The sequence below is a fragment of the Silurus aristotelis genome (genome assembly GCF_946808225.1).
Source record: "Silurus aristotelis genome assembly, chromosome: 14".
In the NCBI taxonomy this organism is placed as follows: Eukaryota; Metazoa; Chordata; class Actinopteri; order Siluriformes; family Siluridae; genus Silurus; species Silurus aristotelis.
The window spans coordinates 14070239-14358596 of record NC_139587.1 but is presented as its reverse complement, the minus strand read 5'-3'; the positions used below and the strand labels follow the sequence as shown (position 1 = coordinate 14358596).

Here is a 288358-nt window from a genome sequence, read left to right as displayed (position 1 = left end):
ATTTCATCTAAAGCTAATAATGGTTTGTAAATACAAATCATCCAGCTGTTTCACAAAGCCAAGTCTCACCTCTCTTGTTGGGTTTGGGTAAGTTCTGCTCAGATCGAAGAAAGCCTTGAGAGCGCAGGTTATCTGCTGCTGCTAACTTCATGACTACTTCTTTCAAATTATCCACCTGAGAAATCATTTTCATTGATGTTACACAATCAGTAAAAAAATAGTTTGAAAGGAAAACAAATGTGGTGCAAAACATCATAATGTTCTTACCATGTGGTTCATTTTATCCTTCTGGACATTTTCTTTCGCTTCTGAAACATGCAAAACCAGATTTGAATATGGTAAAATGTGAAAACTGATTCAGCTGATTTACACCTAAAATGTTCACATTCTCTCACCCTTAGACCAAGAGTCTCTGTCTCTTTCCTGATGAATCAAAATGGGAAGGATGGTTTTAATGTCTCTTTGTGGACTCAGCTCATTACTCTGTCCGTCCTCTATCTCTGTCACCAATTTCTGAAGGAGGTCTGGTACAATACCAAAGCTTGGTGTTAATGCATTAGATAATGTTGGCGTAAGTTCACATTACAACCAACTGTGTAAATAATTTTGCCGAACGCATAGCCATAGACTCATAAACAATGATTAGGAATGCAATTGGATACTGACCCTATTTAATTTAAATAATAAGGTCTCAGGTTAAACATAAGTATTTCTTAGTATTTATTGTAGCATTTTTGTTTTTTTTATAGACTAAATAATGTATCTTGTTTCATCTGACACAAAATTAAACATAATGTGAACTTATAAGAATCCAACAGCTACTGACTTGCATAAAGAATGTTATCTTATAATATTTATCTCTTTTTATAAAAATCTCAAAGACAGTAAATAAGCAAATCAGCACTGATTTTTTATAACACTAGTGTTATAAAAAATAATATACAGTGCAGTCGCATACAGTAAAATCTTTTATTTTATAGTATGTAAATAACATCTCAAGAGCAAAGCCTGCGAAATCGTTTGAAACCAGCTGACCTTACCTTCATGTGGTGTAAGTGCCGCATCTGAGTATAAAGGTAACACATTAACTGCTGGGAAAATCATGGCCAAAATGTAGAGCAGTGCCACAGACAGCATGCTGGCAGAATCTTGGAGCTCTTGGCGTCTTTGCTTTCTGTCTGTGGAAAAGAACTTTGGTTTTATATCTTCCAGGGCCATCTATCCTGCATGGATCAATATGTCTCATGCCACCCCATCAGTGTAAATGGATTTGATGTGACAGCACTCTCGTCATAGGTGTAATTCAGGGTGTGTTCACAATTCATAGGGTTCCTATCTCTGCTTGCACAGTGAGCCCTAACAAATGTTGACTCTCTCCTACCATTCAGCCATTTCACATTGTTTATGGCCTACATGGTTTGACAGACGTATGGGTCATATGGGGCATTACAAAAATGTTCATCCAGGCCTGGAATATGAAAACTAGATTAATATACTCTGGTATTATGTTCTTATAGTAATATAGTAGTATACTAAATGAGCAAAGATTTCATTCATAACTGAAGTAAAAATAAAAATAATAGTACATATAAGTAAGGACATCAGATTTGACAGTAGACAGTGTTTTATATTAAGATATTCAGTTCTGCATAGTCAGAAATACCGCTTTGTCCCACTACACATTTCTCCTATCAAAATCTAAATAAAATTTGCAATGAGCAAAAACTTTCTTTTTCTAGTTAATGTTCATGGTTTCAATATAAAATGTATTACAGTAAAAAATTTTAAATTGCATATAGAATTGGCTCACTTATTACCACCCAGACCATCACTGACACTACCACCATATACCATGAGTACACCTATAGTGATGGTCCTGTGGAGAGAACTGAGTACTTTACAGTTATGACAAGTCACTATCTGACTATTATTATTAATATTATGATTATGGTGATGATGATGATTATTCTGATTATTATTATTATTATTAATATGCTATCTCTAGTAAAAGTGAAACAAGCCTATCATGCTAAGAAGCTAGGACCTATTCCCCAAAATAAATCTTTCTACCTTTATTCATCACGATATTGTTCGAGAGACTGTTTATTGAAGGAAAATGCTCTTTCCAGTAGAATTTCTAACCAGTCCACATGTTTGTGATTAGCTGTGAATGTATCCTGACACTGAAACACACAAGATCAAACGTACATGGTCGTTTTTCATTGGTTTATTTTATTATACAATAGCCCACACACTTCCTTTAACTACAGAATATAACACACCCAACACACTAATATTACTCTTTTCAACATCCAATCATGTATAACCAATACTTTATTTAAATAAACCCTGAAAAAATGTAATCGAATTTTTCACAAAAACGCCTGGAATTTATTTCTTTTGTGAACATCCATACTAGGTGGAAAAAAGACAAAAAGACAAATAGAAACAATCACAGAATTTTTTATGATTTTAATTACAATTACCAATACAAACCAACATCTGTTAACCATTAAAATAATTAGCAAATGCTTTTATTACACAGTGTGTTTGTGTACGTCATTAAATCATCAAACCTAAGGTTTATATTCCAGTTGTAAAAACTTGTTAAAATCTAGAAGCTTAATTTCTAAAAATCCCTAATGATGTCCATTTGTCAGGGATCCACCAGCCACGCCTTCACCTATCACTCCAAGGCACTCTCCCACTTACTAATCAGCTACACCTGGCCCTCATCAGTTCCCATGCTATATAACCCCCGTTCCTCCACCATCTCATTGTCTGTTCTACAGCTTAGGCAACAGAACACTGTCGGACTAACCAAGCTACACAGTAAAGTTTATCGTTGGCTACGTGACTCTATGTGGTTTTGTTTTGCATCTGTCTGATCACAGCTCTCACCTGGTTTAGCAAACCTGGGGTTTTCATTACGGTTTCCCGTTTCATGCTTTGCCCTGTTATCTCTCATTAAAAAGGTGGATTTCACTTCGGTTTCCGGCACGTTCTTTCCCCTGACACCATTAGATATCAACATGTGTTTCAAAAGCTGCTTAATATATTCTACTGGCCCTTAATGGTATCCCATCTTGTGACCAACACATTTCCCACTAAGACAAAAAAGGACCCATTAACCTTTAGGAATTATAATTTTATACTATGAGGGTTTATTTATTATTATTATTATATATTATATTATATATTATTTTATTTTTGTTTGTATATTAAATGTGCTAACCTGGTTTAATAAAAAGAAAACATCGACTAATCCTAAATCTAAACCTCTAAATTTTTGACCAGTTATTAATGCATCTATTTAAGTGCAGCTGTATGAGCTGGAGATAATTTAAGATGCTCACACAGACACTTGATAAGTAAGAAGAGAGCATATATTGTTACCGAACAAATACACAGAGATCTTACGTGCATAGTGACGTGTGTTCCAGGATGGCGTTATTGTGTCTTCAGGCAATATCTATCAAAATGAAAGGTGTAAATTACAACACACAGAGACTGGCATTTGATAAACAACCACACTATGTGGAGATAATGGATTTATCTGTCTGGAAGTTTGTGAAACTGCAGTTAAAAGTATCAGACAATTCAAACATCCCTCATCATTTTGATCTTTGATGAAGCATTGTGTCCAGCTATAAAAAGAAGAACTGTAAGGACCGTTATTGTTCTGGATATAGCAAGAACCTTTCAAGTGTATATTGGGGAATTTTTATCTCTCGTTCTTTTGTCGTTCCGGTACAATGAAGACTGATGGAGATACAGGAACTGAAGGGGAATTTTATTTAAATAGGCAGTGATTTAAATTGTTTTCTGAAACAGCAGGTCGTATAACCCCAACCCCAACCCCACCGCTCAATGCTCTTTCTGTGTTTGTGTAATAAATATGCATTCACTTTTTTTCTTTTCTTTTTTTTAAATCAATCATACTCCTGCATGTTTATGCAATTATTTAAACATCCAAACATGTGGTAGTGGCACAATGCAAATTCAAGTCGAGAGCTTCAGTTAATATTCACCTCAATTATCAGAACGAAACATTTTCCCCAGAAAACAGGACATTTGCCAAAGTGGCTCAAGCTGACAGAAAGGATTAAGGAAATTAAGCACTTATTACAACCAAGATGAAAAAAGAAGCATGTTAGAATGTCACAAATGTAAAGCAGATGTGGGATAGCAGGAATAAACACATACTGAGTTTCACTCCTCTTAGCCAGGAAGAGAATCTGAGGCTACACTAGGCAGAGGGTAATTTAAAGTGTGTTGTTGAAGATTAGAAAATAATCACTTGTTTTTTAAATGACTAAATTAGATAAGCCTGTTCCTACTTGACATGTATTTCCTCTGTTGTAGCCATTTAACTCAAGATACAATGGGATGCTTTTCGCTCAGTACAGTTGTAAAAAATGGTTATTTGAGCTACCGTAGTGTTTCTGTCAGCTCAAAGTAGTCTGGGGATTCTCCTCTGACCTTTAACATCAGCAATGCATTTTATACTTGTGCAGAAATCTCACTTGATCAGCTATTGGAAAACATATTTTTGCTCCATTCTGGTGTTTCATGTGAACATGAACATACAACTACATAAATAGATTTCTAATCTATTTTTAAAACTAAACGGATACAAATCTTAATTTTCTGTTGTTTTATATGATGAAATGAAACCACTTGTCAGATTGCAGCATAACTGTTTAATTGCACCGGCAACAACATATATATTGTTTAAGAATACAGATAGAAGTGTAACCACTGTGAGGAAATGCACTCAGACATGTTCATTCATCACCGGAAAACAGAAAATAAGAAACAATCTAGCTAATTTTAGTGTGAATTGTTTAAAAAATTTACTGAACGTTAAAAAAAAATGCTAAAACGAAGCTTTACACAGGTACTAAATCCATTGGGGGTCTCACAAAAAGAAAAAAAAAATCATAAATCTATACCAATAAAAGTAAAAACTAGTGGTGATTTTAAATGAACAATATGCTTATAAAACAGATTTTTCTTTTGCTAAATGTAAATGTCATAACCTCCAAAGAATTAGTATTTATAGTACACATAAGCAGCTCAAAATTGTCGATATTCACTTTTCAGGTCCTTATTCACATTTATTTTTGAAAATGTCAGCGAAGATAATTTTCATTAAATGATTATTCTGAATTATATTAAATTATTATTCAATTATATATATATATATATATATTAAAAAAGCTAAGGAACCCAACAACAGACTAGTGTTTAAAGACTTGAAACATATGAAAGTGTAGACATGTAAAATGTGTATTTTGTATGTAAAATGTGTAATTGGCATGACATAAAATAAACTGTAAAAGGTTTTTTTTCTGGTTAAGGAATCAAACTAAAATAATACTATTGTGCTTTAATACTATAATACTATAAAAAAATAATGAAAGGATTCACTTCATAATTTTTCCAAAGGAAACATGATTACATCATAAATTACACACATACCAGTTTGCCTCATTGTGAAACTAAGGGCAGGACTGAATTGTTTTGTCTTGTTTATATTACCCACAGATTTTTCTTAGAGTAGAAAATGTACATGCACAATGTAAAGAGGTGACCCGTGTTTTGTAAACATTACATCCTGTGGCTTAAAACTTTCATCCCGTTTAATAATCATAACTGTAGTATTACAGGTTAAAACCTGATCCAACAATTATATATTTTAAGAATGTTTGCAGGACTGATATAAAGATCAGTTGTATAAACTATGCCTTGTTTAGCAGTGTAACAGTGTTCAGTCTTATTGGGGTCAAAAAGTGAAGTAAATGGTGAAATCAGCTTTGTTCTGTTTCGTCTGTGTGCTTGAATAGTGCTGAGTAAATACATATTTTACATATTTCTCTCTCTCTCTCTCTCTCTCTCTCTATATATATATATATATATATATATATATATATATATATATATATATATATATATATATATATATATATATATATATATGTGTGTGTGTGTGTGTGTGTGTGTTTGTGTGTGTGTGTGTGTGTGCGTGTGCGTGTGCGTGTGCGTGTGCGTGTGCGTGTGTGTACTTTTTTCCTGTCTTTGGTGCTGCCATGTTTTTTTACAAAATATTTAGTAAGATTAATTTATACCCTTTAAATAAACTTTTAAATATGGCAAAAGGCAGCGTTTACTGATTCGACTTTAGTGACCCCTAGTGTCAAAACCAAGAACTTCAACTTTGCAATGACGCCCAAAAATAGCGTGAGGACCATAGCTTTGTTCCGATATCCAATTGCATGAATACTTTGTATCAGCATCCTTAATATGCTTTATGACTTTCTAATCACTGACTGACCCACACAGAACTGGCTCCTCCTGATGCAATTATTACAGTGATGTGATGTTTACTCCATAATCCAGCCTACATTTCAAGATGGCATTTCGTTAGCTGTGTTGGATTTAGACTACAGTGTCTCAAAGCAGATCGAGCAGAGAAGGAAGATGGCATACAAGATCAGAAGACCCAGGCCTAACCGGCGGTCAAGTCTCCAGTGATTCAAATGTACACTGAGAACCTGCAGAAAGTTAGAAGCACAAATATTCATGTGAAACAGATGCTTTAAGATGGGTTCCCTTGTAGATAATAAAACATGATTAAATCTATGTTGAGTAAACACTGAATCACTAATGTTCTCAATAAAAAATGGCTTTAATATCAATACTCACTGTGAGAAAGACTGAAGCAAGTAGTAAAACAACTGAATACACCAGTTCTCTGCTATTAATGATGACCTGAGAAGGAAATTATTTGAAATAAGTTAAGCATTTCTTAAAACATATTATACCTAATAACAATGTTACTCTGAATTTAAATTAAACTGGCATATACTAACCACTGAGCCATAATCCACCACAAGTGTACGCAGAGCCCACGGGAAACCAAGGCCCAATAGAATATCAAAAATATTACTACCTATTGAATTAGAGACGGCCATGTCTCCCATACCTGAAATCCATAATGCACATACAAATCAAATTTGATTTTATAATTGATCTTTAACAATATTTATTCCTGAGAAGTCATACACATACCTTTTTGGGCAACTATAAGACTAGCCATACAGTCTGGGACGCTTGTGCCAGCTGCTAAGAAAGTGATGCCCATAATCACATCTGGGATGTCAAGTGTGTAACTGATTATGGTGACCTTAAACATGGAGAGTATGGATGAGAATATTATATAGGCAAAGTGAAATAAGTTAAATTCTTTCAATACATTTAAGTTTTAAACATACCATCCACACCATGAGGTAGGAAAAAACAGCAATCCAGAGTGTAGAAATCACAAAGGTGACCATGAACCAGCGCTCCCAGTGTTGCAGCAAGCAGTTGGGCACAGTGTAATAAAGCAGGCTGCTTAAAGGCCATGAGAGCAACCACTTCACCCGTTCACAGTACCCTCCTGTGAAAATATACACAAGAACAAGAAGAGTTTATACTTTGACTATACTTTAGATAGTTTACAAGCCAGTGAAGACTTTCTTTGGAAAAAGGAACTATTAAATAGCTCATTGCCAGAGAATTGATTGCAGTGGTAGACAGAAACAAAATATTTTTACTTCATGACATTTTAATGCATAATCTTGATGCACTACATTTTAAGAAAAACATGCAGAAAACATATATTTTGTTAAAAAGATAAACTGTCACAAGACTAAAACCGTTGCTGTTGTTTATGTCGTTAATGTATATTGGTCTATATTGTAAAATTTATATTTGCTCTGTACGCCTTTCCTCCTATCGCACTGCTCCCAGTTCTGGAGAGAGTTCGCTAGGAAGGAGCCTGTCTCCCCCTTCGAGCCTAAGGCCATCCTCTAACCAAAATAACTTAAAAAATGCCAAGTCCTGTTTGCCGTACATCTGCCCTTGTGACTGGCTGAGTAATTACAAGATGTTAACTAATGAGCCCTTATAGGTTTTTAAAAGCATTATGAAACGCTGGCATACTGTCTGCAATGACATATGTGATTTGCAATGTAATATATCATGCAGTAGACAGAACTTCAAGATGTGGGAGCCAAAACAACAGGGTGATAAAAATTACTAAACCAGATATACAAGAAGACAAGTTGGGTCAAGTGCCACTGCTGATAAAAAAAAAAAACCCTGTGGCAGCTGCTCTTGGCACCTGGACTGGTCTTTGGCACGGCTTTAAATAAACACCCCTTTTGTCAGAGACATGATCATTCGTGCGGAGATGGGTTTCACTGCAACAGGGGACAGAAGGAGCTATGTGGGATGCAGGGTTGGCCTTATAGGTACTAGAACAGAGCATGAACAAACCTCTGAAGATTTACTGGGGATCCCATAATTAATTATGCAGTCAATTGTGGGATGGTTCTCCCCTCTGCATCTACAGTTCAGCCTGAGGCTTGATCACACATTCTCCAAAGGATATCATTAGTATTCTTTGCTGCATTTAGAAAAACAAATGAATCCTATAGACACTTTTGAAAAGAAAACAAAAGCCTCAAGGATTTTAAAAACCATAACTGCATGTCAGCAGATTTGCAAGAAGTTTTATATATAAAGGGGAAAAAAAACAAACTGGCTTCCATGGTGTGATTTTAAAAGTAAATACAGCTTGCTGTTTATAGCCTAGCGATAAGCCTCCTACAACAGTATGGCCTCTAATACTTTACATTTATGAGAGGAAATCTTTTCTTTTTTTTTTCTTTAAATTAGAAATAGACAAAATATGTTATAAAACAGATTACATAATACAGTGTGAAGTAAAATATTTGTTTCTACTAAAATCCATGTTTTAACAAATTGAAGAGTTTCCACTTTCAGAATAAAATGGAATATAGTTGGGTGAACAAGCAGTAACTCCAAACTGTTACATACTTGTCAAGTCAGCTCAAGTTTATTTCTATAGCGCTTTTTTACAATGTACATTGTCTCAAAGCAGAATTAAGGTAAATGATGTGTATTTATCCCTAATGAGCAGACTGGGGCGACTGGGGCAAGGAAAACTCCCTTAGATGTTATGAGGATGAAACCTTAAGAGGAAAACAAGACTCAAAAGGGAAACCCATCATTATTTGGGTGATATTACTTGTGTGTTTAGTAAATTCCTATTTTTTCCTAATTTCTCTACATATGTCTTACATACTGTTTCGTTTTACCTTCAGTTCTACTGTATGCAGTCTCTCTTTTTTGCATTATCCTTTGATACTCAGGTTTTTATTTCACTGCAACTTTTGTATTTGAATCTTAAATATTGTTAGCTAGAATTAAAAAGATTCTTTGTGAAACTGGATGACCCTTTGTAATCTTCCTATGTTTCCACCACATTGGCAGCCAAAACACATATATAAGGTTCATAATGATAATGGGAGATTCTCAAAGTTGAACCTCTCACCTACTCAAGCATAACACTGTTGTCAACATTTTTGTCACGTTTTTCAATTATTCTGAATTTACAACTGCTCAAAGAAAGCATCCACACCTGTTTTATAAAAGTCAAGCTGATGAAATTACTTGTCTTATCTAAAGGTAATTGTACTGTATTTGTAAATGTATTTTGTTAGCAAACCTTCTGGTGAAAAAGTGGGAATCCGTTCCAACTTAGTTATCATTAGAAGTATGTACGTGAAAAAAGTACTATTTTTTAAGCAATTTAATTTGCTTTGTAGACAATCTGCTGATCTAATCTGTCTTAAAATGCAAAGTACATCCCTTTGACATCCTGTCTAGTCTAATTTAAAATGAGCATCACTAATGAGGTCAATCCCAAATGAGGCCATGTCTCAAAATAACAGAATACTAGCATACATACCTGCACCAGTTAAGGGGACCAGTTACAGTATATTCACATACCAAGCAGTCTTGTATTATCTCACATTTAGCAGAAAATCCACTAGCCTGGCACAATCAGAGGATTAAATGGTTGTTCTTCCTCTGCCTCTTCATCATCCTCTGTGACTTTGGGCTGTGTGTCCCCCCTGCCTTCCACTCTTGCTGTTGTCCCCCCATTGCCCCATGTCCTTGCCTCTTCAAGAGGTTGGGTCTCACTGTCCATGTTGTCACCATTTTCCAGTCCCCAGGGTGCTCCGTCCATTCCTGGGCTTTCCTGACCGGGAATTTCTCCTACACCGCTGCCACTTTCCTCTAAACTCCGGCCTAAGATCAGTCTCTGCCTCTGTCAGATAAGATGAAGATATATATTGATAGAGGGGAGAAATGTTAATTTATATGTTCTGATAGATCTGACGATTATATTTGATTTAAAACCAAAATAAACCTTATAGACCAAATATGAAGTCGATTTGTAAACAGTGAACAGTGCATGAAGGGTTAAAAGCATTAAATTCTGCTTATTTATAGACAGCCAAAACTAAGCATGATGGGAAGCAGAGCATAAAGAAGTCTTTGCAAGGAGAAAAGGCAGAATTGCAAGAGACAGGCAGACAAGTCATAATGCAACCATGATGCTAACCCATGATGCAAATGTTTTGTTGATGGAAAACACAGACATGGGAAACGGAGGGGAAAAAAAAATAAAATATCAAATCTTTACTTCAGAGAAGACGTATTCCAGTACTTAGAATATAGATACATACGTCAACATATTTCAGGGCAGATATGTCAAGATATCTACAATAGTTTCTACAGATAATGTATACACTCACTGTATTCATTAATGCATTAACCTTACACTTTTATACAAAAAGTCCCAACACCTAACATGATTTATCTTAATTTTTCCTTAGATTTGTCATTTAAGGGGTGAGAAGCATGGTCCATGGATGGATAGTAATGTTTGTACATCAACTTTTTACCTTTTTTTTTAATTATTATTATTTTTTTATACATGTTCCTCTGAGAAACCTTGTCCTCCTCTCCAAGGCAACACTTTTTTTTTACACATATTAACCGTTGGTCATCAAAATTGCATAGGTATGAACACAGATTTCAGAAACCAAGAATAAATGAACAAATGTGTGTCTGTGTCATACAAATGATAGATTATTTGTATGTTAATTAAAATTCATTATTTGTAAGTTTATTGTGTCCCAACACCTTACTAAATTGATGTATCTAGATTTTTCCCTTAATCTGTCACTTGTCTTTATATAGACAATAAAACTAAGCCCTCACGATGCACACGATAATCAGTATTGGGTTTCTCACTATTCAACATTTCTTACTATTCAACAAGTACATATGGAATAAAAGAAAAACAGAGAAGGTTGTAGAAAGTTGCATCAAGTAGTGGAGGTCCATGCAATTATTTTGTTTGTTTATTGTTCCAATAAGTATGAAAGTATGAAAATGCTAGACAATAATTACCAAAGAATGTTAAAGATTTATGCTAGTTATTTTGGTAAAAAAAAATAAAAAAAAATAATAATAATAATAATTGGCTACACTTTCAAAAAGAAAATGATGGTCGCTAATAATAAATAAATAAATAATAATAATAATAATAATAATAATAATAATAATAATAATAATAAAATGAATTATTTATTAATTTGTTCATTTGTATATAATGTTTTTTATTTCGACTCTTCAGTGTTCTAATGATGTGTAAATTTGCTTAAGTGACTGCTAACTTTAATTATGTCCAGTTAGTGGTGTTTCAATATATACAAACTCTAGCTTTTATCTTGACAAAAAAAAAAGGATAGGAAATAAAGAAATAAATGTAAATAAATTAAAAACATCTAAATTAAGTAATGTAGCTTAGTAATAAAACCACTGTCTTACCCAATAGTGTTAGCAGCATTAATATGTGCACACTGCAAAAGTCCTGTGTCTGCCAGTCAGCTAGCGTGCAGGATGAGTGGATGGGCATTACCTCAGCGATAAGCATGTATCCAGCCATGCTAAGGTGCAGGATGAGTGGATGGGCATTACCTCAGCGATAAGCATGTATCCAGCCATGCTGAGGTGCAGGATGAGTGGATGGGCATTACCTCAGCGATAAACATGTATCCAGCCATGCTGAGGTGCATGCAGGGAGAAAATTGGTGGTGGGGGGCTTGCCTCTGATAAGGTGAACTGGTGAGGATGCAGACTCATCAGCTCATCCACCATCACTACGGCTGAGTCCTGTTCACTTGCACACTGACCTGAAGAGTACAAAGTGTTTAAAGTGTTTTTTTAATCATTAGTGGAACAATAAACAGCTTCCTTTATCTACTAATACAGTACTTTGTATGTATAACACACTTTAGTTTATTTAATAAAGGAGTACAAGCAACACACACACTCATACACACACACACACACACACACACACACACACACACACACACACACACACACCTTTCTTCATCAGAATGGCAGAAGTGTCACAGTGTGTGCTAGCTTCTTCTGCTGCTACATCTTGTCGTAGGCTGCTGACCAAGCATGGCTGTCCAGGTATACCACACCTCATTTCCACCCAGCCCCAGATTTGACCATTAAATCTAAAACATAGCCAATACACACACATGCACGTAATGAGTCATCATTTCTATCATTAAAACTTTACGTAAAGCATTTACTTTCAATAACTAATCATTACGTACTTCATGATAAGGATGTAAATTCCATACATTGATATGAGAATAATAGTCTCCCACCTGTGCCAACCAAACAAAAGTCTGAGATTCTGTTTAAACATTTCTTTACCATTTCAAATAAAGTAAAAAAGCACTGAAGCCTACCAGAGAACTTTCTCATCATAAATGATCTGCAAGGCAACAATAAATCAAGTTTAGAAAAAGAGAGGAATATGAACAATAGCTTTATATTATACAACATGTAATTCTATGATGTCTCACCAAAATTAAAGCCAAGACCGAGATGATGTAGTACACGGAGTCCCGGAAGAGAGGCCACCAGGTGAGAAGGATCGTCTATGTGAAAAAAGGAACCGAGATCGCACCAGATATGTATATATTTTTATTTTATGTAAAGAATTTTCTTGGAAAACAAATCCTCTACCTGTCCAGCAAAAATTCCGCAAACTCCAATGATTACTAGGATATTAAACACAGCTGAACCCACTATAGTGCCAACTCCCACATCTCCTTTAGTGATGAATACACCTGAGACAGTGTTATATGCAATTTATTAGAGGGAAATCATAAAAAATAAAAATAAAAATAATAATAATAATAATATTGTATCAACTATCACTAATCTGTTAAAAATTTAAGAAAACTGACCAATCAGAGAGGTAAAGAGCTCTGGAGCAGAACTTCCTGCAGCCATGAAGGTGGCCCCAGCAACATCCTCACTCAGATGAAGGTTCTGCAAATCAAAAGGTGCTAAGGATCTACTGTACCAAAAAGGTATGTGTTTTAACATAGATAATGCCAGAGAGCAGAAATTATGACACAACAGAACGGACCTTACATATCTTTTCCAGAGATGGAACAAAATACACGTCACAGACAATAGCCAGGGCGTAGAACATGTAAACAGCCTGTAGATAAAACAAATGTAAAAAAAAAAAGAATATTAAAAAACTAAACTAGGTTTTGCAGTGACTACCAAGCTTCCTTAAGCTATATATAGACTGCTGTGTAAAGATTTCTCCAATGATTCTCAGTGTAGAAGAGACTAGCTTGGCCCAAGAAATGACATTAGATCAGTGGAAAACTGCCTTCTAGTCTGATCATTTCGAAATTAGAAATTACTGAATGTAACTAGCATGTCTTTTTTAAATGAACAGAGGATGAACAGACAGTTCCTGAATGTATGGTTCCCACTATGATGCATGGAGAATGTGGGGTGGTGTGAGGGTGCTTTGATGGTGACATTAGTAATTTGCTTAAAATTGGCTTAAATTTGAGTTAACCAGCATGGATGGTTTTTGCCATTCCATAATTCATCTAGGTTATTTAAGAATTATTTGTTTGAGAAGGAGAGTAATGGTGTTCTGCATTAGATGGTTTGGGATTAGTTAGACCAAAGAGTGAAGGAAAAGCCACCAACAAGTGCTAAACATTTCTGGGAACTCCTCAAGAATCTTGGAAAACATCCCAGGTGACAACTTAATGAGGATGACTATGAGAATTTCAAGAGTGCGCAAAGATGTCATTAAAAGAAAAAATCGGCTATGTTGAAGAATCAAAAATAGAAGGGCTTATTTACATGTTTTTATTTACTACGTAATCCCTTACATTTTCTTTCATAGTTTAGATGTCTTCAGCATTAATGTACAAAAAATGAAGAAAAAACACTGAAGAAGAAGGTTGGCAGTAAAAGGAAGTAAATGCAATTTGTTACTGTACATAAGTAGCTTTTTTACATAGTATGTGTACTTTACTTTAGCATTTCCATTTAGCGAGACTTTTACTTTAACTTCACTACAGCTCAAAAATTTTCCTTTTTTTCTCAACTATATTTTGCTAAATTAGTCATTCCTTTTTTTAATTTATGAGTGGATAAAATGTTAACTGGTCAAGTCACCAATCAGGGTAGAGCGAGCGCTCTGTTTTAAACTTGTTTTGATTGGCGCTTGATGGTGTCTATTTAGCACAAACATACAGTTCAGCGTCAGTTCAACGCAGAATATTTTAAGAGTAATACATGATGGAAGAATCTCTTGACTCGAACTTGTCACAGCACTTGTGACCTTATTTGAAAATAGGGTTTTGGGCTCATGATAATTTTAATAGATATCAATCAGTTTTTGACTGACTAATATCATTCTATTAATAGATTAGTGTGATAAAAGTGCCATAATATTCTTTTTACATAAACTAAGCTGATTAAGCAAGGAGGCTTGTGCCAAAAATGATAATAGGAACATTACAGCCATAACAAATCATAGTATTTTGGATACTTAAGTACATTTGAAGGCAAATAATTTTGTACTTTTACTCAAGTGAAAGTTTAAAGTTAGCACGTTTAATTTTACGGTTAGTATATTTTACCTAGTGTAACTTTACTTTAAATTAAGTTCATGGTTTGTGTTTTTTGTCCACCACTGATGGAGAGAGAGAGAGGTGTGTGCTTTCTAAATTATGTCTAATTAATAAACTTTCCACAGACTCTAATCAAGTTGTAAAAACAGTTCAGCAATAATCAAGAGAAATGGGAGGCACCTGAACTCATATTTAAGTGTTTGTTGGAAGCGGTCTGAATACTTATGTACTGTGCACTTAAAACACTTAAAACTCTGTTCTGCATTGCATTTTATACACACTGTTTTGCTTTCATTTCTATACACAGCAGATCGTAAAAATCTTTGAGTATACTAAGTTGTAGTTCCTGCAAAAACTTACACAGAGGGTATGCAGCAGCAGTGCCCCATGCCTTCTCTCCTCCTTAGTGAAAGCATCTTTGGGAAATTCATTGATCGCTGTGTGTGTGTGTGTGTGTGTGTGTGTGTGTGTGTGTGTGTGTGTGTGTGTGTGTGTGTGTGTGTGTGCACAAAGAAATACACAGTCCATTAGTAAAAGGTTTGAGATGGAGTGAGCAGTTAAAATTATTGACATAAAAGCAGCTGAAAACCTCCACAGTGTCTCTTTGACCGTGTGAGAGAGCTTAAGTGCTTCCATTTAAAAAGAAATGCATAAATTTAATAAGCATATTTTTACGCTAATAAATTTTTAATATACAATAAATTGCGTCATTATCATTTTTACTGTCTTTCTAACACTGCAAAAAATTATATCTTAGCAAGTCGAATTTATTTGAATTTAAAATTTAACCAATAAAAATAAGTAAAAAAAAACACAAATGTACAATATATGGACAAAAGTATTGGGACACCTAACTTTTCCAGGCATATGTGGTTCTTCCTCAAACTGTTGCCACAATGTTGGAAGGTAGCGTAACACAAAATTTTCCTTATATCTGAACTATCAGACCCAAACATGTTCCAGCATGACAATGCTCCTGTGTACAAAGCTAGCAGCATGAAGATTTTCAGTAGCCTGCTATAGAGCTCTGACTTCAACCCTATTAAAACACCCTGGGGATTAATTGAAACACTGACTAAAACTCCCAGGCATGTCACTAATGCCCTTGAAACTGAATGAGCACAAGTCTCCACAAGCTCACTTGACAATCTGGTGGAACATCTTTCCAGAAGAGTGGAGGTTATTATAACAAAAAATGGGGACTAAATTTGGAATGTGATGATCAAAAATCATATACAAATCTTATAGTCAGGTGTCCTCAAACTTTTGTCCAGATAGTGTATTTAATAATAATTTAAGCATGAAAGGACTAAAAGCTATTCAACCCGTCTGTTAGACTCATTAAAAGTTGTACTAAAAAATAATACACAAATAAGTAGATATTTCTCAGCCAGTGGCTTGTCAAAAGAAAGCTGAGGTCATTGTACTATCTGTTTAATCTTTAGTAAGAAAAGAACAATGCTCTTCTTCTGACTGCACATTTAACTCTGTGCTAATATGAGATTTTTTGTACAGAAAACAGAAATCTCATATAATCTGTAGCTGGTTAGATACAGTGGTCAGGGCCCAAGGCAGCAGACTTGCTTACATTAGCGCACTTAGTAATATTTCAGTCTCCATATATAGATTTGTTCCTCGCAGAAACTGCTGCACAAGAACACTTCTGCTGAACATGTTGTTAATTGGGTAGTTTACCAACTAACAACTGCTAACAGTATAAAACATTTTAGAAACTGAATGTGATCATGCATGTGGAAAACTAATTCCATATACTGTACAAAAATCAAGCTTCCATGTCGATTATCCATAAGTACTTTACATAACTGTGATTGAATTTCTGATGGTTTGAGGTTTCTTGTCTGAAATATTATCATTGTCTTGATGACATTATTTTTCTTCAGAGGTCCAAAAAACATCTGGGCGTACCCTGATGCTGAAATATAACTATTGAGCAAAATGTTACATCAAGGAATGTTAACAGACACAAATTGCTGTACGTCAAGTGAAAGTAAAAGCAAAATAAATTCCACAAATCTCCTTAAAAGTGTTTCAACTGAGACAGTGTTGGAAATCATCAGCAGATTACAACAGTTTTCTCACTTTACAAAAACATGGACTAAAATGTTCAACTTCATAGTTTGACTTGACAGAGTGTAAACATGCGATGGGCAGAAACAGCATTTCTGTTGCTTGTTTAAATTCTTTGTTCCGTTCTGGCCTTTTTTTTTAGGGATCATCACACTCAGGGCCAAGTATAATATCACAAAAGGTATTTTTTCCCGGTTTGATGCTCTTCTGTTTAATTACATAAAAGTGGATCCCACCCCAATCGACACTACCCTTCACTTCGATATGATCAATATAGTAATTAGATAATGTTGTGATAATTGTTACATTTTAACTCATGTTCACAGGGATTTTACAAAGCAGACAGAACGAAGAATCGAGCTCACACACTGCTGGAAGCAGATTGAATTATCAAAGACAGCTGGCTTTACAGAGAGCCAAGGCAGAGAGACAGAGACACATTGCTGTAGGTGAGTGATTAGAGGGCTGATCGGTGGAAAAAAGGCCATGTGACGTGTTTTTCTAAAGCAACATGCTTTGACTGCTTAAAACAGACCTTCCTCTGTTCGAAATTACAGATTCGGCTGCTTAGCAACGTCAAGCCTCAAAGGGGGCTTGGCTCGGAAGGAGGCAGCTGTCTGTAAATGATGAGAGAGAAAAAGATGGAGTAGCAAAACAATGGAAAAGTAAAGCAGTGCTATTAAAGCAAGAAAGAAGGAATAAATGAGAAAGAGGGTGGAGAGAGAGAAAGAGGGTTATGCAGGCAGAGAGGGGGATAGAGAGAGAGAGAGAGAGAGAGAGAGAGAGAGAGAGAGAGAGAGAGAGAGAGAGAGAGAGAGAGAGAGAGAGAGAGAGAGAGAGACAGACAGACAGACAGACAGACAGACAGACAGACAATGTGTGTATATTGTTAAATTATCTGCTTTACCTAAAATAAATACTAGCATTAATTCCTGCCTCTTTTATGACCAGTTTGTGGCACTCACCTTTCTAACAGCTCTGTGCTGGAATTTCCTCATAAATCTGGGAAATGAGGAAATGGAAATGGAAATGAAACTGTCTGATACTCACCAGTTCGTGGTTGACTGGATGTTTGGTTCAATTCTCCACTCTGCTGAGTCAGTTTTCGCTTAGACCAAATCAGATCTGAATCTTTATCAGGGGGATCTGTAAAACCACATCTATTAAATTACATTATATAATTAAAATATTATTACTCTTACATTATTAGAAATAAGCTCGAACATCAGCACATAATACGGACACAGGATTGACTAAGCTTCAATGAGGAGATGACACTCCTTATGTTTTTAAATATGCAATTACAAAGATCTACAAAATTACCAAATGACTAAAATGACAAGCTGAAATGTTACACCAAAGTGAACCAACTGTCATGGAACAAAAACCAATGTGATAGAAAATTGTGACCAAGAAAATTTATCTGGAGAGTCATATCGGTGTGATGGTAAGGTCAGGGAGGAAGTTTCTTAGAAATATCACAAAATTTACATTTGCTTATGGAATTTTGGGATGGCAGGAAATATATTAAAAAAAAAAGTCAAAAGATGTAAGAAGATTTTGTTCACTGATTGGAGAGGGTCTACAGATCATTCTAACTAAATTTGAGCCTAATTTGGAAACTATGTTCATAGTCATAACTTTTTAAAAGCCATCCCTAAATGTTAATAGCATACAGTTTCAACAGACCCTGTAGCATCATTTTACTCTAGGGTTATGTTAGGGTATGTTTGCTAATAAACAGTTTGCTAATAAAAACAGTTTGCTAATAAAAAAGGCCAACAAATCTGACTGTAAAACCATTAAACAGGATGTGGGTAACTTTGTGAAATGATCTAAGCTAGAAATCTAGAAACAGGGAAATTCACTTATATTCTATTGTACACAAGGTAAGTTTCAACAACAACAAATAAACTAGCTTGTCTAGAAAACTAGCTTGTCTCACGAGATGTGCATTATGGGCTTGAAAAAAGGCTCATAAATGAATCCAGGGCTGATAAAGAGATCTATACTTTTAATTTTTAATTCATTTTCACTACTGTATGTTAAATTCTTGCTACTTTTCCAACCAATGATTAGCTATTAACTATCAAATAAAACTATTAAAGCTTAATGTATTGCCTTTTTAGGTCAAGGTGTGTACACACAGGCCACTGCAGAACTTTACACTAGCTCCTTTCTGCTATGTAGCAATAGCCTCATGTATTGATAAAATTGTGTTGGTATAGTATGCAAAGTATCAATTCTAATATATCGATTCTATCTTATATTTTGTTAAAGGTTTGTTCGGCTATGATGTTCAATCATTGTTAAATCAATGCAAATAAAGGACAAGCCCATTGCAGACCATTTAATATAAATGATCATAGCTTTCAGGAAAGCTTTTTTTAATAAGTATTGGTATCAGTATTGATACTGGTCTTGAAAAAAAAAAAAAAAAAAAAATATATATATATAACATACACTGTATTGCCAAAAGTATTGGGATTTTTAAACATTGCATTCCACATTTAGTCCCAGTTTGACCTTATAATTTTCAAAATCTGTTCTACTAGATTTTGGAGTGTGCTTATGGATATTTGTCAAAAGATGTAAAAAGACACAAAGGTATTATGAAAGGTAGATACTGATGTAAGTGTTGAGGCCTGGGGTGCAGTCAACATTCCAATTCATCCCAAAGGTGTTCAGTAAAAATGAGATCAGAGCTCTACAGCAGGCCACTCAAGATCTTTATCTCCAAAGCACATAAACCATATCTTCAAGGAGCTCACTTTGTGCACAGGGGGCATTGCCATACAGGAACAGGTTTGGGTTTCCAAGTTCAAATGAATGCAAAATTTTATAAAGACGTCCTATACAATCAAGTGCCTCCAGTTTTGGAAAAGAACCACATATAGCACGACAGGTCAGGTGACCCAATATTTTTTGAATATTTTATATATATATATATATATATATATATATATATATATATATATATATATATATATATATATATATATATACACAAAATGACAGAGTCTGGGATTACCAGATACAGCATTATTATTCATCTTTATTTTATTGACAGCTGTGACAGAAGACCCCAGAATGAATATACTGCTCAGGTTTAGGAATCACTGACTGCACCTTTAACGTTGTAGTTGTATTTGTTACATAAAGGTGCACCACATTAGATTGCACGCCACTGAATTAATCAATTTAATCTGGTACATCTGATATATTTATTGTTTTTTTTCATGCACAAAAAAACTAACAAACATGAAATGCACATTTTCTGAAAAAGGACAGCACGCACCTGTTACGCGGAGAAGCCAGCTGAGGGCGATGAGTCCAGCGCATACACACAGTCGCGTGCGAAACCTGCTCTTCCACACCGCCTTCATCACGCCTCTGCTCAACCTTTAAAAGTCACAAAACATGGCAAAACTCTAGACAGAGAAAAGGGCTCGTTTGTTTTATTCTTGCCTGCATGCACGAACTCGCGATTATCCTCAAGATTTGCTAGATGTGTCGTTTCGGTTTGGGTCTCCACACAGCTCCACACAGCATCCTCACACTCCCTCGACAGAAAAGCACGTTTCCACTCCACACGAGCCAGACGCAGCTGCATTCATGAGAGGACAACGGTGCAGAAATTATTTGAGGAAAATCCCCTGTCTCAGACCATATGCATTGTTCATCGCCTGATTAAGCATCCGTGCCCCCCCCCTCCGTATTCCCTTACACACTTCGTCGCTGAGGGTGTTTCCCAAGCAAAGCACCACTAGTGCGCCCTCATGGAGGAGCACTGAGGAAAAACACAGCACCAAGCAATAGCTAGAGCAAGAACATAGGAACAAGCATCATCTAATACAGGCCCATACTCCAGGTTCAAATAAAAAGTGTATCACTAAGGAAAAATCCTCCAAAAACTACATCCAGTCTGATCTTTTAACTTCCACAGAAATCTATAAAAGTCCTGCTTGGAATTCGCTAGTTTTCTGGCAACAGTGTAATAAAAACCTTAGATGAGGCTAAAATACTGTTTTACAAATAACAAGTAAATCACAAGTGTAGGCTCAGAAACCACTAATAATACCAACGCAGGGGTGGCAAAAGTACACAAATCCTTCATTAAAGCGAAAACCCTTCAATGTGGCTGGATTACAACAATTCTGCATAAATGAGTGGACCAAAATTCATCCACAGCGCTGTAACAGACTTGCAATGAGCAATAATTCAGCCACATTGGAGGGTTTTCGATCATGAACCGCCTTTTTAAGGTCATGCCACAGCATCTCAATAGGATTGTTTTCCCTCAATAATAAAAACCTTTATTTGTACTTCGTACTTCCCACCTCTGTACCACCGTTTGAGCATGAACAAATCAGAACTCTCTCCCACAGCTTAAATGCCACTTCAGTGTGTAATGAAAGCAAATCTGATTTAATTGGACATTGTTGCTTACGTAAATCAGGAGACCTTAATCAGGCATATCACTAAAACCGCCTGCTTAATTTTCAACAATACAATACAATACAATCATTTTAGATATCAACAATACAGCTTTGAGCTATTGCGGCATGGATTCCACAGGATCTCAAGGTGGGCTGTGGTCTCTGGTGCCAAGATGTAAGATATTTTAAATTCTGTAGGTTTTGAAGTGGGACATCGATGAATTGGATTTGCTTGTCCAAGACACACGAGATGCTCGATTTTGACTGAGGTCTGGGAATCAGGCAAAGTTGACACATTTGGCATGTTTTAATGCTGAAAAAAGACACAGTCATTATGCAATACATGCAGTGGTATATTCATCAGCATTAAGGTTTTCAGCAGTTTGTGCTATTCCAGAGACTATTAGAACAGACGGGTTAGCCTTCATTTACCATATGCACCAATGAGCCTTGGACTCGAATGACCGATTCTCAACTGCTATTCTTTTGACCATTTTTGGTAGTTACTAACAACTGTCTGCCAAATACTCCATTAACTGACGTTTTAAAAAGGCTCTGACACAGTCAACTAGCCATCACAATTACTCTCATGGTTGTTCATTAGGCTAAATGAAACAGCCATAAGAGAAAAATGGCAAGATGCCCCATTATTAAACGGGAAAGTAAAAACTTTTTTTTGTTTAGAAATCTTATGTACCTGGTCTTTAACTCAGTTTTTTTTTGTGATTTATGACATGACACATTTACATACTATAAACACTATACAGAACTGGTGGCCGACCAAAATTACCCAAGAGCACAGCGACGACTCATCCAAGAGGTCACAAAAGCAAAGAACTGCAGGCCTCACTTGCCTCAGTCAAGGTCAGTGTTCATGACTCCACCATAAGAAAGAAACTGGGCAAAAATGGTCTGCATGGCAGAGTTCCAAAACGAAAAAAAGAACATAAAGGCTCATCCCAATTATTTTGGGAAAATACCCTGTGGACTGACGAGACAAAAGTTTAACATTTTGGAAGGTGTGCCCCATTACGTCTGGCATAAATAAATAACACTGCATTTTAGAAAAAGAACATCATACCTATAGTAAAATATGGTGGCGGTAGTGTGATGGTCTGGGGCTGTTTTGCTGCTTCGGGACCTGGAAACCTTGCTGTGATAAATGGAACCATGAATTCTGCTGTTACCAAAAAATCGTGAAGGAGAATGTCCGGCCATCTGTTCATGACCTCAAGCTAAAGCGAACTTTAGTTCTGCAGCAGGACAATGATCCAAAACACACCGGCAAGTCCACATCTGAATAGCTGAAGAAAAACAAAATAAGGCCTAGTCCTGACCTGAATCCTATTGAGATGCTGTGGCATTAACGTAAGGCTCGGAAACCCTCCAATGTGGCTGAATTACAACAATTCTGCATAGATGAGTGGACCGAAATTCCTCCACAGCACTGTAACAGACTCATTGCAAGTTACTGCAAACACTTGACTGCAGTTGTTGCCACTAAGTGTGGCCCAAAGAGTTATTAGTTTTAGGGGGCAAACACTTTTTCCACACAGGGCCATGTAGTTTTGGTTTTTGTTTTCCCTCATTAATAAAAACCTTCATTTAAAAACTGCATGTTGTGTTCACTTGTGTTATCGTTTACTAATATTTGAATTAGTTTGATGATCTGAAACAAATAAATCAGAAAACACGTTCACCACTGTAGCCATTCCTACTGTGTGTCTAAGTGCATTCCTCCTTGCCAACTTCTTCATCACTAAGGGTGTTTCCCAAATAGAACATTATAGCGCACCTTCATGGAGGATGAAAGCCACTCATATTTCATTGTTATTCAAGTCTAGCATGCCATTATTGGAGAAGTCTATGAACAAATCTAATAGAGGATGTTTGATTTACCAGGTTAGAGAGATTGGAATTGCAAAATGCATGATAGCCTTTGAAAGGTTTAACTAAGACTGCAGGATGCATTTTTCTTTAAGGATGTGATGTAGATTAACGATTTTTAGACCCCATATTTATATTAAACATGTGCAAATAGAGCAAATAGGAATAAATGCTACATGCAAACATCATTCCAGTAAGGTACAGGGAATTATATTCTGCACCACAATACAAATTACTATGCTGCAATGTTAAAACATCATACTCAGTGTTTACATGGTTAAATGATATTTTATTGTTTCTTTGGATAAACTCTAACATAACTTCGAAGAATATATATACACATACATACATATACATGTACGTATATATATATATATATTTTTATACACACACACACAGTTTATTTACTCCTTAAGACCTTGGCATACAGATTTCAGCATGTTATTTGGCACATCAATGACTAATTAAAAAATATAATAAAAAAAAAATACACTTGAGTAAATAAAATATATAGTGCATACAAGACAAAATCCATTTACTGCAATAGCATTCAGTTGGTTTGCATTATAATAACCGTGTGCTGGGATATAGAACAAATGTATTCATTGCAACATCCACATCACATTATACTCTTGGACAATACATATGTATTCCATCAAAATCATTTTAACAAAAACAAAACAAAAAAACATATATATACATTGATTTGGCGAACTAACTTGGGAAAAAATAAAATGAAGATTTCTTGCTGGTACCCAAGATGCAAGGTGAGCTGGTAATTGTTTAAAAGTAGCTGGTAGATTATTCATTCAGTGCACAGTTAGTGTGATCAATGCTTCAAATCTACTAACGTTCAATCGCTTTACATTACCAACAGGTCTGGCTTAATTTGACCATGGACAGCTGTGCACAACCAATCGGACTGCTTGTCTCTACAGCATAGCTTGCTAGGATTTGAAGAAGAAATCAAAAGCTTTTCAAAATTACAGCCAACTTAGCTGCGGCGAGCCTTCACTGCTTGGGCTCAAGAGATCCAGTGACTTTGAAGTTGATGCCGTCGCCGGGGAGGGAGGAGGGAATAAGAGGACATAGCCAGCAGAAGTACCAGTGCTCTCCCAAACACTCACGGACGTTGGCAAGTACTCCTAGACTGTACGGCCGCCGGGCTGAATACCATTCCCTCGTCGTCTGCCCTCTCAGCATCAAGCCCACATGGAAAAAAAGGAAAGCAGAGACCAGCAGGAAGCCCACAACACATGCGTCGGCAATAAAGGCAAAGGTGAAGGCTTGAGCGGTCACCTGACCTGTGAGCCAAAGAAGAAATAAAAGATATATACATAAAATGACCAATGGATAAAACAGATGACTAGACCAGAGACAAACCATCTTTACACATCAAGAATTAGCACTTACCAGTGACCAGCATAATCCATGGCACCATGAGCAGCATGAAGCTGTGAACGGTAACACCTTCCTTCAAGATGACGATGAAGACCTCAGCGTTCATCACCACAGCGTACAGCAGGCCAGCCCACATGAACAGCAGACTGCTCAGGAAGAAGCGGTAATTGCGGAAACCCACACACTGGCCGAAAAAGACACAGTGGTGATCCCGGCGCAGGACACACACTTTGCAGTCATAACAATGCGAGCACCTTGGAGGAGTGTGTGTCTCACAGGTGTAACAGTACCTGTTAGTGGAAGAAAAACAGAAGGCTGCCCCTAATAGCACTCAAAATATCCATGTACACGGTGTGCCAGGGTTAAGTGAGATCTGGAAATATGAAACAAATACTCTGCAAATGAAATTTGGTCAATTACCTCCAACCCTGCCCCACGATATCTCCATTAAGAAACACTCCACGGATACTTGGGCTGGTTTTAAGGAACAAAAAGGCGTTCCATGTTATGTTCCCCAGCATGAAGTACTGGGCCAGCAGATGCATTGTCTTCCAGTGAGCAGACCACTCTGATGCTTTCAGTGCTGGGTCCAGGGGGGCTTCCATCAACACCAGATAGCTCACTTCAGCCGTGATGGAAACCACCAGAGCTGTATTGAGTATGATGGGAAGGTGACGACAACCTTTCTCCACCCCACACCACACTTTAGTCCCGAAATTCACCATCTTCACCATTTAGCAGCGTTTCCTCTTACACTTCTACTGAAGCACCACTAATTATGTATTTAGCGTCTCGATACTAAATTCATACAAAACCATAACTAGTTTTTAACTCTGCCAGGTGTCACAATGTAGTCGAATGTACATTAACATTTACCACGAGAGGGGTGTATTCTTGTCAAAAACTAATCCAAAAAGCCTTGTAAAGCTGCCTTTCACGTTTAGCAAGCGTGGTAAGTTAGCTGGTTAGCTACAATTATGGCACATGAAGAACAGCTGCACTGTTTCACATCGGCTCAGGAGGTTGATAGCGACGTATCATAAACTTAAACTATTTATACCAACGTATCGATTTATTTACTTACACGGTATTTATAGTTGTGTTTGGAAATGAGTTCTGAACTCTGAAATGTAGCTTAAAGAGCTAGCTGGCTAACTACCTAAAAAAAAACGGGCAGGGGCTCATCATTTTTGTGTTACAATTTTAAGCGTTCCTTAAGAGCAAACGGTTGGGACACACTGGTTCCTACTTCACCAAAAAAGAAAGGAAGAAAATACAAAGAATGTGTTCTGTCGATGTCCGTATAACTGGTGATTTTACATTCATTTAATTTATTTATGATTGATACACTTACACTTTTACATTCAAGCACAATGCACCCCCCCCGTGTTCACAATAAAACAATAAATCACAATAGCCCAATAATTTATGAGAATAGACGAACATAATAAACACAGGCATATGTATATATTTGTTTATACATTTGTCAGTTTTAAAACGGACACTATTGCTCTGTTCCCCATTTCACGTAGGATCCCTAAATCCCTAATCCCTAAATCTTTTAATCTTATTGCAGTTGTTTAGGTTGTGAGTGTTCTCGCCATAACATGTTTCATGCGCAGTGATGGACAGCAGTAAAGGATATAAGTACAGGTGCTGTGCTAGTACGAGGTAAGAGCTCATTTCTCATCACAGCACCTCGTCTATTTCTCAAAATAGTTTTTCTCCCCAACTATAACGCAAACTACAGAGATATGTTCTCCTAATGCCTCAAATCGTCAAATAAATGCAGTAAAGCGCACTGATTTCAAAAACGATTTGTAGATAAGTGTAAATGCAGAGAAACTATGAACTTGTCTATATGAGAATATACAATGCTTTTGAATGTCTCAGAAGAGGGCGACATTCAGCAAAATGCTGACTAGTAAGGCAACAAGGCCTTGAAGTCCTGTTCACATTTAGTATTTCACCTGAATCTTAACTTCTAATGTGCCTTTCTTCATCTAGACCAGGGGTGTCAAACTCAGGCCAAATCTGGCCCGCTGATTATTTCGCGGTGTAATTATATTTGGCCTGAGAAATCATATCAAATGTGTATTAGAGCTGCCCGCCAGTATATAGCGCATACACCGCTAATACTACAAATCCCAGAATGCTTTGTTAGTGCGTTAGCGCGTCAGTCGAGACCGCTAAATTTACCCGGCGATTTACCGACTTGGAAGCTCAGAAATGCAGATTCGAACTACTCAGTAATCTGTTTGTGGTTGACTTGGAAAGCGCACCAACCAACCTCCAAATTGAGCTGATTGAACTCCAGTGTAGAGACACGCTCAAATCAAAGTACGACTCTGTGTGTGCTGCACAGTTTCCATGTTTCCTCCCCGACACACTGCTCCAACTCCGTGCCCAAGCTGCTCAAATCCTCTCTATGTTCACCAGCACATATCTGTGTGAGCAACTGTTCTCTTTAATGAAGATGAACAAAACCCCACTCAGGAGTCTCACTTATGAACACCTTCACTCAATCCTGAGGATTTCCTCAGCTCAGTGCCTAAACCCCAGTCAACCAATCAGAGTAAATCAGAGTGTAAAAACTGATCTTGAATGAATGTTGTTTTTATGCACCTTTTCTACTCCAAGGCATGAACTATTAATAGTTGAAATATTTTTTTTTTAATTGAAGAAAATATTAATTATTTTTGGTTGTGTTGTTGTTGCCCTGTGAAAAAAGGATTACATTAAAAAGGAATTAGAAAGTCTAGAGAGAGAGAGAGAGAGAGAGAGAGAGAGAGAGAGAGAGAGAGAGAGATATATGTAATAAGAAACTAATACCACTGATGTGTGTTTTATTTCAAATTTATTTTCTCGTGTGTTTATAATATTAAACTTTGGTTGTTCCAGATTCAATGTTTATGCAAAACTAAAGTTTGTTTCCATATAAAAAGGTTCAACATTACACATCTGGAGAGAAGGGAAAACATGCACAATTGCAGTAAACCTTTCAATAAATACTGAGTTTGGCCTGCGATTTCATCCCAGTTTTTAATTTTGGCCCACTGTGAATTTGAGTTTGACACCCCTGATCTAGACAGTTGCTTAAGAAGCAGGCACACAGGAATTCTTCATTCAGGATGGGCAATATTGCTTTCTTTTCTTTTAATCTGACCGACACAAGACCCATATTGTCAATATCCATACCAATCCCAGTATTTTTTTCAAAGTTATCATTGTTTATATTAAATAGACTGCAATGGACTCTTTTACAGTTGCCTTTATTCAAGTATATAATTTAATCAATCAAAGTTTTAACAAAATAAAATCCATCAAACAAACCACATTCATACTGTGACATTATATTTCTACTTTCCTTCTCCTTAATAGCTTTTTGTGAAGGAACAAGAGCATGATAACCTTTTTCCCACGAGCCTGATTCTGTTTCTTCTTTGACTGATAACATTTTTGAAAAAAAATCTCTTCTTTTATATATGTGTGTGTGCAGTAGCAGAGTTGCTTTTCTGCAGTATCAGTTGCAGGATCTCAGTGAAAGGGAGTGCAGGGCTCGAAAATATAACCGGAAACTGTTGCAGAAATTTCAGAGAGCACAGAACACCCTGAGTGAATTGGTGGCTCGTACTGAAGCCATGAACACAATCAGGGTTAGTAATCTAGAAAATCTACTAATGCAGTTTTTCTTACATACAGTGTTTCAGAAACTAGTTTTTTGAATGCAACCAATAATCAAGGTTATATTTGTTGTTATTTATTCACATACATACAGACGGAGTATAACAGGTTCCTGGAGCAGAATTACCCTGAATGGCAGCAGAAGCTGCAAGACAAGAGTTTGTCAGCAAAAGGAAAGGTAATTTTAGTGGTTATTACATGTTTAGATCCAATATGTTTAAGAAGTTTTTGGAGTAACGGTTTTCAATTTTATTTGCAATCATTAAGCATCTGATTGTTAAAATTACTATGGATTTATGCTGTATTGTATATGCTAAAATGTATACGATAAATCTTTCGAAATGTTTTTTTTTTTTAATTTTTTATGTAGGTCCAGAGGATAGGCGGAGGCAGCAAGCACTCTATTAGAAACAACTCTACTTCAGCTATTTCTCCTGACCCATCTTATTGTCCACATGTTCATTCTCTTCAACACATGGCTGACCGTAGCACCAATGTGGCAAAAGGTAAAAAAAAAAAAAGGCAAATCACGAGAGTTTTAGAAAGAGACATAGATGGATAAATGAAACATTCTATTTTTGTCTATTAAGATTCTAGATTTAACATAAGACCGTTTCTGAGATTGTGGAACAACCCAAATGTCCTGCACAGACTTTGGCACTTTGCAGAATGCTGACTGCACTCCAGGCCTGTTCTCCCAATATCAGTGTTTGACTTTAATACATTAGTGGAACACAAATTCCCATAGGCATGTTCCAAAATTTAAATCCAAACCTTTCCCAGACAATTGGAGGTTGTTATAACAGTAAACAGAAAACTACATATTGAATGTGATGCTCATAAATCACATTCATAAGGATGTGATGGTCTGGTGTTCACAAACTTTTGGCCTTATAGTATATGTTAAGCATAAAGATCTGTTTAGCTTATAATCATTGAATTGATTTAAATCTTGCAGGTGAGGTATTCCCTTCAGACAGCAAACAAAATATGCAAGGAAACATCCAAAACTCTGTCCATTTGTCCTTTCCCTCTATACGGTTAACTCAGTTACAACTTCCATTTTCTGAGGCAGAAAATCTCCAAGGACACCAAAAACATCCAGAATGTCCACCAAGCTTGGAATTCATCTTTGTTAGACCCCAGCTTTTTCTCTGGTGATTTATTCCATGGTTTTTACTCACTAGTCTTTTGGGACTACTTTTCTTATGTATGTACAGTACAGACCAAAAGTTTGGACACACCTTCTCATTCAAAGAGTTTTCTTTATTTTCATGACTATGAAAATTGTAGAGTCACACTGAAGGCATCAAAACTATGAATTAACACATGTGGAATTATATACATAACAAAAAAGTGTGAAACAACTGAAAATATGTCATATTGTAGGTTCTTCAAAGTAGCCACCTTTTGCTTAGATTACTGCTTTGCACACTCTTGGCATTCTCTTGATGCCTACTTTGAAGAACCTACAATATGACATATTTCTAGTTCACTTTTTTGTTATGTATATAATATATGTATATAATAATACATGCACATACATACACACATACATACATACACACACAGTGGTAGACAAATTGCAGAATTACACAAACCATAGAAACCATCTAGGGAGATTGCTGAAACTACTTAAATTTGGTTAAGAAATGTACAACGCATTATTTAAAACTGGAAGGATAGTGGGAAACCATAATTTTCCCGTAAGAAATGTGGTCGGAAAAAAAACTTGAATAATCGTGATCGGTGATCGTTAAAACGGTTGGTAAAATCAAATTATATGCTCATTATGCCTAGTGCCTACCGTACAAGCCTGTGGGGGCAGTGCTATGATCTGGGGTTGCTGCAGTTGGTTGGGTCGAGGTTCAGCAACGTTATGTGCACAAAGAATGCGGTCAGTTGACTACCTAAATATATTGAATGACCAGGTTATTCCATCCATGGATTTTTTTCTTCTCTGATGGCACAGGCATATTGCAAGATGACAATGCCCGGATTCATTGGGCTCAAGTTGTAAAACAGTGGTTCAGGTAGAATGAGAAATATTTTTCACACATGGATTGGCCACTACAGAGTCCAGATCTTAACCCCATTGAAAATCTTTGGGATGTGCTGGAGAAAACTTTGCACAGCAGTCCAACACTCCCATCATCAATACAAGATCTTGGTGAAAAATAACTGCAACTCTGGACTGGAATAAATGTTGTGACATTGCAGCAGCTTATTGAAAAGATGGCATTAATTTGGACGGGCAGTGTACTTCAGTAAGGTATAGAACCGCGAAAAAGCTTCTTAAGTATATATATATATATATATATATATATATATATATATATATATATATATATATATATATATATATATATATATATATATATATATATATATATATATAGGGCTATTAATCGATTTATATATTTAATTGCGATTAATTGCATGATCGTCATGAGTTAACTGTTCTTAAATTAATACTTTTAAAATTTTTAAATACCTGATTTCCATTAATTTTCTTTCTTTGCACTGAGCCAGTTGCTCAAACAGACAAGCCTGTTAACATTTTCAGCTGACAGGGTGGCTCATAAAAATACTCTTGTAAATGTTTTAAAGTAGTTATGGTGTTTTAAATTACGACGCCAAACTGAACTTTTGCTATGCTTTCACACAGGTGGTTTTAAATGCCGGATATGTGCATCCTGACGGGTATTGGTGCTTAATTTACATTAAATTACATTTGAATTAAGGCGCATCAGCAAAACAAATGTTTAGTGATTAAAAAAAATATTTTGGTGGAGTTTATTAATTTTTTTACTAATGAGTAAATGTAAATGTCATGAATAAATGTGTGTTGCATTGAAGGTTTAAATTTAGCTTCTTTTATACTTATTTATTAACATTATTAATAAAAATGGTCAAACTGAAATGCGTGCTGCATTAATCTTCCTTTTATAAAATAAGAGCCGTTTGTATATATGGTGGCCCAACATCTTACACCTTATTAAGACTTATTAAGAAGAAGTGTTTTTCCACTATATCTGTCATCCATTTGTATCCATTTACATCAAATGACCTACAGTAACAACACTATAGTAATGATTGAGGTCAGTGAAAATTTTAATGTTTTTAAATTCTGTCCACAGTGAATATGTCAAATTACCATGGAGACATCAGTGAAAGCAGTGATTTGTCTTCTAATGCTGTCAAAAGCTTTCTAACTGAAGTTCAATTGAAGAAAATGAATGGGACAGAAATAAAACAAACACACAACATAAGGAAAGATGCTGTTTCACAGGAGTCTGCCTTAACATCAGACAGACCGTCTGTTCTAGACCATAAGAAGCACAAGAAGATTAAGCAGAGTACTTGGAGAAATGCTGCCTATAAGACTTCGAAAGTTGTTGTAGATTCCCCTAAACAGTTAGTGAAAGAGATTAAAGATGACAGTCAACGAATTGAGGGAACAATCCCAAACATTTGCTGTACAGTAGAGAAAGAAGCACTTCAGATATATGAGAATAAGGGTGAAAAAGAGGATAAAGAAGCGATATCAACTATAAGAGAAAAGCAAGTGAATGTAAAGGCAAACAGATATTCAACTGAGAATGAAGAGCAGAGAGCAAGTCTGTGTGAAGAACAAGATGCTGAAGGTGGCAATAAGGAAAGATACAGAAAGCAGAACAGTTCAGATGAAGAACAAGCACAGGAGGAGGAAGCTTTATGCAGCAACACATCTGTTAAGGAATCTGTTCTTGAGGAGGAGGACTCTGTAGAAGAAACTGAAGAAGAAGAAGAAGAAGAAGGAGGAGAGGAAGAACAGCAGGAAGAAGATGGAGAAAAGGAAGATGAGAATAAAGAAACATCAGGAAGAAGAAAGGAGTATGATATTGAATCTGTTCAAGAAGAAAATTACAATGACATTTTGGCATCGGGTTCAGACAGAAACATTCAGGACAGGTAGGGTACAAGATTCCAAAAAAATATTTGTATCATGCAGAAAATGCAGACTTCTACTAATTATATTGTTTTCAGATTAATTTTATAATTTCTTAGCCTCAGAGAGCTGTATAAAGATGACACTGAAGATGACCTGACTGAGAAAGAAGGATATATAAGGGATGATGATGATGATGATGATGATGTGATAATGAACAAAGCATCTTCATGGTCATGTCATTCTGGACACACTAAATATCAGGATGATGATGGTGATGATGATGATGATGGTGATGATTTAATGGTAGAAAAAGCAGCCTCATTGGCATGTCATCCTGAAGACACTAAAAATCATGATGATGATGATGATGATGATGATGATGATGATGATGATGATATTGAAGGTCTTCTTGCACCACAGAACAACTCTCTGCAACACCAGTAAGTATTTTCCCATGTACTTTATGTAAAACAATTACTGTTAATGTTTTTTTGTTTGTTTTAACTGTATTGCATTTTTTCTTTTTAATACAGGTCAGATGAACCAGGAGACATACTCACATCACGAGGTGACAATAAATGTCCAAGTCATGCTGTCTTTGTGTAATACTCATCAAATTCATTGAATTATATAAAGAAACTTCAGGGTCATTTATGATCTCAGTGTAACAATGACCATATACAGGGCACAAATGAGCTTGATTAATGACAGGACTAAATTATTTCATTATGATGGAAATAATGTTAATCATATGCAATAACCCCCTATAGTTACCATAACCTTGAACATTTGAAGAACATATAGATATTAATGTTAAATATCATTCTCCACCAATATCAACAAAACACCAATTTAGGGAATATCTCTCACATTTGGGAATCTCACACTTTAGAGGCTCTTTTTTGTCTCATAGTGACCCAACACCTTTCTAATAATTACTATGATTCATCATAAATGAATTTTTCTACAAATTCTTTACCTGATCTGTAGGGTCAAAACACCAACAACACTATAGTAATGATAACAGTAAAAAATTATGTAAATAAGGTTACTTAATATATGATTTAATTATGATGTCTGAGTTGGGATAACAAACAATTTTCAGGGTTTGCAGCTGCCACCTGTGTAGCCACACCCATGGTGCATGTCAATTGGTGTAATTCAGTGTTTCTCCAATGGAGCTATGTATTCCAAGGGGTATTTGGAAGTACTACTGTGACAAAGGTGTGCTGTGACAAAACTTATGCGGCTTATTAAAAGAACAGATGGTATCCAATAAATGACAACACTGAGTCAGCTAAAAAAGGGAACAAAAACTGAAAACTCAATATTTTAGTTATACACTAATAATTATTTTTCTTTATATCTTGAATTACAATGGCATTGTTCCCAAAAAAGTGTCTAGAGTTCTATTACTGATTAAGCACCTGTTCAGTCAAAAAAAAAAACATGTACAGCCAGTGAAAACCTACTATTATAGGAAATAATAGCGTTAAATGCAAACCAGTCAGTCAAACCTATTTGATCTAACATACTAATCAGTCAGTATGTATTTCAGGTCTACTATGTAAAGCATGTGTTGCTTTCAAACATTCCAAACATGGGAAAAAAGTTCAGAAGAGGTTTCGATTTAGTTTAACCGCTTTAGTGGCAAATACAGTGTGTGTTATTCAAACGTTGTTAGACTTTGTCACTCATTTGAACCTTTAAATCTTTTCATATTCTTTCAATGGTTAGAACATTGTGCTTATTTTTAATTTTTTGTAATAAATACTTAAACTGAGAAAAACAGATCTGTTAGAGTGAAACAAAAGCTTGAAATTAGTATAAATGTCTGGGAACAGGTTTAATAAACAAATTTGGTTTATTGAAATCTTATAATAGTAAATACTAGATACATTTTGTCATTTTTACAGTTTATATTAACATAATAAGCTTTTTATAGAACATACAGTATGTACAATTAGTGTGTTCAGTGTAATAATGTAGACTTGCTTGTTGTTTTCTTTTATGTTTATAGTGTTTGTAAATTATCTATTTTAACCAGGTTTGCACAGTGATTCAGAAGAAAATGCACCAGACAAAGATGAGCCAGTGGATTCCGCTGATGAATTTGACCATTTTTATGATTAAGGTTCAAAACTCACTGGAGATGAAGGTGAACTCATCAATGACGAATGACAAAAAGACGCCTTAAGAGATATAACCTCTCTCGTATATCTGCCTTTAATTAGACTGAAACTGCAGTAATTCTGTGCTTTCAGGATATAAACAATTTTTACAACTTATACAGCAAACACAGACAAGCAGACTGAAAGATTAATAGAGAACAACGCAGAGAATTACAAAGAGATGAAAGAGGGCTAACCGGTGCAGGGAATCCCTCAGGCTTTTATGTTATTTGCTGGGAGCTTATCAGCTTGCCCTGAAAGAACCACAGTACTGTCACTGTGCAAACACAGGTGGGTCTGCTCGGGCGCCAGAAAGAGAAAGAGATATGAAGGAGAATAATAGAAAAAAGGGAATAGATCACAATAGAGGACATTAAATGAAAAGAATTGTGTGTGTGTGAAAGAGAGAGAGAGAGAGAGAGAGAGAGAGAGAGAGAGAGAGAGAGAGAAGCAGAATTGTGAGGAAAGGACAGATCGTCTGCCTTTACACAACATTCAGAAACTGCATTTATTAATTCTGAAATAACACGAGTATCCAGAGTGTAATATATGTGTAGTTTGAATGCAGAAAGAATTTAAACGCTTTCATATTTAGATTGGAAGCACAGTTTAAGGGAGGAGGGTGAGTTGGAGTTCGGGCAGTGAGAGGAGGCCGAGTAAAGGGGGGAATAATGGTGCTGAGCGATGGCTGTTTAAGCAATGACCGTTTAAGCGATGGCTGTTTGAACAGGCATGTTTGCATGGAAAAAAAGGGACAGAGGGACGCTAGCAGAGATGCACATTAACAGACAGACGATGAAAAAAAAAGCTGCCACTGTGTAAACTGCACCAGCCCAGTCTTCCCTTCTGGTGGCCATGACAACGCTGCAGAAGCTACACTTTGCCCAGTCACATGCCCTTCTTTTGACATGAGGAACAAAACGTCTCCAATGTGGCAAGTCAAAGCAGACATTTTGAATCCGTTACTGCTGTAAACCAACTGCTACAAGCATTGTCTACATATTGTCTAAGATAAAGAAAATGCATTAAAGTAGCCATTTTTGGGCCCTCTCTAACCTTCGACACACAAACTGCTCCAAATTGAGATTGAGATAGCCTGAAGTTTTCATATCCAGTTGGTGAACTCTACACACACACACACACACACACACACACACACACACACACACACACACACACACACACACATATATATATATATATATATATATATATATATATATATATATATATATATATATATATTTCAAACGCTCCAACTCAGACCCCAAAGCTATGCTAAATGCTATTTAAAAAAAAAAAATGTTTAAATGTTGAGGTGGTTTATAAACCACATTTATAAATCATGTTACTATTCAACTATTACTGTTGTAAGTCTGGACCCGATGATGTGTCGTGAGGTTTTTAGGGGTTAATCAAACACAATCTCCTCATCAGTCATATCCATGTCCACCACAATGTGGAACTCAGTGTGGCAGTTACAACTCAAAGCTCATGAACTCCTCATCCCTCACTCTTTCTCTGTGTATTGGACACACACAGAGGAGCACATGGCCTCTGCTCAGATCGCTGTGGGTGTCCAGGTGCTCCTGCCGAGAAAGACACTGCTATGGGGAGGTCTGTCGTTAAAGCTGGTGTCATCCCTTTGTCCACAACCACTTGTACACAATGCTGCTTTCCCAAGATACAAAGCTTAGCGCTGGAGGGTGGAATGAAGGTCAGGAGCTTTTGAATAACCTTCCTGGCATACCCATGTAGCAGAATAAGATGCAGCACACTAGCCATGCTATGTTATTTACTCACCTTTCCTTGATATTATATTTAATAAGGAATTAAAGAAAAAATTGTTGCTTATTTCCATGTAGAAGCAACTGTTAATTCATGACTTTCCACATTCCTGCTCATATCTTTATTGACATGTAATGGACTTTGATCGTTACTCAGTTGCTCTGCATTTATATATAAAATAAATATACTACTGTTTATGAGTAAAAGAAACATTTGAAAATGGTAACTATATGTTCTGCTAACGTTTGTCTAACTAAATATTCTAACCAAATGCATGTCTAACAAATTGAATAGAATGCAGTGGCTGTTTGTCCATGGGGGTGGGCAAAACCCTTTTATTTAATCTATGTATTTATTAGCATTCGAATCACTGAAGAAATAATAAAAAAAAAGCATACTGTTTGAAATTCCTGTGAAATACTAATATCCTCTTTAGTGTGACCAAGAATTTAAAAAATTGTCTATTTTGGCAGATTAAACCCAATACTCTCATGATTTAATTACTATTTCATTTAAAATCATTTGGCCCCATTTAGCTCACAGAGGTCATTGTTGGACACAAATAAGTGTGGAAGTGCTATAGGCCTATTGGGACAGGGGCTTCTTTGCCCCATGCTCATGCTAGATGAGTTTATATATTTGACACTCAATTTGTCAAAATGTAAATCATTTAGCTATTTCAATTCTCATTTGAGGTCTATAACATAAAATACACACACTTAAGTAATATCTGGTTTATGACAATATTGAAAACATACTTCTAAACTTTATTGATGAGGAGACCTAGCAAATGTCCCATGACTCCTGCCAAAATAACTGACAGACATTTTTGCATTTAAAGCTAGGTTTATTATCTAAAACTTTTATTTATATACATTATTTTCAAAAGGTCAGTTGAAAAAACATCATTATTACTTCAGTAGTTCAGACAAACAGGAAAATCAGTGCATTAGGAGGAGCTTAAACTGGCATTGGGCACATGCTGAGTCCAGAGTAGCACACCGAGTCTCCCGCATACGAGGATTCCTCCTTGCCTGTGAGATATGGATTATATTGATGAATGCTGGAGCTTGATGATGGATAATAAACAGGGTAACTGACAGGAGGTTCATAGCACTGAAAGTCCACAATTGGTGGCATAGAAAGAGACTGGTGGAAAAAGGGATCTCCATGAACACAAGGCTCTGGAGGGCAGGAGGCAGTTGGGTGAAGTGTTGACATGGTGGAATAAGTTATATTTGTTTGGTGTGCCGAATGTACAGAGGATGGAGGAAATGGAGTCAGTGAGTGGGTGTTGTGTTGCTGAGGTGGAGGTGACATTTGAGGGCAATCCATGACTGCAGGTAATATTGCTGGCATAGGAGTTTTAGAAGGCTGAGACGGAGAAAGGGACAAGACTGTCAATTTAACCTCTGATCCCTTTTTCTTGCCCTCTTGCTTTACTGTTTCCCTGTCAGCTTTTTTTGAAGCATTTTTAGTTGCGGATGGTGATGTTGCACCCCGGCACCGGAAACGCTTCTGTCGGCGCATGTAGCAGCCATTTTCAAACATGTTGCCAGAGTCAGGGTGCAGGGTCCAGAAGGAGCCTTTCCCTGGAGAATCCGGGGACCTTGGGACCCGCACAAAGCAGTCATTGAATGAAAGCGAGTGGCGAATGGAATTTTGCCAACGCTGCTGATTTTGCCGGTAATAAGGGAAGAGCTGGCGGATCCAGTCATAGATCTCATTCAGGGTGAGCTTCTTGGATGGTGACTGCTGGATCGCCATGTAAATTAGTGAGATGTAGGAATAAGGAGGCTTGGTGTGGTTGAAGGTTCTTCGATACACTGATTTCAGGTCAGGATGTTCCAGTCTGTTATGATCTGTTTCATGATGTCTCTGTTGAGCCAGGATATCTGAAGGAAGCTCAATCTTTTCTGTGTCTTCTCCAGCCATTGATTCTCTGAAAACATGATAAGGATGCTCCAGAGAGGAATATGCCACACTGCTTAATCTCATGCTGTCTGGTCCTCGATAAGCCTGAAAAATACAAGTGGATATTAGGAAATATTCTCCCCTTTGAAAATCATTTCATGTATAATTATTATTGGATTGCTGGTATGGCAGGTATGCAACTCTGGTACTAGAGTACCCCTGCCTCTTTTAGTGTTCTTTTCTTTTTTTGCTCTAACATATTCACTTCTAGTTTGCTTAATTATTTAAAGACAGGTACAGATTTACACCTTGTACAGAAGATGGAACAAAGGTAACACCCCACTGACAAGAAAAACAGCTGGGTAACTATATGTGTGTTGGTAGAAAGGAATTGTATTCCAATCTTCCTTGTCTGTTACAATGCAATGAAATTCTTACTCTAGGAATCTGCATTGTATGTTTTTTTGCTTCATTAAATGAAATGATTTGTGAACTAGAGTTTTGATTCCAGTTGGAATCCCGTCACCTCCTCGGCGTTTTCCTTCATTTCATGAGCTTCTCCTCGCCAGACTCAGTGGAAATGATATTCAGGCCACCCACCCTGCCGATAACCCCATCATTATCCCTCGCTTTTCACCCGCCTATTGTTCCTTTTTAAGTCACTCGCCGTCCGCTATATTTCTGTTTCATGTCAAAGGCAGTGACGGAGGGCTGTTTGGAGACCAGCTTGTGACCTCTGTTGTCCACTTTTTTTTTTTTGCCCTGCACATTGTCGCTCATATTTCCGCCTTTAAAGCAATGTATTTCTCCGCGCTTTGTTACAGCGCAGCTAATACAGAGCCCCGACCTTCACTCAGAGTCACAGTGAGAACCGAGGAACCCTATCACTGAGTCAATCAATGAAGTACAGGCGGACCACACACACTGCTTCTGCTTGACACACACACACACGCGCGCGCACACACACACACACACACACACACACACACACACACACACACACACATACTTATATATATACACTTATTATTATTTTCAATCATTTTATTTCATTATTAATTCTTTTATTCAGGTTCTGTTGAATTATTTTTTCCTTACTAACATTCAGATTGATTTAAAATGATTAACTGTTATGTACAAATATTTTTCAAACGTGTTTTCACATAATCACATGAAATTATATAACATTTACAGAAAATACTACTTTTCGTATTGTGAAATTCTGTTTTTTATTTAATAAATAATATATTCATTTAAATCAATTTCAGCAAATACGTGCGGCTTATTATTAGTTCTTTATTTTTCCCCTTGGTTTACTTTAAAATCTCTTGAATTAAGCCCTTAAACAACAATCAATACGCAATAAACAACAGATTATAATATAAAATAGTGAGTGGTGTAAGATTTTTACACTTTATTACGAATTCAATGCTGTAATATAATTAGTAGTAGTATTTAAGACACGATTTGATTCATTCTATTGATTCGATTTGATTTTACATTGAATTGTTTAACTTATACAGGCACAGTGGAGCAAAATCAACTTTCCCTTGAAATGAAAATCTTACCTGGTTCATGTAAAAACTCTGCCATCCCTCGCATCTCTCCTGTTTCACTCCTCCAATCATAGCTTCTACACTTCAGAAAGTTACAGCACAAAATGTTATTTTTTATTAATACTAAAAAAACAAAGCCTCGAAGAATACAGAACCCTGATTTGGACAGGGCATGAAGGCTGAGCAGTTTGATGAGCTTTCTTAGAAGAGCTTTGAGCTCTGAGAGCTGTGAGAGCTTTTTTTCCTGCTGTTCTCTCCCGCCCAGCTCACTGTCCTGCCCTCTGTACATTCCCATCTCTTCTTCACATGTGGAATAAAACACACCACTGACTTACAGCTATTAAACAAACCACATACAGCAAGTGCAAGATGTACATTACCAAACAACAACAACAACAACAACAACAAAAAACAGGACAAAAAAAAGTTGTAAAAAAAAAAAGTAGATTTGTTTTCAGTAAACATGAATAGAGAGAATTGTATACAAATATCTGATTATTTTATATAAGCAATTATAGGTCTGTTTATTACATAAATTTAATATAGAGTCCAACGTATATCTAAAAATATTAAAACAATATAGAATACAGTAGAATGGATTTGCTGAGGTCAACCTTTATTTATGAAATAAGGAACTAGGGAATGCTAATGTAATTTTCAGCGCTTTAAATAAGTAAAATAACTCGTGTTAACGACTATATTAACTATATAAAGTAAAACGGTATGGTTTTATTTATAGGTCTGGTAGTTCGGAGAGGAGAAACGGGTTAAAGGCGTCACGTGACATTTACATTTTACATTGTTCTAACCGTCGACTGGAGTTACTACGAATTTACAATTTACAAAACCGAATTCAATTTCCAACAAATAAAATCACGATCATTTGAATATACAAGACTTTGTCTTTTACTTTGTCTACACGCTGCTGGTAAAAAAATGCAGGAGTTTATGATGCGAAAAAAAAAAAAAATCATGTTAGAAATGTTTGTGACAATCAGAAAAGAAAGTTGTAAAAAAAAAAATATATATATATATATATATATATATATATATATATATATATATATATATATATTACTGTCATTGAATAGCTAATGATCGTTTTAATCAATAATGAGGCTGAAAAACTTTGGAAATTTTACTCGTTCATTCTTAATTCCATTTTTTTTCTGTCACGAGGATTTGATAAGCATTTAATAATTCATCTTCTTTTCACATCTGCAGGCTTGTGTTCGTGCTGACAGGCAGCTGGTTGCTAGACTTAGGGGTGTTGGGTGTCATTTTTATTGGAGCAAAGCAAACATTTACTCTGCAGGCCATTTAAACGCACCACCTCCTCTGCACCTCCTCCCCCCAAACTCATCAGCCTTCAACTAACAATGCCAAAATCCAGCGTTTGTCACAATTTGTTTATTAAAATTGACCTATTACTTCTACTACTGTATTGAGAGATTAGATTATTAATTCTAGACTTACCTACAACTTAAAAACATGTAACGTAAAACCTTCAATCTCTTTTTAAAAACCTATTTAATGTTTGTTTCTTTGACAAAATGCTCATTATGGAAAGTGTACTTTTTACTTCACTACAATTAAATGTATAATCTCTTAACTTTTACTTTTTATTTCACTACAATTGAATGTATAATCTTTTACCTTTTCTTTCACTACATCTTTAATGTATAATCTCCGACTTTTCACTTTTTATTTCATTACAATTGTATGTATAATCTCTTACCTTTCACTTTTTATTTCACTACATTTTTAATGTATTATATCTTACCTTTTACTTTGACCTTGTAGTTCTTTGCATTTTAATATGTAATATCTTACCTTTTACTTTTTACTTCACTACATTTTAATGTGTAATATCTTACCTATTACTTTTACATTTTAATTCGCTTTATTGTTCTCTAATTTAAAAGAATAGATACATTGAGTTGAATGAGAAGCAACAGTATACAGTATAGCGAGGCCACAAGCACAAAAGGCCACAATAACGCCACGGTTCTTGAGAGAGTTTGTGTGGAGTGAGGATGTAAAATGTAAAGTGCACTCATTGTTTGTCTGTAGCAATTAGAATCTCAATCCTTACAAAGGTGATGCACACGAGAATGGAACATTAAATAAAATACATAGTTCTTATAGACCTTTTACTTGTAACAGTCCTGAAACACGTACTTTTACTAAAGTAGAATTGTAAAAGGAGTACTGGAGTAATATTCAAGTATAAATGAAGAGAAAACCATTCTCTGTCATCTGCTTAACAGGTATCATATTATTTTCTAATTTCCAGTTCAATGAAACTTATTGAACAATAAGAAACAGTACAATTTATTGTGCAGTAGAGTTTAATGCCTAATACTGCTATTAAGTGATCTCTAATGACAGATGTGAAGCTGGTCTTTATCTTTTCATGATTCCAAGTTTGTAAGTTTATCCAAAAGAGCAACCCCCCCCCCCCCCGACCCCCAAACACACACACACACACACACACACACACACACACACACACACACACACACACATGGCATGGCAAGCCAAATCGAAGCTCTCCACAATTATATAGTAATTCAGTATCAAATTGAAGTAATTAAAGTAATCAAATTAGTAATTTATATAACAATGCTGCACTTATAAAACAATTAAATACAACACAACCAAGTGGAAATATATTATGTATCATCAGCACAGTGAGACAAGTAAAAAATGTTCCATAATGTCAAACTAATTTCTGTCCCAAGAAACCAATCAGTTTTCAGCACTGAAAGTATTGATTAGATAGCGAAGAAATAACTATTTCTCCTAAAGCATGACCATAAATTTGAAGACAGACCTCCATTCCTCAAGTAGGATTCAAGATGACTAGCCTCATTGATTTTCACGCTCAGTCAGTGCCATTCTTTTAAAGAACACATTCAGCCAGGAATGTGCTGCTTGTACACAGAGATGGTGCAGTAGATTTGGGAAAAGAGTCCCAGGCAAAGGGACTATTTGGAGCATCCTGAGGGACTGCATTCCTTCCAGCAGAGATCATCAAGGTTTCTCTACCCTGAACACAGACACTCATGTGAAGCAACTGCTGCATTGTTAGTGTTATTGTCTAATTGTACTGTGTAGCGTTGTTTTTTACTGAATATTGTTTAGTTTGTATGTTATAGTTAGTTTTTCTTGTCTATTCATGTTGTTTTATTAAGTTTTTTTGTCCTGGAGAAACGTTACTGTACCAACTGTATAAGATTATAACGACAATGAAAGTCACTTGACTTGACAAAGGTAAACGCCTTCGCTGATGGAGACATCCCACTCTCAAATGTAGCTTTATGTAGTGAAGAAGAACGACCTGTTGGAATTTTACTTTGGTCCAAATGTATGTCTTTATGTCTCTTTCACTGTCCATGTTTAGAAGTCGTACCACAGAGTGGTAATTCTGTACCCAAAACTGTCCACAAGAACCTGGTTCTCACTGTTGCTACTTATTAGGCTGCTTGCTGACTTCCTCCCAGACCTCATGTCACAAATGAACAAAGAGGTGACGCATTCATGGGCAGATTAAATGTAAAACTTGTGGTTTGATTCCTCAAAGCAAAGAACAGCTGCGTAGGGGTGTGCACGGTGACACATATAGCTTTTTTTTTTACTAAAACGTTCTTGATTGTCTGATTCATACATTGTAATTTCACACTGGAGGTGGGAAAATATATCTAACACGATTTATCTCTTATTTTTTTTACAGTCGTGTGTAAATTTTGAATATCCATTGCACAGAATTAAATGCTTGAAATAAATGTGCGCTGCATTAACAACACTTTTTTCAACTTACTTTTTACAAAATCATCTGTACTTAGAGAAAATAGAGGTCATTTGCAAATAAGCTCTTCAACCTATGCATCCTGATGTTTTTACTCTGCTGCATTAAAATCAACTACAAGATATAAAAGAAGTATGAAATAATTGACTGCTGATTTTGTATGTATGAGTGTATTAATTCCTTCTTTGGAACACGTGCCATTACATTAATAAATCTCAAGTCGGATTTCAGTTAGATATTTTTTTATTTCATGGAAATACAATGCAATTTTCAATCCATTTGCACAACTGTTTGTTGTACATTTCATTATGTTTTTCCTTTTTTTTTTCTATTTTAAAACACTTGATCACTTGTACAACAATATGAACAAAAAGTCATGTCACAATTAGATCCAAGATGACAATAAGTTACACCCGTCATGCCAGCATTTAAAAGCGAAGCCTCAGAATTTTCATTTCGTGTTGATCGTTAAACGGTTTACGCCCTCCACGGCGTCAGGGAAACTGTGTGTGTAAGAGGAGACTTGGAAAAGGAACCCTTACTTTACTAAGTACTTTAAAAGAGAAAGGTAGGCAAAAGAGATAAGTTCATGAGGCTCAGAACTCACAACAGTAGCTTAAGTTTTTTTTATAACTGTCCTTATGTACAGAAAATGGAAGTTTAAAGGTCCTTTTCCTGTGTGCCATGATGCTATGATGGGAAACACCGCAGTTCTGAAGTATTGGATATTCCTCTAAAATGAAATCCAGAGGTATTATAAAACAAATCCTTCATCCCCCATTTTTAATGTGACCTTGACATTTTAGATTATGTGAGTTCACAATGCTAAACAGCACCACTGGTTAAATACACACTTTGAATTAAAACAATATTTGCCCAGACAAGCAGCCCATAAACTGAGACTTACTAATTGCAAACATTGGTGGGGGCTACGGTCGTGTTCTGTAGATCTGTAGGCAAATATTGAGGACGCATTACATTATAAAAAAATGAACAAGTACCACACCAAATACTTTACTTTGTCTGACATTTAAGATGGCAATTAGAAGATAGAATTAGCTTTAAAAACAACCCAGAAAAGCAGAGTTCACTGGGTAATGAAGTAAACTGAATGTTCTGATCTCTTTAATAAAATGTGTCAAAAAATATAAGAATGATAAATAAATATGCAAACTAGAGGAACACTTTAGTGTCCATGAACAAGACTCTTTTTGCTTCTATTTCTTTAGGAACATACATTAAAATTAAAAGCTGAATTGAGTTGAAAATAATGGAGGACTCAATGAGTTGTTTTTTAATAGCCATGCAAATATGGACTTTACCAAAAACCCATTTACTGTCAGTCAAATGATTTCAGAAAAAACAAACAAACAAAAAAATCACAATATAAATTTTTATATGTGCTCTAGTTAATTTAATAATTCTATTTCAATTTGTTACTATTTACTGTATCGTCATCATTTGTATTATAGGCAGGACCTGGTGTGACACCTAAGGAATCTTATTAGGATGTTCAGAATTGAGGTTCAAAGAGCAGTAGATAAGGCCTTCATGTTCACTTAAGAATCACATTTTTTAGACATGTGTGGAGGTATGTCTGTCACCGTTAGAACAGTGATCAAAAAAAGAAAAAAAAAAAAAAACGCTTCTAAACCACCTTTACATTTTACACGCTTATGTTTGAAACCCAACCCAAGCCAGAGGAACGTGTGTCAGAAGGCTGAGGGATTTTTAACATGTGGTTGCTAGAGACTGATGTATAGGAGGCTGGAAACAGCGAACATGCTCGACTGTAGAACTGTCCGTCTCCACAGCTTTCATGTACTTGTTGAGAATGGCAAAGATCTCGTTATTGAGGATCTGGTACTTTCGGATGCGGTCAGCCATTTTCTTCAAGGGCTGAAAATCAAAGGTGTGGAAAGTGACATATTAGATGTACACTCTAAAAGCTTTGGCTAAAATGTCAAGTTCAGCCATGCAACTCTACCTGTGTTTTGACTGGTTCTCTCAGGAAAACTCTTCATATTCTGACTAAACTATCAACATTTCTGCAAATGCCAGCATATTTTCCCCATCACCTTCTGTACAGATCAGTTCTTTTGCAGAACCAGCATGGTTCTTAACATCTCTGTTCTTGAACATGCTTGACAGAGCAGTCTTTGTACCCTCTAAGCAGCAGCAGTGTATTAGATCTAGACTATATCCTATAATTTATCTTCACTATATTCACAATTATTGTTGTAATTTTATTCAAAAGCAAAACTAAAATAACCTAACAGAAACCTTCTGCTGCTGTTAAGTTGCATTTCATTTGCAGTGCAATTTCGAGTTCTGGTGCTTAAGCACCTGCTACACTGCCTTTTGCTGCCCCTAGTGGCCTTTTGGAAAATTTTAGAAAGTATATTTGAAGCCCATATCAAAATATGATTATTTAAATAAAAGCCTCTGATTAACATCAATTTATTTACATTATGTGACCTGCTGTGCATGTGCAATTACTAGCAAGAAAAAGTATTCAATGCTTTTGCTTTGCAGTTTGCTACCTAGAAATTGAAGTACAAATTTTTATTCAAAGACGAGAGGTGTTGAGTTCTTGTTTCCACGTTTCATCTGGACATACACTGTTCTATATGTATTTTTCATTATTTAGCATATTAAGAATTAATTGTTGTTTTTATAGTTAGTTTTCAATTTCTCAGAATGAAAGACACTGCATCGAAATAATCAGAAGGATAATATTTCAACAAATTTAAGGTTAGTTTAAGCCATAATTGGTGTAAAATCTTGAATTTAAGTACCTGGTCCTTTCTCCAACCTGTGCAAATATATAAACTCATTTTAAACACCAGTTAGTTGTTGAACCTTAAACTGTTACTACATTTTAGTACAGGCTGTCTTGCCCATATTTTGTCGGAAATATCACTGAATTTTGATTTCCTAGTATAGAAAACTGTTGTATAAATGCAATTTCACGTGTTACTGCATTGAATATCAGCATGGCTGTGGTTTGGCCATAGGAACCTGAAGTGTCCTAGGTAGTCATGATGCACGTTTCTGATGCATGTAAAAAGGATCGTTTTTTTTAATGAGACAGCGGTAAACGTTAAACGTACGTGTCTGTTCTTAGCATAGTTGGGCAATTCGTGCAAATCTCATAAAATCACAAAAGAGCATTTAAAAAATAATTTTTCTATTCCATTTTCATTAAAGGGTTTTGTGCAGCATGACATAATTAATAACCAGTACATAAAAATTTACTGAAATACAATTTTACACGTACCATGTTCCTGGTGACACTTACCACATTTTTGATGATCTCATCTTTGCCATCCTGCCTCTGGACCTTCAGCAGGTGGTAGCAGAAATCAAAGAGGTCGAAGCGTCGCTGCTGTCCCAACAGCACGATGATGGCACATCCGGCCCAGTTAAGTCCATCGCCAAAACACTGCCTGAACACAAACATGATGGTATGCTCAATACACAAATCACTATATAAAGTACAGGGTGTATCATATGGGACACTCATAAATAAACCATTAATGGCATTTAACGCTTCATTGTTTTTGATTTCTGGTCTTCTGGTGCTAATTTGAATGGCATACTCTGCGGTGAACTCGTGCGTTCCCACTGGGATGCAGTAGACAAACTGCATGGCGCTCCAGAGCCGGTGAAACTCCATGCATTCGTCCACATGCATGACACCGTTGCTGGGGGGCGGTCCACGCCACACGCTGTCTTGTAGAAAGCTGCGGATGCGTGTGAGGATGACCTCAAACATTGACAAGCCGCAGCACAGCCTTTCCTTGGTCAGCAGGTCTCCCTCTCGTGCTATAGCAATTTGCTGTTACAAGGAATATAAACAAACTTATTTCACTTTAACTTACTCATACCAAAGCCATTATAGCCTCTGAGCACATGTCTCTTACCTGTGGAGTGCCAAGTCTCTCAATGAGAGGAACCAAGTGCAGAGGAGCATACTTCGCTTCCAGCCTCTTCATCCTCACCTCCAACCTCTCACCCTCTACAGACCAGGAACAAGAGCATGGGATGAGGTTCAGCATTCTTTCGCAACCTCAGCAAGAGGAGAGTGGCATTATTCATAATGTGTTTTGTTCTTCACCTTTGATGTAGACTCGTGGGAGAATGTTCTGGAATGGTGCTGCATGAAGGAGGTCACAGACTTCTTCCTGGGACTAAAATGAAAACAAACCACGGGAAAAAAACTTAGTGAGCAGCAACAACTGATTAACGAAAGTGACATCCCGGTTCCACTATGAAATTACAGAAAAAACACAAATGGCGATGTAAACATTGATTATATACTATACATATGATCTAAGGTCCATAGTGCACACAGCACACACTCTTATCAAGAGTGCCATACAAAGTGCTTTGTAGTCTCCATCAATAAATAATTCTGATGCTCAGTTTGTATTAAAACACCAATTATTACATTCAGATTGCAGTTTATTAGATACACCTACCTTATACTCACTCATTTATTTTTCAGGTTCACCTACAGCATAGTAAAGTATATTACACTGTAGCTCATCTGCTGCAGCCTCTACACCACCCATCAGTGTAAATGAAGTAACATAGGACTATTGGTGAGCAGATATTATTTAGAAGCTGTTATATGTGCTGAAGATTGTATGCTGCTAGAGGTTTTACCCTTATACTTACATCATGCCATGGAGATGTACAGTTAGAGACTGTAGAATCTTTTCATGCACACTTTGTTATCCATCTGCTAAACTCATGCTACTTTCTGACCCTATGATCCTATGGGGGACCATTTCAACTGATGGTTGGAGTAGAGAAAGCCTGAAAAAACTGTACATACCAGCAGATGAACTTCAGTCAGTAATATTATACTTTTCGGTAGAGCTACATGTTATAATTGTTGATATCGTGTGTGTACCTAACAAAAAAAAAAAACCCAGCTTGGTGCATATCAGCCGTGTTATAAAATGTTTAAACTAGGAAATGTTATTTCATTCCATGGCTTTGGAAACATAAGGCTTCTCGCAGGCAGGCGGAAACATCAGCTGGTAGATAAAGAACAAATTTGAAACCGTTAAAAAATATACAGAATGTACACGTTTAAAGAACATGCTGTCAAAGTAGAGGTAAAAATAAAATAACACAGAAATAAAAGGGCAAGCATCAGAATATTACGATTGACTGAATAGAAATAGTGCATGAATGTAAGAATAGTGCATCAGAGCAAGACGATCACAAACAGCCATAAAGGGTTCCATACTGCCATGGATTCTGAGGATATAGAAGAATTTCTCTTTATCTGTATGTGGGGCTGGTTTCAAAATGTTGCACTTGGTACTTTTTGACATCCGCAATGGAGAGACTAACAGCACTGAGTCTTTAATTAAGAGAGAGTTAGACAGTACGTACTGTCTAACATGGCTGGAGGAATGCATTACCATCTTAATTTGTCACATAAGCGTTATAGTACAGAACATTTTGCCACCCCATAAGCATTATAGTACAGTAAAATACGCTTTCCCTGTTGCTAATAGGATTAAAGTGCTTGCTCAGGGGCCCAGTTCCGATTGCTTGGTGGCTCTGGGGCTTGAACCCTGACCTTCTGATAAGTAGACAGACAGATATACATACATATATACATGCATGCGTACAGACAGACAGACAGACAGACAGACAGACAGACAGACAGACAGACAGACAGACAGACAGACAGACAGACAGATAGACAGATAGATAGATAGATAGATAGATAGATAGATAGATAGATAGATAGATAGATAGATAGATATTTATTCCTCACTGTTCTTCCTCAGTGCTTATGGGTTCAATACTTTCCAACTGTACTAACATTACAACTACATTAAAACTAACCTTATTGTTTGTGTAACATGTCTTGCAGTATCTATGAATCTAGAAGAAATATAGTGCAGAATAACTGCGATATAGTTACCCTCAGTGCCACTGACAATGAAAGTTTTTAATCCAAACAAATGTCATTATCTCTCCTTTTGTGATGGCATGGCACAATGTCAATGCTTTTGGCACTTCTTTTACAGAAAGTGATCAAATACACAAAGTAATGAATGTGTAATAGATTTAATGAGTAACACGAGTAACTGTGCTGGTCTGGGGGCCATGATTATCTCAGCTCTGAATCCATGGCAGGATAGGACACCTGGAACAAGACGTAAAATGGTGTGGTTTTGTAACATGAGTTAGGCCTAATTCCTTACCACCTTTGGTTGTTGCCAGCGTGTAATGAGAAATAAAGTTGTGTTTTAGAGGCAGATGGCAGCACTATTTTCTACTCACACATCATTGGCATCCATACAGTAATGAAATACACACACAAAGACAAATTAACCATTGTACACATTGTCCAGGGTGACAATTATATACAATGCATCAGTAGAAAGTTTTTGAAATTTGGCTCAAAACAAGGCAAATATATGCTCAGTACAATACAGCAAATAGGTTTGTGAGCTGGGAATCCCGTTTCCATTGATAGTAGCTTGCAGTGCTAAAAAAAACCCACTAACAGATGAAATCCTCTGACAGACAATAGTATTGACTAAGAGTTGGCAAGAATTTCAGTCTCCTCAAGAAAGCATTAAGAAACCCTCCCACAAAAAGGGAACTGATTTTCACAGAAAATTATGCGCAAAGTTGGACAGCGGCTAAAAAAAATGTGTCGAACAGACTGTAAATTGCAATCAGTCAGAAAAAGATTGAAAAATTACAAGAAAGAAAAACACAGAGAAACATGACAGAATAAAGCTAAGCATAGAAGCTAAGCACAGCCTTTTTCATTCCTATTTCCAGATGTGAGGGATCATATATATAAATATAATGTTACCCTGGATATGCTACTGTGTAATGTTTTCATGATAAATGTGTAAGAGGAATGCTTCTAATGCATTAGAAGCATTTTAGTCCTCTGTGTAGGACTAAAAAAGAATCTAGCCCTGAGCCTAAGATGAAGGAAAAAAGGGACAAAATGTGTAGCATCCTACCAGAGCTTGCTCAATCAGGAGGCAGAAGAGGATTGCATTGCCAACCTCCCTTAGACTCTGAAACACGTCAGTCTTCAGCTCAGCGTATTCAATTATATCCTTGAGCTGGTGATGGAAAAACTCCAGGATGCCTGTAAAACATATATCTCATAATAAATAATGAGAACTGTAAAATGCAAAAGTGAAGGATTTACAGGATCGCAAGTCTGTACTAGCATCTGTTTAAAAAAAAAAAAAATAGAGACAAGCATTTAATATTAACATCTTAAAACGACAAATGTCTTTCTAAATCGCTGGCAATCATTGCAAAGGACTTTTGCATATTTTCACTTGTATTTAACTATTACGATGAATGTGATGTGGATGAAAAAATGACGACTGTAATCCGGGACATTGAGCCATCTTACCTGGTGATCCATACTCATGACGAGGCAGACGACAAATCTTAGGCATCACCTCAATCAGAGTCTTCACATACTGAAGAATGGTGCCCTGGAGCTAAAGCCCAGAACAAGAGAAAAAACAAAATATATATGGGGCTAATACATATGGCTCATTTACAGATAAAAGTGCTGCAAAAGAGAACATTTCATCCTGCTGACAGAAAGAGGTAAATGATCACTACCAAGCTCTTGACAATTTTCAGCAGCTCCTCCATCACTACAGCGATGCCCTGGTAACCAAGGAGACGGCAGATGGTTTTGAAATGTGGGGGACCCACAAAGTTCCTGTAGGAACTGTAGATGTGGGAGTATGCAATGTTCAGAGGCTGTGAATCAGAGAATAACATCATCTTACACACAGTCTCCTCAAAGAGCACATTGCATAATAAGATGTTTACTACTCTGTAAAAAAAACACTTTTTGACGGTAGCATGTACTGTGTACTGTGAAATATCAGTGTTCAGAGTCGACACTCAGAGTCTGAAATTGCACCCTACAGCCTCATTCACTATTCCCTACATCAGTTTACTCGTATAGTCCACTTGACAGAGTGAATGAAAACAAATGAGCGAATTCAGACACTGATGAACACTGCTGTTAACAAGCAGAACCACTGAAGGAAAGAACAAGAAACAAATCTACAACTGACATTCATCCACAGTCTTCGAAGAAAACAACTAAAATAAAACAGGGGATGACCCCGAAAACATCCCCAACAAAAATATAACAAAAATATATGAATTTCTGTCATATATCAAATATTCTTTGAGACTTAACAGAGATTTATATTTGATTGAAAATGTTTCAGATGACCTCACCATTTTGGAGATCTGTGGTTGCTTTAATTGGGCTCTTGACCCTTGACTCTTTACGTTTAACAGTAACGATCTCTGACTGTTGTAGCTGTGTTTGTAAAACACATTTGTTATAACAAGCCAAGAGAAATATTGATATTATGCTACATTATTTAAAGGCAGTATTTGTGTAGTTATTGATGCATTGAGAATCTCTTCTTTTTCTTTTACGTGAAAAAAGAAAAAAAAAAAGTAAAATATGTTTGCAGTACTTGCATTACTTAAACATTGTAAATATTAGTTTATAAACAAATGTCAGTTGGCCAATTTAAGTGCTTTTGGTTTCTGCAAATAAAAGGAGTTAACTCGGGTTTTCATTTAGTGGTCATTTTACAGTAAAATATTGTAAAGTAGATAACGGTACAGAACTATAAAATTAACAGTCAACTACATTTGATTGATTAATTTCAACTACAGCAGCCAATATTTTACCGTATATTTACAGGACGATATTTTACAGTGTACACAAAAAGCAAAAAAAATTAATAAACGGAAATGAGTCAATATTAAGTGTTAAAAGCCTTTGCTTTTTAAGACAGTCTATTAACAGCCTCAGGTACAATTTATATGCACATTTATTAAAAATATTTGATGCTAAGTTTTACTCGCCATCTTGGAGAATGTGCTGTACTTTGACTCTTGTATGCTTGTTTATTTTGCAGGCAATCACAGCAGACTTCGTTGTAGTCTGTTGTGTAATATGTTGCTGTTTATGCTGACATATACACTTTTTTCCTGTGACAATTTTTTTTTGTTGTGAAAGAAATGTTTTGAAATCATATTTGAAGATGACCTAGGCTGCTCTGTCCCTATAACTATAATAAGTTTTGCAAATGTATTCTTCCTTATATTTGTATATACAACATCAACAAGCAACAATTGATGCCCATTTGTCTTATTAACCATTATAATGAACTGAGAGTAGTGAAAAGGAAGTTGTGTTTTCGAACACTAACATTATGCATACCGTAGTAAATCAACACGCTAATAGTGTGTGTTCATTTCTTTCAGGATGACAAGGTAATATTGTTCGTCTTTTCATTTCAGTACTGTATATTTTTGTGAGTACACCCCTCACATTTCAGTAACCATCTTCTTAAAGGACAATACTATAGAAATGAAACTTGGATATATTTTAGAGAAGTCAATGTGCATCTTGGAAAACAGTACATATTTACTGTCCTCTAAAAATTATTCAAAATACAGCCATTATTGTCAAAATAGCTGGCACCAAAAGTGAGTACACCCTAAGTGCACATGCCAAAACTGTGTTCAAAATGTCAATATTTTGTGTAAGCACCATTGTTATCTCACACTGCCTTAACACTCCTGGGCATGGAATTAACCAGAGCTGCACAGGTTGTTGCTGGGATCCTCTTGCTGCTGGATGTTAGACACATGGCCTTTCTCCAAGATCCGCTTAAGGATGCCCCAAAGGTGCTCAATAGGATTTAGGCCTGGAAACATGGTCACTTTATTACCTTCAGTTTCCTCAGCAAAGCAGTTGTCATCCTGGCAGTGTGTTTGGGGTCGTTTTTATGTTGTTCGGCCCAGTTTCTGAATGGAGGCAGCACTCATGCAGCCCCAGACCATGATGCTACCACCACCATGCTTAACTGTAGGCAATGTAGTTTATCTTAGTCTCATCAGGCCACAGAACATAGTTCCATTAATTCATGCTCTTGGAACGGTTGTCCTCAGCAAACTGTTTGCGGGCTGTCTTGTGAGCGTATGGTCTGAGCACTGACATGCAGACCTTCCGCCCAATACCGGTCGATCACGCATTACATAAAAAAAATTGATATTTATTTATGCATTTTTATAGTAGGTAGATCATTTCGACTTGGTCTTTTTTTAAATAGCCCACATGCTGAAAAGGTGTGTGTGCCCCTGCGCTAAGGAAAAATGCTGGCAGCACTCGTGTCTGTTTTTTGAAGCCAACTTCTGCACCTGACACACAGCACGAGGACTCAACGTATTTGATGGACCTTTGCGAGGCCTAAGCCAAGTGGAACCTGTTATGAAAAAACTTCTGTATGACCCTGGATACTGCACTGTAACCCCGTTTCAGAGTGTAACCAATCTTCTTATATCCAAAGCCATCTTTGTGAAGAGCAATAATTCTCGAATCCTCAGAGAGTTCTTTGGCATGAGGTGCCATGTTGAACATCTAGTGGTCAGTATGAGAGAATTGTACTCAAAGCACCACATTTTAACTGCTCTAATACAAGATACACAAATATGTATGGTCCTGTCAAGGACATGTGGCTTTGCTGAAGTACAACTTATAGCTTTTATTGAAGCAAAAGCATCATTAAAGTTTTCCTTGGTCATTCCTTCATGCTTTTCTATAAGTATCGAAGCTCAGGGGTTTATGTTGTAAGGAAGACGCTGCTTTCAATCAATAAGCAAACTGTTGCCTGTCACATAGTTCTAATTAGTGAGAAATAAATTACTTGCTTATAATTACATATATTTACAAATGATGTATTTATTCAGTCGGTTAATAATTAAATAAAAAATGTTTAGTAACTTTTTTGTTATGTTACACTTTACATAACTGGTGTTTGTACCGGTGTGACAGTGCTAAAACATACCTTGGAGCCGTAAAGGTAGTAAGGCTGAACGTTGGCAGGTTTATCTCGCTGAGGCTCTTGGGTAAAAGGAATTGCTGTGCGCACAAACCTGCCCCAAAGCGACAAAACACAATGAGCAGATAATGGCAACTGATATGCTCACACGCACAATAACTGACCTGCATTGCATCTGTACAGACCTGTTGGTGGAGCCGTTGTAGCAGTAATTTGGCAGGAAGTCAAAATTGAGCTCCCAGAAGACATGCAGTGTGATGCGGCCATATGGAGCGGACACGTTGTGGTTGGCTTCCCGGAACATGGCGTCAAAACTGTCCAGGGTCATGTGCTTGGACAGCAGCCGGTGAGTCAGTCGATTTATTTCCAGCAACCACTCAAGCTCCTGGAAAATACATATACGCACAGTAGAGATAAGAAATCACCTGTCTATGCTTTCACAGAAAATCATGCTAAATATGAATCTTCAGTGCGCTGCTTTTACCACTATAGAAGTGAGGTCTTCACTCTCAAAGCGGCTGATGGCGTGGTCCAGGGATTTGTACATGGCTGCTGAGATCCTCTGAGTGATCAGTCTGTTCAGGTCAATTGAACGACCCAGGAGCTACACAGAAAATATATGCATTTGTCATATTTACTTTACTCCATAGAACAAGTATTATAACTAAAGCTAAAAGTAGATAATTACATAAAGATATATGCTACAAAAAACATGGAAATTCCACACCTGTATATGAATGAAGTCTGTACCTGCACATGTCTCTGTTTCAGCAGTGTCTCATAGCGGTTAGATGGAGGATACGGGATAATCACGCCGTAGTTCTTACATTCTGCCCGGAAGCGTTTGTCCAGGAGAACACTGAGAACAACATGTTTAGGTTTCATATTTAAAATATTGTTAAACAGATGGCAATCCATTAAATAGTAAATCGACTAAATCTTAAAAGGTGAGAAATCTTTATCTCTTACCTTCCAGCCATTGCTTTATAGTACGCAAATATTTGATCAGCCAATTTGTATACAAACTGATCAAAACACAGGTTCACCTAGACAAAGAAGCAAAGAGATTAGTTAATTACACTCTTTAAAAAAATGTAATGTAATATATAAATTATAATAGTAAACGACTCTACCTCAGCCTCTATTTCATCATAGAGGAACTGCTTCTTAAACTTGGTTAGAGCATAATAGCCACTGTCATTATAAAGGTCCAAAGGATACAACACATATCTGTAAAAAACAACACAACATTAAATTATGCGTAGATTACACATCCTTAATGCCTCCTTTTCACTGACTCTGAAATATGACATATGAGTCTTTTTCTTCTTCTTCTTTAGGCTGCTCCCATTAGGGGTCACCACAGTGGATCATCTGTCTCCATACTACTCTGTCCTCTACATCTGCCTCTTTCACACCAACTACCTGTATGTCTTTCTTTACCACATCCATTAACCACCTCCTTGAACTTCCTCTTTTCCTCCTTCCTGGTGGCTTCATCCTCATCATTCTCCTACCAATATACACCATGTCCCTCCTCTGCACATGTCCAAACCATCTTAATTGCGCCTCCCTTCCCTTACCTCCTATTACTCTCTAATAAACGTGTTTCAATCCTGTCCATTGTCGTCACTCCCAATGAAAATCTCAACATCTTCAGCTCTGCTACCTCCAGCTCCACCTCCTGTCTTTGACTCAATGCCACTGTCTCTAAACCATACAACATTGCAGGTCTCACCACAGTCCTATAAACATCCTCTTTCACTTTTGCAGATACTCTTCTATCACAAATCACTCTTGTCACTCTTCTCCACCCACTCCACCCTGCCTGCACTCTTTTCTTCATTTCTCTATCACACTCTCCATTACTTTGCACTGTTGACCCCAGGTACCTGAACTCCTCCACCTTCACCACCTCTTCTCCCTGCAACCGCACCACTCCACTGCCCTCCCTCTCATTCACACACATGTACTCTGTCTTACTCCTACTGACTTTCATTCCCCTACTCTCCAGTGAATACCGCCACCTTTCCAGGCTCTTCTCCACCTGCTCCCTACTCTCACCACAAATCACAATATCATCTGCAAACATCATAGTCCACCGAGACTCCTGTCTGACCTCGTCCATCAATCTGTCCATCACCACTGCAAACAGAAAAGGGCTTAGAGCTGACCTTTGATGCAGTCCCACCTCCACCTTGAACCAGTCTATCTTTCCTACTGCACACTTCACTGCTGTCACACTGTCCTTAAACATGTCCTGCACCACCCTCACATACTTCTCTGCCACACCTGACTTCCTCATACAATACCACAACTCCTCTCTCGGCACTTTCTCTAAATTCACAAACACACAATCCAACTCCTTCTGACCTTCTCTATACTTCTCTATCAACATTCTCAAAGCAAATAATGCATCTGTGGTGCTCTTCCTCGGGATGAAACCATACTGCTGCTCACAGATGGTCACCTCTTCTCTCAGCCTGGCTTCCACTACTCTTTCCCATAACTTCATGGTGTGACTGATCAACTTAATTCCCCTGTAGTTACTGCAGGTCTGCACATCTCCCTTTTTCTTAAAGATCGGTACCAGCACACTCCTTCTCCATTCCTCATGCATCCTCTCACCTTTCAGAATCTTGTAAAACGATCTGTTAAAAACTCTACTGCTACTGCTACTGATCTACTACTACTCTCCTAAACATCTCCATGCTTCTACAGGTATGTCATCAGGTCCAACCGACTTTCCACTGTTCATCCTCTTAATCGATGCTCTCACTTCCTCCTTACTAATCCTATCCACTTCCTGCTTCACCATCTCCACACCATCCAACCCTCTCTCTCTCTCATTTTCCTCATTCATCAATGACAGATGAGAGAGTAAAAGTTGTTTATTTTCGGTGTAGAGCTGCAAACAGACTACAGACTCTGTGTGGGTGAAGAATCTTTGGAGCTGATTGAAGCTGGAATTGTGCTGAAGAATCTGTATTTTTTTGCAGGATGCAACCATTTGACCACAACTATATACAATACATATTTGGTTTACATATATAACATTTATTTTTCATTTCAAATTCCACATTTAGTTTACGTAACATTTTTTAGCAATACTAATAGACCATAGACAACATTTCCTAGCAGCCACTGCACTTCAATGTCTTTGTCACATGACCTATCAAATGTCACTGATCACACACACACACACACACACACACACACACACACACACACACACACACACACACACACACACACACACACACACGTTTCTTGTTTCACTGTTAAGGAGCACGTTAGACAAATAGTATGCTGTTGTCGCTCACTGTGGTTGTATTGGATTTCTCTGCCTTAGTGCTTCATGATTGTATCTTGATTTTTATATTTTCTACGTTATCACCTTCTTTAAAGCAATTCTGCACTTGCTTCCACCTTCGCCTTTATTACTCCAAGTACTTGCTTCTAAATGTATTTAAGTGGTAAAAAATTATGCTAATCTATAAGAAGTAGATTTTAATACTTCTGCATGTCATACATAGAGTTTCCCAATTTTAAAGACACAGTGAGAGTTCCCTTACTCAGCAAAAACTCTCAAGGAAACAGTGGGGTTACAGTTGTGGTCTCATTGAACACAATTTATGTATTCACTTCAAAGTAGTGAGGGACGGCATGTTTTTCTGAACTGTAATGAAGTAAAGTAAAATAGTAAAAGTTTACTAAAATAAAAATATTTAAAGGTAAAGACACTTGAAAAATATGCATAAGTGGAGTAACAAAGTAAAAATACTTTGTATCTGTCCATCACTTGTAATATAGATGTTAGTAGTAATAAGTAGATAAGTAATATATTGTTTTTTGCATTATATTTTGTGGTGACACTCTACTTTGGTTTGCCACCTTTACTAACTACAATATTTCTACACATAAACTGCCCTTATGAAATACTTTTTCAGACATTAGGCCACAACATTTTGCAGTGTCCTCCACTAATATCGGCACCCTTGGTAAATACAAAAAGAAAGCTGTGAAAACACATTTACTGGCACCCTTTTTGTCACTTATTTTTGCTACCTGCTGTTGCCAATGTAACAGCTCAGTCTTTTATATCCGTCTTCTCTTTTAATGCCTGATAAAATTAAAATATATCAGTGTATAATTGTTTGGAGCACTTACTCCATCATGGAGGGTTCTTTGGTCTCCAGGATGTGGTCAGTGAGGATCCAGGGCATGGACATCTCAATGGGGAACTGGATGCGACGACCCATAGTGAGCTCCAAGAAAAACTCTCGGAACCAAAGCTGTGATAGGTCACAGCACTGCTGAAGGGCCTCTGAGAACCAATTACAGCGAAGGAAATTCGTGACTCTCATTCAAAAATCTTTAAAGCTTTTAATAGGTTCTGCATAAACCAAAATGGTTTGCAAAGCTGTACATGTATCTTTAGAAAGCTTGAAACACTGACCTGAATGCTGTGTCTTATGTATTAGTCTGAAATGATTTCTTACCACTGAAGTTGAGGAGATGGGTGTAGAAGAAGGAGTGTTTATGGAAGTCCTCAATGGCCTGAACTATGGGACCATCCAGGCTGCTGCGCAGAGTCTTTTTTGAGCCACTCTTATCAGCAATCAGCGACTCAAGCATTGTTCGCACCATGTACAACTGCGAAGGGACAAAATCTTTTTAGTATTTCTAGAAAGCTTCTAGAGGCCCGCAGTGTATATGTGAATAGAATATCTTCAGTGGAACTAACTTGTGTGCTTGAGGGACCAACAGCACGGCGGGGCACTTTGATATCAAACCCTCCTTTAGGGTCCTTCTCGCCCCTTAGACAAGGGTCGTTGGGTGGCTCCCTGCCTCCCTCCCAGTCACAGATAGTCTTCCGAATGGCCTGTAGAACACTGTGAGAGCAAGCACAGCATCACTGCAGCCATGCGGATGGAATTCTTGCTCTCAATCAGAGCAACTAGAGTCACTTCATTTTACTGGGTATAGTACTTTCTAGTGGCTTGTCATAAGCTTTATTGTGGATAGATTAATATCTGAATTCTCATGTTTCCTGGCCCCCTTTCTATTTACTGCATTAGTTCATCTGTTAGCTACAACAAGTTTCAAATATTACATTCTGGTCTATGGGTTCTTTTCACATTCAAGTATAATTCCCCCCATTCATTCATTCATTCATTCATTCATTTTCTCCCGCTTATCCGTAATTCGGGTCGCGGGGGCAGCAGTCTAAGCAGGCCCCCGCCTTCGACTGCTGCCCAATCCTCCCAATCCTCCCAATAATTCCCCCCAAACATTTGTATTTTTCATTAAGTGTCTAATTCAAAACAGAATTAAAGAAACTTTGTATAAAAATATTGGGTCTAACATACAGACTAACTTATAGCCACTCTTATACATTTTTATGGACTGCCATGGAAATCCGGAAGCCAATCATTTTACCTGATTAGAACATTCTTTTTCTTGCGCACAGCCTGCCTGAGCGGCTCTCTCAGAGTGACCTGGGCAAAGTCCTGCAGTGCAGCATAGATTGTGTTCCTGATGGCCTGGTTGAACACGCTTTCCATGCGGCCCATTAGCACCTGCAGGCCCTTGATCATGGCAATTACTTCCACCAAGGCGAATTTCTCTTCACTGGTATAGTTATAGCGTGTGGCACGCTCATACTCCTCAGCTGTGCCAGGACAATCCTTATTGCAGAACTTGTCAGTGGGGTGCACAAGTTTCCATGAGTACTAAAACAGGAATTGAGACAGAGAAGAAAAAAATACCAAAAAAAGAAGTGGAAGCTAGACTCAAACTACACAAGAAGAATTGGATAGAGACAAAAAAAAAAAGCAACTGTATATATGCTACACACATACTTACCACCTCCATGACATGAGTGCTCCACTTGGAGAGGAGCTGCAAACCTCGGAGCGCCAGGTCAAACAGCTCTCTGTACTCCTCGTCAGACTTTTGGCTGTCCAAGCCAGAGCCTGTCACCACCTCGCTGTTACTGTAACGTGCCAACTCTGAGATAAAGCGGATGTGATCGTCTCGGATCTGCACCATCTGCTCACAAAGGTTATACTGAGGACTAATGCTGCTCTGGGTGCATGTCCACCTGGGGAGAATAAAGATTTCAATGAAGATAAAAATTCTAAATGAAACATGAAATTCTGTTTCATGTTTCGTTGTCTGTCCAAAACCAACATATACCTATGTGAAGCACAACAAATTACTGCTGTAACAATCAGGAATAGCTCATTAATACAAAAGAGGGTTCATTGAGGTAGCGGTGTAGAAACACAGAGGTTGATATATTTAACAGATAAACTAAACTGACGTATAAGAACGTATGCATATATGTAAACTCTAAATGAGGTTTCTGTGCACCACTGGGTTTAAGGCTAACTCCTGTCTTGCTTGTAAATAATGCATGCAAACACAGACGACTTTCAATAAATACGTTGATTGCTAATCCACCCAGGAGAACTGGCATGTAGTATGTATTTTTATTTATTCCTTTTTTTCAAGAACTTTTGAACTCACTTTGATTTATTCTCCTCATAGTGGGCGCTTGTCTCGATATACCGAGACAGCTCAATCTGCATGTCACCAAACAGAGGCACGACCTGGAGCTGGAAAGGCATTTCAACACATATTAGCAAAGTCATCACATCAACAAACATTCAACTTAACAGGTAAAATATATTTTAAAGCAAAACTATGCAATTCCAGCCGACCTTAAAGAACTTGTCGATTTTACTAAGGTTTATTCTCTTCTTGGCATCCAGCTTGTAGATGTTGCTGACATTTCCGTCCATTAAATAAAGTCCGAACCCCATCACCTGAAAGGCAGAGTACAATCACAAATTTTCAAGCACAAATCTTTTCAGCAGTGTTTTTGCCACATGATTGATGGTCCACATGGCACAATGGCATGGAAATGAAGTGTAGGCATGGCACCTTGAGCAGCATGTGTTTCTCACTGGGTGTCAAGTACATCTTATTCTCATAGTAGTCCACACAGATGTTAACAATGTCTGCCAGGAGCTCTTCATAGCCAGGGATCACCTCCAGCTGCTGATGCAGACACTGCAAGCAAACAGATCATTAAACCTTGTACCATGGTACATATCGATGGATAAATATTTAGCAACAATTTTGAAGGACAAAAATAAAAATGAATAAAGGATTTTCATAAATATACATGCAAAATAATGGGAACAATATACCAGGCCAAAGTTACACACAACAGACTTTTGTCTTTTCAAAAATCAGAATCTCAGTTCGTATTATGCAACAATGCACAAATCTAAAATGTAGCTGTACCTGTGTGATTCTGTTGTGATTAGCCAAGAACATGGAAAGGTTTTGGGATTCTTGGATTGACTGTGGATCAGCCATCTTTCTCAGGAATTGAGCAGCTCTGCAAGAATAAAACAGTTCTAAGAAAAAATGCTGGCACCCGAATAGCACCATTACCTAATTACCTCTCTAAATCTAAACGCGTTTTAGCGCAGGACCATACCTTTTGTAAGCAGAGTGGTCATTCTTGACACTGCACTTCATGTTCTTGAGTTCATCCAGAACAGCGAACATGTTGATGAATTTGCCCAGGGTAAGCAGGTAAGCCTCAGACACAAAGTCTTTCCTGCGCTCAGCGTGACACAGGCGCTTTACCTCACTACAAAAGCGCTCAATCGCCTTACGCTGGAACAGAGTACCATAAACTTTACAACATTCACAAGCCTGCAAAATACTGAATATCACATAAGGATAAAAAGGTTTAACTGCTAACATGTTCCTTTTGTACCTGAAAGTACATGAACTTCATGAGCTTGGTGACCTCAGGTTCCAGCACCTCCACAGTCTTCTCATATATCTCCACTCTGTTGGGCTGCTCATTACACTTAACCTAAAACCCACCACAGGGTATTCTTTTAGAAGGAAAATTGTGTTTTTTCATAAAAAACAGTGCAGTCCTTTAAAATGTTAAGTCTAACATGTAAGAGCATCTCCATTACACATCTCCATTGCACAGATGAAGGTGGTTCACACATGCAATCCCTGTCTCATAATTATTTTTCCTAATTTATTCAAATAATCTTTATCACATTTCTTATCTTTAATAGAGGTTGACTAGTAGATTTTTTAATTTGAAACCAATTTTTGCCATATTTTAACTGATCGCCATTGGCCGATTGTGCTGCAAATTAGGCAGGAGCATCTGATTTACCAAATCGTGCATGTACGTTTTTTGCTTGTGTGAGATACATAACTTTCTCTAATACCAGTATGTGGCAGTAGTCTGTATTCACCATTCAAACAGGGAAACCAGAAGAGTTAGAACTGTAAATATATAAAGCTAACGGTGTTTACACTTGCCGCGATCATAACGGATTTGTGTAGCCTTTTTCAATCCTGTCTTCTAAGTTGCAAAGACAAGAACGAAAAAAGAGTGTTCCCTGTTTATCTTGTGTGCTCACTGATTCGACATGTAGAATCAGCTGAAATCCAGCCGACCGACGCTCAACAAATTCTAAATCTAGACTAAGCATGGGGAACAAAACCTGGTAACAAATGCACTGAATGAAGAGTCTTGTGTTCTTCAATAAATGTTTTATTCAAGCAATTTTCTGTATCACCTTTTATTAATTAAGTATTCGATTTTATGAGATGAAGGAGGAAATAATTAAATCGGCCAAACATATCGGCAAAAAAATCGGCACTGTATATAATAATATAGGCATTGGCCAGAAAAAAACCCGTTATGTTCGACCTCTAATCTATAAATTACACCTTTTCTACCAGAAGATCTAACTTATTATAAAACAAGCAATGAAATATAATTTATACATCCCATCAGTTTTGCACTCAAAAACATTAACGACAGCTAAAAAATAATAATATTTACACTGTATATATAGCTATGTCTTTTAGCCTTGCATAAGTACAAGTGGACTGAAATTTCATTCTGTTCAAAATGTAATTTCAAATTGTAAAAATTATTTTTGTTAAAAAAAAAAAAATTAATATATATATATATAATAAATTTCTTATGTTTTATAATATATATATATTATATCTATCTTGTTTGTTTAATTATGCAAACCCTGCATGTACATCATTGACGCCACAGAAAGGTCAACAATCACTTTAAAGAAGCTATAGAGTTCAGTGGTTGCCAAATCAGCAGCACTGCATTACGCTGTCCTGTGCGGGAAGGTGGCAAAAAAAGAAGCCATTACTCAAGCTTAACATCTGAATGCATGTCATTGACCCAGCTGTGACATCAGAGAAGGTTTTGTGATCACTTTAAACCAAGACAGACATTGTTGTATGTTGTGGCATAAACCTAACACTTCCTGTACCTCAAGTGTCAGGGATCCACCAGCCACACCCTCACCAAACCCTCCAATCACTCCAAGCAGCTCACCAACTTACTAATCATCCACACCTGGTCCACATCAGTCACCACCATTATAAGAACCCTGTTTATCCACAAGCTCATTGTCTGTTCTACAGCTTAGGCTTACGAACATTCAGGACGACCCAAACTACTCCGTTTGGTTTCACGGTGTATACAAGACTCTGTGTGTTATCTGTTCTCACTCAGCCCCAGTTATTCTCTTGGTTCAGTTTACCCTAGTTGGGTGCTCTTTTTTTTGTGCTTTCTGCCTTGCCCTTTTTGTTTCCTCATTAAAAGGCCGTCGTTGTATTCACTTGGTTTCCAGTACGTTCTTAGCGCCTGACATCAAGACACACTTAATTATGGTGGTTGCAGCAAATAAGGTGCAAAAAGCTCTGGAGGAAATTTACTTTTCAGCAGGACAAATGTCCCAAGCACAAGTGCAAAGTAGCTCAAAAACAAAACAAAAAAGTACCACAGAGGCCTAGTCAAAGTCCTGATCTGAATCCTATTGTGAATCTGTGACAATATTTGAAAATTTTAGTCTACAAGCATCACCCAACCAACACAAACAACCTGTAGCAAATCTTATAAGAAGAATGGGCCAAAAAACTAAGAAACTGTTGTACTTCCTGTATATCTTGAATGACAGGTGTCTCGTCCAATGATAGGTAAGTGTTCCATTCACAAACTACACCTACTTTTTCCGGTTATACTAAATTGTCGTTGTGTTTGCAGATTTGTTATTCTGTTTTTGCTCATTTGTTTTTGCATTTGTTATTTTGTTTTCGTATTTGTTAGTGTTTTCTAATTTGTTCATTCGTTTTCTGATTTGTTAATGTGTTTTGCACTTCTCGGCCACCGTAGAAAATGGTATAGTTTAATGAGGTGCTATTGTGTAAACTAGTTGTTTGCTAAATTCGGGACAGTCGCACTGGATCTGTTCTGCGTGACTTGCAAGCATCAGGTTGCGCAATCACCTCGCTCTCAACATAGTAATGGATTCAATTCAAATAGTGCGAACAAACACTAAATCTGAACGCAGCAAATAACAGCAGCGCTGAACGATTACGTTTTTAGTCACATTTTAGGTTTTCAGCGAATGATTATGTATTTATACACCAATGCATATTTTTCCTTTCTTTCTTTCTTTCTTTTTTTTTTTTTTTTTATCAAGCCTGTTAGCTTGCTGCGTTTCTCCTTTCCAATCTCTTTTTATAGCATTTGTCTACTACAACAGTGCCTCATCTGTTTTCAAACGTGATTTACTGAATACAAAATATTATGAATTATATATTCTAGATGCTTATATCTCTACAAATGAACAAAATATCTGTGTATTTTTTTTTTCAACCAAAAAAAAACCTCTGTATATTTTATATTGATTTATTTTAAGCATGGTTTTTAACTTGCCATCTGCAAAATACAATATAAATGTTGATTTACACAAATTGTTTCAGCTTTTATACTAAAATGCTGGGTTTTTTTTTATTTTGTAAGCTTTAAAATGTACAAATTAAAGATAGTATACTAATACCCTGAATAAGGATTGTATAGTTATAATAAGCAAAACATCCAATTGTAAAAAAATATATTTTGATCTGATTAATGAGTTGCAGCCCTAATTAAAATTATTAGTAGTAGTATTTTATTATTTTTTATACAAATAAGCAGTTAAGGGATAAAGGCCTTGCTCAGAAACTCAGCAGTGGTCTCTTGGCACAAAATTGTGATCATGAGCTGACCAGTCAAGAGAAACTGTGACCTTCCTCTTACAGAAAATTACAACACATTTTCCTGAAATTGTGGGGAAGAGAAAGAGTGGCGATATTCAGTTAAAGGAAATACAACTATGTCAAGTGTTAAATCAAATGTGTATGATTCTAGATGCCTGGCACATATCTGTACCTGGGGAATAGCTCTCGAGCAGCTTCTCCAGGTGTACAGCATGACAGCGTATTCATGTCCCTCCTCCAGCATTTCATTCTGAAAACAAAGTTACTGATTATAACAGGTTAATGTTGTGTACCAATAATAAGGCACATATGATAGCGGTCTAGATTCCTAATCTACATAAAGTCTGTTCTCAACAGTTTAACTCGATTAACTTTATATATAAAGGCAGGCACAAAGATATTCAATTACAGAAAAATGGAAAGTTTGTTTGGGTTCAGTTTGTATGTATATTTCTCACAACATGGACAATATTGATATCTTTAACAACAAAACCTTGCCATTTCACACTCTACACGTCCAGGGAGTGATGTGAGCAAACTGGAACAAGCAAGGTGATTTCCACTCATCATCTAGCAAAAAATTCTGGAGTATGTTAGATGAAGTGGTTTAGAGTGTACCTAGAAAGGAAAGATAAGTGATTGGGGCAGAATTCAATGGCCATGTAGGTGAAGGGAACAGAGGTGATGAGGAGGTGATGGGTCGGTATGGCCTTAAGGAGAAGAATGTGGAAGGGCAGATGGTTGGTAGATTTTGTTAAAAGCATGGAAATAGCAGTGGTGAACACTTATTTTAAGAGTAAGGAGGAGCATAGGGTGACGTATAAGAGTGGAGGAAGGTGCACACAGGTGGACTATGTTCTATGTAGGAGATGCAACCTGAAGGAGATTGGAGACTGTAAGGTGTTGGCGAGGGATATTGTAGCCAGACAGCATCGGATGGTGGTCTGTAGGATGGTTTTGGAGGTGAAGAAGAAGAGAAGGAGACTGGAATGAAAGAAGAATAAGATGGTGGAAACTAAAGAAGGAAGACTGTAGTGTGAGATTCAGGGAAGAGGTCAGACAGGGGCTCGTGGTGGTGAAGAGGTGTGGGATGATTGGGCAACTACTGCAGGAGTGATAAGATAGGAAGCTAGAAAGGTACTTGGTGTGACATCTGGAAATAGAAAGAAGGACAAAGAGACTTGGTGGTGGAATGAGGAAGTGCAGGAGAGCATAAGAAAAAAGATGTTGGCAAAACAGAATTGGGATTAGCAGAGAGATGAAAAAAGTAGGCAGGAGTATAAAAAGATGCGGCAGCAAGTAAAAAGGGGTGTGGCAAAAGCCAAGGAAAAGGCATGTGAGGAGCTGTATGTGAAGTTGGACACTAAAGAAGGAGAAAAGGATTTATATCGATTGGCCAGGCAGAAAGATCGAACTGGGAAGGATGTGCTGCAAGTTAGTGCAATAAAGGATGGAGCTGATGAATAAGGAATATGAGAGAAAGAGGGGGTTGGATGGTGTGGAGATGGTGATGCAGAAAGTGGATAGGATTAGTAAGGAGGAAGTAAAGGCATCGATTAAGAGGATAAAGATTGAAAAGTCGGTAGGACCAGATGACATACCAGTAGAAGTGCTTAAGAGAGATGGCAGTGGAGTTTTTAACCAGATTGTTTAATAAGCTTCTGGGTAGTATAAGGATAAGAATAAGGGAGATGTGCAGACCCGCAGTAACTACAGGAGAAATAAAGTTGATCAATCACACCATGAAGTTATAGGAAAGAGTGGTGGAAGCCAGGCTGAGAGAAGAGATGACCATCTGTGAGCCACAGTATGGTTTCATGTCGAGAATGAGCACTTCAGACACATTATTTGCTTTGAGAATGTTGATGGAGAAGTATAGAAAAGGTCAAAAGGAGTTGCATTGTGTGTTTGTGGATTTAGAGAAATCGTATGACAGGGTGCCGAGAGAGGAGTTGTGGTATTGTATAAGGAAGTCAGGTGTGGCAGAGAAGTATGTGAGGGTGGTGCAGGACATGTATGAGGTGAGTGTGACAGCAGTGAAGTGTGCAGTAGGAACGACAGACTGGTTTAAGGTGGAGGTTGGATTTAATCAACAATTGGCTCTATGCCCTTTCCTGTTTGCAGTTTTGATGGACAGGTTGATGGACGAGGTCAGACAGGAGTCTCCGTGGACTATGATATTTGCGGAGGATATTGTGATTTGTGGTGAGAGTAGGGAGCAGGTTGAGAAGAGTCTGGAGAGGTGGAGGTACGTGCTGGAGAGAAGAGGAATAAAAGAGAGGCAAGGCAGTGGAGTGGTGCGGTTGCTGGGAGAAAAGGTGGTGAAGGTGGAGGAGTTTAGGTGCCTGAGGTTAATAGTGCAAAGTAATGAAGAGTGTGTTAGAGAAGTGAAGAAAAGAGTGCAGGCAGGGTGGAGTGGGTGGAGAAGAGTGGCAGGACTGATTTGTGATAGAAGAGTATCTGCAAGAATGAAAGGGAAAGTTTATAGGACTGTGGTGAGACCTGATATGTTGTATGATTTAGAGATAGTGGCATTGACTGAAAGACAGGAGGTGGAGCTGGAGGTAGCAGAGCTGAAGATGCTGAGATTTCAATTGGGAGTGACGAGGATGGACAGGATTAGAAACAAGTTTATTAGAGGGACAGCACATGTAGGACGTTTTGGGAAACAAAGTAAGAGAAGCCCGATTGAGATGGTTTGGATATGTGCAGAGGAGGGACATGGGGTACATCGATAGGAGTTGAAGAAAACTTCAACTAGGTTGAGTGAATTGAGGAATAAAACTGTTATATGAAAATAATCGATGCCAGTGTAGTGATTCCACCACAAACTTGATTCTTTTAAAAAAAATATTTTTCAATAATAATTTTTCAATAATTCCATTATTTTTTTATTTTTATTAATTAACTTTTTATTATATTGTTTATGAACAGCATGTCTTTAACTAACCAAGTCACACGTTTAAAACACAAATGAAAAATTCCTGACCAGTACAGATCACTCAAGACTTCTTCCTACAGAAAATTCACCATATCAACATTTTACCATTTCACGCCATAAAATACAATATTATTTGTTCAACATTGAGCGACTTAACAGTTCTGTGGTATAAATTACAAATATCACATTACAATATTTTTTATATTTTAAAGTTGTAAAATTTACATTGATAAAAGAAGGGATAAAAATACAAAATCACCCGCTCAGCACAGAGTTACAGTGCAGATCAGTGTAATATATGTATTAATGTTACCCACAATTCCTGCATGTATCAGAATGCTTTTTATTATTTGAGTGGAGAATCAATGGGTATACAATTCAGCTCACATTCACAGTTGAGTAAAGCCTCCAGTGACAATTAATGAAAGCAGCTTTGTGTGTGCATCAGATGCTTAGCTTTTCATCATGCAGCTGCCATGGTCACATGAAGTGCGTTCAATGACGTGGTGAGACAGAAAAACCCTGCTCTCTACTCACCATGCTGGAATGGACGGTGGCCTGTTCAATATATCGGGCGATACCGGTCACAAAAGCATTTCTGTCCTCAAAGTTGGTATCAAAGTTTGCCTGGTTAAAAAGACATAAACGTTTGTTAATATATACAGGTGTAAACATAAACCAGGTACACAAACATATATCTCATCCAAGCAGGAAATGTTAGATTGGTGCAAATCTTCAAGACGTGGCATATGGAAGCATTTATGATGCTGCTAATCTGTGGAATAAAACATTACAGTGTGGAATTAAACAAATACAATTTTAATGTTGAATATCATTAAACTTCTGCCTCCTATATGTGCTATCCTGGGGGTAGATTCTACAAGATATTTGATCTACTGTGCAGGAAAACTGTAATATACAGAAATGACTACATTACTAAAACCTGAACAGCTGCAAAGACTTGCTGCATGCAGACATTTTCACCTGATCCCCAAAGATGTTCAATAGAGGTTAGATCTAGTGATTGTGCAGCTGAACAAAGCTGCATTTTCAGGGTGTTCCGGATCTTAAAGCCTAGGCCATCTTTGTGGAGAGCAACAATTCTAATTCTCAAATCCTCAGAGAGTTCTCTGCCATGAGGTGCCATGTTGAACATCCAGTGGTCAGTATGAGAGAATTGTACTCAAAGCACCACATTTTAACTGCTCTAATACAAGATACATTAATATGTATGGTCCTGTCAAGCAGACAAAAACATAAACATGATGAATAGGACATGTGGCTTTGAATGGTTAGATGACATACAGCTGTTATCACTTAGGGTGTACTCATTTTTGTTGCCAGCTATTACACAACAATGGCTGTATGTTCAGTTGTTTTTAAAGGACAGTAAATCTATATTGCTATACAAGCTGTACATTGACTACTCTAATATATCCAAGTTTCATTTATATAGTATTGTCTCCTGTGAAGATATACAGTATATACATAAACACACCCAGTTTGACACTCAGTACACACTTTCACAACACACACTACATAGTGTAGTGATCCTTCCTTCAACATGAAAAAGAAACCTGAAATCATCCTACCAGGCCAATAGAGACACACCCTTTTTTTTTTTTTTTTACCTCACTGACAGGTGAGGTGTGTGCAAATTCTCCAGTGTTGTATTTGTATATGATTTGCCTGGCTGTGCTGTCTGTTTGCTTGCATGATCCACAAGCTGTTTTGATTCACAAAATTGCTGATTATTAATTATCTTTTTCCTTGTGCTATTAAAGAATTAATTGTGAGTGGATATTTAGGTTAATGAAGATTTTCTTCTTCTTTCTGCTTCTCCCGTTCACCACAGCGGATCATCCGTCTCCATACTACTCTGTCCTCTACGTCTGCCTCTTTCAAACCAACGATCTGCATGTCATCCTTTAACACATCCATAAACCTCCTCCTTGACCTTCCTCTTTCCCTCCTTCCTGGGGGCTCCATCCTCAGCATTCTTCTACCGATGTACCCCAATGTCCCTCCTCTGCACATGTCCAAACCATCTCAATCGCTCCTCCCTCACCTTGTCTCCAAAACGTCCTACATGTGCTGTCCCTCTAATAAACTCTTTTCTAATCCTGTCCATCCTCGTCACTCCCAATGAAAATCTCAACATTTGCAACTGCTACCTCCAGCTCCACCTCCTGTCTTTTACTAAATGCCACTGTCTCTAATCCATACAACATCGCAGGTCTCACCACAGTCCTATAAACTTTCCCTTTCACTCTTGCAGATACTCTTCTATCGCAAATCACACATTTGCTATCACTCTTCTCCACCCTGCCTGCACTCTTTTCTTCACTTTTCTAACACACTCTCTATTACTTTGCACTTTTGACCCCAGGTACCTGAACTCCTCCACCTTCTCCACCTCTTCTCCCTGCAACCGCACCACTCCACTGCCCTCCCTGTCGTAAGCTTTCTCTAAATCCACAAACACACTCCTTCTGACATTCTCTATACTTCTCCAGCAACATTCTCTTTACCTCTGCATGAAATTATACTGCTGCCCACAGATCAGGACAACGATGATACAAGTGATAATAAAAAAAGATCACATAAGTTAGCTATCAATCAGTAAGGTCACCCGATTTGGTTATTTAAATTCTGACCTAAAATACTGAGATACCTGGTTTATACCTCAAATCATAGTCAGGTGACATACTGTTTATCGAAATACAATTTATGTTCAAGTGGAAAATGTATCTAATAAATTGCAGACTGTACTTTAAATTGCTGATACTAGTGTATAGCATCAATGTTTACTGAAACTGTAAAAATGTAATTGTTGATCAACCTCAATATCTCATATTATTTCTGCATGGAAGCGATCTGGTGTGCAGTCAGCCCTAAAGCAGGTATACCTGGTACATGATAGAGGAGGGTGGCGGCTCGATGCATGGCTGCTGATCGGGGAGTGGCAGCTCCTCAAGCAGGTCCACGTTGGACAGCGCATCCTCCAAAGTTACATGGGTCGTCATGGCTGCTCTCGTTCACTCACAAAGCAGCTCAGCCTGAAAACACAGAGGGACATTTGTTTTACTTAAAGAAGTCCTTCTTACAAACTTTTATTATATTTGGGACATGACCTAATTAGAAGATGATCTAATAAGATGGAAATACATTTGTGCACAAACTGTAGCCTAGTTAACATGCCTAATACAGTAAAAAAAAAAAAAAAATTTAGTAAGTACATAGACTTCACAACTGCATTTGGTTTGATTGTATTAATATTTTTTATTATTAAAGGCGCCAAGAACTAAAGGTGCATAAGCAATCGATTGTTATACCTTTTCTGCTTCTTTTGGATAGGGTGTCTATGGCATTGGCACAAAACTATAAAGCACAGGAGCGGATGCAAGTGCAGATAAAAGTTCTTTAATTCACAGGGCATACAAATCCAAATCATAAGGCAGAGATTGTGGTCAACTCACAGGCCTAATACAGGCAATGTGCACACAGAACAGGTTGCTAAAAACAAAACCTCGCATGAGCCAAATTTGGCATAGGTCATCTTCCGAGAAAGATGATGTTACTTCTAACACTTTACATGTAATGGGCAACAAATCTGACAGCAAATTCGCAAAATAGTAAGTGTTGATGGATATGTTTTTTTTTCTTCTACATATTTTACCAATAAAGCACTAGAAAATGCGAAAAACCGGATGTGACTGTGTATCACAGCAAAGCATTTAGGTACTATCACTAAAACATCATAATTGTCTTTAGGACAACACCCTGAATGTGTGTAAGCTTGTGGTTAAATGCACTAACCACTATTATTTATTTTTCACTCATGATCACAGGTCAATGTAGCAATAAACAACACCGCAGCACATAGCAGTAGCATTATTTGTTCATCTAGACCTTTTTCTCCTACATTTACAGTTACACCACTGTCCAGGGTCAAATCCATTGCTCTGCATGCTAGTGACTGGTTAGGCAATAATTCTGTGACTGTCTGGCTCTGGGTGCTTGGCCATGATACGTTTGTACAAATGGGGCACTATATACAATAATAAGCTCTTGAAAAAGACTTCCATATATGCAATGAGACAAAAAAAGCACTACTATATGCCAAAAATCTGCTTAGAAAAATCAAAGAAAGGTTTGTTTAATCTCATTATATCAATCATAGCCTGCACAATATCTCGACACTCATCTAACAGTGTAAATAAGATGTTAATAGAAAATTAGATAATAAATATGCAGATAACCCACCAAATAAATAAATACATACAGTAGAACTACAAGAGAAACAGTGTAATCATTAGGGTCATCATTAAAAGGATAGCTCATATATTATACTAGACATTTCCATGTTTGTTGTATTGCCCATTGTTCTGTTTTACAGTGCAGATGCTTAATGTTTGAATAGTGACTGGACACAAGCAGTAACAGTCGCACAACAATATTCTGTGTGAAGTGTGTGTGAAACGGACATTTTACTTTTCTATAAATGTTTTGTCTGCTTCTGAGAACAAATATGGAGTATTAAGGAGAAGTTTACATTTATAAATATGTGAAAGAGTGCACTGTTAACCACATAGCGTGTGTGTGTGTGTGTGTGTGTGTGTGTGTGTGTGTGTGTGTGTGCGTGTGCGTGCGTGCGTGTGTGCGTGCGTGCACTAATTTTATACTTTGAGTCCAATTGATATTAGTTTATACTAAAAGGAAGTTCACAGGCCTTCGAAAGCCTTAGACTCTCGACTCTCGACTTACACTTAGACTCTTAAAATTGTCAAAGCTAACATCTAAATTAAGATCATAACCCTCCAGTATCCAGTAACTTTAAGCCTTAATCATCATACATTCACCATGAAACATACTGCGTTGGAATGTATTTGTCTTGATTTTCAAGCTGGTAGATTTGTGTCTGATGACTGAGATCGGACAAGCGGAGCAAAATGAGAAACCGTCTGACAAACATGGAGAAAGCAAATGGTTAAAACCTAAAAGACAAATACAAAGTGAAGCGCAGTTTGTAAATAATGAGAAAGCCTTGCGAAGAACACAAGGGAAAAAGAAGTGTTCATGAATAAAATTTTAGGGTAAACAGGAAGCATATTCAGATGAGTAAAAGCACAGTGAAGTCTGAAATTAACTGGGCTCAAGACAGAGAGAAGTGACTTGTAGATTGGTGGTGAAGTCGAATGTGTGACCTGAATGTTGCATCATTCTTTATTTGTTGAGTCAATCAAACTACGTAATGACTGGTTTTATAATGTGCTGGCTTGTCTGTATACCTACTTACTCATAGGCTCTTTGTGTTTATATTCAGCATTTAGAAAGGTGAAGCACTCAATTACTGTGATTATGTTAAGTATTAAGGTTACTGTATTTTCTGGACTATAAGCCGCTACTTTTTCCCCACGCTTAAACAAGGAAGCGGCTAATTTATGGATTTTTCCTGGGTTTTCCCGGTTTCACAAGCTTCAAGCCAAAAAACTGAGCCCCATAACATTAGACCAATGAAATTGCCGAACGGGTTCAGGTGAACCAATAAAACTTTTTATATTAAATTAGATGCGCTCCCACTGAATCAGGCTGCAGCACATCATAAATATGGATGAGGTTCCTCTGACGTTTGACCTGCCGCTCACTCGGACTGTCAACAGGAAATGCGAATCATTCGTCACGCCGATGGTGATTTTTAAACGCACGACGATGCCAAAAGATAAACTCTCGAGAGAAATTGTTGTGAAAGGAAGGAGGAAGACAGTAAACAATGACTTTCTTGGTAGGCTACTGTTTAGATACAAGCCGTGTAACAGACACTGTCTTTCGTTAAAGCCTGTGTAAAGTTCATTAGTTTCAGTGTAGACACCTGCGTCTTATTTATGTTCAAAATAAAAATCTTTGTAAAACTCAGTGGGTGTGGCTTATAATTGGGTGTGCTTAATAGTCCGGAAATTACGGTAAGTATTTTAAAGCATGAAAAATTATATAGACAGATATTTTACTCTTAAATAATGTACTATATAAACAATATCCTTTCTGTTCCTTTTAATCAAAATAATCAAATTATCGAGTGCAATTAGATGACAATATTCAATAATAATAATTAAAACAGTTTTTTAACTAAGTTACGCAAGTAAAAAAGGATTGCTGAAAGCCCTGTACAAAAACATTTCGGTACAAATACTTGTACCGTTACATCCCTACTATATAACATCCCTACGATATAGTACCTTCTGGCCATTAGACTCAATAGGTGTCCCACAAGTTATGTGCATGTTATGAAACATGTACATCATATTTATGCACAAATTACACTATTCAAAGCTGTATTTTGTTGACAGTGTGTGACAATCTATGCATGTGGTTTTCACCTCAACCATTTTTGATATTTACTCAAAAGGAAAAAATGATAAAAGTCATATTCCACAGTCACCAGAAACTGTCCATTCGGTCACAGTAAAATAACGTCACGTCTTCTGTGTATAGCCTGCATCTTGGGGGGAAAAGAATATTCCTGTTCCGATCATTTTGATCAGTTTATAACAGGCCTAGACACTTTAAAACGGCATAAGGAAATATACAAATTATAAAAGTGAATCTTTAACATGCCACCTGTTTCACATGAAAGCTGATTTTCACTTTTGCTAAGGGACTAAGTGCAACTGATCAATGCTGCCACATGGGTAACGTTATCTCTTGACATCTACGTCGACATAACGTTATCTCTTCTGCAAAATGAAATGACCCGTGTAAACACAACTGAACTGAGATGCTATTTCAGACAAGACAATGACATGCTTATTTAGAATACTGGAAAAAGGAAGTAAGGGAGGGGAACTTATGACATACAAAAGTGACCAATTGTTTTAGAAAAAAAAAAAAAAAAAGTGTTGACGTGTTCTTTCACAAATCTCTGTAAGCAGAATATGAGCAATATATATTAAACTTGTCTTGATTCTACTTCTCTATATCTGGTTACCATTTTATTATTTTTATGTAGAACACAGTACAAGTTATTTTTCTTATACAGCAACAAAGAGGGTTAAAAATCTTGCTCAAGGGTGCAACAGTGCTACATTGGCAGTCTATTAACTTGAACCCCCAACCTTCGGATCAGTAACCCAAAGCCTTAACCATTGACACAGTAAAAAATGACTCAGTGTAATGATTCATATGTTCTAAATAAAATGTATCTAATAAAATATCTAATACTAAACATCAAATACTCTCTATATCTTTTTATTTTTTTACTTTTCAGATCATATATATACCTCACAGTTGAGAAAAATGTGTGCGGTTTATCTGACCACTTCCACGTTGCAGCTGTATACTTAAACCAAATAAAAGGTTTCAATTCTTTATTTTGTTCGGAGATTAAGCTTAAGGTAAGTAATCGAATGACTCGTCCTACCAGGCCAAAGTGTTATGGTAACACAGTAAGTCAAGGCAGACATCATGTGACTCACTGCTTCTGTAAGCCTGCAGCAGGTTTAATTTACAAAACTAATACAGAGAACAATAAGACTGAGGAGTGATTGTGGCATCTTTTCTTCACTGTACTCTATTCAAAGGCCTCATGGACATTATCCGCACCACACTAAAGGGCTGAATTAAACCACCTTGAGGTGTCAATTCTGGCATCTTCAGCATGATTTTAGCTTCAGTCAGCTGTGAAAATTTCTCACTCAGAGAATTATATACAATGGCTATCATTTGCACCTATTTCAAAGTGTATTCAGGTGTATTGGACTAAACTATTTCCAGAAACATGATTAAAATAAAGTATAAAAACATACAAGGCATAGTTGAGGATGAGCTGAACATTGTTAAGTCAAGTTTATTTCTATAGCGCTTTTCACAACGGACATTATCTCAAAGCATCTTAACAGAAGAGTTAAGGTGAACGATGTGTATTTATCTGTGATGAGCAGCCATGGCGACTGTGGCAAGGAAAGTTATGAGATAAATGTTATGAGAAAGAAACCTTGATCTTGATCTTGGTCTTATTTGCTGGATCATACGGTTGCCATGCTCCAGCAAATGACGGCAACTCAAAGACTGCACACGTACTTAAAACAAGCCCAGAATATTTGCCTATATAAAGAAGTAGATACAAATTAATCTAATGTGTCAGAAAATCAAGTTCCCAGGTGTGTACATTTCTGAATCACACTGTATAGCTCCAATTGGATGTTATAAACATGACCTGGCAACCCTGCTTGTGAAATACTAATAGGAAATCAACTATTTGTTGTTAACCAGAACTGAATTGGATTTTTACTGCATTTCTGTACACTTTAATCCTTTCATATACTGAGCCACTGCTTCTCGTTAATCTTAAAGATGAGCTTGATCCTTGTCCACACTTTTCTTAGGATTTCTGAAAAGGACGATGATAAAATACTAGTTAACAGACCTCAATTTTTCCTTCCAAACATCCATAATTCCAGTCCAGCTTTATAACAGGTTATGAAATAACCAAAATAAATCAAATAAACTATAAAGTATAATTTAATGGCTATTATTTAATAAATTAAAGTATTTCACAATTTGGCAGAGAGATCACTGATATGAAACATTGTGAACATGATTACTCAGGCACATTAGACAGAATTCATATTAAAAATTGCAACAAAGCCTCCAATTTGAGTTGCACAACCCAGTACATGGGTTGATGATGGTACCAACCCCAGATAGAATAGGAGAGTTATGTCGGGAAACAAAACCAAATATGCAGATCTCTGATCCACTGTAACCACCCCTAAAACAACAGTGATATAGTATGTAGTTTCAAATTTAAGTTTAACAGTAAAATATTTATATTAATATAGATTTGGTGTGAAAACACTCTTTTCTCAAAAATCGCAGATTTTTTTTGACGTTTAAACAGCTGCACAAAGATGATTAAAAATGTTTAACTTTGCTGAATTTTTATTTGAACTGCTTTTCAGCTTTACAGGATTTTATTTTCAAATAACGGAATGTACATCATGTACATGTACATCAACCTTGCAAATTGTGCCGTTATAGTTTGAGCAAACAACTAGATTTAATTAAAAATCATATACAATGCAAATGGTACCTACACACCTCTCCTATAAGCTTTGCTGTAGTTTCTGCATATGCATATTGATCAATATTATTATTCATAATAATAATAATAATAATAATGATGATAGGGGTTATTATTATTATTATTATTATTATTATTATTAATAATAATATTGATCAATATGCATATGCAGAAACTACAGCAAAGCTATAATAATATATGATGATAGGGTTTGGGGGAGTGGTGGCTCCAGCGGTTGAGGCGCTGGGTTGCCGATCGGAGGGTCTGGGGTTCAAGCCCCGGTATCGCCGAGCTGCCACTCTTGGGCCCTTGAGCAAGGCCCTTAACCCTCTATGCTCCGGGGGTCCCTTACGAGGGAAATATCGAGGTCCGTGACGTCGGAGTGACGTGGGGCCGCCTTCCTGTGGAATCACCACCTGCAGGAGGGACCGTAAGGGACGGTGCTGTGAGGATTGGGCAGCAGTCGAAGGCGGGGGCCTGCTTAGACTGCTGCCCCCGCGACCCGAATTACGGATAAGTGGGAGAAAATGAATGAATGAATGAATGAATGATAGGGGTTCAATGTATATCAATATACATAACAGCAACATGCATGAAGGATTTCATAGCATAACTGATTTATTTATCTAGTATATTTCTAATACATATTATTTGTCTTTCAAATATACTTTAAATAAATTGCAATAATTTAATAAAATGGAAAAAAAAAACCATGAAAAATCGAGTTGTACAAGAGTTTGGATTAGCTATTAACAGCACAAGCTAACTGTTTCACCTACAAACACTCTCCAGAGACACCACTGATCTTTCTGATCCACTTATTCAGAAGTTGTATATAACAGGATATGCTAAATAATAGAGTTATGCAGTACATGGTACAGTGGTACCTCGACATACGAGTTTAATTCGTTCTGTAACCTTGCTCGTATGTCAAATTGCTCGTATTTCAAAGCCAATTTCCCCATTGAAATGAATTGAAATGCCATTAATCCGTTCCAGCCCCCAAAGAGTGGAAGAGGCGATAAGCCGAGGCGGAGGGAAAACTCGTTTTTTTTACTAATTACTCCTGCACACTACGTATCCCTAAACTTTAAAAATGTTTTGCTTATCTTCATTTTCGTCACAATCTTCACTTTCTGGCCTCGATTCGCCATCTAGCAGCGGCGTCTCAAGCTGGTATCTCAAGTTTTTGCTCGCGTATCAAAGCAAAAAATCAACCGAGTGACCGCTCCTTTCTCAAAAAACTCGTATGTTAGGGCACTCGTATGTCGAGGTACCACTGTACTACGTAGGAACCAAAGATGTGAAATAGAGGAACATGAAATCCAAGTATGCCATACAACTAGTGTGAGAAATCATAGAGCCTAGTGTTCAGATCTGATTTACTGAGTTCAACTTAATCTGGCTAAAGGAAATCTTAATAACCATGCTAAACTATTGTGCATCTCTTTTTAAGATAGTGTGAAAGCAAATTAAAACCAAATTCTCCAGCGGCTATAAAATCCAAATGAGCTTTTTGTACAACGGTATTACCAATTCAATTACAAATAACAAAGACCATTTTTATAGATATTCTAATTTTATAAAAATAATACAGTTTATAGTTCTCAAATAGCTTTCATTAAATAAAATGCATCTATCTCTCTACAGTATATTAATCAAGCCCTTTAACACACTCACTTCATGACTTCATGACCTGTTTACATGTCATGACCTTTATAAGCATGTCATAAGAGGATAGACTGAGCTGGCCCAAATTAGAAGTGTAAATAAACCAAAAGTGCATGCTTGTGAAAGACAGTGTCAGTTAAATGTGTTGTGTCATGAGCATTCAGAGAAGGTGGAGTTTCCTGATGCATGCACAAAGCCACTCATCTGAAAGAATGCTTTTTCATATCGTGAATGCAAGGTTCAGCTAAAATGTACGAAAATTGTGCCATAAAAATGTGTAAAAATAAAAAAACGTTTATAACAAATAAAAGCGTAATTTTACTTCTATAATAAGCTCATTCTCTACATTCTCTAAAATGCTTAACTGTTGAAGGTGAATAAAAAGTACGTAATATATTAATTGGTTTAATGTGTAGATGCTTTAAAAAAAGATCGGCAAAATATCCCCTACAGGATAAGCTCTATGCAGTTACATATGATCAGATATTACAGACGGAGAAACTGGGTGTGATGACACTAAGACCAGTGTCAGCTGACTAATGCTTCTTTGCCTTTTTGAGAGTTTACAGTTGCCAATATCCTTTGTCCGAAAACTGTCCTTCTACTGTGTAATAGATATTCAAATCAAAAGCAGCTAATTTCTTGAAAAGTAAGTGGGAACAAAATCTGCCCACTGAACCTGGCCAATGACCTATATACACTATATTTCCAAAAGTATTGGGTCACCTGGTCCAGTATGGTATGTGAGTTTTGAGCATTGCATTCCACATTTTGTCCCAATTTGCTCTTATAATTCGTTCATACTCATCCCAAAGGTGTTTAGATCAGAGCTCCATAGGAGGCCACATCTTCCTTTTCAAAGCATGTAAACCATATCTTTAAGGAGCTCCCTTAGTGCACAGGAGCATTGCCATGCTGGCACAATTTTGGGTTTCCAAGTTCAAATGAATGCAAAATTTTATTATAGTGCATTTAAAGACATCCTGTACAATTGAGTGCCTCCAGTTTTGTGGTAATAGTTTGGAAAAGAACCACATATAGCAGGATAGGGCAGGTGACCCAATACTTAAAAAAAATAAAAAAATTATTATATATATATATATATATATATATATATATATAGTGGAGCCCACTTATCTCGACCTCGGTTAACGTTTTTGAAGTGGAACCGCCAAATTCTCACTTTGTCTAAGCATTTTTTATCGGTTATGTCGACTTTTTTATGTCGCCGAACCCTGATATCTCGAGCACAAGGGGGGAAAAATTTGCCATTTAACGTCAGTTATGTCGATCAGCACTGTGCAGCCGCAGAAGAACTTGCGAAAGTGGCGTAAAAATCAAACCTTACAGCTGCTACAGGTGTTGTATTGTATACTGGTGAATCTCTGCTGTTAGTTAGTGCACATATGCCTTTTGTTGTTAAATGTTATGCGATGAACGGGAGGCGAAAGCGAATGTGGGATGAGCAGCAAAAGCATAGAATGAACACCGGCAGGATCGGGGGGGGAATCCGCGATGCGCTTTGGAAAGAAAAGAGCAGCCGGTGAGAGAGTGCCGGTGGAAAGACATTAACGGACAGTGAGAGTGTGAAAGTTTAAATAGGAGCTGGTGATGATGCTAAACGAGCACCATATGTGCGCGATTGAAGCCGGGAGCTTCAGAGAAAGCGGCCGAGAAAACACCTGACACGCTGAAGGGGGCTGAAGGGGGCGTGGCAGGTGGATTCCTGACAGATAAACATGTACTGTATGTATTTTTATAGCATGCCTTCATCAAACAAATCGTGGCAACGCTGTTGTGTAAAAAACCACTTCAAAAACACGTGCATGCACATTCTCATTTATTAACGCACATCATGTACATAAAGAAATTTCAAGCACGTTAATATATTGCCGCCATATTGCTTTTTGTTTATCTCGATCATCGGTTATCTCGATGCTTTTTGCCACCCCCCTAGGACATCGACATAATATAATATGTATATATATATATATATATATATATATATATATATATATATATATATATATATATATATATATATATATATATATATAGTGTGAAATCTCTTTGAATGAGAAGGTGTGTCCAAACTTTTGGTCTGTACTGTATATATATATATATATATATATATATATATATATATATATATATATATATATATATATATATATATATATATATATATATATTTATATATACACAGAGTGAGTAGGCACAGTGACTGCACTAACTCTAGTTTCTTTTTTATACCTCAGGCATTGTTGTGTATGTTTTCAAGTTTAGTAAGAGGCAGAGACTAATCAAACTTGGTTTCCGCCACTCAGAATTTTACTATAAATATATACACACACACACAGACACACATTGGTTCCGTTCTAAGACCCCCGCGAGTTCCGAAAATCTGAATTATCAGGGGTTGACTGTATATATACAGCTGTAGGTTCTTGCCTGGGAAAGTGGGCAGATTTTGATCCTACTCAGTATTTATACATCAGTGGTATTCAATATGGGGCCTGCAGACACCTGGTAGGCCGCATGGAGTCAGTGAGTCACCTCTTAAACAAACTTTATAATTGTGAGTCCTTAATTTTATTAAATTTATTATCTCCATTAATAAAATAAGGAAAAGAATCATGTCAACATGATACAGCATTAATACAGCATGTGTCCCAATATGATTTTCCATGAGAGATCATGATTTATTCTCTTGAATAGAATACAACTAGAAAATATAGGAAAATGTGTATTAAGTAATAAAATACAGAAAAAAACAGCCCATATAGGCTAAAGTGGCAAATATTCATTGTGACTGCTAATATTTCGCGTGAAAATGACTGCTCTGAAATACGTCTATAACACCAGGTTTGTGTGAGACATGCTTGAGTATTACATACGCATGCTTTATGAATGCAATTCACTGGAAGTTTTCTGATTTCTATTCAAAATGCCTAAAGATCACGGAATTTCACAAATCACAAACATAAAATCATACTTGTGCATCAGCAAGTCCATTATCAAAGGGAAATCAGCAAACAAACTGGACACTCAGGATGTGATATTTAAGCTGTTGTGAAGATGTGATGAATCAGGAGAGGTTAAGGACAAAAAAAGGAGTGTAAGGCGAAGAAAACTTTTCAAAATCTGACGTTTTTCAGAGTTTCTACTTTAAAAGACCAGAAGTCTGGAATTGCCTTGACTTAGCATCTAGCAGATTTTTTAGGATGCCAAGTTAACCATCCTACACTCTGAAGAAGCTTGATCAGAAAAAAAGCTTTGTGGAAAGGTAGCAGCCAAGAAAGGGAACAGGTTAGAAAGGCTAAGATGCTAATGTTTACAAAGATTGGAATGAAAATAAGCGGAAAACAGTATTATGGAGTGACGAATCCAAATTGGAACTTCTGGGTCCAATCATCAACAATATGTCAAAAAAAACAGTTTGAGAGAGATAGAAGTATGAGTGCTTATTGCCTTCAGTGAAACATGGTAGTTGTCTGTTCTAGTTTAAGGCTGCCTTTCTACCAGTGGTGCTGGCAATGTTGTCCAAATTGATGGGATTATGAATGCTGAAAAGTACAGACAGGTTTTAACTCATTATGCAATTCCTTTAGAAAAACACTTGATTGGGAATGGTTTAATTTTTCAGTATGATAATGATCTTAAGCACAGTGATAATGCAGTAAATTCATATTTGAAGAGAAAAACAGATGATAAAACTTCGACAGTTATAGACTGGCCTCCACAGAGTCTAAACCTTTGCTAAAATAACAAAGCTGGTTTTAGCCTTAGCCTTTTGCACAGTACTGTGTATATACTGTATATTTATACATACATACACAGTACTGTGTACAGTATATACTATTTATTTATACATATATACAGCATCAGTCAAAAGTTTGGACACAGTGGTTTTCTTCACAGATGTTTTCTTTAATAATGTACATTGTATAACATTGTACATCAATACATCCAAACCGTGCATCCAAACCGTGCATCCAAACCGTGAAACAACTATGTAAGGAAAATTATGTAGTAAATAAAAACATGTTAAATAAACCATAATATGTTTTATATTTTCGATTCTTACAAGTTGCCACATTTTTCTTTGATGACAGCTTTGCACACTCTTGGCATTCTGTCGGTCTCCTCATGAGGTAGTCACCTGGAATGGTTTTCCAACATTATTGAGGAGATCTGAGAGGTGTTTAGTGCATGTTGGCATCTTTTCCTTCACCCTTTGTCTAACTTATTCCAAACCATCTCAACTGGATTTAGATTGGGTGATTATGGTGGCCTGGTCATCTGATGCAGCGCTCAATCACTCTCCTTCTTGAACAAATACCTTTTGTATGATTTGGGGTCATTGTCCTCTTCGAATAATTATAGTGCAAACGAGATGGGATAGCATGTCACTGCCATGCTGTGCAAAGTCTTGTGGTAGCCATGTTTCCTCAATTGTTACTAAATCACCAACAGCGTTACCAGCAAAGCACCCCCACACCATCATGAGAACCTGTTTCTTCATGTGTTTGGTGGTTTTGGAGACTGCACTTTGGGATACATTTAAAGTTCCTGAGATTTTTTGGATTGACTGACCTTTATTTAAAGTCTACTGACACTTTACACAGCCTATACTGATTGATATTATGTAGGCTTAATAAAACCAGAGTACTGCTGACAGTAATATACAAATTTGTTCTCCAGTATGGCACCCTCTGAACATTAGATGACAAGGGTAGCCATTTTTAACAGACACTCTATGCACTCAACTATGGAATGTTTTTCTCATTGTACCTCACTGTTAATGTAATTTAGATGGCTGCGGTAAACTTAGGAGCTCCGGCGGCATGTGCACTCTAAAGCAAGCAAGCTGTAGACCAGACGGGCATCAAACACACACTAAAATCAGAAAGCAAAAGGAGTTTAGATTTCACACATGAACTGCTTGTCATGAAAAGCGAATTATTAAGCTGGTGATACTGGATTTCTTTCTTCAAAACTGACAAACGCGCTCAATATTAAATAATATTAAACATATAAATTGTAAACCCATTGAACTCACAAAACGCCACAACCTAATCCATTGACACTAATTTTTGATCCATGCACATGACACAAGTGCCTCCCTTAATATCCTGCGTCTTTCATGCTGCTATTGTTTTAAGTTTTTTGGTTTAGTTTGATGTCCTATTGTTGGACTTCAACTGTACCATTTTGTCTTTGTTCTTAGGGAGATATTCATCAGATTGCAGAATCCTGCTTCCTCAGTCCACAACTGCTAGTGATATGTATCTGTAAAACTTGATATCAGAACAATTTACACTTGATATGTTTCTGTATGCATTTATTTTAGTAAACTCAGAGTGCTTTTCGTTCATAAAAAGGCGGAAATAATAATAATATATTTATACTAATATATATATATTTAATAATATATTTATGCTAATTTAGACAACAGGTATGGCTACTGTCTGTGTCAACAAATATCCCCTCAACAAATATTCATTTACATTTTTTGACCAAAGTATCAATTTCATTTCTATACCAATACTAGGTAGTATTGACCAAAGTATCAGCTGTTTTTTAATATAGTATCAATTACTTTGTAGGTACAGTAGTATTGACTAATGTGGTACTTTGTTCTGGTTTCGAAAGGAAAATTCTTTTATTACTTGCTAAAGGTAAGAGACTGGAATGTATTGAATTGAATGAATTTCAATCATTTCCAGACTGTAGATCCAAAAAGAGAACAACTGTGGATGGAAGGATGCAACTGATATGAGACAGATATTGAAGAAATTCCCAGGAATCTCTCAAGGAACAACATACAGTCAAAGATGTCTAACTACCTGCCTTTTCATATTGCTTGGTTACAGTGTGGTCAAACAGACGATAACCAGTTACTAACTAACATCATTTCTTTCTCATCAGCTTGAGAAGGGCCTCTGTCCTATGGGTTCTCAATATATAGTATTAAATAATAAACTTACTAATATGCAAATATTATTATATTCTTTCACATTATATTGCTATTTTATATAAACCACTGTCAGCCATTACCAAACTGCTATTTACTAGATCACACAGAACATGAACCAGGAACTTAAAAATACGTCTAATAACAAGGAACATGCTCCAGAAATGCTAAATAATTCCCAATGTTAATTATCTATATATAAAACTTCATATTTTATATTTTATCCTGCAGGACCGTCAATCCGTCAATCAATATCTGAATGACGCCTAAATGCTGAATATAAGCTAGCAGCTCTTAGCATCCGTATAGCAACCTATTCACACTGACAACCACAATGTTTGACATAAGACATTTAAACAACCGTTATTAGATTTTTTTTTTTTTAAGGCAGAAGATATGGGGGGAAAACAAATAAAAAACAAATACAAATAAATCGACACTGGTATAAGGAGATGTGTTTGAGAAGCAGGGCTCGAACGCCAGTCCTTCCCTCACCCCACCCATGAAGGGGGGAAGGATGCTTTCAGTATTAAACACCGGGCCACTCCAATTGATGCTCTATTTCCTAACTCAATGTTATAATCTCGTGCTTTTTCAAATAACACGAATTAATAAACTAGCTGGTTTATCGAAACCATCGGTAATGATCACAGTCTTAACGGCTGATTTTTCAGGCAGGGAAGCAGCTGAGTGACGTTATGGAGAGCAGCGTTACACCACCACTAGCAGGTTGCTGCCATCATCGCTGTCTTGTTCCAGATCCCACATCCCTGCCTCATCTTCTGGCAAAAATAAATAAATACACAAAACGCTGCCATAAATCAGATCATCATACCTGCAAATCGCATGTCCGCACAATACACGATCGGACGGATGAGCGCAGTGTGTTGTGGATTAAAAGACGACGCGCTTCGTTCTGTATCCGACAACTGATGCTCTCGGCTCGGTGGCTGTCCGCTAATCCGCTCCACACAAAGAGCAGAAAATGGCTGCAAGTGCATTTCCTTAAAGCGACAACGGCCCTTTTTCAGCGGCTCCCTTTTTCCTGCTTTGCGATCGGATCTTGTCCGTCTCTCAGCATGTGTGTGCTCCGGTGTGAGAGTTGGGGCAAAAAAACACTAATACAAAAGTAACCTGAAATCGGGTTTAAAGTTTCCCTACTACTTAGATATGCATTTGTAGGACGACCTTCTTGAACTCAAAGACTTCCTGATAGAGATCTGCAACAACACTACAGCCTGTCAACAACCTTTTGCATTGTGTTTCTGTCATTTATGAAATATATATTTTTTGCAGTGACAGACATCATGTATTTCTGCTGAATAAAATCTTCTTTTGATCCTGAACTTAGTTTCTTTTACTTGGTATGTTAAATTTGTTACTATTGATAATAATTGGCCACAACACCAGATATCTGCAGTTATAACAATAGCATGTTATAATGAATTCTTTTATTTTTCAATGCAATTTCAGATTCATTGTTTTGTTATATTTCCTTTTTTCAATTCAACGGTAGGATTTAAATTGTGAATTGTTTTAGGAAGTCATTGATGTAAACCATAACAAATGAATTAAATCGTTCATAAATTAGCTGGGATGAAAAGTTGATTGGTTAAAGAATGTATATTATTGTGTTTATACTGTAATGAATGTTTGTACGTTGTTTAGCAGTTGTTTCAGTAACCACAGGAGGAACGTGTGGCTAGAGATGGAAGATTATGTCCACCAATCATCAGTGAGAATGTGGCCAGGCCATCTGTCAGATGAATCAGCTCAGAACAGATCAGAGTCATCTGTCGAATGAAATGAATCCTCATTTATTTAAGCTGAATGCAACTGATTGTGCTGTATAAAAAGCTAGCAATAAACTCTGATTGTTATAATTTTCTCTTATTTTATATTTAATTGCATGTCTGTGTCAGAAAAATCCATGCTTAATCATGACCAAGAGGATTGGCTGACTTTTGGGTCGGTGATCAGGTTCAACACATGACTTTTATAATACATTGGTACAAATCCATCAACCTAGTTAGCATGCAGTATTCGTCCTGAGCTAATTAACCCCACAGCACCTTGGGCTCAGATACAGCATTGCCATGTATGATTTGGACTGAGTGTGGCCTGTAGCTCGCGATGGCACAGGTATTTTTATTATGGTTGTAAAGCACTGGGCCAATTACTGTTTAATGTAACTCGCCCAGATCTGGCTCCAAAATCTGGGCCACTTCTGCAAATGACTCTGCATATTTCATCATATGATTAACATAAAATTAACTTAATTCCCAGGTAGTATCTGATCATTTGTTAGCTGCACTTTAAATCACAATTTGTAAGAAATGGTCTACTGTATAACATAAATAATAATAATAATAATAATAATGACTAATATTATTATTATTATTATTATTATTATTATTATTATGCTATAATTATTATAAAAGTATGGTATAGGACAAAACATGCACTTATACATATAGTAGCAGATTTAGATGTAATGTTTAATAAGCTTCACAAAACAGGCCCAAGTGCATTTTGGTAACTGGGAACAGATCAAACATATAACAGAAACATGCATAGAGTCTCTATTTTGTGGTCATCAAATCTCTAAGGTAGACTATGAAAATGTAGTGTTTTTGGATCTACATTTACAGTTTTTTCAATCCTGTCCACAGCAACTGATCTACAAGAAGGACTTTAGCATCAGTTAATGATACTAACTTGTTCACCGTAGTGACTCGCTCAGAAACACTGAATTGTTTGTGAACTGAACTTGTCTTGTCTGGACAGACCACAAGTATGAACAGGATCACCTACGTTTTATGGTCAGACAAATTCTGAGTGGTTTGCATGCAGACACATTCTATTAGAAGTATGAACAGCGTGCCTACATACATCTTTGACTACACCAGAAGACGACCCAGTGATAGGGTTGCCATGTTCACAATTTTCACAATAAATTCCAGATATTTTAGATTGCTCTTGATGGACCTAATGGGTTGATTCCTTTTTTTCAAGCGCTTATTATTATTATGAATATTATTATTGTTATTATTATTATTATTATTATTATTATTATTATCATCATCAGCAGCATATATCATATTAATTACATATTAATTAGCCATGTCTCTTTTCATTTGCTCCGTTCTTAAATGAGGCCATAGCTATGTGTCACTGAATTGGTGTATTCGTTATAATAGCTATTCCTTTAAATAAATAAATAAATAAATAGATAGATAGATAGATAGATAGATAGATAGATAGATAGATAGATAGATAGATAGATAGATAGATAGATAGACAGACAGACAGACAGACAGACAGACAGACAGACAGACAGACAGATAGATAGATAGATAGATAGATAGATAGATTTACATGTATTATTAAGAACACATTGTTGAAACAGTTGAAATATTGCATGTAATTGTGTGCAAAAGTGATTACTCAATAAACAGGTGGATACATACTAATACATACAATTTGGTGTTAAAAAATGCTGTGTGTTAAGTGCTATAAACAAATAATTAACAGATTTAAACATACAGTTAATGAATATTACTGAGGCTCTATCACTACTGGTTTTGGAACTAGAGTCGGAATAGGCTACTCAACAAATTTGGTTATTTATCATATTTAGGCAGTACAGAAAAACCATAGATATTAATAGAAAAAATTAATAAATAGAATATACAAATAAATAAATACAATGAACTGTAAATATATTTTCAAAAGTAACATTGATAGCTTTAAATCAGAGGTCTGAGTGAGAAGCCAGTTCATGCAAGAGCAAGACAAAGGAGGGCCGGTCTTCAGGTTTCTGTTGGAAAAAAAAAAGACATATTCACAACATACATCTATGTTTATTGTCAATGGTTATCTATGTAGATAATAATGATAAGACACTTCTCCCTATACTTAATTTTTTCCCTGCATTTGTCAACCAACTGTAAACATTTAGAGAGTATCACTTGCATTGCTGTAAACATGATTACAGAAAGGGGTAAAGCATCAGAAATTCGGGAAACTGTTTAAGGACAATGATTAATCAATTTAATTTTAAACGTAATGTTTCATGAGCTGTTTATTGAATATTCAGGGTACAGGGTAATATTCTAAAATATAAAAAGATTTTGGCATGGCCAAGACATGCAATACATTTTATCTATGAAGTAAATGTTTCTTCTTTTATTGTTAATTTTCTTTTGTGTTAAATAATAACTTTTGTAAACATTCAATAATTTGCTGATACATTATTGATTTTATTATATATTTTTGTGTCATAACCCCTAATTTGACTCCTAGGTCTGATTAAAAATGTGTTATGTTAGATTTTACCTATATACAGGAGTCATTTAAAAAGTGTAATTTTACAGAATTACAGTAACTATAAAACATTTATTTTACATACCTCTAAAAAATTAGTTTACATACCTCTTTCCAACACCAATGCATTAGCTGGTAAACAGGCTCTGGACAAAGTCTGGGTTTTAGTAATCTTAGCCCTGCATTTAGAGATTCCACTACTTCTGCATTACTTCTGCAGTCGTAAGGCAGCCGGCCTTCGCTGTAAATCTCCCACATCAACACACCTGCATCAGGGAATATGGCAAAGCACAACTCAAATTTCTTGTTATTCTTTTGTTTTTTGAAGGAATGCTTAAGGAAATATACGAACAGGCAGACAAATGACTTAAACAGAGAGATAAACTGATACATTATAATACCATTATACAACATTATAATAACATTATACAACATTATAATAAATTGACATGTCCAATTAAACACAGAAATGTAAGAAAATGGAAAAAAAAAATTATATAAAAATAATTATTCAATAAGGTTGCTATGAGACTTATAATAGTTTGTTTTATTACCCAATCATGTTTTATTATTACTATATCTTATTCATCTTTGTATTTCTCATATTAAATTATACTATCATAGTAGTTAACAAAATTCTGGTGTATATACATTTATTGTATAGTGCATGGTTATATATGTAACCACTGTTTTCAATTTCTTTAATATAATATACCATGTACCAGTAGATAAAAAATTATAAATATAGCAAAACAAAATTTTTCCCCAGATTCTTTTCATCATTGTCATTAACAACAGTTTTATCATTGTGTTCTCACCAAATGACCACACATCTGACTTGCTGCTGAACTTGCTGTATCTGATCACTTCTGGAGACGACCACTTTACAGGGAATTTGCTGTTGTGACTGGAGTATTGGTCATCCAGTACAAACCTGCAAGATGTGGCAGTATAGTGTATCATTAGGGATGCATGGTGTGTGAGAATTACTTTTTTAGAATTAAGAAAGAAAGAAAACTTTGGCTGCTTTACCTGGTCATTCCAAAATCTGAGAGTTTCACCACAAGGTCTTTTGAAACCAAACAGTTTCTTGCAGCCTGTAAAAAATGTTTTGGAGCAAATTAAGATTTCATTATTAACAAATGACTTCTGAAGGTCAGCTGTTAGAAACAAAGGCTTACCAGGTCTCTGTGAATGAAATTCGAGCTTTCCAGGTAAGCCATTGCTTCACTGACATCAACACACATGCCCAGCAAATTCTCCTGTGAAACAGACCCTTTTCTAGAGCGCAAGAAATCTGTTAGGCAGCCATTCTCCAGAAACTCAAACACTAGGTACATGGGGGACTGCTGGGTACACACACCATACAACTTCACGAGCTTTGGGTGGGATACTGTCCTGTGGTACAGTGAACAGAAGCAGATGTAAGAAGTAGCAATCACTGCCAAATGTCTGTTGAGCATGTATAAGCATTTATATAAAATTAAAAAAATTAAATGAATAACCAGTAATCAAATTAAAAACTAACTTTTACAGCAGTGTTACAGCTATAATATAGCAAAAGTTAATATTGGTAAAAACTTAAAATAAGCAAAAGGATAAACTAAAATTAGTTTCCACAAACAAGAATTTATTTATTCCCCTTCAAAAGCTCCTTTTTTTCTTTTTAAAATTTCAGCATTATTGTATTTTGTGTGTGTGTGTGGAGATTTATCATTCCATGTTTTGTTTTTGTTTTGAGGGAAACCACTGACATGGATGACTAAATCATCACTTACATCATAACCCTTGCCTCCTCTTTAAAATCCTCATCAGACATGGCTCCTTCCCGGATTGTCTTTACAGCCACCTTCTCACCGCGCCACAAGCCCTCGAACACCAGACCAAACTCACCACTGCCCAGCTCCGGCCCGAGAGTCAACTCCTCCATGTCCAACTCCCACTCTTCTGGAAAGCACAGAGACACATAGAGACTTTATGAACAAATACATATCATATATCAAATATTAGTAAAAATGTACAATCTAGAGGTGGAAGATTTACTTAAAAATCTGAAAACACAATTGTAATCGTAAACCCAGTAACTAAATTATGATATATTATTATAATTTCTCACATATTGATAAAAAAAAAATCTTTAAACAGACTTGATAAATAAAAATTTCTCTCAACCTAAAGTATCTTGTATAGTAATGGCTATGAAGCAATACCACTTCTGATTTATGATTTAATCAATAGATCAAAAAAAAAAGGCAAATCATATGCTCTTAAAAGTCTTAACAAAAATATTATTTGTCATAAAACGAGTAAGAATTAAATAAATGCACTCCTGATATCTACTTTTCAAAAACCCTGTATATTTCTCCTTACAACTATGAAGCACTACCTGATGCAAATTCCTCAATATTGGGGGAACTTCCTTGGCCTCGGGAAACACAGTGCCTCAGCCGTGTTATTAATCCTATAACAAAGCATATAACAACAGACATTTATATGCAGTAGCTGTCTCTTTTTCACACATGATGCTATGGAACAGTATCTAAACACATGGAAATATTTTCTGAATGCAAATACTAAATTGCTTTAGACAACAGCATCTAATAAATGAATGACTAAAAGTGACAAAACCAAATCGACATGTCAGATCTCATCTTTTAGATCATAACTAAATGACTGTGTATACTGTTTAATCCAATTAAAATCATTTAAAATATCCCTTGACTCATTTTATGACTAATCATGTTTAGCAGCACACCCTGACTAGTTCTGACTGGATTTTTGAAGCTCACCTGCAGCATTGTGTTGGTGATAATGAATGAGCTCTGGGATGGTGCTGAATAAATATTTTTCAGCCAGGTAATACTTGGGCTCCTTATCATCTGTCTCTCTGATCTTATAATGTTTGACCCTTGGATTTTTTTCCCCATTTGACCTGCCAAAAAGATACAATATTAAAATATTGTTTTGCAGGAAGCATGCAGTTTGAAGACAAACTGAAATATACATCGAAGTAGCTTGGAATAATGTGGTTTACCCAGGGGCTTTGGTAAACACAGACACTGTGTAAACTCCTGCATGCCGAGAGTCGCGAACCATGAATGCACCCTCCTTATTCTAATGACATAAGAATACAAATATCTGTCATAATATATACAGATTACATTTGCATGCTTTCTGCCTTAAACACAAATCCTGTGTGCAGCGAAATGTATATTATGGTAGTGTTTGTGCTAGTTGATCTTTACTAGATAGTTAGAGTTTAGTACAGCACTAAACTAAACAGACACTAAAAAGTAACTGCACATATAAGTATAATATTGTCTGTTTTTACATTTGCTACAGCTGGGACAGGAAACCTCACAGCCACACTGGTTTAAAGGTTTTGGATCTCCGTTTGAACTGTATGTGCACACTCTGCAGCTGCAACTACTGCAGGCTTGCAGAAAGCCAGAAAAAAAATTTCTTCTCGCTTGTGACAAAAAAATTACCCAATAGCAACTGCAGACTGTAAAAAAGACATTTCAGATAATAACTTTCATCTACTCATGTCTTCGTAAAATTAAAATAACGTTATGTAGTTTTGCTATTTTCGTGTATTTACCACTGCCATTAACCATTCTTCAGCTTCGGTCCGGGATATATCTTTATTGTACCATCTACAATGGACAAGGATAAAAATTTGTACATTTTAGTCTGTGTAAACATATAAGCCAAGAATGAAATCCGTTTGTACTAAAAAATTTCATTATTTCAGAATATTAATATGGTTTTATTCATGTGATTATATATGCATTTCTTACTTAAAGTGCTCAATGTTGTTTGACGGTTTTTCTTTAACATAAATGCAAGGCACGGTTCCGACGTTTCTGGGAAAAGAAGGTGAAAAGAGAAAAAAGAAAGCATGAGTTTTTGTATGCAGTGATATTTCTAAATAGTATATTGCTCGAAAAGTATAAATCAGTTTAATTAATTTCCATCCAAACACAATGTTATTCCTGTCTGGACAGCTCATTTCCTGTTTCAGTAGACTAATAGTACGTTTTGATCCAAAGCCAGTTTCTATATACAAAAAAACGATAGATGATAGATGACGGGTGATTTTCTTGTAAATCTGTACTGTACTTCCACATCAACAAATAATTACTCATTTCTGCTCAATGACAAAAAGGTCATTCAAGAGAAATCTTATTAAAAACTATAAACACCTAAAAAAAACGAAATTTCAAAATCTTTCCCTAAAATCAGCAGTTACTGAAGAGTTAGTATTCTAAATAAATTCAGCTGAATGTATATGACATACGTTTAGTAGAATTTAATGTTCATGACGCATAACCACAAATTCTTCAGGACAAAGTCTGTCGAAATCTTTGACACCAAACTATTAAGTAACTCCAAGTGGCACGAACAGCACTATAATGCTTAAGCATAAAAAAAAAAAAAAAAAAAAAAAAAAAAAAAAAAAAACAATTATGGATAAAAGTTCTAATCATCAGTTTTTACAAAAAAAAAAAATGGTTGTGTCCTTCCACTGTTAAAGCATCACAGCTGTATATTTAGATATGTAGCAATTAGGCATATGCTACAGATATATAAAAGGAAATATATTAGGCTAAAATTGACTGCAACATTCCTTTTAAGGGCAAAACACCACTTTTCTTGTTTGTTTGTTTTTTTTCAGTAAAAAGCTTTAAGTTTTTGTAGTAAAGAAGTTGAATTTGCAAGTAAGTTACAAATCTGTAACAACCGATTTCAAAGGTTCCTATTAGCCAACACTGGCATGCAGGGTAATACTCTGAATAAATATGTGCAGAAACTTTGTGGCCCTTAAACCATTTTTAATGTTGAGGGAAATTCTGGATTTAAACTCATTACTCATTAAATTGTTATTTCTTAATCTAAAGAACTAAAGACTGTAAACGCTCTTAAAAGGACTTATTGCTGTGTCTTGGTGTAAAGATGCTACAACTTTTAATTGGGAAATATATATATATATATATATTAACACTAATTTATACATTATTATAAAAAGTAGTTCCTTCTATAGTATTAATTTAAGAATGAAAAGGTGGGCAACTCTGTATTACTGTATTACTGCTACGTTTTGGGAGAACAACGAAAAAAACAGTTAAAAAAAAAAGTGGGAGCATTATAGGCTATAAAGAATTACACAGGCATCAACATCAGACAGTGGTCTAGGTTTTGAGTGTATGCTTAAGAAAAAAAACTGTTTTAGAAATTATTAAAAGCAAAATTAATATAAGCAAAAAAAACAGTGCAATCTCAATACTTTTTGTTTAAAATACGTTTAAAAGCATAGTTACATTTCAACAATTCTTTAGATTCATTTTATAGGTAATAATTCACCTAACATTTTTACACTTTTTTAGTGTGTTTTATTTTTATTATATTTTTATCCACTGTAGAGCTGCACCTCTATAATTGTGTAAGAAAAAAGCTATAAAAGAAACTATAATTTAATCTTTTACAAGAACTAACATTCTAGGACTTCCAGGTTTACCCCAGGAAAACAGTGATTGTCCAAATTCTATATATCTGGACACAAAAAATAGAAAATATTTACACTATCTACAGTCTATGATTCAATAACTCTAGATCTTCTACTTAAAATCAACTATAAGCTCTTGTAGATATTCCTCGAATTTAAGATAAGATTTGAGATAACTCTAATAAAGCAATGCGAATAATGTTTTTATTAATAGTAATGGCAGCATTTCTGAGGATCAAGTGATTCGGTTTAGGAAGGTTTGAGTAGACATATCCATAACAAAAAAACTTTTTCAAACTGAGAAGTGTATTATAAAAAAGGTTCATACTGCAACACAAAGAGGTGATAGAGGAATTGGATCTGCTGCATATTTACCCATTTTTATCCCTAACAGTCCACCAATTTTGTTCAGAGCGGTCAATTACAATGTATTCTTCATCCTTGTGCAGCGGGATGTCTGTGTCCTCTTGAGGGATAAAGTTTTTCAGAGCCACAACAATCTCCGTGTTAGAGAACCGTCGCTGTGATATAGAGGGAAAAAAAACACATACAGAATAGATTCAGGATATCCAAGCGGCACTCAGAAAGCATATCAGAGCAAAAGGATTACATATAGGATTCTATCTGACTTACCTCAAGGTCTGGCGTTGGAGGCAACGGTTTTTTAGATGCTGTGTTGAGAAAGGACACATTAAGAGAATAAACCTTATTTAAAATAAAGCATCATATCGAATGAATATATGGTATTCAAATACAGTATTATTTTTATAACAGCTGTGTTTTATTGTACCGCATCCACTTGGATAATAGTCACTGCAGCCCGGTGCCAACTTATCTGTCCTGTTACAGCACTTCCATTTTCCCTCTACCCAGAAATCAGGATGGTAGTTCAAAGCTAGGTTGTTGCCTTTTGTCTCTTCATATATAATGAAACATAAATATGACAATCAAACAGTTTATTCAGATATAATGTTGACAATCAAGAAGGAAAGAAATACATATCATTATAGAAGTTTCGTTTCTTCCTTATAGATGCTCACCCTCTTTGAGAGCTCTGACCCATTTTAGCCTGTTGTCATTGTCTGGCGCAAACACGTAAAGGTAGTAGTTATCATAGACAACCTGTAAATAAACCAAAAACAATGCAAGGTTTTAAATGTCACACACACATTTACAATACAAATGATCCAGCCATGAATAATAAATAGTGCATTTGCTGCTTTTTATTTTTATTTACACATATATATCAGAATAATCTTATCTACAGTATTTTATTGATTTCATTATTATTTTTTCGATGTGGCTATACTGAATGTGTTATACAATTTAAGCTGAAAATGGACTATTAACAAAAGAAGAAAAAACAAGATCCAATTTTGGGGTTTATTTATTAATTGTATACCAATGTAAGACCTGTTAACACCACATTCAACTAATTTATCTCTATACAACATTTTTTTTAGAACAAAATTCTGTTGATGAGATTCATCACAAATGCTCATGATATCGCACAAAAGGTTTAAAGCACTCTCACCTGGAAAGGATATTTGTATTCACAGGGAATCGGAAGGTCACTGCGTACAATTTCTACACACTTAATCCGGGCAAGTTCAATGCAGCCCTTCTGAATAGGCTTTTTCTAAAAAATAGGCAAAAGTGTCATTTGGAGTTCTTATGCAGTTCATCACATGCAGTTACTGTACTTTGAAGAACATGTTCATGAGGTTATTGTAGATATACATTTTCGAACTTTTAATCAGAGTATATTAAAGCAGTAAGGACAGAACTGTGATCTATATACAACCAATTCAATTATGTCAGTCAGAGTGATAAACAGAGACTTGTTGTTTTACAAAAAAAAAAAAAAACTCAATATGCTGTCAGAATATAAGTGCATTTACTCACCCCAGGGCGACGTTCAGAGTAGGTCAGATCCTCAGTGTTTAGCACAAAATACCTCTCCTTATAATTACAAGGGGATGTTCTTCGCTTTTGCTGAGATTTCTTGTATAAGACTCCTTTTAAAATAACTCGTGGGTACATGTTAAATTTAAATTGTCGGAGGTACACTGTTGAACTTGATGCATAATGTTGTAAACTGCCAGGTCTGCTTTAGTAACCTGTGAACTTGCAACATAAGTTGTGGGTTTCCGGTGAAACACTGCACTGCACTATTTCAACCATTTCCTTTAGTGAGACGGATGAGACATTTGAGTTTGCGCGTGCGCGCGTGTGTGTGTGTGTGTGTGTGTGTGTGTGTGTGTGTGTGTGTTTAGTAAAAGATGTATTGAGTGGATGATTTTAATTTAGGGGAATTTCATTGTAATTGTTTTTATTGCATCAGGTTGGCATGGTGGTGCAGCGGCAACTGTTGCTATCTCACTTGGTAGACTCTCCTGGTTTAATCCTCCAAGTTGGATCCGGTTTAGATCTTTTTTAAATACATATGTTCAAATGTGGATTTTAACAGAAGAAATATCCACAATGGCCAACTGCAAATATTCAACACATCATTTAAAACACACACACACACACACACAAACACACACACACACACACACACACAAACACACATACACACACACCTACAATATATCAAAAGACAGATTTTATGTGATAGGAAATCACACCTACATTCATGTGACTAAAAATAGCACGTAGAGCACATAGCCTGAATTTTAGTAAATGTTTTTAGCACAGTTAAAATAAAAACTTTGTTTTATACCATGTATTCCACAAGGAACTGCAGTTCTGTCTTACGGCTCTAAAAATTGGTCTGCATTTTCGTATAATCTAAATTATAAAAGGTGGCAATGAAACACTAGGTGTGAGCTTATTTAATTGAAAAGTAGCCTAATTATAGCAGTATAAGAATGTATGCAAGCAAAAAGCCACTTGATGTATACACTAGTTAGAGATATGGATTATCAGTGAAGAACATATATTGCCAAGATCTTCAAAAGCACATGTGTCAAGCTCAAGCCCCCTGCCAAACATTTACTACTCATCATATTAAGTTTGAACGTTTGAATCATATTAAGTTTTTTATGAATGTCACCACAGTGTGTCACTACTGTGCAAAACTATATTATTGCTAATCTGTTGTTGTTTTTTTTACCTAAAAACATTAAAGCCTAATATATCGGTTTAAGTGGTAAAATTTATAATAGTGTATACATTTAATAGCTTTAGTTCATGTCTTTCAATAGCTCACAATGATGCTGGTGCATTCACTAGTGCCTGTGGTGCTGTACTGGTAAACATAGCAAGCAGCGTGTGTTTGAATTATTTTTTGTAACCTGTTTTAAAAGTTTTGTGTTTTATCAAATCGTCTGTTTAAGTAGTGGAGTTTCAAATGCTATGGTGTGATATCAAACAACAGCAATAAATACAGTTGTTTCAGAGAAGGGTATGTTCATTTAACTAGTCTGTTATACACCAACAGTGCAAAGTAATGAAAAGTGTGTTAGAGAAGTGAAGAAAAGAGTGCAGGCAGGGTGAAGTGGGTGGAGAAGAGAGGCAGGAGTGATTTTTGATAGAAGACTATCTGCAAGAGTGTAAGGGAAAGTTTATAGGTGAAGCTGGTGGAGGTGGAGCTGGAGGTAGCAGAGCTGAAGTTAAGGTTTTCGTTGGGAGTGACGAGGATGGACAGGATTAGAATTAGGCTTATTAGAGGGACAATGAATGTAGGACATTTTGTAGACAGTGTGACAAAAGGTGCAGAGGAGGGACATGGTTTATATTGGTAGGAGAATGCTGAGGATGGAGTTTTAATTAAAATTTATTTAAAAGTAGTAAATGGCAGTTTGTACAGCAGTACAGATTTACTGTTGTCTAAAATTAACTCAACATACAACCATTATTTTTTTAAATAGCTGGCAACAATCCTCCTGGGCATGGAATTCACCACAGCTGCAAAGGATGTTGCTGGGATACTCTTCCACTCCTCCATAATTACATCACGATGCTATTATGACATATGGTGCTTTTTCACCTTCTGCTTGAGGATGCCCCACAGGTGCTCAATAGTGTTCAGGTCTGGAGACATATTTGGCCACTCCATCAACTTCAGCTTCCTCAGTCCCTTGGGCACTCTGTAAAATATTACTATACATATACACTGTATATATATATATATATATATATATATATATATATATATATACAGTACAGACCAAAAGTTTGGGGACACCTTCTCATTCAAAGAGTTCTCTTTATTTTCATGACTATGAAAATTGTAGCATCACACTGAAGGCATCAAAACTATGAAACTATGACTTATTTTCCTCACTGTACATATATATATATATATATATATATATATATATATATATATATATATATATATATATATATATATATATATATATGTGTGTATGTACAGTGAGGAAAATAAGTATTTGAGCACCCTGCTATTTTGCAAGTTCTCCCACTTAGAAATCATGGAGGGGTCTGAAATTGTCATCGTCATCGTGCATGTCCACTGTGAGAGACACAATCTAAAAAAAAAAATCCAGAAATCACAATGTATAATTTTTTAACTATTTATTTGTATAATACAGCTGCATATAAGTATTTGAACACCTGTCTATCAGCTAGATTTCTGACCCTCAAAGACCTGTTAGTCTGCCTTTAAAATGTTCACCTCCACTACATTTATTATCCTAAATTAGATGCACCTGTTTGGGGTCGTGAGCTGCATAAAGACACCCGTCCACCCCATACAATCAGTAAGAATCCAACTACTAACATGGCCAAGACCAAAAAACTGTCCAAAGACACTAAAGACAAAATTGTACACCTTCACAAGGCTGGAAAGGGCTACGGGGAATTTGCCAAGCAGCTTGGTGAAAAAAGGTCCACTGTTGGAGCAATCATTAGAAAATGGAAGAAGCTAAACATGACTGTCAATCTCCCTCGGACTGGGGCTCCATGCAAGATCTCACCTCGTGGGGTCTCAATGATCCTAAGGAAGGTGAGAAATCAGCCCAGAACTACACGGGAGAAGCTGGTCAATGACCTGAAAAGAGCTGGTACCACCGTTTCCAAAGTTACTGTTGGTAATATACTAAAACGTCATGGTTTGAAATCATGCATGGCACGGAAGGTTCCCCTGCTTAAACCAGCATGTCCAGGCACGTCTTAAGTTTGCCAATGACCATTTGGATGATCCAGAGGAGTCATGGGAGAATGTCATGTGGTCAGATGAGACCAAAATAGAACTTTTGGGTCATAATTCCATTAAACGTGTTTGGAGGAAGAAGAATGATGAGAACCATCCCAAGAACACCATCCCTACTGTGAAGCATGGGGTGGTAGCATCATGCTTTGGGGGTGTTTTTCTGCACATGGGACAGGGCGACTGCACTGTATTAAGGAGAGTATGACCAGGGCCATGTATTGCGAGATTTTGGGGAACAACCTCCTTCCCTCAGTTAGAGCATTGAAGATGCGTCAAGGCTGGGTCTTCCAACATGACAATGACCCGAAGCACACAGCCAGGATAACCAAGGAGTGGCTCTGTAAGAAGCATATCAAGGTTCTGGCGTGGCCTAGCCAGTCTCCAGACCTAAACCCAATAGAGAATCTTTGGAGGGAGCTTAAACTCCATGTTTCTCAGCGACAGGCCAGAAACCTGACTGATCTAGAGAAGATCTGTGTGGAGGAGTGGGCCAAAATCCCACCTGCAGTGTGTGTAAACCTGGTGAAAAACTACAGGAAACGTTTGACCTCTGTTATTGCAAACAAAGGCTACTGTACCAAATATTAACATTGACTTTCTCAGGTGTTCAAATACTTATTTGCAGCTGTATCATACAAATAAATAGTTATAAAATTATACATTGTGATTTCTGGATTTTTTTTTTTAGATTATGTCTCTCACAGTGGACATGCACCTACGATGACAATTTCAGACCCCTCCATGATTTCTAAGTGGGAGAACTTGCAAAATAGCAGGGTGTTCAAATACTTATTTTCCTCACTGTATATACATATATATATATATATATATATATATATATATATATATATATATATATATATATATATATATATATATATATATATATATATACATATATGTATACATACATATATATATTATATATATACACACAGTTTTGCCTTCCAAAAGGCTAATAAAATGGGAGAAGAAATTGATTTGGTCCCAGTAACACTTACAAGGACATTTACAAGACAAGCTGGACATCATGAGAGAAGGTCAGCCCAAACAGATCAAAAGAGTTTAACGTGTACATGAACCATTTATACTTTTTACATTTACTTTCCTGTAGAATTTGCACAAAAACACACAATTTGGCTTAATTTCAAATCTGTATTAAAACAATAATATATGAAAATGCATGAAAAACCAAGGGTCGTTTTATGAGGTTAATATTGATGCTTTTGCTGGAGATGATGTGGCTGCAGTGAAACGAGACTTGTATTGTGTTCATTGGGTTTTTTGTTTTAATAATGCCATTCATTCTCATAGCATGAGATACCTGTCAGTGATGCAGTGCTCTGTTATATGGCATTTCTGTATAATACTGATGGTTTCTGCAGCTGGTGTCATAATGATGGTTAGCCTCTGCTCTAAATAGTAACCACTGCATAATGGACCCTTGTGAAAGTCGCTCAGATGCTTATGCTTGCCCATTTTTTTCTTCTTTCAGAACATCATATTTAATAATGTTTATTGCTACATAATATATCACACTGTACGATAATAATTAACTTTATTTACCTATGGGTGGTTTTAGTTATGGCTGCACATTAATATGAAAACGTGAAATAAAAGATTGTAGTAATTGATAGTAAGAAAAAATCATTTGTTTATTAATTTACACATCAATATATTATCTATGGTATGATATTAGTACAAAATATTGATGTAGGTTGCAGTTTATTACAGTCCGAATTGTTGCCCACATCTTATGTATTGTTTCGTCTCCGCCGGTAAATGATTTCCCACCAATCACAGCTTCCGTTCCTAGGCACATTTCGTCCAATCAGAGGCACCGTTACACGAGTTTCTCGCGCAAAGTGAACCGGAAAGGGGGTTCTTATGTTTTCTTCTAAGCATTATTAATTAGCGAGTGATTTATACTGGTTGGGAAGTGGATTGGTACGTACTGATTTTTATTGAAACATTACAATTGCGCTTTTGAACATCATTAACTAGCCATTATTAAAGGGACTAGGTCAAAAATACCAAACGTTAGCAGCAAGCAATATAGGAAATGCGCTGAGCTAATGCTAACTGGTTTACCGTGCTAGCGTTTGTAATGCTTTACTGTTATCCCAGTGGCCCATTCTAAACGCACAGGGTTTGTGTCTAAATGTAAATTTATCAACAACCAATAAACTGCAAAATGATTAGATTTGGCAATTAGATTTGCCAGTCTTTACTTTATTATTCCATCACATGGCCATATTGTGAATGTGATGTTTCTGGGTAATAGATATAGATATTGGGGTATAAATTAGATTAGAACCTTATAATTTAAACGAAATAACATTTCTAAAATAATTTCTTTTCCAGAAGTAACTTGTACATACATTTCATTCTGTGTGGACTTTGGTCAACATTTTGTTTTTAATACGGAGCACACATTTGCTTTGGCATGGTTTCTATAAGCTTATCAAATGTCACAACATTTATTTCCATTCAGAGTTGCATTCAATTCTTTCCAAGACCTTGTTTTGATGCCTGGAGATTCGGACCGCTGTGTAAAGTTTTCTCCAGCACATCCAAAAGATTCTCAATGCAGCTAAGGTCTGGAAGCTGTAGTGACCAATCCAAGTGAAAGCCATGACTTTTGCTCCCTTAACCATTCTTTCAAATTGGAGCTGGGTTTTAAATTAGATAAAAATTTACAGACGTAATGATATATCACTTATAATAATATTTATAATATTGTCCAAAGTACAAAACTTGTCTATTGTCTCTCTCTATATAGAAGATATTGGTAGATTTGTTCTTGTACTTTTTGGGGATGATAAATCATGGCATTGCTCAGATCTTGGCATCATTCTGGCAACTTCTGGGACAGAGAGGGAAAAAATCCATTAATGGAAAAACCTGGTCTTTTAGAAAATTGTAGACTGTAGCCATCAATTATTTTAGTAATCAAGTATTCTGCCGATTATTGTAATGATTTATCGAGTAATCGGTTAAAAAGTACTTTCTTTTTATTAAAGAGCAATATTAAATGTACAAGAGAAATGTACATTTATTCCTGAAATTGAACGATTAGTCTCTATTTTGTATAATTAATTAAATGAGATATGCATAAATGAAATATACAAACATCAAAAACAAGCATTTGAACGTGTAGTAAATCGTTTACTGCTGTTGATATTTACTGCTTTTAGATTTAGTGTTTGTTCGCACAATTTTAATCGAATCATCACTGTGTCGCGAGCGAGCTGATTGCACAACCTGATGCTCGCGAGTCACGACATTGTGACTTTCCCGAAGTTACAAACAAACAGTTTACACAAGATCACTTTATTATATGACACCATTTTCACAAGATGAGGATTATTACAGCTTTTGTTTACCATGCTGATGTTTCGCATTCATCTGTGACGCCAGTGTTTTTTTTTCCTGCTGCTGCTTGACCCTGTACTCTCCGTCATTTTTATTTGTGTTATCTTACGGTCATGCTAAGCTGTAACTTAAGCAGTCCAACTTATATCGAATTTCTTTATCATTTATTGTCAATTTTGTCAATTAGTTGTTGCAGCCTACAATTCCTACATTTTTTCCGCAATTCCAAGATTTATTTTCTTGGACTTTTCTTTCCCACGATTTCGATTTTTCCCTGCAATTCTGACTTTTTTTTTTCTTATAAACATCCAACATGCAACTCACTTTATTTCTTTTTTTAACCTTGACCTTAACTGAAGCAACCCTAGATCATAATTCTTCCCCCACAGTACATTAGGCACTAGGCATAATCGGTGCATCACTTTATTCACTTCTCCTTTACACCGATACACCCATCACTCTGGAACCGCAAAATAAAAACTTTTTTTTTTTTCTGGATTAGCCCCATTTATAAGTAGTTTTCTTAAAACTGGACAACTGCATAAGCTTAATTATTTATTGAATTATCTTTGCATTGTGTATGCGGAAATGCTCTTACTTTCACTAATATACACACGGTGTGAGTTCTATTTTTCTGACATCCACCCACATTTTTTTCTCAAGGATAATAGTTCACCATGATCATTCCAGGTTTTAGTAATGCACTGGACAGTTTTATTTACTCACATTTAATAGTTTTAATAACAACTTAACTCCGTAACAATAAATTGACCCTTCTGAAACAAAGTAACAACTTCTCCATGACCACAGGATGAGTTTTCTGACAATCTTGTTTAAAAAATGAGAAGCTACTTGCTGCGTCAGTTACAGTTGCATAACATGTTGCCAGCTGAAACATATTAATCACTTTAGTAATAATCCCTTGAATGACGGTTACCCGTTTGTTCAGTTTTTTTGGCTGGGAAGTGTTTAAAACTCAACTGTGTCTAACAAATCTACTTTAGTATTTACATGTTTTATATTGAAGTGACTTTAAATAATATGAGGCCAATTTTAACCAGTGTTTAGTTCACAGAATGATCGAAAATCACTGAAGGTATGAATTTAGTCTGTATAGATGAAACTGTTTTAGAGAATACATATTTTTATATATATCTTCTCATGATATGTACATTTGTACATTTTAGTTGCAGTCTGCAAGCAGCTTTTACTTTAGAACACATTTGAATTAGACATTTCATCGCCTTCTTTTTTTCTTGTTCGTCAGGCCGTCAGAATGGGTGAGCCTCAGCAGGTCAGCGCCCTTCCGCTTCCACCGATGCAGTATGTCAAAGAATACACAGATGAAAATGTCCGTAAAGGACTGGCCCCTAAACCACCTCCTCCCATTCGGGATAATTACATCATGTTTGGCAATCCGTTCCAGTGTGATGACCTCGTCATCCGGCCTCTGGAGAGCCAGGGCATTGAAAGACTGCACCCGATGCAATTTGACCACAAGCGAGAGCTGAAGAAGCTTAATATGTCCATCCTAATTAACTTCCTGGACCTACTGGACATCCTGATCAAAAGTCCAGGCAGCATTAAGCGGGAAGAAAAACTGGAGGACCTGAAACTTTTATTTGTCCACATGCACCATCTGATTAACGAGTATCGGCCTCATCAGGCCCGTGAAACTCTGCGAGTGATGATGGAGGTACAGAAGAGGCAGAGATTGGAGACAGCTGAGCGCTTCCAGAAACACTTGGAACGTGTCATTGAGATGATCCATGGCTGCCTTGCCTCACTGCCTGATGACTTGCCCCAACCCGACACCTCTAGCAAGTCTGGAGCGGTGGTTCCAGGTTCAGGGGTTGATGTTAGACTGAAAACTGAGCCAATGGATGTGGAGGAGGCTGGGGTTAGCTGCATGGCAGGACAGACAGACAAAAATTTATCGGCTACCGCAAAGGAAAAAGTATGGGATAAAGATGCTATAATGTGCAGTATCATCGATGAAATGACGTAAAACTCATTGCATATTTTCCTTTTTTGTTTTGCTCTGGGGTAAACATCGGATTGGAAAAATGTATTCCAGCATGACAGTAGCAGTCATTCAAGCTTAGGAGGGGAACTGTTTTTTTCAATAAATGACCTTTTGAAATTCTGTACACAATAAAAAAAAAACAAACAAAGAAAATAAGGTATTTTTGCACCTTGCTTACATCTTCTATGCCTCTCCTTGTTTGTGGAAATGGTCAGGTTCTTGTTTCTAATAAAAGCTGTGTTTTACTAATTGCTTTCAGTATAGTCTGTGTGCCTTAGAGTTTCCTGTAATCTGCACAAACCTGTATGATTTACATGTTTAAAACATAATGCTAATGAACCTACACCTTATCTGCAGCACTCCTACAACCACACACATTATACAATTCCCTCAGGCAAATATCATGGTGTTACCTAGATGTTAATATTTAATCTGTTATGGTCATTGTTATGAAAAAAACAAAAAAAAAAACAAGAACGACTACGTTTGATTTATTTAGTTGATAAGTGTTTCATTATATGAAGAGCTTGTGTGTTAAGCACAGACAAATGGGATGAATTAACATATTTTTAAGAAATATATGCATGCATCTTGCATACATAACATGGCTCCCTCCCTCTCTCTCATTTATATATATATATGTATATATATATATATATATATATATATATATATATATATATATATACATATATATATATATTTTTTTTTTTCCCCCTTACAGGTGCATGTATTGGTGAGATGAACAGTTTTGTTCCACTTTTTGTGAACTGCTGACAATATTTCTCCAAAACTACAAATAACTATTGTTAAGAATGTATATTTAAATGAAATGACAACACGTCAAAATAACTCAAGATCATGCAGTATTTGCAGCGCTTTAATAACTCAAAGCAAAATGCAAATAGTTTGTAAACAAATTGTGTTAATGCTTTGGCTAAATAACATTAGGAAATCAGTATTTGGTGGAATAACCCCGATTTGCAAATACAGCTTTCTTGCGTTTTGGCCTGCTCTCCACCAGTTTTTCACATTGCTGTTGGGTAATATTATACCACTCTTTTTGCAAAAAACAAACAGCTCAGCTTTGCTTGATGGTTTGTGACCATCCACCTTCCTCTTGATGACATAACAGAGGTTTTCAATAGAGTTTAAATCTGGAGATTGGGCTGGCCATGAGCAGGTCTTGATCTGGTGATCCTCCATTCTGACTCTGATTGCTCTGGCTGTATGAGCTGGGGAACATTGTCTCAGCAGAAGGAAGCAAATGTTCTTCTAGAACAACCCTGTACTTGTCTTGAATCATGCACCCTTCACAAAGACAAATCTGTCCAATTCCAGCCTTGCTGAAGCACCCACAGATTATCACTGACCCTCCTTTATATTTTACAGTTGGTGCACGACACTGTGGGTTGTAGGCCTCTCCAGGTCTCCGTCTAAACATAACACAACCGGGTGTTAGGCAAAGCTGAAAATTGTACTGTATATACTGTATACATGAGACAGGCCCATATGTATTAGGACAGTGACTTTCAACTGAAGCACTAAAGATTGCCATGAAGACTTGAACTCTCATTTAAGTAGTTTAATATTTTTATGACAAAATAAAGTAGATGGAAGGTTTGAAGTTAATCAGATTACAAGTGTTACATTTGGTGGTTGATAAAAACTTACAAGACCTTTAAAAGAGGAAATCGATTTTTTACACCCATCCCCCCCCCCCTCTCTCTCTCTCTCTCTCTCTCTCTCTCTCTCTCTCTCTCTCTCTCTCTCTCTCTTTATAGATATATATTATACATATAAATAATTACTGTGAATCCTCTCAGTAGCCAATGGCATTTATTAAAGGACGTAATAAAATGAAAGCAAAGAAAGAAGACACATTACAAATTTACATTTATGATAGTGATAATAGTAATTTTATATATAGTAATTATATAAGATTATATTCCTCCAATAAAACTCGTTACACGGCGTTGTGAACCTTATTAAACCATGTTATGAAAAACCCTGGTTATGAAACCACAGTAGGTCCGTAGCCAATAGGAGCCGTGCCGCTCCGTCACGTGGTTTTATTTATGTAACTTACGGCGTCAGAACAGAGCTCGGAACTTACTGTAAGTGCGATTAGACACAGGGAACAGAAAAGCTGTACACTTTGTCATAAAATATTCAGACAAAAAGCAGAGCTGATCGACTAAAATCGGATGGAACAAAGGTAAAACAGCGTCTCTACGACCGAAGCGGTGAGAACCTATTTATCATGCACAACACCGGAAAGCGCTCCCGTTTTGTTTCTCCAATAAAGACCGAGATGTGAACTGCATCGAATTTTCTGCAACCGGATTATTTTATTGTTTAAAAAAAAAATCTCGATGTTTAGTTTCGGCACGATTTTCGAGAAGCTCATGTAAGTATATCACAGCTGCTGCCTGAACTGACACTTCACCTTCCCCAGCTCGCCGCACCCGCTTCTCCTCCCTCAAAGCTTTTGTTATAAACGACTGTAGGCAGCTGTATTTCGCGTCGCGTTTACACGGAAAATCAGTGTGACATGGAGCATCTGGAGTGTCCCATATGCCTGTTTCTTCTGTATGAACCGGTGACGATGAGTTGCGGTCACAGTTTCTGCCGCCGGTGCATTGTGGGGACGTGTGTGCCGTCCAGATGCCCAACCTGCATGGAGAGACTAAAGCAGAGGGACGCAAAGAACACAAAAAACAACGTTCTGCTCTTCTGTATTATTGAGAAATATTGTCCCGAGGAAACCAAGGCGACCTGCGAAATACAGGAAATGTTAAGAGCTCAAGAGTTTACCAAAGCACTACGTATGGCTGAAGAGAGGATAGAAGCAGGTAAGGGGGTCATGGCATCTATCTATCTATCTATCTATCTATCTATCTATCTATCTATCTATCTATCTGTCTGTCTGTCTGTCTGTCTGTCTGTCTGTCTGTCTGTCTGTCTGTCTGTCTGTCTGTCTGTCTGTCTGTCTAGCACCTTTTGCAAATTATGTATGTATCCAGGTACAGTACATTCAGATTTTTCAAATGCTTAAAAAAAAATCATACTAATCTACACAGTATGCCCCAAAGCGATTTAGTTTAGATGAACCCCATTTCTCTGGATCAACTTTGGGATGTTTGTACACTTCTACACAGTGATTGGGGTCCACCAGTGGCAAATTCAGTTGCTTTTACATGGTTTCGAATGCCAATCATTTCTTCAGTGGACAACTCACGTCCATGGTTATCAACTTGGCCATCGTAAGTCTATCTGCATTTGGCTTTGTTTGGTATAGATGTTCACAAGCCATTCATTACATTGTATTCTGTAAGTAAAATAACTAAGCTGACTAGATAATAGTTATTTATCTTAGAATTCAGTGTTCTTGTCAGTTCCTTATGGTATGATACTATTATTAATTCAAGCATAGAATTTAATTTAAGGCATATGTATATTAGCAGTACTTAAATATTCAATTGAAAGAGCTCTAATCAAAATGTTTTATTAATGATGCTGCATATGCAGGCTTAATCTACCCTTCATTATAGTATACAGTATATCTGATTTGCTACACCATTATCTGGCTTGCTGAGATGTGCTGTAAAATTATTATGTCCGGTGAGAGAAATTACAGATAAGAGAATACTTTAGCACATTTTATATGGCCCAGATCTGTTCCAGCTTGTGAAAGTGACACCACAGCTGTTTAAAAACGGCCTTCAAACCATCTGTGTTTGAGTGCAGATTTTGCCATGCAAGCAGTAAAGTGTACACTGTGCCCCCAAAAAGAAAAAAAGAGGGACGTAGAAAATGGATAATATGCTTGAAAACCGACACACTCCTCCAGTGACTTTTTTTTTCAGGCCTTCTATTAGAACAAAAGAAAGAAAGTGCTTTAAAACCCTCTTTATAGCCACTGCTAAGCTCTTTTACAGATATTGACACACTCTGAGTTAGTGTATTGATATTTAATTCAATTCTATTTTATTTGTAGAACAAGGGCCAAAGATACATAATTAAATAAACCGATGATAGCCATTTAAATTTATTTAGACATAAGTTAAAGAGAAAAAGCTCCCTTTGTTGATATGATGAAGAAAATGTTAAAGTAACCAGACTCAAAAGGGAACCCATCCTCAACTGGTGCAATCCCTTTGATAACTGTGTTCTATGTGGATTAATTCGTTTTATCATGAAGTCTATTTTTTATTTATCATGAAGTTGCTGTTTACTGATTGCCAGAATGGAAAGTATTGTACAAAAAACAGTTAAGAAAAGCAGCAGGTAATCTGCAGATCTTAACACATTTATCTAGATGTTTATTTCAGAGATTTAATAAATTTGCTGAGGAAGACAATATTTTGTGTATTTATGCTTTAACTGCTTTAGATTGGTCTATTTTGGTCTATTGTTTGGAGTGTTACAAATTAACCCAGCCATTATGGATGCACAAGCCAGTGCACTCTTAGTGCCGGTCCCAAGCCCGGGTAAATGGGGAGGGTTGCGTTAGGAAGGGCATCCAGCATAAAACATGTGCCAAATCAAATATGTGGATCACAAATTAGAATTTCATACCGGATCGGTCGAGGCCCGGGTTAACAACGACTGCCACAGTTATCGTTAGCCGACAGGGTACCGGTGGAAATTGGGCTACTGTTGGCCGAAGGAGGAGAAGGAGAGGAGGAAGACGTCGGGTTCGGGTTGGTACTTTAAATGTTGGTACTATGACGGGTAAAGGGAGAGAGGTAGCTGATATGATGGAGAGGAGAAAGGTAGATATGTTGTGTGTTTAGGAGACCAAGTGGAAACGGAGTAAGGCCAGGAACATTGGAGGTGGGTTTAAACTATTTTATCATGGTGTGGATAGAAAGAGAAATGGTGTAGGGGTGATTCTGAAGGAAGCGTACAGTAAGAGTATAGTGGAGGTGAAGAGAGTTTCTGATAGGGTGATGATCGTGAAGGTGGAAGTTGAAGGGATGATGATAAATGTCATCAGTGCCTATGCTCCACAGGTTGGCTGTGAGATGGAGGAGAAGGAAAGATTCTGGAGTGAATTAGATGAAGTGGTAGATGGCGTACCTAGGAAAGAACGATTGATGATTGGGGCAGACTTTAATGGGCATGTAGGTGAAGGGAACAGAGGTGATTAGGAGGTGATGGGTAGGTATGGTTTTAAGGAGAGGAATGTGAAAGGGCAGATGGTGGTAGATTTTGCTAAAAGGATGGAAATGGCAGTGGTGAACACGTATTTTAAGAACAAGGAGGATCATAGGGTGACGTATAAGAGTGGAGGAAGGTGAGCCCTTTCCTGTTTGCAGTGGTGATGGACAGGTTGACGGACGAGGTCAGACAGGAGTCTCCCTGGACTATGATGTTTGCGGATGATATTGTGATTTGTGGTGAGAGTAGGGAGCAGGTGGAGAAGAGCCTGGAAAGGTGGAGGTATGCGCTGGAGAGAAGGGGAATGAAAGTCAGTAGGAGTAAGACAGAGTACATAGTGTGTGTGAATGAGAGGGAGGGCAGTGAAGGGGTGCGGTTGCAGGGAGAAGAGGTGGAGAAGGTGGAGGAGTTCAGGTACCTGGGGTCAACAGTGCAAAGTAATGGAGAGTGTGTTAGAGAAGTGAAGAAAAGAGTGCAGGCAGGGTGGAGTGGGTGGAGAAGAGTGACAGGAGTGATTTGTGATAGTAGGGTATCTGCAAGAATGAAAGTGAAAGTTTATAGGACTGTGGTGAGACCTGCGATGTTGTATGGTTTAGAGACAGTGGCATTGAGTAAAAGACAGGAGGTGGAGCTGGAGGTAGCAGAGCCGAAGATGTTAAGGTTTTCGTTGGGAGTGACGAGGATGGACAAGATTAGAAATGAGTTTATTAGAGGGACAGCGCATGTAGGATGTTTTGGTGAAAAGGTGAGGGAGGCGAGATTGAGATGGTTTGGACATGTGCAGAGGAGGGACATGAATTATATTAGTAGAAGAATGCTGAGGATGGAGCCACCAGGTAGAAGGAAGAGAAGAAGGCCAAGAAGGAGGTTCATGGATGTGGTGAGGGAAGACATGCAGGTAGTTGGTGTGAAAGAGGCAGATGTAGAGGACAGGGTGGTATGGAGACAGATGATCCGCTGTGGCGACCCCTAATGGGAGCAGCCAAAAGAAGAAGAAGTCAAGTCAAGTCAAGTCAAGTTTATTTGTATAGCGCTTTTCACAACAGACATTGTCTCAAAGCAGCTTTACAGAAAACAACAGTGAAGGTGAATGGTGTGCGTTTGTCCCTGATGAGCAAGCCGTGGCGACAGTGGCAAGGAAAAACTCCCTTAGATGATATGAGGAAGAAACCTTGAGAGGAACCAGACTCAAAGGGGAACCCATCCTCATATGGGTGACATCAAGAGTTTGGTCATAAATCTTTCAACAATACAGAACAATTTGTGATCATCATAGATCCAGCATCAGCTTCTCCATGCCAGGGCCTTTAAACACTCGGCATCTACTTCTCCATGATCATCCATAGGTCCATAATCTTCACGAGGTGGGACGTGACTGGAGCTGGCCAAACCTCAGGATGCCTCGGGATGGGGAGAGAAAGAGAAGCAGTGGAGAGGAATTAGCGTAGCTGCTGTTCATGATATTAACAGCACAAGTTGATAATGTGCATGTAATCATATATTCTGGAGCACAAGGTTGTGATGTGATGTGTGTGATGTGTGTTATGTGTAGGCTTTGCTAAAAAGATATGTTTTTAATCTACACTTAAACTGGGAGAGTGTATCTGAACCCCGAACACTGTCAGGAAGACTATTCCAGAGTTTAGGAGCTAAATGTGAAAATGCTCTACCGCCTTTAGTGGACTTTGCTATTCTAGGAACTACTAGAAGCCCAGAGTTTTGAGATCTCAGGGAGCGTGACGGATTGTAGCGTGTTAAAAGACTGGATAGATACATGGGAGCCAAACCATTTAGTGCTTTATAAGTGAGTAGCAGTAGTTTGTAGTCTATTCGAAACTTAATAGGAAGCCAATGTAGGGACGATAAGATTGGGGTTATATGATCGTATTTTCTTGACCTAGTAAGAACTCTTGCTGCGGCATTCTGAACTAACTGAAGCTTGTTTATTAATGATGCAGGACATCCACCTAGTAATGCATTACAGTAGTCTATTCTAGAGGTCATAAACGCATGGACGAGCTTCTCTGCATCAGATATAGATAACATATTTCTTAGCTTAGAAATATTTCTAAGGTGAAAGAAGGCTGTTTTTGTAACTTGATTGATGTGATTTTTAAAAGATAAGTTGCTGTCTAAAATAACTCCCAGGTCTTTTACCGTTGAACTAGTAGTTACAGAACAACCGTCTAAATGCAGGCTGAGATGCTGGAGCTTCTGTGTACTATTTTTTGGGCCGATGAGCAAAATCTCCGTTTTATCAGAATTTAATAGCAGAAAGTTATGGGTCATCCAATCTCTTATTTCTTCAACACACTCAGTTATGCGAGCTAATTGAGCTGTATCGCCTGGTTTGGATGAAATATATAGCTGGGTATCATCAGCATAACAATGGAAGCTAATTCCATGCCTTCTAATAATATTTCCTAATGGAAGCATGTATATTGTAAAAAGCAGGGGTCCTAGAACTGACCCTTGTGGCATGCCATAATTTACTAGCATTATCCTGGATAGCTCTCCATTTAAATCTACGAAATGGTAACGATTGGACAGGTAGGATTTAAACCAGCTTAATGCCTGTCCCTGAATACCAATGTAATTCTGTAAGCGATCGAGGAGAAGATCATGATCTATAGTGTCGATCGCAGCACTAAGATCTAGTAAAACTAATAGGGAGATGTAGCCTTGGTCTGAAGCTAAAAACAGGTCGTTAGTGATTTTAACTAGAGCAGTTTCTGTGCTATGATGGGGCCTAAAACCTGACTGAAACTCTTCAAAGATATTGTTCTCCTGCAAGTGGTTACATAACTGGGCAGCGACAATCTTTTCTAAAATCTTAGACATAAATGGGAGATTTGAAATTGGTCTGTAATTCGATAGCGTGTTTGGATCCAGATTAGGTTTTTTAATGAGGGGCTTAATAACTGCTAACTTGAGGGATTTAGGGACATGACCTAACGATAGTGAGGAGTTAATAATATTGAGAAGAGGCTCACCAGCTGTATATAACACTTCCTTCAGTAGTTTAGTGGGAATTGGATCTAACTGACATGTTGTTGATTTAGCTTTCATAATAGCATCATACAGCTCTTCCTGTCCTATACATGTAAAACAGTGTAGTTGTGGGGTTGTAAGTACGATTGTGTCGGGAGATGCTGTCAGAGGTTGAACTGCCACAATTGTTTTTCTAATGTTATCTATTTTTTCAGTGAAGAAATTCATAAAGTCTTCACTACTAAACTGTGATGGAACACATTTTTCAGATCCCTGATTTGTTGTTAATTTAGCGACTGTACTGAAAAGGAACCTGGGATTGTTTTTGTTATTTTCTATGAGTTTGCTCAGGTGTTTAGCTCTAGCAGCTTTTAGCGCCTGTCTGTATCTAAGCATACTGTCTTTATATGCAATTCTAAATACCTTCAATTTAGTTTTCCTCCATTTTCTCTCCAGATTACGTGTTGTTCTCTTTAGGGCATGCGTATGACTATTATACCAAGGTGCAGGTGCTTGTTCTCGAACCTTTTTTAACCGGATGGGGGCAACAGTGTCTAAAGTGCTAGTGAGGATAAGGTCTATGTTGTTCGCCATCTCATCAAGATGATCAGCAGTTATGGGTTTAATGTGAAACTGAGATAAATCAGGCAGGTTATTTATGAATCTGAAGAAGAAGAAGTTTGGAGTGTTACAAAATGTTTTAAAAGGTGTTAATTCAAATTTGTAGGTTTTTATCCATGGTTGTTTCTATGTTAGAAAAAAGTCAGCTGATTCATTTTATACATCGAGAGTAAAAAAAAATGGATAGGTAGGTTCTTCCTAGGTAGGAATAACAGCACAGAATATGAGTTCAAAAGGACTTTTTTAAGCTGATTAAAATTAAACATGAAGACTGTGGTTGGATATTTTTTCACAGAAAAATAAACAACAGTAAAATGTAAACAAATTCGTTGCTACAGCAAAGCAGTGTTCTCGGACCTTGTCTTTATACTGAAGTTATTGTAACTTTTTTTATCTTTTTTTTATAACTACCATATGTGTGTAGTTTGTATATATATAGACTAGACTAGACTAGTATATATTAAGACTATTTAGACTGTCAGTATATATTTAGAAAATTTGGTAATTATTGTTTAACAAAGTGAGATCAAATAAAATACTGAATATAAACTAAGGAATTCACATCCGAATCAGGTGACCTTCACCTTTTTGTTTTGGGAAAAAATGTATTCCATCATTATGGGACAATGCTTTAAAATGGCTTGATTGCAGTGTGTAAGTGTAGCACATTCATTACTAAACTAAAGTGGCAAATTTTACTATTTCTAGTTAAATATAAATATTAATAACGTTGGGCATGTATCTTAGATTGTTTTGTTTCCCTCGATTATTGTTTCAATTTTTGAGTCTAAAAATGACCAAAATGTAAATAAATAAGTAATTCAGGCCCCCCATTTAGCAGTTATTCAAGTAGTGCAAAATAAGTGACATAACACTAAACTTTCTTTTGGCTTCTCCCATTAGGGGTCGCCACAGCGCCTCATCCGTATTTATGATCCGCATGTTTGATTTGGCACATGTTTTTACGCTGGATGCCCTTCCTAACGCAACCCTCCCCAATTTATCCAAGCTTGGGTGCACTGGCTTGTGCAACCCTAATGGCTGGGGTTGGTTTCCTGACTGGGGATCGAACCCGGGCGCAGTGGTGAGAGCGCCGCATCCTAAACACTAGACCACCAGGGAACCTCAAAATAAGTGACATAACACTAAACTTTCTTTTCGGCTTCTCCCGTTAGGGGTCGCCACAGCGGATCCTCCGCACGTTTGATTTGGCACATGTTTTACGCTGGATGCCCTTCCTAACGCAACCCTCCCCAATTTATCCGGGCTTAGTGACATAACACTAATATAAATAAAACCTAAATAGTTTGTAATAGTTTGTTTCTTTAATTATTTCCTGTATATATTGTGGGTAGGGTCATAATGGTTGTATGCTGATTATTATGCATACATACATAACAAACATTCAAAGGAGGTTTATATTGTATCTTACACTTATGCAAAGCCTGTTTTGTTATCCAATTCCAAACAGGGCTCTACATGTTCTGTATTCTGTGTATTTTGTTGCTTGTGTAATCTTGTTTTGCAACATCGGGTTTGTTCTTATGTATACTCTAAGGCAGAAAAAAAATGGAGCATGTCCATCTGAAATGAGCAAGATTTAATGGATTCTGAGATTATTATTCACCATTGGCAGATTTACTTTTGCTGATGTGAACTGTTTGGGGGGAAAATCCCAAAGCAGTAAAATGAATTTATATAATGTTCTTGTATGCAAAAATAAAATAAAATGGAAAAAGATGAAAAAAAAAACATTATTAAGGTTTCAACATGAAATGAACAAGGGAATATTTTCCATACTAATTTGCCTTATCCATTTGTTTAATTTTTGCTTTGTTGTTAATATCATTAAAGCTTCATAATTGGCTATTTTAAGCTTGGCTCGTTTTTTTTCTGCCATGGTGTATACATAAAATGTATACATACTTGCTATTTTAAACACTCTTGTGTAATTGTGTGTATCTATGTTTCTAAACCCAAAACTCCTGGACAGTTACAATGAGCTCTGTTATATAGATTGCTTACACAATCCACCTTAATCCAATAAAAGAAGGGGTGTGTTGTGGTTTGGCAGCAGTTTTTCTCTTCTGTCAGCAAAACAGTTGCTCCGTTTCTGTGAGAGGAACTCGTTAAGTGTGCCTGTAGGCCCCTGTTGTCAGATTAAATAACGTTTAACAGACCAAACTAAAAACAACTAAACAGAATTTTCTCGTTGTCCCTCTCATTTATTCAGCTCCTGATGATTTGAGTCTGAAAACGTGGAGAGCAGAGGCCAACATGGGGCTTCAGTGCTTTTCCAAAGCTCTCCAAGACCTGGAAGAATTGTGCTCTGCCAGACCCAACTGGGCTGAGGTAATTCTCTCAGTCGGAATTGTTCTTTGGGTTGTTGTTTTAGAAGAAGCTTATACAGTATATCAGCCTTTTAGTACCTTTAACATTTGCTAAAGGCTGAAAGTACAATTGCATATTACCTTCTGGTGATTTTATTTTCACGGTAATCCAAATTATAGAAATACAATGTAGTTTGTATACATATTGAGTTTGAAACATTCAACCACTCATTCTTCAGATGTGTCAGTTAAAGAGTTAATGCCTCCAGCACCTAGAGACGGACGGAAAAGCAACTTAGTTTAAAAGTCTTGTTTCTGCGACGTCACAGAAACTAAGGCATTAATATTTACCGACCCATGCACTAAACAGCTGGCTAGCCTCACCCACTCACATTGACCTTTGGAGCGTTTTTTGGATTGAAAAGATCACATGAAGCACTCAAATATTTGTCCTGTTTCTGGCTGTCAGAAAAAAACAAGTCGACTTAAACATGTAAAACCAGCATCTGAGGGTTTTTATGTCTTGATTTGAATAAAACCATTATTTATATCCCATAGATCTTCAATTCTACCCTTGTTACAAGCAGTAGTGTGGTGTGCCTCATTTTACTTGTGAAAACTGTTCACTGTTTTATAGCGGTTAGGAGAGCTTGAAAATGAATTGGAAATGAGAAGCATAATTATGATAATTATCACTACTGTACATAATGTATGTATTAGTACAACAGTCAATGAAAGATTGTCAGAATTTATTTTCAGCATAATTATTTTATAATAATAAAAAAAAAAAAGAAAAAAAAAGATGAGTAGCCTGTCATCACAGGCCTTTAATTCCTCATTTCTTTATGTCGAGGTGTGCTTCAATTATGCCATACTGTGATATAATACGAAAACGTTTTACATGTGTTACGTTGCTCTGTAAAGCCGTGCTTGTCTGCCCTCTTGTGACCGTTTTCCTGCATGGTTAGGCTTATTTCCGGAAAGGGAATGTGCTGCTGGAGATGGGGAGACTGACTGAAGCTCTCATGCAGTTCCATCACTGTCTGAAAGAACAACCTGAGTTTGCTGCTGCTAAGAACCAAATTAGAAAGGTATGGGTGTTAAACACTCTGATGGAAACACGGAGTGTACCAACTTGAACATTAAACTCATTACTCGTTATCATAATGTGTATGAGAAGTACACTAAGAAAGGAGAAAAGGATTTGTACCCATTGGCCAGGCAGAGGGACCGAGCTGGAATGTTAGAGATAATGTGGAGATGGTGAAGCAGGAAGTGGATAGGATTAGTAAGGAGGAAGTGGAAAGTTGGTTGGCCCAGATGACACACTGGTAGATGTGTTTAGGAGAGATGGCAGTGGAGTTTTAAACCAGATTGTTTTATATTATTCTGGATGGTGAGAGGATGCCTGAGGAATGAAGTATGAGTGGGCTTTATAATACCTGTAGCAAAACATTTGTCTTTGAGTTATGCTGGCTTTCTTTGGTGGATGTTCAGATCTTGGAGATGGAGGGTATGGCCACACCAGAGGAGGTTCCCCAGATCCTACAAATTGTGGACGACTACCTTCGAGACTGCAGTTCTCAAAATAATAAATCAGGTTCTCTACCCACTAATGGCCTGAAGTTACCCTGGAACCATGTGGACGTAAAGTTAAATTGTGAACAGGTAAAGGGGCCTGATTGCTTTTGTACAATTTCGATATTAATGTATTGTAACTTACTGCCGGTTTTGCTGTATTTATCATTCTTCTATTGGCAAGATAATATGCCATAAAAAAAAATTAAAAAAAACTTTTAACTAAACATGGTTATGCGTGTAAACAAGTTTGCTTTAGTTAGTTTTATCCTAGGCAGTGTCACATAACAATACATTTCAATTAGCCTTGATATATTCCTTCCTATTTTTAGCAGACTACATCCAAAATCAAGCACAACTCCAGTACAACCGAGTGCTGCTTAAGCTTTCGCCAGCCTGAGTCTTTCTTTTCCACAGCCCAGGAGAGTGAAGAGCTGATGATAAAGAAGGAGGATGTACCAATGAGAGGTGGGATGATAGCAAATCTTTAATTGCTCTGCTCTGTCAATCTGCAGTTGGCATTAATAAGGCACTGTTTTTTTTCTGTGCAGAAAATAAGCAAATAATTTCATAGATCTGCACATAGCTTATTGTTGATCAGAGTTCTTGTATTTCTGGTGTTCCTGCCATTTATAGTAGACCGGGAGATGTCCCCCCTGACTGTGTCTGACTTTGAGTGCCCCCTCTGCATCAGGTCAGCGCAGTTATATTCCAAAATACACTGTTCTATAGAATTAATTCCATTAGTAGTGCAGTGTCTTGGCATTGGATAGTAAATTATTATTTCACTGCAGTCATAATGTCAATAGTAGTATTATCACATATGAGTGAATATTCAAGTTTTATTATGTTTTATTGATACTGCCTAGTGCTGTTTTAAATATATTTGCTATGACGCAGACAGTACTTACATCTATTTTTCTATTGGTCATCACCCCTCAGGCTGTTCTATGATCCGGTTACAACACCATGCGGCCACACATTCTGCAAGAACTGTATTGAGAGAAGTCTCGACCATAATCTCTGCTGTCCACTCTGTAAACAAGCACTGCAGGAAGTGAGTTTGTATGAAAGCCATGCTTTTAAAGTTAATAAAGTTTTTACCACAACATGATATCCTATCCTACCCTGTTTTTGATTTGTTTTACGTTTATGTTCTAATATGTCCTTAAACCACTTTTTACTGTATCTTTTTTAAAGCTAGAGTAAAGTGCCTTTAAAACAAACTTTGTTTATGTGCATTACCAATCCTTCATTTATTATTGTAGAACATAAAATTTTATCTCTTCGTGTTTTAGTTTTTCAAGAATAGGAAGTACAACCCCACGGTCGTGCTGCAGGAGATTATGACCCGCCTCTTCCCCCAGCAGCTGGCTGAAAGGAAACAGGTGCATGATGCTGAGATGGCTGAGCTTTCTAAGTGAGTCAGACAGCACAACTAAACATACCCCTGTTAAAATTTCAGCCCATTGCAGCTCATATATATGTATATGTGTGTTTTTGTGTGTGTGTGTGTGTGTGTGTGTGTGTGTGTGTGTGTGTGTATACAATGCTTCACTTATTTCAATTTTGTTATATTGCATTGATTTTCTTTTTTTCCTACTTAATGTATACTCATAATGAAAAACGTCTGTATGACCCTGGCCACTGTACTGTGACTCAGTATCAGGGCGTTACTGATCTTCTTATAGCCTAGGCCATCTTTGTGGAGAGCAGCAATTCTAATTTTTAAATCCTGAGAGAGTTTTTTGCCATGAGGTGTCATGTTAAACATCCAGTGGTCAGTATGAGAGAATTGTACTCAAAGCACCAAATTTTAACTGCTCTAATACAAGATACACATATTTTTATGTACATTTTGTCCCGTGAAGCAGACAAAAACATAAACATGATGAATAGGCAGAATGTTGCTTCGCATGGTTACACGATGTACAGCTGTTATCACTTTTGTTGCCAGCTATTTTGACAATAATGGATGTATGTTTTTTTTAGAGGACAGTAAATCTATACTGCTATACAAGCTGCACCTTGGCTACTCTAAAATATATATCCAAGTTTATTTTTTATAGAATTGTCCATTGAGAAGATATACAAAAATGGTTGCTGAAATGTGAGGGGTGTACCCACTTTTGTGAGAGAGAGAGAGAGAGAGAGAGAGAGAGAGAGAGAGTGCGCTAAACATTTTATTCCAACATTTTCCCTTGTAGTTTGACCAAAGACATCCCAATCTTTGTCTGTACTGTGGCCTACCCTGGAATCCCGTGCCCACTGCATGTATTTGAACCACGCTACAGGCTGATGATGCGCCGATGTATAGAGACCGGCACCAAGAAATTTGGCATGTGCAGCTATGAGCATGGCAAAGGGTAAGGACCAGATTTAAACAGAGACAGACAGCGACACGGACAGTTTGCTTTAACATGATTAACTTGATAAGTATAATTTGCCATGTTTGCTGATTATGACACACATACACAATTTTTTTGGTGGACTAAATTTTGTACATTTGATTTTATTTAAAATGTTATATTTTAAACTTTTCCCTTTTAGATCAGAACTGTCATTTAAATTCTGTATTATCTTTTCTATTTTTTTTTTTTTTTTATAAAAGTAAATGCAAATGCAATAACAATTGAAATTAGGTCAATACAAAATAACATGTCAGTACTACATGTCTGTGTTGCTGAATATGTGGGATGACCCAGGTTTGCAGATTATGGATGCATGCTGGAGATTCTGGACCAGAATGTGCTTCCTGATGGCCGTTCTTATGTGGAAACAGTGGGAGGAAGCCGATTCCGTGTGCTCCGGAGAGGCCAGCGGGACGGCTACCAAACAGCTGACATTGAGTACCTCCAAGACCATAAGGTTTATAATGTTTAACATCTCACCTTAAATTAGAATCCAGCTAATACACCACAAGCTGTCATTTAGTCAGATTTAATTTGAATTTATAATTTAAAATTATAAATAAAGAAAATGTATTATTCATGACTTTTGAGCTGAATTGTTGATAATTACTGGAGAGAGAAAAATATTTGAGGGATCTGGTTGCTGTTATAATGTGTATAATATGTACATTTTTGTGTACTAAATATAGGCACATGATGCTGAGCTTGAAATGCTGCAGCGCCTCCATGACAGTGTGTATCAGCAGGCCAGGGAGTGGTACCAAAGACTCAACAGCCGCATCCGGGAGCAGATCAACCGCCAGTATGGAGACATGCCTGAGAGAGAAGATAACATTCAGGTTTGAACACGCATGCCTAAGAGTGTGCACAATAAAAATTTCTTTCCCATTTTAGATCACCCTAACCCATATAATCAGGTTAGTTCTCTCAAATAGTCATTAATTCTTTTAATAGGATTTTAAAGTTGATTAAACGGGAAGAATTTGTATTTAATGAAAAGAACTAAAATATGCTTCAATTGTCATTTGACTCTACGGTATTCTTTATACGTTTATTATTTTTGTATGGCTTTCCCACTTTTAGAGCATTTGATTAGCTCAATTTTGGTAAATGTATCTGTTTTAACTATGATTGTGGACAGTATTCAGGTCCCTCTATTCATGATGCTACCAAAATTAAAAAATATCATAGCGTGGATAAAACGGTGTTCGGCAGCTGGTTCATCATCTAATGTTAAAAATCTGTAGTCCAAATGAAAACATCATTCTGCTGCACATTTTATACATTTACAGATTTTTTTTCCTACCCTGAGAGACCTACAGATGTGTTTTTTTAGATGTAATCGAACACATAAGCTAGTACAAATAGGCCTTGGTCTTGGTATATTGGGAATACTGATAACCTAAATCCCCGTCAGGTGAGCACACACTCATGCATGAACACACACACTCTTATACACTCAACACATTTCCTTTTATTAGCACTCATTTAAATGATGTAGTTCTTGCCTTCACATTTAGCTGTTCAGACTATCCTAGGAATTTCCTCTACCATTACTGAAACTCAAATGGAAGAATGAACTTCTCCTGGCTGGCCTGAGGGTGTTAGTGCATGCCTTGTATCTTTTAGCTTTAAGGGTTTGTGGGTCAAGTGGAACCATGTTTGAGGCTCGTGAATGGCAGGTCTATTTTTGTCTTTGCTGAAAAAATACAGCTTTTACAGAGCTATACTTAAGAAGCAAATGATATAGATATTATATTATTATGTAATACTATGCAAATCTCAATTCAATCTTACTAATGTATTAAATGTAAGATAGCCACTTGTTATATTTTTTGCCTTTTTTTTTGTCCGAAAAATGTAATCTGCTGTAATCCGGAATGTCTTGTTTTTGTTGTTGCTTTGTTGTGCCCTGATCATAAAAGTTATTTCACACATATTAATTTATCATAGCCCATATGCTGACATAATTTATATGTTGTTATATGTTTATTTGTATTTTTTGGCAGGCATCTGCTGATGGTCCGGCCTGGTGCTGGTGGCTGCTGTCTGTGCTGCAGTTAGATCCAGCCTACCAGACTACAGTACTGTCCCTTACCTCACTGAAGGACCGATTAGGACACCTGCGCATTGTACTGGAGTACTTTTCTCAGAGATAAAACACGTGCACGCACACACACACACACACACACACACACACACACACACACACACACACACACACACACACACAAACAGAGTACCTTCCATTTAAATCTTTGAAAATGCAGCTTATTAATGTAATAATTCTACTGTATGGCTGCACCTAACCTTAACCACAAAAACCAAAAGGAAACTTTTTGGTTGTTTTGGCTTTTTTTAATTAAAGCTGCAGATTTACATATTTGGTGTTCATCAAGTTAGAAAATCATGTTTGCACACGCTCAGAAATACGCACAAACACACAAAAACATGCACTCAATTTGTGTCTTTCTTATACTGCCTTAGAGAAAAATCAAATTTTTGCTGTAATGGTTAGTGTGTGTAAAAGGGTTATGGCTTTTGTATACTGAGTTTCCAAATACATTTTGATTGATTTGCTTCTGGTGTTGTTTAGCTGAGCAGTTCATTAAGAAAACAGATCATTTTCTTTTTTTTTTTTTTTTCTTTTTACTTTTAAGTGGCTGGTTCAATAAGAAGGCTGAGGTGGCAAATGAAGGTCTTTCTTTTTTTGCTGTTTTATTTGTTTCTATTTAGAAAGAAAAAACAAATTTCTAATTAACTAAATGTTATATACACTGTACAAATACATCCAGGAATAGAGCAACAAGGAAATACTGATGCTTACATATTGGTTAATATAAAAATTTACCTACATCTATTATTGCACAAGCCCTAAATGATATATGAGACCTTTTGTAAAATGAGATGCCACCTGATTTCTTAGGTGCTTTACGATATTGACATTCTTATTAGAATTGAATTGTCAAAATGTCAAAAGTGTAAAGTTTTAATGCTGCTGAATAATTCTGAATAAGACTGCTTGTCATGAGCATACTAAATCCATTGTCCCAGAACTTCAAATAGACCTTCATTTAAGCAGTGATTAAGGTATTTCTGTGAGGCAAATTAATATCATGATAAGTGTCAATTTTGAACATTTGCAGCACTCTGTTCTGTCTTTAGGCTGATCAGTAAGAGAACAAATTATGCCAGATAACAAAAAAAACCCAAACAATAAACTCTATCAGTACTGTGTAAATGTGTTAGATTTCCAAGGAACATGGCATTGTGTCCTACACTAAATCTTTTAGGCAGAAATTCTCTTTTCTTATCATCATTTTGAAAAGTTTGTCTTTGGGTCTGGATTAAAGTCTTAATCTAGAGAAGTATGATGCACAATTGCGGTAAACTTGGTACTTTGTAATAAGATTAAATGATTTAGCAGTTAAATTAATAATAATAATAATAATAATAATAATAATAATAATAATAATTAGGGCAACAAGAACAACAACAAGAATTTTGATCATAAACATACGATTGAATGAAAAATAACCGTAGGTCTTTTTTTTTTACTGTTAATATGCCATGCTTAATTTTTGTTTTTGTGAATTTTTCTTTTCTCCGATATATGGTAAAGGGATGCAAAATGAATCTGCAATCTTAGATGTTAATCAGCAATTCTGTCATATAGTGCATGTCATCTGCCAAAAGGACTTTTTTTTTCCATGATTTTATGACTAGTTAAATGATAAAAAAAAAAAAAATCTCTCTCTCTCTCTCTCTCTCTCTCTCTCTCTCTCTCTCTCTCTCTCTCTCTCTCTCTCTCTCTCTCTATATATATATATATATATATATATATATATATATATATATATATATATATATATATATATATATATATATGTTACATAGCAATAAGAATCAGAATCACACATGTAATTCAGTTAGATTAATACGAAATGACCAAGCAAGTGTCAACTCTGAGATTACTCTGAGAACTCTGAATGCTTTTGGAGGTTTTTTTGAGAAATGATCAAACCTTTCATTTTGTGACAACATTTATTCTGAATAAAGCTAAAAGCAATATTAAATAATCAAGTGTGTTTTTTTTTTTCTTTTAATAGAGTAAATAATTTCTGATTACAAACAAATGTATGCATGACTTTTATTACATAAGAGTAAATTAATGTTTTTATTAAATGACTACAAAGAAATATTAAAATTTACATTTTCATATTTTAGGTCGCTTTATTGCACCATACAAGAAAATATTGCCAACTAGCTAACAAATACCAGAGCAACCACCAGATGGAGATATAAAATCACAAAATTTTACAGAATTAGGTACAATTTATTATGTTGTCAACTAGCATGAACAAAATGAACGACTTCAGCTTTACATGAACAAGACAGTCAGTTTTGTTGTAAGCTTTTATGTTCAGATACATTTTGCACACGTTTCTGAATGTTTCTTCACCATGAAGTCAGTCACAAAGGTCGGTCCAGAGCACCAGACCATGCTGCATGAGCTGATTTCTTGTTACATGGATGGGTGATGAAGCTCTTGACCCTAGCTAATGCACACAGCTATACAGGTCAAAGACTAAAAATCAATATGAAGAATGACAGAGAAAGAGAGAGAGAGAGAAAGAGAGCGAGAGAGAGAGGGGAGGAAATAATATTGCAAATTGAACTAAAGACCCTCAGCCTATTGATCTGGAAAAGTGGCACCAAAATGGGACAAAGGAACAAGAAATAATGGAACACTGACATTTTACATAGTCTTTAATGAGAGCTGGCAAAAGTGGTGTAATTTAAAATGTCTAGACATGGGACAGTCATTTCAGGACTTTTTACAAAATACGAAAGATCTTCACCTCAGCATGATGTATATCTGTAGGTTTTAGTTATACAAATAATGTAGTTTTATGCGTGCGTGCACACATGCACCCCCCCCCCTCCTTTTTTAAGTGCCTGTATAAAATAATTTTACCTTGTAGAAACGCAGATTTCCTTTTCCCATAAATGCTATTGTATACCAAAAATATTGGTACTGGTTTGTACCATTATCATTGGCTGAATAATTCACACTCTTTTGTGTCTGGAGAGTGCACACCTCCCTCATATAAACATGAACAGGAACATAAAATCTCATTAAATGTACCAGCATTAGAGAACAGTGTTGGAAGCTAAACTGATCCATCACTCCCCTTGAGCTATGCTGCCTGTGGCTCTCTGAGGGTGACAGCCATTTTGTATATAATAAGCAATTGTGCACAAAAAACTCGCTGATCAGGTGTGTGTCTGAACAGGGCATGACTATAATAGCTCGTAATCATTGCATGGGGTATAAATATGTATAATGCAATGTAGATTAAAATACCTTGGTAAAATGGTGGTAATTACTGAAATACAAAAATAAGAACATTTATTGATGGTCCTTATTAAATGGAAAAGTGGCTGTGCAGCAGGCACAATGGTTTAAATTACTTTAAACAATGTGCCCTTTTATTTCCACACAAAGAAGAACCCTGATACATAAGAGGCAAAGCCAAAGTTCACAGAATAAGATTATTAATTGGAATTACTGGCTTGTCAGGCATACTTGTTTACGCTCGACGGGCCATGGGATGAGATGCTAATACTTGGAAAAATGGATTGTTCAGAAAACTCTCTCTCTCTTTCTCTCTCTCTCTCTCTCTCTCTCTCTCTCTCTCTCTCTCTCTCTCTCTCTCTCTCTCTCTCTCTCTGCATTAGTGTGACTGGTGGGTGGAAGGAAAGGGACAGGCAGCTGATAAACCTGCCTTGTTTCGTGCTACTCTAATCCCCTCCTTGCATTAATGCACAGATAAACCTTAAAAAGGCAAGTGCATGTGAATAAAGGGGGACATATCAGAGTCCTGGTACTACTGCTTCATGGAGCTAACTGCAATTAGACACAGAAATGACAGAAATGACAAGCCAGCTTATGCTGCTTCACGTTGCCAAGGTAGGACTGTAATTGCCATCCACACAATCCAAGAGGAGAAGAAACAAGTTGCAGAAAATAATATGCACCCAGAATAGATCTAGATGTGTTGATATGATTTTCAGTGTGGCAGATGGGAAAATAATGTTCTTTGTAGAAGGGATACTATGTAGAAGAAACAATGCTAAAAGCTCATGATATCCATAAAAATGAGTTGACGTGACTATAGATGATATTGAATGAAAGAAAAAAAAAAACAACAACTGGGAATAAAAGGAAGTGTGTACATCTCATGCTCAACCCCCACTTTACACAAATTCATTTACTGGACTGTTGAACTGGGGGGTTGGCATGGCAACAACCTTTCTCCCCACAAACATATGTACATAGAATGTAAAACTGATACTGACTGTTAAGATAGCCTTTAGGAGCACTGAAGGAGAGAAAAAAACAACCTAAAAAAAAGATAAATTTAGAAGCAAATTGATAAGAAGTATAAAAGAAGAATATGTAGTATTAGATTTTTCCTCCTGTGTAATACTAGGTCACAGAAACCTGTTCGGATAAACATGAACAAACAGTAGATAACCATCTATTTTAGGTTTAGCTCACACATTCATCCAACCTGCAAGATCAGCAATCTCCAGTGTAGATCTATAGCTGCTGTGTGGAGAGTTGAGTTTCACAATGCCAAGGTGGATTTTACAGATAACAATAAACTGCAGCCGGGATGATTCAGATCACAGTAAAAAAAGCAAAAAAGCAACAACTTAGGATCCTGGGGTGTACACAAAATATTTGTATTACATTCCTGTTGCATTCTAGTGTATGCATCAGCAATAGATCTAGGTGACCTTGACTGTAAAGTATGAAAATGTGTTGACGCTTTTAAAAGAATAAAAAAAAAACATTGTGGTTACATTTGCAAGCATTGTGTGTTTATTTATTCACTTGTTATGGACAGTTCAATATAAAAACACAATATGTATGAAACCAAAGATTAGGTTAATAACCTATTTGGACACAAGTTTGTGGACATCTCACAACGCAATTTGTATGCTCTTTTTGAACATTCCATTCCATATAAAGTCTCCCACTTTTGCTTTTATAATAAACTCTACTTTTCTGTGAAGGCCATGGCTCCTCTAGAACCCTAGCCCTCATTCATGATATTTCACTCTAACCAGGCAACCCATAACATAATGGAGCTCACTATGTGGACAAGTATCACATTACAATGCTGTAATAGTTTTGGGTCTATTCTACTGAATCCAAAAACAACTATACAATTGTGTGCCTCCAACTGTGTGGTAACAGTTTGGGGATAACCCACATATAGAGGGAAAAGTCAAGATCCTTTTGTCCGTATAATGTACAGTGGAACCCGGTTATCTCGCCCTCGGTTACCTCGACAACCCTACTAAGTTGACTTTTTTGAAGTGGAACCGCCAAATTCTGTGAAATTCAAAATCCGCGATGCGCTTTGGGAAGAAAAGAGCAGCCGGTGAGAGAGTGCCGGTGGGAAGACACGTACCGGGATACACATGAGCGATAACAACGACCGCCGTGAATCAACATATACCAACAATAACGGACAGTGAGAGTGTGGAAGTTTAAATAGGAGCTAGTGATGATGCTAAACGAGCACCATATGTGCGCGATTGAAGCCGGGAGCTTCAGAGAAAGCGGCCGAGAAAACACCTGACACGCTGAAGGGGGCCGAAGGGGGCGTGGCAGGTGGATTCCTGACAGATAAACATGTACTGTATGTATTTTTATAGCATGCCTTCATCAAACAAATCGCAGCAACCCTGTTGTGTAAAAAAACCCTTTAAAAACACGTGCATGCACATTCTCATTTATTAACGCACATCATGTACATAAAGAAATTTCAAGCACGTTAATATACTGCCGCCATTTTGATTTTCGTTGATCTCGATCATCGGTTACCTCGATGCTTTTTGGCGACCCCCCTAGGACATCGACATAACCGGGTTACACTGTATTTGGAAATTGCACTCAGACATATTAAAAAAGGTGCAGAGAGGACAGCAAAAACTACCTCTTATTGGTTTTCTGAATCAGAAAGCTTCCAAAACACAGACCAAACATAAAACATTAACATACAACAAGTAGGAAGGGTAAGGAAAATGTTCAAATACAGTCATTTGAGATCTAAGAAACATATTACAGCTTATTAAAACAAAACTGTGCCTACAAGCCGTGGAACAGATTATTTCAGAATAATGTTTTTAATAATAAATTGTGAAGCCTTTAAATATCTTCACATCTACAGTACATACCATGAAAAGATTTAGAGAATCTCAGTGCTCAATAGACAATGGTAAAAATCTGCATGTGATCATTGGGCCCTTAGGTGGCACTGCTTTAAAAACAGGCATGATTCTGTAATGGAAATCATTGCATGGGTGCATAAACGCCACCAGAAATCATTGTCTTTGAACACAGATTGCAATTTCATCCACAAATGCAGGTTAAATCTCTTTCATAAGATTATCTAGAAAAGCTGCCATCTTCTCTGGGCCAAAGATCATTTAAAATGGACTGAGATAAAGTGGGAAACTGTATTTGGTAAAACAAACCAGAATTTTTTATTCTTTTTGAAAACCATGGAGACTGTGTCTGTAGGACTAAAGAGAAAATGTAACATTTAGCATAGCATCAGTGCAAAAATCAGTTCAAAACCCGCATCTCTGATGATATGGGGGTGCATTAGTGCCTATGACATGGGCAGCTTGCACGTCTGAAAAAGCACTATCAATGCTGAAATATACAGAAGTTTTAAAGCATCACATGCTTCCATCTTTCATCCCTCTAAAACCACATATTGAAAATCTTTGTAGTAGAAGTCCAGACCTTTCCCAAGTTGAAAACATTTGGCACATCATGAAATTAAAAACACATCAAAGATGTGTGTAGAAACCTGTATTAGACACAAATGATATATAATCATTCCTTTCCCAAAACTCCTCATTTCCCAGATGTATACAGACATACACATTTTTTTAGGAAGTGTTGCTGCCATCAAATTCAATATATTTTTTTTCTATTAATATTCTCATACATACAATATGCAATATTCTCATACATACAATACAACATACAATATATATTTATCAGTTTAAACATTTGATTTGTGCTTTATTGTGAGTAAAACACAGGTTCATGAGCTATGTAAATCAATGCATTCCGGTTTTATTTATATTTTACCTTTCCAACTTTTTTGGAATTAGGGTGTTATAATAATAAAAAATAAATAATTAGAATGTGAAGTTATTAAATTCTATTATAATATATATATATATTTACATATATATCCACGTATATAAGGGCTGTCAATCGATTTAAATATTTACAACTTAATCACACATTATGTATTAATACTCAGGTTTCAGATTTTTAATACTCAAATGTATGTTTATTATTAGTGAAACCATACTCAACAGAGAAAATGTGCATGAAGAGAAAATGTTCTTGTAAATGTAATTTTTATTATTTTTTAAAGTAATAACAATGTTTTAAATTACGTAAATCATCAGGACACCAAACAGAACTTTGCACACGTACTGTTTCCACACGGTTTCCAATCACTCGGTTTTGGCAAATAAGTACAAAATATTTAGGTTGAGTTTCTTTTTATTTTATTCATATCCGAACATATGTTGTTCGAAGGTTTAAATTTAAAAAAGGTTTGGGTTAAAAAAACCTCTTTTATATTTATTTATTAATATCTTAAATAAAAATAGTCAAACATAAATGTGCACTGCATTAATAAAAATTAATGCCGTTAAAATTATTTTTCACTAACGTGTAATAAACGTTAATTTTGACAGCCCTAATATATATATATATATATATATATATATATATATATATATATATATATATATATATATATATATATATATATATATATATACAGTGAGCTATTTTGCAAGTTCTCCCACTTAGAAATCATGGAGGGGTCTGAAATTGTCATCGTAGGTGCATGTCCACTGTGAGAGACATAATCTAAAAAAAATTTATCCAGAAAGCACAATGTATGATTTTTAAACTATTTATTTGTATGATACAGCTGCAAATAAGTATTTGAACACCTGTCTATTAGCTAGAATTCTGACCCTCAAAGACCTGTTAGTCTGTGTTTAAAATGTCCACCTCCACTACATTTATTATCCTAAATTAGATGCACCTGTTTGAGGTCGTTAGCTGCATAAAGACACCTGTCCACCCCATACAATTAGTAAGAATCCAACTACTAACATGGCCAAGACCAAAGAGCTGTACAAAGACACTAGAGACAAAATTGTACACCTACACAAGGCTGGAAAGGGCTACGGGGAAATTGCCAAGCAGCTTGGTGAAAAAAGGTCCACTGTTGGCGCAATCATTTGAAAATGGAAGAAGCTAAACATGACTGTCAATCTCCCTCGGACTGGGGCTCCATGCAAGATCTCACCTCGTGGGGTCTCAATGATCCTAAGGAAGGTGAGAAATCAGCCCAGAACTACACGGGAGGCGCTGGTCAATGACCTGAAAAGTGCTGGGACCACCATTTCCAAGGTTACTGTTGGTAATACACTAAGACGTCATGGTTTGAAATCATGCATGGCACGGAAGGTTCCCCTGCTTAAACCAGCACATGTCAGGCACGTCTTAAATTTGCCAATGACCATTTGGATGATCCAGAGGAGTCATGGGAGAAAGTCATGTGGTCAGATGAGACCAAAATAGAACTTTTGGGTCATAATTCCACTAAACGTGTTTGTAGGAAGAAGAATGATGAGTACTATCCCAAGAACACCATTCCTACTGTGAAGCATGGGGGTGGTAGCATCATGCTTTGGGGGTGTTTTTCTGCACATGGGACAGGGCGACTGCATTGTATTAAGGAGAGGATGACCGGGGCCATGTATTGCGAGATTTTGGAGAACAACCTCCTTCCCTCAGTTAGAGCATTGAAGATGGGTTGAGGCTGGGTCTTCCAACATGACAATGACCCAAAGCACACAGCCAGGATAACCAAGGAGTGGCTCTGTAAGAAGCATATCAATGTTCTGGCGTGGCCTAGCCAGTCTCCAGAACTAAACCCAATGGAGAATCTTTGGAGGGAGCTCAGACTCCATGTTTCTCAGCGACAGGCCAGAAACCTGATAACCTGTAATCCTGTAATTGCAAACAAAGGCTACTGTACCAAATATTAACATTGACTTTCTCAGGTGTTCAAATACTTATTTGCAGCTGTATCATACAAATAAATAGTTATAAAATCATACACTGTGTTTTCTGGATTTTTTTTTTTAGATTATGTCTCTCACAGTGGACATGCACCTACGATGACAATTTCAGACCCCTCCATGATTTCTAAGTGGGAGAACTTGCAAAATAGCAGGGTGTTCAAATACTTATATATATATATATGTAGGTTTGACTTTAAGGTTTAAAAAACAAACAAACAGAAAAGCATGTTTGAACTGCAGTATCTCAGTGACGCATAGCACACATGGTTGAGATTGGTGGCCAGACAACTGAACACTCATATTTGGCCTGACTGTTCCCTTTGCCTCTGACTGATGAGCACACACTCATCTATTTTCATCAACGCAAAGAACATTCGCTCCCAGGATTCTTTTCGCCAGACATCATCATGGAGACAGACCTGGCAGCAGTCATTAGAGCGTCGCAGAATGCAGAGCTGGAATCAGATTACTCTTGTTCAATCACAGGTCCTCTGCTTGGTTTAGAGACAACATATAAAAGCTGACAGATCGATGGACAAATTAAATCCTGTCTTTTCAAATATCACAGTGACAGAGAGTGAAATGAAAAAAAAAATCACTTGTGTCTAAGGACTGGGATTATTTATACATTGCAAGAAGAAAAACAAAGCAAGGAAAGAAGGTTCTTTTGGTTCTTGGTTCTCTTGTGCATTTTAGACATGAGGTACAGATTCTGTGTGCATGGAAGCAAACCACATGAGACTTTTCTGTGTACAGGGATACATCAATAATGCATGGATTCAGACCTCTGAAGATATGTCTTTCATCCAGCACACAAAAATATTTTTAATCCTGCACATGAAACTCAGTGTTGCCACACCAAACGCATGTGTGTATGCAACTGTTTGAGTGTGTGTGTGTGTGTGTGTGTGTGTGCGTGTGTGTGTGTGTTTGTGTGTGTGTGTGTGTGTGTGTGTGTTTTATAAGGATGAAATCGTGTGTACAGATTTAACCCCAGACTGCTAAGGATATTTATGACTGAGGCACAAAACATTCAATGACAGATTGCAGTACAAATAAAATAAATAAATAAATAAATGGCCGGCCAGTCAGCAGCAAGCTCGCCCATCCAGTAAGTTTGATGAGTGCTTTCTGCATCACTGCCTTAATGTCGGGGTCTGCCCCTTCTTTTATTTTTACCTTTACTGAGTTGTCCGGGTCTTGGGTGAAGCCTTATTAGGCCTATTCTTTAAAAAAAAGTGTGTATATGGGACAATTCACCAGGTTGTAGAGATGCTGGCTAGCTATCTCTCCCCAGGTGCTGCGTCATCCTTAAAAACAACGGTGCTGCCCACCAAGTCCCTTCAAACTACCTGAAGGCGGGCAAGGCGTATGCCTCAGCAGGTCAAGCTGCAGGCTGTTTGCACACCATGACTGTGTTGCAGGCCTATCAGGCTGACCTGCTTTGGGAGCTAGACGTGGGAGACACGTCAGGCAGTCAGGAAGCCAAAACTTCGCTGTGCGACAGACTTAGTTTGCAGGGCCTCTAAAGTGACTGCTAGAGCCATTGGCTGGTCTATAGCCTCGCTTGTGTCTACTGAAAGGCACCTGGTATCTTCTATATCGCTGCTCGGCGGGCGCAGCCCCAACCATAACCTTGCACCTTTAGCATCGTGAAATGCGAAAAGCAGAGCATCGGGTCTCAAAATCCCCCTGCTAGGGATCATGTGCAATGCTCAAGGCCGAAGCCCTTTAAGCTGACAGTTACCTTCAATAGAGGAGCTTTGGCTAAAAAGTTCTGATACAGGACCATCTTGGGACTCCCCTGGAAAGGATCGCTGTGCACCTCAGTATACAGTGCCAGCCCTGCCCTGGTGCCCTCAGGGAGCTGGTCTGTTAATCCTGCCACTTTCAGTGCTTAAAGGCATTGGCAGCTCCAGCGAACACCTTCCTTGTTCCGCCCGGTAGCAAAGCAGAAGTGGAGGGTTTGCCGCCTCGCAGTAGGCCCCTAGAGCTGCACCAAAGGTCAGTCTCGAGATACTGATTCCCTTAACGGACTATCTGTCGATTGGTCAGATGTGTCTTGGTCCTGCGAGTCTCGTCTGTGGTTCAATGGGGTGTGCCTCACCCTGGTGGGGCCCGAGCAGGCTCTGGATATGGAACATAGAAAGTTCCTAAGAGGTTTGCTTTTAAAGCCAAAGCTTACCAATACCGGGTTCTTGTGATTTGTCTTGCCCTCTCACCCCGCACCTTCACAAAGTTTGGATAAGGCACTGACCCCGAGACTTCAGGGCATCCACATTGTAGATAATATCTGGTTGATACTGGCTCAATTGGAGCAGCTGGCTGTCCGGCATCAAATTGTCATTCTTCTTTCCACTGGACTGATTACACACATGATTCAGAGCGTGGACAACAAGGAAGTGTTCCCAAAGCATTGTTGATGCAGCATCTCGTTCCCCTTAGGAAACCAGGGTTACATACATAACCTAGAGACGTTTCCCTTTTAAAGCATGTCTCTTTTGTCTTGGTGAATAAGAAGCTGTTTAAAAGCTACTGTATTTGTTAGAGCTGCTATCTTCTGCAGAACTGCCGTAATGAGGAAGTTGAAAAGTCCGCCACACACACCCAGAGAGAGAGAAAAATATAGAGAGAAAGAGAGCGAGAGAGAGAGAGAGAGAGAGAGAGAGAGAGAGAAGAGAGAGAGAGAGAGAGAGAGAGAGAGAGAGAGAGAGAGAGAGAGAAAGAGAATCAGAGCGAACTGAGTTATGATGTCCCTTGTGTAGCACTAAAGTGGAATTGAAGGTTGGTATCAGGTAGGACACGACTACTGCAAATGACTACTAATGTTCTCCCCATGCCCCAGAGGGTGAAGCAACGCTGCTGATAATGACTCGCTACTTCCACACTCAGTTAGAAATTCGTGTGATGAGTATGTGCATGATAAATGGATTATTATGAGCAGAATTTGGCATAGCTAATTTAAAAGGATTTTTGCATGTCCTTAGTCATGACCAGCTTTATAACAAGTGACTAATATACAAAAGTGTAAAGCTTTTCTCCTGTCAAAAGTTTTTAAGAATCCACCTTTAAATAAAAGCTGTAATCATTCATATTTAAGAAAATAATTATCTCACAGTGGGCCTCACCACCTGTGTTGCAATGCCAATTATCACACCATTTAGCCTACCTTATTTGCAAGTTATTCTGAATTTGGCCTGAGCTGCAAAATCAAGAAAAGTAACTTCAGAGACATTCAGTATGGAAGCATTTTAAAATGTCAAGTATCTCAGTGTGAGACTTCACTATAAGATGGTTTTAGGCTGTAGAGCTTTGAACTGCTGAGATGATCAAGGGAATTAGTCAGCACTTGAAATGTAAGGCTGACTCCTGCCAAGCAATTTAAGTAAGCAGCCCTTGCTGGACTACAGTAACTTCTAATCTTCTTAACATTCTATGAATAGTCCCAGAGCCAGAAAACAAAAATGAGTACATTTTGTGTAAAGTGGTAGTGGAGTGATTAAAAAAATCACATCGGAGAGACCAGACCTGCTCTCATAATTGCATTTTTCCAAGTAGTTCAATTGCTCTCCCCAATGGAAAAGGGAAGTAGCAGGTTTATTAGAGTTGGTGGCCTGTGATTGCCTTTTAATGAGAGAATGACTGTGAAGGCAAGATAAGGAGGAGCTCAGACTAAGGGGTCCTCGGTGGGATTTGAATAATCATCAAAACTGCCATGTCTTTTAAAAAAAAGCTCACAATAGGACATGACAGTGCAGCACTTCCATCCCTGACCAGCCAATTCATTTATATTCCAGTGCAATGTTCCAGCTGATGTCTCTGAAAATGTTGTTCTCCTTTAAATCTTGCTATTATAGAAAAGAAACGTGTTCCTATGTGAGCAGCATGACATGACTAAAAATATGATTTGTAAAGTCTGCTTTTACCTCCTCTATGATAGTCCACTAATAATTGTAAAAGAAAATATGAATCCACCTTTATTAGAAAGACAGGATTATAACCAATTGAGTTGAAAATACAAGTCTATAGAGCACAAATAATACATAATGAATCATTTTAAATGGGTTGGATGAGCTGAATATTATTATTCACCCTCCTCAGTTATTTTCATTTCAATTAAATCTTGTTTTTCCTCTGTTACACCTAGTCTGTAAGGGTTTTTGGATAAGATGGGTCTTGAAGTCCTAGTCCCTATTTATTTATTTATTTTTTGGTTGAACAATATAATCATCTTTGTTAAGCTTGAATAGGCTTAAGATGATTAATAATGGTAATGATTTAATACCTATGTAAAATATCAGCATCTCATATTAGATTTCCAAAAAGCTTTGAAATATACAGGAACACACTCTGGACTTTCAAGTCCACATAATAATTCCTGGAAATACTTTCTATGTTCTACAGTAATTAGTGCAAAGATTAGAACCATTACATTTGGCAAATCTTGCTACACACAGAATTCAGTAGATTTTTGTGTATAGAAAAATAAAAATGTACAATCCTTATATCAAACACAAATAAACACGTGTTTATGATCTACCCATGGGATCTGATCTACCCACATGATCTTAAATTGTGTTTAAGATAAAATAAGATATACCTTTATTTGTCCCACGGTGAGGATATTTCTCTGTTGCTGCAGCAAAGAAAAAGAAATGTGCAAATATATAAAAGAATAGAGCCATAATACAGTATAAAGTATATACACAATACAATGTATAAATACAAAAGAAAAAGAAAAAAAAAGAGACCACAAGTTAGTAGTTACGCTATCAGACATAATGCACATAGGTAATATTGCACGGTTTTAAATGACTGCTATTGCACATGTGTTGCTTAAAAACTTTGTTATTTTTATTCTTGCACAGTTCAACAATAATAACAATATATATTTTGGTGACTGATTCACTAGGAGCAGCTTTGATTGTAAAGTCTAATAGCAGCAGGGAGAAAAGACCGTCTGTATCGCTCCTTCAGACACTTAGGATGTAACAGTCTGTCACTGAAGGAGCTGCTCAAAGATGAAACTGTTTAATATGTGAGAGTCGTTCGGCAGTAATGATGATAGTTTAGCTACTATCCTCCTTTTTTACCACCTCCTGTACAGTGTCCAGGGAAATCCCCAGGACTGAGCTGGCCTTCCTGATCAGCCTGTCCATTCTTCTCCTGTCTGCAGTTGAGATGCTGCTGCACCAGCAGACCACACCATAGAATATGGCTGAGGCCACCACAGAGTCAAAAAAGGTCTTTAGTAGCTCTCCCTGTACTCCAAAGACCTTAGTCTCCTCAGCAGAACGAGTCTGCTCTGTCCTTTCTTATATATTGCCTCAGTATTATCTGTCCAGTCCAGTCCAGTTTGCTGTTCAGATGAACACCCAGGAATTTGTATGAGTCCACTCTCACAATGTTGTTTCCCTGAATGTTCACTGGTGATAATGAAGTTTGTTTGTGCCTACAGAAATCCACCACCAGTTCTTTGGTTTTCCCCACGTTTATCTGAAGGCAGCTTCGTTGGCACCAGTCCACAAAGTTCTGGATCAGTCCTCTGTACTCCCTGTCATCATCATCCTTGATCAGACCGATGATGGCAGAGTCATCAGAGAACTTCTGCAGGTGACAGGTTGCTGATCATGAACTCTGCAGTGTAGTCGGTGAAGAGAAACGGAGCCAGAACCATTCTTAGCGGGGCTCCAGTGATGCAGACAACCATGTCAAATTTACAGTTACGAGTCCTTACATACTGTTGTCGGTCTGTGAGGTAGTCCAATATTCAGTTAGACAGATGATGGTCCACTCTCATGTACACTATCTTATCCCTCAGGAGTGCAGGTTGGATGATGTTAAAAGCACTTGAAAAGTAAAAAAACATGACTCTCACTGTGCTCCCAGCCTTTTCCAGCTGCGAAATAGCCCGATTGAGGAGGAAGATGACAGCGTCTTCCACTCCAATGCCAGGTTGGTAGGCGAACTGAAGTGGATCCATTGAGGACTCACCAGAGGTCAGAGATAAGTAAGCACCAGCCTCTCCAATGTCTTCATCAGATGCGAGGTCAGTGCTACTGGTCGGTAGTCCCCAAAGTCTATTGGGCATGATGTCTTTGGTATGTCTTTTATCACGTGAGCAAACAAGCATGTGTTGCCCAGTTATAAATGTTTGACAAAATAACTTAAATATAGAGCGTTTCTACCTAAAAGTGCAAAATTGGTTTATTTACTAAACCTAAAGGAATTTACAGAAACAAAAAATGTAGCGTAAAATTATTAAGCTGACCATGTAGAGCATTGAATTTTTGGATGTCTGTTTTGGATGTCCTTACATATCTTTGCAGTCAAAAATGTTATACAGATACATTTGCATTGTGTTGCCAACAGCATCTTCTTCCAACAGCATAAACAAATTTTTTATTTTACCCAATAATATTAAGAGAACCTACACTTTCTGTTTCTGTGTATATTGTATTTTGTACGGATTTGGAATGCACCTCCTTGAGCTGTGTTGATTTTGATAAATGGCTAAAAGTTTATTCTGTTAACACATCTGACTCTGTTATTTCATTTGATCCAGGAAAAACACCATTTAAATTATTTGAGCAAAAATTTATTAAAAGAGGGATTTTTTTTTTCACTAAAGTATGTTTTTTCTTGAATTTGTCAATGTTCTAACTATTATTATTCCACAAAAAGTAAAAGGCATTTGTAAATATTTCAGGAGAGGAGAGCTTTCTTTCTAAAACATTGTTATATAAGCAGATTTAGACAGCCAGATGTAAACAGATTTCTAATATTCTTTTCTTATGTTTACTGGTAATTTTTTTTAATGGACTAGTTTCCTATGTGCTAGGAGACAAAAAATTATTAATCTTAAATGTTTGTTTGCTTTGAGGAGCACATGAAACAACTTTATTAAATGTTTCACTTTTTTATTAAAAGTTAATGCAGCGTAAATTTCTGTTTGACAATTTTTTTCTAAAAAATAATTTTAATAACTAAACATTTGTTTTATTGATGTGCCATGTCTCAAAACCAGTACTAAAATCTGCCATGATACACACATATGGCAATTAAATCCGTCCGTGTGGAAACAAAAGTTCTGTTTGGTGTCCTGACGATTGACATAATTTAAAACACCATAATTACTTTAAAATTAAGAATATTTTGTCTTCATGCTGTTTCACTAATAATGGAATACATTTGCATAAAGCATTCATATGAGTCCATGCTCATGCTGATTCTTCTTCTTTTGGCTTCTCCCATTAGAGGACGCAACAGCGGATCTTCCGTCACCATGCCCCCCTGTCCTCTACATCTGCCTCTTTCAAACCAACTACCTGCATATCTTCCCTCACCACATCCATAAACCTTCTCCTTGGTCTTCCTCTTTTTCTCCTTCCTAGTGGCTTCATCCTCAGCATTCATCTACCAGTATACCCCATGTCCCTCCTCTGCACATGTCCAAACCATCTCAATCGCCTCCCTCAGCGTGTCTCCAAAACATCCATTTCAAACCTCAACATCTTCAGCTCTGCTACCTCCAGCTCCACATCCTGTCTTATAGTCAATGCCATTGTCTCTAAACTTTTTTCTTTAACTTTTGCAGATACCCTTCTATCACAAATCACTCCTGTCACTCTTCTCACACCCACTCCACCCTGCCTGCACTCTTTTCTTCACTTCTCTAACACATTCTCCATTACTTTGCACTGTTGACCCCAGGTACCTGAACTCCTCCACCTTCTCCACCTCTTCTCTCTGCAACCACATCACTCCACTGCTCTCCCTCTCATTCACACACATGTACTCTGTCTTACTCCTACTGACTTTCATTCCCCTACTCTCCAGCGTGTACCTCCACCTCTCCAGACTCTTCTCAACTTGCCTTCCCTACTCTCACCACAAATTACAATATCATCCGCAAAAATCATAGTCCAGGGAGACTCCTGTCTGACCTCATCCATCAACCTGTCCATTACCACTGCAAACAGGAAAGGACTCAGAGCTGATACATTATCTATGTAAAGCTGCTTTGAGACAATGTTCATTGTTAAAAGCGCTATACAAATAAAAATGAATTAAATTAAATTTAATTTAATCCTTGATGCAGTCCAACCTCCACAATAAACCAGTCTGTGTTTCCTACTACACACTTCACTGCTGTCACACTGTCCTCATACATGTCCTGCACCACTCTCACATACTTCTCTAACACCTGACTTCCTCATACAATACCACAACTCCTCTCTTCTCCAGTGCACTGGTTTATGCAACCCTAATGGCTGGGTTTGCTCATGCTGATTACAGTATTAAAAACTTAAAAAGTATAAATTTAAGGTACATTTAAAAATAAAAATGTGTGATTGAGTTACAATCATGAGTGAACTTATGACAATCACGTGCACATATATATATATATATATATATATATATATATATATATATATATATATATATATATATATATATATATATATATATAATGTTTTTCACATAAACTACTTTGGATTTATCGTTGTTACAAATAGGCAATTGAGACAAATGTAACACTACTTTCCTAGCTGAACTCCTTGACAATGACCCTGGTTGCTTTAGCAACAGCAGGGAGGGCAGACAGCCCATCCAGCCAGGCTACTTCCTTTCAGCCTTCACACTGTAGCGCCAGCTCAGGCTCCAGCGCCGCTCCATAATCCACTCATCCGTCATCCCGTCTGGTTCTATGTGCTCCACCATTCATCTTTCCATTCTTTGCATTATCCATTTAACTTGGCCATCCATCTTCCCACAGTGCCATTTCACTTCTATCCACATACTGGAGATGCCCTAGCTGATCATGATGCCCTGACTGACCCATAATGAGCTTACCATGTTTATACTTCATTCACAAGAAACCAATCTTTCATCCACTTTCCCATCTGGGAGGAGCTTTGAATCGGAACCTGCACATTAACATTGCATAAAAATTACACAAATTAATACCATGAATGGATGCTGTTTTGGAACAGAGGTGAAATCTAAGTGCATTAGCGCATCAAAGAAGGGAAGCAGAGAGAATCTGTCTCTGTCGTTAAGCTGATAAGGTGGTGTGATAAACAGGCAGCTGATGAGTCAGTGTGTCACTTTTCTGTTCCCTTCCCTGCTTGTTTTTTTCTCTTTCTATTTCTATCTGCACAAGCACACACAGAGAAATGCAATTCGACACCAGGTATAGTCGCCTGCCTAGTAATTGTCAGTTAGAGAGACAGGAGCTCTAAGGTAAGATGACTGAATGACATGTTTTGTAAATGCATGGCATGTTTTCTCATCCATCTATCGTGTGCTCTCTGAACACTTTCTGTAAAGACAGTGATGAGGGGCTGACCATGTCAGATCAGATTTACATCAAATATTACTCCCTATATTTGATTCAAGCCAAATGCCAGTGGCGCTGCATTGGAAGCTAGGTAGACTGATGGATGTGCATCACAGCAGGTACGGCAAGCACAGGTGTCAGTAAGAGCATTTTAGAGTGTGTGTGCATGTGGGGGTATGTAATCTCCACAGACTCTGGAAGTGATGCCAAGTGGCGTAGAATTGGCTCGATGCTCTGACTCACATAAAGCAGCTGGATATGAAAAGAATATGGTGCCAGCAGAGATAGGGCGAGAGACACCATGCATAGTGTGACTGCTTGCAGGGGGGGTGAGAAAAGAAAGGGAGTGGGATGAAAGCACTTCATGGCAGGTGTCATGAATCCTTTCTTGCAATCTCACACCCCCACAATGTGTCTTCATTATGTATGCTGTTCAAGCCCACACATAGGCACGCGTTACACTGCAGTCATTGTACTGTTGTATAAAATTTGGAGGCACAGGCTGTAAAAGAGTAAAACTGTAACTCTACAAATCTGCCTTCTTATAAACAGCTGTTTTTTACATTTTTGGGGATAATTTTTTACTTTTAATGGACAGAACTTACAAAGAAATAACAAATAGTAATAATGCATATCCTGTGTTATTATTGCAATATTTTCAACTAAGTCTACATGTAAGGAAAAAAGCACTTTTCTTTAAGAGTAAAACGTGCCATAGTGCCATGTGGTTTGTGTTTTGTGAATGGAAATCAGAAGTACTGTTCAGGTTCCATTGTTTAACAGTGATTTTCCTTGAATATAGGTTTATGTGATAGTTACAGCTAAAATGTCAGCTTTTCATATACTCTGAATATGCATTTAAATGAATTTTTGTGTTTAGGTGGTTATATATTGTGTAAATAAAGCAAATAAAGCTTCTTTCTTTTAAGAAATTTTATTCATATAATTTTTTTTTTGCAAGAGAGCTTAAATTAATTATGTAAATCTCAACACTGTAAAAAGTGCACATTATCTAAACATTATTTTCTTGGAAACATCTGCTTTCACAAATCATTTATTATCTTTATTACTAAATGGGTAGTAACACCAGAAATAGAACTTCACTGGACATCAGCCTCCCTATAGTCTGAACCACAAACCATACAACTGACAAAGAAACACAAAGATGGAAAACAACTGATCTTGCAAGACATTTCATAATAATCATCATAACAATAAACACAGATACAAGGAAAATTAAAGGAAACACAAATATTGAAAAGAACCCATAATGCAAATTTTTTTTGTTAAGCAAATGCATATGCTCTTCTGGTCAGCATGTGCTGATTTGCACATGCAAAAAAATCCATTCAGTTCAAGTAAACATTATTTTAATTTGTTTTAAAGTTTTGAGAGCACTTAAATAGAATGAAGAAAAGTGAAATACACACTTTGGGTTTTAGCATTTATTACGTTAGTACTAAAATTAAAGCATTTATAAGAAATAATTATAATTATTGAGTTTTTTCTGCAAGTTAATGTAATGATTTATTTTGTTATAAACTTAATACAGTAAGAATGTTTCTTAAATATGACATCTACATTTTAGTACAGTCTTGATTTGGCAAAGCTAATTTATTATTCTTGCTTAATTTACCATTATACCACTTCTGTCATGTTCAAATGAGCACCTGTCTTTCGCAAAAGTGTTAGCTCAGCAGTTAAGCTTCTTAAGGACCTCATAAATGGAATATCCTGCCTCACTGGCAAAGAACTGCATTTGGGCTCTTGATCAAGTCTTTCATCCCTCAACTCTATAATTAGGATTGAGTTTGTCCCAGCTGTAAAATGCTTTGGATGAAAGCATCACTGGATTTTTCTAATGGGGACCTGCAGGGATCCTAATGATCAACAAACTCCAAATGCTACCTCAAAATCTAATGGACAGGGAAACAAAATGACAATCATAAAAAAATATATATTTCCTGTTTTGGACACAGAAAGCAATAACCAACAGCTGACTTTGGTTAGAAAAGTGTTTTTTTTTTTTTTTTAATTTTGAACATTTTACTCATTATTGATTTAGTATGCTTCCATCCATACTGTTTGTATGAAACCATACTGTACCTCTACATATGCCCAACAAACTGAAAAAAGAAATTACATCATTGTGAAGTGTATGCACATATCATTTTTTGCATGGAAACCACAGAAAAGAGATACACCATTAAGCAGAAACACAAAGTATTTCAACTAACTGCTCAAAAATTCATATCTCTATAATAACTGTATCCCTTTAAATTAATGAAGCATTACCTCAACAGATCAGTTCATATGAAAAACAACAAATCACACACCACTCAAAATTCCTTACTATACTTTTGTTCATTGTCTCTGTCAGCCATTATAAATCTGTGACAGTGTATAAAATATGTTTCAAACATGAGGCCACAAAGCAGCCCAAACTCCTGCGCCTTCATAAAAGACATCAAAGAGAGCTAGATACAGAGAGTTAGGGAAATACAAAGCACTCTTTGTTTGCACAGAGGACGAAGCATGGTGTTTGGCGTGAAAGCATAGTACCCCTGGGAAGCTCCTTTATTTCAAATTCAATGCATCAGGATGGAACTTATTTTGAGAGCTGGCTTTCCTAAACACAAGGTAAACATAAATGTTAGTTAAATTCCACTGATATTGGTGCTTGTTCTCTCTTTTTCTCTTCTTTTTTTTTCTGTAAGTATAAGAACAACCGAAAACAAAGGAAACATCGATGAACCTTTCTTGAAGCATGTGTGCAGAGAGAGAATTTTAAAGGCAAGCCAACATCTATCAGCATTTGCTTAATATTTCAATCTAAGAACATAGATACAAAATGACACACACTTCAGACTCTAAAATTAAACTCTTTCAGATCACTCCCTCAACCCTACTTTTTGACATACAAGGCAGTTGAGGAATGTTCATTTTGCACTTGGCTGATGTAAAAAAGAATGTTGTATCAAAAGGGTGCCTATACTGTAGCACCGCTTCAAAAATTCTTAGCTTTGGCTCTGTGTACAGTATAAATAAATGACAATACTATTTTTTAAGGGCAGAGAATGACATTCAAATGATTGGGGCAAAAAAACTTAAAACGTTCTTTATCTCTGCAGAGTGTGTCTTGTCCTTCCGAAAGTGCCATTGATGAAACTGCAGATTCAAAGACACAAAACACTCCCAAGTCAATCCTGGCACAAATGAGGTATGGCACCTTAAATGAGGCATAGCAGCAATGCAAGGTTGTTGAGGTGAAAAAAATAAAATAAAAGATAAATACACAGCAAGATAATTAACATGTTCAGTATGCTATGCTCTACTGATCAACAACAAATGCTCTCCCATTGCTCAGGTTAAGATTCACTTCAGACTATTTACACTATTAACAGATTGACAATCTGATATGTATTTTTTAATTAGGCTAAGCAAAGTTAATGATGGAGGGAAATCAGCCACTTTATCCACTAGTTCTAGGTTCTATGTGCATTTTTTTTTTAAGTTTACTCCATATAATAGACTTTCTTTATTAGTCATTACAACATATGAGCCATATAGTAATATGTGCAAAATACCACATATTTTATGTGATCCTAGTTTGTAATCCACATATTTCCTAGAGGAAATAAGTTGGGAGACAACATTAAAAACAGTGGTAAAAACAAAATATTGCACACTTACAGACAGAAGTAAACAGCTTTGTTAGACTGGTATGGAATTAACACATTTTGTAAAGAAACACTACCAAAAAGTGTCCCCTCAGCATCATATTGCACTGCATATCTTTGTCTCTTGTCTTCTTTTCTCTCCAACAAAACATGTGGGGTTTTTTTTCTTATAGAAGAAAATCGTTTAATGGGTAGTTGGTTTTGCAGAGAGCAGTCTAAGAGTGCATTTTGGCAGTATGGAGCATCCCTGTTCAGTTGTGTAGTACCAGTCACATGCCTGAGGCTCCAAGGCCCATGGCGGCTGTGTGACTCATGCACGGTAATGTCTGCACAGCTTTTGGGAAGTCATGTGCAATGATGCGGCCGTTCTCCCCACCGCTGCCATTGCCACTCATCCGGGTCAGTGTGGTGCAGTGCATGGCATCATTGATGGATTGCTGGAGATGAACACATGGGCAAAGTTAGAAACAAAAGGGGGGGTGTTGCATATTTTCTGGTTTAGAAAATAATGCTAAAAGATCTAATCTTTGTATAATGCCACATAAAATAAAGGGGAATATGATATTTGAGTAATTACTGCAGGGAGATTTTTATTATCTTTCTTTTCTTTTTTTTGTTTTGTAAAATGCATCATTCCTAAGTCTTTCACCTTCTGTAAATATCAGTATGTGAAAAAACATTGGAACTTGATGTTTGAATACTGTTACTGTAAAAAGCTTTTGAACACTACCTTTGGTATAGCCACATGGATAGCCACATGGAGTGAAATTATGGGATAGATGTCTCTAATCCCTACAACTGCAAGTCTTACATTTTGATGTATATTGGACCTTATTCAGAATTGCCCATTTCTTTCTTTCAATTGTAATATATTGTAGAATAGAAGCAAGAGAAACAGACTAATATGATACAGCTAATGTTAATACCTGTACTGTAACAGGGAATTCTTTACACAATAAAGTGCTCAGCACTGACAGCATATGTAAGATATTGCACTCTACTAACAACTCTGCAAATTAAATTTTTATTGAAAATTATATCAGAAACATCATACAGAAAGCATGAAGCTCATGCAGAGGTAAAAAGGAATGTGCCTATGTTTGGAAAACATTTACAAAATGTCATATGATTATTTCAAATTGTCATATTTTTATAATTAATACCGAAATTAATATTAGTAGTTTTTTTGTTTGTTTTGTTAAAACAAATTGTTAGACTGCCACTGGAATTACTACAGCGCTTTTCTCACAATACTAATTAGTGTTTTCATTTAACAGGAGCTGTCACCACTTGTTAAAGAATCTGTTTTCTGTACATTTTCATTCTTTTTCATACTGATTTCGGTATTTTCTGTCATACACTGCAATTATATATATTTATAGGGAAGTTTGCAAAAAATGTACTTTTGTTATTTAGCTGATTCTATTCACATGAACCTCAGAGTATATGCTGGCAGTTAAATGTATGAACAGACACTGCTTTATTACAGTTCATATCAATTTCCGATAACTGAGCATAATTTGTCTTCAAATGTATCAATGCATAGAAATGAGTGCAGAATTAATTGCAGAAATCTGTGTCTGGTTCATGTTGTACAACATCAAAACGAGTGGTATGTTTGTAAATAATGAATCAGCTTTAACTGTGTAGAAACAAGCCCCTGCCCACTAATCCCTTAGTTATATTTTATATAAACATTTAATGTTTTTTTACCCTCGAATATATCTCATTTACATGAAACACGCCTTTGTTTATGCAGGTCATGCAAATGTGAGTCAATATAAGAAAAACAACATCCAGCAAACTGTAGTTAGCCAAGATCTAATGATGTTATAAAAAGGGAAGTAAACATGGAGAGGATAAAAAATGTTTTGCAGTGAAGCTGACTATGAGGTGCTGTCCAAGGTTGCTGTAAATTAAAGAGTGAGTTAAGTATGATTTTTTCTTCTTTTTTTTCTCTGATTTGCAAAACTGCCTAAAATTCAGAATCTAGGTCAGCAGTTTCTGGTGCTTCTTGTAATCAAATTTACCAATTACTAAATTATATAATTATTAAGTGTCATGAATTTTCTGATTCACACCTATAAATTACATGTTGACACTAACCCTCTTTACTTATAATATAATATACGTTTCCCTAATGCACAATTTTTAACTTCATTTGCTATGTGTGTAGGGCATGTATTATGTACTTATTAAACTTGCTATATACAAGTATTTTTTAGGTGAATCTGTTCATACAGGTATACCAAAGGTGAAAATAATAAATACGGACTGTGGGTACAATTAAGGTCTTTTTGTTTTATTTAAATTAAAATTCTATCAAAAAAGCATTCATGAATAAAAAACATTGTAAAATTTATTGCATAAAAGGAGCTATCAGTTAACTTGAGTGAAACCTTAAGTGTTTAATGGCAGCTAACATATGTGATTGTAGATCTGTAATCTGTAAATCTCTAAAATGATTTAATCACACTTCATTTCAGTGCACTGGGATGATTAAGTTGCACACTTGATGAGGACTAATTTGATTGGTCCGAAAGAATTCAGATGTGTTCTTAATGTGAAATATGAATGGCTGTGAAATGTAAAACTTCTAATCAAATTTACCACCATAAACATTTAAATATATCCCATTATAATTTGTAATTGCTTTCTTACTACATTAGGAGTGTTATTTAGGGTAATTGCCTATAATAGAGTTATTGATCATAAAACATACACTGATGTATCTGTAGATGATGTTTATGCGAGTGACAGCATGTAGAGAATGAAGATTGCTTTTGTTATTTAATGACTGCTCACCGGTAGATTAAGCTCAATTAAAATAAGCATAATTGGAATCAGATCTCACATAGTTACAGATTAGATCTTGATAAAATCTGAGAAAGCAGTTAATATATTTAAGGAGAATGTCTGAGTGGATGCCATATTTAGCAAGTCTTTGAGTACCAAATTATGGGAAAGCAGACATACGCTCTTTTTCTGAATAATAAGCAGTCATTAGTCTAGATTGAAAAAAATATTTTTTGCAGTAAGAGTTGCATGTATCTGCTGCATCTGTTCTTTATTTGGATGGGAACAAAGGTTATGCTATGTGCTTTTACATGGCTGCTTTGTTTAGCCAGACTCACAAGTGCACAGTGGGGTGAATAGGACAGAACCCAGAGTAAACAAAACAGTAATATAAAAAGAATAAGAAAGTGAAAGAAAAGAAAGAAGCAGAGCAAATACAGCGACGAAAGAACACAGTGAAAAGGCAGAGAGAAAAATCATAGAGTCAGAGGGGAATGTGTAAAAGGAGAAAAAAGACACAAAAGATTTAACCAAAAATGCAAACTAAAATAGAAGTGTGTGTGTGTGTGTGTGTGTGTGTGTGTGTGTGTGTGTGTGTGTGTTGTTTGTGTGTGAGTGTTCCAATACTGTTTGTTTAATGATTTTTTAAATCTAAACTGTATGTAGACTGTAACTGTGCAGCCAAGCGTAAGTGGCCTTTAAAGCAGACCAAGCAGCCACCTTCATCCTGCGAGACTCGGTCCTTGATTTGTAGCAGAATTCCACCAGTGCCACCAGCATGGCCAGGCCCAGGCCTCCGATTAGAATGTAAAAAACTCCAGCCACATTACTGAGACTCAATGCACTTGTCTTGTCCTATACAACGAGATTGAGTAGCATAAACGAGTGCAAGAATGACAGCTACCACAAATACAATATGCATTTCAAATTTGGACAACAGACAGTTCCCTTTCAGGAACTCGAGCTGCAGCAACAATGCTTTGAGAACGGTTCCGCATTGTCCATGCTCTGAATTACTTGTGTAATCCAATGGAAAGCGTTGCATCACCGGCAGGATGACGTCACGACCACTAAGCTATAAATGCACATGGAGTAAAACCGACGCTAGCTTCTGTTTGTTCATAAAGCACTCTACGTGTGTATGTGTCTATAGTAAATGTGGTAAAAAAAATTAAATGAAGCGACTAAGAAACTAAGCATTCCCTTCATTCGTGCATTCCTCCCTGCCCTGCTCCAGGTGGGGGGATATGCACAATCTCTGTTTCGCTTGTCTGAGAGCGTAGCTAGGAGGGATGGAGCTCTCTAAGTCCTCAGAGAAAAGCCTGAGGATTCTCTCGGAGGGGCAATCTACTCCGTACGATCAAGGTCACGCAGCAAGCCCTACGTTCCTTAGATGTGTAGAGAGATCCCCGGTTTCTGTCTCAGGGTCCTGTGCTGGGAGTTCCTGGTCGTTGCGTAACGCTAACGACAGATACGTCCCTCAAGAGGTGGGGAGTTGTCATGAGTGGTCGCTTCGCCCAAGGTCTCTGGGCAAGGCCCCATTACACATGGCATATTATTTGCCTAGAGATGCTGGCCATGCTTCAAGCATTGAAGCATTTCCTTCCAGACCGCAGGCCACCATGTACATCAACCACCAAGGTGGCATGTCAGACCCTTCTTTGGGCCCAGGGGAAGCTGCTTTCCTTGACAGCAACGTATATGCCAGGCCACTTTAACAAGGAAGCAGAGGCCCTCTCGAGACAAGGTCCAAGGCCCATAGAATGGCGCCTCCACCCTGAGGTAGTGGAGAAAATTTGGGAGAGATTTTACAGAGCACAGGTGGACCTGTTTGTGACTCAAGAGACATAGCACTGTCCCCTCTGGTTCTCCATAACAACCCAGCCCCTCAAGGGCTAGACAACTCTTCCCTTGTTGCACTGCTCCTGGAAGTTCTGGAGCGAGTTCTCTGGGAATTAGTCTGTCTACTTCTGGTGGCCCCACAGTGACCGGGCAGGCCATGGTTTTCAGACCTGGTATCCCTTTTCAAACATCCTCTCAGGAAGATTCACGAGATCTCTCTCAGACAGGGGGCACAGTATGTCACCCCTGCCCAGAGCTGTGGAAGCTGCGGCTATGGCCCCTGAAGGTGGTAGAATCCTCCAATTCAGAGCTCCCTCCACGAGGAAGTCGTACACTGTGAGGCGGCGCCTGTTCACGGTTTGGTGTGAACAACAACACTTGAAACTAGTTAACTGCCTGGTTGGCTTAGTACTGGAATTCCTTCAGTAACAGTTTGCTAATGGGTTGGCTCCTTCAACCCTGAAGGTTTACGTGTCTGCCATTGCACCTTATAACACCCCTCTCACGGGGCAGTCGCAGAGTAAGAACCCATTGGTGACATGTTTTTTCTGTGGTATCTAGAGTGCCTGCGTGGGACTTGGCCATGGTCTTGGAGGCCCTGTCTGAGCCTCCCTTTGAGCCATTGACCTAGGTGCCTTTCAGGTGTGTCCCTGCAAAGAAGCAGACATTTAGCAGGTGGACTGGATTGTCAGGTTCATAGCCTTGACTTTAGTGCCACTCCTGGCACCTCAGTCCTTCGACCTAGCTGTGCCCATCCACACTAAGAAGGGACTGGTCAGTCTGGCGTGATTGGACTCTCATTCCTAAAGCATTGTTGGCGCAGCTCGAGTTCCTTAAAGGAAACATCTCTAGGTAACGTATGTAACCCTGGTTCCCTGAGGGAACGAGACACTGTGTCTATTGCATCCCTTCAGTGTTTCGATCCATTTTCAGAAGGTAATACCAGTTTCACTCTATGCTTTCCATTGGACTGAGTACACACATGATCCAGACAACAACGCGGAAGTTCCCAAAGCGTTAATTGATGCAGCATCTCTTTCCCTCAAGGAACACACAATACACACACAAATACACAAAATAACACACAACATACATTTACATACACAAACCATAACCCTTTCACTTTTATTTTCTTATGTATTACTCACACAGAAAGATCTTATACATACACTATCCACAAGCACTACTTAATAAACTTGATAGCTATGGTAAGAAAGAATGAAGACCTATTTGAGCAATGCTTTGGTCTTTTAAGAATGTATTTGTCTTCATTTTCAATACTTTAGTTTATTATCACTATTGCATATAAAATCAATATTTGGTTATGTTTTATATAATTATATACTGTATGTGTAATTAACAGTGAAGGTCAGCCTACAACTTAAAAAATAAATTGAAGATAAGCAGTAGTGAATATTATCAGGGCATTTAAACTATAATGACTCTAAGCCTAACAGCTATCTCTCAATCAAAATGGAAAAAGGAGATTAGCTCATGCAGGTGGCTGCATGTGTCACTTCTGTCTGTCATGCAGTGGTGAAGCATGTGACCAGCAACCTTAAAAAGTCGTGTCACCTTTCCTGGCCTATCTGTAGTGTTACCATAGTGTTGGTTTTATTCTGACACAATAAATAGGCCATTATTTATGCACTGTCCAGCATTTGTTTTATTTCTTTTAGCTAAACTATAGACAATGGCATAAAAGGAATACATAAGAGTAGGTATAGGAGTAAAATGTAGCAAATTTCACTGGCTGTGCAGTGCAAAAGAACTTCTGAATGCAGTATATTATGTGGTGCTAATTAAAACCTAACACAATTAACATAAATCTGTGTAAAAGCATGCATAAATGTGCTCCCTGAGGCTACTGCATTAGGTTTATGAATTTCATCATTTATGAGCTCATGATTTAATCTAGCATTTAAAGGACATAGAAGAGTAAATTGCGTTAATGTGGGCCTGCAGAGGTCCTGTTTAAAAACAACAACAAAAAAAATGTTTTTTTTTTTTTTTTAAACAGTGGCTGTGTAGAGGCTGTTTGGTGTTATTTTTAGGTTTAATGAGAAAATCACAATATCCAGTATATTGCAAGTCTATTCACCTATCAGTGTTAATTCAAGTATGTATACCATTTACCATACCATTTAACAAACATATACTATAACACATACACCCACACAAATAATCCCACAGTTTAACAGTTAGGATATGCATTAACACGCCATGTACCCTTGTCCCCCACTGATATAACTTTGGGCAACCGGCAGGCTGAAAACACTCTGCTGCGCTTCATGAGACTAAACAGGGTCAAATCAAACATTTATTCAAACCTCTGTGACGTCAAAAATACAAAAAAACAAACAAAAGAAAAAACATGTATTAGTACATGTAGTAGTTTTTTATTCAGATTACTGGCTGAGTGTGTGCTTGCCGGTTACCCACCTCCCTATGGTGCTGGATTTTTACCCACTGTGTTTTGTCACATTTGGGCTGACCTTTGAATCGCCTCCCCCGCTGCCGCACTCGCCCTTGTCGTACCACCATTTGTTTTTCAATTTGTCCAACAGGCCCTGCTCATTCAGTTTCAACACTGCCAGGTTCACTCGGTTTCTTGAAACAATAAGATAAAAATGTAGTCAGAGGCAGTTTAAGGAAATAGTAATTACCCAGTGTAAAGGAAAGCTTTGACATAATTTATAAACTATTGACTAAAATGTTGTAGGTGGTCATGGTTTGTGAAAGATGGGACAGAGATATTAAATATTTTATACACAGATCTGCTTACAGTCACTGTTTATATTCTTACAGTCACTGTTGTAGCACTTTCATGACTGAAAAAAGAAAGAGTGCAGACTTTGGTGATTTGGAAAGCTAAAACCATTGTTTATAAAAGTGCTTATAGTTCCCTTCTCAGCAGAGATAAAGGAGCCAAATACTATCACAACATTACCTCTGTAATATACATAGCATTATGTATTATGTAATACCATTTAAGGCAAAATACCAATACATTTAAAAAAAATGTGTTCAATATTAATGTTTACTGCCCATTTATCCTTGTCTTGCACACAATTCACAATTCAAGGCAGAGACTGACACTTGATAACACAGCATTAAATAATGTGGTAAAAAAAAATCTTGCTCATGCCTGTAGTCATTTTTCATTCAGTTAAGCACAGGATCTGAGTTTTCTATCTTAGATTACATTACTAAATATAGACAGTTAAAATGTTCAAGAGCATTCAAAATGCATAGAACTTTATAAAACAATTGCTTCTTTGCTTGTGATAATGCTACGGCACAACATTTCAGGATTTTAGACACATACTACATTTTCCTACAGCCACTGAACCTCACTAAAGTATGTCATGCTGTTGTATATAATTGAAATAACAATAAAAGCCACCTGACTCAATTCACAATCACTAGCATCATATAGCCCCCATTTAATGTCTTTTCATTATTTTCCCCACATGTTCTCATTGGGATTCATGTTTAGGTTATGGTCTGTGTTTCTTGGTATTTTCATTTATTGTTCAGTTTTATTTTTAATTGCTCAGTATTAAAAGGTTTCTACACTTACAATCGCTCCCTGCTAATTCATTATGTGACACACAGCTGTAAATGCTTATTCTTTTTATATATATATTTATTTATTTTATATAAATATATATTTATATTTTTTATATAAACATACACATAACATTGTGTAAAATTATGCATAGAATAAGTGAAATAAATACAACACTGCCAAAAAGTTTGATGGAATGAGTGTTGTGAGAAAACATTTGTCTAATAAACAAATAATTTATTTGAGATTGATTGAGTTTTTTTCATTTTCTCCCAGAAAGCTGTCATACAAAGTAAACACTTTCTGTTGACAGTAATAATTTTTTTGTTTTTTTGTTTTTATATGAAAACTATATACATAATGACCATAACTTGGCTATACATTTGGACAGCCTGTTAATCTAGGACAACTCATTAGTATATTTGGCAAATATTATACATAGTTCAACCCAGATCTGTATATTTTCATACCTTATAACATACCTTAACCATATCATTTTAGTGAGTTCAATGTTATAGTTAAAGAACAAATGAATAGATATTCTAAAGAAACCAGAAAATGCAAAACAAAAACATTTACAGATGTAAAGCTTTACAAATATGTAAGCTACTTTCATATTTTCTTCCCTTGCATATTGCCTGCTTAGTCATATGTGAGCCATTACCATGTGTAGCCTGATTAAGTCCATCCTTTGAGGTTAAAGGCATATGTATTATAATAGTTACATTGTAAGTACATTAAATAGCGACATGAAATATTTAAGTAATAATGTATCTTATTCACATAATTTGAATGTGGTTGCTAGAAAAATTTACTGCATAACCTATTTCTGATTAGTATAATATTGTTGTACCTCGTGGAGATCAAGTGGCAACTTTTAATATGGTCAACAGACTGTATGCTGGTAAAAGTGTAGGTACACATCTTTATGCATAAATTTCCTTTTTATTTTTTATTTTTTTTAGTATCTATTCAGAATCTCTCTCAGTGAAGAGCGATGAATATCTGGCAGACTGTATCTCATGCAACTCATAGTTAAGTAAAAATAGCCCCACAAGGAGCATGCTAACTATCTCTTCATCCATTTTGGCACAAAAGGGAGGTAAACAAGTGTACATTCATTTATAATCTCGCCTAACAGTTATGATGACTGTCAAATCATAAATAAAAATTAACTTCTTCTTTGCATGGCATAGCATGCTGCAAACCGGCCCTTTTTATATACTGTACTCAATGTCATTTTGTCATTGTCTTTCACTCCATGTTCAAATTTCTATAGGGTGACCTAAATATAACAGTACAATTGCTAGGAGGTCATTCCCCCAAGGAGCTTTTCTTATTAGAGGGAGGTAGAGTTTATTGAAGTTATTTTAGCAGCTCTAAATTGCCCTTCTGAGCCCCTTTTGCACTGAATTGGATATAATATCAATCTGCAGTAGTGTGTTAGTGTCATGAGGTAGTGCTACAAAATGAATGACACTGAGACATTGATGCCATCAGAGTGGATTGATATACAGTATTAATATCAATATCTTAATGTCATTCATAACTTGCATAATGGATGCACACAGGAATTAAATTAGTAAGGGATACTGGTAATCACTAAACTGTGCCTTCTACTACACTCAGACTGATGCATTTTCATTGCTTGAATACTTGATTGCCATGGTGCTGACCACAAGTGCTTTTTAACAGTATGCCACCCTTTCTTATGCAAGCACTTGAGATAAATTCTCAAAACCTCAGCCCTTGGTTAAAGTTGCATGCGTTCTAGGCTGATTCATGCACACACACACACACACACACACACACACACACACACACACACACACACACACACACACACACACACACACACACACACACACACACACACACACACACACACACACACATACACACACAAAAACCCCCACACACATCCACCATCCACCCACACATGCCACTGTGCTGCATAGCAATGGAAGTTACATGCTGCAGTCTTGTTGTAATGAATTAAAGAAAAAAATCATGTTGCCATATTTATATTATCAATTCAATTGCAAAGAAGTATAACACTTAAAAGTCTAAACAAATCTTCAAAGTTACATTTTGGAATTAAAACAAGAGACACTTTCAGCAAGTCTGCAAGCAAGATGAAATGCTGCTGTTCTTTACCTGAGTGGGGAGCCTTTTGGTGTGGCAACACCATAACCCTTAGAGTCCAAATTCCCTCCCACTTTCATGGTATCACAGGGTTTGCGCTGCTCAATATATTCATTCATTGTTGACTCCAGCAGATACGCATATTTTCCTTTAGACTTCCTAACTTTAATCACTCCTTCATCAGTGGTCTTTACAAACACAGATGGGGTTGACTTCATATAGGACCACATCTTTTCAAACACAGCAATCTTCGATCTCTGCAGAGATAAATGTATGACTAAATAGGATTTTGCATGTGGAATTATATAGTGCTAGACAGGGTTTTAAATGGCAAGATTCAGAATTTAAGCATTTGGCATAATAAATTGCCGTGGGATTCACTTGCTTACTCTGAAGAACTCTTTGGTTGAGCCAGCATCAAGTGTACCATAAGCGATCTCTGTCTGCTTGGCCAAGTCTTCAGCACTCTCGATTGGGGAGACCATTCTTTCTACAGTGAGAAAGGCTGCCAGGTTAGCTGTGTAGGAAGAAATGATGATGAGGGTGAAGAACCACCAGACACCACCAACAATCCGGCCAGAAAGAGATCTACAAATGAAACACACACATCACAAATATACATTTCTTAGTTAAAATCAAAATGCCAGTTACAGGTCGTATAACTTCGACTGAAAGACACAAGGCGGTGCTGAAGGTGGCAGAGTTGAAGATGCAGAGATTTTCATTGGGACTGACAAAGATGGACAGGATTAGAAACAAGTTTATTAGAGGGACAGCGCATATTTTGGAGACAAATTAAAAGGGCCCGGATTGAGATAGTTTAAACGTCTGCAGAGCAGGGACATGGGCTATATCGGTAGGAGAATGCTGAGCATGTAGCCGCCATGAAGGGGGAAAAGAAGAAGGCCAAGGAGGAGGTTTATAAATGTGTGTGAGGAAAGACATCCAGGTAGTTTGTTTCAAAGAGGCAGATGTAGAGGACAGAATCGTATGAAGACTGATGATCTGCTGTTGTGATTCCTAATGGGAGCAGCTGAAAGAAGAAGAAGTTGTTACAAGTCGTATAATTCATCATGGGCCTTTGTCAGAATTACAGTAAGTGAGCAGTTAATGCCAAAGTTACATTACTAAGTGCACATATAATTATAGGCGTGTACACTGCAAGAACAAATGGCTGTGTGTACAATGTGAATTTAACCAAAACAGAGATGTCCTTAATTTATATTAGTTTTTAAAAACTCTATTTTTATTGTGCAGTATTATCTTAGAGAACCCATTCATGATATCTGTGAAATTACCTCTATGTGGATTAAATGAAAAAGCTATCAAAGAATTGTTTGATTAGTACATTATTTGTTTTACCAGTGCATGTGGTATATATTTCTCACCAATAACATTAACTAATCATACACTTTTCATAATAGGAACGATTGACCAAGATGGCAGTGTGTGCACAAAGCGAGGCCCAGCGTCTCTCCAGATTTTGCAAATCAGTAGTTTTTCTCCACTAACTGCAAGTTTATTCACTCAGAACAGGCTTGCACATATTGAATACAGCCGTCACACATAACTTGTCATCGGTCACAACTACAGAGAGGGACTTTCAATGAACTTTGAACTCCCTTGGGAAATTGCTCGAACACCGTGGACTGTTGATCCAGCTCGGCCGGCAGCGAGACCCTGGTGCCGAGATCGTAAACAAAGAAGGGGGAAGCAAGGCAGCATTAGGGCTGGGCTAAGGCTAAACCCACATCAACCTTCTCTTCCAAGCATCTTCCTTGCTAATGTACGGTCTCTCCTGAACAAAATATAATAACTGCTGCTCCGGATAACATCTCACAAGTGGATTAAGAAATGTAATGTCATGATTTTTACAGTTTAATGACAACATTCCCAGCAACATTGAGCTCGGGGGTCGCAATGTTTTCCGGGCGGACAGGACGGCAGTGGATTCTGGCCAAGTCAAGTCAAGTCAAGTCATGAAGCTTTTATTGTCATTTCAACCATATATAGCTGACACAGTACACAGTGATATGAAACAACGTGTGTCCTGGCCACATAAAGTGCATTGTGTGCAACCTGGTGCAAACAGTGCAAGACAGACAGTGCAAAGACAACACAAGACAGTGTAGGACAAATACACAAAACACAAAATAGAGCCGCCAGTAAACCTGCTGTATGTTACACAGTGCAGTGTGTAAAAGAGAACTGAGTACAGGAGTCAACATTGTAATTAAACAAAATGTAAACAAAATGGTTTGTGCAAAAAAAAAGAAATAGCAGCAGTAAAAAAAGTTGTGCAAAAATAGCATGTAAACATTTTGTAGTAATGAAGTGATATAATATGGGCATGAATGTGTGACGTGAGTACAATAGTGTGTTTGAGTCCTGGTTGTACAGATCAGTCACACAGTTGAGTGTGTGTGCGTGAGTTTTAGGTCAGTATTGAGAAGCCTGATGGCTTGTTGCACAGTCTGGATGTGATGGCCTGAATGCTTCGGAACCGCTTCCCTGATGGGTGTGTGGGGTTGTCCACAACGCTGTTGTATTTGTGGATGCAGTGTGTAGTGTAAATGTCCATTATAGAGGGGAGAGAGACTCTGACGATCTTCTCAGCTGTCCTCACTATCCTCTGTAGGGTCTTGCGATCCGAGATGGTGCAGTTCCCAAACCAGGCAGTGATGCAGCTGCTCAAAATGCTCTTGACGGTCCCTCTGTAGAACGTGCTCAAGATGGGGGGAGGGAGATGGGCTTTCCTCAACCTTCTCAGGAAGTAGAGATGCTGCTGGAATTTTTTTGGTGATGGAGCTGGTGTTGAGTGACCAAGTGAAGTTCTCAGGCAGATGAAGGCACCAAGGAATTTGGTGCTCTTAACGATCTCCACGGAGGATCCATCAATAATCAGTGGAGAATGGTCACTCTGTGCTCTCCTGAAGTCAACTGTCTTTCGTTATGTCAACGTTCAGAGACAGGTTGTTCGATCCAACCAAGCCGTTAACTGTTGCACCTCCTCTCTATAAGGTGACTTATTGTTCTTGCTGATGAGACCCACCACAGTCGTGTCATCGGTAAACTTGATGATGTGATTCGAGCTGTGCATTGCTACACAGTCGTAAGTCAGCAGAGTAAACAGCGGTGGACTGAGCACACAGCCCTGAGGTGCCCCAGTGCTCAGTGTGGTGGTGCTGGAGATGCTTTTTCCAATCCGGACTGACTGAGGTCTCCCAGTCAGGAAGTTCAGGATCCAGTTACAGATTAAGGTATTCAGGCCCAATAGGCTCAACTTATTAATTGGTTGCTGAGGAATGATTGTGTTGCATGCTGAGCTGAAGTCTATGAACAGCATTCGTACATATGAGTCCTTGTTGTCCAGGTGGGTAAGGGCCAGATAATGGGTCGTGGAGATGGCATCATCCGTGAAGCGGTTTGGATGATATGTGAACTGCACGGTGTCCAGTGATTGTGGAAGCTGGGTCTTGATGTGCCTCATGACGAGCCTCTCGAAGCACTTCATCACGGTGGGTGTGAGCACGATGGTACGATAGTCGGAGATGGTCACGTCATCAATGCACTTGCTCATGTAGCTGGTCACTGTTGAAGTGTACTCCTCCAAGTTGATTAAATTGCCGTTGGTTGCAGCTCTCCTGAACATGTCCCAGTCACTGCAGTCCTGGAGAGCAGACATGGATCCTGCTGGCCAGGTTATCACCTGCTTTCGAGCTGGTCTTTAATGCCTGATGAGTGCTCTGTAAGCTGGGATCAGCATAACAGAGATGTGGTCTGAGTAAGAGAGGCGGGGGTGGGGCTTTGCCCGGTATGCGCCCAGAATGTTTGTGTAAACAACATCCAGCGTGCTTTTTCCTCGGGGTGCAAAGTCCACATTCTGGTAAAATTTTGTGACCACAGTCCTGAAATTTGCATGGTTGAAATAAACAATAAACAATCCATCAGGGTGTGTGTTCTGTAGTTCGCTAATGGTCCCGTAGAGTAGGTCCCTTAGCATAAGCCGAGGTCTGGAAGCCTGGTTCTCGAAGCATGCAGGGGTCGCGTAGCTTCTGCCGCAGATCATCATTAATTGTGTTTTTGGGGTTGTTTCTGAGTTCCTGGAGTGTTACACAGGGACACCGGTTGTAGTCCATATGTTGTGTAAGGCGGGTGAAAGTAGCACTTTTTTGGGTCTGGAGTGGCAAACAGCAAACAGCAGTCTGCACATCCCGAAGGAGCTATCATCATTGTTAAAGATTTCAACCACTCCAACCTGAAATCTGAACTACCAAAATTTCAATACAATATCTCCTGTTCTACCAGAGGGAACAACACACTGGATCAGGTATACACAAACATACCTGGGGAATACAGGGCCATTTCCCTCCCCCACTTGGGTCAGTCTGAACACTTTTCTTTGTTCATGCTACCCAATTACACACCACTGATCAAACCAGCTGTGAGGACAGTAAAGGTGTGGCCTGAGGGAGCCATTGATTCTCTACAGCAACAGTTTCAGGATACTGACTCGAACATGTTTGCCTCACAGGCCACACTGGCCTCTTGCACAGACATGGACATTTACACATCATCTATTTTGGACCATATCAACACATACATTGACAATGTCACTACTGTCAAACATGTAAAATGCTTTTCTAATATGCTGCTTTTAAATCTACAGTAGTAGTCTAGAGAACTACAACAGAGCCAGGGGCAACCTGAAAAGAGGCATCAGGAGAGCCAAACATTCATACAAACTCCACGTAGAAGAACACTTCCACAACTCTGACCCCAGACGGATGTGGAAAGGCATCCAGACCATCACATTACATTACAAACCGACACCTGCCTTCCTACTGGACGAACTCAATTACATCTTTTTGCTTGTTTTGGTCAAAGCATAGACGTTTCACTTCATCCGCTGACTCTTCTACTGCCCACAGTTCACTTTCACGCTCAACAACGGACATCTATTCAGCGTTTAGCAAAGTGGATGCACGCAAGGTAGCTGGTCTGGACAGCATACCGGGACATGTTCTCAGAGCATGCGCTGGACAACTGCCACAGGTTTTCACTGACATTTTCAACCTGTCACTGGCCCAAGCCAAGGTTCCTACATGCCTGAAGACTACAACCATCATACCAGTGCCTAAGCATTCAGCTGCCAAATGCCTAAATGACTTGTGCCCAGTTGCACTCACCCCTATCATTATAAAGTGCTTTGAGAAACTGGTCTTGAATCACCTCTCTGCGAGCCTACCACCTACACTGGACCCACACCAGTTTGCCTATCGCCTGAAAAGGTCAACAGAGGATGCAGTTTCCATGGCTCTTCATTCAGCCCTCACCCACCTGGAGAAAATCAACACAGTGTGCGTTGTAAACCAAAAGTGTGCACTGAACACCCGGAATTGAGTGCCTTGAACCCGGAAGAGACCATGATTGTAAATGCCTCAGGAACAGCTCAAACGACCCTAGAGACTGCTCAGTGTGATCTAGATGTAAATGGATTATGAGGTCAGGATCCAGAAAGTGGCAGGCTGGGACCCAGGAGCATTCCTCAGGTCCATAAGCCTCCCAGTCCACCAGGCACTGGAGGCCTCTTTCTCTGTGTCTGGAGTGCAGTAGGTGGCACACTGGAAGAGGAATCTAGGTAGTTTGAGGTGAACCGAAACGGGGTCAGAGCAGAAAGCATGTATGCCTCAGCTTCCTGGTGGAGAACAATGTGGGTTTGGTAGCTGTAGGTGACCTGGAAGGGCGAGAGTCCAGTGGCATTGGTGGGCAAGGAGGGTATCTTACCAAGCAGTGGGCCACCAGAACAGCTGCTCATGCAGAGCCAGTTTACGTGAAAAACTAAGATGGCAGAACAAGGGGGAGTTGTGGCATCACTGGAGCACCTGGGAGCGCAGCTGATCAGGCACAAAGAATCTGTGCTAAAGACAACCCTCAGGGATGGGCTAGCCTGAAGTGGCCAGCTGGACCTTTCCTTCATTGCCCAGAGTGCACAGACTGTTATGGAAGGTGGGAGATAGTGCTCGTGTGGGGGTGTCCTCTTCACCGGAGGAGTGAAGTCAGGAGAGGGTATCGGGTTTGCTATTTGAAGACCCCAAAAAACAGGCAAAGAAAAGACTCCAGCGAGTCTGACAGGGTTAAGGCATTTACTCTTGTACTTTAGATTGTCCAAACCATGAATAGCATCTTGGATCCCTTTAGCCAGTGACACCCCTCCTCTATGGCCAGCTTGACCGCTAGGAGCTCCCGTTCTCCTACCAGGCCCGGGTTCAGGCAGTGGGAGAAGAAGACACATGGGTGAAGCCGGTTATCATTGGAGTCCCTCTGGGATAGGACGGCACTCACCCCTGGATTAGACTATGAATTGTCGAGGGGGGTCAGGCATGGCCAGGCTCAAAATTATTTGAGCCTGGAAAAATGCTTGTTAAAACTCAGAACCCAAAAGGAAGAGCTGGTGGATGGAAGTGGGATGGAAGAGATGCCACGATGGAGCTATAAACCATCCTATAACAAACCAGTGATAAACCTCCTATAAGAGTTGCCAAATCCTCTGAACCCCTGTTGCCATGGACATGTTCATTTTGGGAGTGAGAAAAATGAGGATCTCATCAAGTTAAATGAATACAAAATTGTTAAGCATGTCCCATAAAACATTTTTAACCAGAGCCTGGAACACAGCAGTAGCGTTGGTCAGGCTGAATTGCATTACCAAGTACTCGTAATATCCAAAGGGGGAGTTAAATACGGTCTTTCACTCATCCCCCTCCTGATGCGAACAAGTTGTAGTCATTCCTCAGATTCAACTTTGTGAAGATGGAGGCCCCTGAGTCATATACAGATGCACAGAGAAACACAAATTTTTTTTGTTGCTTTTACACATGCATGGATGCAGCTCTCGGTTTTGCACAAACAGCTGTTTCCTGCTTGTGCTAACTGGGCTTTGTTTACAAAAAAAAAAAAAAAAGGGAAAAAATGGACAGTTAAAAAAGTTGTTTTATCTGAGATTTGTCCAAAGCAGCTATGAGGAAAATATTCTTGGGGGCGGAATAATAACAGCGACTTAGTGATGTGCATGGGGAAAAATGAAAAATCTAAGCCTACTTTACATCTGTAATTTACAGAATACCGCCCTTTACAGTTTTATACGATGTTATAAGTTTTTTTTTATACATGAATAGGAACAACATACATAACAGATTCCATATAAAGTCTATACCAAATCAATAAGAATAACTACTTACTGGTCTTCAATCTTTTATACTAAAATATGTTGGAGCTAAGGAGACAGCCGCTTTCCTGGCTCGGTTCTTATTTGACTTACTATTTCTGATTGGACGGATTAGTTTGTTGTTTCACAAGGCTCTGCTAAAGGATCACTTATTTTTTGCACTCGATATACCTGCTGCCAGATATGATGGGTTTACCGGATCCTCACATATGTGAATCTGCATTCATTGTTTGGAAAGTAACAGCAATGCTGTATAGCTACAGAGAATGCATTGTTCTAGTAATAAAAACAAGACTGTTGAACGTGGCCACACAGAGCTTGGAATATTCACATGGAAATGTATACCCAATTGTTACCTGTGCAAAAGGAAAATGAAATTTGTTCACATTCAAAATGTTAAGCACCAAATTAAAGACAAGTACAGGTGTGTAACTTTAGCTCATATTTTTGACATTGTTATTGATTACCCAAATGGTTAGGTTAAGAGGGTGTTTGGTACAGATAGCATTATGTGTTCAGTACTTTCTGTCAAGATAGCCATCCACATGACAAGGCAGCTTTGTGCACAATAAGGCCCTGTCTGTCCTATGTAATTAGAAAGGTAAAGTGAAACTATGTACAAAGAATCTCTGACTACATAAAAAAAAAATAATCAAGAGCACACATTGTATCTTGTGATACCATGCTCCCAGTTTCTATGAACAATTGATATGCATCATTTAAGGCAGAGGACATAATGCTGAGATAAAAGACTACCCCAAAACCCATCAATCAAGTACTTTGTTGGTCTAAATAGAAATGAGAAAAACTGTGCCCAGAGTTAACATATGGAAAGCTGATCCTGACAACATACCTGGCTGGGTGCTCAGGGAATCTACAAATCAGCTTGCAGATGTCATCACATCTTCAACGCTATACTGAGCCAAGCAATCATCCTTGTGTGTTTCAAAGATAACCACTATCATCCCTGTGCCAAAGAAATTGTATTTGTTCTGCCTGTATGGCTACTGGCCTCTTAAAGGGCAGCCTTCCCACTACACTGGACCCATTTCAATATGCCTACTGTCCTAGCTGCTAAACAGATGACACCATATCTGCCAGCAGCCACCTTTCACTGACTCAGCTGGACAGAAAATACAATTATGTAAGGATGTTGTTTATAGACTTGTGCAGCATTCAACACAATCATCCTACAACAACTAATAAAAGCTTAGATCACAAAAGTTTTGATCACCTCCCTCTACAGCTGAATGTTTTGTCTGGAGACCCCAGTCCATCAGGATTAGCAGCACCACCTCCAACATAACACGGGTGTTTCCCTGTTCTTTATTTTCAGTCAACTTTTGGACAGTAACAACGTACATGTAATCAGTAACTGTTAACATTTAAATTTAGGTAGGGCATTTTCAGCTGTTGGTCCCAAAATCTGTGGCAAAGACTAACAGATTAAGTAGCTTTTTTTTTTTTTGCTTATCTGTACTTAAATATTTCTGTTTAGTGACACATTTACTTCAACGTCCCTACATTTCAAAGTCAAATATATTACTTTTTACTCAACTACATTTTGCTAAATAAAAATTTTTTTTTATAAGTGGATAAAAACTTTTATTAATAGTGTAGCGAGTGAAGTTTTAAGTCAGCGGGGCTGTACTGCAGCCTTAAATAATAAATGAAGAGAATACCACAAGTACATTGAGTACATTTAAAGGCAAATGTGTTCTTTTAAAGGGAGTACTTTACTTTTACTGGAGTAATATTTTACCTTCTGTATCTTTACTTTTACTAAAGTACATGGTTTGTGTATTTTGTCCACCATTGCAAATCACAATCAAATATGAAATATGCTGGTTTCTTGTGTGCCAGAGGATATTTTCTAGACTCTCAACACTACCTAACCAAGGCTGGAAGCATCCAGCAAAGACAGAAGAAAGCCAACTCCCACTACAATTCGTATTCCCTTCTTAAAAAAAGGGAAATTAGAGAGCATCCTGACCTGCCTTCTAAACGTTTTTTATAGGAACTGCAGAGTCTCTGACCACAAGACCCTACAACAAACTGGAACAACAGCTGAAAGATCATTGTGGTCTCTTTACCCACCATCACCCTTGTACGACAAGTGACCAGCATTTCACTTTGTACCAATTTCATTAATGCTTCACTCTCCTGCTATTTGGCAGAAGATACTAGCAATAGACTCAGACAACAGTTTTTTTTTTAAACACAACCCGATATGCCTTAAACCCACTGCACACCTGCACTTTACAAAGTTGCACCAGACAATAACACTGCTGCATTTCTGTTACACTTCACAATAATTTACAAAAATGTTTCTTGCACAACACTGTTCTGTTGTCCAGTGTATTCATTGCTCTTTTTAGGTATTAACTGCCCTCTATACTTATTGCCTTGCAATCATGCACAATATCTATTTGCATATTATGTGGCCTTGTGTTCTGTTTTATGTGCATCACTATGGCCTTGGAGAAACAAGATTTTACTTCAATATATACATGCTGTATGGAAAAATTACAATTCAACCTAAATTTAATTCAACCAAAAACTTGACAAAATTAATATTATACAAAACCAACCAGAACCAATATTTGACTAGATCTGACATGACAATTTGACTAGATCCTGAGTGAAAACATAAATATGAGAAGATAATAAAAAAAATTAGCAAGGGGTGCAGTGAAAAAAAAATACATACATACATACAGACAGACAGACAGACAGACAGACAGACAGACAGACAGACAGACAGACAGACAGATAGATAGATAGATAGATAGATAGATAGATAGATGCGTGTGTGTGTGTGTGTGTGTGTGTGTGTGTGTGTGTGTGTGTGTGTGTGTGTGTGTGTGTGCGTGTGAATGTGTGTGAATCACTTGTGCAAAAAACAAGCAATGGTTTGTATTAAACACAGTCTCTGTCCATAAACCAGACACTGTGTGCAAACATGTGATCAGTATGTCAGATCAAACTGTTAAGTTCGGCCATACTGTATGTTCAGAAAAAGCATAAAAATAGTTTTATGTTGACATAATAGTAAATATGCGTTATGAAAGAATGCATACTAATTAGCTGCTTAGCTAATTATTTACATAAAGTACCCTTTTACGTGTGTTTTGACCTTTTTGTTCTGCCATTATAAAATGTTTTTTTTTTTTTTATTTACAATATTGACATTTGGCAGATGCTCTTATCCATACTGGCTTACTGAAGTAGTTTGAAGTCTCGATCAATAAATTCATCCTGACACTAGTTAACTAGGTCAAATACTAATAATACCATCAGCCAAAAAACTATGTTGTAGAAGTATTATAGTAAGAGAAGCAACCAGACCACAAATCTTTTTGTATGTAAATTGCTATTTTAACTTATAGAAGAAAAAGGTATTATCATAATTTAAAGATAACTGGATATACAATGATTAGACAACTGGAGACATTATGGTGCAAGGTGTGATAAAGGCTTTGAGGTACATGGGTGCTGCTTTGTATTCAGCGTTGTAGGCAAGCATCAGTGTTTTAAATCTGATGTGGGCAGCTATAGGAAGCCAGTGGAGGGACTGTAACAACAAAGTCCTGTAGCTGTAATCTTGATCAGCCACAAAAGCTGTATGGTAAGTTTCAGTTGTCCAGTCTTAAAATGACAAGAAATTGAACAATTAGCTGAGTGGACATAGTGGATTAAAATGGACAAATGTGTTTGACATTGTAAAAGAGAAATCAAACCAAGCAAGCCAGATAAGCAATTAGAAATGAAAAGAACAGCTTCCCAATGGTTTTCCCAAATTTGTTTGCAGTTACCGAAGGTAAGATCAAAGACTTTTTCGGGGAGAGCACAAGATCGTTATATGAGGATGAGTAATGGGATGAACAGCAGTTCAGTTTTGCTGAGCTTAACTTTCAGCTGATGCTCTGCCATCCATAATGAGATGTCTGTCAGACATGCTGAGATTTGAGCTGAAAAATGAGTCTGGTGGAGGGAAGAAGCAGATGAGTGTAATTTGCATAACAGTTTTATAAAAACCCATGGGAGAATATGACCCCACAAAGAGAACACATATAGAGAGAAACCATAAGAGAACCAAGTACTGAGCCTTGTGGGACAGTGGAGGACACAATTTTATGAGATGTTATACAGTCATTCTTACTGCAACCACAATACACAATAAATTCTTAATTTATGATCTTTGTATTTATGAAATCATATACCATTTTCCTATTATAGAATTTATAAAAAATATGTCATAGCAGTGGTCACACTCTTCATTTTTAATTGTCAGCTAAATTAATTAATTAAGTTTGGCAATGTAGCATCAGTGTAGCTTTAGTATAACTTTATTAGTAGCTTGTAGTGTAGTTGTCTGTTTTAAAAGTGGTTGCTTGTCCAGTGTAGACTGGGCCCCAGCTGTTCCACAAATATTAATCTTTGTATATTGCATCGACTGGAAGAGGAAACAGTTTGTGGTACAGTAGTTTCATACATCAGAAATATGTGAGAAATTGTTTTTCACACAAGACTGAGTTTTATTAAATAAAGCCTCAAACACCTTTAAGCTAAACAAAAATGTTTGTCTATTATAGGGTTTCTATAAAAAAAATAAAAAATCACTGCATAATAGCCTATAAAAGTGCCAAAATCTTTCAACTTGTTTTGGTGAATGCCTAAAATGAGCGAATGCTTAGTTACAATAACACATGAGTAGTTTGAAGCAGTTTCCTGACAAGTTAGAATTGATTAGCATTTAAGATTTAGAAAACTACTACCTACTACTACCATCCAGTGCCAAGGTCAATTTTTTTAGTCTGGTTTCACTGAAAGTTTGTTTCTCATGTTTATATATCATAATATTATATTAGTTTATACTATTTTTGTTCAGAAAAAAACATTTCTGTTTTCTGAATTATATGCAGAAGAAAATAGAAAATATAATAGTTCACAACGTAATGGGTTTCCCAGGAATCATTTAAGCGTGTTTATTGTTTAACTTGTGGTATGCTTGCCTTCAGGCTTTTTGCTGAAGACTGATTTATATGCTTATCATGACTAATTAATCTCCAGATGCTTATTGTAATCTTTGTTTTCTTATTTGTAGAGTAAATAATCATATTAGTTTTTAATAGTCTCTTCGGCTTTTGTAGACCGAAATGTGATGCCCAGAATTGTAATATAAACACTTCCACAAGGTTCTTCTACTGTAAATAGCAAACAATCTACCTGCATAACCACTGTATATGTACAACTTAATGTTGCCCTAGCTACTGCAAACATCTCTTAGACACTAGGGGCCATATTCAGAGATGATGACTAAAATGGCTGACTAAAGCAAAAAATTAAACAAACAAACAACATAAATACGTTTAAGGAAAATTACTTGTATGCTGAGAAGGGTTATGTTGTCGATTCTCTGCAAATTTCTTTTAGATTAACACTACCAAGGTGTAGTTCTCTGTAAGGTTATTATAGTTAACTAAAACTATCAGAAAAACTTAGTGAAAAAATATTTTTAAACTTAACTGACCAGTAAGTGGCAGAGTAAAAAAGTATTAGAGCTCACTAGCATTAATAGATTAAGCCCTCACTGCAGCATGTAATGTGTATTAGCTTAGATACTGCTGTATATTGTAAGATGCATGTGCAGTAGTAAATCTTTGTGACAATATAAAGCATGCACCATAGTGGTTTAAGAACATTACAAGTGTATGAACCTGTAAGTACTATATCAGCTTTTTCATATGTATGTCATAGGACCTATCATTTTCTGGGGGACAATTGTCATTCATATAATCATATAGGCTGAAAGAAACAATCATATTTTATCAACAAGCTAAAGAATGTTAGAAGCATTCATTGTCAACAAGTTTAAAAATAAATGTATGTTTATTTGATTTAGGTCATATTTATTATCTGAACTACCTCATCAAAAACACATTTACAAATATAAAGACTTTTACATTAAATCATATATTGAAATTAAATTATACTAAAATGAAATAAAAATTAAAAGTAGGGAATACTAAATGATTTAAACATCATCAAAACTAACACAAAATAAACTGAAATTGAAAATCTGCTTCTTCTTCTTCTTCTTTCGGCTGCTCCCATTAGGGGTTGCCACAGAGTATCATCCTTCTCCATACTACTCTGTCCTCTACATCTGACTCTTTCAAACCAACTACCTGCATGTCTTCCTTCACCACCTCCATTAACCTCCTTTTTGGCCTTCTTCTTTTCCCCCTTCCTGTTGGCTCCATCCTCAGCATTCTCCTACTGATATACCCCATGTCTCTCTTTTGCACATGTCCAAACCATGCAATCTAACCTCCACTTCAATCAGTTTGTCGTTCCTACTGCACACTTCACTGCTGTCACACTGTCCTCATACTTAAATTTTCAAACTACAATTTAAAATCTAAATACAAAAGAGGATTAAAATAATTAAAAATTTAAAAATTTAAACTATAATAAATATATATTAACTACTGTAATTTCCGGACTATTAAGCGCACCCAAATATAAGCCGCACCCACTGAATTTGACAAAGATTTTTATTTTGAACATAAATACGCCGCACCTGTCTATACGCCGCAGTCTACATTGAAACTAATGAACTTTACACAGGCTTTAACGAAAGACAGTGTCTGTTACACGGCTTGTATCTAAACAGTAGCCTACCAAGAAAGTCATTGTTTACTGTCTTCCTCCTTCCTTTCACAACAATTCCTCTCTGGAGTTTATCTTCTGGCATCATCGTGCGTTTAAAAATCACCATCGGTGAAGCTTTTCTCCCGATGCCGTGCAGCTCAGAACACAGGTGAAGTGCGTGTTTTCATGCCCGGTTGTTTTCAGAGTGACGAATGATTCGCATTTCCTGTTGACAGTCCGAGTGAGCGGCAGGTCAAACGTCAGAGGAACCTCATCCATATTTATGATGTGGTGCGGCCCAATTCAGTGGGAGCGCATCTGATTTAATATAAAGTTTTATTGGTTTACCTGAACCCGTTCGGCAATTTCATTGGTCTAATGTTATGGGGCTGTTTTTTGGCTTGAAGCTTGTGAAACCGGGAAAAACCCAGGAAGAATACATAAATTAGCCGCATCATTGTTTAAGCCGCGGAGTTCAAAGCGTGGGAAAAAAGTAGCGGCTTATAGTCCGAAACATACGTTATATAACTTTATTGTTATAGTTTTAACTATTATCTATACCTATATCACTATATTAACAAAAGTTCTATGAAGCTGACAAATTGTAATGGTATTAAACATGATTTAATAGTGTCGAGACCACTGTTTTTTAACACAAGCACTTCCATATGAATCTCCAACAAAAGTGTAGTAAAAGAGTAATGTGTGCTGAAGTGCTTAACTGATTTACACCACTGCTTAGCCTTGCCAAATCTAAACACACTTTAGACAGTAGCATAGTGAACTGGTTAGATGTTCAGAAGAGTGAAAAGTTTAAAGGAAGCTCTTTTCAATTAAGAAGCCTTTCTCAACACTCACATCACCAAGCTTGTTGACATTAAAAAGGACAAAATAGAAAATGCAAACTAAAGAATCTAATCTTTTTTCTGTCAAATTAATTTTAATATTACATTAAAAACACAAATTCCAGCATAAATTGCTGCATAGATAATGTAGTTAAAATCACATTATCACTGATGATCAATCAATTAATCCCTTTTTTTTTATCAATTTTGTTTACATTACTTACGTTACATTATAAGAGCGTGTAAAACAGAACTTGATTCAGTACCTCTTATTATTTAGCATTTTTGATCATTATTTGATTGCACTGTTAATGTATAGTTATTATCATTTAACCTACTATTTGCTAAGTGAGTGGGTTGTAAGTTACTTTACACACATATAATTCTCTATTTGTTGTTGAATTAATTTATTAATAAAAAGGTTTTTGACCAAGCACCCTATTGCAATGGTTATAAATAAAATAGCCATAAAGATTGTCTCTAAAAAAAGTTTTAAATAAAAAAAATACAATAAATGTGTGCACTTTAAAGCTATTAATACATATAAATATAATATAAATTAAGCTATTAATTAATTTATCAAAATTTACCAACTATGTGGTTGCATTTATTTGTCACTGGAGCTGAACCTACAGACCTCTTTATTTCTGCACTCTTTACTGTGTTGTGGATTTAATTTCACCCCAAAATATTTGCCTATTAATCTACAGTTTTAATCATGAATTAAAATATAGAATAATAATTAAAAAAAAATATTCAAACACAATCAATACTTTATAAAAGTCCTTTCACCAACAATTACAGCTACAATCCTTAAAACATCTCTACTGGCTTTGCATACCTGTATTTTGGCAGTTTATCCAATTCTTCATGGCTGATCCTCTTAAGCTCTGCCAGATTGGATCGTAAGCGTCAGTGAAAGTCCAGGCTTTGGCTGGGTCACTTAAGGAGATTTAGAGACTTTCCCCAAAGGTACTCCAGTGTTTTTTTATTTGTATGCTTGGGGGCACGGTGTTGAAAGGTGAACTCAGTCTAAGTTTGAATGTGCTCTTGTGTGTTTTTGCAGCTATCCCTTCCTCACTTGTTACTACCCTCACTGTTTTTCATAGAGCTTGCTGTTCTGACAAAAGAGTTACATTTTCATCTTATCAGACCAGTGAAACCTTTTGCACATGATGCCAGAGTCCATTTATTAAATGCAACAGTGGCTTCTGTCTTGCCACTCAGCAATTAAGGCCTGATCTAAGGAGCACTACATAAATGGTTGTCTGTCCAACAGGATCTTCAATCGTTTCCTACCTTTTAAACCAGTCAATGGAAATAGCAACAGGTGAACTCCAGCTGGCCTCCAACGAACCAAAGTGTCTGAATACATCTTTTTTTTTTAATTAGAGATTTAAAATAACAATAACAATTTAAAATAAAAATAATTATTTATAAAATCTACAAAACAATAAAGTTTAAAACAAGAGGCCTAAATCCACTGTAAGAACTCAACTCTGATGGCTTATCATTAAGCATTTTATTCACTTTATTGATGTCTTATTTCAGCTGATAAACATGCCTCATAGTCTTTGATGTTAGTCTTAGATGTTCGACACTCTGCTCCTAACCCTAGCAACACTGATTTCAGACAAGATAAAACAATGCACAATGATACCCTGTCACCACTTATTACTTAGCCTTAATGGCAGTATGTTGGCAGTACATTTAATGAACAAATGCATAGTAATTGTTTAGGCTTAATTAGGAGTGCTTAGCTTCCACTGTCATTGCATGCTGTGCAAAAAATTGTGCCTATCTCCCCTGGGAGCTTTTTCTTCATTAAAGACATCTGCACTGTGCATACATATTTTTGTTTGTGTGTCCACAGTAAGTGTGTTTGCCAAAATGTCAGGGTTTATCGACCTCAGAGAAGCAAGCAAGTACAACAAAAACAAAGAGGAAGCCAAAAGGTTACTGGCAGAAAAAAGCAGTGTGTTTAAAAAATGCAAAAACAATTGCAAAAAAAAAAAAAAAACAACCCCTAAGCAGTTAAAAATGTAATGAGTGTGATGACAAGATGACATGATTGACAACAAAGGAACGCGCGGCAATCAAAGTTGCTGAATGCACATCATCAGCTTTCAAAGCACCGCAAAAAAGTAAAAAGAAGCAACATAGAGAAACACTCTTAATGCTTCATATAGCACTGACAGTTAAGCTTCCAATCTAAAATTTTTTATTTTTTTAAATAGACCTGTGGAAGACACTTCTGTAATTCAGATAGATGTTTAAGAACAACTTAAAAAATACTGAGGGGTTCTTGCAACTGTTTTGTCTAATCTCTGCTGGAGTCTGTATAGTGAAGCACATAACAGCATGAAACAGACTTCATTTAGTCTCAGGCAACAAATATTTGTACATGACAAATTTGTATACAAACGCTACTTCCATTTTCCATCAAAAAGCTACGACTTTTACGTTATCATTCCGAACCTTTTATGCAATTTTTGCCACACCACCTGTTTTCATGTTTTGACTTCATGTTCCTGGAGCACTAACTTACTAGCAGGAACATAATAAGTAGCATAGTATACATCACAAAATATTATTTAAATCTAATTAAATCTAATTAATCTGTTGCCTTGTTGTCTGCTAGGTTCATCAGGTTCATCAGTACTTTGGATGAAAATCAAATACTCTCCGTCAGTACTAATTCGAATTTTATGTCATTTAGAATGGCCTGCTCACATAAAAACAATAATTCAATATGAGCAATAAATTAGTAGATTAATAAAAAAAAAAAATGAGTCCACTTATCGAAGAAACCATTAATACAGGCAAAGGGCATTGAAACCCTTCTGCTAAAAGGATGATAACTTAAAATATAGCTTTACTATTAAAGTGGTGAAAAATAAAACAGGTAAAGAAAACAAATGGCTAATTAAAAAAAGGTAAAATTATATAAAAAAAAAATGGTTAAATCAGTTTGACAAATATTTCTTACGATCATGTTTAAACACCAGTGAAACATAGAAAACTTTTTTAATATATACTATTTCCACTGCGACATGCAGATTATGCTTACAACATTTCATTTAAATTCACATGATTAAATGGTCTAATGAACATGAATTATGGTATAATTCACATCTGTAAGAAAGTGTACGGTCCTTCTTACAGATGTTACAACATATGTTTAAATTGATTATGCAAATATGACTTTACATTATAGACTCCCAGAGGGAAGATACTGAAGTGTTAACTTTTACACCCTATTTGAAATCTCTTTTTGTAAATGTGATCATTCTTGCAACTATTTCTTTGGAATAACAAATTATTTTTTATAATGAAAAGAAGAAATCAAGTGAGGTTTATGCTACAGCATTAAAAAAAAAAAGAAAAAAAGAAAAAGGGCTTTTACAGAAACCTCTCTATGACATGAACTGTAGTGCATAACATCTGGGAGATGTTTAAAACATACAGTATGTGTATGTACATTGGTTTTTAAGTCACAGTTTCAGTTTAATTTAGATACAGTTTTAAATAAAATGCCTGCTTGGTTAAATAATATTTATAATACATTTTTATTATTTTATAAAAATATAATAGAATAAATCTAATGAATTGATTAATTAATTAGATTATTTTTTATATTAATAAATTTATTATATTGATTAAATTGAGTAATCAATTAAGTTGGTACAAATGAAAACTGTTGATTGATTAAATAAAATAAAATTAGATAGTTTCCATCTGTTAGACGATCTTTGGGTAATACAGATGTGTATGTAAGTGTGTGTTTTACATTTAATTTTGAATAATAAAAAAAATAGATCCACTTAACTGTTCTACTTATTTCAGCACACTTGTGTACCATTTTTATGTGTACCATTACACCCCTAATATGTATGTATAAGAATATAACACCACATATTTTGGTCTCTTTTTCTTTTATTTATATATACAGTATATATATATATATATATATATATATATATATATATATATATATATATATATATACAGTGAGGAAAATAAGTATTTGAACACTCTGCTATTTGCAAGTTCTCCCATTTAGAAATCATGGAGGAGTCTGAAATTGTCATCGTAGGTGCATGTCCACTGTGAGAGACATAATCTAAAAAAAAAATCCAGAAATCACAATGTATGATTTTTTAACTATTTATTTGTATGATACAGCTGCAAATAAGTATTTGAACACCTGTCTATCAGCTAGAATTCTGACCCTCAAAGACCTGTTAGTCTGCCTTTAAAATGTCCACCTCCACTACATTTATTATCCTAAATTAGATGCACCTGTTTAAGGTCGTTATCTGCATAAAGACACCTGTCCACCCCATACAATCAGTAAGAATCCAACTACTTACATGGCCAAGACCAAAGAGCTGTCCAAAGACACTAGAGACAAAATTGTACACCTCCACAAGGCTGGAAAGGGCTACGGGGAAAATGCCAAGCAGCTTGGTGAAAAAAGGTCCACTGTTGGAGCAATCATTAGAAAATGGAAGAAGCTAAACATGACTGTCAATCTCCCTCGGACTGGGGCTCCATGCAAGATCTCACCTCGTGGGGTCTCAATGATCTCAAGGAAGGTGAGAAATCAGCCCAGAACTACACGGGAGGAGCTGGTCAATGACCTGAAAAGAGCTGGGACCACCGTTTCCAAGGTTACTGTTGGTAATACACTAAGACGTCATGATTTGAAATCATGCATGGCACGGAAGGTTCCCCTGCTTAAACCAGCACATGTCCAGGCACGTCTTAATTTTGCCAATGACCATTTGGATGATCCAAAGGAGTCATGGGAGAAAGTCATGTGGTCAGATGAGACCAAAATAGAACTTTTGGGTCATAATTCCACTAAACGTGTTTGGAGGAAGAAGAATGATAAGTACCATCTTAAGAACACCATCCCTACTGTGAAGCATGGGGGTGGTAGCATCATGTTTTGGGGGTGTTTTTCTGCACATGGGACAGGGCGACTGCACTGTATTATGGAGGGCCATGTATTGCGAGATTTTGGGGAACAACCTCCTTCCCTCAGTTAGAGCATTGAAGATGGGTCGAGGCTGGGTCTTCCAACATGACAATGACCCGAAGCACACAGCCAGGATAACCAAGGAGTGGCTCTGTAAGAAGCATATCAAGGTTCTGGCATGGCCTATCCAGTCTCCAGACCTAAACCCAATAAAGAATCTTTGGAGGGAGCTCAAACTCCGTGTTTCTCAGTGACAGGCCAGAAGCCTGATTGATCTAGAGAAGATCTGTGTGGAGGAGTGGGCCAAAATTCCTCCTGCAGTGTGTGTAAACCTGGTGAAAAACTACAGGAAACGTTTGACCTCTGTAATTGCAAACAAAGGCTACTGTGCCAAATATTAACATTGACTTTTTCAGGTGTTCAGATACTTATTTGCAGCTGTATCATACAAATAAATAGTGGAAAAATCATACATTGTGATTTCTGGATTTTTTTTTTAGATTATGTCTCTCACAGTGGACATGCACCTACGATGACAATTTCAGACTCCTCCATGATTTCTAAATGGGAGAACTTGCAAAATAGCAGAGTGTTCAAATACTTATTGAAATTTTTTTTCAGTCATTCTACACACCATGTTTAGAGAAGAAATGGCACTGCCCACCACCCCAAGAACACCATACCAACAGTTAAGTTTGGGGGTGGAAGCATCATGGTTTGGGGCTGTTTTTTAGCAAAGGGTACTGGCGGACTTCATATTATTGAAGGCAGGATGAAGGGAGAAATGTACCGGGACATTCTGTATAAAAATCTGCTGCCATCTACCAAAAAGCTGAAAATGAAAAGCGGATGGACATTTCAGCAAGACAATGATCCAAAACACAAGGCCAAGGAAACAATGAAGTGGTTTCAAAGAAAGAAAATCAAATTGCTTGAATGACCCAGTCAATCACCTGACCTAAATCCCATAGAAAATCTATGGAGAGAATTGAAGTTCAAAGTTCATAAAAGAGGCCCAAGTAACCTTCAAGATTTAACGACCATTTGTGTGGAAGAATGGGCCAGAATCACTCCTGAGCTATGCAGACGACTGGTCTCTCCAAACAAGAGGCGTCTAGAAGCTGTAATCACCAACAAAGGCTTTTCTACAAAGTATTAAATAAAGTGTGTTCAATACTTATTCCCTGTGTCATTTCACTTTATTGTACTTGTGTACTTAAATGTTCTGATTTCTTTGTATGAATTCAATATTTGGCTTGATGGCTACATCTGGTATATATATATATACTAGCTGAAAGTACCCGTGCTTCGCTACGGAAGGCAGAACGCTAAGCAATATGGCAATAAGCAGTAAGCACTGAGCAGGACTGGATGATCAGAGATCAGAACGTAACGTCAACAAATAAAGTACTACCCCTTTGTAGTACCGATACAGGGCAAACTACTTTGAAAATAATTTTTATCGTGCATCTAACTTGTAATAAGAAACAATGTAGTAAGTTTCATGAGGATCCGTACTGTTATTTCGAAGAGTTTACAATGCGTGAGAAATCGGGTTTTTCGCGAGTTAGCCGCGATCCAGGGCAAATTTTTCAAAACCCTTTCTTATTGAGCACCTAAGACCCAAGAGGAAGGTATGTTCCAAATTTCATTGCAATCCGTTCAGTGGTTTTTGAGATTTCGTGATGAGTGAGTGAGTCAGTCAGTGGTATTTGAGCTTTATATATGTATAGTATAGTATAGTATAGTATAGTATAGTATAGTATATATATATATATATATATATATATATATATATATATATGTGTGTGTGTGTGTGTGTGTGTGTGTGTGAAATGTGATTTGGATTTCTGGATAATGTTCACATATGGCTTTTCCTTTGCATGATAGAGATTTAACCTGCATTTAAACTGAATCACAAAGAATCATTTCTGGAGGTGTTTCTAAACACATGAAGTGATTCTATTACTGAACCATGCCTGTTTTTATGCACTGCCCCCTAAGAACCTGAAAATCTTCGGGCATCCAAAACAGATTTTTGCCCTGGTCCCTTGCACACTCAGCTTTCTCCACATTCTCATAATCTTCTGATGATTTTATCAACTGTAGAAGATGAGATTCAAAAGTTTTCACAATTTTATATTGAGGAAAATTATTCTGAATTTGTTCCTAATTTGTAAAAGCAATTGTTGCCTTTTGCCTATTAACCTTATTAGTTGCAAAATGTTTCTTCAGCTGTTTCTTTTTGGTATCAATTATTTTCCTAGCCATTTGGTACCCTGTCCCAACTTTTATGAGACGTGTTGTGGCCATCAAATAAAAAAAAAAAAAGACATTCTTTTTTTCTTTAAATTGTAAAAAATTTTTCCCGCTGTATTATCGAGAGCATCCTGACCAACTCCATCACTGTATAGTACGGAGGTTTCACTGTTTGTAAACGTAAAGCCCTGCAAAAGGTGGTCAAAACCACTCAACGCTTCACTGGCACCCAACTACCTGCCATTGAGCACCTTCACCACAGCAGATGTCTGCGCAGAGCTCACAATATCATCAAGGACTCCTCACATCCCAGTCACAAGTTGTTTAACCTTCTTCCATTAAGAAGGAGATACAGAAACATGTGCACAAGAACCACCAGGTTCAGGGCCAGCTTCTTTTATCCACCATCACCCTACTGAACTGTACACTACACTTAATTCTCAACCTTAACAGAAGATGAGATTCTGCAAGTCATCCAATCTTGCAATCTCACCACCTGCTCTCTGGATCCAATCCCTTCAACTATGCTTTAGACTATCTCACAAGATTTCCTGCCCTTCATCTACACAATCATCAACGGGTCCTTAACATCTGGCTATGTGCCAACTACCTTCAAGCAAGCAAGGGTCATTCTCATCTTAAAGAAACCTGCTCTGGATCCATCAGACATCAACAACTACAGACCAGTATCACTTCTCTCCTTTCTTCCTAAATCTCTGAAACACACTGATTTTAACCAACTGTTTGTCTATCTCTCACAGAACAACACCCATGCGCCAAACCAGTCTGGCTTTAAAGCTACACATTTCACAGAGACAGCCCTTTCGGCTGTTTCTAAAAAAACTGCATGCTGCTCGATCAGCCAAGCTGTCATCTGTACTTGTCTTCCTTGACCTTTCAGCAGCACTCCACACAGCCAACCACAAGACTCTTTTATCTACCCTCAGAAGCCTCGGTATCCGCGGAACAGCATGGGAATGGTTTGCTTTCTACCAGAAAGGTCGATCAAACCAGGTAACATGGTGGGGGTCCACATCTGCCCCATGCAGACTCACCACTGATGTCCCACAAGGCTCGGGCCTTGGTCCCCTCCTTTTCTCCCTCTATACCCACTTCATTGGTGAAGTCATATCCTCACATGAATTTTCTTACCACTGCTATACTGATTACACTCAACAAAAAATATCTTTATGGATGAGTGCTCATCAATTAAAACTCAACTCCAGCAAAACAGAACTGCTGGTCATCCCAGGTGATTCATCTCCAGGTCTCAGAATAGATCTCAGAATAACCTTTCATGACTCTTTACACGCCCCTTAAGCCACTGCTCGCAACCTTGGGGTAACTATAGACACTCAACTGTCGTTCTCCTCACATGTTACTAATGTGGCTCGTTCTTGTCGATTTCTTCTTTACAACATCCGAAGGATTTGACCATTTCTGTCCACACAGGATGCCCAGGTGCTTGTTCAATCTCTTGTCATTTCGAAACTGGACTACTGCAACTCTCTGCTGGCAGGTCTTCCTCTGAACGCTATTTGTCCACTGCAAATGATCCAAAACGTAGCTGCATGACTTGAGTTCAATCTGCCCAAGTTCTCCCACACCACCCCACTGCTGTGCTCCCTTAACTGGCTTCCAGTAGCTGCATGTATTAGATTCAAAACATTGATGCTTTCCTACAAGGCCAAAAATGGACCAGCCCCATCTTACCCCAGAGATGTCATCACACCTGAAACACTTAAATTAGCATTTTCCAAGTTTGCTTTGTAAAAATCAAGAGTTGTAGTTGGATTTATCTTAAGTTGGTAATCTAGCGTACTAGTGTAGATTTATTCATTGCTTGAGACTCAAAGCACTTTTGCACGTTGCTCTGGATAAGGGCGTCTGCTAAATGCAGCAAATGTAAATGTACACTACACCGTTAGGTGTACACTGTATAAACACTGTGTATAACTTCTGTTAAGTTGTACATACAATGTACATATTTGGTATTGTACATTTATATACCCCTTTTTCTCTATTCTGTCTTACATAGATCTGCACTAATCTTTTAATTATTTGTATGTATCTACCTTGCATACTGTACATCCTGCCTAATATTTCTCACATATTTATACATATACTTAGTGTACTTGATTATCAGCTTTTGTACATTTTCACTGCCATAGAGTTATAACTGTTTACTTGTTGTACTGTTTTAACAGTGTCTGCACAATTCTTCACTGGTATATCCTTTATATTTATTATCTGTACATATATTTCCATATTTATCTGCACTTGTCAATTTGCACATTTGCTACTATTTGCAATTCTGTTAGATGCTAAACTGCATTTTGTTGCTGTGTAATTGTACTATGCAATGACAATTAAGTTCTGTCTGTCTGTCTGTCTGTCTGTCTGTCTGTCTGTCTGTCTGTCTGTCTGTCTGTCTGTCTGTCTGTCTATCTATCTATCTATCTATCTATCTATCTATCTATCTATCTATCTATCTATCTATCTATCTATCTATCTCCTCAGTTCAAACATTTGTTATGTTTATGTGTTACATTGTGAACAAAAAATGTGTTCAAGAGATTTGCAAATCGTTGCATTCTGTATTTATTTACATTTCACAGTTTCCACACTTTTTGGATTTGGGATTGTATATGCTTGGGATCAATAATAAAGTCAGCTTAGCTTTTTAAGTCTTTAACATATATAGAAAAATAGATGCCACTTTTCACAGCTGGCTAGCTTCATGCTAACAAAAGATGAATATGCATGCATCCATAGACACCCACATAGGGGCTTGAAAGTTAATAATTCCAGCATAACTGAAAGGACACAATTCTGAAACTACACTTCTGTAGTAAGTTATAATGCAGTCTTCATCCTTTTTTTAACCTTGCATAAGAGCTGTACAACTCCACACACACACACACACACACACACACACACACACACACACACACACACACACACACACACACACACACACACACACACACACACACACACAGTGGGGCTGATAATGGTACTCAGTCAGCAGTGCTCTCACACTGTGCCACTCCAGAGGAAATACCTATGTCTTCCTGTGTTGCCATGGCAGCAACAGTGCTGATCAGCAGTGAGGATGAGGGTTTTGGCCCTGAGCTGCTCTCAACCACTACAAAGTAAATAAAACCAAATGTTTGCTCTTCCAGTTGTGGTCTCCTGAGCTGTGCTGAATCACTGTATTGCTAATACTCTCCTCAAGGGAATCCTTATCCCCAGGCCTGCTATTATACATACTCTCCTCAAGCGAATCCTTATCCCCAGGCCTGCTAATATACACTATCTCAAATAAACTTCTCTGTGAACTAGCTATACCTGACTGCTGCTGCTGTGGAAATTAAATCTTTTGATATAGTGGTAAGACTGCTAATTTGGGGAAGTATGGCTATATAAACATAATTTTGTTTCTTCTAGTGTTATAGTAGACTAATGTATATTTACTATTTTTATAATATTTATATTAGTATGTTACTAATATTAGTGGTACCAATTGCCAGGTTATACTATTTAAATCAAAAGAACTAAAACAATACTACTTGAATCTGAACAACAAATCTGAGTTTCACATTACAATTTCACATTTACACGAACACAAATTTTTTGTACTAAAAAAAGTACCCCCTCTTTGAATTCCAAAGATGTATGTATTAGGACCTAATTAAAACGGCCCGTCACTGATACAACCTAATAAAATATGCCACATAGTTCACTCTCTCATTATTATTATTATTATTATTATTATTATTATTATTATTATTATTACAAAAAGACAAAATTAAAGTGCAGAAAACTAAGTACAGCATTACTGCTTCCATAGGAATTAAGATGCTAAGTAGCAGCCCAGTGCTGCTAATAAAATCCCCTTAATTAATTGATCATCAGCAAGTGGGACCACTTCTATACAAGCTGGAATTTTAGCAGTTTGCTGGTCTGTAGCATGCATGTGTGTGTTAACACAAGGCCAAAGAGGAAAGACATCAGCAATGTTCTTATAGAAGCAACTGTTGCTGCACATCAATCTGGGAAGGGTTATTAGGCCATTTCCAAACAATTTAAAGCTCATCATCCTACAGTAAGAAACATTATTCAAAAGTGGGAAACAGTCAAGAGAGTTGGCAATCTTCAAAGAGGTGGACAACCCAGCAAATTCACTCCAAGGTCAGATCGTGCAATACTTGCACGATAAATTGCAAAAGAACCTGAGTGACATCTCATAATCTACAAGCCTCTATACAGTAGTGGCATGGCAGTAAATTAGGAAAAGACTGAAGTATGGTTTGTTTGGAATGGATTCTTCCATGAAAAAGCCTATTCTCTCCAAAAAGAACATTGCCTCACGAATTTGGTTTGCGACATTGCATCTAAACAAACCACAAGGCTTCTGGAACAATATCTTTTGAACAGATGAGACCAAAATAGAGATTTTGGGCCATAATGCCAAACATGGTGGTAAAAACCAAACAAAGTATATCAACATAAACACTTCATACCAACTATTAAACACAATGGAGGGGTGATAATTTCTGCTACATTCATTGAGTTAAGTCCATTAACTCCTCTGTATAACAAAGTATTCTAGGGTTAAATATAAGGCCTTCTGTCTGACAGCTAAAGCTTGGCTTAATCTCTAACTTAATTCTAATTAATACCATATTTTTTTGTTCAAATGCACCTGTGAAAGATTTACAAGTACATCAATTTGTTACTTTCACAAAACTTTCACAAACTTCCAGTTGATTTTACCCACTGAAGCATTGTTTTAACTTAGCCAAGTGTATTTTTAAAGAGAAAATGTTTCTTTAATTTTTTTATGACTGATTTATTCTTTCTGGGGCTGTATCTTACAATATCTGCACTACATACACAATATGGACAAAAGTTTCGGAACACCTGATCTTTCCTGCAATTTGTGGTTCTTCTCCAAAATGTTACCACAAAGCTGCAGGCACACAATTGTATAGTATGTGTTTGGATGCTGTATAATGACATTTTGAGTTCACTTGAACCTGGTAACCCAAACCTGTTAGTTAGTTAGTCTCCATGAATATATATTTTACAAGGTTTGGAGAGGAATATCCGGAGTGGCCTGTTCCAGAGCTCTTAACTGAACCCTACAAAAAAAACCTTTGGTACGAATCAGAACACTGATGGCACTGATTACGCAATATGCTATATAAACAAATATTAAGCGCTTCTGGATTTATATATGTAGTTTTAGAAATAAAATAGTTTATAAAAAATAGCACTGATAGTACTCAATTACAATATTCATTTAGAATAGCAAATAGTCATTTTTACTGGATAGCACACCTTCTCTAAATGTGTACCAGTCTCTTCATCTTGTGGAATAACATTTACCCCTTTATGCCAGACCCTGAGCTAGAACTATGATTCGAATAGAAATAAAGAATACGTATTTTTTCAAAATTTTAAGTTGACTAATTGATAAAGGATGACAAAATACACAATTCATGTCTTAATTACTTTCACTGCTGAGCTGTTAAATTGTTACACAGGCTGTTAATTCTGTACTGTAAGTGTCAACAGTGAACAGTGATATATTTGTCCAAGGACAGTGTAAATTGTTTGTGGTTAGATGTTGCGGGAGAAATAAGAACACATGCACCCAAACAAGAACATCCCTTATATTAAAAGCCCATCAGTGTCAGCACTGCCTGACAGTATTTTCCCAGGCACTTTAATTTTTGTTGCAGCACCGTAAGAAAAATTCCCAGATAGAGCTATCATGGGTGTAACAGCAATGTGATGAGAAGGAGACATGCTTCACTGACAGCTCATGGTTCACTAGCTTTTCAAGAGAAAAGGCTGGCTGAGAGCTTTATGAACGAAAACATTTGAAGGATATACTGACTACTTTTAGAAAGCAGACAGGGGAATAGAATAAGGGCAGTTATGTAGTAGAGCTTAAGATGGAGGTAATGACCATGATAGGTTTAAATGTAAGCAAAGAAAAAGAAATTATACATATTAAATATAAAACAGTAGTCAATACAAATGGACAGTGTTTGCAAAAACAAGAAGCTGAGAGTGAGTATGCAGTCTGAGATTCTGGTTAAGCAAGACAAAATATTTATGGAAAAATAAAGGAAATAGAGGGCCTGGCATGCATTTAACCAGATGGGGAAGGGGCTATGACTGACAGGCCTGACATATGAGCAAGTCTGATGATAAACAGTGTGTTTTGGGGGGGAATAAATAGCACCTGGCAAGGGTAGATGCCAAATCAAGTGTTACCATTGCACCGTAGCCCTTGCCTCATTGCCAGGATATAGGAGAGTAATCTTAATCTAAATAGTGGTTATATGTTGATACTGTCACAATCACAGACTTTGTCACGTCACAATGAATGCATAGCTTGCACACTGTACCAAAAAAAAAGAAGAAAAAAGTCATAATCACTACACAACTGTTGGTTCTACTCGGTGGCAAATAGGTCACAAGAGAAAGAATAAAACAACAATGTAATTAAAGTCCTCTTCACCCCCCTCCTGACTGCTGACATTTCAGTTCCAATAGCACGACAACACAATCAATTCTTATTGCAGCTCGGCGAATCCTCCAAGGGGAGAGGCAAATATTGGCTACTTTTCCTTTGTGTTTGGATGTACTGATATGAATGTCAAAATCATTGAAGCTGAAATGGAGTGAGGCATGTGAGAAAGAAGACAGATAAAATCAAAACTGCAATGATCAATTTTGTCATCACATTATATATTGACTATTTTTTCTCTTGTAATTAGGCTGACACAATCAAAAACAAAAACCAATGGCACATTGATTAACTGATTTTCTTGCAATACAGACAGCAAACTGCTAAAGAATATTAGAAAAACAAGCTTATTATTCACCACAGGCACTTAAACAATCCTCAGTATATGAGGCACTTCAGAAATGCTTAGTTGCCTAGTAGTTGGAGTATAGATAGATGATTAGAAATCTGTAATTGGCCATAAAAGTCTTTGACTAATGAAATAATCCACCTTAGATAGTGCAACCCAATTTGGCAACAATGGCAAAGAACAGAGTTTGTTTTTTAGATTGTGTAACTTTTGTTTATTTCAGTATGAATATGATAGCCTTAATGTTATCCATAACATAGCAAGCTCCAAAGCAATGACACATCTTATCAAATATATGTCATATACACTGCCCGCCCCAAAAAAAAATAACTACCTGGATTTAACTAAGCAAATAGGTAAGAGCCTCCCATTGGATAATTACTGCTTGGATGATTATGGATAAGCTGGCAACAAGTTATTTAACCAAAACTGATGCAATGAATAGCTTCTCATTTCTACATCCTGTGATCGTGGACTAGATGTTAATCTGTTTTAGAAGGGTCAAATTATTGCCATGCATCAAGCAAAGAAAACATCTAAGGAGATTGCAGAAACTACTTAAATTTAGTTAAGAACTGTCCAAAGCATTATTAAAAACTGGAAGGATAGTGGGGAACCAACATCTTCAAGTAAGAAATGTGGTCTGAAAAAAATCTTGAATTATTGTGATCAGTGATCACTTTTGGTGAAATCAAATCATAAAAAAAAAAAATCAACAACAGTCGAACTCACAGCTATGTTTAACAGTAAAAGTATGAGCATTTCCACATGCACAATGCAAAGATAACTCAAGGGATTAGGACTAAACAGCTTAAGTAAAACCACTTACCAGAGAGGCTAATCAGAAAAAAAAGGCTTAAATGTGCTAGGAATCATAAAGATTGGACTCTGGAGCAATGGAAGGTCATGTGGTCTGATGAGTCCAGATTTCCCCTGTTCCAGAGTGAATGGCGCATCAGGGTAAGAAGAGAGACGGATGAACTGGTTTAAGTTGGTTTAGGTTCAGCAATGTTATGTGCCCAGAAAATGAGGTCAGCTGACTACCTGAATATACTGAATGACCAGGTAATTTCATCAATGGATTTTTTTTTTCCTGATGGCACAGGCTTATTCAAAGATGACAATACCAGTATTCATCGGGCTCAATTTGTGAAAGAGTGGTTAAGAGTGGTTCAGAGAGCATACTTTTCACACATGGATTGGCCACCACAGAGTCCAGACTTTAACCCCAATGAGAATCTTTGGAGTGTGCTGGAGAAGACTTTGCGCAGCGGTCTGACTCTCCCATTATCAATACAAGATCTTGATGAAATATTATTGCAACTCTGGACGGGAATAAATGTTGTCACATTGCAGAAGCTTATTGAAACGATGCCACATCGAATGAGTGTCTTAATCAAAGTTTAAGACGGTCTAACTAAATATTATTGTGTGATTTTTTTTTGGACGGACGGTGTATATCAAATGCATATTTTCTTATTTAGAAGAAATGCATTTGATATATTTGATATATACCAGCATTTGATGCAGTCTCTCTACTACTAATTCAAATGAACAATTGTGATAACATAATTTTGCACATCAGCCTCTCATCAAATTTTCTGTCCAAACAAATCCACGCTAAAAACGCCCCACCCTAACATTTTAAAAATCACATTGCCAAAGAGATGATGTTGTTGAGAGAAAGAAATCATATCAACAAGCTGGTTTATTTTCTTTACTGGTACAAGTGCCTCCAACGGAATTTTACTGTATTTCTCTAGTTTGTATTTATGGTACTAACTGTCAAATATGGCTTAGTCCATGCTATGAGGTAAGCTTAACACTACTGCCTACTTAAAGAGGGAAAGAAATCACTTGATATGTCTTGCCCTGACTTCTTGTCTCAGTTGAAATTACGTCAACACATCAGCTAACACTGCTCATTTCAAAGCACTGGCACAATTTGCTGTGCTCTTCCAGAACCATTCACTTCATGTTGCTAATTTTACTCATGCTAATTAGATTTATAATTGATGACTTTTAAGGGCCAGGAAACTCTTCTATGTTTTGACCTGTATCTCACACAGCACTTCTGCAGCTTTTCTCAGAAATTTTAAGCATGACCCTGGTAACTCATTATGGGTTGTGTCTCCAAAATAAGCCCGCTATAAGCTAACATAATTCCCCTAATTTTTTTTGCCTTTTTTATTTGTTGCATGTGCCGCTAAAAATTGTTCTTCATATTACCTGTACCTGTACATATGCTTTTGACAAATTCTCTAACTGTTGAGTGAACTTTTCGTTTTAGAGTTTTATGTGGTCACCACACAACACAAATTATTTATGATGTACAGGTGTGATAATTTACAGATAATTGTCATTTATCAATATGTACATGTAAATATGAAGAAAATCAGTGATACCGGAACTTTTGTTAATCCGGCACAATTTGGTTTATAGTTTGGCTTATATATTTAAATAAATTATTTATTATTTAGCAATTATTAATAAGGGTCAAATATCAGCAATGCATTATATGATTTTATCTACATTCTCTTAGTCAATGCACATTTTACAATCAATCAAATGCACACAGCCAACTGTACTTAGGAAATTACCAAAAACTTCATACCTGGGTGAGATGTCACAGCCTTGCTGCATGAAAGCTCCTAGTGAGAACCAGAGGCTGTTGAAGATGCCAAACTCATTGGACTGTTCCTGGCTCTGTTGGGCCTGATTTTGTACATTTTGGCATGACAAGGATCCAGCCTGGTTAGTATTGGCCTCCACACCTTCCTCACAATCCTCAGCATGCCACTCATATGGGCTAAAACGGCTGACCAGAAAGAGTACCACACTCACGCCAATGTATGCAAATACAATACACATCCAAATCTCATAGGCCAGTGGGTCAAGAAAAGAGAAGACTCCTGGTTTTGACTTGGTGGGTTTCTTGATCATAATTGAAATGCCCAGGCTCATGAAGGGCTTGGAGAAGTCGATGACTTCCTCTCTCACCAATGTGATGGTCAGTGGTGCCACTGCAACATCAGCTTTCTAAAAGGACAAGAAAGTTCAAATTATAAGACAATACTATTCCAATATAAACTGGGAAATATTATGAGAAACTGAGTCCTGGAATACATCAATTTCTTATAGAAAAATAATGCAATAAACCATAAGAGGGTGTACATTGAAAGTACTTTCTCCTGGATAAAGGTGTTAAGCATGATATGAAGTGGCTTATTGCTTTTAGGTAATGGTGACAAAAACAAAAACACGGTGTTTTAATAAATAATCACATTTACTATTAAGAGTATTTACAACAAAAAAATTTACTGTCATGCAGTGCTGTCTGTTAATATTAAGATTCTGCTGCTAAAACATATAACAGAGGAAGTTAAAAAGTTTTAGGGACTCTCTGGCCACAAAAAAAAAATAAAAAATTTATTGGTTTAATACCTGTTAATACAGAATGTCAATTATTGTGATGTGGTCACATGCATCTCAAAAATATTAGAAAGATTTGTGTCCCAGTCATTTAAAAACTCAATTTGCTTAGTTATCATTATTTCATTTAATGCAATAGTTATAACAATTCAACTGCAAATACCTGTACAGTCAACTCCTGATAAATCGGGGTTCAGAACTCGTGTCTCAGAAAATTTGCGGGTTTTCGTTTGGAACCCAACTAACAGCAAGTTGCGAATTATCTTAAAATCTTAAAATAATCTTTAAATAAAAAGGAATCGGCAGCGGTACCGAATGTTCAGGAACGTTAGAAATAAAATTTTAAACTATGTTTTCACTAACAAATTTTATAATTTTTTAAAAACACATTATTCTATTTAAGTGACAATGTCTAGATGAATTCACTGAGGTACCATAGGGGCTGCAGGGGTGCGTCCAAAATTTGCGGATTTTCGGAACTCGTGGGGTCTTAGAGTATAACCCCCTCTGTTCTGGGGGACCACTGTAATATGCATTTTGATACCTGATACCTAGCTTAAAAACAGACCTTTCAGGAAAAGAAAAAACAACAATAACAGATGTACCATTCAATGCAAAATGGAGCCTTATTAAATAAAAAAATGTGAATTATTTATTCTAAATCCATTTCTTATGAGTCTCAGATTTTATAAAGCCACACAATGATGCAGAAAATACAATCAAAGAAAATGAAACCTGTGAGGCTGCTTTTCTAAAAAGGTAAAGACCTCCTCTAACCTCTCGTCCAGCTCACTTTGACAAAACAATTCTAAAAGAAGCTCATTCAAAAGAGTCAATACAACTGAAGATATATATATATATATATATATATATATATATATATATATATTTACACTCTTACACACACATTATATATACTGTATATATAACATATATATAATAAATACTTACTCCATACACAAGTTCCCCAACCATCCCATTCCACATTTTCGTCTCTGGATCCCTGGCTCCATACTTCCCATCAGAAACAATCTTGAGTTTGTAATCATATCCCACATGCTTGGCTATTTCTGCTGCCAGCTCCACACAGTAGCCTTCATACTTATCATTTCCTAAAAGCTTTTCATGATTCTTCTTTAACATCACGTACGGAGATTCCTTCAATGAAGAAAAATTAGCACTATTAATGCTAGCATATCATAACAGATCAAATAATGTATGCTCTCTGATTGATTGACAATGTAAAATTATTAATAAAGCATAGCTGAATAAAATTTTTTTTTAAACTCGTGCAGCATAATCTTGTTTTTTCTAATGTCTTACAAAAAGGCAAACAATCTACTCGGTTAAAAAGTTTTGATTCTTGCTTGGTAACAGCCAATAATAAAAAATATAAACACAGACCATAATATTTGTATGTGCTTTCTGAACATTCAGTTCCACATTTAGCCCTATTTGCTGGTAATCTTCTAGGAAGATATTTAATCAGATATTGGAGTGTGGTTGTGAAGATATGTGCTCATTCCGCCACAAGGGCATTAGTAAAGTTAGTTAATGATGTAGGATAAGGAGGCTGGGAAGAAGTAGGTTTTAGTTCAGAGCTCTATGGCAGGCCATTTAAGATCTTCCACTCTAAACCATGTAAATAATATCTTTATTGAGCTTATGTTGTGCATAAGAACATTAATATGTTGTAACAGGTTTGGGTTTCCTAGTTTAATTGAAGGAAAAATGTACCAATAGTGCATGTTATGATTCATGTGTAATTTACTGCATCAGTTAACCATTACATTTAAACCACCTGCCTAACATAATGTTAGTTCACCTTAGGCCACCAAGGGATCCTATTAAGTCTTGTAAGTAGCGAGATAGCGCTACCGTAGATCAGACTTCTTGGACACATTCTACAGATGCTTGGTTAGACTAAGACCTGGAAAATTTGTCAGTCTTTGCCATATTCTTCAAACCATCGCTGAAAGGGCCACTGTCATTAGGGAATATCACTGATATAAATGTCTATACTTTGGCTGCAGAAATTTATAGGTAGGTGGTAAGGGGTGTCAAAGTAACATCCATATAAATACTTAACGTTTCCCAACAGAACACTGCCTATAAATCAGAATATATCAGAATATCAGACTGCCTTGCCCTTCTTTGCATAGTGCATCCTACTGTCAGTCAGTAGCTTTTATGTTATGGCTGTTCAAAGAATGTAACCAAAAGTATGTGGACACAAGTTTGTGTCCACATAATTTTCTGGAATGTTTTCTTTTTTTTAGTGGATTGGATAGAATAGAATAGAATAGAAACTGTTCACAACCCCAATTCCAAAACAACTTGGACACTATAAAATGTAATGGAAAGATACAGTATATACAGTGAGGAAAATAAGTATTTGAACACCCTGCTATTTTGCAAGTTCTCCCACTTAGAAATCATGGATGGGTCTGAAATTGTCATCGTAGGTGCAAGTCCACTGTGAGAGACATAATCTAAAAAGAAAATCCAGAAATCACAATGTATGATTTTTTTACTATTTATTTGTATGATACAGCTGCAAATAAGTATTTGAACACCTGTCTATCAGCTAGAATTCTGACCCTCAAAGACCTGTTAGTCTGTGTTTAAAATGTCCACCTCCACTACATTTATTATCCTAAATTAGATGCACCTGTTTGAGGTCGTTAGCTGCATAAAGACACCTGTCCACCCCATACAATCAGTAAGAATCCAACTACTAACATGGCCAAGACCAAAGAGCTGTCCAAAGACACTAGAGACAAAATTGTACACCTCCACAAGGCTGGAAAGGGCTACGGGGAAATTGCCAAGCAGCTTGGTGAAAAAAGGTCGACTGTTGGAGCAATCATTAGAAAATGGAAAAAGCTAAACATGACTGTCAATCTCCCTCGGACTGGGGCTCCATGCAAGATCTCACCGCGTGGGGTCTCAATGATCCTAAGGAAGGTGAGAAATCAGCCCAGAACTACACGGAAGGAGCTGGTCAATGACCTGAAAAGAGCTGGGACCACCGTTTCCAAGGTTACTGTTCGTAATACACTAAGACGTCATGGTTTGAAATCATGCATGGCACGGAAGGTTCCCCTGCTTAAACCAGCACATGTCCAGGCACGTCTTAATTTTGCCAATGACCATTTGGATGATCCAGAGGAGTCATGGGAGAAAGTCATGTGGTCAGATGAGACCAAACTAGAACTTTTTGGTCATAATTCCACTAAACGTGTTTGGAGGAAGAAGAATGATGAGTACAATCCCAAGAACACCATCCCTACTGTGAAGCATGGGGGTGGTAGCATCATGCTTTGGGGTGTTTTTCTGCACATGGGACAGGGCGACTGCACTGTATTAAGGAGAGGATGACCGGGGCCATGTATTGCGAGATTTTGGGGAAAAACCTCCTACCCTCAGTTAATGCATTGAAGATGGATCGAGGCTGGGTCTTCCAACATGACAATGACCCGAAGCACACAGCCAGGATAACCAAGGAGTGGCTCTGTAAGAAGCATATCAAGGTTCTGGCGTGGCCTAGCCAGTCTCCAGACCTAAACCCAATAGAGAATCTTTGGAGGGAGCTCAAAATCTCAGCGACAGGCCAGAAACCTGACTGATCTAGAGAAGATCTGTGTGGAGGAGTGAGCCAAAATCCCTCCTGCAGTGTGTGCAAACCTGGTGAAAAACTACAGGAAACGTTTGACCTCTGTAATTGCAAACAAAGGCTACTGTACCAAATATTAACATTGACTTTTTTTAGGTGTTCAAATACTTATTTGCAGCTGTATCATACAAATAAATAGTTAAAAAATCATACATTGTGATTTCTGGATTTTTTTTTTTTAGATTATGTCTCTCACAGTGGACATGCACCTACGATGACAATTTCAGACCCCTCCATGATTTCTAAGTGGGAGAACTTGCAAAATAGCAGTGTGTTCAAATACTTATTTTCCTCACTGTACATTGAAGGCCTTCCATATTTTAGCAAGAAAATAGTAAACCACACACTGCATCTATTTTTATTTTATGGCTTCATAGTAGAAGAGTCTACGTTTTACCATTTAAAAACATTTGGCACATCAGGAAACAACTAGAATCCTGTAGACACAAACGAGAAAATCTTCTTTGAAATGTGTTGCAGCAGTTTTTTCATCATCTTTAAAATGGTAAATTTCCTCAGTTAAAACAGTAAACATTTAAAATATTTCCAATTGGGCAGAATTTTACATCAACTTCACAAATTTTCTAAGTCAGATATCTTACTATTCACTAGATTTTGTGAAATCAGTCTTTTTTTATATTTATGAGTGGATAAAAACTGTTTTGAACTTGTTTTGTTTGCCGCTTCGTGGTATCTACTTAGCATGAACTGTTTCTAGGTTACGTATATAACCCTAGTTCCCAGAGGGAACGAGACGCTCCGTCGCACCGATTTGCGAACGCCTCGGATTGTCCACGCTCTAAACCATGTGTGAAATCTGGCCAATAGGCAAGTCGTGACATCATCGGCGGGCGATGTCGCGACAACCAGGCACTACAAAATGGCTGCGCGATTGTAGTGAAACTAGCTTCTGTAACAGAGAGAATGTAAGCGCTGCAGTGATGCAGGGAGTGTGGCCCGGGAACACAGCATCTCGTTCCCTCAGGGGGGAACTAGGGTTACATACGTAACCTAAAGACGTTCCACTTTCGGGAACTCGATCTGCATCGCAACGCTTTGGGAACGAGTTTCCAATCACGCCACACAGACCAGACCCTGCCTAGTGTGTGAGAGCCTCACAACCAGCATGTAGGACAGAGAAGCCCGGAGTGGCTCAGAGGCCGAGGTCATAAAACCTAACAAAGGTCAGCGGGGTGAACCAGCCCACAGCATCGCAGATGTCCTGCACTGGACACAGACGGTTCTGCTTCTCATGGTCGGGGGCTAGGAACAGAGAAGGACAGAATGCCTGCAGCACGACAGGTTGTGAGGGAGCCGCAGGCACCTTAGCTACGTACCCAGGTTTCGGTTAGAGAAACGCACTGGCCATGCCAGGGGGAAATTTTTCCAGACAGGGCCTAAGCCTTCGGGCACCGCAGAGGAAACGTGCCACCAGAGGGTGCCTACCCAGTGACTGGGTAACATAAACTGCGATAGCGGACACATAAACCCTCAGGGTTGAAGGAGTCAACCCCATGGCAAACTGTTCCTGCAAGTAATGTCGCTACCATCGCATCAGCCAGCTCCTGTTTGTCGCGACATCGCCCGCTGATGACGTCACGACTTGCCTATTGGCCAGATTTCACACATGGTTCAGAGCCTGGACAACGTGAGGCATTCCCAAAGTGTTGCGATGCAGCTCGAGTTCCCGAATAGGGAAATACAGTTAAGCTTCAGTTCAACAGCAAGCAGAACATTTTGATAGTAAAAAATTATGTAAGAAACTCCTGGCTCTAACTTGGGTGCATTTTACTTTTACTGGAGTAATATTTTGCCTAGTGTATCTCTACTTTAACTCAAGTACATGGTTTCTGTACTTCGTCCACCACTGTAATTTGTATGCTTAAAATTGAAAAAGGTACAAGCCAACCTTTTGGTTGAGGATACCAACTATTTAAAGGGTACATCTGCAAACAGATCTACAGCTTGGGTTACCATCTGTGTGGAATTACACTTGTACTCCTCGCATCAGTGTGGGTTTCTTTCCATCTCTGAGCAGTTGATTTGGCTAAGGTACTTGATTTTGATAAGGTATGTATGTGTGGACAATACCCAGTGATAACCTGTTGTTTCATCAAGAGTGAATTACAATGCCTTGCAACCAGAGCTACTAGGATTAGTAATGGATCCACTATGATCCTGACCAAGGTAGACTGTTTGAAACAAATAAAAAAATGAACCAGTATCAGCAACCATTTTTTTCTGGTCAGGCGTGCAGTGAATGCAGAACCAGCCGGAAGAACACTGGTGCAAGGTGGTAAATGCATTGTTAGGTGGTCACAAAAGATGAATGAATACACAAAGACTGTAGAGGTGAGAAACCTAAACTATACTGCTCTTACATAACAGACTGCATGTTTGAAAATGTTTTCTGCTTCTAGCCCTTCTTACATTTCCTAATGTTTCTCTATCAACACACCTGCCTAAACACACTGTCCTCTTCCCAGATCAAGAAGAGATAGTCAGGGCACATATCAAAGCTGATCAAATCCCTGAAAAGCCTTACTAAAACACACCACATGTATTGCACCAGGAACAGCAGAACAGAGGGGCCAGTGGAGGAAAATGAAATTCTGAGTACTGCTGGGAATTCAATCCCAGACTGGCCTTTAAGGATAAGATGAAAATGCTCAGGCTAGGAAAGACACACTGATGTCTCATTGACAAACCCAGAATAACAGAAAGATTACAGAAGTAAAAAAATACATATTTTTCCATATATTAAAATACCTTTTTCAATGCAACACAGTAATGCATTTAAAATATTGTATATTTTTTTATTTAAAAAAAACATTTTTAATCTATAAAATAAAGAGTGTATCATGAGTCCATACCAAGATGGTGGTGACAATGTATGTGCGGTTCTGAAATCCATAGGTGTCATTGCTTCCAGACATGTATGCTGCTGTGCTCACAAATTTCTCATCCTCATTCCAGTATCCTACCTGAAACCATATAAAAGTAAAATGTGCTATGATAAATGATTCAAAGTGTCCCCCCCCCAAAAAAAGAATTTTGGTTGTAAAAATTATATATTTATATACTATATATATATATATATATATATATATATATAATATCATTAAATTATAATTTTTTTGTTGCAAATATTAGATTGGACTATGTATCTATGACCATGAATATGATTTTTGCAAAGGATTTTCATGTTATACTCTGGAGAGCTATTTAGCTGCTATCTTTTCTAAAGAAAAACATATCTGATATGTCTGTAATTCTATGCACAAATGTCTGTACTTACCTTCTTTGCCCCTGTGGCCTTCAACTCCATCACACTGATGGTGTAGTTAATACGTCGGCCTTTCTCATTAAACTGTATGTGTCCTGTTATACCTTCAATCCGAACCTAAGACAGAAACCCCGAGCCTGCTTTAGTTAGACAAAGATATCAGTGCAAGTATTATTATTTTTCTTTCTTTCCCCCAATTTTGTGCTGTTTCTGAGACTAAAAGGTATATTTCTTGGTCAGTGCCATCCTCTGTGTGTACAGTACACTTTTCTAACTGATGGGGTTAATTGACCCAATGGAACACCAGGCTCAGAAGTATTTGTGTCTGAAAAGATGGGCTCAAATCTCTTAGTCCAGTTTAATGCAGTCACATCAGCTTCAGCCTGAGGCTGAAGCTGATGTGACTGCATTAAACTGGACTAAGAGAAACACCTTTCACCTCCTCAGGGAAGGTGTTTTATTCGAATTAGCAGTAAGGAAAAATTGGAATGCAATATGGGTGTGATGGTCAGGTGTCCAGGAATTATGTTACATGGTCTGTAATTCGAATAAAACACCTTCCCTGAGGAGTACATACTATTGTACCAAAAAACGAATAATAATCCAAGAATTACAATGGGATTATAATAACAAATATGGTGCAAGTTGGGGAGTAGTTAAGTCTGGAATAGGAGGTTCAAAATGATGTTCAGGTGTCACAGTTTTACACTGTTTTTTTAAATCACTACCAGCATAATCATGCAAACCTGTAGCCTATCAGAACTGTAGACTGATATTAATTTTTCTCTCTTAGTTGTACATTTGTCAAATTATAAATGCTATTTTAACAGATGCTGTTCTAACTTTGTTCCCAGATTATATTTGAATGCCAATTCAATGCCAATCATGCATATCACCTATTTTGCCTATCTCTGGGTTTGTGTCTTTGTGTGTGTGTGTGTGTGTGTGTGTGTGTGTGTGTGTGTGTGTGTGTGTGTGCATACAGGCATTAACAAGAACATTTGCATACTGTCCCCTCAGAGTATTGTACCTGCTGTAAAGCTCTCTGAATGTCAATGCCCTGGCCCCAGGGGGCTGGTGGGTTTGCAAGGCATTCACCAGCATTGCCACGCCGTGATATGTCAATCCTCTGCCTGCGGAGATTCTGAAAAGCTGTAGACATCACTTTAACACCATCAAAAGTGAGCGCTCCAGTGTACTGGAAACACATAGAGAACATAAAAATAAATGATTACACAGACTAATATGTGAATGTGTGTTGTGTGTCCTCCTTTCATAAGAATGTATCTTCTTTATTCTTCCTTAATTTAATAACTTTATTTCAATATAAGTCCATTGTAACCCAAGAATTGTTTTAAATAAATAAAAGTAATAAAATTCCGCAACAAGCGTTTTAGTCGCTTTTTATCAGTGTTCAAGTCAAGACTTAAAAAATATATTTATTTAGTCAAGCCTTTTATCGTTAGGTTTTTCTTAGGTAAAGGAGCAGAATTGGAGGGATCATGGATGTAGAGTGTTTGGTGAACTGGGATATTTGTATGCTGTCGTATCCTCACTTTTACGTGTTCACTCAGATTTGTTGATGGTGTGGTGGGCCATCTCTTATCCCAGAGATCCCTTATGTCTGTGATACCTTCTAGCTCTCCCTTTTATTAATGCTGCCATAGCAAGTCCTGCACAGTGTCCTGAACTTTCACTACACTACTCTCTCTCTCTCTCTCTCTCTCTCTCTCTCTCTCTCTCTCTCTCTCTCGTGCTCTCTCTCTCTGATGGGTTCCCTCTTGAGTCTGGTTCCTCTCAAGGTTTCTTCCTTATGCCATCTCAGGGTTTGCTCATTATTGACAAACTTACATTTATAAAGAACAATCTTATTCATTGTTTCATACTACATTATAACTGTAAAGCTGCTTTAGACAATGTCAATTGTTATAAGCGCTATATAATTAAAAATTAATTGAATTAAATGTATTTTTTATTGTGAAAGGTGTTGTATTTTCCAATTTACTTTTCCCTATGTTTGTTGCACACAGGGTTTTTACCTTGAGTCCTTTCTTTGGAACTTTGGAGTCTCTATTGTCAAAGTCCAGCCACTGCTGAACTATCCTGCTAACACCCGGATCTGCATAGTTCACAAGCTGAAAGCCTGTCACATTAGCCTCACCTTTCCTAAACTCAGTCAGGTCAATGTCCAGAAAGCCCTAGAAAAGAGCATAAAAGCAGAAAATTCCAAAAACAAATAGTTAAATACATGTACTGTATAACTATGTAAACAGATGGGATCATCAATAACTGAAAAAGCCTATAGTGAACAGACATACAATCCTCAAAATACTTTGCTGAGAAATAACAGTGGTTCAATAAGCTTAAAATAATAAGACAACACCCACAACTACTAAGCATGAACGTTCATTGCAATTACTATGTACTGTCAGTATTATGCCACAATACCATTTGCACCTATTTTGTTCTTTTCTGTTCTGTTTTGTGTTTCTCTGTACTTTCATTTTGTAGGAATGTTGTTGTCAAGACACTACACTGATTTCAAAATTATTGGCAGCCTTAGAAAACATTTTCTGACACTCTGTAGAGAATAACAGACCTGAATATCTTCCTGAAATGTCTAACAAGTTTAAAAACACTTCCTTCTTAAATTCAGTAGTGTTCAAATACAGAAGCTATGGTGCACACAATATTGTGTTTCTTTAATCACTTAAATGTTTATTTGTGTGTCACAAATTAACAGTCCAGAGTCCAAACCAGGTAACTAGGGAGGCAGAGCAGAACAGGGGTCAGGAGCAGGAACCAGAGCAGGCAGGGTGGCAAGAGTCATCTCAGGGGCAAAGTAGCCGGTAAGATAATCTGGTCCCGAACTAAAGTCTTGGTTGTCTTTAAATACCAGGAGGTGTGGAAAAAACGGCAAGACGGCCGCCGACCCGGAAGTGCGCACCGTTGAACCAGAAGTGCACGCCGCGAAACCGGAAGTGCATGCCGTGCGCCCAGGAGATCCCGACAGTTCTTTACATTCTGGTTGTTCGGAAAATAATGTGCTCAGTGTATATTGCCACTCTATTTCTGAGCCACTGACACCAAAGGAAATCAGATTTATATTAATGTTAAACAACCTGATACAGTTTTACGTTTTTGTGTTAGAAAATATAAAAAAAAATATATAGTCCTTGAACTCCCCTACCATAGCAAGGTTCCTGTCAGCAGGAGGGAGTTTTACAATCAGGTACCCACACTTAACTTAGTTATAGTAAAATAACAATTATCTTTGATACCCCAGTGCCAGTTCCCTTTAATCTCTTCATGCGGAAAGGCAACAGCACCCTATTATAAATGTTACATTTTATTAAACGTTTGAGACTGGTACATCAAAAAATCAAAATGCCCCAGAATAAATATCTAATGTTGGCACTCAAGGGATTACAGCAACAACAAAAAAAAGAGTCAGTGTAACAGCTTCATAAAAAGTTTTTTTTTTTTTTTTTTTGCCTTGGGCTTTTCTCCACACCACAATGAGAGAATGACCCTGACATCGGTTTCAAGTAATCTACCTATATTATGAATTATTTAGCAGGGTTGGGTGTTTTAATATCATCAATAGACTTTGGTGAAGCCCAGAAAATGCTGCAACCCCTTAATTGTGGTGGACAAATAGATCTTGACTACTTCAACTTCAGCTAGTCCATGAGCAGCACCTCTGGCCCTATGACGTACCCATGAAAAAACACCTTGTGCACAAGCCAAAAACTCACACTTTTCTCTTTGTACCTACATTAGTGCGAATGTCTGAGTAGGTGGGACACTAGCATTTTGACATGCTGGATATGAATGGCCTTGTTGGAAGAGTAAATCAAGATGTCATCAATGCCAACATATCCTATGAAAACTCAAATTAAGGCACTGAAAGATTACAGGTGCTAAATACAGCCCATATACAATACTCAAAGTAGCCACACTAGCAGAGAGGGCAAATAGAGACTTGGCAGTGTGATGACAGCAGTAATTTCCCACTGCTCAACATGAGATCTGAAGGTTGTGTGTCTGCATCTACAGAAAGCCCAGAACCAGCAGAAACCTGATGAAACAACAGAAAGGCATGATGATGACAAGGAAAGAGATGCACTCTTGGGGAACAAATGGTGTTGCAGTAGCTGTAAAAACAGATTTGGCTTCTTAGCAAAGGTGTGTGATCTATGAATTTCCCAGTAGTAATGACGCTGCACCGTAACAAAAGAGCCATTTCTCAAGTGTGGAATCTAAACTGGTAGAACAAAATTTCGGAGAGAAAGGACTCACTGTGTAGTCAAGGGTAAGAAGTCCAGGGGAAAAACAGTTCATGTACTGGTACATGACATGTTTACATATTATGGCCTACCAAAATGTCTGATTACATTATACAATTCTTCCTATTTCTGGAGATCTTCCTGCAGGAAGTTTAATGTCAGTGTAAGTCTCTCATCAAGCTTTCATATACATTTATACATTCAAGCTGAATGTCTGTATGCCTTAGATAGTTTTAATCTTCAATCTTCTTCACCATGACATCTTGCCCTAAGTCGAAATCTTCTGACCTACTTATTGATTGTCTCACATGTCCCTTTAAAAAGATCTGCAACCAGCAAATGGATATACAGTTACAAAAAAATGGTCTGCAAACCGCTGACACTCTCTGATCGAGTCAAAGTTCACAATATACTAATTATTAGTTTTTAGTTTTTTATAATAAGGATCAGTTGAACTTAGTAAAAAAAGTCTCATGGAGGAAATGACAGATGATTGCAGGGCACTCGAATCACTTAAAGGACACTTTACTCTTAACAGCTTTGTGCTTTATTTTATTTTTGGTTAAGATTAAACAAGAATGCATGTCAAAACACATTGGCCGAGGTAGTTCGAAGGGACTGGGTGGGCAATGACGGGGTCTTTTTTTTAGAAAGCTCAGGGCATTGTCCCATTTCAGTTCAACTTTGTTGGAATATAGTGAGACCTTAGGACAGAAGAGAAGGGCAGAGTAAGGTTTAGCCCAAGACCTGGACACCTCGGTGTGCAGGTCTGGAAAGAAAGGCATACCCCGACATGGACACAGTGAAGAGGGTTGCAGAAAGTCCAGTAAGCTTGACAAGCAGGCTTTCTGCTGATTGGCCGGCCACTCAATGTCAACTACCAGTAGTTACTCGAAAAGGACTGGCAGAGGGGCCATATCTGAGGGATTAGAGGTGGAGCTGTGCGCTCTCAACACAAAGAGAAGAAACCACAGAATGGCATGCTGCCGAAACTTGCAAGAGGGCACTGAAGCCAGCAGGTAAGGATGAAGAAAGGGACAAAGGGACCATCGCCAGACACTCTGCCAGGTCCAACCCAGGACCTTGAGTGCCACTTTGCCTAAGCGGAAGCGGACCCGGAACCGCAAGGAGCGAGAGGACACATAAGCTGTAATATAGCGGGGGCAACGAGGAACACACAGCTGAAAAGAGTGCTTACTCTTCATAGTCGTAGTAATTCTTTTAAATTTTTTTCTGACATTACCACTTACCATTTAGACAAACACACATAGAGCGCTTCCTGAACAAATAGAAGCTAGCGGTCATGCCACGCTTTTCCATTGTACTGATTACACACGTGATTCAGAGCATGGACAATGCAGAAGGGTTCCCAAAGCATTGGTGACGCAGCTCAAGTTCCTGAAGGGGAACAATCGTCTCTGTGTTTCTCTTCTGACATTTATGTCAGTTTAAGTAAGTAAAAAAATAGAAAGGAAAGGAAGAAGACACAGATTGAGAGATAGATAGAAAGATTTGTCTGCAAGACAATTTTTATTGTGTGGCCATAAGTGATTGTACCAGCCTCACTGAGAGTGATTTTCTGACCTCTGAAAGTGTTGCTTCCCAGGAGAAGCAGCATGCCATCATGTCCCTAGGAGCATCTGTGCTTTCACAAGGCACACAACCTCTCTAACATAACCTCTCTCTCTCTCTCTCTCTCTCTCTCTCTCTCTCTCTCTCTCTCTCTCTCTCTCTCTCTCTCTCTCTCACACACACACACACACACACACACACACACACACACACACACACACACACACACACACACACACACACACACACACACAGTAACACAATCACTGCCCCTGGGCAAACATAAGCACACTGATGGTAGCAGGTCTGAGTGCATAAAACACATCCTAAGCCCCTTAGCACATTGTTTAAACTTTCCACATCACTACACAAAAAAAACCACCCTCTTGTCCTAGCAGAATCTCTTAGGGAGGTGAAACATTTTCATCCTATCGGATATAAAGATTTGGAAAATTAGAACAAGATGTTTACAAAAATGTATAAAAAAAAGAGTGAGGGAAAATTTTAGCATTCGACAATGTCAGCCTTTCTCATTAACAAATACATTAACGGAAAAAGAGATCAAACATATGATGCAATGAGTATTGGGACATTAGTGTCCATTTCTCTTATGGTCCATTTAATCACCTTATTTGAAAAAAAAAATAATAATTTGAGCAAATTGTCTGATAGACATTAGAGAGCTATTAAGTCTGTATCTTTGAAAGAGCATAAGCAAAAAAAACAAAACAAAAAAAAAACCGCAGAAATAGCACAAAACAGCAGGTGAATCATAGCTCCAGGAGACGAAGAAAAAGAGAGAATCTGGACGAGAAATGAGAGACACTTCAGATCTCACTGATTAGAAGAATGCACTGCTTTTTTAACCTGCTGATACTGAAGACACCTTTTGATTCATAATCTTTCCCATTGCTGGGACAATCAGTGAAAGCCAATCTTCTTAACGTTTTAAATTCTTTATTGTGCTGCATGTGTCCTTTTCACTACATGAGTTATGACCAGCTGAATTAGACAATGTGACAATGCAGAGCAAAATGTACATTTAAATATTTTACAGTTTGTCTACAAAATATGTTAAATTGTTTTTATTTTGTGAATTCTTTGCACCATGTATAACTATTAAACTATTTGTTTGATATAATTAGAAATAATTTATTCATCTTTAGTAACCACTACATTCTGGTTGTGGTGGGTCCAGGCTCTACTTTTAAAAATGGGCACAAAATAGATTTTAAAACTCAATCACAGGATACACATTTTTGCACAGTCATTAACAGCCTGATTTTGCACTTAAATATGTATCTGTATAATAAGATACAATAGCAGCAAAATACATTGTCACAAAAATATTATATCCTGGTTATGCCGACTAAGTTAGGCAACCTAATAAGAAAAAAAATAAAGTATTAAGCATTAATTTTAATGACTTGGCTCCTTAAGTCTAGAACATCAACAGTCTTTTCCCTTGAGAAGCCAGGCCTTTTGCTGCCTTTATTTGCTGTTTGTTTTCTGACTTCCTGCCTTCACTTTTGAAATGCATGCTGAGCTAGGGTGCGGTCGTTTGACTGATAATGTCAATTAGGAACCATTACTCCATTTCTTTGCCATTAGAAACTCTTGGCTTGTTTTTATGATTTGTTTTGTGTCGTTATACACCTGTACTGTTAGTGCTGTTTTATTAGCATAATTTAACTGACACTGAGCAGAAATTATTGCTCTGTATACACTGTATTTCCTAGCTGATTTGACTTCATCATTAAAAAACAGTTCCATTCCATAACAATGCCTCCACCATGTTTGTGATGTATTATGCTTTGTATCATGAGCCCTTACTCTTCTCTTTCCATCATTCTTGTACAAGTAAATCTTGGTTTCATAAATAGTTTTTTCCTTACCCAACAATGGCTTTCCTTCAATTACATCAATGGCTTCATTTCCTAAACATTTAACTCAGTGTTTTTGTCAAACCCCTTGAAATAAAACTGTCTATACTTCAACTGCAAATTGAATGCTTTTCAGATCCATTGTTTTTGTGGAAAGAAGTAAAAGTACAAAAATGGTCACTGTCCAAATTGTGATCTGACTGTTCCAAGAAATGAAAACAATAAAAAAATTTTATTCATTAATTATTTAATATTCTACCAACAGCTAAGAATGAACATCTTAACAATTTTTTTTTTTTATATCGAATTAGATTTATATACATTGTTTTAGATAAATTATATTGCTAATTTATATTTGTATTAGGTATAAATACAGAATTTTAACATGTGTCATGGTGGTACGGTAACTCTTACTCTCTCTGTTTATCTCAACTTTAAGTATACGCTATTATTCTGCATAAAACTGCAGAGCTTAAAACTGCATGTAGCATTTTCAAATCACAAATTTTTCAATGAAATTAAATTAAACAATTAAATCACATTTGTGAAATCAGACCTTCTATATAATATTCATATATTCATATACTTCTATATATTTCAAAATACACCCCAAATAATTATTTAGTACTAGACTACTAATTCACGCATTCTGGTATGTACTGATGACACATCAGAATCAAGCCTGTGTTCTGTTCACAAGACTGTATAATTACATGAGTTTTAGCTAATCTAAAGCTTATCGAAGATCATGAAGTGTTACAAATCTCACTAAATACAACACAGAGAAGTAATCTTACGTCTGCCATATCTTCCTGCCTTTCAGTACACTGAGCTGAATTTCATTTATTACAGCACCCAAAAGACACAACTAAACTACACAGATCAGCTACACACTGGAGGGACTGGATCCCTGCAGATCATGATGGTAATTGGTGCTTTTTTTTCTACAAGATGAAAATTTTACTTTCTTCAGGGAAATATAAATTCTCTGTAAAAAATGTAATATTGGTGTTTACATTTAAGCTTGTCCGATGCAGAGGTTTGATGCCCCCTATGCAACTTGGGAGTCCAAGTACGCTTTCAACAAAATGACAAGATACATCAAGTAAAAAGAATATTATCAAGTTTTATAATGACAGATCAATGCAAATTCTTTTTTCCTTTGACTTTATCCGGGCATTGGACCAGCACTGAAAGTGCACTGGACAAAGCCATATAACCAATCATAAATGAAAGCTATTTGAAATAACCAGCTATGCCTCTTTAGATATGCATTGATATTTGACAACCATATTGTTTATAAAGCTCATTATGTTTTTTTATATTAAATATTCCATTATATGTTAACACAGATGGACAATACCAGATTTTAGTTGGAACAGACCTACAGACCATGAGAAACATGTAGCAGCCATATTGACTGTAATAATGTGGCCATATTGTTTAGACATTCTGACATTGTTTGATAATTTTAAGAGTTATATTCTGCTGAGTAGCTGTGAAGGTTTTGTATATTATGGAAATTAGCAAAAAAAAATTTGTAGGTCCAAATGGTTCTGGAGGCTGTTTTATTTGGGAAACTGGTCAACCCAAACACAAATACTTGTGCTATACTAGCCACCATTAGGTCGGCAAAGCAAGCGTAGATATTAAACTTACCAGGTTTGCCAGTATGTAGTGATAGCTCTTGATGTTTTTTCCCAGGTCTAAAATCTAGAAAACAGAAGAGTAAAGCATAATTATTTTCAAAGTGTACTCATTACAGGCACTTAGTTGTAGTTAAGCCATTAAAAGTCAATGAAACAAACAACTAAAAAACTGCTTCAAATAATCATGATCAAGATCATCACAAATTAACGTGTCCACAAAAATTATGAATGAAAGGCTATTACAGATTCTATTTGCTAGTGAGTCTTTTCTATGCATTTTTTAAAGCATGTCTGAAATTACATAGACAGCAATGTAAGTAGAAATCCAAAATCAGATATTTGCCTCTAATTTTAACTTCCAAAAATATATATATTTTAAATTAGCATTTATTTAAAACAATCATCGAAAATCATTATTAAAAAGCAATTAAAAAAATTAAAAAAAAAAAGCAAGTTAACTCTTACATCACATCCAATTAAGTGCAAAAGCTAGTAATGTTTTTATAGAAATGAATACATTTTCACAACGAATGACAGGAATTATGAAAATATCCTGTTATAAAGAAACAAAAAGAGTAACAAAGCTAAAGTTAAACACAGAGAGCACCAATGCTGGAAAAGTATGAGTCATGCACTAATGGAGGAGGAACACATTAACATTCCAAACCCTTCAATCTGAGCTGTTTGCTTTGCTGACTCACTCTCTGGGCAATGAAGTGAGCTGAACCATAATATGCTTAAATGTGTATCATTGCAAAAGGGTGGGCATGTAAGAAAAAACATGGTACGCAGAGAATGTGTGCACGTGTTAATTTGAATACCTATATTAGCAAACACTTATGGTGTGTGTGTGTGTGTGTGTGTGTGTGTGTGTGTGTGTGTGTGTGTGTGTGTTTGTGACGATAAAGGAAAATGTTTGCTGATGCATGTATATGAAAGGGGATAATTTTTAATGTGTGTGTGATGAAACAAGAAATTGAACATGTGTGTACCTAGACAGATTAAGATTGATACTCACTGTCTCATGCTGTCTTTAATGCTCATCTGTGTTTATGCTCAGGTTATATCAATCTTATTTAAGGGTCTAATTATTTGTCTTTTGTTTTTATATCTTTGTTTTTGTATGTGCGTGCATTTAAAACTTAATGAAAGAAGTACTTGATGAATTGATGGCTCTAAATGCGTATTTAGAGCTACTGTCTGCCTACTAAGCCATTGGTTTCAACTATGAAGATAGACCAACATGAAGATCAGAGAGAATGAAAATAGTATGGTAGAATACCAAGCTATTTTGAAGATGAGAGAAGAGGGGAAAAGTGAACAAACATAATGCAAGCATTGGGCATAGCCAGTTCAACAATACATATAGAATCTTCTGAAAACAGACATATAAAGCAGGTCAGACAAGAAAACAATAGTTGTTTACTAAATCACTGATATCATTACTGTGATAAAAAAAAAATAAAAATCCCTGGTTCAATTCTGATGGGTTACTGTGTGCCCCTTGTGTTGAATAATGAGTGTACTGTACAAACATTGGTGTCTGAATCCACCTCAGCCCCACCAGGATAAAGTTATTATGATGAATTAATAAATGAATGAATACACAGCAGGTAAGTAAATCCAAACCATGTAGTATTTAATATAATGATATTAGAGCACATGCTATCTTGAGGGCATGACAGACAGTGGCATTAGTTATTATTAATGATCTCAGCAAAAATGTTTCCCTTCAGGCCACCTTCAGGCAAAACAAAGCCAATTCCAACTTGAAACTCAAAATGACTTGAAAATGTCTTCCTATAACCACTATAGTGTTTTTTTATTTTTTATTCAAAAAGAAGGAAAAAACTGAAACTTGTACCAATAACCATCAGTGATTACTTATCACCGTACTGTAAAATACTAATCCAATCGTATATTGTAAAATAAAATGTGGAAATTATCCTCAGAAGATAAGTAGTTAATTACAGTTTAAGTTTCAAGAAGCTTCCTATGGGTGAAAAGAGGTGATGAATGTCTCTGTATAACCATAGCCACAGGCTCATTAAAAATTTTAAGATTTGCCTTTCAAAATAGCATCTAAGTTTGACAGTGATATGATTCTTCAAATGATAACACATTAAATGGAGTGGAGTAGAATTAACCAGCTTTGTTACTTAGAAAGTATTCAGACCTCCTTCACTTTTTTAAATTTTCACTACATATGGGGTATTTCACTACATTGAATAAAAGTGAATACAGAATTGTAGAAATGTCTGTAAATTTAATTTTATTAAATAATGACATAAAACTGAAATATCATTGTGCCAGCAGTGAGCGAGTGGTAAGAAACACCTGCAGCTGATGAGCCTAATCAGTGTGCTCTGCTTTAGTCCGGCGACGCCAATGAAGAAGAGCAAGAGACCAGCCTCAGGGAGAGAGCCAACAAGCAGAGAGACGAACGGACGTGCCACCGAACGGTGACAGAGTGCGGGTGGGCCCTGGTGAAAGACGTGCCGGCCAGCGAGTGCACTTGGGCGGATGGCAGGGAAAGGCATACTAGTCCGCAAGAAAACTCAGACAGACACTAGAAATGGAAAGCTTGCCGATCCATAAGTAAGACAGGCGGACGCTGAACCGCGAGTGTTTTGGTGAGCCCCACCATGAGTATCGGAATGGAAAGCGTTGGGGTAAAATCAATAAAAGAAAGCTCTGCTTGGTGAACTTTTGCCTGTCTCTCTTTCTTCCAGAGCGGAACCAGTAAGTGTGTTACAATCATATGTAAATAAGTTTTTAGACTTTTTACTCTGTACTTATTGAGAGCACCCTTTAGTAGTTGCCAGCAACTACTGCCTCAAGGTTTTTTTGGGGCTATGACGTTACAAGCTCCGCACACCTAGATTGAGGGATTTTCTGCCATTCTTAATGGCAAATCCTCTCCAGCTGGGTCAGGTTGAATGGGAACTGTAGGTGGACAACCACTTTTATGTCCCACCTGAAGATGTTCAACAGGGTCAAAGTAAAAAAAAAACCTGGGTTCTAGCTGGCCCACTCTAGTGCATTCACAGAGTTGTCCCTAAGACATTCCTGTGTTGTCTTGGCTGTGCGCTTAGGGTTGTTGTAATGTAGGAAGGTAAATCTAAGACCCTGACTGAGGTCCTGAGAACTTTGGGAACGCCTCCGCATTTGCTCACTGTCTAAATCACGTGTGAATTCTGGCTAACGGCAAGGCATGACATCACCGGCGGGGCGATGTCGTGACCAGGAAGCTACGAAATGCGCAAGCAGGGGAGCAATGCTAGCTTCTGAAAAAGAGAAGGTAAGCGCAGCAGGGGACACTCGTTCAAAAAGCGTTGTGATGCAGCGTCTCATTCCCTCAGGAAACTAGGGTTACATACGTAACCTAAAGATGTTTCCCGTTTGGGAACTCGAGCTGCGTCACAATGGTTTGGGAACGAGTGTCCAATCGCGCCACACTGACCAGTTACTGCCTTGTGTGTGTAAGCAGAACCAGGACAGAGGAGCTGGGAGTGGCTCTAGGGTCGAGGTCATAAAACCTGACAAAGGCCATCATACCAGGCCGTAGAGGCCACCACACTCCGAGTGTAGGAAGACCAGAGGACTCATATGATAATGAAATGGCATCCATAATCCATTAACTGAGAGTCTGCTTATTGACAGGAAAACTTTTCCTATAAGGGCCATAGCAGGCAAAAAGCTTCTCTGACTTCGTCCACGGACTCATCCTCAGCCAGTTTTGCTTCTCCTGGTCGGGGGCTTTGGAAAGGAGGAGGGCAGAATACCTGCAGCATGACAGGTCATAAGGGAGCCACAGCCACCTTAGGTAAGTACCCAGGTTTAGGGTAAAGAAATGCACTGGCCATGCGAGGGGCAAACTCCAGGAGAGACGGGGCCATAGAAAAAGCCTGTAGGTACCCGACCCTCTTCAGGGAGGATACTGCCTTTACAGACAAGTACCTAATGCCACTTTGGCCTAGGGCTCCAAGGGGGGCTCAGACAGAGCCGACAGCACAAAGCCAAGTCGCGCAAAATGACCAAGTCCCACACAGGCACTCTGGGTCGCATCCCGGGTCTTAGCCTATGGGTGCCACGCAGGAAACGTATCAACCAGCGACTGCCCCGTGGGCGGGGTACAATAAACCGCAATAGCGGACACGTAAACCTTCAGGGTTGAAGGAGCCAACCCTGTGGCAAACAGCCCCCACCAGTGTCTTCCTCCACTACCACCCGAAAGAGTCATAGTGGATGGAGGAGACCCACCGCCTCTCAGAAGGCCACAACGGCTGCAGGGCATTGCTCCAACCGCTCTGGAAAAGCCAGACATGGACCGACCAGGAAGTAGTGAGTGCTCCATGCAGGCATCGGTAATGATGGCTCTCTTTAATCGCCATATATTTTTGTAATCTTAAACCCTGCGACAGCATCGCTTGTAAGTATTTGTATAATAGGCATGGATGTACATTATACTTGCATATGAATGTTAATTGTTATGGTTCAAGATTATTATTCATAATTTTCCATCCGGCTATTGCATTAGCCACATTGTGCTTTATCCTCATATGTATTATTGAAATATATTTATTTGTTAATTTGTAGTTTCACTCCATACCCAAGACCAATAAACCTTTGGGCAAGAGGGAGTTTATCTGACTGTCAAAGCACTAACACATGTTGAGGACAGTAGATAAACAGTTTGTGGTAATGAAGTGATGTAATATGACTGGTGCTGAAGACATGGATGCCCTTTTCATGGGGCAGTCGCCGGGTAAGAACCCATTGGTGACACATTTTTTATCCATGGTACCAGCCTCTGGTACAACCTAAAGTGTCTGCATAGGACATGGTCATTGTCTTGGCTGGCCACCCCGCTGACCTTTGTCAGTTTTTATAGCCTTGACCTCAGTGCCACTCCTGGCCACTCTGTCTTTCACCCTAGATATGCCCATACACACTAGGCAGGGACTGGTCAGTCTGACAGGATTGGACTCTCGTTCTCAAAGCGTTGTTGATGCAGCTTGTGTTCCTGAAGGGGAACATCCCCAAGTTACTTATGTACTTTAGATTTCCAGAGAAAACAAGACACTGCATCTCCAGGCCACATTTTCTGCATCCCTGCTGTGCTTTCTTCTTTTTCACTTTAGCATTATGGGGTACTGAGTGTAGAATAATGAAAAAGAAAAACCTCTTTGAACAATTGTAGTATCAGGCTGTAACACAAAATGTAAAAAAGGTAAGGGAATCTGAATACTTTCCGAATGCACTGCATGTGTCAAACAAAAGAATGGCAGCATGGCATCTTATTTCTTCAACTGAACCATTTTTTATGTTCACACCGCAAGTATCTGAGGTGGTAGGTACAGTATTTTCCTTTTCCTAGTCATAGAAGAAGAGAATGACTGTTTACCTTTTTTAGGATGGAGTTGAGGCGCTCAAGCTCACAATCAATTATGATTTGGCCTTCCTTCCTCTTGTCTAGGTCCTGAAAGACTTTAAGAAAGGATGCTTCGGTCATGGTCTCCACATTCACTGAGGTCACCAGCCAGTTACGCTCTGCTGCTGTGTCTAATACCTTTTGCAGAACAATTAGACCTATAAAAGCAGAAAAAGACAAAAGTGCACATTAAAAAACACAGCACCACAAAGTCACATTACAGTGAAAGAAATATCATATAACAAATAAAAGAAAAAAGTGAAACAAAAGTAAATAGAAGCTGAACATTGAACACCTACTATAAAAATGGCCTTGGTCCTACAAAGGACATTTTCCATTTATTTTATCCATAGAATTTTAAGAAAATCCTTAGACAAAGAGTCATGGCATGACATTTCAAAGCAAAGGAAAAAAGTGTATTTACTGTATTTACTGCCTTTTATGAGGGAACAAGCAATCCCATAAATTATTGCAAATTATGTCACTGAGTCTTTCTTAATTGCTTTTAAATGTATTTTAGTGGGCATTTAATACTAAGGACTTTTCATTATATACTGTGGTTTTCTTAAAAAACAAACAGTGTTTTTGTTTTGCTGTTCCTTACTTTCAAATGTTAATTACTTACTGATTTAGCTTGGCTTTAGTAACTACTATGGATGCCTGGAAAAACAAATAAAGTGCTGCCTTTCACTTCAGGCTGCTTCATACAAAAACATGACCAGTAAAGCCTTAATGACTTCTATGAGAATAAAAAATCCAACTGAAGTTCGCAGATTGGTTAGTATCCAGATAGAACCGCAAAGTGATAAAAGTCAGAGAAGCAAATTCTAATTTAGTTGCAATTAAAAGTATGGAAAGTGGAAAACCAAAACATTCACAAAACCGTCTCAGGTTACTTGAATGTAACCCTGTTCCCTAAAAAAGTGGGAACGAGATGCTGTGTTTCTTAACACTATGGGAACATTCTTTGTTCGACCGGTCGTGAAGCATGTGTGTCAAACATGCAAGGAATTTTGCTTAAAAAAAATCTCGGCAGGTGACCTTATCTAAATACATGCACCTGCAAGGCTATAAATAGATTAGACATAAACACACCTTCGGGTTTGTCTGAAGAGACATCCGGACATGCACGCAGTGCGACAATTAGGTGTAGCATCTCGTTCCTGTGATTTCAGGGCACAGATTTACACTCAAGTAACACAAGACGTTCCCGATCAAAAGCTTCACTCGATGCTGCATTCATAACGCTATGGGAAGGAGAATACCAAGCTGCTGCACTGGAAGTGTTCCTTAAAGTTGTGTAGTGTGCACAAAAATTTCAGAGGTCTCAGACATGGCTTTGGAAGGTAGACTCGAGGACATACTAGCATGGACATCCAAACTTTAAAACCTGATGTGTGCAAGGAGGACCTGCCTGCCACATTTTATACTTGCTGCAAGGGGGCATCTCTTGCTAGAGCCTTGTAGGATGCAATCCCCCTGGTTAAATGGACTCTGACTCCTATAGGTTCAGCTTTCCTGTTGCTCTCGTAGGCTAGGGCAATGGCATCCCTTACCCAGTGTGACAGAGTTTGTCTAGTGGCAGCCACCTCTGGTTGCAGCCCCCATAGCATATGAAAAGCCATATGCCACTGGCTAGTGCGGTGAACATAATTCTGAAGAGCATGTACTGGGCAAAGTAGGAATAGGTGAAGTCTTAAAGCTTTAAACATAGAACAGATAGTTAGGGTGCGGATGCAAAATAGCTTTGAACAGCCCATGGGCAAAGTCTAGGCAGGATGACAAGACTGATAAAGCCTGCCAATCCCCAATTCTCTTCAGAGAAGTGATATTCATTAAAAACCCAACTTTAGAATCAAAAGCTTGACAGGCACTGACTCTAGTGGTTCAAAAAATGGTCCCAACCAGAGCCTCAACCACTACAGCCAAGTCCAATGCAGGGACTGTCCCACTGGTGTTCGGCTTATTCGCTCCAAGGATAAAATGCCTACTAGGACTGCAACTAACGATTATTTTGATAATCGGTTAATCTGATGATAATTTTTTTTATTGTCAGATTAATCGATTATTCAAATTATTATATATATATATATATATATATATATATATATATATATATATATATATATATATATATATATATATATATATATATATATATATATATATATATATATATATATATATATATATATATATATATATATATATATATATACAGTGTATTTATGTATAAAAGTTTACTTGAAAAATGCAAAAGCCACATATTAAGTTAAACTATTTTGAATTTTGACATTATAAAGCTTATAGTGGCTGCTTGTTGAAGAGGGCATGGGAGAATTTTTACAAATTCTCTCATGCTGGGTTATTTCTTTCTGTAAAAAAACAAAACAGCATTTCAGTATGAAAGGTGAAGTAATTTGGGTAAATCAACATTGTTTAAAAAAATACAAACATTTTATTTCAGTTGTAAATATATTAGCATCTAGAATATATATAGTTAATTACATTTTGTACAATAATTGAGTAATATATATGCATACATTAAATATACATACATTGAAAACAACCATTTGAACGTAGTAAAGCCTTTTAAAAACAAATAAGTTAACTGTTGTAGACAAATGCTATTAAAAGAGAATGGAATGGAGAAACACAGAAAGCTAATAGGCTTGATTTAAAAAGATATTCAAATATAGATTGGTGAACAAATGCATAAGCAAACAGTGGCTAAAATTTAATAATTTACTGCTGCTGTTATTAGATGCTTTTAGATTAAGTGTTTGTTCTCACCATTTTAATTAAATCCATCACTATGTTGCTCGTGAGGTGATTGTGCAAACTGGTTCTCACGAGTCATGCCAGAACAGATCTAGTGCGACTGTCCTGAAGTAAGCAAACAAACAGTTTACACAATAGCACTTTATTAAACTATACCATTTTGACATGATGAGGATATGCAATTTTTGCTTACCGTGCTGATGTTTTGCCTTTACAGTGATACCAGTGTGTTTTCTTTTCATGTGCTTGTGCATCACTGTGGTACTTCCATGCCACACAAGCTCAACTTTGGATCATTTGCAAGTTCTTTGTTGCGTTTATATAAAATGCTCCCATGCTTTTGATGACTTGGGACGCACACTTTTTCCTGCTGCTTGTTGACCTGTATTGTGCTCCATTTCGCAAGCGGCTATGTTCAATTTGCTGTCATGCTAACCTGTAAGCAGCCCACTTAACCGATAATGGCATTCGTTGACAACAAATTTCATTATCGATTATTATTGATTTTATCAATTAGTTGTTGCAGCCCTATTGCCTACACAGACCCTGATAATCAAAGCTTGAGAAGCCAAAATGACATAATAACCCCTAAGCGTAGCAGGACTTGTACCTGAAACGAATATTTCTTGCAGAAACTCTAAAATAACTTGCAGAGCTTGCAATTTTTGCGTCAACAAACGTGCTTGTCCCAGTATCAGTATAGTGGGTACCACGCTTTTGAAGTGCAGAGGATGAGTATACTACAGCAGTCCCCTGAAGGTGCTGAAAATGAACAATTACTTTCTGTTAGAATTTCACATGCCCCTCTTTTGGACACAGAGTGATGTCACCTTTATTCTTGATGACATAGCACAAGAGCTCAATACAAACAAAGAAAATGTCAGTTTGTAGCTATCTACAATGTCAGCTAGATCAACAGTAATATCTTGTCAGAAACTGATGAATCTGCATGTGAGAGGATACAGCTCTGAGAAAAGAATCATACTGTCAGCTGTTTTCACACGAGAGTCTATTCCATCAAACAGGTTGCATATCCCAGCTTTGTGAAAAGCTCTAAAATGGCCTCTGGAGCAATTGACAAAAAAGGTTCCACCGTCCTTAGATTGCAATGTAGGACTTTTGATCTACTATAATTTCAATAGTCCCTTTTTCCCAAAGAGTTCTGTCTGGGGAGCCATATCTACAATGACCCAATCTTGGAAATCATTCTTACTGATGTACTTAAGGCACTTGAACTTCTCAGATCACAGTGCAGATGATAACTAGGTTTCTCATGAGACATGCTCTTATTATTCAAAGTGAGAGAAAGAGTAACAAACCTAGTCTTCCAGATAATAAACAGTGTGCTGTCCACAGGCTCATCTCCTTGGAGTGTAGAACGAGAAGAGAGTACCACAAGGATTATATTGAGTCCATAAATGACATAAAAGCCCAAAAGGATGCTGATGCCAAAGGTTCCAAACCCAATGTGTACAGCATAAAACTCAAAGTTTTTGGCATCACAGTGTCTTGGAAAGTTTAGAAAATGTTAATGGAAATGACGAGTCCAACAAGTTTATCCAGAGAACCATTTACGTTGATGATGGCTTAAAAAGTGTGTGATCACCTGCCAAAGCTGTACATCTTGTGAAGGAGGCAAGAGCCTTATGCAAAACAGGAAATGTTTGACTGGAAAAATGTGCTGTGTATAATAAAGTGCTTGCCGGAATGCCGCCTAAAGAATGTGCCAAAATATGCCAAAGATCTAGACATGTTTTTAGAAGAACTTTATATTGAATAACTACTTGGATTTCGTGATTCGTTGAATTCCAATTCAGAGTTATAATCGGGAAAAATCTACATTTACGATCCACTGGGATTTGTTGTTCCTTCTTACTAGGTGGCAAACAGAATTTTCAGGTGCTGTGCAGGGAAAAGGTAAGCTGGGATGAAGATCTTCCCAAGCTTATTCTGCCACAGTAGGAGCTATGGCTTAGAAACTTGCCTGCATTGGCAGTCCTGAAAATCCAAAGAAGTTACCATTCATCAAACAACAAGGTTGTGCTGCAGGAGCTTCACAATTTTTCAGAAACAAGTTTCCGTGGATATGGTATGTGATCTAATCTCCATGCAGTAAGTGAAACAGGGCATTGTCCTAGGGAAAGCAAGTGTAGCTTATAGCAGGCTGCTGACTATCTCAAGGCTGCTCATAGTGAAAGTGTATACCACCAAGGAAAAGGCATGACCATGAATAAGTTGTGTGCAAATGAAATATAGATCTATTGAGCGTAGTCTCTTTAAACATCTACAAGTATGTAGAATGTAGAATATCCAGAAGAGCAACCGAGGTGCAACCGATGACAGATCTACCAGGAGAGAGAACAGAAACATCTCCTGCCTTTGCATTCTCAGGTATTGATTTTTTTGGGACTTTCTTTGTAAAGAAGGTTATAAAGGAATTATAAATATATGAGTTGCTGTTCAGCTGCTTGTGCTCTAGAGCTGTATATATAGACACTAGATGACCTGACAACAGACAATTTCATGAACCCACTTTGTGTGTTTATAGCCATCAGAGGATCGGCACACCAACTGAGATGCAATCATGGAACAAAATTCAGGGATGATAGAAGAGAGTTTTTTGAGTTGCTCAAGGGGATGAATCACAAACATTTGTGAGCATTGAGTTGTGAATTTGTAGTTAAAGTTTCCTCAACAAGTAACAAGAGTGAAGTCTGGGATCGCCAGATTCAGATTCAGTATCCAGACCATGCTTGACAGCTCCACCACCTTGTAAACATTGCATTATTAAATGATGGCCATAAACAAGATCAGAATCATATATAACGTCTTTAGGTTAAGTATGTAGCCCTAGTTTCCTGAGGGAACAAGATGCTGTGTTGAAACGCTTTGGGAACGCGCCCGAGTGTTCAGGCTCTGAAATATATGTGTAATCAGAGGGGGGGAAGGCGTACAGATGCAGCCTTTGCCACACCTGAGCTACGGCGTCCAGCCCCAGTGAGAGGAGTAAGGGAGAACCAGAGGGGACAGTGCGACGTCTCCCAAAACGCAAACCGATCCACTTGGGCTCTTCCGAATTTCTCCCAAACCTGCTCCCCCACATTGGGGTGGAGTCGCAATTCCCCAGGTCTCAACCCCTGCCTCAACAGGGTGTCTGCTGCCTTGTTCAACTGGCCCGGTATGTAAACTGCTCTCAACTAAAGGAGTTTCCACTGGGCCCAAAAGAGGATCTTGTGCGCCAGCCTGCACAGGGGGCGCGAACGCAGACCTCCTTATGGTTGATGTATTGTCCGTACGGACCAACACGTGGTGACCTTTGAGGTCTGAGATGAAATGCTTCAGTGCTAGAAGCATGGCCAGCATCTCTAGGCAGTTGATGTGACAGTGTAGATTGGGCCCTTCCCACAGACCTCGGGTGGAGCGACCGCTCATGATCACTTTCCACCCCGTGAGGGACGCATTCATCGTTAGCATTAAGCGACGACCGGGGACTCTCAGCACAGGGCATAGAGAAAGGAACCGGGGATCTCTCCAAACATCTAAGGCACGTAGGCATAGCCGCGCGACCTTGATGGTGCAGAGGGGGTTGCTCCTCAATAAGAACCCATGGGTACTGAGCCACCACTAAAGGGGTCTCATGTACAGCAGGCGAAGTCAAATCACACTGGACGCAGCTGCCATAAGCCCTAACAGTTTTTGGAACTGCTTGACAGTGAGAGGCTGCCCTTCTCTGACCTTCCTGACGGCTGTAAGGATGGCCACAATGCAGGCAGGGGAAAGCTGCGAACACAAAATAGTCGAATCCCATATGACACCGAGATAGGTGGTTATCTGTAATGGAGAAGCACACTCGTCCCGGAGTTCAGCCGAAACCCCAACGCCTTCATGTGGGCAAAAACTTCATCTTGATGCCGGACCGCCAACTGCTCTGATTGAGCTAGGATCAAACAATCTTCGATGTAGTTGAGGATTCGGATGCCCTGAGACCTCAGGGGAACCAGAGATTCCACACATTTTGTGAAGGTACGGGGTGAAAGGGCAAGGCCAAACCAAAGTACCCGGTGTTGGTAAGCTTCGGCCCTGAAAGCAAACCTCAGGAACTTTCTGTGACAAGGTACCATGACAAACCAGTCCTCAGATCTAATTTGAAGCACGACTTGCTTGCGGGTCAGCATCTTGAACCTGTCTCATGAGAGAGCGGTTCAGCTGACCTAGATCTCCTGGACCACAACGATGCAGGGTGGAGACAAAGGAGAGAGCTGGCCATGCCCTGAAGCACCTAAGGTGGTAGGGTTAACGGACCAAGTCCCTAAAGGTGGCCGGGACAGGGCGGGCACTGGATAGAGTGGTGTGGCTCTCCCCTTCATGGCCAGATCCCCAGAAAGTCCTGTGTCAGGACCTTTTCGTCGAAGCCCTCCTGTTTTCCTGCTGGTAAATAATATAATATAAGGTTTATATTAAATAAGGTTTAACCCATGACCTGGACACCTCTTTGTGCAGGTCGGGAAAAAAGGGAAGACTCCGACGCGGAGGTTGTGACACGGGTATCAGAAAGCGCTCATCTAATTTACTAGATGAAAGCACTTTCTGCTCATTAACCGGCCAAGTTATCTCGAGCTTGGCAACAGTACATGTTAAAAACGCCGAAAGCTCCTCGGCTTTCATATCGCAGAGCGCGGCCCCGCCCCCCCCCTCCTCAAAGGAAGAGAGGCGCAGATGCATGCGCTCGCCCAATTTTTTACTGATTACACACATTATTTCACATTATTTGAACAAAATCAAAAATAGCAGAAAACAAGTACATGACATTATGATTCTACAAGAGGACAGCACTCAAAGAAATGAAAGCAACAATAGGAGCGCTTGTTAGATTTGTAGAAGCACACATTTAACTTTAAGCTACTAATTAGTGACTACATTTGTTAGAGGAAATCCACAGACTAGATCAGTCTACCTAGAGTGGTCTTTTCATAAGATAGTTACTTTGTTTGAGGCCAGTTAATTTGCATGCTCAACACAGTTGTGATCTAAAGGAGATTTGTCAAATTCTTATTCTTTAACATTATTCATAGGAAAATCCCTCATTTTGACTAAATGAGGGATTTTAGTAGGAGTGTAAATGCTGTTAGTATATGTTCTGTGTTTGTTAGCAATCATTTCCTTTGATAATTAATTCTTTTTCAAATCCGTTATAATTTACTTTGTAATTAAATTAATTTCTATATTTATTTGAGGTACGATTCAAAATTATAAATGTGATGTGATAAATTTGTTGCCCTTTAAAATATAAAGCATGAAAATGCATTGTTTTAGAGAAAATGACAAGATAATTAGTTGCCCTCTGATGGACTGATGGTAAGTGGATACCATTAAACCATTAAAAATATATTTAAGTTCAAAATCAATGCTGTCACCAGTAAAAAAGGCAGTAAAGAGGACTGTTGTTGTTTTTATAAAAAAGTTAAAAGGTCATTGTTGCACCTGTTCAATGTATTAAAACTGTAATTTCTATCTTGTTTAATGTTATGCAGTGTAATTTCTGATGTGTTTGTGCTGTGCTCATTGACAAAAACAGTTCTGATGTTATAAAAAAGACAAACTTAAGAATTAAATGCCCGTTTGCTAGGAACTGATCAGTAGATGTGTTTTTGTGAAAAGAGCTACATGGATGCTGCAATGATTTCAGGGTATATTTCCTGCCTGTTAATGACCTCAATGTACATTCTGAGATGCTACAGTACTTACAGTATGCTTTAACATCCTTAACATGGAAGTGTAAAAAGGTCTACTGACATGCTTTTTTTATATGTATATTCTGTGCCTGCAAAACCTTTGTCATGGATGTTTTGTTTTTTTCCATCTACCGATAAGAAAATTTAAGCTGCCTTCCAACAACTAAAGCTAGAAGAGAGCTAACATTGTGTTGCTTTCCACTATTGTAAGTGGAAATGCAGTGCTTGATATTGCAACAACAGCTGTCATGGACACCTCCATGTTTAGCTTTTGTTAGTTACAATATAGCTAGCTCACTATGATGAGTGATACAGTATACACATGCCTTTATGTTGTAGACAAATACTTGTGTATATATAGCTTAACCCATTTAAAGAAAGAAATACTGCTTTGTTTACTTTAGTTGCTGTGTGCATCCATGGTGATTTGACATCACTCTGTCAACAGGAAAGGAATTCACAGTTGAGAAAACTATTGCATGTTGCATGTAGTAGGAGGGGGCTTTTTTGTTTTTTTATAAGTAAAAAAAGAAGTTGGAGTTGAAATCTCAAGTCATTTGCAGTATTACTACAACATTCTAGTGCTGCTTTGAAAGAAAATGAAAACCACTTATAAAAGATTTTATCGTGTTGGCATTTCATATTGCAAAAAAGTCATATTTTAGTTGAAAATAATGGGTTAATTACATAAATTAATTAAATAATAATAAAAAAAACAATAATAATACTAGCATCTATGACTTCTACACTGAAAACAATGGGAACTCGACCGGATTGTCCACGCTCAAATTGGATGCGCGGCGTCAGGAAGCTATAAAACGCACATGAAGTGAGGCCGGTGCAAGCTTCTGTTTGTTTATAAAGTGCTCTGTGCATATTTCATGTTGAATTGTTTGTCTATTGTTTGTCAAAAGAAAAATACAAATCCAAGCCAACTGTGAGCAGAGCCCGGTAGGTCGGTTCTCGAGGAAGCACTCTTCAAGGAGGGTGCCCGTGCTCCTCACGGTTCTGGTCCCATTTTTAACTGAGGCACCAGTTCCTGGGTCTCCCAAATGGACCTTGCAGAGGATTTCGAGATGGGCTTGTCCCTTTCTCCAACCTCACCTGCCCGTTCCAGCACTCGCTCACACGCCTTTTAGCAGTTTCTTCCCCTGTGAAAAGAGCATTCAGCTCTACCTCTCTTCCTCTGAGGAGGGTGGGTCTTTGCGATCTAGGATTTAAGGAGCTATGGGTGTGGCTTGCTTGGGAGCGAAGCACTTTAGGTCGGTTCAAGAGGGAGTCAGGTGCGCACATTTGTGCATATTCTGCACGCATTCAGCGCACATTCAGCCTATATCTCCACACATTCAGCGCAGATTCTCTGCACATTCTGTGCATAATCTGTGCATATCTGCTTGCTGAGGCAGAGCAGTGCGCTGGTTACAATAAGCCACAACCCCCACCTCTTTAGTGCCTATACTAGTTGTTCTCCAACAGAGTGGGACTGGAAGTGTGTGGTTACGGGTTAATGCCCCGGGTTTAAGAATACGCTGGCCAGCTATCTCTCGCCAATTGTCGCATAGAGAAATTTCCCCTCTGTGGTACGAATAAAGGTCCTGACATAGGACATTTGACCATGAGGGGGCACGTTGCACCGCATTACTTGGTTCTCGTCCTGTCCCAGCTCCCTCAGGGTTCTGGTCTGTAAATCCTGCCAAGGAATGTGCTTTCATGCAAAACCAGCTGCATTGAGGATCCTCCGCGGTTTTCACCCGGTCTCATAGTGGTCCAGAAGAATTCGCCGCCTTCTTTCAGGCTCCTAGGGCCGCAACAAGGTGTTGCCCCGGGTCTAGGCATACCCTTAAGAGACTACCTGGCAGCCTGGAAAGCTCAGACATGTCTCAGTGGGTCCTGCACACTGAAAAGCAAGGCTATTCAATTTAATTTGGGTCTCGTCCACCCTGTTTTGACGGAGTCCTTCCCACTCTGGTGGGAACCAACCAGGCTCTGGTCATGGAACAGGAATTAAGCACTCTCCTGTTATTCCACTTGGCCTCCTGTACTTAAGACCCCTTCAGTGGTGGCTGAGGACCCATGGGTTCTCATGGAAGGGGATCCCCCTCTGTATGATCAAGGCTACTTAGCAATGCCTACCTGCCTTAGATGTATGGCGAGATCCTGGGTTTCTGTCTCAGGGCTCCATGCTGGAGTTCTCGCTTGTTGCGTCATGCTTATACAGGATGCATCCCTCATGGGCTCCGCATCCCTCCACCCAAGATCTATGGAATGGGCCCCATCTACTGTGGCACATCAATTGCCCAGAGATGCTGGCCATGGTGGTCGGTGGTCTCACTATTAAGACTGCATTCTAATTAGCTGTTTGCTTTTTAAAGAGAGTCGAAGACATGCAGGCCCTCTCTGTGTCCCACTCCTTCCCGGAGTTTACTCCAGGTATGGCCAGTGCCTTTAGATAAGGGGTTACATCCCCAAGGTGCCATCAGTAAACCCAAGACCTGTTAGGTTACAGGCATTCTACCCTTCTCTATTCCAGGCCCCAGACCTGGAGAAGCTAAACTGGCTGTGCCCGGTACGAGCACTGGACAGCTACATACACAGGACGGGTGCCTGGAGAAAGTCAGATCAGCTGCTCGTCTGCTACATCCCTCCGAGGAGAGGCCTCCCTGCTAACAAACAGACTGTAAGCAGATAGATCATTGATGCTATTGCATCTTCTTATGTGTCCTCTGTTCTACCTGTTCCATTCAGGGTCAGTGCTCACTCGACCTGGAGTGTGGCAGCCTTTAAGGCTTGGTCCTCTGAATTGCACCTCCAAGACATCTGCAACGCTTTAGACTGGTCCACCCCGATTTTTTTTAAATTCATTATTTATTATTTCCATAATACATTTTACATTTTCAACAGCATTTTTAAGGTCCATACCAATACAAGAAAAAAAATAGTTCTAATTAAAGTTTTACCATAATCAGAGGTGATCCACCTGCTGATCCGGTCAGACAACACCTTGTGGTCTCATACATCAGGGAGGTCTACGCTCTGCGCTTGCGCCCCTTAATATCACAGCCCTGAAATATATTATTACAAAACGAATAAAACATTTTGTCGCCTAATGAATGTGTCCAGGCTGAACATTCACCATATAAAACACAAGCAGAGCAAAGATGATGATGATCAGGTGATCAGGAATGTGACAGTTCTCAGTCATGTTTACATTGCTGACTCCCTCTGTCTCATCCACGTTAAGCCCAGACTTCTTGTTGCCTTCTGCCCTGCTCATTGTTTGCTTTGTAGTCTATGTCTGTGGTTTGTCAAAGCCAGGAAATGATACACAAGTGGTAGAAAAAGCCGTGCAATGACAGGAAATCGGTTGATGGGCTAAAATAGGCGCGCAATCAAAATAAAAAATATTCACATTCCACCAAATTAATAGATTAAAACTAAAGTAACAAGCCTGTTTTTAAATTGTAAGAAGTAGAAAGTACAGATATTTGTGTAAAAATGTAAAAAAAAAAACCAGACTGATGGTAAACTATGTAGCTGCAACTGGGCACAGAATTAAAGCCAGGACACTGTTGCTGTGATGTGGCAATGCTACTGACTGTCATAAAGCTCTACAAATTTAATTATTATTTTTAAATAAAGTTTAAATAAAGCTTTTTTCTTTTTTAATACTACACTAACTAACACATACAGAAGCATATTTGATTGTTATCTATAGATCTTGTGGTTAAGAATTAACAGGTTTACACATTACTGCTAATAGTTAAATGTAATATGGCAAATTTGCCATTTGTCATATATCATTTCAACTCACTAACGCTACATAAAGCAAGTTGGGAGACAGTATAGGCTTGCAGAAGGCCCTTAAAAGCTTATAAATTTCATGGTATGGTGTGCATTCATGATGCCACTTCAAGTCAAGGCCATTTTCCGGGACTAGCAGTAGACTGGTACCATTGCACCTGTCTTTGTGCAAGAGGTTAATCCTGCATTAAGGTATATTGTACGCTAAAGCTGTATCCATTCCTCAACTAACTGTTATTTTAGCTATATAATCCATGATGAACAGTGATCACTCTATCTCTTCAGTCAGGTCAGGCAGGCAATTGCTTTGGGATCGGAGTTTGACGGCAAACAAATCCTCATAAATGTCACATCACAAAGTGCAGAACCAAAACCTGTGATGTACTATATTCAACAGCACACTAAAACCCCCTAAAAGGGGCCCCATCTTTAAGTCTTTTTTAACATGCTTACAAAGTTAAGCAAATTTACTTCTCTGAAACACGTAAAATTTGGTATTTAGCTAGCTTGCATTATTACAAAACAAACAAATTTCCTGTAATTGTCTTTATTAGTTGACCTAAAATTATAAGTAAAATATGAAAGTCAACAAACCAAACTGTTCTATAGTCTTTAGAAAGGACAACAAACTAAGAGCAAAATACTAGAAATAAACAGAGTCTGCCTTGTTGTGACCATTTTTACCATTTTAGCATTGTTTATACTATTAAATTGCTGAACATAAAATGTTTGTCAAAAGTTGGGAAACACCAAGTCTTATCGGTTTTGAGAGACTTATGCATGTTCCTTTTTAATATGCAACAAATTAGATTTTTAGATAGAATTTTACATTATGAGTTACGTTGACCAAACAATTATAGGTAAATATACAGATGTTTAGCTTAATTTTCATTGGACAATCATCCCTTAGAACTAACAAAACAACCTTAGGTTACGTATGTAACCCTAGTTCCCTTAGGGAACAAGATGCTGGTTCAAAACACTTTGGAAACGTGCCGAAGTGTTCACACTCTGAAATAATGTGTGTTATCAGTCAAAAATTGGACGCTGGCCGTCACCGGCAGGGTGACGTCACGACCAGAAAGTATAAAACGCATATATCAAGTGAAGGCAGCGGCAGCTTCTGTAAGGGAAAACTAAGCGCTGCAGGGATGCCGAAGGTGTGGCATAGAGATGCAGCATCTCATTCCCTTAGGGAACTAGGGTTACATATGTAGCCTAGAGACGTTCCCTTTCAGGGACTCAAGCTGCGTCGAAATGCTTTGGGAACGAGTGTCCAATCACACCAGACTGACCAGTCCCTGCTTAGTGTGTGTCTGTCGAACACAGCTAGAAGATGACTGAGGGGCCAGAAGTGCCACTGCGGTCTAGGTTATAGAACTGCACAAAGGTCAACGGGGTGGACCAACCCGCAGCATTACATACAGTACAGACCCCTTGTGTGTCCAAACTTTTGGTCTGTACTGTATATATATTATATATATACAGTACAGACCAAAAGTTTATATATATTATATATACAGTACAGACCAAAAGTTTGGACACACCTGCTCATAACAAAACATAACAAAAAAGTGAACTGAAAATATGTCATATTGTAGGTTCTTCAAAGTAGGCATCAAGAGAATGCCAAGAGTGTGCATAGCAGTAATCTAAGCAAAAGGTGGCTATTTTGAAGAACCTACAATATGACATCATTTCAGTTGTTTCACACTTTTTTGTTATGTATATAATTCCACATGTGTTAATTCATAGTTTTGATGCCTTCAGTGTGACTCTACAATTTTCATAGAAAATAACAAAAACTCTTTGAATGAGAAGGTGTGTCCAAACTTTTGGTCTGTACTGTATGTCTTGGAGGGGTACTCCAGAGGACCAAGATTTTGAGGCAGCCACACTCGAGGTGGAGTGAGCACTGAGCCTGAAGGGAGCGGGGAGACCAGAGGACTCATAAGAAGACGTGATAGCGTCAACAATCCACCTGCTCAGATTCTGCTTATTAGCAGGGATGCCTCTCTTGTGAGGGTCGTAGCAGACGAGCTGATCGGTCTTTCTCCATGGACCCGTCCTGTGGACGTAGATGTCCAGTGCGCAAACTGAACAGAGCCGATTTGGTTTCTCCTGATCTGGGGCCTGGATTGGAGGAGGATAGAATGCCTGTAATCTTACGGGTTGTAGGACGACCGAGAGCACCTTGGGGATGTAACCCGTATGGGGGTACAGGAAGGCACTAGCCATACCTGGGGTAAACTCCAGGAAGGAGGGAGCCACAGAAAGGGCCTGCAGGTCCCCTAATCTCTTGATAGAGCAGATGTAGAACAAGAAGAAAGGTGCCTCCAAGATGCCTCGGCTAGAGGCTCGAAGGGGGGCTCAAACAGACCCCCAAAACGACGGCCAGGTCCCACCCAGGCACTCTAGGTCATACCAATCTCTCCAAACATCTTAGGCATGTAGGCATCGCCACATGACCTTGATGGTGTGGAGGGGGGCCCCTCTGTGAAAACCCATGGGTCCTGAGCCACCACTAAAGAGATCTTATGTACAGCAGGCCAAGTGGAATCACATTGGACGCAGCTGCCATAAACCCTAGTAGTTTCTGGAACTACTTGACACATCTTCACTCGGAGAGTGCCGCTCGGGAGCGGAGCGATGGCAATGACATGCAGTCGGCTCTCTCGAGGACCGACTAACATGCTCCGCTCCCAGGAATATATCTTTTTCTTTAACTTTTGTTTTTCTTTCCTGATGAACAACTGACAGACAATTCAACACATACACACGCGTTTTATACTTTCTGTCTGTGACGTCACTCTGCCGGTGATGGCCAGCGTCCAATTTTTGACCAATTACACACATTATTTCAGAGCATGAACATTCGGGTGCGTTTCCAAAGCGTTTCCATGCAGCTGGAGTTCCTGAAAGGGAATTACACTTTACACACTCTAAGCATCTAGAAAGTTAGTTTGTCCAACCTTTACTGTCCCAAAACAGCACCACACAATTAAGCTTGTACCCTTATGTTTGACTGTTTCAATGGTGTGAGGCAGTCTGGTTACAGCATCTCTCCTGTTATCTGTCTTACATATGTTCTTCTGTTAGAGCCCAACATATCAAATATGGACTTATCTGTCCACAGAACTTTCTCCCATTCATTTACTTTAACTTTCTCCTATCCACTTAATCTGTGTTTTTGCCTGTACCCAGTTTGCTGCATATAAGCAAATGGAACATGCATGTGATCTTAAAAACGATAAAAGTCTTGATACCTGACAAAAGTACGAAACAATTTATCTTCTCTTGAGCCAGGCCACTGCTAATGGTGCCTTCTGTAGCTAGAAAATGTATATTAGATACATGACGGACTACTTACTAATTAGTGTAAGAACACAGTGTACATCACTATATCACTATATAGTGTACATCACTATATATTCCGGACAATATAATTTGCAATTGCAAATCTTTTTCGCTTTCACAAACGCACAATGACTGTCAAATTTCAAATGGAAAAGCAAAATCCTTTTGCAACTGTAAGTCACAGGAAATACAGTGCCTTGCGAAAGTATTCGGCCCCCTTGAACTTTGCGACTTTTTGCCACATTTCAGGCTTCAAACATAAAGATATGAAACTGTAATTTTTTGTGAAGAATCAACAACAAGTGGGACACACTCATGAAGTGGAACAAAATTTATTGGATATTTTAAACTTTTTTAACAAATAAAAAACTGAAAAATTGGGCGTGCAAAATTATTCAGCCCTTTTACTTTCAGTGCAGCAAACTCTCTCCAGAAGTTCAGTGAGGATCTCTGAATGATCCAATGTTGACCTAAATGACTAATGATGATAAATAGAATCCACCTGTGTGTAATCAAGTCTCTGTATAAATGCACGTGCACTGTGATAGTCTCAGAGGTCCGTTTAAAGCACAGAGAGCATCATGAAGAACAAGGAACACACCAGGCAGGTCCGAGATACTGTTGTGGAGAAGTTTAAAGCCGGATTTGGATACAAAAATATTTCCCAAGCTTTAAACATCCCAAGGAGCACTGTGCAAGCGATAATATTGAAATGGAAGGAGTATCAGACCACTGCAAATCTACCAAGACCTGGCCGTCCCTCTAAACTTTCAGCTCATACAAGGAGAAGACTGATCAGAGATGCAGCCAAGAGGCCCATGATCACTCTGGATGAACTGCAGAGATCTACAGCTGAGGTGGGAGACTCTGTCCATAGGACAACAATCAGTCGTATACTGCACAAATCTGGCCTTTATGGAAGAGTGGCAAGAAGAAAGCCATTTCTTAAAGATATCCATAAAAAGTGTAATTTAAAGTTTGCCACAAGCCACCTGGGAGACACACCAAACATGTGGAAGAAGGTGCTCTGGTCAGATGAAACCAAAATCGAACTTTTTGGCAACAATGCAAAACGTTATGTTTGGCGTAAAAGCAACACACCCTGAACACACCATCCCCACTGTCAAACATGGTGGTGGCAGCATCATGGTTTGGGCCTGCTTTTCTTCAGCAGGGACAGGGAAGATGGTTAAAATTTATGGGAAGATGGATGGAGCCAAATACAGGACCATTCTGGAAGAAAACCTGATGGAGTCTGCAAAAGACCCGAGACTGGGACGGAGATTTGTCTTCCAACAAGACAATGATCCAAAACATAAAGCAAAATCTACAATGGAATGGTTCACAAATAAACATATCCAGGTGTTAGAATGGCCAAGTCAAAATCCAGACCTGAAACCAATCGAGAATCTGTGGAAAGAACTGAAAACTGCTGTTCACAAATGCTCTCCATCCAACCTCACTGAGCTCGAGCTGTTTTGCAAGGAGGAATGGGCAAAAATTTCAGTCTCTCGATGTGCAAAACTGATAGAGACATACCCCAAGCGACTTATAGCTGTAATCGCAGCAAAAGGTGGCGCTACAAAGTATTAACTTAAGGGGGCTGAATAATTTTGCATGCCCAATTTTTTAGTTTGTTTTTTATTTGTTAAAAAAGTTTGAAATATCCAATACATTTCGTTCCACTTCATGATTGTCTCCCACTTGTTGATTCTTCACAAAAAATTACAGTTTTATATCTTTATGTTTGAAGCCTGAAATGTGGCAAAAGGTCGCAAAGTTCAAGGGGGCCGAATACTTTCGTAAGGCACTGTACAGTTGCAAAAGTACTTTGCGTATGTAGCCTGCAAAAATTCTAATGGAATTGCAATTTTATTTCGCATTTAAATTTTCAAGCCTTGCACTGAAAACTGTCAATCAAGTCTCAGGGGTGGGACTATATTATTGGGAGTGTTTGTATTGTGAAGTGACATCACTTATAGTCGATGACCAACAGGGAAAATGCCAGTAATAGATGATTTTCCTGAATGTTTTGAACAATGGTCAGTGAAATTGTGGAGGAGATTATGATGCTATCACAGCAAGTTGATGACAGTTCATACTCCACATGGATTAAGGTAAATATAGTTTTCATAAATGTGTAAGCAATTGAACCTTCGCAAAGAGCTTGATTGACAGGTGTTCTTGTCATGGCGGCATGACTTTTCGGACATTGCAACAGGACCTAAGGAGGACGGGCTTTTGCAAATAATTATTTTGTTATTTTGCAAATAAAATATTGCTATTTAAAAACAGCATGGTCATAGCTCGTAAGACACGGAAAATACAGTTGTAAATGGAGTTTTCTTTTCCATTTAAAATTTGGCAGTCATTGTGCATTCGCGAAGCTTAAATGCAAACGGTAATGCAAGATTTTGCACTTGCGTTTGGATTATGTCCCAGTTTATGCAACCTCATATGAAAAATGCAATAGCAAATGCAATTTGCAAATCCTTTACAATATTGTCTGGAATATCCTTTCATATAAAAACATTTGATCATAATGTAAAAGCATTTAATGTGAGTGTACCAGTTAAATTGAGAGGGTGTGAAACAGAAAGACGAAAAATGAAGACTACCATTAGACATGTAAGGACAACAGAGTGCCATTAATAAGCCTCAGTAGACATTTATAGAAGGCTGTTTATAAAGGTTTTAGTGGACTTTTTAAGATAATTTAACATTCAGAAATAAAAAAGTACACTTGTTTTATATACAAAAGACAGCTACATTTAAAATAATGGGAAATAAATTTGCCTGTCCAAGAAACAATTTAACACCTGCCTTAAAATAGTCAGTCAAAGTAATTCAAGTTATGGTTTAGTCAAATTTGACTCAAAAATTGTTATTGTTTACTAGCAGCACAACTTTAAGCAGGAAGTACATTCAGTACAGATGACTTATACATATGACTTATAAAGCAAATTCAAAACTACTTTTATAAAAGTGAGAACATTTACAAATACATAAAAATGTATGTACCAATTATAATATTCTGTAGCAGCCACCTCTGCTTGACTAGCAATAAGCAAGAGTGGGTAGTCTATAAAGAGACATACAGGAAACGATACTTTATTTTGTGTCAAAATTCACATTTGTGACACATGCAAACACACATAGACCTCTCCACAAACAAGCATTTCCTTAAAGAGCTTAAAATAACCTAGGAATGGTGCAGTGCTGTATCCAGGCAACAGGAGGTTGGTAATATGGATTCCTGCAATATGGTTCCTCTTAGTCACAGAGAGTTAATGGCCCTACAGCCCTAGCCCCATAGAGCTTCTAGCAGATAAAACCATCAGCAAGTCACAGAGACATACATCAAAAGCCCAGCCTTCACAATAGCCCAGCACACACAAGCTCATCCTAAGGACAGGGCAATAAAAAAAAGATGACAGAGTAAGAGATGAAAAAGAAGGAAAGAGAGGAAGCTTCTTTATCTGTACTTCTCACTCTCTGTCTTAAAGATAGCCTGCAATATGCAGTGGAAATGCATTTTACATTGAAAACCAGTGACAGTTGATGCTATTATAGAGCTGCAACCGAATGGATTTTGGGGCTGAAAATGGCACATCTGGTGCTGACAGCTGGTTAAAACTTAACATACATGAAAAGTGAGTTTTATCTACTATTCTAGGTCAAGAAGAGATTTTGGAATTTCCTCCAGCACAGTTATAAATGGCCATCTAGGATCTGTCTAATAGATTCCTGCAGAGACACTGGGAATATATGCAGAGTGCATGTGTTTAGACTATTTCAATAAATCTTTGCTAGACTTCAAAGTAAGGATCAAAGCAAAGGAAGTTGGTGTCAAGTATTTAGTAAGCAGATGTATAGTAACAGATAGTTCTAGTGTAATTAAATAACATTAACCATTGCATTAATATTTTGTAATGTTTTACCAGGATTTACCAGGCTTTGTTTCTGTTTAGTGTCCACTTCAGGATGTGTATTGCATGCTCATGCATAGATTTAGATGTGGAGATTTTTTTTGTGATTTTTTTCCTGATAAAACACTTTGCTGTGCAGGCAGTGTCTTTTGGGTCATTAGCCTGTCTTCCAAGCTGTATTAAGAAGCATCCAAGTAAACCAAAGCCATGCCACAATTACCACCTAGCTTGAGCAATAAAATCAGATGAGCTGTTCAGTGTTTGATTGTAGTGTAACATTAGGCAATTTACCACAGACAGAAGTTTATGCTATGTATAATATTAATAATAAAAAGGGTGCATATGGGTGCACACACACACACACACACACACACACACACACACACACACACACACACACACACACACACACACACTAATATGACTAACTAGGTCATAGGGAATATTTTATTTGATATTGCAAAACTCAAATAGCTTAACGTACTGTATACTAGGCTCACTCGAATGATAGCTAAACAACAGATAATATAAAGTACACATATATGCATGGTTTCTGAATGATATGCCTAGATTGTGAGAGCCCTCACAAACATGTAATATCCTGTTTGCTCTTTGTTTTATCTGTGCTTGTCCCTTTGCCTTTCACTTATTTATGCTACCAAATTCAGAACGTGCTCGTTTTCTTTTGATTGTACTGTATTTAAGTCAGTGCAGATAGCATAATGTAATGTAATGTGTTACCCTATACGAATAGACTAGCACAAATGGCAGACAAAGAGCTAAGGAAAAAAAATCCAGAAAGATAGTTTAAGGTACATCAGAGTCTAAGAAAATACAATCAGTCACTTTTTGAACAACAGTGAGCTCAATTAAAGAAGATTAAGAGGCCTCCAACAAACAAGCAAACTGAAAAGAATTCCACAATACTTCTAGGAGAATATGCTTTGGACAGATGAGACAAACTTTTTTTTTAGTTTTATAGCAATGCACATTACTATAACAGCTATGTTAACAGACATAAAACTAAAGCTTTTGAAGAAAAAAGCCTGATATGTACTGTGAACCACTTGTGTAATCAGTCAAACAGAAAAGCGCGACGTCACCGGTGGGGTGACGTCAGGACCAGGAAGCTACAAAAAGCACATGCCATACAGACGGTGCTAGCTTTGAAAGTGAAGGAAGTGCTAGCATAGATGCAGTGAGTGTGGCAGCGTCTGCGTTCCCCCTGAGAACCAGGGTTACATACATAACCTAGAGACGTTTCCCTTCAGGAACTCGAGCTGCATCAACAACGCTATGGGAACGAGTGTATAATACCGCCAGACTGACCAATCCCTGCCTAGTGTAAATAGCCACAGCTAGGTTGAAGTACAGAGGGGCCAGGAGCGGCACTAATGTCAAGGCTATGGGACCTGATAAAAGTCAGTGGGGTAGACCAGCCCGCAGCGTTGCAAATCTCTTGGAGAGAAGGCCTTAGAGGCTGCCACACTTCAGGTTGAGTGAGCTCTGCCACACTTCAGGTTGAGTGAGCTCTGACCACAAAAGGAGAAGTGAGACCAAACTACTCATAAGAGCAGTGGATAGCATCCACAATCCACCTGCTGAGAGTCTTCTTATCCGCAGGGAGACCCTTTTTATATGGACTGTAGCAGACAAACATCTGGTCCGACTTTCCCCACAAGGCAGTTCTGTTGACGTATGTGTCCAGTGCTCACACGGGGCACACCTGGTTAAGCTTTTTCTGGTTAGGGCCCTGAAAATGTGGGACACCCGAGGGCACCAGGCTTGGGTAAAGGAAGGCACTGGCCATGACTAGGGTGAACTCCTAACAGGAGGGGCTCATGAAAGGAGCATGAAGGTCCCCAACTCTCTTTACAGACGAGATGGCCAGTAGAAAAACTTGTCTTGACTGTTAATAATCTCAAGGACACCTCAAGCAGGAGCTCAAAGGGAGGCTTAGACAGGGCCTCCAAAACTATGACCAGGTCCCACAAAGGCACTCTGGTTTGCACCTGAGTCCTTAACCTCAGGGTACTATGGAGGAAACGTGTTACTAATGGGTTTTCCCTAGCAAAGCTGCAATAGTGAACACGTAAACCTTTAGGGTGGAAAGAGACAAATCTTTGGAGAATAGTCCCTGAAGAAATTCCAGCACCGGGCAGTTAACTGGATCTAACTGGTGACCTTCACACCACATAGTGAACAGGCGCCACTTTGCGGCATACAACCTCCTCGTGGAGGGAGCTCTAGATTGGAGAATGGTCTCTACCACCTCGGCTAAGAGCTGGGTCCCTTCAGAGGGGCCTCCACAGGTCAATGTGGGGGTGAAGCAATGCGCCCCCTGCCTGAGACAGAAGAGCCCACCTCTTTTGGGACTCGAGGTCTGCTTGTGCTAGGTAAATCTTCCTCCACATCTGCTCCTTGGCCTTTGCCTCAAAAGGGCATCTGCTCCTTGGTTCAAGCACCTTGGAAAGTATACTGCCCTCAATGAGAGCATCTTTCCTTGGGCCCAAAGGAGAATCTGTCGTGCCAGCTTATAAAGGAGGAGAGAGTGCAGACCTCTCTGGTGGTTGATGAAAGAGACCATAGATCAGCACATGATGGCCCGCATAGATAATTGGTCCTCTGTACAGTAGAAAATACACTTTTCTTGGCGTTTCTTAAGTGTTTAGACTCAGCCAATATCAACCAGTATGCAGATGCCCCGGAGTCTCAGAGGAGCCAGAGCAGCATCCACACACTTCATGAAGGTGCTTGGTGAGAGTGCAAGGCCAAATGGAAGGATCCGATATTGGTAAGCTTCGGCCCCGAAAGCAAACCTCAGGAACTTCCTGTGAGATCGAAGGATGTGTACATGGAAGTATGCATCCTTCAGCTCTATCGTGACAAACCAGTCTTGGGACTGATTTGAGACATGCTTTTGTTTTAGCATGAGCATCTTGAAACTGAGTCTTAATAGTGAGCATATCAGATGACACAGATCCAAAATGGGACGCAGCCCCCCCCAATCATACTTGGGAACTATAAAGTAGTGGCTGAACCCGGACTTTCTGTCAGAGGGAGGGACCACCTCAATTCATCACAATGTATTAAGAGGATGATGTTCCTGTTTCTCGTCTGGCCAAGCAACAGTGAGCTTGGAGACAGCACGAGATACTACCTCCAAAAGCTCCTCAAACTGCACTGGCTGCAGAGGCATGTCCATGGGTTCAACCAACATGGCGTCACCCTCAAGCCCCTCCTCAGATGAAGAGCAGGGGAGCACCACACCCTCCCCACAGGAGGAAGAAAACGGCAAAGAGCGGGCCTCTGAACCACTTGCCTTCATCTGTCTGATTTTATATTTTTCTGATTTTTTTGTAACTTACCAATATGTACCTGCAGCAAAAAGACAGACACACACAGAGCACTTCCTGAACAAACAGAAGTCAGCACAGCCTGAAGGGGAAGTTCAGTTACAGTAGGTTTTGGTGTTGTTTTGCTGCGTCTGGCACGAAGAGCTTTAATTCTGTGCAGGGCACAATAAAATCTCAAGACTACCAAGCCATTTTGGAGAAAAATATACTTTCCAGCCTCAGAAACCCTTGTTGTTGCAGCTCATAGGTCCTTCAACAGGATAATGATCTAAAACATACAGCTACACATACCTATGAATAGCTAAGAAAAAGAAAACAGCAAAAGGGTATTCTGAAGTGCCCATCTACAAAAAAGTTGTAAGAAGAATATAAGCAGGAAAATGTAGCATGCAGTCTGGATGAAGCACCCTTTAAACCAGAGACATCTGTTGAAAGGTGCACAAGTTTTATTGAGAGCTACTGTATAGCAACTGTTTGTTTTGCAGTGATTACCTCTAAAGGGTGTCCACCAAAATATTAGGTTAAATGTCACCATTTTAAAATATACAATAAAAAAAATCAAATGTCTGAATTTAAACATAGAAAAAAAACAAAGATAAGTACTAATTACTTTTGTGTATTAAAAAGTAATGTGGGTTCTTCTTTTCCATGGAGAGGTACCAACAAATTTGTCTATATGCATATATCTGTCTGTATGAGCGTATTGGGCAGGGGTCTATTAACCTTGTCCATGTATTTTATTTCTCTTCAAAATTAATTTTTCTTTGTAATGTTACACTTAATTAATCACATTATATTTTTGCATATCAAACATTAAATGGAAACTATTTGATCATTTACATACATAAAAAGCATTTGTTAGGGAACAAACACTGATTTGTATGAATTCATTAAACATTCTTTTTGTACGATTTGACTGACACTTTGTATTTCAGAGTAAGATTAATCATTCATCACCCAAAAGCCACATAATAAATAAACTAATGTACGTAGCACAGAGAGCAGTGTGCTTATTCTCTAAAAAAATTTAAATAGAATGCTTTTTTCCAGACACAGAAACACAGTCCCAACATAACTGCCATTAAAGGTCAACTAGTTTTCCAGTATTGTTTAAACAAACAGCAAGTCAAACCGCAAATCTTGTTATTTATAAAATTTAACCCCCTAAATATTCAATATTGCTGACTGTTTGAAATATTTCAAGAATTTCAAAAGGTCCGCAAAAACGTATTAATGACTGTTCAATGAGCTATTGTTACTATTGTAATATTTTGGAGAAGACATGCAATCAAACAAATGTCAGCATACACATCAAACTGTAGAAATTGCACTGTAATGTATTATATTGTAAATGGTACTGTACAGTTCGCTATGCCCAAATATTACATCACATAGTAGAACTATTTTGAATACTTTGTTTACAACATTTAGCAGCTATAATAAAGCTTTCTTGATTACCATGACATTTTCCGAGTTAGTATGGCAACCCTGAAGAGTCTAAAAAATGTCTATCTCTATCCCTATATCTGAAAACCCCTTATACAAGCAACAACATGCAAAGGAACTTTTATATCACTCTAATTTTTAAATCTGAAATCTATTTTATGTACAAATGAAAAATTTGCTCTGCACCCCAGTGACATGAACTTCATGCCCACCTGAATCGGAGCTATACATGTAGATAAACTTGGTCCACTTGTAGTGTTCAATGACTCCAACCAAGGCGTCCTGCAACTCGGGCCGCAGTTGAATCACAAATTGGTTGGAGGTCTCAATGGGAAAGCTGGGTGTCACAAAACAGACGTGCAGCGCACCACAAAATGACATCAGCATGCTCACCGTCTTCCTGTCGTACACACCAATGATGGCATACACTCCTTTTGCGAACTGCGAACAAACTGCAACATAATAACATAAAATAAATGTTAATGCATGCAGATTTCCAGAAGAAATAACATATTTTTTTGCACTGTTAGCATTTGAAAGGGAAAAGCAATGCACAAAAAGAATGTTGGTATCATTGACATACAAATATCCCATAATCATTGCAGTAAAAAAAAAAGAAATAATGTGGATGTTCTTCAGTGTGAATTGGCTCATGGTGAGTGGTAGTGGGTCTGGGTGGCTCATGAAGAATACAAATCAATACAATCCTCTAATCCTAAATACCACAATCCCTGCTTCCCTGGTGAAGCAAAACAGACACCATCTGTTTCTTAAACTTTTTTCTAAACCAGAATTCTCTAAAAAGTTAGATTTGACTTTGGCAATCTTTTCCTTGCCTCTATCTGTGCCCTTAGTTTCTTCTTACAGTATCCTTAAGCCTCATATTTTTTCAAACAAATTGATATAGAAATCAGTTTTCCTTTGGAAGCCCTGGGTACAGCAGGAGATGCCTGAGGAAGTACTGGGGACACAGGGCAAACTGGCATGGCTGCCACCCAGCAAACAGGCTGAGCCACTACTTTGTGGCACACAAGCAGGAGAAAGTTGGCATCAATTCCTAGTATACCGTCGTAGTAAGCTTATTGTAGGCAAAATTTCATGAAGACATTGGAGAAAACTGAGCTGTCTTACATGTATAGCAGTAAATGCAGAAATGCTGTCAATTTATATTCAATGAATCCTATCTTTCCCAAAAAAATTTTTACTCTAAAAAAATAAATAAATCACAAGCATTTATTTAATATTGCCTCACATGTAATTCCACATGCAGTGTTTTAAAATCTGCTACACATGTAGGGGATCACAACTATCACTATAATTCTGCTTGGGAGAAAATGAGTCTAAAAAAGGTAGTCTGTCTCCCTGTGATTTAGCTATTACTGAAGGCATATGGCACATCAGATCAGTTTCCACGCATTACTATATGCCATCTGTGCCATCTCTTGTATGGTCACTCTTTTACCACAAGCTAGCAACTGCTTAATACTATGAACTAGCAACCTTTATTAATTATCTTGCTGCTACTGCTAAAATATATAGTTTCCCATAATAACCTTTGTAGCAGTGACTGATAGATTAGTAGAACTTCAGGGCATTATCATATAATTACATATAAAATAATTAATATATACACTCTATAAGTCAAAGGCATAGTTCAGAATTTCACAGATGCACAGAATACAGGTAGATCCCATCTAACGGTATGTTTGGCCATTGATCTGACATACAGCTTTAAAATATGTAACTTCTTGAATTTAGACATAATATCAAATTTGTTCTCTAGCATCGGATACCTGGCTGGTTTAAAATGTTTGAAGCAGCAAGACATTTGTGTCATGAGTGGCAGGAAAAGCTTGGCTACCCAGGGTCAATTGTCTTTACAACAGTGGAGTTGAAAGCTGTGTTAGCAGGAGAGTTTATGAGACAAACTATCCTGGACTAAACAAACGAAACAATCAGGATTATTGATAATGTCCTAAGATGAGTAGTCATTAAACCTATATCTGTTAGAACAAGGTACTTTGCCCACTCTGGCCTAGCTTTTCATGCTCTGATGTAATGAGACACAACAGTGTGGTAAATATTAAAGCTTTTGAGTCTAGCCTATTATAACTTGGGTTAGAGTAGCTGCATGTGCTGTGCAGCCAATCAGAGCTGCCATAGTGATGCTTCAGCTGGCATCTCTTGTTATGCCTATTAAGAAGACTCGAATTTTACTCAACAGCTCAGCAAATCTCAGGAGTTTTAGCTTTCTCTCAATGTTTGCTCTCTGTTTGGTAATAATACATGGTGAGTTTAGGATTTATTCTGCTTCCATAAATTTAATTTAATGATTCAAATTTACCTTTTTCCGATATTTCAATCTGCTCTCAATCGGCATTTCATTAGTTCCATTTCATATGCGTGAGAAAAAATCTATTCGGCTGAAAGCATGTGAAAAAATATCAAATGATTTCCCGAAAAATAGACTTCAGGGAGAATTTTCTAGCTTAAATACCATTTGACTTTTATTTACTGTTTTTATCTCCTGTTTCCATTACTCTTTTATTTTTTCATTCCCAAATTCGTGGGATTTATTGGAAGCCCCAGGTGGTTTCTCATCTGCTGTTTTGTTGTGCATGGTGATGGAGGGATAATGCATCTGTCTATGTATAGAGCTGATTTGCACAGTGAGCAGTCAAGTGGCTCCACCTCTCGAATCTCCATTCCTCCTTTCTGCGCCTTTCCTCAAGCAACTAAGCTTCTGGCTTCTGCACATGCGTGTGCATACACACAGAAAAAGGGAGACAGAAAAGGACAGAGAGAGAGAGAAAGAGAAAGAGAGCAACTAAAACAAACAAGATCAATATGCATATCTGCTCACAAATGAATTCACTCGTGGGAGATATTCCTACAGCCTGCTTAGCTGCACACATACACACTCAACTCATGGCTACATGTCATTACATTATGCAGTGGAGCATATTACTGTAACAACACAGGGGATAATGTGAATGAAGATGTACATGTTTTGGCTCAGCAACCGCTGTGACCTAAGTGGATACTTCTTGTTAATTTATATATAGAATCCAATTATGACCACTCTACAATTCACTCTTAGTAGTCTCTTCTGCCATATCACCTCAAATTATATGTGGAGTGTATTTTTTGTATTACATCCTGACTTGGTTTTGGTAACTGCTACAAAAACAACCTGTTGTAGAGAAAGTCCTGTATTCTAACACAACCAAAAAATTTTTTTAATTTTTTTTTATTATACAAACGGAAAATAGTCAAGTAACACCATCTGATTTAGGCTGTCGTGCTTCTGCTGTACCTAAAGAGAAATTTGATTCTTGAAAAGTAGTAATATATAATCAATCTATCACTTCTGACAGCAGCTAAATTACATTGCCCAGCAACAATGCTGATGTCAGAAGCCATAGCTTTCTAAAGATTTCTAAGATTTCTTTTGCAATATTATTGCAATATTATTGCAATTTTGCAATATAATCTACTGACCTAGTCATACAGGTTATACTGTATACAGTAAAAAATAACAAAAATTTCTTTTGACCTTCTTATTTGAATTTGTGCACCTACTATGCCATTTTAGGAAGAATCAAAACATTTTAAATGAGTTCTAACATAAATTCTTCAAAGTGTTGTCACAAACCTAGAAGCAAAAAATTATTGTAGAGAATGTGTTTGTGTCCTGTAGCTTTACTACATTACTTCATTGGAACAAAGGGGCTAAAACATGTTCTAAAATGACATTGCACCTGTGCTCAAAGCAAAGGTTTGCTAGGGTTTGAATGGACTGCAGAGAGCCCTCAACCCCACTGAACTTGGATGAACATACATGTTACAAGCCATATTAAAAACATGACCATGGCACAAATAAGAGTGAAAATAAATATATTTAGACTGGTATATACAAAAGCATGAATTTAATAGTCATGCAAATTAGACAATAACATGATACCAGGTATTCTAGGTGATCATCTGACATGAAGTGAGCATGTGGTCTAAAATGGCTTGTTGGTCATGTAATCCGTATCTGTGAAACCGTTACTTTGCTAAATATTTATATTGTAATTCTCCTTCTGTCAAATAAGGTCAGATTACACTTATTACACTTACACACACACACACACACACACACACACACACACACACACACTCTCTCTCTCTCTCTCTCTCTCTCTCTCTCTCTCTCTCTCTCTCTCTCTCTCGCTCTCTCTGTGCAAAACCTATTTGTTTGCTTGGCAAAACAGAAATAATTTTCCATTTCTGTGCAAAAGCAGCACACACTTGTGCAAATGTATTGATAAAGAAAGCTGGAAACACATCACTGAGTAAGACATTTTCTTTTTTTAAATGAAAGATCAGATAAACATAAAAAATAGTCCTCAATGCTTTATTAGGCCAGTATTTGAAAGAGCTAAACCCATTTCTGGTAGCTGTACCTATCAGCTACCTACAGCAGGCTCACCCTGCTGTCAGTGAAGCATCAGCCCACACACATACAAACACACTTTCAAAACTAGAGAAGACTACCACTGTATCACAGAAAGCAGGCAGAACAATTTCTAATCCATATATACCATAATCTACAGTGCTGAGGGTTAAAGACTCAAGCTCATATTGTCCTATAGTGAATGCTGCCAGGAGCAATGCGTGTCCTCATTATCAAAGGAAGAGCCTACTCAAGCAATGTGGGCCAGGCTCTTTATGAGCTCCTAATTGGGCTACTTGAATGATTTCACATGGCACCATGTCAAGCAGTCTATTTGACTAGATAGAGAAGCTGAGCCAGTATAAATTACTGATAAAATACCTTGTTCCACTTTATGTACAACAGTGCACGTGTTAGTGTGTGTGGGGGGGATTTGCACATATTATTTAGTGTCAGTACAGTTGTCAAACAGCAAATCCCTGCAGGTTTCTTCCTCTTTTTACAGTTTGTTGTTGTTTTATTCTATTAAAAAATACACCAGAGGCAAAAGACTACAGCTGTCATGTTGCAAAAGCAGAAATTGTTTTTGTCTCTCATTAATTTAATATACAGTGCAAAGAAAAAGACCTCTCAAAGAAAATGACAGCTCGACTCCCTATGTTTAAAACACCTCATCCTGTAGTTGTTACAAAGGCAGCTGCTATGAAAAACGTTATGCTCCTAATCCATCTGGCATTCAACATACAACAGATCAAGCATCTTTATTGTATTGTGAAAGAACAATGAAAACTAAGCCTGTTCTGGGAATGCTGGCACAAACAGAAAATTCATTTTTAACATAAGACTGGTCCATAACAGGGTCTTGTGCATGCACTTTCATATGTTCAATGCTTTTAAGATTTTTTTTAAAGATCTTGTTACACACCTAAGCTTTTTACCCAGCCCTGAACAGATGTACACTTAGAATCTATATTTCATCCTTTCTTATGCATTTTGTTGTTAATTTTGTTTCCTGCCACATTTGTTTGAAGGATATTTATGTTTTGAGGACTGTTCTCAGCTCAGCTCTGACATTAGTATAAACTTTACTGCAACATCCAATAAGGTGCATATACTTTTATAAGGATCTACAACCAAAATGATTAATGTCAATACTAGTCCTTTGGTGATCTCATTACGATGACGGATAGTGTTGAGGGAGAGTGACAGAAACAGCTGTGGTCAGCTAATGCATAGAAACAGCTACAGTCAGCTGCAAAGTCCACATCTATATTAACTGTACCTAATAAAAGGGTCGATGAATGTAGGCGTGTGGTAGGTTGTGGCTGTCAAAAGTAAAAAAAAAATCTAGTCTTTTATTATTTTTTAAACACATGCATGTTCCTTTTATTTATTTACAGTAAATGACTGGAAGAAAGTTCAGATAAGTCCAAATTTGACATGTTTACCTCTAACAAGAAAGCAGGAGAGACGTTATCAGACTGACTCACACCCACAGTCAAACATGGTGGTAAAAGCTTAATGGTTTAGTGTTGTTTTGGAGCAGGAAAGGTTGGAGATTTATTACAGGTGAAAGGAATACTAAACCAACATGGCTACCATTCCATACTTCAACACCATGCAATTCCTTCAAAGCACACTTCACCGTACAACAAACAATGACCAGAAGCAAATGTTAAAGTTTTAATAGCCTTAACTGGAAAGCAAACATACATCTACATACATATTAAGAGAAAAGATTTTTGAAACAAAAGTCCTAAATACATTGTTTAAATGCAAAGCCATATCATAAGACGTTCTTAGTAGGGCTATAGCCAATACAATGTATTACATCATTTTGGAAAAATAAAGGCTTGGCTCGGTTTGACAATAAAGCCGGTATAAAATACCACTTATATTACGTGAGGTATACATTTAAGAAAGCCCGCATCCCTGTCTCTGACAATTTCAAATCAGAAGAGACCAGCAGAGTTTAAAAGCAGGCTTCTTCTAATCACAAGGCTTTTCACAAGCTAATAGCATACTAGATGATGCTAATAACACACACATAGATACACATGATATCTCTCTCTCTCTGTCTCTCTCTCTCTCTCTCTCTCTCTCTCTCTCTTTCTCTCTCTCTTTCTGCTTCAAAAAATTCAAGTTATAGAGAGCTGTGCTACTTACTAACAGCAGAATGCGTTTAATGCGTCAGACACACCTGGTGTTGGTTGTGAGTCACGCAGGAAGGATTTTGTTTGGTTTTTGTTAAAGCTGATCTGAGCTAGTTTTTAACCAACAAATCAGAAACACATATGCACCACAGTGAATTATTTTCCAATGCAAATACTTACAAATTAAAAGTAAATACTTTCCAGTTCCAGATTTTTCAAGGAGCTAGTTTCTTTGTTTTTTTACTAATGAAATAATTAATCAATAATCATTATAACTACTTTTATAATGTTGGATGGTTCAATTAAAAAAAACAAAAACAAACAAGTAATGCACATTTTCAAGCAAAGCTTATTTTACTGCTTTTTACCCAAGCAAAATTCAGTAGTATAATTACCCATACGTTATAAAGACTAGGCATATGAAATGTTTCAAAAGTTTAATATGACTACAGATGATAATACACAAAATATTGGTTATTTTTTTTTTATAATTTTACAGGCTCTAAAATAACTGGAACAAATTAACATATTTATAAACATAAGTATTACATTTATTACATTGATACAAATCATTGGCTTCTTGAAGTCTTGGCATCATCAAATGCATGAGATTCCTCTTATACTTAAAATGCTCTTGGGTTGATTTTGCAGTGTGTTAGAGTAATTATATATCTGCACTGTGAAACACTGTCCTATCAGTTTTGCATAATTTACCTAAATCTGACTGGAAAGTATATCTTTAAACACTTCAGACTTTATTCTGCTATGTCTACCATCAATCACATCACTAATAAACACTAGTGACCCATTCCCCTTGGCAGCTATACCTGCCAATGCCATTGCAATGTTTCTACCAGGTTTGGCAGTTGCTGTTCTTCTCCATACTGTTCTCTTCCCATCATTCTGGTAGACGTTAATACTGGTTTCATCTGTCCAAATAAATTTGTTACAGAACTAGGCAGAATCTGGCTAAGTATTTGACACTGATAACCCTACCTCCTCCAAGAGTGTTATTGACATGACTAGATGTTCAATGCCTGTTATAATTGCTAAGCTTGTTAGTGCCTTCCTTCTTTTAAAGAATTTACACAAGTTTTAGACTTGGTCACTACTAAAGTCTCTGCTATCATTCACATAGGTCTGTTTGCTTCTTTTCTAATGATAGCCTAATTTGCTTGCACTGATGGCTATAATTCCTAAACAGTTAATGCAGTACGTTTGTTAAAACCCATACAACTTAAATCACATTTTGATTGATTCATTTCAAGCATTGTGGTGGTGTACAGAAACATAATGGTATTTGGTCAGAATTTTGTGAACACCTGATCATCAAAAGCAAACAGTATGTGGGCCTTCTCCAAACTATAGCCACAAAGAAGGCAGAATACAAATGTATTTGGTATATGCTGTAGATTAACATTTTTTCCTAACAAACTAAAAGGTTGGGTCCAAACATGTTTCACTATAACAGTACCCCTTTGCAAAAAGCACAGTCCATAAAAGATAGAGTTTGCCAAGGCTGTGGCCTGTACAGAGTGCTAAATTCCACCACACTTATTACATTTGGGATTAATTGGCATGCTAAATGCACCTCAAGTTTCATTATCCAACATCAGTGGCTGGACTCACTAACAAACTTGTGGCTAAATAGACATATCCCCACACATGTGTTCCAAAATCTAGTCAAATGTCTTTCCAGAAGTGTCAAGGTTATTATTTTCCCAAAGTGAGGAATACAGTTTAAATGGGATGTTCAAAAAGCACATTTAAGTTAAATGGTTTGGAGTCTACAAATATCTGCACAGTGTAACTAGTTAAAAAAAATCTACATGTGTCTGTAATTTGATTTAATTTTAATAGGCTCACTTATCTCTACAATGTTGCAGGTTTTTTGGTTGAATAGTAAGCTGAATTGCAATTGTTTGGATGCACATTGTGTGTCTCTATATAAAACCACAAAGAAACTAGTCCTAAGATAAAATATTTTTAGTTTGCAGTTTCAGTTTGAGAAAAACTAGTAAAAATCTAGTAAAAATGGTCTCACTAAGCGAAGTATAAGTTCTTTTTGTTTGTTTGTTCGCTTTTTTACCCAAGAATTTAATTTGATGGGATTCAAAGTGATGGATATTAGATATCTGACATCTTGAGTCAAAATTCCAAAATGATGTAACCTGCTTAAAGGGTGAATTATGCAATAGGCAAACTGCAGTCATGTTGTTGAAGGTGTCTGTAGTTTCAGAGTAGTTCAAATAGAGACTTACATGACTGTGTTCATTAAAGCATGTAATAAAAATTATTAATAATAATAATAATAATAATAATAATAATAATAATATTAATATCGTAATATTTAAATATTAATAATAATAAAGTCATATTTATTTTTACCATTATACAAACATAAACCCATTAATGAGATCAGAATTTCTATGGACCAATTCATGGCTAATTGAAACAAAAAAAAGCATGTTATGTAAATGTATCTTATGTAAAAATGCTTCTTATGTATAAAACTGATATGCAAGTTTAACAGGCAATTTTTCCAAATGGCAACATGAAGTCTCTCTCCCCACCTCCTATGCATATTTATATGGGGGGGCTGGGTAAAATGTGGATATTCCATTCATAAACTAAAATATAAGCAATTATATAAAATTTGTTACCAGGATTTCCCAAATAATTTGACTTCTTTTGAACTGGCAGCATATTTATTTCAAATTTCTGACAAAATTAACACTAATATGAGACAAATTAAGGATCTAGTTATCCACTCAACACATTCAACAAAACTTTTTATACATGTTGAAAAAATCTGTCAATCTCGAAAAAGTTTATATTGTTTAATTTCACAGTTTTATTTGACAACAGCAACTTTATTTTGTAACCATATGTCAAGGTAAAATAGTAATCAAACTGCATATCATCCATATTAATGTCCTTTAAAGTACGTTTTATTATTTTTTTTAGAGAGAGAGAGAGAGAGAGAGAGAGAGAGAGAGAGAGAGAGAGAGAGAGAGAGAGAAAATCTATGACAAAGATTTTTAAAATCTACATTATAAAAAAAAAAACTATACAATTATAAATAGTATTTAATTTTGACTACAACATTTACTCTTGACTGAAACACCAAAGATAAAGTTAAAGATTTGTTGTTAATGGAAGGGACCTTCCATTAAACTATCTACTGTAAACAACGGTTGACACACAACTGTAGATTATGCACCATTAGATTAAAATCTGCCACGAATCTGCAGGTCTGCGATGAATCTACACGTCACATGTGTGTTACAGCGACAACAGCAGTCTAACTTTATCCTGTCAAAAACGCCGAAACTGAAAATACAGTTCACCCAAAAACCTGCATCATTTATTAATAGAAACATGTCTTGTGGACGGAGAAAGTGGCTCATTAGACCTACTAAATCACAAGAAAAAAATAGACATAGATGTTTCTTTAAATCATCACTGGTTCTATTTCTATGTGTCCTTTACTTTAATAGCCTACATGTAAAATAGGCCTACGTTATTTTTTGTGCGCTTCGTTGAGCGCAGCCCAGAAATGTACGCGGGGGCATCTGCAGTCTGACTTCAATTCGACAAGTGAAAAGCGCACAAATGTCTACATTTCTATTGCGACATTGCACAAAACGTCGAATAATGCAATATATGAATATCGGTCTGCGGTCATGTCTCCCATGGTGACACACAAACTCTAAACCTGACACATTTTTACACTGTAGTTTTAATACCGGCGTTTTACCTACTGAATGGTAAGATCAAGATTTCATTCGGCCTCTAAAGCTATGAGCAATCGTCGTTTCCAAATGTGCATCGCCGATATGTGAATTTCACTCCACACGCCTCATTCTAAAGCTTTAGCTGAGCACTACACGTTGATCAGTTGCTTCCTTGCACCACACAAGAAAACAGAACAGACGGCATGAATGAATGCAACAGGGACATAAACTAAACTTTTGAAACGCAGTGTTAACCACTTTTTTTCACACTGATCACCAAAAAATACACGTAAAAAAAAGTGTGAACATTTTCGAGTCTGTTTACTTACAGGCATAAGTCATGGAGAAGCTGTTGCCCATCTTCACCATATCTACTTGAGGTACCAGTTTTGGAATGTCCTGATGATGCGAAAGCGCAAATCGAAACACTTCATATTCGTGTGACTCGGTAGGAAATAATCCTCCTGTATGTAAAAAAAAACCAGACGGAAAAATTCTTAAGCGATTATGCATATTACCTACATCGTATAAGTGACAACGCTGTTATTGCTTGTGTCCATTGAACATAGTAAAAGGTTTGGCGTCTTTTTATTAGAGCAATTTTATCAGTGCAATACTGTCCGTTTTCAGCACTTTGATGCAGCCGCAGGTGACTATTTTCGTGCACTCACCTATGTTGATATTACTTGGAAAACTCGAACCAAAGCATAGTCCGATAGCACTGGTGCAGAGCAGAACGATGCTTCGTTGCATATTTTTTCCTTTTGCATTTGCGGGAAGAAACAAAGCCAAATCTCCAGCATGGGTATAGCCCGATGGTTCCGTCTAAAATCTGTCAGGATGTATTAAGAACACAACAAACACTGAGTGACCGAGCGACTAAAGAAATTGCTCCTGCGCTTCTCTTGCTCGTGCTCGCTACTGACGTCGTGTGTGTGTGTGTGTGTGTGTGTGTGTTCCGTTATTCTGAGCTGTTATGCATAGCTCTGCCTCCCAGCAACAGAAAATAGCGGTCGACCGATACGCGTCTTTTAATGGCCGATGCCGATATAAAGCAGTGTGGTCGACTGTCTGAAATGAGGCTGATATAAGACACATTTAAATACAGTAAATGAGACAGAAATTCGTTAAAACTAAAGAAGCGAAATAGTCTCTGAAGAACTAAGAAAAAGGAATTTGCTTAAGAAAGCTGTACAAATGAATATAATTCTTGTCCAGTCTAAATGGCCATCTATCAGAATAAAAGAAGGCAAATTAATTTGATTAAAAAAGTTATTTTGTTCATTTTGATTTTTTTTCTCAATCATTGATGGTAATTGTTTATAGAATAAATATATAATTAATTGTATATACAAATTTGATCAATAGTCAATTAAAGACAAAATAGTAGGTGTAATCCTATGTTATTTTTTTGGTTTGTTTTTAGCTACAATACATACACTATTTAGGCAGACCTTTGTGGACACCTGAACATAAGATTCTAATGTGCGTTTTTAAACATCTCATTCCACATTTAGTCCTCATTTGCTGTTAAATAACCTCCACACTTTTGTAAACAAGTTTCACAAGAGTTCGCATTGTTGTCATGAAGATTTGTTTCATTTAGCCACAAGTCAAGTCAAGTCAAGTTTATTTCTATAGCGCTTTTCACAACAGACAATGTCACAAAGCAGCTTTACAGAAAGCAACGAAAGGTGAATGGTGTGCATTTATTCCTGATGAGCAAGCCATGGCGACTGTGGCAAGGAAAAACTTCCTTAGATGTTATGAGGAAGAAACCTTGAGAGGAACCAGACTCAAAAGGGAAACCCATTCTCATTTGGGTGACATCCAGAGTGTGATTATAAATCTTTAAACAATACAGAACACTAAAAAGAGTAAGAACTAACATGAGCATTGGAATTATAGATTATGAGTAATGATCTTCTACAGTCTTTTACAGTCATTTGTGGTGAAAAAACCAGGAGCTACTAGGCAACTCATAAAATAACTTAACATTTGGCACTGGTACATCTCTAGATGGTTCGGGATGTTTGCGGGGTCGGCATCTATTTCTTAAAAAGTCCACAGTCTTCATGAGGTGGAACGTGACTGAAGCTGGAGCAACCTCAGGATGACTTCGGGATGGGTAGAGAAAGAGAAGCAGTAGAGAGGAATAAGCGTAGCTGCTGTTCATGATAATAACAGCACAAGTTGATAATGTGCATATGATCAGATGTACTAGAGCACACAGTTATGATGTGATGTGTGTTATGTGTAGGCTTTGCTAAAAAGATACGTTTTTAATCTGCATTTAAACTAGGAGAGTGTGTCTGAGCCCCGAACACTGTCAGGAAGACTATTCCAAAGTTTAGGAGCTAAATGTAAGAATGCTCTACCACCTTTAGTGGACTTTGCTATTCTAGGAACTACTAGAAGTCCTGAGTTTTGAGATCTCAGGGAGCGTGTTGGATTGTAGCGTGTTAGAAGACTGGAAAGATACATGGGAGCTAAACTATTTAGTGTTTTGTAAGTAAGTAGCAGTAGTTTAACCCAGCCATTAGGGTTGCACAAGTCAGTGTACTCCGGTCCCAAGCCCTGGTGAAATATGCGGAACACAAAAGAGAAATTTATACCGGATTGGTCGAGGCCCGGGTTACCAACAACCGCCAAAGGTATCGCTAGCCAACAGGGTACGGGTGGAAATTAGGCTACTGTTGGCCAGAGGAGGAGAAGGAGAGGAGGAAAATGTCTACAGAGACAGCAGGGAAAGGAGAAGTTTTGGAGAGTGGAGGTTAAGGTTGGCACTCTAAATGTTCGTACTATGACTGGTAAAGGGAGAGAGGTAGCTGATATGATGGAGAGAAGAAAGGTAGATATGTTGTGTGTTCAGGAGACCAACTGGAAAGGGAGTAAAGCCAGGAACATTGGAGGTAGGTTTAAACTGTTCTATCATGGTGTGGATGGAAAGAGAAATGGTGTAGGGGTGATTCTGAGGGAAGAGTTTAGTAAGTGTGTAGTGGAGGAGAGTTTCTGATAGGATGATGATTGTGAAGCTAGAAGTTAAAGGGGCAATGATAAATGTCATCAGTGCTTATGCTCCACAAGTGGATTGTGAGATAAAGGAGAAGGAAAAATTCTGGAGTGAGTTGGATGAAGTGGTAAAGGGTGTACCTAGGAATGAAAGATAAGGGAACAGAGGTGATGAGGAGGTGATGGGTAGGTATGGCTTTAAGGAGAGGAATGTGGAAGGACAGATGGTGGTAAATTTTGCTAAAACGATGGAAATGGCAGTGGTGAACACTTATTTCAAGAAGAAGGAGAATCATAAGAGTGGAGGAAGGTGCGCACAGGTGGACTATGTTCTATGTAGGAGATGCAACCTAAAGGAGATTGGAGACTGTAAGGTGTTGGCAGGGGACAGTGTATCTAAACAGCATCGGATGGTGGTCTGTAGGATTTTTTTGGAGGTGAAGAAGAAGAGAAAGAGAGTGAAGACTGAAAGAAGAATAAGATGGTGGAAACTGAAGGTGGAAGACTGTAGTGTGAGGTTCAGGGAAGAGGTCAGACAGGGGCTCGTGGTGGTGAAGAGGTATTGGATGATTGGGAAACTACTGCAGAAGTGATAAGGAAGGCAGCTAGAAAGGAACTTGATGTGACATCTGGAAAAAGAAAGGAAGACAAAGAGACGTGGTGGTGGAATGAGGAAGTGCAGGAAAGCATAAGGAGAAAGAAGTTGGCAAAACAGAATTGGGATCGACAGAGTGATGAGAAAAGTAGGCAGGAGTACAAGGAGCTGCAGCAGGTGAAGAGGGAGGTGGCGAAAGCCAAGGAAAAGGCATATGAGGAGCTGTATGAGAAGTTGAACACTAAGGAAAGAGAAAAGGATTTATACCGATTGGCCAGGGAGAGGGACCGAGCTGGGAAGGATGTGCTGCAAGTTAGAGCAATAAAGGATGGAGATGGAAATGTGTTGACTAGTGAGGAGAGTGTGTTGAGAAGATGGGGGGAGTATTTTGAGCAGCTGATGAACGAGGAAAATGACAGGGAGAGGAGGTTAGATGGTGTGGAGTTGGTGAAGCAGGAAGTGGATAGGATTAGTAAGGAGGAAGTAAGAGCAGCAAGAGAATAAAGAGTGGAAAGTCGGTTGGACCAGTTGACATACCGGTAGGAAAACATGGAGATGTTTAGGTGAGTTGGCAGTGGAGTTTTAACAAGATTGTTTAACAGGATTTTGGAAGGTGAGAGGATGCCTGAGGAATGGAGAAGAAGTGTGCTGCTATCGATCTTTAAGAACAAGGGAGATGTGCAGAAGAGTTTATTAGAGGGACAGCGAATTTGGGACGTTTTGGAGACAAGGTGAGGGAGACAAGATTGCAATGGTTTGGACATGTTCAGAGGAGGGACATGGGGTATATCGGTAGAAGAATGCTGAGGATGGAGCCACCAGGAAGGAGGAAAAGAGAAAGACCAAGGAGGTGGTTTATGGATGTGGTGAAGGAAGACGTGTAGGTAGTTGGGTTGAAAGAGGGAGATGTAGAGGACGGAGGCATATTGAGACGGATGAGCCGCTGTGGTGACCCCTAATGGGAGAAGGCGAAAGAAGAAGAAGAAAAAGAAGTAAGTAGCAGTAGTTTGTAGTTGATTCAAAACTTAACAGGTAGCCAGTGTAGGGATGATAAAATTGGGGTTATATAGTCATTTTTTCTCGACCTTGTGAGAACTCTGGCTGCTTCATCCTAGAATAACTGTAGCTTGTTTATTAATGATGCAGGACAAGCACCTAATAATGCATTACAATAGTCCAGTCTGGACATCATGAATGCCTTGACGAGCTTCTCTGCATCAGATATATACAACATGTTTTTTTTCTAAGGTGGAAGAAGGCTGTTTTTGTAACATGGTTGATAGAATTTTTAAAAGACAAATTGGTGTCTAAAATAACTTCCAGGTCTTTTACTGTTGAACTAGTAGTTACAGAACATCCTTCCAAATGCAGGTTGAAAAGCTGGAGCTTCTGTGTACTGTTTTTTGGGACGCGTATCGGTCGTTTTTTGGGCCAAAATCTCTATCTTATCAGAATTTAATAATAAAAAGTTATGAGTCATCCAGTCTTTCCAAAATTTCCAAAGGGAAGCAGGGGTCCTAGAACTGAATCATGTGGCACCCCATAATATACTTGCATTAGCCTGGATAGCTCTTCATTTAAGTCTACAAAATGGTAAAGATCAGTCAGGTAGTATTAAAACCAGCTTAATGCCTGTCCCTGAATGCCGATGTAATTTTGTAAGCGATCCAGGAGAAGATCATGATCTATAGTGTCTAATGCAGCACTAAGATCTAGTAAGTACAAGGACATTAGAAAACTCAGGTACCGATGTATAGTAGGGTGAGGAGGTCTTGGGTGCAGTCAGTATTGCATTTTATCCCAAAGGTGTTTAGTAACATTGAGGTTGGATCTTTATACTCAATTTGTGCAAAGGGACACTGTCATACAACAGGTCTCATAAAACAGGTTTAAGTCTCCTAGTTCAAGATAAGGGAACATTTAATGCTACTGCATCCAAAGACAAACTTTTTGGTAACAGTTTGGGAAAGAACCACATATGATAAAAGAAATCGGGTGTCCAAATACTCTTGTTTATATTGTGTAGCTCCTCATAAATATCATATAGTTTCTTTAGCCTGTATTAGGTGGTTTTACTTTCTTTTGTCAAAACATTTATGAATAGGATATTATTTGAATAGTAAAGCTTTATGTCTGATTTGCCTTGCTTGTTTGTCTCTGTAAAACAATACAGGCATGGATGACAAAAGGTGTATATTTTTACCATTACATGTTTGGTTAAATAAAAAAAATATTTAACCTTAGCTGTGAATGGATAGGAGGCATGGGAACCAGCGAGTAACTATTAGTGGCAGTTTACTATTCTGCATTTGTCTAGATATAGCAGCTGCATGGGCATGGCTGGAGGAGGAATGGGGTCTGAAATACCAGGTATTCACCTTTGCTTCTGGTTGCTGCAGCTCATTGAAGTTTGACACCCCTTTACCTACTGTTGAAAGACTCGTTTTACTGGTAATTGGAGTGGGACATGAAGGGTTTGTACAATTCTACGAGCCTGCATCCCTAGACTAATCTGCATAGCTAGCAGAGGTTCACTTTATGGCAGTTTCTGGTGCAAGTGTAACTGGTAGCTCTTTTTCTTTCTACCCAGGTCTAACATCTGGTTTCCCATTCCCACTTTTTTCCCATTTCCCATTTACTCCTTTATCTCATATCTCTACTAACTCCCTCTATCTTTACACAAGTAGAAACTGACCACCACGATAGAAGCAAAGCCTGGGCAGGGCTGCAGGCACAGAAAGGAAGCCAGGCATTTGCAGGATCTACGTTTCAGAATAAGTGCTCTCATGGAAGTAGGAACATTGATCCAGATTTTACTGAGCAGGCCTCCCTCAAAACAGCATGAACATGTTGATTGTCCCTGAATATACAAGGGAGAACATGTTAGGCAATGAAAGTTTCAGGATGTACCCAGACCACCATCTATCAACAGTGAATCAATGTAGGGCATTAGGAAATGCATGATTAATGAAGGTCAAACTCTGGTTATTTGCCATACAAGAGGTCCTGCAAGCCTTCATATGGTTTTCCCCATTAAATTATTGTATGATCATAAGTTTTGTAGTGTTTTACATGTCCTTGGGAATATGGAAGGGGTATCTTCTACCAGCAAAAGCAATATTCAGTTTATTCTTGATCTAAAAGCAAGTTTTAGCAATTAACACAATAGAATTTGCTACAGGCACGAGAAAGACTGGCTAATTATAAAACAAAGGAACTTGTCTACAGAAATTTGCACTTTCTATTTTTTTTTTACCAATGTTTAAATCCAAATAACTTGCAAAGGGGCAAAGACCACTCAATGTAACATGACGTCAGAGAAATCGAAACTCATGGACATGAGGATGACGATACAAAACATCCAAGCCTTGTCATTGTTGTCACCTTAATCTGCTATCCACCTTGGCTAAAAAAATAATTACACTGATCCTGCAATTTGTTTGGCTGAGGACACTGCTACACCTTCGTACTTCCTGTTGCAAATCCTACATTTAACAACTTATTTTTAAGATATTGCAGTAAAAAGAATTCCTTACCAATCCACAGATGGGTGCCCTCACATAGGGATTGGCACACAGATTATCCAAAAATATAATGTCTACAATGCCTGTGTGTGGATGCATTAAAAAATGAAAATTAATGGAAATTAATGGAATCCAAATGCTCTTCTTTACTTGTGACTATCCAAATTTAGTTGCTCATCTCTCTCATATAGTGCCCCCCAACCTCGTCTCTTTCTCTCTTTCCTTCATGCTCCTTGCATAATTGCTTTCCCATTATGCTGCCTACAAAGAGATGTAGGGCTTTTAGAATGTTGTTGCAGTTATTCTGATTGATGGTGATACTTTCCCTGGTCCACATCAGGTACCCCACCACACAAACATGACAAATTTTAAGGTAGCAAATTATAATCACTGGCCTTGTGATAAATTCCCTCTGGGGAAATTGGAATAGTGTAAGTACCTATAAAATATTCCACCTGAATGCCACTTAGGAATTTCCAGAAGAGGAGAACTTTAACCATTAACCCAGGTTATTCCTCATAAATTTATGTTAGTCATTTGGCAACAATTTTATTACACACACACACACACACACACACACACACACACACACACACACACACACACACACACACACACACACACACAGTAACTCAAAGTGAGTACACCCATCACATTTCAGCAGCCATTTCATTTCAAGGGACAATACTACAGAAATTAAACTTGATATATTTTAGAGTCGTCAATGTCCAGCATGTATAGCAGTACAGATTTACTGTCCTCTGAAAAATACTTACCATACAGCCATTATTTTCTAAATAGCAGGCAACAAAAGTGAGTACACCCTACGTGAGTACACCCTTCCTAAGTGAAAACACCATTGTTATCTAGCACTGCCTTAAGCTGGGAATAACATTTAGCTGCACAGGTTATTGCCAGGATCCTCTTCCACTCCTCCATAATGACATCATAGAGCTGCTGGATGTTAGAAACATGGCACCTTTTCACCTTCTGCTTAAGGATGCCCCACAGGTCTGGAGACATCTTCAGCTTCCTTAGCAAGGCAGTTGTTATCTAAGCGATGTGTTTGTTGTCGTTATTTATGTTGAATATTACTTTTTACTTTAATTGATCATGTTCAGTAAGCTGACCAATGCTTTTTATTAGAGCAGCAAATACTTTTTGAGACAATTTAAAAAGGAGGGTCGGCGGTTTCTTCCCCTGCAACGAGAGCATGCAGCTCCACCTCTCTTTCTCCAAGGAGGGGGGTGCAGTGCCGCAACCTCCACGTTGGGGTATATTATTTTTCCCTGACCTGCACACATCGGTGTTTAGGTCCTGGGTGCGGCCCCTCTCTACCCGCCCCTTTAGCCCCAAGACTGCGGTGGTGTCAAGCCATGTGTTGAAGAGACGCTAGCAGGCTAGCTCTCCCTGGGTGTGGCATACCCACATGACATCGCACTGTCCCCTGTGGTTCTCCCTATATCCCCCAGCCACTCTAGTGCTGGACGCCATGGCACAGGCGTGGCCAAGGTATGGCTTTCTCCTGTTGTGCTACTTCTGGGAATTCTGGAGAGAGTTCAGCGGGATGGAGTCCGTCTCCTCCTGGTAGCCACATGGTTCAGGGACCTGGTAGCCCTCCTCGAGCAGCTTCTATGGGAGATTTCTCTGAGGAGAGAAGTCTCTGAGGAGAGACGTCTCAATCAGAGGTGCACAATAGTTCACCCCTGACCAGAGCTATGTAAGCTGTGGCTGTGGCCCTGAGGTTCCGGTCTCTCCACCAAGGTGGCAGAGATGATTCTCCAGTCCAGAGCTCCCTCAATGAGGAGGTTGTATGCTGCAAGATAGCGTCTGTTCACTCTGTGGTGCACTCATCAATTTGACCCAGTCCACTGCACGTTAGTTCAGTGCTGGAGTTTCTGCAGGAACAGTTCGTAAAAGGGTTGGTTTCGTCCACCCTTAAAGTCTGCACCTCCACCGTTTCGGCCCCCGTAGTGCTGCATTAATTGTGCAAAAACCTGCTCCTGGTGCATTTTCTCCACAGCACCCAGAGGCTGAGGCCTCCGGCGTGACCTAGAGTGCCTGGTCTCACCTGGCCGTTGTGCTGGAGGCTTTATCTGAGCCCCCCTTCGAGCCTTTGGCCAAGGCTTCATGGAGGCACTTGTCAGTTAAGACTGCGTTCTTGCTGGCTATCTGCTCTCTGAGAAGAATAGGTGATTTTATGCATGAGATAAATAGTGGTCACAGTCATACTGACTGGTTTCCGGATCCCCCTAAACCCACCAATACAGTAAAACTGCAGATTTTAGAGTGGCCATTTATTGTGGCCAGCGTAAGGCAGACTTGTGCAATAAACATGCTGTCTGAACAGCATCTTGATATGCCACACCTGTGAGGTGGATGGATTATCTCGGCAAAGAAGAAGTGCTCACTAACACAGTGTCAGGGATCCACCTGCCACGCCTCCCTCGGTAGCTGTCAGGCTTGTTCGGCCACTCCCGGCATTAACGAGAGACAGGTGTCTCCATTCCCCATATAAGCCTCCATTCCCATTCCCCATCTGTCGGACCTACTCAATGACTACGGATGACCTTGTTCAAGACTGCCAGCATTCCTCGCTGGTTCCGTGGATTACTTTCCTTCCGTGGATTACTTTCCTTCCGTGGATTACTTTCCTTCCGTGGATTACTTTCCTTCCGTGGTTTACTTACATCTCATTAATTGTATTCGGTTCTTAACTCTACATGACTTGTGTGTGTGTGTGTGTGTGTGTGTGTGTGTGTGTGTTCTAAATAAAGTTTGTAATCTAATCTAAGTTTGTAATCTGGTACCAGTGTAGATTTATTTATTACTAGAGACTCAAAGCACTTTTGTACGTTGCTCTGGATAAGGGCGTCTGCTAAATGCCGCAAATGTAAATGTAAATGTAAATAAAACATGATAGAGTAACTTCCGTGTCCGACTCATGGTCCGCACCTTGACACACAGATTAAGACAGGTTTGTGAACAATATTTAAGAGAAATAGGCCTTTTGTATACATTGAAAAAGTCTTAGATCTTTGAGTTCAGCTTACAAAAAATAAGGGGCAAAACCAAAAGTTTTGCATTTATACAGTGGTGGGCGGTGGTGGGCGATCCACTGACCTACATTTATATTACATACATATTATATTACCTACATATTTATATTCTAATTGAAATCTGAAGTGGTTTATATAGATATAAGTAGAAATGCCAGCATTGTTATTGTTGTATGGGAATGATGTCTCCACCTGTGGCTCCTCAAGAAAATTATATAATAGGAAAAGCATTTAAAAAAAGCTACTAAGAAACAGTTTTAACTTTTGATAAATTTGATCAGCTGCAGATTTTATATTTTTTGGATATGACTGGATCATGCAAAGCACATTCACAAGCAGCTGAGCTAAGACTAGGGACAATGATGCAGGTTTTTAGGAATCCAATTAATACCTGTCATTGTGAGTACCTATAGTCTGCAATTGTGAAACATTTAACTTAGAAAAAAGTTTAATAAAAAATATATATTTCTAATTGGCAATAAATAATAATACTTATATAAAGTAAATAATGCAACCCATCCATTAGGGTTGCACAAGCCAATGCACTCTTAGTGCCAGTCCCAAGCCCGGATAATTGGGGAGGGTTGCGATAGGAAGGACATTCAATTTAATTCAATTCATTTTTATTTTTATAGCGCATTTAACAATAAACATTGTCTTAAAACAGCTTTACACAGATAATGTGGTTTAAGGTGGATAAATTCTTTATAAGTAAGTTTGTCTCTGATGAGCAAGCCGGTGGCGACTGTGGCAAGTAAAAACTCCACACGATGGCATAAGAAAGAAACCTTGAAAGACCCAGACTCAAGAGGTAACCCCTCCTCATCCGGATTACATGAAATGTCCATTTATTACAGATAGTGGAGAGAGAGAGCGAGAGAGAGAGAGAGAGAGAGAGAGAGACAGTGAGAGAGAGAAGAGGGGTTACAGGAAGAGAAAGATATACATTATTATGTGTCCTTATTGTTGTATGAAAATTAAGGACACTGTGCAGTTGGGGACTCCGGCAAGCCTCGCTATGGCAGCATATCACAGACATGAGGTATCTCTGGGATTGGAGACGACCCACCACATTACCGTCAACAATGCTAAATTAATGTGTGAGAGTGAGGGGGATGACAGCATACAAATATCACCAAACACTCTATATTTATGAATCTTCCAAATCTGCTCCTTTACCTTAGAAAAATCTGTGGTCCTTTTTGATAAAAGACTTGACTAAATAAATGTTTTCAGCTTCGACTTGAACACTGAGACTGTGTCTGAGTCCCGAACAACGATTGGAAGGCTGTTTCATAAAGATCTGCCCCCTGATGTAGTCTTCATTATTTAAGGTACCAACAAATAGCCTGCACCTTTTGATCTAAGTAGGAGTGGAGTATCATATTGGTACAGAAGTTCACTCAGATACTGCGGCGTGAGACCGTTAACTGCTTAATATGTCAGTAATAGTATTTTATAATCAATGCAAGATTTAATTGGGAGCCAATGAAGACTGATTAAAACAGGGTTGATGTGGTCATATTTTCTAGATCTTTTAAGGACTCTTGCTGCTGCATTCTGAACTAACTGAAGCTTATTTATGCACTTACATAAACACCCAGACAGTAAAGCATTACAGTAGTCTAATCTAGATGTAATAAAAGCATTAACTAGTTTTTTTTGCATCCTGTAATGACATCATATTTCCAATTTTAGAATCCTGGTAATATTATTCACATGAGCCTCAAAGGAAAGACTAGGGTCACATGCAATGCGAGCAGAAAAAAGCTGCATTGTTATCGAATCTTATATGATGCTGAGATAGGTGGTTCTCTGTGATGGAGAAAGCACACTTTTCCCTGCATTCAGCCGAAACCTCAGTTTTTTTAAGTGAGCGAGAACAACATCTTGACGCCGAACCGCTAACTGCTCTGATCGAGCTAATTTTAACTAATCAACAATATGGTTGGGAATACAGATGCCCTGAAGTTTCATCGACACATTTCGTGAAAGTGCGGGGTGATAAGGCAAGGCCGAACGGAAGGACTCGATATTGGTACGTTTTGACCCCAAAAGCGAACCTCAGGAACTTCCTGTGAGAAGGGAGGATGGCCACATGAAAGTATGCATCTTTTTTATCTACGGTGACAAACCAGTCCTCCGATCTAATCTGAGACACAACCTGCATGATGGTCAGCATTTTGAACTGGAGCCTCATCAAAGAGCGGTTTAGCTGACGTAGATCTATAATAGGACGCAACCCACCGTACTTTTTGGGAAGTACTGGCTTTAGAACCTGGACTTTTTGTCTTATGGAGGGACCACCTCCATTGCCCCCTTCCTCAGGAGAATATCTACTTCGTTCCATGAACAGAGCCTGCTAGCGTCCTACCAGAGTGGGACAGAGCCCATTGAACCGGGGTTGACGGGACCCAACAATGCCAGATGGAAACCAAGGAGGGAGTTTGCTGGAGCTGGCAGTGCCCTGAAGCATATTTCATGGCAGGGTTAACAAACCAGGTCCCTGAAGGGGCCAGAGGGAAACAGGCACTGAGAAAAGCGGTGCTACACGCCCTCTAGTCACCAGTCCAGTTACCAACCCCCACCAATTTGGTTTGACACCATATCACTGGTGTATTATTTCCTGGATATCAGAGGTAGATGTAGGCTAGTGGAGCTAACAATGAGCAAGGCAACAAAGGAATGGTTATAATGGGTGAATTCAGAGGGATTTACCGATGTGAAAATAAATAAAAACAAAGACATTCCTCAACACCTATGGCCATATATAAGGGAGATGTTTAAAATTATCAGTGTAAAAAAGTACTGGCTTTCAAGAATTTGTCGTCAAAATCGAGAAAGCACATACAGGTAATCTAACGTTTTATTGTTATATCTTATATCTTATAATCTAACTTATATATTGTTATATAAGTTTTTTTTCTCCAATTTTGTTTGTCTTTTATATAAGGGATGCTGCCACATGTTTTAAATGTTTTAAAATAAGGATGTTCCTAATACTCTTACTTTCTGTAGTATGTAGCTCTCATTTGAAATCTGAGGTTTAGTCAGATAGTTTCAGGTGAAGTATAAATTATAAACTTCCTGTAATAAATGCACAGGATAACTCACCTTAAATTTGTCATTCGTAAAACATCATAATAACTTTGAGTTGTTTTTAAGGACAGCTGGAATAACCCTATAATCTGAGATATGGCCTGGTGATGGCAAATAAATAAACTATATATATTTATTTATGTTTATTTATTTGCCATCACCAGGCCATATCCCAGATTCATTCATTCATTCATTCATCTTCTCCCGCTTTATCCGTAATTTGGGTCGCGGGGGCAGCAGTCTAAGCAGATTCCCCAGACACTTCTCTGTGTCCAGGGATCGGGCTGTCAAGGCCCCCGCCTTCGACTGCTGCCCAATCCTCTCAGCACGGGTCCCTTACGGTCCCTCCTGCAGGTGGTGAGCCCACAGGAAGGCGGCCCCAGGTCGCTCCGACGTCACGGTCCTTGATTTTATTTTCTCGTAAGGGTCCCCTGGAGCATAGAGGGTTAAGGGCCTTGGTTAAGGGTTAAGGGCCTTGGTTTTATATATATATATATATATACACACACACACACACACACACAAAAGTATTGGGACACCTGACCTTTCCTACTATATGTGTTTATTTTCCAAACTTACAAATCTGAAGGCACTCAATTGTACAAGATGTCTTTAGATGCGCTATAATACAATTTTGCATTCACTTGAACTTGAAAACCCAAACCTGTTCCAGCATGGCAATACCCCTGTGCACAAAGGGAGCTCCTTGAAGATCTGGTTTAAATGATTTGGAGAGGAAGATCTATAGATCTATAGAGCTATAGAGCTCTAATCTCATCCCTACTGAACACAATTGAATTCAATGGATACATTGATATAATGTGAGGTTCAGTTACCAGTGTAACTGTGGCTTTCAACCCAGTACTTTTCTGGATTGCTCCAGGACTGATTTCATGTATTTATAAATGAAATAAAAATAATGTTCAATGCAGGAAATGTACATCTATGGCACTTCATCATCAATAACTTAATATCTTTTTGAGCAATATCAACTTTGATGATGGACAGTAAAGCTCAAAATGTCTTCTTTCTAAAGATATCTAAATTGTATATGTAGTACATTTTTGTCAGGAACTGTTAACATTTAAATTTAGGTAGGAGTTTTCAGCTGTGAGTCCTAAAATTTGGGCTGGGAGGGGCGAACCAGACATAGTCTCAGATACATGTTTGTAGGAATCTCATTTTTTTGTGATATCTTCATTCAATTTAAAATATAAACTCATGAGACATGTGGCTTTTAAACCATTGCTTTTCTGGATTGCTCCAGGACTGATTTTATGTATTTATATATGGAGAAAAAGAAATTCAATTTAGGATTTTTTTTTTACAGTGCTTCATCATCTATAACTTATTATCTTTTTGAGCAATATCAACTTTGAATAAAGTTCAAAGTGTCTTCAAAGATATTTAAAATGTGTATGTAGCCCAACTGTTCACATTTAAAGTTAGGTAGGGCATTTCAGCTGTAAGTCGCAAAATCTGTGCTGAGCCCTAACAGGTTAAAAGACTGTATTTACCTATTTTTGCAATTAGCTATTGGTTTGAGTACATACATACCTAGCAAGGCACTTTTTAACAATGTACAGCTCCATTTAATGATTCTGTTGAGCACCCTAAATTGGAATGTGCCCTCCCATATATTTAACCAGTTGAATGTAAGGCTCTTCTAATAGAAAAGTGAAATAACATCTAAAAAATATCTCTGCCAGAATAGAAACTGCAGAGCCAGTATACACTACAAACTCGAACACTAAAGACTGGCCTGTCTCAATAGCAATATTAATTAAACTGTTAATCTTGCTAGTAGGATTGCCACGATTTGTATTACATATTTGCACTTTAGGCAGAACTTTGTGAACTGATGCTGAAGTCAATATACCTGTGTAACATGGCCTGCATACACTGCCCTTAAAGCTTCTATTTCAGCAGCAGCAACAACAGCCTTCATTTTCTTTGTCAACATATCCATTGATGCGTTTCGGTTATTTTGATCTGTTTTTATTTTATCTAGTAATCAGTGAAGTAAAGGCATATTTTAACCAATTGTGCTCTTGCCCAAGCTATATTTGCAGTAGTACTTGTGATTATGTTCTTTGACAGTGGTAGAATCATGACACTAGTTTTGAGTTTCACTTAAATTTTGCTGTGTTATGCAGCAAAATCAAATGTTCAAATGAAAGATGAGTTGTTATTTGACAGTTACAGCAATTTGCAACCATGATTCTGAATGGAGGGTTGTGTCCTATACTGGATTTACGTCAGCTGATCCGCTCACTTGAGGATGCCATAAACATTAAATTGGGGCCAAATTATCTCAACGGCTCCACATGTTCCAGAGATTATTCTTGCCATTCTGACTGTGCTATTTCCTGGTCCCACATCCCATCTCTGATCCTTGTTCTGTCTGGCTTACCCTGTTCACTGGTTTGGACTTTGGACTGTCTGTTGGTTTGTGTTTTTGCTGTTCCCTATATTACTGTTTGCTATGCCTAATTTTTGGGACTGTTCTTGGATTCTATTTTGCATCAGTCTGCATTGTTTTCTGGATTTTTTTAAACTAAGGAATGTTTGTGGATCCTGAATGTGTCTCAGCCTACATGCTCTGTTTGCTGTTCTTGGTTTTATGGACTATATTTTAGGATCATGTTTAATCTGCATCCATTGCTCCATGCACCAGTGTCCATAAGTTTTGGGACAATAGTCTTTACCTCCCCTCTGTTTATTTTGTATTTAAATACTGTCTGCATCCTACATTTTTGGTCCTCCAGTTGAACCACTGACAGAATAATCTGGCCAAACATGAACCCCCTCAGATGCACCAAAGCTTTGGGCTTGCCCTGCCGCAAACTGGCAAGTCATGGACACAGAACTAATCTTTGGAGGCTCAGCTCCCAGCAGAGAATGGGATACTTTAGGGCACTTAATACCCAGTTTATGGCATGCCAATTGGTCCTAGTTGACATAGACGGTGGTCTCTCTGGCCCCTGATTCCCGCTAGTGGCGTCACCCAGTTGCTTATCCCCACTGTGGGCGTTGCTCAAGCTTTAGGACTCCTGTTTCAAGAATGTCAGCCAGTTGCAGTCTCTTTAACTGGCGGTGGGATCTCTGAGAGCATCGTCCACTATCAGAGCCCTGCTGGAAGTGTCGCCCAGCTCCAGGGCCACTCTGGGGTCGTGGCTCAGGCTTTTCGCCTGGCTGGGGCTTTCGCCCAGCACTCCCAACCTGCCAAGATCACCACTCTGCTATCTAGTGGTCTTAAAGTTATGGTAATTTATTGCATCATTGTATAGTATCTCTTTTGCCAGATGTAACAATAATTACATTTGAAAGCAAATTTAACAAGCTTGTAATAAAATAACCGTCTTCATATTGCATAGTTAATATTCAACAAAAGTTTGAAAGGAATAAGCATGCACTATGTAGCCTTGTTTTGTCAAATGCACAATTTAACTTAATTAGGCAAAAACATTTAATTGCCTGTTGAGAGAATATAATTGTGTTGAGTGATGTGTTAGAAATAAAAAATGATAGGGTAATCCACAAGAGTAGCTGAAAGATTTTTTATTGTGACATAAAATTACCTTCAAGCATTTTTCTACCCTATTATTTAATAATTGTCATTTACAACAACCAGGCAAGTAGCGAATGGAACAGTAAAATGGGTTATGGCAGATAATTATATGGCAGATCTTTTGAGCTAAAGGTTAATACATTTCAATTAATAGACTTTCAAATACAAAGTGCCCAGCTGTGTACTTTGTTTTCCTGCATTTTGGTTTAATGAAAATTATTTGTCATTTGTAATGTAACCTAAATCTTTCTTTTGCATGTAATTACATCTCCTTAGAATAAATAGAGCAACTTTTGGAAGATTAGTACAAATTTAAATATATATTGATGTCATCTTGCTATTGGACCTAAATTAACAATTATTTTATTAAAAGAATTGTATTTTATATACACTATGTGGGAGATCAGATGGCATACTTTTTACATTTACCTCCACACTATTTCTGAAAATGCAACAGGCTGGCATATCATTGTCATCACACAGTTAGAGTGTGTCTGTTTTGATCCTGAGCTTGGGTCTTTATGGTGCTTATTGTATTTTCCCAACATCCATATTTACACAAAATATACAATAATTAAATAAATAAAGCTCTGGGGGATTTATCGGGGCTAGTTCTCTAAACACACAAAACAAAGAGACCATAAAGTTTTGTGTTGAAAAGCCATAGCAAGGTCTATGTAAACCAGATCAAATTTGACTTGCTGATGCCATATAAAAGTTGCATAAAATATTCAGTGTCTGAAAGCAGGTCCAGTCAGACAATTCCACTCATTATTATTTATAGACCCCCAGGGCCCTACTCTGATTTTCTCATAGAATTTGCAGATTTCATCACAAATTTAGTTACTTCTTTAGACAAAGCATTAATTGTTGGTGATTTTAACATTCATTTTGATCATCAGGAAGACTCCTTAAGAGCAGCAGTTGTGTCCATTCTAGATTCAGTTGGAATTAATCAGAATGTTATAGGACCCACTCATAGTGGTGGACACACTCTCGATTTGTTGTTAACATTTGGATTAAAAATAAAAAACGTAGTCATAATTCCACAGTCTGAAGCTATTTCAGACCATTATCTCATCTCTTTTAAAATTTGCCTCAGTCATTGCATTACTACTTCACCACGTTATCGTGTTAAGCGTACTTTCACGTCAGCTACAGCAGCGCGTTTTATTAACAATCTTCCAGAAATTACGATATTAGATAGATCTCCGTCTGACCCTGCAGAGCTCGACTGGGCCACTAAACACCTAGAATCAACATTACGTTATACCCTAGATGATGTAGCTCCCCTTAAGACCAAAATGATCAGGGAGAAAAAATTAGCACAGTGGTATAATGATCATACACGCACCTTAAAACAGACCACTCGAAAATTAGAACGTAAATGGCGTCAAACAAAATTAACAGTATTTCAAATAGCATGGAAGGGGAGCCTCCTAATTTATAGAAAATCTCTTAGTGCTGCTAGATCAGCATATTTCTCCACCCTCATAGAAAATAACAAGCATAATCCTAGATTTTTATTCAGCACGGTAGCAAAATTAACAGGGAATAAAAGCACTGCACTCACATGCACACCATCATTAGGTACTAATGATTTCATGAACTTTTTTAATAATAAAATTGAAAACATCAGGCAAAAAATCCAGACGGTTAATATAAAGCCAAATTATTTTACAAGTAACCCTGTAGACAGCAGTGTAATTATAACAGACAATCAATTACAAAGTTTTACTCCTATTCACGAGAATGACTTAATTTCATTAATTTCCTCATCAAAATCATCAACCTGCATTCTCGATCCCTTGCCTACAAGTTTCTTTAAACAGATCATTCCAGAGGTAATTGAACCTGTTTTAAAAATAATAAACTCTTCCATTAGCACTGGTTTTGTACCAAAATCCTTCAAACTGGCAGTTATCCACCCCCTAATTAAGAAACCTGACCTTGACCCATGTCAGCTGTCCAACTACAGACCAATATCAAATCTCCCCTTCATAGCCAAAATTTTGGAAAAGGTTGTAGCACAGCAGTTATGCTCACACCTACTTATGAATAATATTTTTGAAATGTATCAGTCAGGATTTCGGCCTCATCATAGCACAGAGACGGCGCTAGTTAAGGTGGTAAATGACCTGTTATTGGCCTCTGATCAGGGTTTTGTCTCCTTACTTGTTTTGCTCGACCTTAGTGCAGCTTTTGACACCATTGATCACACTATACTACTTGCTAGACTTGAGAACGTTGTTGGAATAAAGGGAACGGCTCTCTCTTGGCTCAGGTCTTATTTGACTGATCGCTATCAGTTTGTTGATGTTAATGGTGAGTTCTCCACACTCTCTGAGGTAAAGTTTGGTGTTCCTCAAGGATCTGTCTTAGGCCCTCTGCTTTTCTCTTTATATATGCTGCCTCTTGGAGAAATTATTCATAAACATGGTATTAGATTCCATTGCTATGCTGATGATACACAGCTATATATTTCAGCAAAGCCAGATGAGAGAGATCAGCTTAACAATGTTAAAAAATGTGTAAAGGACATTAGACAGTGGATGCTCGATAACTTTCTTCTGCTAAACTCAGATAAGACGGAAGTACTTTTACTAGGACCACATGCAGCTAGAAGCAAACTTTCCGATTACCTAACATCTCTGGATGGTGTTTCTGTTTCAGCGTGTACGGCTGTCAAAGACCTTGGTGTGATTATTGACTCGAGTCTTTCCTTTGAGGCTCACGTGAATAATATTACCAGGATCGCCTTCTTTCACCTTAGAAATATTGCTAAAATTAGAAATATGATGTCGTTACAGGATGCAGAAAAACTAGTTCATGCTTTTGTTACTTCTAGATTAGACTACTGTAACGCTTTACTGTCTGGGTGTGCGAGTAGGTGCATAAATAAGCTTCAGTTAGTTCAGAATGCAGCAGCAAGAGTCCTCACTAGATCTAGGAAATATGACCACATCACCCCTGTATTAATCAGTCTACACTGGCTCCCAATCAAATCTCGCATTGATTATAAAATTTTACTACTGACATATAAAGCACTTAATGGTCTCGCACCACCGTATCTGAGTGAACTTCTGTACCAGTATGATCCTCCACGCCTACTTAGATCAAAAGGTGCAGGCTATCTGTTGGTTCCTCCAATAATGAAGATTACAGCAGGGGGCAGATCTTTCTCTTATAAAGCCCCGCAGTTATGGAACAGCCTTCCTATCAGTGTTCGGGACTCAGACACAGTCTCAGTGTTCAAGTCGAGGTTGAAAACATATTTATTCAGTCAAGCCTTTAATCAGTAGATTTTTTCTCAGGTAAAGGCTCAGATCTGGAGGGAACATTGATATAGAGTGTTTGGTGAACTGGGATATTTGTACGCTGTCGTCCCCTCACATTCACGTGTTCACTCAGGTTTGTTGATGGTGGTGTGGTGGGCCGTCTCTTATCCCAGAGATCCCTCATGTCTGTGTTGCCTTCTGGTTCTCCCTTTTAGTTATGCTGCTATAGCGAGTCTTGCCGGAGTCCAAACTGCACAGTGACTTTAACTCTCATGCAACAATAGGTACACTTAATAATCCATATCCTTCTCTTCCTGTCACCCTCTTCTCTCTCTCTCTCTCTCTCTCTCTCTCTCTCTCTCTCTCTCTCTCTCTCTCTCTCTCTCTCTCTCTCTCTCTCTCTCTCTCTCTCTCTCGGTCGAGTTAAACATGCTCCTGAGGCTCCAGTGACCACTGTTCCTGCCCCTCTCCCCCCCGTGGATCTTCCCACTTCATCCAGGCCTGCCTGGATTGGACTGTAGTTGATGTCAACAGTCTCCTACACTGACTCAGAAATACACTTCGCTTTTGATCATCATCACTGCACCCCGCAACATTGTATACCCGCCACAAATGGACATTCGGTGTAACCCAGATGAGGATGGGTTTCCCTCTTGAGTCTGGTTCCTCTCAAGGTTTCTTCCTTATGCCATCTCGGGGAGTTTTTCCTTGCCACAGTCGCCAGTCGCCACCGGCTTGCTCATCAGGGACAAACTTACTCATAAAGAACATATTCATTTTTAATCACCGCATTATCTGTGTAAAGCTGCTTTGAGACAATGTTCATTGTTAAAAGCGCTATACAAATAAAAATGAATTGAAATTGAATTGAATTGAATTGAATTGAAAAGTAATAAGTAATAATTCAGTTTATTCAAATTACTTTAATAAATTATCAAATTAGTTAATACTAATACAGTGGGGTAAATAATTATTTAATCCCCTGCTGATTTTGTGTTTACACCCTTACAAACAAATTAACAGTCTTTAATTATTAGGTAGGTTTATTTTAACAGAGAGAGACAGAAAAAAATCCATGTAAACATTAAAGTAAGGTTACAAATTAATTTGTTTTTGATTGAGTAAAATAAGTATTTGATCCCATGCCAAATGATAAAAAATTCTGACTCCCACAGACCCAAATAAGTCCTGTCCTTTTAGGAAAGTAATATCAACTCATTTTGTGTATAAAAGACATCAGTTACAGAATCAACCTTTTTCCATTCAGATTCAGATTTTAAAGGATGTCAGGGAAAATATTGTAGACCTGTACAAGGCTTGAATGGGCTACAATCTCATCAGAAACAAGCTTGGTAAGAAACAGACCACTGTTGGCATGATAATTAGAAAATCTGAGACCTCAATCAGCCTGGATCGGTAACAGTATCTCCGGCACCACACAGCTGTGTGCTCAGCCTACTGCTGTACACCTCTAAATGGCTAAAGAAAACCAAAATGAAGACTTTGGTGTGGCCTAGTCAAAGTCCTGACCTGAATCCTACTAAGATGCTGTGGCATGACCTTAAAAAGGCGGTATATGCTCAAAAACCATCCAATGTGGCTGAATTACAACAATTCTGCATAGATGAGTAAACCAAAATTCCTCCACAGCACTGTAACAGACTCATTGCAAGTTATTGCAAACGATTGATTGCAGTTGTTGCTGTGACGGGTGGCCCAACCAGTTATTAGGTTTAGGGGCAAACACTTTTTGACACAGGGCCATGTAGTTTTGGATTTAGTTTTCCCTCAATAATAAAAACCTTAATTTAAAAAACTGCATGTTGTGTTCATTAGTTTGGTGATATAAAACATTAAAGTGTGACAAACAAAAAAAATAAGAAATCAGGAAGGCAGCAAACACTTTTTCACACCACTGCATGTATATATATATATATATATATATATATATATATATATATATATATATATATATATATATAATATAATATAATATAATATAATATAATATAATATAATATAATATAATATATCGCTGCGGCCCGGGTTCGATCCTCTGTCAGGGAACCAACCCCAGCCATTCTTAGTGCCAGTCCCAAGCCCGGGAGGGTTGCGTTAGGAAGGGCATCCGGCGTAAAAAAAAAGAAAACGTCTGTATATATATATATATATATATATATATATATATATATATATTCCAGTCTTCCTTCGTGGCTCCTTTTATACTCTTTAGTCTACTCAATGAGGGTGAAGAGTTGGCGCTCTGCCTATTAGGCTCCAGCTGTGCCTTGTTGTGTCGCTCCGCCCCCTTTGCAATGTGCGGCGTAGCTTTCCATAACACAGGTGCTAAAATGAAGCTGTCTATTCAGCACCCACCTTGCTTTCGCGTTTGGAGCACTTGCCTGTTGTTGTGTGCAGGATTTTTTCATGAGCTTCAAGATCTAAGACATTTTTTTCTCATAATGATGAAATGAATTTAATTTACTCAGTCTTTTTTTATCATACAAATTACAGCAATACATCATTTGTATCTGTAAAGGGTCTAGTTTTATTTGTAAAAGTACAAATATTCATAATAATAACAAAATGCTGTGCTTTTGTAAAAAAAAATTCTCTCGTCTCTGTCATCTCACAGACACAGAAATAAAACAACATGTATATCAGTGAATACTTACCTCACAGACATAAATATATGAATAGAACCATTTGCATTGAAAACAAATATTCTCTGATTATGTAATCTGTATGAAAGTTAGAAGAGGTACAGTTTCTTCTTCATCTCATTAACTCATTAACTGTCCGTGTAGAAACATAGCAAAAGTTCCGTTTGGTGTCCTGATGATTTACTTAAAAAAAACAAGATAATTACTTTAAAACATTAACAAGAATATTGTCTTCACACTCTATGTTGAGTATGGTTTTACTAATAATAAACATGCATTTGCAAAAGGCATCCATATTTGTCCATGCCCATTTTAATTAGAGTATTAAATATTTTACAAGTATTATATAATAATATACAATATACTATGCAAAGATTGTGCATAGATGTTGGGAGATAACATGCTCAAATGAAATGATATAGTTATATACAAGTATGACTGTTGTATGATACAGTATATACAGAATAAATATGGGTGGAATATACAGTAGTGCAGTGATAAGTTATGGATGGTGCAAAAATGCATAGTGGATAAGCAGTGTGGCATGGAGACGCAGCATCTTGTTCCCTCAGGGAATTAGGGTTACATACGTAACCTAGAGATATTCCCTTTCAGAAACGCGAGCTGCCTTGCAACGCTTTGGGAACGGAAGTCCAATACCGCCAGTCTGACCAGTCTCTGACTAGTGTGTATGGGCACAGCTAGGTCAAAGGACTAAGGGGCCAGAAGTGGCATTAAGATTAAGGTTATAGAACCTGATGAAGGTCAACAGGGTGAACCAGCCCGCAGCATTGCAGATGTCCTGGAGGGACACTACAGAGGACCAAGCAAGTGCATTCTGACCCCGAAAGGAGAGTGGCGACCAGAGGACTCATAGGAGCATGCAATAGCATCAATGATCCACCTGCTCAGAGTTTTTTTTCTCTCCTAGGAGGGCCGTAGCAGATGAGCAGTTGATCTGATATCCTTCAGGACTCATCCTGTGAATGTAAATGTCCAGTGCTCACACCGGACACAGCCGGTTCAGCTTCTCCTGGTCTGGGGCAAGAAAAGGAGGAGGATAATTAAGATAAAGCCCTTAATTAATTAGGTAAAGTAATTAAGGCTATAATAATCCCTGTAAAACATCTGTGTGACCTTGTCGGACAGTCTGTAAATGAAGTACATCTGGCGTACAGGAAAGCTTGAGCTGCTGCAAGATGGGGAAAAGCACAAGTGTTATCTTTGACCTATTGTTAAGAACGGCATGTGCTTTCATTGTGTAGGGTTGATTATGGAGGAGGACCTTGACAATCTTCAGCATGACTCTGGGTGTACGGTTTGGTCTGTCCAGGTAAACCTGGGTAGATGGGAGGCTGACAGTGAGGACGGATCAACTGCTGTCAATGATGGAGTCATCAAGAACTGTAAGATGTGGTTCTTTACAGATTTGACATGGACGTTTAAGGTTGCAAGAATCCAATCTACAATCTGGGCAGTAGTCAATTTCTTGAATGTCTCGCAAGAGTTGAGATAGTGATGCCTTTTGTCACAATGGGGACAGTATGGCTTAGGCTTGGAGCTGGATTTTAAAACTGGCAGCTTAGAAACTTAGCTGTACTTTCACATGTCAGGAGGACTGGCCTTGAATGCTCTTTAGGATGCGGTGCTCCTCTAAGAGCTCCTCTTATAGGGGCCTTGGGAGTTCCACTCTGGAAAAAAGCCGCGGCTCGAATAGAGATGCGTTTTGCTTGGGACTTGATCTGGAGCCAGCCTGCGAAATCAGGAAGTGTGTTTTTTTATTTATTTAACCTTTATTTAACCAGGTTAGTCTCATTGAGATATAGAATCTCTTTTTCAAGAGAGGCCTGGCCAAAATAGCAGAACAAAATTAAATCACACACTTTTACAAAAAAAAAAAAAAAACGCAAAAGGCAACTCAAGTACATTTCAATTTAAATAAAAGTGGCAATAATTAAAACTCATGTTCTATAGATTTAACATAATGTTTAAAATCATTTAAGGAAATTAGACACTGTAGCTTTAGTGATTTCTGTAGGTCATTCCAAGTTGGAAAAAGCATAAAAGCCTTTTTGAGCAACTCTGTCCTAGCTTGAGGAACATTTAATGAGAGAATTTTCTGGGACCGTAAACCATAAGTACTCTGTACAAAAGAAAGAAATTCGGATATGTAGCTTGGCAGCCTGCCTATAATACCCTTATATATAAAAATATAAAGGTGAGTAAGCCGGCGATATGACAGAAAGGGCAAATTCACTTTGGAGTAAAGTGTACAATGATGCGTGAGAGGTCTGCAATTTAAAATAAACCTTAAAGCTCCATGAAACACAGCATCCAACATCTAAAGACACTTTGATGGGGCATTCATATACAACAGATCACCATAATCAGTGTAGGTCCTGTCTGTACCTGTCTGGAGAATAGCCCGGTTTAGACAGTATTAAACAAAACTGTCACGATAGGATGGTGGCAGTTTGCTCAAGAGACGGTCTACATGCAAACCACATAAAAGCTTATAACCATTCTGGCCCTCAAGAGTTCTCAGCATACCCACCAGGGACTAGACTGACAAAGCAAATGAGTCAAGCCTCACCTAGCCTAAGAGGGGGAGTGTTCAGGATGGCACCCAACTTGGATTGAACAAGCTGTCTTGGCTGTCCATACTTGTCTTGATGTGCCTGCAGCGCAGCTGAGTAAGGCTGCGGGTGATACATAAAGGCTTTAGCTAGCTGATGAGCACTGGGAAGTATCAAATGACTTACAAGGACATAGTATTTGTACTGTTCACTGATATGGTTGTGATTACTCAACAAATAGTCTAATGCTAACTTGAATAAAGCAAAGTCACTCTCAGCACCACTCTCGAAAACTGGTAACGTAGGCTGTGGAATGCCATAGGCTGATGCATACAGGAGCTCTGGGCTTGGATACGGTAAGTAGACAGCTGAGGGAAAAGCCTCAGATGGAGCTGCTTGAAACAGGAGCTTGAAGTGCCTTCGTCAATGCTTGATAGTTGGAGCTAGGGAGCCATGACTGACTTGAAAGTGTCATGGCAGGCATGCTGCTGCTTATAGGGTTCGCAGCGTTTGGTCTTAGGAACAATGCTGAAGGCTGAGGTGGCACGTTCAATGTTGATGACTCAGAATGTCCTGGAACAGCAGTAGGTATACCACCACCTAGACCGCCTCAGGGGGGCTCACCAGGTATTTACTCTGCAGGTGCTGTGCAGTGTGGAAGGGCGCACCCGCAGAGTAAATACCTGGTGAGCCCCCCTGAGGCGGTCTAGGTGGTGGCTAGGACTCTTGTTCAACCACTCCAGTTCATGCGGACTCTGGTTCTCCCAACACACAACAGCTTGCAGCACAGTGCAACCAAACTTGCTCACCTCAACTCAACTTAGCCCCAAGCCTCAGCAGCCCCCCTTCCAGTCAGCAGCTGTGACATCATCGCGGCTGCCCTGCCCTACCAAACAGCATGGTTCTGATGATTCTGTCACCACAGAATCTATATACAGTGGAACCCGGTTATGTCGATGTCCTAGGGGGTCGCCAAAAAGCATCGAGGTAACCGATGATCGAGATAAACGAAAATCAAAATGGCGGCAGTATATTAACGTGCTTGAAATTTCTTTATGTACATGATGTGCGTTAATAAATGAGAATGTGCATTCACGTGTTTTTGAAGGGATTTTTTACACAACAGCGTTGCCGCGATTTGTTTGATGAAGGCATGATATAAAAATACATACAGCACATGTTTATCTGTCAGGAATCCACCTGCCATGCCCTCTTCGGCCCCCTTCGGCGTGGCAGGTGCTTTCTCGGCCGCTTTCTCTGAAGCTCCCGGCTTCAATCGTATATGGTGCTCGTTTAGCATCATCACCAGCTCCTATTTAAACTTTCACACTCTCACCATCCGTTATTGTTGGTATATGTTGGTTCACGGCGGTTGTTGTTATCGCGCATGCGTATCCCGGTACCTGTCTTCCCACCGGCACTCTCTCAACCGCTGCGCTTTTCTTCCCAAAGCGCACCGCGGATTCCCCCCCGATCCTGCGGGTGTTCATTCTATGCTTTTGCTCAACCCACGTTCCGCGCCGCCAAGCGCGGCTTTCGCCTCCCGTTCATTGCATAACATTTAACAACAAAAGGCATATGTGCACTAACTAACAGCAGAGATTCACCAGTATACAATACAACACCTGTAGCATCTGTAAGGTTTGATTTTTCCGCCACTTCCGCGAGTTCTTCTGCGGCTGCACCGAGATAACCGACGTTAAATGGCAAATTTTTCCCCCCTTGTGCTCGAGATATCAGGGTTCGGCGACATAAAATAAATAATCGAAAAGGGTGAAAGTTCCAATTACCATTTAAAATATTTACAAAGCTTCTGAGGTACCTAATATATAAACAGACTGCCATTATTATGGTATTATTTTAATAGCTACAATTTAGTAAATCAAGTTGTAAGTAGTTTTCTCTGGCACAGCACTGCTTAAGAGCGCAAAAAGAGAGAATCATCTTCTTTGTAGATTCTATAGAATGAGTTTGACCCTTAAGACAGCATTATCTGAGTGCCCTGTCATATTGAGAACAATCAGGCATGTATTGAAGACAACAGTTAATAAGTTCAAGAAAACTGAAAAGGCAGCTTTTACGTTTGCTAATAAAAAAAAAATAAAAATAAAAAAAAAACAGATATTGCACCAATAGTCAAGAGAACTGAAAAGTGAGAACCTTAAATCCACAGTGTGCAAAGTGCTCCAGGCAGGTCAAAATGCTTTGTTTTACAGGTGTAATAGTAAGTGGGAGAGAGAGAGAAATGGCATACAGGTACTGAAAGAGGGCACAATCATCAGGCAGGAGCAGGGAAGATAAGGATGAGTGTACAATCTAGAAGTACATGGCAGGCAAGAAAATAAATAAAGAAGGTGGGTCCAGGTTTAATGTGATTTTTATTTTGTGTAAAATGGCATCTCTTAAAATTGGGCTTCTTCACTGGGTTGACAGGTGTATTAAACAAGAACAAAGTTTTCATGTGAAAACCATGTTCCAGAAGGGAAATTATAACCTTGTGCATGTCATTATCTTTTTTCTGTACAATTTACATTACAATACACAGAACAGGTGCATAAATATATTTAGGGGAAAGAGGGGAAAAAAAGATTAATAAATAAAATTAATAATAATAATAATTATAATAGAATTAAATAAGAAAAAAGAATAAATATAAATTGGACTATGGTTTATTCTGTAAATCATATTTTTCTATAAAGGACAAAACATTCATTGCATTTTTCACTTAAAGGGCTTTTGTGAAAGCAATAAACATTATAAAATGCAAGTTTCACTTTCAAGTATTTTTATTTGTGTATATAATATTTTCCCATCAGAAGTATAATATTAACAAGAAAGTCATCTTTGTTATTGTTCATTACAAGTCCAAAGATAATGTCCTTCACAGTGAAATTTCATGGATGGGGAACCTTCCATTACAATATCATTTACCAAGGAGAATGAGTCGAAGATCAGGGAGGGTGCATCCCGCCCGTGTCCATCGTCATGTGGAGCAACCATCTCGGGCAGGGACCCTCACCAGATGTGCATCGCGTGCATGGGCCCGAAGCACGCTTAAACGTCGCTCACAGACCCGCAAGCATGCGTTCACTGCAAATCAATGCCGGTGAAAATTCTAGTGAGATGGCTGAGAGTCACAGTGGCTAACCAACAAGACCCATGTCTGTCCAGTGCTGCCACAAAGTCTACGGCCATTGAACATCAGCCACGAGCTACCACGAGCTGGGCGGACTTGATGAGGCCGAATCGCCAGTCAAGCCACCTCTGTCTAATAACGGGGAGAAACGACCGTGCGACGAGGATGCAGAGGGTGCGATGCTAACTCTGACCTCCTCGATTTGGATATGGAGGACAAGGATAAGGACGACAGTGGTCCCTTCCCGGCCCAACAGTCGAGACCCCAGAGCGTGGGCAACTCGGCTATGCAGGCGGAGATTAAACTGCACAAGGTATGCAAGCAAGCCGTGGCTAAGCTAGGCCTAGCTTGGCCCACGGCCCAGAACATGGAGGGAGCTGAAAGGGACCTTTATGACGGGAAAAGGCTGCCGCCTGCTTAACCCGCAGCTGGACAACTCCCACCTGCCATGCCGCTTGCATAAAAGGAGATGTCTCGCTATTGGTCTAGCCCCTTCAAAAGGTAGCTTCCCACGAAAGGGTGCTCTAAGCTGGAGATTCACGGGATGGGAGAGCTGGGGTTCGCTAGACCACTAGTGGTAGAGTCTTCGGTGGCCTACCACCTCCATCCGAATCACCGCTCTATTTCTGCCTCCTCTCAAATTTCTGCTGGGCAAAATGGAAAGTCTGACGGCGTCCATCTATCAGAGGATATACAAATTTGCGGCGCAGTCACTGTGCTTGCTAAATGCTGTGACTTTACTGTCCGCATACCAGGCAGAGATTTTGGAGGAGATGGGGCGACAGCTCGACACAGAAGTGCCCAACCCGACACTCTGGGACGAGATTTGTGTGGTGAATGACCTAATTCTACGCTCTTCATGAGGCGTGGGTCAGGGCTGCGGCCACGAGAGCATTATGGCTGAGCCTGTCAGGCTTAGGTGACACACAAAAAGAACACTGCTGGAGGGGGTGCACGCTCTTACAGCGGAGCAAAAGGGCGAGCAGAGTTGTTCTGGAGGTGGAAAGCTGTCAGAGCTTTTACTCCCGGTACTTTGCGATCCCAGAGAGAGGAACCACATCTCTTCGTCCGATCTTGGACCTACGTGTATTAAACAAGCACCTGGGAAACCCTCATCCAAAATGTTGACACATAAAGTGCTCTGTCAGTCGATTCATCCAAACGACGTGTATTTTCACATAGACGTTTACCCATCTCACAGAAAATATCTGAGATTTGCACACAGAGGCACTTCCTACAAGTTTCAAACCATTCCGTTCGACTGTCTCTAGCTCGGAACACTTTCAGCAAATGTGTGGACTTTTTAACCATTGAGAAACAACGGGATACGAATTTTGTCTTATGTACACAATTATCTGATATACTCTTCATTGAGAGAGAGAGCGATCAGAGATGTGGAGAGCATGGTCACGCATCTCTATAACTTGGGATTCAGCATAAACTATGAAAAGAGCTGCCTGAAGCCTGTGCAGTTCATCCCTAGAATATCTCGTATCGATTCCCTCTCCTATCGACTCACGTTGACAGAGAGGAAAATTGTATCTCTCATACAGTGTCTCTCCCGTTTTTGGGCGGGGACAATGGTCTCGTTCCGAGTGTGTTTTGATTGCTGGGTTTAATGGCCTTGGTAATTTCTGTGGTGTATCTGGGACTTCTCATGATGAGGGATTTTCAGAGATGGGTTGTGCGTCTGTGGATGTGTCTCCAGCGACATCTCAATTGGCCGGTCAGAATAACGCATGCGTGCGTCGAAGCACTCCGAGAATGGGAATTCCCCACCACTTTTTGGTCAGGGATTCCCTTGGGGGTGATATCGTCGAGAGTTACTATGACGACAGATGCGTCTTTAGTGGGCTGGGGAGCGACCCTAATGGGCAGAGCTGTGAATGGCATTTGGCTTCCACAGCTAATCCTGAGTCATATAAACTTCTTGGAGTTGTTGGCAGTGTTTCTAGTGCTGAAACACTAGTGCTGGCTTTCATACCCTAGTCAGGGTCAGGGAACTGGGCTTGTCACTGGTTCTGAAAGCTCCACGCTGGGCATCCAGACACTGGATAGATAGTTCAGTGTGCTAAGGATGACTTCGACACCTTCAGTCTATAAAATCACACAAAAGTGTGTGATTTTATAGACTGAATGTGTCGGAGTCATCCTTAGGACATGCAGTGCTAGGAGCCAGATGGCCAGAACCCATGTGATTGGGTATAGCAGAATAAAGTGCAATCCAGGAGTGGTCTATATCTCCTGTAGTGAAACACTGAGTGAAGTTAGAAAAAGAACGATGCGTTACTTAATGTAATGCCGGGTTCTTTAAAAACAGAGTGGGTGTTTCACCAGCAATTCCCTCCTTGCACAGGAACGGGAAGAAATCTCGCTACAATGATATTTTAAGGGGTCGACCTGAGTAATAAAGGTGGGGCGGAGCCTAATCTCAGGTTGACCTGTCTGTCAAGACAGACGTGGTGTCATAGGAACTTCTGCAGTAGGTCACGCCCAAAGCGATTCCAATAGTAAAACACCTCACTCTGTTCTCAAAGAACCCAGGATTACGTTATATAACACATCGTTATGGATATCAGACCATAAAGCGTCAGAAGAACAACAGTCTGTGGCAGGAGAAAGTTGGAACGTATGTGTAAAAGTGTACAAACTAATCTTTGCCACGTTATACTGCCAGCATCTTCACAATCACTGCATATGAATGTCCTTCCTTAAAGTAGCTTTAAAGTAATTCCATTTTCTCCTTGCTTGCCAATGTTTACTTCTGTTATTTTCCTATATTTAAAGGTGCATTAATCAAAATTAAAAATAGTTTAAAGTAAATAGAGAAATTTACACATGTACAAGAAACACAGTTATAAGATTTCATACTTCCTGTTTATCTTGAATGACAGGTGTCTCATCCAATGTTCAGTAAATGACGTTCAGTAACGTTTGTTTTAAACGCACGACGATGCCAAAAGATAAACTCTCGAGAGAAATAGTTGTGAAAGGAAGGAGGAAGACAGTAACCAATGACTTACTTGGTAGGCTACTGTTTAGATACAAGCCGTTGAGTAGGGGTTAGGGTTAGCTCAAGTTGTAACTCCAGTTGCAACAGAAATCATATAAGCACAGGTTTCCAAAACTCGTGGACAACAGCGTTACAGGTTAGTCAAAGAAACTTAGAAATGAGCATCAGAAAATAATAAGGACATAATCCTCATCTTGAACACACGCAGTAATACCGGAAGAATGCTGTGCCGGTCTTTTCCCAAAATACCGCTATGCTCCTAAAAGAAGCACAACATATTTCACCCGTTACACCGTGTAACAGACACTGTCTTTCGTTAAAGCCTGTGTAAAGTTAATTAGTTTCAGTGTAGACACCTGCGGCTTATAGACAGGTGGGGCTTATTTATGTTAAAAATAAAAATATTTGTAAAATTCAGTAAAATTCAGTCTTATATATGGGTGCTCTTTATAGTCCGGAAATTACGGTATTTTGTTTTTGGACAGACAGGCTAAACCGACCGTCTGCTAGCTGCACAGAGTCGTTACTCAGGATCCACCAAATTGAGACTGTGTCTGTCCCCCGAGCGAAACCAACATATAGGAATTCTCAGAAAGTCTGTTTTAGTAACCTGATTAACATAAAATTAAATAGGACTGAACGCACAGCCAGCACCTCTGATCTAAAGATAGGATTGCTGAATATTAGATCTCTCACGTCTAAAGCGCTTAATGTAAACGAAATTATTACCGACCAGGAGTTTAAAATAATGTGTTTGACAGAAACATGGATTAAACCAAATGAATATTTAGCATTAAATGAAGCGAGTCCTCCTGGGTATAGTTACATACACCAACCCCGTCTAAATGGCAGAGGAGGCGGAGTCGCAGCTATTTATAATAATAATCTAAGCGTCACACAAAAGACTAAACACAAATGTAAAACATTTGAAGTTCTTTACACCAGCATAAAATATTCAGTGTCTGAAAGCAGGTCCAGTCAGACAATTCCACTCATTATTATTTATAGACCCCCAGGGCCCTACTCTGATTTTCTCATAGAATTTGCAGATTTCATCACAAATTTAGTTACTTCTCTAGACAAAGCATTAATTGTTGGTGATTTTAACATTCATTTTGATCATCAGGAAGACTCCTTAAGAGCAGCAGTTGTGTCCATTCTAGATTCAGTTGGAATTAATCAGAATGTTATAGGACCCACTCATAGTGGTGGACACACTCTTGATTTGTTGTTAACATTTGGATTAAAAATAAAAAACGTAGTCATAATTCCACAGTCTGAAGCTATTTCAGACCATTATCTCATCTCTTTTAAAATTTGCCTCAGTCATTGCATTACTACTTCACCACGTTATCGTGTTAAGCGTACTTTCACGTCAGCTACAACAGCGCGTTTTATTAACAATCTTCCAGAAATTACGATATTAGATAGATCTCCGTCTGACCCTGCAGAGCTCGACTGGGCCACTAAACACCTAGAATCAACATTACGTTATACCCTAGATGATGTAGCTCCCCTTAAGACCAAAATGATCAGGGAGAAAAAAATTAGCACAGTGGTATAATGATCATACACGCACCTTAAAACAGACCACTCGAAAATTAGAGCGTAAATGGCGTCAAACAAAATTAACAGTATTTCAAATAGCATGGAAGGGGAGCCTCCTAATTTATAGAAAATCTCTTAGTGCTGCTAGATCAGCATATTTCTCCACCCTCATAGAAAATAACAAGCATAATCCTAGATTTTTATTCAGCACGGTAGCAAAATTAACAGGGAATAAAAGCACTGCACTCACATGCACACCATCATTAGGTACTAATGATTTCATGAACTTTTTTAATAATAAAATTGAAAACATCAGGCAAAAAATCCAGACGGTTAATATAAAGCCAAATTATTTTACAAGTAACCCTGTAGACAGCAGTGTAATTATAACAGACAATCAATTACAAAGTTTTACTCCTATTCACGAGAATGACTTAATTTCATTAATTTCCTCATCAAAATCATCAACCTGCATTCTCGATCCCTTGCCTACAAGTTTCTTTAAACAGATCATTCCAGAGGTAATTGAACCTGTTTTAAAAATAATAAACTCTTCCATTAGCACTGGTTTTGTACCAAAATCCTTCAAACTGGCAGTTATCCACCCCCTAATTAAGAAACCTGACCTTGACCCATGTCAGCTGTCCAACTACAGACCAATATCAAATCTCCCCTTCATAGCCAAAATTTTGGAAAAGGTTGTAGCACAGCAGTTATGCTCACACCTACTTATGAATAATATTTTTGAAATGTATCAGTCAGGATTTCGGCCTCATCATAGCACAGAGACGGCGCTAGTTAAGGTGGTAAATGACCTGTTATTGGCCTCTGATCAGGGTTTTGTCTCCTTACTTGTTTTGCTCGACCTTAGTGCAGCTTTTGACACCATTGATCACACTATACTACTTGCTAGACTTGAGAACGTTGTTGGAATAAAGGGAACGGCTCTCTCTTGGCTCAGGTCTTATTTGACTGATCGCTATCAGTTTGTTGATGTTAATGGTGAGTTCTCCACACTCTCTGAGGTAAAGTTTGGTGTTTCTCAAGGATCTGTCTTAGGCCCTCTGCTTTTCTCTTTATATATGCTGCCTCTTGGAGAAATTATTCATAAACATGGTATTAGATTCCATTGCTATGCTGATGATACACAGCTATATATTTCAGCAAAGCCAGATGAGAGAGATCAGCTTAACAATGTTAAAAAATGTGTAAAGGACATTAGACAGTGGATGCTCGATAACTTTCTTCTGCTAAACTCAGATAAGACGGAAGTACTTTTACTAGGACCACATGCAGCTAGAAGCAAACTTTCCGATTACCTAACATCTCTGGATGGTGTTTCTGTTTCAGCGTGTACGGCTGTCAAAGACCTTGGTGTGATTATTGACTCGAGTCTTTCCTTTGAGGCTCACGTGAATAATATTACCAGGATCGCCTTCTTTCACCTTAGAAATATTGCTAAAATTAGAAATATGATGTCGTTACAGGATGCAGAAAAACTAGTTCATGCTTTTGTTACTTCTAGATTAGACTACTGTAACGCTTTACTGTCTGGGTGTGCGAGTAGGTGCATAAATAAGCTTCAGTTAGTTCAGAATGCAGCAGCAAGAGTCCTCACTAGATCTAGGAAATATGACCACATCACCCCTGTATTAATCAGTCTACACTGGCTCCCAATCAAATCTCGCATTGATTATAAAATTTTACTACTGACATATAAAGCACTTAATGGTCTCGCACCACCGTATCTGAGTGAACTTCTGTACCAGTATGATCCTCCACGCCTACTTAGATCAAAAGGTGCAGGCTATCTGTTGGTTCCTCCAATAATGAAGATTACAGCAGGGGGCAGATCTTTCTCTTATAAAGCCCCGCAGTTATGGAACAGCCTTCCTATCAGTGTTCGGGACTCAGACACAGTCTCAGTGTTCAAGTCGAGGTTGAAAACATATTTATTCAGTCAAGCCTTTAATCAGTAGATTTTTTCTCAGGTAAAGGCTCAGATCTGGAGGGAACATTGATATAGAGTGTTTGGTGAACTGGGATATTTGTACGCTGTCGTCCCCTCACATTCACGTGTTCACTCAGGTTTGTTGATGGTGGTGTGGTGGGCCGTCTCTTATCCCAGAGATCCCTCATGTCTGTGTTGCCTTCTGGTTCTCCCTTTTAGTTATGCTGCTATAGCGAGTCTTGCCGGAGTCCAAACTGCACAGTGACTTTAACTCTCATGCAACAATAGGTACACTTAATAATCCATATCCTTCTCTTCCTGTCACCCTCTTCTCTCTCTCTCTCTCTCTCTCTCTCTCTCTCTCTCTCTCTCTCTCTCTCTCTCGGTCGAGTTAAACATGCTCCTGAGGCTCCAGTGACCACTGTTCCTGCCCCTCTCCCCCCCGTGGATCTTCCCACTTCATCCAGGCCTGCCTGGATTGGATGTCAACAGTCTCCTACACTGATGTCAACAGTCTCCTACACTGACTCAGAAATACACTTCGCTTTTGATCATCATCACTGCACCCCGCAACATTGTATACCCGCCACAAATGGACATTCGGTGTAACCCAGATGAGGATGGGTTCCCTCTTAAATCTGGTTCCTCTCAAGGTTTCTTCCTTATGCCATCTCGGGGAGTTTTTCCTTGCCACAGTCGCCAGTCGCCACCGGCTTGCTCATCAGGGACAAACTTACTCATAAAGAACATATTCATTTTTAATCACCGCATTATCTGTGTAAAGCTGCTTTGAGACAATGTTCATTGTTAAAAGCGCTATACAAATAAAAATGAATTGAAAATTGAACTGATTTGTACATTTGTTTTAGCATTTGTTTATTTGTTTTTGCATTTGTTATTTTGTTTTCTGATTTGTTAGTGTTTTCTAATTTGTTAATTTGTTTTGTAAGGGATACCCTGTATTTATCCCACCTAATGGCCTATAGTACGTGTGGCGTATAGGCAAGATTAGCTGAAACCATGACTCTGGAATATGAAACAGCATGAGAAAACATATTTTGGTAGTTAGGTTCCAGCTCATGCATTTTGTTGCTCAGCTAGTTGAATGTGACTCTGTACTGTATTCAACATAGATCACACAACCTCTATTTGCATGTATGTTTAAAATGCCATGAAATGTTACAATAGTGACATTTGGCAGGTTTTTGCTGTTTCACTGTGCAAGGTCAAGTGTTCTCAATAGTGAATGCCAACATGGGATTATCTGTAACGCTGCATGGCTTATAAATAAATGGATTTCATATATTGTAACTTAGGAAGTGTGAGTGCTAACTTACATAACCATGATTCATAAGACAACACAAGTTCATCTAGTATTTGTTTACCCTTTTGATAAAACCTGGTTGATTTGTGTTTTTCCTTTTGAGTATGTTCCTCTCAAGCTTGGTTTCTCATACTATCTCAGGGAGTTCCTCCTTGCCACAAATGCCACTGGCTTGATCATTAGGGATAAACATATAAGGAACAAACTTATAGGCACTTAACTTATACATTCCAACTACACAGCCTTTTTATCATTGTGAAGCTGCTTTGGGAAATGTCCATTGTTAAAAGCTCTATGCAAATTAAGCTGTATTAAACTTAATTGAATTGATTATATCGGATTATTTCTGCATATTCTAAACCACCTGACATTTATTTGGTTGTGAATTTGGCAATAACGGATCATGTGCATTGTTTTAGCAATGTTAACAGGTCAAGCTTCTAAAAGCTTGATATGTATATACACTGAATGCACAATAACAGAGACAAACAATCAAGCATGTAACAGGAAAGGTGATCAGTAAACAACAGTATGTGGGCAAAACAAAAAATAAAGTGAAATCAGAAACCAGAACACACAAGAAACACAGTACATAAATGGTATGGTAAATCTAAACTTTAACTAAAGCTAAACTATCCAATTATGTTGGTACAAACTGACAAAATAAGGGATATTCAAGCACAAACAAATCAATAAGTAAATCAAAAACACAAGAGGAAAGTGGCAAATCACATGACATTGGAGGAGACATCATTAATCAAAACAAAGGCACACATGATACACATAAACTGAGAAGCAAAGAGCTCAGTATTAGCCTTGCAAGCTGGCATGATGTATGTGCTGCCACATACACTACATGGAGGAACATCTGACATTTTGTACAAGAATTGTATAGTCTTGGCCAGCTGGAGCAAGTGGAAAAATTCCTGTCAAGAGAAGACAAAGCTGGTAGGGAGCTGGAAGGAAAACACCTGGGATATGGATGACTTTTCATTGCACTTCAGTTAACAGCCAATGTGAATGACAAGTATTAGCTGGAAATGTTTAAGATAAAAAAATTTGTCTGGATCAGCAAATTTATTTTTTACTTTAAAGAACAAAAACATTTTCACACCTCTCAATGCAGTATTTTATCAAAGTATTAATGATCCATGTCCCAACCTTTTTGAGATGTGTTGATGGCATGAATTTTAAAATCAACTTATTTTTCCCTTAAAATTCTACATTTTCTCAGTTTAAACATTTAATGTCATCTATGTTGTATTCTGAATAAAATATTGAAATTTGAAACTTACACATCAGTGCATTCTGTTTTTATTTACAATTTGTACAGTGTCCTAAATTTTTTGGAATCTGGTTTGTAGATGAAAAAAATATATTTTAAGGTATATTCTATTTAGGAATATTCTTTTTGTGTTGATCATAGAATTGGTGTAATCTAACTTGCAATGTTTTTAGAAAAAATTGTGTGTACCATCTGTGTACCATCTTATGTAAAACATAAACTGGGAACGATAGCTAACTTGTGTACCCTGGTGAGACATATACCTACATTTTCCTGAACAGTTCTGCATAACCTAGCTCCACAAACATTTATTGATTCACTGCTGTCAGAGTAATACTTCGGCTAAAGCAAACTGTCACTAAGTGAGAAGAATGTAGACGTGATCTTGTACTTTTTTTTTTCCCTATTACAACAGCTGTTGCCCTGAGGGGTTGAAGAGGCTGAGGAATGGTTGAATAAAAACAAGGAAGCTAGAGGATTAAAAAAAAAAGATATTATTTCAAACAGAATGGAAGGAGAACCTCCTGAGTTATAGAAAAGGTAGTGTAGAAGAAGGGAGGTTTTTTTATTTGGGAAAGAGGGAAGCATTGTATGGCCCTAACTTCTCTGCTAATTTTTCTTGTGAGCCCTGATTAAGAATCTTTGTTTCCATTTTAATCACATGGATTTAAAAAATTCTACCTTGTATCTGGGTTTGGAACTGCATGAATTGAACTGTGCTGCATTTGCCTTGTGGATTATTGTGTAGCCTAATTACAAGAATTTGACTCTGTGGAACTTTCTTTTTTTTCCAGATTACTTGAATAATACCTTTTGTGTGTACAGGTTTTTCTCCCCAATAGGACTGTTTTTTTTTAATATGACACATTGACTGGTATAGTTTTCCTTACGTTTATTCCGTAAATACCCAAACTGTTACTCGTCTATGTAGCAGCAGTGGCATGGCAGAGTGCTGGTTTGTGAATGGAGGGCGAGGCCGGGGGAAGAAAAGCAGTAAGAAGGACACACCTGAAAGAGTTTATCTAATGGGTGTTCTCTGTTGCAGTGAGTGGAGGGAACAGATAAAAGGAGTAAGAGAAGGGTGTGTGTATGTGTGTATTTGAGTGAAGCTGTGAATTAAACTGATCTGTTCAGAACTGGTCACTGAAATAATGCTCTCCAACATTGGTGCCGAAACCCCGTGCTGGAAGAGGGGTATAAAGCCAGGGAGACTTCACCGCAGAGGGAGCGGGACCAGGCCAAGGAGGAGTGCTACAGCCACCAACTGCGACATGTTCAGCGAGATGGGACCTGCGGCAGAAACAGGCACTCCACCATCTGCCACACCTCTTCAGGAAAGTCCAGATGGTGGTGTACCCAGGGACAAGCGGTGAGTCATGAACAGTTACTCAGGTTGAGCGAGGGGCCGGAGAAGCCTTGCCGGCTGGCGAGTGCACTTTGGACGTTCGCCAGAAAAAAGGCATGCCGGTCCGCAAAGAAACTCATACACGCATGCTAGAAATGGAAAGCACGTTGATCCTTTCAGTTGCCACCAGTGGACGTCAAGAAGGAGAGGAATCCCGAATTGCAAGTGTGGGTGATCCTTCAGCGGTTCTGCTCCCTGACACTCTGGGAGGTCAGCCAGCCGTTCACATTTGCTCAGCAGCGCCAACGACACAAAAGAATTGTCATCAGACCGTTAGAGTGGACGGCATGTGGGCATGGCTTTGCATTAGTTTTGGTAGACTATGCAACACGATATCTGGAAGCAGCATTTCCGCAGTGTTGCGGAGGCACTCTTTCGCATTATCTCCCGAGTTGGGATCCCGAAAGAGAGCCTGCCTAATTGGAGCATGGCCTTCATGCACGAACACTACGCAAACTTTACGGGTTGTTGGGGATTAAATCAATCCGCACTAGCATCTACTATCCTCAAACTAACTGCTTAGTGGAGCGATTTAATAAAAACATAAACCCTTAAAAACATAATCCGGAAGTTCATACATAGGGATGCAAAGAACTGGGATAAGTGGGTTGAGTCCTACGAGAGGTCCTGCAAGCCTCCACAGGATTTTCCCCTTTTGAATTATTATATGGCTGCAAGCTGCGCGGAGTGCTCCATGTCAGCCGCAGAAATTGGGAGGACGGACATTCGACCAGCAAAAACGAAATTCAGTATATTCTTGACCTGAGAGCAAAACTTCACCTTGGGACAACTAACCCTGGGGTATTTGCTACAGGCTGTATAATAGGGGCTCGCAGCTGCTGCAATTTTCACTGGGAGATAAAGTCCTCATTCTACTACCCATGTCGAGCTCTAAACTACGCAAAGTGGCAAGGACCTTTTGAGGTTACACGGCGGGTGGGAAATGGTGATTATGAGGTGCGGCGCACAGATAGAGGCGATGCACTCCAGGTGTACTACCTCAACCTCCTGAAACAATAAAGGGAGGTGGTGCCTGTGTCTAGCGACAGTGGTTCCCGAGAGGGAGAAGCTGGGACCAGAGGTGAGGCCAAAATCTGCATCACAATTCGCTCCACTCCCCTGTGGAGACTACCTCTCGCTGTAATAAAGAGCACAGGGTGAGAGGTTGCAATCTTTTAAATTATTGTAATAACAAGTCACAAACGCATCCACTGCTGCAAACCCGGTTTATTTGGAAAGGTAAGGGTCCACTGAAACACATTGCTGTAAGGCATTTTTGCTCCAACCAAACAATAGTGTTATAATTTAGATGGTTATTCTTTTGTTTACATCACAGTGCTTCGATTGGTGTATTCTTTGTATATGTTTCGGAATAAGTTTCGCATTAAAAACATCTTAGTGGTAAAAAAAAACAAATATGGCTAGTAGGATAGTGTTACAAAACAAATGAGACCACTCACTAAAAAAATAAAAATAACAGTAATACAGTAAAAGAGGCGGAATCTCGAGCTTGACTTTCGCGTGACTTTCTGTTTTGCACTACCTATCATTTCAAACCTTTTATTTCCAGCCAGTAGTATTATGGAAACAAAATGATTGATGGAAAATGTACCCAATGAGTGCAGAATTCTAACAGCATATGGGAGAATTTTATTCCCCATATGGGCGAGTTCTTAGTTTTATTACTCTTTTCAGAAACTCTTAGTGGTCAAAGAGAGGAGCACATGCACTGTGACAGACCAGGAGGTTTGGATGCAGCTCTCAGTTCTGCACAAACAGCTGTTTCCAGCTCGTGCTAAGTGGACTTAAAAAAAAAAAAGATAACAAATTAACATTAAAAAAAATATGTTTTATCTGATATTTAAACAAAGCAGCGATGAGAAGATTTTATTATTTTTTATTAAATAATATTATTGGGGAAGAGTAACAACAGTGGCTTTTACCCCATACTTTTTTGGATTGCCCCAGGACTGATTTTATGTCCTTATATATGAAGAAATCAAATTTTTAATGCAGGAAATTATATTCAAGGTACTTCATCATCTATAACTTACTGTATTTTCCGCACTATAAGCCGCCACTTTTTTCCCACTCTTTGAACCCCGCTGCTTAAACAACTAAGCGGCTAATTTATGGATTTTTCCTGGGTTTTTCCCAGTTTCACAAGCTTCAAAGCCAAAAAACTGAGACCCACAACATTAGACCAATGAAATTGTGGAACGGGTTCAGGTGAACCAATGAAACTTTTTATAATAAATCAGACACGCTCCCACTGAATCAGACCACACCACATCATAAATATGGATGAGGTTCCTCTAACGTTTGACCTGCTGCTCACTCACTAACTTCAGTTGCAACAGAAATCATATAAGCACAGACAGGTTTCCAAAACTCAGGCTTTTTTATTTTTCTTGGCAACAGCGTTACGGGTTAGTCAAAGAAACTTAGAACTGAGCATCAGAAAATAAAAAGGACATATTCCTCGGCCTTGCACACATGCAGTAATACCGGAAAAATGCGGCAGCAGGCAATTCCCAAAATTCTCTGCTCTTAAAGGAGCCACAGCATACAGTACAGACCAAAAGTTTGGACACACCTGCTCATTTAAAGAGTTTTATGAGAGTTTAAGAGTTCTATGAATTAACACGTGGAATTATATACATAACAAAAAAGTGAACTGAAAATATGTCATATTGTAGGTTCTTCAAAGTAGGCATCAAGAGAATGCCAAGAGTGTGCAAAGCAGTAATCTAAGCAAAAGGTGGCTACTTTGAAGAACCTACAATATGAAATATTTTCAGTTGTTTCACACTTTTTTGTTATGTATATAATTCCACATGTGTTAATTCATAGTTTTGATGCCTTTAGTGTGACTCTACAATTTTCATAGTCATGAAAATAAAGAAAACTGTTTGAATGAGAAGGTGTGTCCAAACTTTTGGTCTGTACTGTGTATATATATATATATATATATATATGTATATATATATACACACACACACATTATTATAGTTTTCAAATACACAGATTTTTCAAGTTTCCCCATTTACAAAAAGCGGAGAGACCTGTAATTTTCTTTGTAGGTACACCAACTGTGAGAGACAGATTGACAGTCATCTTGAATTTATTTTATTTTCTAATAATTCTGCCAACAGTTGTTGCCTACTCACCAAGCTGTTTGCCTATTGTCCTGTAGCCAATCACAGCCTTGTACAGGTCTACAATTTTGTCCCTAGCTCTTTGGTCTTGGCCATAGTGGAGAGGTTGACAGGGGTCTTTTATACAGGTAACAAAGTCAAACAGGTGCAATAATTACAGGTAATGATGGTCCATTGAATATTTATGGTCCATTGAAACTCCTGTCTGACCTCGTTTTATCAACCTGTCCATCACCACTGCAAACAGAAAAGGGCACAGAGCCGATCCTTGATGCTGTCCCACCTCCACCTTAAACCAGTCTGTCCTTCCTACTGCACACTTCACTGCTGTCATACTGTCCTCATACATGTCCTGCACCACCCTTACATACTTCTCCGCCACACCTGACTTCCTCATACAATACCACAATTCCTCTCTTGGCACCCTGTCGTACGCTTTCTTTAGATACACAACCACACAAGCTTCTACTGGTCATCTGGTCCAACTGACTTTCCACTCTTCATCCTCTAAATCACTGCTCTCTCTTCCTCCTTACTAATCATATCCACTTCCTGCTTCACCATCTCCACATCATCCAACCTTCTCTCTCTCATTTCCCTCATTTATCACCTGCCTAAAACACTCCCTCCATCTTCTCAGCACACTCTCCTCACTAGACAACACATTTCCATCTGCATCCTTTATTGGTCTAACTTGCAGCACATTTTACCCAGCTTGCCTCGCCAAAAAAAGGCAAATCCTTTACTCGTTCCTTAGTGTCCAACTTCTTATACAGCTCCTCATATGCCTTTTCCTTAGCTTTTGTGACATCCCTCTTCACCTGCTGCTGCATCTCCTTATACTCCAGCTTAATTTTCTCATCTCTCTGCTAATCCCAATTCTGTTTTGCCCACCTTTTTCTCCTTATGCTTTCCTGCACATCCTCATTCCAAATTCCAAATTCAAATTCACATTTTATTTGTCACATACACATACTTAGAGTACGGCATGCAGTGAAATGCTTTATATGGCTGTCTAACCTAAAAAAAAAAAAAAGGATAAAAAATATAAAGTAAAAAATTTTAAAGTTTAAAGTATAACATATGTATATACATTAATGAGTATGGCAGATATTGACAGAGTACAAATTAAAGTGAATTAATTTGATTGTCCTTAAAGTGTCCATGTGCAGTATAGTGTGGTATAAAGTGACACTGTTCTGTGCAAGTTCAGAGTTGAAGTTCCATCACGATGCCTCTGTCTTCATTTCTCTTTCCAGAAGTTACACAAAGTACCTTCCTAGCTGTCTCCGTTATCATTTCTGCAGTAGTTGCCCAATCATCCAGCACCTCTTTACCACCACAGAGCCCCTGTCTGACCTCTTCCCTGAATCTCACATTACAGTCTTCCTCCTTCAATTTCTACCATCTAATTCTTTTTTTTAGTCTTTACTCTCCTCCTCTTCTACTTCGAACCTGCAGAACACAAAACACCTACTGTGCATTAAGAAGGGAGATGAATAAAAGACCACCTTCAATATCCCCAATGGCCACTATTAATATTAGGTCATGCCGTTTAGCCTCACAAATGCTTCGGCGGTCTTCCAGGCTTGATAAATGACATGCTCAGACACAGACTCAATAAGTTTATTTTCATTTACCTGGATGACATTTTTATCTTTTTCAATGTCCCTCCATTTGAAGCATGTCAAAAAGGGTTCTTGTGTGCCTGCTAGAGTCTTCTAAGCCCAAAATGTGTGAGCTTCACCTATCCTGAGTTCCTAGGGTTTGTTATTGACCATGGGAGCATCCAAATGGAAGTTTAAAGCTGTAGCAACACCTCCTGTGGGCAGAGTGGTCCCACAACACCCTGCGTTCATCAGCCAGTAGTCTGTCCCCCTTCGAGTGCAAGTTTGGGTATGCTCCTCCCCTCTTTCCCTCCAAGGAGCTGGAGGTGACAGTAATGTCT

The 288358-nt window shown here is 38.0% G+C and overlaps 10 protein-coding genes across 14 annotated transcripts in view; 3 read left to right on the top strand and 7 right to left on the bottom strand.

The window, feature by feature from the left end:
* The window catches only part of urp1 (urotensin-related peptide 1), a gene marked incomplete at its 5' end in the record, with an annotated part of 2728 nt that extends 1510 nt beyond the window's left edge, over nt 1-1218 (bottom strand). The window contains 4 exons of the mRNA XM_083561765.1: nt 70-175; nt 268-308; nt 396-524; nt 1041-1218. Coding sequence (XP_083417891.1) covers nt 70-175; nt 268-308; nt 396-524; nt 1041-1218 — 454 coding nt within the window. The remainder of the gene's footprint in view (nt 1-69; nt 176-267; nt 309-395; nt 525-1040) is intronic.
* A 4763-nt stretch (nt 1219-5981) lies between these two features.
* slc24a6a (solute carrier family 24 member 6a) lies at nt 5982-20740 on the bottom strand. The gene is made up of 17 exons (XM_083560072.1): nt 20299-20740; nt 18051-18146; nt 15273-15349; nt 13391-13465; nt 13206-13290; nt 12982-13085; nt 12819-12893; nt 12702-12727; nt 12564-12617; nt 12319-12461; nt 12037-12122; nt 9910-10186; nt 7278-7444; nt 7075-7189; nt 6876-6988; nt 6709-6774; nt 5982-6557 (listed from the first exon to the last, which is right to left on the bottom strand). The coding sequence occupies exons 1-17, from the start codon at nt 20384-20386 to the stop codon at nt 6447-6449; spliced, it is 1758 nt and encodes a 585-aa protein (XP_083416198.1). The 5' UTR covers nt 20387-20740; the 3' UTR covers nt 5982-6446.
* A 2854-nt stretch (nt 20741-23594) lies between these two features.
* Nucleotides 23595-25948, bottom strand: zdhhc24 (zDHHC palmitoyltransferase 24). Its single transcript, XM_083560452.1, has 3 exons — nt 25148-25948; nt 24740-25017; nt 23595-24630 (listed from the first exon to the last, which is right to left on the bottom strand). Exons 1-3 carry the CDS (start codon nt 25459-25461, stop codon nt 24338-24340), a joined length of 885 nt encoding a protein of 294 aa, XP_083416578.1. The 5' UTR covers nt 25462-25948; the 3' UTR covers nt 23595-24337.
* Nucleotides 25949-26103: 155 nt separating this feature from the next.
* On the top strand, nt 26104-34953 carry LOC310736647 (uncharacterized protein). 2 transcript variants are annotated; one of them, XM_083560358.1, is made up of 8 exons: nt 26104-26398; nt 28227-28383; nt 28506-28589; nt 28788-28917; nt 31552-32365; nt 32462-32785; nt 32879-32913; nt 34393-34953. In XM_083560358.1, the coding sequence occupies exons 1-8, from the start codon at nt 26352-26354 to the stop codon at nt 34476-34478; spliced, it is 1677 nt and encodes a 558-aa protein (XP_083416484.1). In that variant the 5' UTR covers nt 26104-26351; the 3' UTR covers nt 34479-34953. The 2 variants fall into 2 exon arrangements, with proteins under 2 accessions (XP_083416484.1, XP_083416483.1); XM_083560357.1 differs by having other exon boundaries at nt 28782-28917.
* Nucleotides 34954-37150: 2197 nt separating this feature from the next.
* foxa (forkhead box A sequence) lies at nt 37151-40029 on the bottom strand. Its single transcript, XM_083559898.1, has 2 exons — nt 39787-40029; nt 37151-38323 (listed from the first exon to the last, which is right to left on the bottom strand). Exons 1-2 carry the CDS (start codon nt 39844-39846, stop codon nt 37265-37267), a joined length of 1119 nt encoding a protein of 372 aa, XP_083416024.1. The 5' UTR covers nt 39847-40029; the 3' UTR covers nt 37151-37264.
* Nucleotides 40030-43810: 3781 nt separating this feature from the next.
* cyfip2 (cytoplasmic FMR1 interacting protein 2) lies at nt 43811-86485 on the bottom strand. Its single transcript, XM_083560192.1, has 29 exons — nt 86126-86485; nt 71473-71622; nt 69101-69190; nt 65795-65872; nt 62291-62392; nt 62006-62187; nt 61807-61903; nt 61441-61569; nt 61218-61322; nt 61024-61112; nt 60358-60595; nt 59932-60224; nt 59237-59384; nt 58992-59145; nt 58660-58816; nt 55623-55719; nt 55459-55535; nt 55240-55348; nt 54974-55093; nt 54675-54874; nt 54496-54583; nt 51227-51370; nt 51009-51099; nt 50602-50732; nt 47706-47778; nt 47512-47606; nt 47188-47426; nt 46887-47034; nt 43811-45484 (listed from the first exon to the last, which is right to left on the bottom strand). Exons 2-29 carry the CDS (start codon nt 71587-71589, stop codon nt 45317-45319), a joined length of 3759 nt encoding a protein of 1252 aa, XP_083416318.1. The 5' UTR covers nt 71590-71622; nt 86126-86485; the 3' UTR covers nt 43811-45316.
* Nucleotides 86486-88690: 2205 nt separating this feature from the next.
* itk (IL2 inducible T cell kinase) lies at nt 88691-97304 on the bottom strand. The gene is made up of 17 exons (XM_083560330.1): nt 97028-97304; nt 96657-96761; nt 96163-96244; nt 95913-96038; nt 95756-95793; nt 95498-95643; nt 93417-93482; nt 93218-93272; nt 92651-92730; nt 92406-92548; nt 92003-92077; nt 91395-91563; nt 90798-91014; nt 90649-90713; nt 90435-90550; nt 89725-89882; nt 88691-89110 (listed from the first exon to the last, which is right to left on the bottom strand). Exons 1-17 carry the CDS (start codon nt 97163-97165, stop codon nt 89045-89047), a joined length of 1845 nt encoding a protein of 614 aa, XP_083416456.1. The 5' UTR covers nt 97166-97304; the 3' UTR covers nt 88691-89044.
* A 4807-nt stretch (nt 97305-102111) lies between these two features.
* med7 (mediator complex subunit 7) lies at nt 102112-105954 on the top strand. The gene is made up of 2 exons (XM_083560467.1): nt 102112-102251; nt 104947-105954. The coding sequence occupies exon 2, from the start codon at nt 104956-104958 to the stop codon at nt 105685-105687; it is 732 nt and encodes a 243-aa protein (XP_083416593.1). The 5' UTR covers nt 102112-102251; nt 104947-104955; the 3' UTR covers nt 105688-105954.
* A 1817-nt stretch (nt 105955-107771) lies between these two features.
* On the top strand, nt 107772-123382 carry lonrf4 (LON peptidase N-terminal domain and ring finger 4). 3 transcript variants are annotated; one of them, XM_083560337.1, is made up of 12 exons: nt 107772-108560; nt 116717-116835; nt 117782-117904; nt 118311-118481; nt 118727-118859; nt 119028-119085; nt 119334-119448; nt 119690-119811; nt 120599-120757; nt 121097-121259; nt 121492-121641; nt 122812-123382. In XM_083560337.1, exons 1-12 carry the CDS (start codon nt 108260-108262, stop codon nt 122959-122961), a joined length of 1764 nt encoding a protein of 587 aa, XP_083416463.1. In that variant the 5' UTR covers nt 107772-108259; the 3' UTR covers nt 122962-123382. The 3 variants fall into 3 exon arrangements, with proteins under 3 accessions (XP_083416463.1, XP_083416464.1, XP_083416462.1); XM_083560338.1 differs by having other exon boundaries at nt 118724-118859; nt 119031-119085; XM_083560336.1 differs by having other exon boundaries at nt 118724-118859.
* A 19978-nt stretch (nt 123383-143360) lies between these two features.
* On the bottom strand, nt 143361-245297 carry gria1a (glutamate receptor, ionotropic, AMPA 1a). Of its 2 annotated transcripts, none has more exons than XM_083560228.1 (16): nt 244885-245297; nt 244543-244677; nt 234279-234337; nt 209457-209641; nt 204060-204113; nt 196696-196854; nt 195687-195854; nt 194669-194773; nt 194244-194354; nt 188646-188852; nt 186877-187301; nt 155783-155981; nt 155406-155650; nt 152173-152287; nt 148556-148690; nt 143361-145476 (listed from the first exon to the last, which is right to left on the bottom strand). In XM_083560228.1, exons 4-16 carry the CDS (start codon nt 209562-209564, stop codon nt 145309-145311), a joined length of 2199 nt encoding a protein of 732 aa, XP_083416354.1. In that variant the 5' UTR covers nt 209565-209641; nt 234279-234337; nt 244543-244677; nt 244885-245297; the 3' UTR covers nt 143361-145308. The 2 variants fall into 2 exon arrangements, with proteins under 2 accessions (XP_083416354.1, XP_083416353.1); XM_083560227.1 differs by having other exon boundaries at nt 234098-234337; nt 244885-245285.
* Between the last annotated feature and the right edge of the window lie 43061 nt (nt 245298-288358).

Excerpts from the sequence above, each read along its gene's own strand:
- lonrf4 (XM_083560336.1), top strand. The coding sequence starts at position 108,260 with ATGGAGCATCTGGAGTGTCCCATATGCCTGTTTCTTCTGTATGAACCG. Across the intron at positions 119,086-119,333 it reads GAGTGCCCCCTCTGCATCAG|GCTGTTCTATGATCCGGTTA; the intron begins GTCAGCGCAGTT and ends ATCACCCCTCAG. Across the intron at positions 119,812-120,598 it reads GAGATGGCTGAGCTTTCTAA|TTTGACCAAAGACATCCCAA; the intron begins GTGAGTCAGACA and ends TTTCCCTTGTAG.
- gria1a (XM_083560227.1), bottom strand. The coding sequence starts at position 244,966 with ATGCAACGAAGCATCGTTCTGCTCTGCACCAGTGCTATCGGACTATGC. Across the intron at positions 209,642-234,097 it reads CATGTATAGCTCCGATTCAG|GTCTAATTGTTCTGCAAAAG; the intron begins GTGGGCATGAAG and ends CTGCTTTTATAG. Across the intron at positions 148,691-152,172 it reads GCGGGGGAGGCGATTCAAAG|GACAAGACAAGTGCATTGAG; the intron begins GTCAGCCCAAAT and ends CTCGTTGTATAG.
- cyfip2 (XM_083560192.1), bottom strand. The coding sequence starts at position 71,589 with ATGACGACCCATGTAACTTTGGAGGATGCGCTGTCCAACGTGGACCTG. Across the intron at positions 58,817-58,991 it reads CCATCTCCTCAACTTCAGTG|AGGCCCTTCAGCAGTGCTGT; the intron begins GTAAGAAATCAT and ends ATTGGTTCTCAG. Across the intron at positions 55,720-58,659 it reads AAAGAACCCTCCATGATGGA|ATATGTGTTGTATCCTTTGG; the intron begins GTAAGTGCTCCA and ends TGTTTTTTACAG.
- med7 (XM_083560467.1), top strand. The coding sequence starts at position 104,956 with ATGGGTGAGCCTCAGCAGGTCAGCGCCCTTCCGCTTCCACCGATGCAG.
- zdhhc24 (XM_083560452.1), bottom strand. The coding sequence starts at position 25,461 with ATGGTGAAGATGGTGAATTTCGGGACTAAAGTGTGGTGTGGGGTGGAG. Across the intron at positions 25,018-25,147 it reads ATCGTGGGGCAGGGTTGGAG|GTACTGTTACACCTGTGAGA; the intron begins GTAATTGACCAA and ends TTCCACTAACAG. Across the intron at positions 24,631-24,739 it reads ATGGATTATGCTGGTCACTG|GTCAGGTGACCGCTCAAGCC; the intron begins GTAAGTGCTAAT and ends TTTGGCTCACAG.
- foxa (XM_083559898.1), bottom strand. The coding sequence starts at position 39,846 with ATGATTGGAGGAGTGAAACAGGAGAGATGCGAGGGATGGCAGAGTTTT. Across the intron at positions 38,324-39,786 it reads AGAGTTTTTACATGAACCAG|GCTTATCGAGGACCAGACAG; the intron begins GTAAGATTTTCA and ends TGTATTTTTCAG.
- slc24a6a (XM_083560072.1), bottom strand. The coding sequence starts at position 20,386 with ATGAAGGCGGTGTGGAAGAGCAGGTTTCGCACGCGACTGTGTGTATGC. Across the intron at positions 6,989-7,074 it reads TCTTATAGTTGCCCAAAAAG|GTATGGGAGACATGGCCGTC; the intron begins GTATGTGTATGA and ends TATGGATTTCAG. Across the intron at positions 6,558-6,708 it reads TTGCTTCAGTCTTTCTCACA|GTTCTCAGTGTACATTTGAA; the intron begins GTGAGTATTGAT and ends AACTTTCTGCAG.
- itk (XM_083560330.1), bottom strand. The coding sequence starts at position 97,165 with ATGTACCCACGAGTTATTTTAAAAGGAGTCTTATACAAGAAATCTCAG. Across the intron at positions 92,078-92,405 it reads TCACCAACACAATGCTGCAG|GATTAATAACACGGCTGAGG; the intron begins GTGAGCTTCAAA and ends GCTTTGTTATAG. Across the intron at positions 90,551-90,648 it reads TCAGATTTTGGAATGACCAG|GTTTGTACTGGATGACCAAT; the intron begins GTAAAGCAGCCA and ends CACATCTTGCAG.
- LOC310736647 (XM_083560357.1), top strand. The coding sequence starts at position 26,352 with ATGGACAGCAGTAAAGGATATAAGTACAGGTGCTGTGCTAGTACGAG. Across the intron at positions 28,590-28,781 it reads GTTTGTCAGCAAAAGGAAAG|GTCCAGAGGATAGGCGGAGG; the intron begins GTAATTTTAGTG and ends TTTTTTATGTAG. Across the intron at positions 32,786-32,878 it reads AACAACTCTCTGCAACACCA|GTCAGATGAACCAGGAGACA; the intron begins GTAAGTATTTTC and ends TTTTTAATACAG.